General features: G+C 44.6%; 3 protein-coding genes across 17 annotated transcripts in view; 1 reads left to right on the top strand and 2 right to left on the bottom strand.

Moving 5' to 3' along the window:
- TYRO3 (TYRO3 protein tyrosine kinase) overlaps nucleotides 1-107,797 on the bottom strand; it is a 119,585-nt gene extending 11,788 nt beyond the window's left edge. For 3 of the 6 annotated variants that reach the window (XR_008313018.1, XR_008313019.1, XM_053283189.1), the window contains exons 1-17: nucleotides 107,123-107,797; nucleotides 93,051-93,234; nucleotides 86,871-86,971; nucleotides 71,291-71,461; nucleotides 58,245-58,331; nucleotides 49,360-49,475; nucleotides 40,722-40,899; nucleotides 40,080-40,222; nucleotides 33,330-33,474; nucleotides 18,680-18,809; nucleotides 17,925-18,022; nucleotides 14,887-14,982; nucleotides 10,929-11,009; nucleotides 8,928-9,020; nucleotides 8,236-8,357; nucleotides 5,727-5,836; nucleotides 2,259-2,418 (exon numbers count right to left, since the gene is read on the bottom strand). Coding sequence is in view for 3 of the 6 variants with exons in the window: in XM_053283189.1 (XP_053139164.1) it covers nucleotides 2,259-2,418; nucleotides 5,727-5,836; nucleotides 8,236-8,357; nucleotides 8,928-9,020; nucleotides 10,929-11,009; nucleotides 14,887-14,982; nucleotides 17,925-18,022; nucleotides 18,680-18,809; nucleotides 33,330-33,474; nucleotides 40,080-40,222; nucleotides 40,722-40,899; nucleotides 49,360-49,475; nucleotides 58,245-58,331; nucleotides 71,291-71,461; nucleotides 86,871-86,971; nucleotides 93,051-93,234; nucleotides 107,123-107,216 (2,109 nt within the window). In the remaining 3 variants the exon portion in view is untranslated. Of the gene's footprint in view, nucleotides 1-2,258; nucleotides 2,419-2,840; nucleotides 3,079-5,726; nucleotides 5,837-8,235; nucleotides 8,358-8,927; nucleotides 9,021-10,928; nucleotides 11,010-14,886; nucleotides 14,983-17,924; nucleotides 18,023-18,679; nucleotides 18,810-33,329; nucleotides 33,475-40,079; nucleotides 40,223-40,721; nucleotides 40,900-49,359; nucleotides 49,476-58,244; nucleotides 58,332-71,290; nucleotides 71,462-86,870; nucleotides 86,972-93,050; nucleotides 93,235-107,122 lie in introns of those variants that run through there. The other 3 variants (XR_008313020.1, XM_053283190.1, XM_053283191.1) reach the window with 3 other exon arrangements.
- A 33,831-nt stretch (nucleotides 107,798-141,628) lies between these two features.
- LOC128339694 (transmembrane protein 151B-like) lies at nucleotides 141,629-207,145 on the bottom strand. 4 transcript variants are annotated; one of them, XM_053284009.1, is made up of 2 exons: nucleotides 207,069-207,145; nucleotides 141,629-143,844 (listed from the first exon to the last, which is right to left on the bottom strand). In XM_053284009.1, exons 1-2 carry the CDS (start codon nucleotides 207,129-207,131, stop codon nucleotides 142,414-142,416), a joined length of 1,494 nt encoding a protein of 497 aa, XP_053139984.1. In that variant the 5' UTR covers nucleotides 207,132-207,145; the 3' UTR covers nucleotides 141,629-142,413. The 4 variants fall into 4 exon arrangements, 3 of the variants coding, with proteins under 3 accessions (XP_053139984.1, XP_053139983.1, XP_053139986.1); XM_053284008.1 differs by lacking the exon at nucleotides 207,069-207,145 and adding an exon at nucleotides 178,903-179,303; XM_053284011.1 differs by lacking the exon at nucleotides 207,069-207,145 and adding an exon at nucleotides 175,425-175,477.
- Nucleotides 197,371-281,777, top strand: RPAP1 (RNA polymerase II associated protein 1). Of its 7 annotated transcripts, XM_053284002.1 has the most exons (26): nucleotides 197,371-197,499; nucleotides 207,050-207,280; nucleotides 210,141-210,372; nucleotides 213,101-213,243; nucleotides 213,422-213,514; nucleotides 225,469-225,655; nucleotides 226,734-226,907; nucleotides 228,705-228,944; nucleotides 238,111-238,223; nucleotides 239,304-239,402; nucleotides 240,912-241,013; nucleotides 241,649-241,816; nucleotides 243,231-243,410; nucleotides 245,517-245,651; nucleotides 245,837-246,016; nucleotides 247,354-247,511; nucleotides 248,853-249,032; nucleotides 265,131-265,332; nucleotides 266,418-266,527; nucleotides 268,922-269,117; nucleotides 269,447-269,596; nucleotides 270,320-270,462; nucleotides 271,879-272,683; nucleotides 273,378-273,554; nucleotides 276,743-276,799; nucleotides 281,377-281,777. In XM_053284002.1, the coding sequence occupies exons 3-26, from the start codon at nucleotides 210,186-210,188 to the stop codon at nucleotides 281,563-281,565; spliced, it is 4,368 nt and encodes a 1,455-aa protein (XP_053139977.1). In that variant the 5' UTR covers nucleotides 197,371-197,499; nucleotides 207,050-207,280; nucleotides 210,141-210,185; the 3' UTR covers nucleotides 281,566-281,777. The 7 variants fall into 7 exon arrangements, with proteins under 7 accessions (XP_053139977.1, XP_053139982.1, XP_053139979.1 ...); XM_053284007.1 differs by lacking the exon at nucleotides 207,050-207,280 and having other exon boundaries at nucleotides 197,413-197,499; XM_053284004.1 differs by lacking the exon at nucleotides 197,371-197,499 and having other exon boundaries at nucleotides 207,050-207,193.
- The last annotated feature ends 6,581 nt before the right edge of the window (nucleotides 281,778-288,358 follow it).

The raw sequence follows: 288,358 nt of genomic DNA, 5'->3' as shown, positions 1-288,358 counted from the left end.
TGGAGACTTATCTGCTCATCACACTACAGATCCACTTTTTGGATACTACTATGCAACTATGTGGTTACTCCAAAAATTCTACCTTATCTTCGAAAAATCACAATCTGCTGTGCATTTCCACGTGCCTCTAACTACCACTAACCCATACCACACAATCCACTGACTACAACTGAGCCCTAGCATACAACTGCATTTAATCCAGAGTATGTTTTAATCATCATTTTGAAGTGGGCACAAATGAATTTCAACCATGTTCATTTCAGAAATAGAGTCATAAATGAAGCATTCAGGCTGCTTGTGTTTGAATAATTTCAGCCATCATCACTGAATTGGTATTACAGATAAGAAGACTCCAACTGAAGGCTTTGGTTTAATTGCAAAGAGTAACCTGTGAAGTGTGTCAGGAATAAAGGAAACAATCTTTTTTCCTCTCAACAAAGCTGGGTATTTTGGGGAGGGGGTTGGTTGATTTGGTTTTTCTTGGACAGCTTTCATTCTGGAAATGCTTAGCATTTATGCGCTCTTTTTCCATTCTTCCTTCCAGTATAATGAGAACAAATTATTTCTTGAGTTCATTTTCTAGTCCAAGTCACTCTGAACGCATCACAGATTTCATTCATCATAGTTCATAATATGCCATCTTGCCTCTTTTGGAAAATAATCCAAAATGAAATTAAATATGTTTTGGTGATCTGATGTGGATTGATTCTTTATTTGTACAGACTATGGACCACTCTAGCAAGCCCACAAGAATGACTTGTTGGTATAAAATTAATTTCTGTCTGCCTGCCTAAGATAATAATTGAATCTCACACACACCACTTTTTATTCAAGGATTTCCACAAGAGAAATCTAGAGAGAAATCTTCTTACACTAGAGGGAGCAGTCTTCTTCTTTTTGTAGTAGAATCATACTGCTACAACAAAATACAATCACAAATACAAAAAGGAAAAGGAAAACCCGAGTAACAAAATACAGTTATGCACCTCCACTTAACCATTGTATTATCTCTTGCATCTGTATCCACGCTTCTGCCTCGCAGTTCATGGTGGCATACATATCATGTAGGTTAGACTGAGAGACTGTGGCTTGTCCAAAGCTACCCTTGAGCTTAATGGCTGAGGAGGTCTTCCCATTCCAAGTCCAGCATTCTATCCACTATACTCTATTGGTTCTAATATTTTTTTCAATTTCAGTTACTGGCAAATATCAGCCAGTGATCTTTGCCAGTAATTGAACCATGATGGTATAATTGTGATGCTTAATTCCTTTGCACAGAAGTACTGGCTGACATCAATACTGGTGGGCCACTGTGTGAAACAGGATGCTGGACTAGGTGGGCCTTGGGCCTGATCTAGCAGAGTTGTTCTTATGTTCTTATCCTGATGAAGGAGGCATTGGTGCAGCAAATATTCCTATGTTCCCAAAAGGTTCAGAGTAACAGCACTTTCAAACCAACTGCACTGGTACACCAGGGAAGAGGTGATTCTTGATTACTTTCCACTTCCCCCAGAAGCCCTCTATGCCATCTCAAAATATGTCCTGGAGGGCTGCACACCCCACAGGGACATATTTTCAGATAGCACAGAGGGCTTCCTAGGGAAGGGAGAGGAGAGCTGGTCTTGTGGTAGCAAGCATGACTTGTCCCCTTAGCTGAGCAGGGTCCACCCTGGTTGCATTTGAATGGGAGACTACATCTGAGCACTGTAAGAAATTCCCCTTAGGGGAAGAGCATGTAGGTTCCTTCCTTGGCTTTTCCAAGATAGGGCTGAGAGAGATTCCTGTCTACAACCTTGGAAAAGCCGCTGCCAGTCTGTGTAGACAATACTGAGCTAGATAGACCAATGGTCTGACTTGGTATATGGTAGCTTCCTATGTTCCCATGTTCCTAAGGGGAGGAATCATTAAAAATGGCCCCTTTCCAAGTGTACCAGTGCTGTTAGCCTGGAAATGTTGTTATTCTGATCCTCTTGATACACCAGCACTTCCTTAGGCAGGATGTCAGCCACTGATTTTTCTTTCTCCACACAACTCAGGGAGCACTTCTGCTATTTTCAAGTTACTTTATTTTTTGAGTTCCATCATGATCATGGAGACGTCACTTACTATTGCACACTCTTTGCAATTTCAGTGGGGTGGGAAAGTTGTCAGTGTTGGAATAAGAAGGAATCTAGGGGAAATGCAACTTCAGTGAGGTCATATAAGTTCCTAATCCCAACCTCATTGGTGAAAATGGAAACAGAGCAGAAACTACTCACCACATCACTATGTGTTGTGTAAAGATTGTCCGCCAGGCTTTCCAGTGCAAGCCACTTCACTGGCAGCTTAGAGGCACAGCCCTGACGGTAATAGTCTCCACTATAGATTTTCTTTGAAAGCCCAAAATCAGCAACACACACATTCATGTTTTCATCCAGCCTGAAGGAAACAAAAAAATGACTGTTGAAGAATTCAAGCAACTTAGCATATTGAGGTGAGGCAAGAGGAAAAAGAAGTGGATTTTCTCCTTCAAATGCGATTTCCTTCCTCACGTCAAAACAGTACTTGATGTCAAGGCAGCCACTGAGTCTTGCAGATGCCGTTCACCAGATCATGCATGTTTCAGACTGTTGGTGAGGCAAGGTCTTCAGAATCGAATGCCTGCTTGGTAGCCAATGTGAGCTGTAGCCTCCTCCTGTTTAGCTCAGAAAAAGAACTTACTATGTGCTCTGAATAGAAGGATCTTGATTTCAACTAAAGAAGTGTTTCACGCCTCACACTATCTTATATAAGATGTGATCACAAGAACAGAAGAAATCATTATGCACATAACAGCAGTTCCTGAAGAGAGCACCACTGACCTGGGGAACTCCTTCTCCCACCTTCCCAAGGGCTACTTAAAGATCTGAAAGAAAGGCAGGTGAGAAGCTTAAGCCAAGCTGATTCCTTCCACTTCTGAAGAGGCCACCAATGGCCTGAGTGAATTTAGTTGGTACAGACCTCCCCGTCCCCTTTCCAGGGGCTACTGCAAGACCTGTGTGACCTTCAGGAAGGGCAGAAGAAGAGGAGTCCAGGCCAGAGAGGTCATGTAATCAGTGCCTGAAAAGACCAACAACAAGCTGGGGAGAATTTTGCTGTTTATTGTTTTGTCTTGTGTCCCTGCTATTTTTTGTTCTGCTATTTTAAATTGGAAACTGCCTTGAGTGCATTTGTAGAAATGTGGCCCGTGAAAATAATAAATCTTCATTGGAAAGTACCAGTCACTTATCCACTAAGTTTTCACACTGTGGATTGCACTCAGAATACTCCTGTCCCTAGATACAGTATATGCATATTGTTACTGTGGTTACATACTGCGGAAACACAAATAACTGTGCCCACTTTTAGCCTCTTCCTTCACCCCATTACATGCTGCGTGTGTAGGAAGCACTGGAACAGAGAGCTCTGCTGGATGGGCATGCTTGAGGGCAGGAACAGAATGGAGAAGATAGGAAGCAAGCAAGGGCTTTAGCTCCAGAGTCTTCTTCAGACAATAGGGCATGTACTTGATGTGTACAATGCACATGCATACAGTGGGAAGCAGCGGGCTCGTCCATAGCATATGCACTTTCTAACTCATGTCTGCAATGTGACTTTGCACATCGGTAGCGTTTCATGTGGATCAAACATGTGAAGTCCTGCCTATGCACATGCAAGCATATGCACACAGGCATGTTGCAAATGTGCATTTGAACAAGTGTACAGCAGGGGGTGGAGCCAGCCACTTCCTTCACACCTGTATTCATTATGTACAGAGAGGATGAGCCCTGTTTTCCAACTAAGGTTTCGGGAAGCTGTGGAATTGAATTACAGCAATTTGGAGTTCGTGGAATTCCTCAGTGGAATTCCTCTGAGCTTGCTCCTCCTTCAGCAACCAGGAACTAAGATAGATAGGCTTACAAACTAGTGGTGACTCTGCTACATGATGAGACTGATAAAACCAGTTGCCTTTCTGGCTCCTTCTAACAACTAAGAAGGGTGAAGGAGGAAATAGAATAAATTCCTTCCAACAACACCGGTTTTACCAGTTATCACACCAAGCAGAGTTGCTTACACCCACTTATTTCAAGAAAAAATGTTCAACAGAAAGAATAGGGTTTTGTAAGCTGTATGAGTGCTTGGCAAAACCTGTTTTTACCTTCCAGGACATCAAAGCTAATTATGGTTTTAGGCTAGTTTTACAGAGCCTTCCTCTTAACCCCACCCTGTTCTTTCCTCTCTTAGCTTTATTATGACATTACAAGGCAGGGGGGGAGGGAAGGTTATTTCATCAAAATTATACATTTCTGAAATTTCAACACATGCTTCAGACATGCTTTATGCAGAAGTTTGATACTGAAAAAGTGCACATAAAAAAGTTAGATGCAGAGCACTGGATAGATAGGCAACATGAAAATGGTAGGGATGTGCACGAAATGCGATTTGGATGTCAAATTGCAGCACATCCCTTTTTTAACACAGAGGAAAGCAGGTCCATACCTGCTCCTCCACCGCTCGCTGCCACTTCCTTAATTGTGGCACCCTCACCCCCCAGCTATCACTGCATGCCAGCGACATGCATGCCAACGTTGCGCAGGGGCAGCTGGGGGAGAGCGGCGTCAGCACACAATGATAGCTGGAGTGTGTGTGTGTGTACAATTAAGGAAGTGGTGGTGAGCGGAGAAGGCGGTTAGGACCTGCTCTCTTCCATGTTAAAGGGGACGTGTAATCCCTCTGTGTTAAAGGGATGTGCTGTGATTCGGCGTTCATTTCACGTTTCATGCAAAGTCCTAGAAAAAGGTAGCTATAGTATTTTGTGGTTTCTCTAATGGGCCCTAGCTCTCAAAATGTTTTGCCACATTATGTTGATAAAGGATTTTTGATAAAGGATTATGTTGATAAAGGATTTTTTAGTGCAATGTGCTGTTCATGCTACCCCGTGTAGAACCTATGGTGCAATATCCAATCCCCAAAATAATGGCTTGAGGGAAAGCTGTGCTGCCTTTTCCTTTACAGAACAATATATTGCAGTTATTCTCCCTTAGACAAGTTTAACTTAGATTATTTTGCTGAAATTCAACTTAGATTATTTTGCTTAAATTCAACTTAGGTTATTTTGCCTCCTTGTCTTGTCTTCCTGAGACAATTTTTCCAGGTTCCTTAGTAGTTTAGGAGGAGGAGGGGTGAAGGCGTTTGCTACTTTTGGAAGTGGAGGCAAAGTTAGTCATATTCAAGAACTTTGGCAGGAGAATGCACACTCATGGAGAACATTTAAAAAATGCCAATGTATTAAAAAATGTACAAAATGGCACAGATTAAGGTTAGGGAGTTTAGAGGGGAGGCTCATGCCAACCCTAGCCCAGCCATCATGCACACAGCACTTCAAAACAAAACAAAACAAAACATCCCAACCACAACTAGGCTTGTGACTGCTGGGGAAGGGGATCTCATTGCCCCATCATCTCAAAATAGAAATTTGGGTGCTGGAAAAATCCAGTAAGTCTGTTGTGCCTGTGCTAACTGAGAGGGATGACATTTGGAGTCTCTGCAGCAGCTCAGCAAGCAACATATTCTTAATTATTTGCAAAGGCTCTTCATTATACAGTTTCCTACAGAACAGATGTAGCCAGCAGTAGTTCATCCCACATCTGGTAACTCAAACTATCTCCTCTGGTTTTCTTAACCTCTGCATGTGCTTCTGTTAGACAACAAGAACATGATAGACTTACATGCAATTCCGAGCAGCAAGGTCCCTGTGTATGAAGTTTTTGGAGCTCAGGTACTCCATGCCACTAGCAATATCAATCATAAACTTCAAGAGTGTCTGAAGAGGCAAGTGCTGCAAAATGAAACAATAAAGACAGGTTCCTGGAAAAATTCCAAATGTTCCACCACACTATGTTGTGCCATTTAATCCACTATCAACTCTAAACATGATGATAAGCAATTAGTAAAGTCTGTGCAAATGACTCTACTGTAAGAAATGTTATTGGCCAACTGCACTGCAGCAATGGCAGCTTTCAGTGTTCTTTTATCAAGAGTATGCAAGGAAAATCAGAATATGGGGAACATTGGCTCTGCTCAGTGGCATTTTATGGGAACCTTATATGGTCTGGAGAGGAGAGCTAGTCTTGTGGTAGTGAGCATGAATTGTCTTCATAGGACCCACCCTGGTTTGCATTTGGATGGGTGACTACATGTGAGCACTGTAAAATATTCCCCTTGGGGGATGAGGCCAAGGCTCAGTGGAAGAACATCTACATTCTTGCCTGCAGAAGGTCCCAGTTTCACTCCCTGGCATCTCCAAATAGGGCAGGGAGAGACTTCTACCTGAAACTTTGCAGAGCTGCTTCCAGTCAGCATAGACAATAGTGAGCTAGATGGACCAATGGTCTGATTTGGTATAAGGCAGCTACGTCCCTCTGGATGAAGGGAGGACTTGTTCCTGAGAGCCAAGTTACCTGTGTGCTGCCATATACAGTAAATGATCTGCACACAGAAAAGTAGCCTCCCAGGGAAAAGGCTAGGCTGGAACCTCTTTTTCTGACATACTACTTTCTTCATAAAGGAATGTTTTTTTTTATGGGAGGCATTTAAAAAGGTGATTTCACTGCCTTCAGTCTGAAGTGGTATTGTTTCCCAAGAGTTGCAGCACATGAATCCATTATCAAACTGTTTGGATCTTGAGAGTGAAGGAGAAGAGAGACCAGGGGCAGAGCCACCATTGCGCGAACGGGTTCAAAGAAACCAGGCTGCCGCCAATCAGGGGCCACACCTCGTGGCCCCAACACCCCCCCCCCAGCATCTGATGTCAGACATGGGGGTGCTGGTTGAGGTCCCGAGCAGGGGCCACAGGGCCCCCATTCGGGAGTTACATGGCCGCTGTGTTCATGGCGCGGCCAGGAGCGGCTCTTCCCTGCCTTTTATGCAGCCTCAACCTAGCTTCCAAGCGGGGCCGTGCGGCCCCATTCAGGAGTTGGACAGCCAATGCTGCATTTGTAGCGTGGCCAGAAGCGGCTCTCAGTCAATAGCAGGGGTGTAGCTATAATTGAGCGGATGGGTTCAAAGAACCTGGGGCTAGGGGTGTGCACGGAACCGCCAAACTGCGGTCCGGCACTGGGGTGGGGGTGGCTTTAAGAGCAGGGGGGAGGGTTTACTTACCCCTCCCGCCACTTTCCCACTCTGGCGCCGTAATTTCAGTAGTAATTGGGGCGGCAGGATACCTCCCTGCCGCCCCTTCCCTGCTGTCGCTATGAAAAACTCCCAGGAGTCCTTTGCGCACGTCACAGAGACGTGAAGCGCGCACACAATGTGTGCGCGTGCAAAGGACTCCTGGGAGTTTTTCATAGCGACAGCAGGGAAGGGGCGGCAGGGAGGTATCCTGCCGTCCCAATTACTACTGAAATTACGGCGCCAAAGCGGGAAAGCGGCGGGAGGGGTAAGTAAACCCTCCCCCTGCTCTTAAAGGCACCCCCCCACCCTAACCGGACCTCCCAGGTCCAGACCGGTCCGGAGGCCTTTACAATGGCCTCCGGACCGGTCCGGGCCCATCCCTACCCGGGGCCCCCAGCTCCTGAGGGCCCTCCCAGTTCCACCTCTCCCTATTTTCTTCATTATCTCCCTCACTCTGAAGGGCCACTGGGGAGAAGGGTGAACACAGGCCCCCTCTCCCCCAGCTACACCCCTGGTCAAGAGCCTGGATGATGTACTTCAAAGCTACAGGATAACTCTACCCTTAGATTCTTCAGCAAAGGCTTGAATACCAGAATCCAAAAACAGAGCCATGGGCATGTTCCAATCTTGATTAGAAGAAGCACTTGAATGCAAACACTGAGGATACAATTTGGGCCATGTTACACAGAATTCATAGGCAGAGCAAAAGCTGTAAGGTCAATGACAGTAATGTTTTACCACACTGTCACAGCAAAGAACTTCCAATCCAACCTTTTTTTACCACGTCTATAGTCAATACAGTGCTGTTGACTATAGTGAGTATATCTGGTTATATACTATAAGGACTTACTATGTTTAGATGATCAGTTGACTGAAAAGCTATTGTCTACAGTTGATAGCAATGAAGTAGGACTGCTGAATTTAATACAGGACAAAAGAGATTTGCACCAATGTGCCCTTTACAGTAAGAAAAATTATTGTATACTTAAGAAACAAAAGTTTAAATCCAAAGTGAGAGCTGAACGTCCATTCTTCCATAAGGAATTTAGAAAAAGAGAATCTTACAAAAGGGTTTTCTCCAATTCGGGACATCAGTAGAAAAGAGTGAAGGTCTCCATGTTTCATGAAGGGCAGGATAACCATTGGGATGGGTAGCCGGCCTTTAGGTCGATTGCGCAAGCTGACTCCTGATGTAAGGAAGCAGAAAGGAAAAGAGCAATTAGCAAGTACGATTGTCTTTTTATCCTTCTCAATCTGCTGAGTATATATTGAAAAATTTCCTGAAGTCCGTATCTCTAAACTCTTGACCCGATCACCTCATGTATTCAGTGACAAACAAGGACTTTCAAACACTACTAAGTTTCCAGAAACTGATCATTTTGGTGTTTGGCAGCAAAACTCTTAAGTGTCCTCTAAGGAGGTTGGCTCACAATTATATTACTTTCCTCTGTATCCACAGTGTCATATGGTAAATCCAAAATATATGGCTTTTTTTCACTTGTACTCAGGGATCTCAAACCTGAAGCAACAAGGTAGTTTATGCTCTTAGGTTCAATTTCTTAGTCTGTCTTTCTACAGCGCAATTAATGTATAACCTTGCCTATAAATGTCTGTTTTATTCTTGAGAAAGTAGAATTATGGAAAAGAAGTAGTTCAGTTAGGAAACTTGGCTGTGTCTTTCCTCAGTGTGAGTCTGCTTCTCAGCAAATGGAGAGCAAAGCATCTCAGTATTGTGACCACTAGGAAAAAGAGCTCACCAATGAGTTTAGTAACGCGTGGATGGTCAAACTCCTTCATGCAGGCAGCTTCTTTCAGGAATTCCTCAATATCATTTGAGGTGAAGATGTCCGCTGAAATAAAAGAAAAGGGTACTGATATTTCCTTTTGAACTCCACAGGGCCAGCCGCCAAGAAAACATGCACAGAATGAAGCTGCAAGATGTGCTGGGTATTCTGATCACCAAATGCTTGTACTTAGCAGTATATAGACACATACAGTGAGCTGAATCATGAAGCACATCCTGAACATGTTCTTGATGATTAAACATTGCATCAAGAAGATGTCTTCAAGCCCTAGAGACATTTCAGAAGTTCATTTCTGTTACAGAGAAAGATGATGAATAATGTTCTCTTTCCCCAAGATTTTTCTTACCAACTACAGAAGTCATGGCTTTTAAGGAAATGGCAAATCGCTTCCTAAACCTGCAGAACAGGAGGGCCAATAAATAATTTGTTGCCAAACTGACATGGTGGGTCTGGAATAAAGATCCAAGCAGTACAATCAATTTAATCTACATGCTTAGCAAAACAAAATATATAAATACATAAATCTGATATTGTGCTTTACTAGAGTTATGCTTTAATTAACCAAATCTGATTTGGAGATTGTAGATAATATTCATCAGAGACTTAGGTGATGGTGGAAAAATATCCACTTAAGGTGTCATCTTCCTCCAAAGAATTCAACATCAAAATTCCCACTGATTTTAATGATGCAAGATTGTAACTTTTATGGTGTAATTCTGAACCTACTTGCATATTCATAATTTCTACCGCTGCTAACAGAAGTCACCAGCATTTTATTAATTCACAAAGTACTAGTTACATGAAGGAGAGACTGACTGATTAAATTCTATAGAATTGGTATGATAAATCAATCAGGCTATGTATGGACACATCATTGTGATTGATTATATGTATGTATGGACACATCATTGTGATTGATTATATATCTTGACAATATCTGTGCCTTTTTGAACATGGGTGGGCCTTGTGTCCTAAGCTTAGAACACAAGTGTCATAAGTAAGAACAAAGAATTGTAATTTACTAGAAATCTGAGTGAAAGAACATTTCTATTCATGGCCCAGATACAGTACTCTATGGTAGCTAGCAAACAACAAAGAACTGACATGTCACCAAGTCTGGCCATCAGCAGAAAATCAAATATGCTTAACTGGCAGTTTGAAATTAAGAAATGAGGCCTGACTGACATTGGGAGGGACTCAGAATTTTGAAAATATCGTGGACAAATAATATGTTTAAGTTGGGGGCTTCTTCCATGTAATAACCTATTATGAAACAAACAGTGACATGTATGCCTGAAAACCTACAAACCTCTTAGGATGTAACCAGTCACAGAGGAGCATAGGCATTACTAATGTAAATGATTATATAAAAGCTCCTGCATATTAACAATCAGGGTCACTGATTTCTACATGGGCCTTTGGTGAAGGCTGGTCACCATTCATTGGCAAACATCTTGGTATGTTAGTATCTTTAAAATATAGCATGTTGTGGATTGTGGACTGTTTATTAGCCAGTTCCCCACCAGGTAATGTCTGTCTGAATCATGTCTGTCATTGCTGTTTTGGATTTTTTGTTGCTTGTCTAACCAGAAGTGCAATTGCAATACTGGAATTGGCAAGATCCAAATAAACTTTGAGATTTTATTTCTGAGTTTGTGTTTCTTCTCCCATACAGTAGAGAACCAACTAGAATAGGATCCATGCCAACAGCCAAACCCTACCCAGGCGAGGCGGAGGGGGAAAACTAACTAAAATAAATAAAGATATTAAAACTAAATCCCTACCTAAAACTATAATGGCACTGTAGAAGGAAGACAGTGTTAAGAGAAGAAGGAAGAAAAGAGGAAGAAGGAAGAAAAATATTGCTTGGTCAGGAAGAAATCACAGATAAAGGAGGATGGATGCTGAGAGGGAAGTATTGGAGACACTGCATGTAGCCCAGTTTGTACTCACCTTTTAGCATTTTCACTGCAACTTTCTGGAGAGAACCATCAGGCAGTTTCAGCTGACCTTCTCTTACAGACCCAAACTCCCCTGTTAAATAACAAAATAAGGCAATGGTGAAGACTAGTATATGTGAATTTCGATCCCAGTGTCACAGTCCATGGTTCTAGTTGCTTCATTTTAAAGTACGTATTCAAGCCTTAGATGCATGGAACGCAGAAAGAACATATCATAGTTTATACTCAACTCTGGTTTATTAGCGCTAAATTAGACATATACTTGTTAAAGCTATGTGTGTACACAATTGATTCTTCATATGAACATAAGAACAGCCCTGCTGAATCAGGCCCAAGGCCCATCGAGTCCAGCATCCTGATTCACACAGTGGCCCACCAGATGCCACTGGAAGCTTACAGCAGGAGTTGACGGCATGCCCTCTCTCCTGCTGTTACTCCCCTGCAACTGGTACTCAGAGGCATCCTGCCTTTGAGGCTGGAGGTGGCCTATTGCCCTCCAACTAGTAGCTGTAGATAGACCTCTCCTCCATGAATTTACCCAACCCCCTCTTAAAGCCATCTAGGTTGTTGGCTGTCACCACATCTCATGGCAGAGAATTCCACAAGTTGATTATGCATTGTATGAAAAAGTACCTCCATTTGCTGGTCCTAAATGTCGTGGAAATCAATTTCATGGGATGACCCCTGGTTCAAGTGTTATGTGAGAGGGAGAAGAATTTCTCTCTATCCACATTCTCCACACCATACATGATTTTATAGACTTCTATCATGTCTCCTCGCAGTCACCTTTTTTCTAAACTAAATAGCCCCAATTGTTGTAGCCTTGCCTCATAAGAAAGGTGCTCTAGGTCCCTGATCATCTTGGTTGCCCTCTTCTGCACCTTTTCCAGTGCTACAATGTCCTTTTTTAGATGCGGTGACCAGAATCGTACACAGTACTCCAGGTCTGGCTGCACCATAGTTTTCTATACAGGCATTATAATATTAGCCATTTTATTTTCAATCCCCTCCCTAATGATCCCTAGCATGGAATTGGCCTTTTTCACAGCTGCCAAACATTGATTTGACACTTTCAACGAGCTGTCCACCACCACCTCAAGATTCCTCTCCTGGTCAGTCACCGACAGCTCAGATCCCATCAACCTATACTTGAAGTTGGGGTTTTTCGTCCCAATGTGCATCACTCTACACTTGCCAACACTGAACCGCGTTTGCCATTTTGTTGCCCACTCTCCCAGTTTGGAGAGATCCTTTTGGAGCTCCCCACAATCTGTTTTGGATTTCACTACCCAAAAGAGTTTGGTATCATCTGCAAATCTGACCACCTCGCTGCCTACCCCTACTTCTAGATCATTTATGAATAAATTAAAAAGCACCAGTCCCAGTACAGATCCCTGGGGGACCCCACTTCTTACTTCCCTCCATTGTGAAAACTCTCCATTTATACCTACCCTCTGTTTCCTGTCTTTCAAACAGTTAGCAATCCACACATGTACTTGTCCCCTTATTTCATGACTGCTAAGTTTCCTCAGGAGTCTTTGATGAAGAACTTTGTCAAAAGCTTTTTGGAAGTCCAGGTATACTATGTCAACTGGATCACCTTGATCCACACACTTGTTGACCCTCTCAAAGAACTCCAAAAGGTTTGTGAGGCAAGATTTACCTTTGCAGAAGCCATGCTGGGTCACTCCCAGCAGGGCCTGTTGTTCTGTGTGCTTTACAATTTTATCCTTGAGGATGCTTTCCATCAATTTGCCTGGAACGGACGTTAAGCTAACCAGTCTGTAATTTCCCGGATTGCCCCTGGATCCCTTTTTGAAGATCAGTGTTATTTTCCTTTGCTAGCTTCAAATATATATTCTTATTCCTAACTGAACAAGCCTATGCAACTAGAGATGTGCACAAACCGCAGTTTGAACTACGGTTCGAGCACATTTCTGGAGTGGGGCCCGGGAGCTTTAAGAAAGAGGAGAGTAGGGATGTGCATGGACCGTGGAGGCGCGTTCTGATGCCAGGGAGGGTTGGCTCTTTAAGGCGGGGGCGGGGTTGTACTTAGCCCTCCTGCGGCTTCCTCCTCTCCGGTGCTCCAGTTTTTAGTCCAAATTTCAGGGTGGCAGTGCTGATGAGCCGCTGACGAGCACGCGCCGCCGTGTGATGTGTGCGGCGCACATGTGCGTGTCAGCGGCGGGCGCATGCGCAGAAGTTACTTCCGCTTTTACTATCAACAAGGGGGCAGGGGCGGCAGGGAGGAACGCTGCCACCCCGAAATTTAGATTAAAAACTGGAGCGCCGGAAGGGGGAAAGGCGGCGGGAGGGGTAAGTACAACCCCCCCTTAAAGAGCCACCCCCCCGGTGTCGAACTGCCGGACCGGGCCACTTGCGGACTGGTTTGCAGGCCTCCAACGTGGCCTGTGGACCGGTTCATGCACATCCCTACTCTCTGCCGCTCCATGCAGCTTCCTCCTGGGGCAGCATGTGTCTCAAGAAGCCTCATGTAGCATTAGCACACATATGGCATCTGTGCAAGCATGGCACCATTTGTGTGGTCAGTAACACCATGCTGACCACGCAAATGGTGCCCGAGCATGCACAGATGCCATGTGTGTGCTAATGCTGCACAAGGCTTCTTGGGAAGCAAGCCACACCAGCAGGAAACGGCTCTCCTCTTTCTTAAAACTCCCGGGCCCTGCTCCGGAAATGTGCTTGAACCACGATTTTAACTGTGATTCGTGCACATCCCTTTATCCAACCTAGTCCTACCCTAATAAGCCTATCTCAACCCCTACTAATTTAACTGATCAATCTCAACTGTCCCCTTCCCCCAGCATTCACCCAGCTCATATCCTCTCTACTCCTCTTCCCTGACCATTGCATGTTCCGAACAGTTCTATCCCCCCACCCCACAATTGAGAAGCAACTCAGGCACCATTCATTTCATCAGGCACTATGAAAGTTGGGGCTTTTAGGGTGCATAGAGGGAAGCTGCTAACACAGGGCCTATTCCAATGTATGGTTTCCTTGTAAAAGAGTACATTTTGGAATGATTTCTGAGCAGAAATACACATGAACAATGTCATATTGGGATGGAAAATCTACAAGGGCTTTCTCCGAGGAAATATACAGGAGCAGGAGCTAACAGAATCTTAAGGAATAAATCCAGTCAGATTTAAGATGAAATCATTCAGCAGCTGTTGGGTGTGGTGGTTTTTGCTCTTGCTGCTGTATATGCTTTTATTGCTTTAAATTGTTTTATGATGTTTGTAAAGTTAGTGTACACCGCATTTGGGTCAAGTAACAAAAGGCAGTTTATAAATGTAAATATATATTAAAAAAACAATCAATGGGAATAAAAAGTGCTTAACTTTGATCATACTAACCCCCTGAACCTTTAGTAGATTATAATGTACAGAATTGAGGGTGGCTTGGTAGGAACTGGTACATTTGCAGGAAGCTTTCATAATCTTTGCTCCTTTTTCCTCCACTTAAAACCTCTCCCAACTCTAGCTCCTGCTTCTTTCACATATTTTACAATGTGCTCTCCTCAAAAATTGCCATTTCCCCCAACTTTTCCTTAGCGAATGTCTCCACTTCTATTACTTGCTGTCCACAACTACAAAAAGTGTGTGGCAACCGCATTTGGCCCAGGGGTTTCCAACGATCAGTCATGGAACTGCACTGCCTAGAGTGGGCTAATCCATATACAGAACAATAGACAAACATGGCTGTAATTTAGCTGGCCTTAGCTAAAACCCAGATAAATTACAGTCTTGTTTGGATTTATTCCAGTGATGCACTAACTGTTGCAGACTAACAGCCCAATCCAATGCTGTTAGGCACACCGAATGGCATTGAAATCAATGAGCTCAGGTGCACCAAGCGCCACATAAGATTGGAGTATAATCCCTCATCAGAAGAAATGGATTTTTGTCTAGGCTTTGGCTCACACTCACCCTTGCCAAGCATTCTTCCCAGAGTAAACTGCTGCTCCTGAATCAGGACATCTTTCAGTTTCATCTTCAGGTCATCGCTGATTCCTATACTATCCACTAGAGAAAAAGAAAGACAAAAAGATGAATATTAAGTATTTAACAAAGAATCTCAGTGAACCTAGTTCTTACCTCTCCTACGGAATCCCAGGTTTTTCATCCCATACATAATGGTGAATATGGCAGAGAGCACGGAAAATGCACAGCCAGATACAAAGCATCTCTTCTCGGAAGTAAATAGTACAATGAGATTTTATCTGAGGCAAGGATGCTTCGGACTGCAGAACAGGAGTCCCATTCTTATGAAAGAGCAGAAGCCCCAAACCTCCGGTTTTATTAAAACTACTTTTTTTTTCTGCTAAGGTTTCTGAGTTAGAAATGCAACAACTTTATTTTTAAATAACTAACAAGCAGGAAATAACAACAGTTGAAGCAATACAGATGAATCAGACTTGTGTCAGTTCCACAGACTGGCATCCGGGAATCAATCTGTAGATGGTAAATCATAGCTGTGTGGACGTGTTGGGTGCTGCAATAGCAGAATATCTGGACTTTCCTCTTAGGTACAAATTCTGGTCTTCGATAAAGGTGGATCTATTAATTATTTATTTGTTTATTTGTTTGTTTGTTTGTTTAACTTATTTTTATACTGCCCCAAACTTACATCTCTGGGCAGTTTACAACAAAAAATGACAACAGAAAAGTTAAAACATTAGTTAAAACAAATAAATGACAGAAAAATTAAAACATTAGTTAAAACAAATAAATGACAACAGAAAAATTAAAACATGGGTTAAAATAAATGACAGCAAAAAGTTAAAACATCACAACAATTTAAAATTGTAAAACAATATTTTAAAACAATGTTAAAACTATTTAAATGGTATTTAAATAAAAGCCTGTGGAAAGATGTGTCTTTAAAGATTTTTTAAATTGTCAAAGATGAGGAGGCTCTTATTTCAGCAAGGAGTGCATTCCAAAGCTTCGGGGCAGCAGTGAAGGCCTGTCCTCGAGAAGCCACCAGACAAGCCGGTGGCAACTGGAGATGGACCTCTCCTGATTATCTCAATGGGTAGTAGGGTTCATGATGAAGAAGACATTCTCTTAAATACCCAGGGCCCAAGCCGTTTAGGGTTTTATAGGTTTTACCCAGCACCTTGTATTTTGCCTGGAAACTTATTGGCAGCCAGTGTAGCTCTTTTAGTATAGGAGTAATATGGTCTCTCCGAGATTACCCAGACACCAACCTGGCTGCTGCATTCTGGACCAACTGCAGTTTCCGAACTATGTATAAAGGCAGTCCCACATAGAGCGCATTGCAGTATTCTAGTCTGGAGGATACTAGCACATGTACCACTGTTCTGAGGTTATTTATTGCAAGAAATGGACACAGGTGGCATATCAGCCGAAGCCTATAGAAGACACCTCTGTCTAAATTATAATTAAGATATTATAATCCACCTCTATGTAAATAAGTGATCTCTAGGCAGCTTACAATTAACTGAAGTGCACCATGTATTGTAATAGAAACCCTATTACAAGACTCTAAAACATTACAGCAGCTGCAACCAACCAAGATAAAACCAAGTCAACAGTAAAATCAGCTAAAAGACTACTGTGTAATCAAGAAGGTGTTAACCAGTTTTTCAAAAGCGGCAAGTAATGAAGCCTGTAAGGCTCACTTGGGCAACAAATTTAACACAGTGGGCTGTGGAGACTAAGAGAACCCTGCTCCATGAAGCTGTCTGATCTTCAAGCCAGGGCCTCCTATCATATAGGAGGAGGAACTCTTCCAAACAGTTGCAATACAATGGCTATTCACACAACCAACAGGGTTAGAGAGGTGTCCAGCCAGGGTGGGAGAGCAGTGCGTACTTCTGATTGGTGGTCATGTGAATTCAAAGATCAAGGAAGGAGGAGGGAGACTGTTTGTGTGGGAGCTGGGTAGGATAGGCATGGACAACTCACATTCTGTCCTCAGCATTTTATCACGGGTGGATGAAAAGACACCCTACCCAGTTCCTGGCTCCCACATTATCCATCTCTCCTCCTCCTCCTCCTCCTCCTGCTGCTAATTGGGATCATGCATGGCTCTCCTACCGTGGCTGGGCACTTCTCTAACCCTGTTTAGGGTTGTGTGGACAGCCCTATAGTATTTCATAGAAACTAAAGCAGTGCAGTGACTGCTGAATCTAGGACTGCAGTCTTAAGCATACTTATTTGAAAGGAAGTTACATGTTTACTCAGAAGTAAGGTGAACTCTGATCAATGGGGCTTACTCTAATGTAAGAGATATACTCTCATATACAAGATATACTCATATAAGAGATATACTCTCATATATAATTCTCTCATAGAGAATTACTCTCATATAAGAAAGCCAGTGTGGTGCAGTGGTTAGAGTGCTGGACTAGGACCAGGGAGACCCGAGTTCAAATCCCCATTCAGCCATGATAGTAGCTGGGTGACTCTGGGCCAGTCACTTCTCTCTCAGCCTAACCTACTTCACAGGGTTGTTGTGAGAAGAAACTCAAGTATGTAGTACACCGCTCTGGGCTCCTTGAAGGAAGAGCGGGATATAGATGTAATTAATTAATTAATTAATTAAATGCACACAGGACTGCCACATCACTTCCAAACAATCATCTGGAGGGAAGCAGAATGAAAACATGCCCTTCAGTTCGATTCTGTCGGTTGAAGAATCCAATCTATAAACTGAAGCTCAAGACTAGATGGAGGATCTGGAGACTACAAAATCTCAATTACACACTGAAGCATCAGTTCCAGCCAATATTTTTGTGAACATTTGTCTATCAGATTATTCATTCCTGCTGGAGTTTCACATCAATAGAGAGAATGAGAAAATTGAAATGGGCAGAGGAGGGGAGCAGGGAAAAGAACAACACTTGGAGCTATAAGGCTTAGAAACACATTGGAGAGAAACTCCATCCATGGTGATGATGAGATTTGTAAGAAAGATCCACTCAGAACATTTTACCTACATGTTGCCTCAATAAGCTCTGGACCTTCTCTGTTGAAAGATCTCACTGCTCTGAAATGGACCACTGGATCCCCACCCACCACGCTGCCAAAAGCATGACTAAAGGTAAAGAAGAAACAAAAATTCTCATTAATGTAACATCTACGCATTATTACAAAAAGGTACAGTGCTGTCCATTTACATGTACGTAATACTGATAGTGCCTAGAGCCACCAGAGACTGGTAACTATTTCCTCTTTGTGTCTACCTGGGCAAACCCTTCCAGTCATATGTCCCCAAAGGCCTCGGAATTGGAGACGGAAGAAGTAACATTATCCACCACCACCCCATGGAACACTGGGGTTGCTTAAGTGACCATGCTCACATGCCATAGGGTTGCTCTACTGCCCTTCTGGAGGCTTGGCCTCCAGGGCAACTCACTTTCCTCCTCTTGTTCTTCCTCTTGCTACTAGCTCTAAGAGCTAGCCAGGCTTGTGTAGGCTGCATTGACCTGGAGGGATCTTCTCACCATGGCCGTATCTGGCACACTGTCTCATTCACTCTTTCATCTCCCTTTTACATCAAGCCAGTTACCTCAGTTCCTTCACTGCCTTGTAAATCCAGAAGATTAGCTACTGCTCCCCACCCAACCCTGGTTTGCTACATTATTACTGGCAAATCCTAGCATGACACAGCAAATTTGCATTAATGCATCCAGATGAGGGTTCCAAAGACATTCATTTTCAGTAGTGCTCCTACTACTACTAAGGCACTTACCCAAAACGAGTTTCTTTTCTTCTTTTCCGTAGGAGGATTAGTGCCAAGGCAACAGCTGTAACCAGTGCAGTAAGAATGCCTAAAACCACAGGAACCCATGATGTGCCATAGCGAGGCTGTCTCTGCCCTCCTGTGTAGAAAAATGAGAAAGCAAGGAATCACAGTGAGAAAAATGCACTCAAAATAATCCACCTAAAAACAGACAGTTCACACCGTACAAGGGTTTAGCACCAGAAAGAGACCCATTAGTTACATTCCAAATCATGTAGACAAAATGTATCAGTACCAGAGCCTAACTTGTTGTGAAAGCAGATCCCACCATTTGTGCATCAGCCACCAACTACAGTACTCCCCAAAACATGATCTGATGCAAGGTTGCACAACTTTGCCCCTCCTGCTGTTTTTGGACAACAACTCCCATCATCTCCAGCCAGTCACAGTCCAACAACTGAAGGATGGCTGAAGTGGACCACCGCCTGATCTACTGCCACCTCTGGGGCTTGCTGGGAAGCATTTCCTGAAGAAATGCTGAAGCCTGTTATTCAGAATCTCAACAAGAATGTGAAACAGAGCTTGATGACTAACACTGCAGTCTTATCCATGTGTTATGCTTGGGGAGAGAGGAGGACAGCAGGGTCACTACAGAATCCCTTATGATGGTGCAACAAAGAAATCCAGTGTGCTTTGCAGCAGTTGCACGAGCAGCCAACATCTTTGCATTACAACGCAATGAGCCCTTTACTGTGCCATTATTGTAAATGTTAAAAGGCCACTTAGGCCCCAGTAAAGTCATCACTAAGACTTGGGGAGTGATGGGGGTCAATCATATCCTCGAGCTGACTCTGATCAGTATAATCTGCACTGATTTGCAGTGAATCTCCAGAGTTCCAGACAGAAAACTTTCCTTGGTTATCTATCTATCTATCTATCTATCTATCTATCTATCTATCTATCTATCTATCTATCATATTTGTATGCCACCCCAAGCTTCTGTCTCTGGGCAGCTCACAACAATATAAAAAGTTAAAACACAAAAATAAAAATCTTACAACAATTTAAAACCACAATTAAATTAAAAGGCTTGGGTGAAAAGGTAAGTCTTTAAGGATTTTTTAAAAGTTGTCAAAGATGGGGAGGCTCTCATGTCAGCAGGGAGTGCATTCCAAAGCTTCAGGGCAGCAGCGGAGAAGGCCCATCCCTGCGTAGCCACCAGACGAGCTGGTGGCAGCTGCAGACGAACCTCTCCAGATGATCTCAATGGACAGTGGGGCTCATGGTGAAGAAGATGTTCTCTTAAATAACCTGGGCCTAAGCTGCCTAGGGCTTTATAGGTTATAACCAGCACCTTGTATTTTGCCCAGAAACCTATTCGGAGCCAGTGTAGCTCTTTTAATATAGGAGTAATATGGTCTCTTCGAGATGTCTTGGAGACCATTCTGGCTGCAGCATTCTATACCAACTGCAGTTTCCAGACTCCATACAAAGGCAGCCCCACATAGAGTGCATTGCAGTAGACAAGTCTGGAGGTTACCAGCATATGTACCACCGTTCTGAGGTTGTTCGTCTCAAGAAAACAGACGTAGCTGGTGTATCAGCCGAAGCTGATAGAAAGCACCTCTGGCCCACCACCTCAACCTGGGATACCAGGGAGAGGTGTGGACTCAGAAGCATTTGTTCCTTCTGGGGAAGTGTGACCGCATCCAGAACAGGCAGATCAAAATCATCTCCCGAGTTCTGACCCTGCACAATAAGTACCTCCGTCTTATCTGGATTCAGTCTTAGTTTGTTACTTCTCATCCAGCCCATTACTGATTCCAGGCAAGCATTTAGGGAGGTTGTGCCTTCTCCTGATGATGCTGACGTGGAGAAATAGATTTGGATGTCATCAGCTTATTGATAACACCCTGCACCAGATCTCTTGATTATGTCTCCCAGCGGTTTCAAGTAGATATTAAAATGCATTAGAGACAGTATGGACTCATACACAAGTTCACATTTAGAAGAACAGACTCCAAGTGACACCATCTGGAATCTGCCCAAGAGGGAGGATCAAAACCACCGTAAAGTGCTGCCTCCTACCCCAAACCCTCTCAGACACTCCAAAAGGATACTATGGTCAATAATATCGAAAGCCACAGACAGATCCAAAAGGACTAACAGAGTCACACTCCCTCAGTCAATTCCTAATTGGAAATCATCCATCAGGCCAACCAAGGCAGTCACCACCCCATAGCCCACCCGAAAGCCAGTTTGAAATGGATCTAGAGAATCAGTTTCTTCCAAGACTGCCTGGAGCTGGGAGGCCCCCACTCTCTCAATCACCTTGCCCAGCCATGGAGACTGGTCTATCATTGCTATCGTTGCCTAGCTATAGTTGATGACAAGGATCGAAACTGGGGAGTGAGCTTTTCCTCTACATGAAAAGCATGTGCTTTGTCTATGGCTCCATCCTCAAGGCACTGAAGCAAAAAAGTTGGTGTAAATTAAAGGACTCCCACTGGAGGCAACTGAGAGCTCCTGTCCTAAGGATGTGCATGGAACTGGCAGGGGGCGGTTAGAAGGTTGGGGATACCTTTAAGGGTGGGGAGGGTGCTCTTACCCCTCCCACCATGTTTCCCTGGCGGCGCTGCAGTTTAAAATGGTCCGGCGGGGCAGCAGCGTACCTCCCTGCCGCCCCGTTGCCTCATCAGACCAGAAGTGACTGAAGTGACTGAACATACATGTGAGCAAGCAGGACGTGCACGCCCGACATGAGCATTGGGTACTTCCAGTCACTTCTGGTCCGACAAGGCAATGGGACAGGATTCTGCCAATCACATCAAATTGTCAGGAGTATACGAGTCCCAGCAAGGGCACACAACTAATAAATTAAGACAAATGTTGTAGACATACACACAAGATTACTCTGCTCTTGCTCATGTTGAGAGAACTCTCACAGAGATTTCAGCTTTTGACTATCCAGGCTCCAGGCCATTTGGATAAAAGAGGGTGATGCAAGTGGACTGAACAGAATGAATAAATATTGTGAAAACCACGTCAGATGAGCACCAGACTTTGAGAGTGATTTCTTTCTGTTTTCCCTCTTTCTATGCTTTTATAATTACCTATAGTTACATTATGGAAAAACTGCACACTAGTAGTCACTACTGAACTTGCTGCCAATCCCAGCAACAACTACAACAACCATAGAAAGGGTCTGTAGCAGTCCTTGTTGAAAAGAAGAAGAAATTATGTAGCACAAACCATCTGTGTGCAGTTTGCCCAGGGCACAGCCAGTTGCTTATTAAATTCTGTTTGGGTCAGCATGCCTGTCATTTGCAAAACTGTGTGAGAGGATTTCCTTCCTCATCAGAATGTATGAAACATGTTTTGCCTGAGGCATACAGCCAATGGTCTTATATGGACATTTAGGAAAGCTATAATATTACCAAATCTTATTATTTTTTTCCATTCTCTTACATTATGGCCGTGCAAAATAAGGCCTTCTAAATATCACCAGAAAAAGAGAGGGGAGAAATCAGATTGTGAACTCTTTATCTAAGGTTGCCAATTTGTCAGCATCTTAGTTTAGGCTAAGGACGATACACATTCTAGCCCTCTGGGTTACAGGGAAACACTGAGCATGCCTACTCCTAGCTGATCTATACTGCTTGCTAACATGCAACCAATTCTCTTCAACAGGATAGCCTATCAAGCCACCTCAGATACGTTAATGGACATAATCATCTCCCTCAATTATCTAAACCTTATGCCTATTCAACGTTGGCTTTCAGGGTGTGCAATCTGTGTGACTGAACAGGTGCCAGAGATCCCCTCAACTTCACAGAGTCCTCAGAGGAACAGCCCACAACCAGCCACTCCCACGATCCAGAGGTTCCTCTGTTGCTCAGCCTCACCCCTCACAGCACCATGGAACACCAGAGCAAAGTTCCTCCTGAGGAGGACAATGTTCTGAGGACCCAGTTCCCTCCACGGAATCACCAGTGCTGCCCCCCAGGAGTGCTAACACCATTGTGCCCAAGCCCATTTACAGCAGCAACAGCAGAGCCCTTGACTGGCAGCTCATCGGCTGATGCTGGAAGGGTCATCGGCTGGCAGCTCATCGGCTGATGCTGGAAGGGCTGATGCTGGAGAGGCAGAGGGTTCACTTCAAGGGGTGGAAACAGAACCAAACAGTGCTGTGGGAGGATGAGACCGAGCAAGACCAAGGGGTGGGTGGAGACTTCCTACTCAAACTGTTCAGCCTCAGCCCTCAATTGCTGGTGTTAACAGTCCTGCTAAATGTGCTCATGCAGCTGCTGCCTTGCTACTTAGCTGCCAGCTGCATACAGATGGGACTTGGACAACAGGCAACCATGTTTCAGGAGGCACTGCCAATACAAGGGTATTGTGAACAGGATGTCATGCTTCAGGAGGTGCCACTTGGGGCAAAATTGATAATACTGGTATTTTTCATGAGGGGGCTGGTGCCAATTTCAATTTGCACACAGGGCGCTGATTAGTCTGTTTATAATGGTATTTAGCTTCACTATCATCAAGCCTGAGGCCATTTTCCCAAGAGATCCTTGAATTTACAATGATATATCCCACATCTACATGACAGACAGAAGATGGTAAAACAGACTGGTTCCAGATCGGCAAAGGAGTAAGACAAGGCTGTATACTTTCTCCATATTTATTCAAGTTATATGCTGAACATATACTGAGAGAAGCTGGATTGGAAGAAGATGAGCATGGCTCTAAAGCTGGAGGAAGAAACATCAATAACCTGCACTACTCTGATGACACCACTCTCATAGCTGAGAATGTGGATGATCTGCAAGCTCTAGTTGTCACACCCTCGATCTCAGATAGCAAGAAGGAAGAGGAGGCTGACAGCCTTTCAGCCAATGCGGGGGTGCCTGAGGGGCAGAGCCCAGCTGTCAGTTCCCGAGATGGTTGAGGAAGGTCCGGCTGATGTTTCAGAGCAGGCACAGCAGTATGGGGCAGCGGAGACAGCAACGGACAGACTGGAGGATGAGCTGTGCAGGCAACCCCCACTGACTCCACAGCAACTGTGTCTCACAAGGCGGAGAGCACAGCTGGAAACTATCAGGAGGAGTAAACGCCTCTTGCAGAGGGCTGATAAGCCTTGAATCCCTGCCAGCTGCGAGTTATCAGCTTGGACTATAAAGCATGTCAGCAGCTTTCTGTTAGCTGCTGGAAGACAACATTTGTCAACCCTCGTGTCGACAGCCTGATATAAAGAACTATTCTGAGCCGTGTTACGTTTCTGCAGCCAAGTTTGTATTGTGGTCTATCTTCCTGGACTTCCCTTCTGGGTGGCCAGATTGCTGACAGTAGTAATGAAAGTCAAGGAGCACAGTGAAAAAATGGGACTATGACTAAATGTAAAGAAGACTAAACTAATGACAATGGGTATAGCAACCAGCCTCAGAACTGACAATGAAGACACTGAAGTAGTGGATAGCCTCTGCCTTTTAGGATCGACCATCAACAGTCAAGGATCCAGCAGTCAAGAAATACGCAGCAGACTAGCATTTTGTAGGGTTGCAGTGAAGGCCTTGGAAAGGATATTAAGATGCTGTGATGTGTCAACACCTACAAAGATTAGAATCATTCGGAGAATGGTTTTCCCCATGACACTCTATGGATGAGAAATCTGGACTTTGAAGAAGCAAGATAGAAAAAGCATTGACGCTTTTGAATTTTGGTGCTGGAGAAGACTTTTGAGGATACCATGGACAGCCAGGAAAACAAACATATGGATCATAGAACAAATCAATCCAGTATTTTCACTCGAGGCACAAATGACCAGGCTCAAACTATCATACTTCGGACACATTATGCAAAGACCCAGCTCCCTTGAGAAGTCTATAATGCTGGGGAAAGTTGAAGGAAAGAGAAAAAGAGGACGACCAGCAGCAAGGATGGACTCAATTATGACAGCAATGAATGCACCACTGCGAGATCTTAAAGGCCAAGCTGAAGACAGATCATCCTGGATAGAATCTATCTACATGGTCGCTAGGAGTTGACACAGACTTGATGGCACTTAATCAATCAATCAATCACATGATGACACCACAATAGTCCATATTATGTATGTTCAAATTCTAATGATTTTGCATGCTCTGAAATAGCAGCAGCACTTTCTAGAGAGAGGGACACACACACACACACACACACACACACACAAATACATACATACATACATACCACAGGCTAAATCCCTCCCACATATCTTTTTGTTTTTGTTCACTTCAAAGTTATGTATTTTCCAGTCCTCCAATCCCACTTTAGAAAACTAGAACTGGGCAGCCATCCTTGGCAAACCCCCTCCCCGCAAACCTCACAAAAATGTGGGAATCAATCATGCACAGTGTAGTTCATACAAAAAGAAAAAAAGTAGTTGAGCAGTTGACCACAGACGCATATGCACGTGCGCATATACAGACAGAATGCAAAACCAATTTGTTTGACTTTGCTGTGCATGATGCAATTGAACATACAAAGTAAACAATTGTTTAAAAATAAAATGGTGAAGCTAGCTGAGGGACAGCATTTATAACACGTACTGGTGGAGGCACAGTTCCATCTCAACAACAAATTAGTGAAGGCCAGTGTGAAAAGCATCCCATGTCTCCAGGAGGATCTTTTTTTTTTTCCTGTGGCAAGCATGGATGATTGACCTATTTAAGACTGTGTCTTTCAGAAGAAAAGGAACATGTAAGTCCACTGGGTCTTTCAATCTACAAAGCCACATTTCATTCACCCAAATGAAAAATGTTTGTTTTCCACATTACATGCCACTTTTAAACAAACAACTGCAAGTTTGTTTGTTTGGTTGTGTGTGTATGTGTGTTTTAACTGAATTAGAAATGAAAAGTTCTTCTTAGCATCACTTGTAGAAGCAGCCTGAACACTGGAGCACAAGTTTCTCTGCTGTCACTTTTGGAAATAGTCCTGTGTGACTTGGGGCCATCACGTTGTTAGTCTCCACATCTCCACTCCCATGTTCCTGGTAGCTATGGGGGAGAGTACTGGGACACTTCATGTTTTCATTGCCTTTTCTGTGGTAAATGCTACCTGTGCTATGGTCCTTGGTTGCTGTGGAAATCACAGCATGCTCCCTCAACTGGGACACCATCATGTAGAGAGAGGCCCTTATGTGCATTAGGGAGCAGGTGCAGAAGAGGGCAAGCAAGATCATCATGGGCCTGGAGCACCTTCCTTATGAGGCAAGGCTACAGTATCTGGGGCTTTTTAGTTGGAAAAGAGGCAACTAAGGGGAGATATGATCAAGGTGTATAAAATTATGCATGGAGTGGAAAGAGTGGACAGAGAGAAATTTTTCTCCTTCTCTCACGACACTAGAACCAGGGGTAATTCCGTGAAACTGAAGGTTGGGAAATTTAGGACTAACAAGAGAAAGTATTTTTCACACAGCGCATAATTAATCTATGGAAATCCTTTCCATGGGATGTGCTGTCCATCCAGCTTGGACAGCATTAAAAGTGGCTTAGACAAATTCATGGAGGACAGGTCTATCAATGGCTACTAATCTTGTGTCTGTGGGCCACCTCCAGCCTTAGAGGCACAATGCCTCTCAATACCAGTTGCAGGGGAGCAACAGCAGGAGAGAAGGCATGCCCTCACCTCTTGCCTGTGGGCTCCCCAGAGGCATCTGGTGGGCCACTATGTGAAACAGGATGCTGGAATAGATGGGTCTTGTGCCTGATCCAGCAGGGCTGTTCTTATGTTCTTATATTAAAAATAAATTGTGATGCTGCCAATCTTTATCCAAGCATAGTTCAGAAGTCAAAACCGGCAGGTTCATAATGCTCAGTTCCAACGTGAGATAAGCATTACAAAGTCAAAAGTGACATAGGTCAGTAGTGCTGGAAAAAACAACAAAGCTTAATGCTCTTTACATCTGTCAGAGGTTCCAGTCTGACAATAACTCGCACACAATACCAGGTAGGGTCCCAGACAACTCAACCCCAGACCCATTGGCGATGGGTGACCTTAATCTCCCCACCTGCCTGGTGGTCGCCACAGGACTGACAAATGTGCCAAAGTGCCAACATGCGCCTGACCAAACAAGACAATCAGGCTGATGGAAGGAGAACATTCAAGGGAGCTCTCATGAAAACAAGAACATGGTGAGCTCTCAAGAGAGAGTATGAGGATGGATAGCAGAGATTTCAGAGCCCAGGAGAAAGAGACTGAGGAAGAGGGACAGGTGGCTGATGGTAGTCTCCTGAAAGAGGAGACAACTAGAGGAAGCAGTCCTGCAAGGAGGAGGAGAAGGAACCAGGTGTATTCCAACTCCGCTCTCCTCCTTTACTCAGTTCTCTGGGGGAATCCTTTCTCAGCCTGGCACACAGACATCATAGTGTGCCAGCATCAGGGAGTGGTGGAGGGAAACCTATGTCCCTACATTCTTTTACTGCTGTGGCTGGAGCCACAAGAAAGGTAAGTGAGCAGGGAGGCTTGAGAGAGAGGCAGGGAAGAATGCAGGCAGACGGTTGAAAGGGAAGGGTGATGGGTATTTACAGACAGTTGTGGAGAGACAGGATTGGATTCTATTGCGCTTTCCATGATAATAATTGGAGGCATGATAAGACCCAGAACAAACTCAGAATTGCATTCAAAAGCACCAAACTATTTTTTTAGTTGGAGGAAGAATAGTTCATTTCCCCGCACCCCCAGCCCCCTTCCAAGCCTGATTGGTACTGATTTGGATTAGTACATTAGCCATAATCATGATAGCAACCACTGTATTAATCTGGATCCTCCCCACAGTCTTGAAGTGGCATGTAGCATTCTTCTTGCAGGTGGAGGATGATTCAAGTAAGACTGGAAGTGATTCCCACAAACATGTTGTGGTTTTATAAGCACTATTACATAGTTTTTATAAGCTTCCCCACCCATACACAGAGAAAAAATAACATGCTGTCCCAGATATTTTGCACACACAGAGAGAAAAGAAAATGCCTATTCAGTACTAGCTGGTTATTTCTAGAAAGTAAGCAATTTTTATTTCCCATCAGGCTCAGGCCTAGAACAAAGTTGCATTATGTTTTTAGATCTATGGTTTTAGTCTGTCAGCATTTCCATAATGAAGCTTTATTTTCAAGAACATTGGCTTGGCAAGCAATATACTATGTTAGGTACAGCTGATGTTTAGACAAAATAAGCCTCAGGCTAAAAGAGTGTTGTTGTTTTTAATTAAGAGCAATTATTTCCACAAAGGGAAGTTATTTATTATTAGAGCTTTCTTGTCAGATTTAAGGGAATACATTATCATTAACAATTTACTCAAAAATTGTAAATTGTGTCCGTCATCTACAATCTCCCAGCCATATTTTGAAGTCAGTTACATTTTCTATGGTGTGAAAGATTTATTTATTTATTTAACACACCTCTATATCACCTAAATAGATATATCTCGTCTCTGGGAGGTTTACAACAAGCAAACAAAAAGCTAAAACATTCGTTAAAATAAATGACAACAAAAAAACTTAAAACAATAGTTAAAACAAAATAAATGACACAGTAAAAGTTAAAACTTTTAAATTTAAAAAAGTTAAAATTTAAACTTTAAAACAACATTTTAAAATGATGATAAAACTGTTAAAACAATATTTAATTAAAAGCCTGGGTGAATAGTTGCGTCTTTAAAGACTTTTTAAAAGTTTTCATATACGCATTTATAATCTCTACCAGGTTTTCTACAACACCTCCCCTGCCAGATAATATAAGCCATGCCGGGCAAGGGTCAAGAGAACAGGTTGTAGGTTGCACTGTTCCAATCAGCTTGTCCACATCCTCAGGAGTCACAAACTGGAACTGATCCAACTTAACCACACATGAGGAGTCGCTGGACACCTCCATATCAGACACTGAAGTAATTGTGGAGACGGAATCTAAGTCGGCCCGAATACGAGAGATTTCCCCCACAAAGAATTCTTTAAACACGTCACAGTGGCTAATCAATGATTCCAGATTGTGATTCAAAGGAGGAGAGGCACATACTAGCCCTCTCACAACCCTAAACAGCTCCGCCGGATGTGAACTTGCGGATGCAATACGGGCAGAAAAGAATTTGCTTCTTTGCCACACATATCACCTGAGCATAGATCTTCAAATGCACTCTATGTTGTAATCTGTCGGATTCGAGTCGAGTCTTTCTCCACTTGCACTCCAGTTGTATACCTCACCGCTTCAGCCCCCGTAGTACTTCTGTATACCAAGGGGCCAATTTGGAAGCAGGTCAGAGAGGACACTTAGAAGCGATCATGTCTACTGCCCCGGTGAGTTTGCTGTTCCAGTTTTCCACCAGGGCATCAACAGGATTGCTGGCCGAGCCAATACTAAATCCCTCCAAGTCTCCTTGAAAACCTATTGGATCCAATAACCTTCTCAGGCAGACCATCCTAATACGTCCCTCACCCCTGCGAAGGTGGGAAGTGACTGTAAGTCCAACCTTAACCAGATGGTGGTCTGTCCATGACAATAGGGAAATCACAGGAGTCCGCACCCATGGAACACAACCTTGATCAGAGTGAAAGACCATATTAAGCGTGTGATCTGCAATGAGCATTGGTCCCGAGACCGCTTGGGATTTCCCCATAGTTGTCATGGCCACTATGAACTCCTGAGCCGCCCTGGACAATTTGGTCCTGAAATGAACAATGAAGTTCCCCAGCACAACAAGCCTGGGGGACTCCAACACCAAGCCCGAGACCAAGTCCGTCAGCTCAGTTAGGGACTCCGTTGAGCAGCAGGGTGATCGGTACGCCAACAGAAGTCCCAGTCTATCCCTGGTCCCCAAAATTAAGTACAAGCATTCAATTTGTGTGTGTATACACTATATACACTACTGAGAATATACATGATCGAGTATCTTATTTATTATTTCTCTATGTAAACCGCTTTGGAACCTTTTGTTGAAAAGTGGTATATACCGTATTTTATGGACTATAAGACTCACTTTTTTCCTCGAAAAATATCCGCCAAAATTCAGGAGCATCTTATATGTTTTAACAGTTTAATATGTTAAAACTCTGAAAAACTGGATTAAAATTAAGGTGCGTCTTATAGTCTGTAGCGCCTTATAGTCCGTAAAATACGGTAAATATTTGTTGTAGTAGTTGTATACATACACTACATACACTAGTAAAGCCACTTGGACTTTGCAAGTCTTCTGCTGGCAATGGCAGTTCCAGGGGGAGTGGCAAGAGTGGGGGAAACAGCTGGCGGGAAGCCTGGCAGGCCGACAGGTTCCCACAGGGGGGCAGCCTCACCCCTGAGCTGACCTCTGCACATATGTGGCAACCATTTCAGCAATGGTGCTGTACTAACCACTCAAATAGCACATCGGCTAAGGGCAGTTAAGCAGCAGGGCTGAGTCATCCCCCCCCACCAATTCGGATCCTGTTGGCCTCCCGGGCTTCCCACAGAACCCCGGGTGCCAGTGGCAGAGATGTCTGCAGTTTTTAACAGGCATTTTTTCACCCTGGAACCACCATGACTCTAATTGTTTCCTAGTTCTATGTGGTCTCATTCCCCATGCTTTTCAATGGGAATGTTTTTCCACATTTTCTGGAAAAATAATGAAAGATATCCAGGGCAAGGTCTGGAAGCACTCCCGCCTCTCCCCCCCGCAGCGCTCCCGCCCTCTCCCCCCCCCCCGCAGCTCGCTCGCCCTCTCCCCCCACAGCTCTCTCTCCCCACAGCCCTCCCCATCCTGCCGTCGCCTCCTACCTCCTCCTCCTGGCTGGTAGGGCTTTGCCCGCCATCTGCCCACCTCCTCGCTGCCGCCATTATTTCTCCCCACCACCGCCTCCTCTTCCTGGCCAACAGGGCTTCGCCCACCGTCCACCCACCTCTTCTGGCCGGAGGTCACCTGCTGGCCCTCTACCTCTGCATCCTGACCACCACCATTATTTCTCTCTGCTTCAATGCTGGAACTCTTGCACGCTCTAGAGCATCTGCACGTTAGTACTTGATTGCTCCCCTTACCTCAGAGATCTCCCCACCTTCACCTGGGCTGCACTCCTGCTGCTCCTCCTCCATCCCGTTGGTTCCATCCCCCTCACCCTTCTTGGTCGTGGCTGCAGCATTGCTGCCACCTATTGGCCAAGCTGCAGCCCCCAATCCCCAGAGATCTCCTCATCCTCATATGAACCCCGCTCTTGCTCCTTCCTCCAGGAGCAGCAGCAGTGTTTGACCAGGCCATTCCTTGCTGCTACCACCACCATGGCCGCTCGTTCCCCTCAGGCCGCTGACAGGCCTAGGCCCATCCCTTGCCTGTCTGCTTCCCTCTCACAATGGCCTCGGTAGCCCCAAACAGCAGCAGTGGTTGACTGGGCCCTTCCTTGCTGCTAGTGTTGCCATGGCCGCTCATTCCCCTCAGGCTGCTGACAGGCTCAGGCCCGTCCCTTGCCCTTCCTTCTGTCTCTCTTCCCCCTCCCTTCTTTTTCTCTTTCGCTCTCCTCCACTCGCTCTTCCCCACTCTTCCCACACCCATTTCATGTTCTATCTATCTATCTCCCTCCCTGAGTTAACAGATCTTGTTCATCTCGTTTCCTCATCTAATTCACACAACGGCAGCCTCCTTCTTCTGAAGGGGCTCTTTCCTCCCTCATGACTCCTCTCTTCACAGACCCCTGCCCACTATCCTTTTATATATAGATAGAGTTCTCTCCTCTACAATCAAGAACATCTTCCAACCAGTAACATTTGCATTCTAACTTAACTTAACCATCACAGGCTCCTCCTCCTTATCTGCATAGGGAATCCCCACTGCCCAATCACCACAGTATCACAGGCTCCTTCTCCCTATCTGCATATGGAATCCCCACTGCCCAATCAGGTGCTTCTGCTTGCAAACTCTGTCAGCCAATCTTGTCCTTTCTACCACATCCCCACGTATGGACTGTCTTGGAGAATTAATAATATAGATTAACAATGTCTGAAATGACTGAAATGATGGAAATAATACACAGGAATAGAAGATTGAAGTATTTTTTGACTTAAAATGTACTATTTGTTTGTTTACTAATCATAGTCTCTTCATAGCAGGAAACAGTATCTCTCTTTCTCTCTCTCTCGCTTATATACAATAATACGAGAGAGAGAGAGAGAGAGAGAGAGAGAGAGATTGTTTCCTGCTATGAAGAGACCATGATTAGTAAACAAATAAATAGTACATTTTAAGTCAAAAAATACTTTAATCTTCCTGTGCACTAATACTTTAATCTTCCTGTGCACTAATTCCTGTGCACTAATTCAGTCATTTTTTCAATAATATAAGCTCCTATCTTTAGAGGAATATAGGAAACTGCCTTATACCAAGTCAGACCTTTGGTCTATCTAGCTCAGTATTGTCTACACTGATGTCAGTGGCTCTCCAAGCTTTCTGGCGGGAATTTTTCCTAGCACTACTTGGAGATGCCAGGAAATGAGACACTCAATTCCTCAGTTCAATTCACTCAATTCCACTCAAGGCACAAATGACCAGGCTCATACTTTGGACACATTATGCGAAAACCGAGCTCACTTGAGAAGTCCATAATGCTGGGGAAAGTTGAAGGAAAGAGGAAAAAGAGCATGACCAGCAGCAAGGTGGATGGACTCAATTACGACAGCAAGGAATGCACCACCGAGAGACCTTAAAGACCAAGCTGAAGACAGATCATCCTGGAGAGAATATATGTAGTCGCTAAGAGTCAACACCGACTTGATGGCACTTCAATCAATCAATCAGTCACTTGGAGATGCCAGGAACTGAACCTGGGACCTTCTGCATGCAAGCCCGCAGATACTCTTCCACTGAGCTACAGCCCCAACCCTTCTTACAGAAATCTCTTACAGAAACCTCTGGGAAGAAAAAAGAGCAGTAACTCTGTGTCTGTGTGCACGCATGCGCGTGTGTAGAAAACAGCACAGCAGGCAGAACCTGTGCCATTAACTTCCTGTGCTAACATTGCTCCTTCTCCTCTTTGGAATGTACTATCCACATACAACACATGGACAGGCTGAGATTTAGCAACAGAGAAGTAACATACAAGTTTCATATTAATTCCTAATCTGTATACAGTTTTCTTCACTGCACATTAATGCAACTGCCTGCAGCTTCCTAGCAACAAAAAACAAACAGCAAAAAACCCTGCAAACCCTGTCTTTTTAAATGTAGATGACAAAATGTTTACAGGGATCTAATTCTGACCATAATTTCAGTCTAATATACAGCCTGTTATGCCCTCAGATTCTTTACCTACTTATAAAACTGTGTAATGGCATCAATCAATGGCAAAGAAGCCTCTTGTAGTGCATTTTCTTTTCCTTCGCCAGATCCAATTCATAGCAAAATCCTTTGCAGGGTGGGGGGAATGTCATAGTAGCAGACTGAGATTTTTATTTTGTTTCTCCTTGATTGCTTGATGCTGTTTGGCTTCCCTCTCCTTCAGTTAAAACATACAATACATGCAGCTGTGAGTGAGGGTTGAGAAGAGTAGGATCAGAAAGATACAATTGAACCAACAGCTCTCCCACGTCTTCAACGCATGCACAGCACTAAGAAGGGACCATTTTCCTAGTGAAAAACCACAGTAAACAATATCCTGCACATATAGCTCACCTATTAAATCTTGGGCAGTAACCAACAAGGGCTCACTCCATGGTCCGCAGCCAGCTGAGTTGAGTATGCAGACCCTGATTACAAGGTCTTTTAGGGGATTCCACAAAGAAAGGTTGGCTCTTGTCTCCTGCACTACCATCTCTCCCTGAAACCAGAAAAACAAAACTCGTAAATGGTAATCAGCATTCAACTGATACAGTATGACCATTCACGCGGCTGTTCAGGAAGGTGGGGAGGCTGAGAAACCTTCCCCTCCCACCGATGATCCAGTAAACCTTGCTGGAAGTGCAGACCACTCCCAGACAATCTGCTGCTGCACGGACAATGCAGTCCCAGTCTCCGGGTATCTCACAATGCACTGTGTGCCGAGAGAGAGTGCTACACTGGGGGATTCCCACAGGAGATGGGAGCTCTAGGCGCTGTCTCTGTGACTGTGCGGGCTGCAAGCAGAGCCTGGGTTAAGGGATCACTTGCATCCTTAACCCAGGCTAAAAGCTGGGCTAAGAAACCGGGCTAGGTGGTACTGCCCCCCTCCGCCCCTCCGCTGCCAGATCGGGCCTCAGTGACAATTCACTTAAAAGGCTTTGCTCACTTGCAATATCTGAGGATCAGGATATAATTTTTCTCCCTGCTAGACTGTCTAATGATCCTGGCATCTTTCTTTTGGGTCATTTTCTGCAGCACATGGTTCAGCTTGCTGGCTTGAGACACCTGAAATGGTTTTGCAGGTTTCTTCTCCACTACATATGTTCTCGTACTTGTGGCATACTGTGGGCTGGAGTGTAAAGACTGTTCAGTGGGCAATCTAGTCAGTGAATAGTTCTGTCCTATTACAAGCTGTTGGGGAAGATGTCCTTTTCGTCCCATCCAGCTCTATGAATCTCTAATGTCATGAAAACTATTACTTTGCTTTCATTCAAGTAGACACTAGGGCTGTCCTTCTCATGATCGGAACTAGGGTTGGAGAAGCCTTCTGTCCTCGTTTGGGAGTTGTGTGTGCTCCTGCTATTGGATCATGAGTTAGATCAAAGCAAGAGGTGGGGAGCTTGCTGGTCTGTCAAGCCCGGCCCCCCACCCAGCAGGGTAGGACAAGCATGCCCTACCCAGATTCCGTCCTCAGCTGCTGAACAAGGTAGGAGGAAACTCCTCCTACCCAGCTGGGTCTTGACAGATGAGCAAGCACCCCACCTCTGGCCTTGCTTTGATCTAACACACGATCCAATAGCAGGAGCACATACAACTTCCGAACTAGAGTAGGAGGTTTCTCCTACCCTAATAATAATTGTGAGAACAGCCCTTCTTTTGTTCAAGGGTCAGAAATAAACACTCATGCATCTGTTTTTGTCACTTTGGGACTTGCTTTTTGCACCGGACTTCTACACTCTGTAGCTGCCAATTTGAGGCATTATTTAGTATGCACCCAAGACCTTTTCTCTCAAATGATACCTCTTTGGCTCTAGACAAACATGGAATTAGTGGCTTGGAAGCTGAAGAGATGCAAGTGGGAAGCACTTTTGCTCACTGAAGATGGGGCCTCCGATTTTCACCAATTTCCCCAAAGTGCTGCAGCATCCTGTGGCATAACTCATGCTGTTCCAAAATATTCTCCCACTCTCAGGACCAGCTTTTCTGGTAGTGCAGGGGACTGCATCAGGTAAAGGGGAAATCAGTCAATATTGGGGAGCCCACCTTGCATGAGTGGCAGTGCTTTCTGCTGACATAATGCCACCAACCATTCAAAACAAATCTATTTGCCTCTTCTGGCTAATGACAGAGGTCAGAGTGTGCTTCCTTTCACTTCTCCACTCCTTGGGCAACTAGCAATTGGAGCTGAATTCTTTCTCGCAGGGAAGGGGTAAGTAAGCTTCCTGAAGCTGCTCCTTCTCTGACCAGTTTTGGAGGCGATGCTGATATTCCTTTTGCCATGGTGTCCTTCCTGGGAAACAGGAGGTGGCCCTTAATGAGTACAACAAACAATGCTGAGGACTGGTAGGAACTTTTAGGAGAGGTAATTCACAGCAAGACTATAACTACTGCTGCTACTGCTACTACTATGAATATTTCAGTACAAGTTCTCAAAGTGGCATACATAGGGAAATAAATAAATCATAAATTAGATAAATGACAGTTCTCTGTCTCAGAAAGGCTCACAATTTTAAAAGAAGCATAACGCAGACACCAGCAACAGCCACAGGAGTGATGCTGTGCTGGTGTTGAATAGAGACAGTGGTTCTCCCCCTGCTAAATATAAGAGGATCACCACTTTAAAGGCACCTCTTTGCTCAGTTAGCAAGGCTTGGTGGATTCTATTTATATCCCTAGTATATCTAGATATTTAAAAGCCTTAGGACGAATGTCGCACATCCCGTGGTACATGGCACATCTCGCGAGAGTTGTCCAGAGGAGAGAGAAGGCACAGAGTAGGGGTGAGCAGCAGACAGAGGGAGGGTCAGCTGCTGAGGAGGAGACATTGAGCAGCGGCCTCCATCACCTTGCTGAGTCTCCTCTTGAGGAGGACGGCTGGGACAGAAGAGTGCACTGAGGGCCATCTGTGTAGGCTAGGAGGGAAGCCCCAGTTTGGCCGTTCTCCTCATGAGGAGACTCGGCAGGGCGATGCAACAGAGGCCGGTGGTAGGAGCCAATCTAGGCTGCCACGATGCTGCTCTCTGTAAGGAGGGAAGGGGGAGAGCGAAAGGGCGAGAGCTGTGGGTGGGGAGAGCGAAAGGGCGAGAGCTGTGGGGGGGGGGGAGAGACAGCGCGAGAGCTGTGGGGGGGGGGGAGAGACAGCGCGAGAGCTGTGGGGGGGGAGAGACAGCGCGAGAGCTGTGGGGGGGGAGAGACAGCGCGAGAGCTGTGGGGGGGGAGAGACAGCGCGAGAGCTGTGGGGGGGAGAGACAGCGCGAGAGCTGTGGGGGGGGAGAGACAGCGCGAGAGCTGTGGGGGGGGGAGAGAGACAGCGCGAGAGCTGGGGGGAGAGAGACAGCGCGAGAGCTGTGGGGGGAGAGAGACAACGCGAGAGCTGTGGGGGGAGAGAGACAGCGCGAGAGCTGTGGGAGGGAGAGTTGTGAGGAGAGAGAGTTGTGGTGGAGAGCAAAAGCGAGAGAGTTGGGAGAGAGAGAGAGAGAGTTGTGCGGGGGGCGAGGCAAATAGGAATTTGCCTATTTGCAGCTGCTGAGTGGCCGGAAATGACCTGGAAATGACTTCCAGTGTCACTTCCGGCTGCCATTTTATAGCACAGAGCCATTTTGAGGCTCTTCTTTAAAAAACTAAAAAAATTTTTTTTGGTGAATATTCGCCAAATTCAGCTGATTTGGGGGTTTTCGGGAGATTTCTGGAGCCTGGGAGAGCAAGGTCCTGTGTATTTCTATTCTTATTTTTCCCCTCTCACTTTTGGGTTTTTTTGTGTATGTCAGGAACCTAACTCCTAGATTCCCATAGGGGTAAGGTTTCTTTATTCGTGGTTTCTGTACTCGTGGTTATAGCTGAGAATGGGGGCCACCTGTATATATATTTTTGTTTGCAGTACCTTCCAATTGTCTGTCACTTGCATTTCTGGAATGCTCAAATCCTTAATTAATATACAGTGTATAGCTTAATGAAGTGTATACCTCTGTGTGTGTGTGTGTGTGTGTGTGTGTGTGTGTGTGTGTATACACACATATACATTATAGTGTATATATAGTGTATACCTTAATGAAGTATAGTGTGTGGCTTTTTTCTGGAGCTGTCAGTCTAGAACCATCCTTTAGCACTAAACTCAAATCCTTTCTCATCCCAGATAAATTTTCTTTTCATAACCCTAATAACTTGAGATAGATCCCAGAATATTACTCAGCAAGTCTCAGACAACAATGAATGATCTCTGACAAACAGTACATGATTATGCTCATTGATTCAGAATATAGCCAAAGAATCCCAAAGGATCAAATTGCTCTGAATTATACAATTTTCACACACAAGACTAAAAAGTGCATTTATGCCACAAGCTAATGCTGTTAATGTGGGCTAGGAGGCGAAAGAGAAATCAAATGTATATTCTAACTAATATAGGTTTCACATACACTATAAACTGATACAAGAATAAATACATTTAAGCCCTATGTCATACAGGTGAAACTCGAAAAATTAGAATATCGTGCAAAAGTTCATTAATTTCAGTAATGCAAATTAAAAGGTGAAACTGATATATGAGATAGACGCATTACATGCAAAGCGAGATAAGTCAAGCCTTAATTTGTTATAATTGTGATGATCATGGCGTACAGCTCATGAGAACCCCAAATCCACAATCCCAGAAAATTAGAATATCACATGAAACCAATAAAACAAGGATTGTAAATAGAACAATATCGGACCTCTGAAAAGTATAAGCATGCATATGTATTCAGTACTTGGTTTGGGCCCCTTTTGCAGCAATTACTGCCTCAATGCGGCGTGGCATGGATGCTATCAGCCTGTGGCACTGCTGAGGTGTTATGGAAGACCAGGATGCTTCAATAGCGGCCTTCAGCTCTTCTGCATTGTTTGGTCTCATGTCTCTCATCCTTCTCTTGGCAATGCCCCATAGATTCTCTATCAGGCGAGTTTGCTGGCCAATCAAGCACAGTAATCCCATGGTCATTGAACCAGGTTTTGGTACTTTTGGCAGTGTGGGCAGGTGCCAAGTCCTGCTGGAAAATGAAGTCAGCATCCCCATACAGCTCGTCTGCGGAAGGAAGCATGAAGTGCTCCAAAATCTCCTGATAGACGGCTGTGTTGACCCTGGACTTAATGAAGCACAGTGGACCAACACCAGCAGATGACATGGCTCCCCAAATCAACACAGACTGTGGAAACTTCACACTGGACTTCAAGCATCTTGCATTGTGTGCCTCTCCATTCTTCCTCCAGACTCTGGGTCCTTGGTTTCCAAATGAGATGCAAAAGTTGTTCTCATCAGAAAAGAGGACTTTGGACCACTGAGCAACAGACCAGTTCTTTTTTTCTTGAGCCCAGGTAAGACGCTTCTGACGTTGTTTGTTGTTCAGGAGCGGCTTGACAAGAGGAATACGACATTTGAAGCCCATGTCCAGGATCCGTCTGTGTGTGGTGCCTCTTGATGCACTAACTCCAGCCTCAGTCCACTCCTTGTGAAAGTCCCCAACACTTTTGAATGGCCTTTTCCTGACAATCCTCTCCAGGCTGCGGTCATCCCTGCTGCTTGTGCACCTTTTTCTTCCACACTTTCCCCTTCCACATAACTTTCTATTAATGTGCTTTGATACAGCACTTTGGGAACATCCAACTTCTTTTGCAATTACCTTTTGAGGCTTTTCCTCCTTATGGAGGGTGTCAATGATGGTTTTCTGCACAACTGTCAAGTCAGCAGTCTTTCCCATGATTGTGATTCCTAATGAACCAGACTGAGAGACCATTTAAAGGCTCAGGAACCCTTTGCAGGTGTTATGGATTGATTAGCTGATTGGAGTGGGACACCTGGAGCCTACTGTTGAACCTTTTCACAATATTCTAATTTTCTGGGATTGTGGATTTGGGGTTCTCACGAGCTGTACGCCATGATCATCACAATTATAACAAATTAAGGCTTGACTTATCTCGCTTTGCATGTAATGCGTCTATCTCATATATCAGTTTCACCTTTTAATTTGCATTACTGAAATTAATGAACTTTTGCACGATATTCTAATTTTTCGAATTTCACCTGTATATGAAAACACCTTTATTGGCAGTTGGTTCAGACTAAAATAGGTACTTCTTTACACTATACATAATTCTATTTGTGTGATTCATTGCCATTTGATGTGGTGATGGTAGAGTTGCCATGTCCCCCAAAAACCCGGGTTTCACCTGGATTTTAAGCATCTCACCCAGCTTATTTATCCCACCCAGATTATCCCAGATTTCAGCTTTCTTTTTTAAAAAAGCAGCTAAGCTCTAGCCCTTGTAGAAGCGGAGTTATGGAGCAAAATGTGCAGTCACTTTTCTGCTCAGAAATTATTTTCCAGCCAGTTTACATAATAAGCAGATTAGGCCCCTGGATTTGGAAAGCCAGAATATGGCAACCCTGGTGATGGTCACTTGCCAAAATTACTTTAAACAAGGACTAGAGAAATGTGTGGACAACAGGTCTATCAATGGCTATGGTTCATTTATTTATTTATCAGGTTCAGAGGCACGGTGCCTCTGAATGCCAGTTGCACGGAGCAACAGCAGGAGAGGAGGCACTCCATCTCCTGCTTGTGGGCTTCCCAGAGGGATCAGTTGGGCCACTGTGGGAAACAGGATGCTGGATTAGACAGACTTTGGGCCTGATCCATCAGGACTCTCCTTTTGTTCTTCATTCAAATGTACAGAGGCTTATAACAAATAATTAAAATCACAATTAAAAAAATGCAACAATAAAAAGTAAATATTAAACCCTATTAGTTAGGATAACTACATGAAAACTCTCTATTCAGGCTCCTAAGTACTGCTTGCCCAGGACAAGTAACAGATAGTCATGAGCTCCCTGAGTCGTTTAGCCTGCTGCTTTTAGATGTGGAATTCGGGAATAGATGAACTTTGTTCTGATCCACTAAGGCAGGGTTTCTTAACCTTGGGCCCCCAGATGTTGATGGACTACAGCTCCCATCACCCCCAGCCATGTCCATTGTGGCTGTGGATTATGGGAGTTGTAGTCCATCAACATCTGGGGCCCAAGGTTAAGAAACCCTGCACTAAAGGTAATTCTTATGTTCCTCAGCCACTTACCTGAGTTATGTTATCTTGACTCCACTCCAACCTGTATCCCAGAGCACCGTCTCTAAGCATTTCTGGAGCTATTGCTTCCCATTCCAAAATCAGGCAAGAATCTCTTTGGATAACATGTACATTTTGTGGAGTACTGTTTGGAGCTGTAAGGAAAGAAAGTAATAATGCCTATGGTATTGTTAAGAAGAGGAGGAGGAGGAGAACACAAGAGTGCATTCTTCAGCAGCAAGTTTCAAGGACACTGGAACACTGAACAGCCCAAGGCAATCAGATATCCCATCAGCTAATTTACCAGTAAGTTCTACAAGGGGCTCTTGGAGTCTTAGGCAGTCCAAGGTCCTCTTTCTCTCCCATAATAAGCTGTGATAAGAGGAAATGGTAACTCCGCTCGGATACCTGGAGGAACTGGGAACAGCCTCACAAAATTTATTTGCAGGCAAACTACATTCTAGGCTGAAAAAAGGAAGCAGATGCCCTATCTGTTTGAATCAGCCATGTGGTTATGTGTGTTACATGTTCCTTATCTTTTAACTTCAGTTAGGGAATTAGGGATTCAATAGAGTTGTTCAATGGTTTTCTGGTCCAAACCTACATAATCCTATGGAAAAATATTTCAAAGTATCCATTCAGTTGTCTGCTTACCTAACCCCAAGGTCTGAAAATAGACCCAGTCTGTAAAAGGGGAGCTGCCCATTTCATTAGTGCATTGGACCTGGACACTATAATTGGTGGAATGCTTTAATCCTGGAAAAGCCCTGGTAAAGGACGGGACAGGGACAATTTCTGTAGAAACTTCCTCATCTTCCTGTGGCTCAGCCACCTGTTCCAAAAGGAAGATAAAACAGATATATAATACTTTCATATATTTCAGCAACAGAAGACTACTTTTTATTTTTATAAACTTTATGAGAGCTGCATCCAATAAATAATACTTTCATTTGATCTTGGCTTTAGTACAATGGTATACAATGACTAATTCTTCAAACTGAGGCTGCAAAGTAATTAGTAACATTCTAGAATAAAATTTTAATTAAAAGGCAGTGGAATTGTCAATCAGAGTTGTCATCATTCACATGTATATCCTCCTGTTCCTCCAAGAAGCTCAGGATGGTGTAAATGGGTTGACCGCTTTTATCTGTACAACAGCCCTGTGAGGTAGGTTATGCTGAGGTCAAGTGACTGGTCTAGGAACACCTAATGAGTGTCATGGCTGAATGGGGATGTGAACCCAAGTCCCCCTGGTAATAGTCCAGTGTGTTTCATCATGTTCAGTAGACACCCCTTAAGGCTAGATTTTGGGCTAGGTTATAGTACCCTTCACCAACCACAGGTTCAAACACACTCTTACTGTGTGCAACTAGGCGCAGCAAGTAGGCTTGTTTACACAAGCATTTTGAGGTGGGTAGGGGTCCAGGTAAGATGTTACTCCGTATGTAACACATGAGCATCACCTCAGCTGGGCTCTGCAAACCCAGCAAGCAGATGATAACAGCTGCCGAGGGCTCTGGTGCTGAAATTGTCAGTTGCAAGCTCTGCTCCTCCATGGAAGGTCCTCCAAGGACCCATTTGCCTTCCCAGAATGCTTTGTGCTGCCAGCAGATTGGAAAAGTTTCATGATGTTAGCAGCTGCCCTCCCATTGGCCACGAAGGAACAGGAGGCAAATGCAGCCCTGCAGAAGATGCTTTGGCTTCAGGAGCACAGAGTGTTCTTTGAAGGCTAGCATTGCCAATGGCTGCTATGGGCCCAGGTGTCTGGTTGCCATGGAAGTGTGGGTGGGGTGTGTGCTGGTAGCCCAAGCAAGAGCAGTAGTCAGGTTCTCATAATAACAACCATCAGTGTAGAAGGGCTCTCCTCTCCTCTCTGGTAAAAACCTGGGTACAAAAGCTAGGTAGCAATGCCAGGAGCAACCTGGTCAGGAGGGAAATGAGTAAGTTCTGACAATCATGCAAATCTGGGTAGCCCACCTCCTACTCTGATTTCAATGGCTGTGTGAACCAGCCTATTGTGTATCAAACACTGTGTATCTTTTTTGCTGGTTACAGCAATATTTCAGTTAGCTGCACAATGGAAAAGCAAGAGATCCCCATCTGTCCAGTGATCGTCTCACAGAATCTGAGACCTATTTATTACCGATGAAATCTCTTTACTAACCAAAGACCTAGTAGGAAGAACACACAGACCATTTGCTGAAGTAACAGTCCTTTCTTGTCCCTTAATGAAAACAAATAAAAATTTCAACCATAACTTTTGATGTTTGTATTTATATAGCTATCTACTGAGCAACTATTCCTATAATCTATTACTCTGAATACGGATTTGACTTGTGGCTCAGTAACTATAAGAAAATACTTCCCCCATTTCATTCTATTGGTTTTTCCAGATTATTTAACAGGATGTAATTTGTAGTTGTTCTATCTTTTTTTAGTAATTGAGACTTTGTAACTTGATTTCTTTTTATTTGATTGAGTATTTCTGTATTATTTATATACCTGAAAAAGAGATAAATATGTTTTTTTTAAATGGCAAATGCAAAGTGACAGATTATGATCTAGCATACATCTGCTGTTTTAAGGAAAATCTTTTTAAAAGGGTGTTTTTTAAAACTGTTTTTAAAAATTGTTTTAAGAGAGCTGAAAGTGACGATAGAATCTGGACTCAGCTAGGCCAGTCACTGGCTGGGGGCCAACATGTGTCAGAGGGCCCACCTGGCTGGGCCAATCCCTGAATGCCACCAATACTGGTGGCAAAAGTGCTACAAGCTGTCCAGGAAACTTACATCACTACTGCTCTGCCTAATACCCCACCCCATCTACAAATGGGAGCCACCACAGGTAGGAACATCTAGGAGATGTTCCCATTGGTTGGTGAGGAGGGCAAGAGAAGGAGGAGCTACTTCATGAATCTCTTGGCTGAGAGACCTTATCCTGCCCTTCCCACCAGTCAATGGGCCTTCTCCCAAAGGTTCCTGCAGTGGAGGAGAGGCTTTTGGGAGAAAGCCCATTGAGCAATGGAGAGGGTAGGAGGAGTTGCAACTGGTGCTGAGAGACTCAGTAGTGCCAGCAATTCCTCTTCTTCTCACCTTCCATCTCCATCTAGGGCAGGGCATGGGGGCAGTGGCTCTTCTTCCTCCTACCCTCCAAGGATGAGAGGAAGAACAGTCGCCACTGCAGAATATCCCCCCATTCACCAATGGGGAGTTGGGAGAAGCCACTACTTGGCTTCTGCTGGTAAATTTGAGGGGGGCTCAGGGGCCCAATGTGCTATGGGGGGGTGTCTGCTGGACCCCCCCACGACCTGATGCCAGCACTGGCAGAGTCACTGAGACCAGCGGTGCACACAGACCTTTCATTTGTCCCACTGTCACCTTAGATCAAACAGGTTTTGCAAGTTTTCAAAGCATTACAAAATCTGCAAACAGAGACAGCACTGGGATGAGTGTGGCATAGCATCCTTATCTATAAAACGCTTGGTGTCCGTCCGTGGACGGACACCAAGCATGTGTCCGTGCCTCCCTGGCCTCTTCTGGGCATGCGCGAAGCGCATAGCCAGAAGAGGCCAGGGAGCCAGGACCGCCAGCACCCGGCGGCCATCTTGGGCAGCCAGAAGCGGCCGCCCCGAAGAAGCCGGGTAAGCGGCGGCGGGGGACACTGGCCGAGGCAGCGGCAAAGCCGCCGCCTCGGCCAGAGGAGACGGCGCGGCCAAGGAGGCGGCAGAGCCATGGCCGAGGCCTGGCCGTGCTGCCGCTTACCTGGCTTCTTCGGGGCGGCCGCTTCTGGCCGCCCAGGATGGCCGCCGGACGAGGCGGCCGAGAAGAATGCGGCGGTGGGCCCGGGCAGCGGTGGATCAGGCCGGAGCCACGGGCGGCGGTGGGTGGCGGGCCCGGCCGGAGCCGCGGGCGGCGGTGAGTGGCGGACCCGGCCAGAGGCGCGGGCGGGAGGGGTAATGGCGGCGGTGGTCTGGAGCGCAGAGCTCCCCTAGCGCCCGTTATCCAACGGGCTACAAAACCACTAGTAGCCAATAATGACTCTAACAGACCATCTTCAACTCCCTGAAAAAAAGAATCCAGCATCTCTAACCCTAGAAGAATGAGATTAATTTATTCCCTGGCAGCTAGAGACATACATGGATGGCCCTGTGAAAAATTGGGTCAACAGTGCTCATGACTGAAAAATCAGAGCAGAGAGTGGAAGAAACAGAGTAGATGAAACTTGCTGTTGCAGATGTCAGAAACATTACTATCCTCTGGGCAGAGCTTTTTGCAGTGGAGTATTATTGTCATGTTAAACCTGATCAAAGATCAAAATGCCTGTTTGTTTCTCTCAGCATGGGATAGAAAGGCCTGTGAAGTTTAGCAAAAAAGTTGCCTGAGGAGGATGAAATCTGAATTGTTCTCACTCTGCTTCCCCCTCCACTTCGCAGGTTGCAAAAAGGGAAAAAGAGAAAGAAAAGAAATGGGAAGGTTGAGGGGAGGAGCACAAAATCCAGACAGATTAGCATTGTGTGGTGACTGGTGGACGTGCAAACTAGGAAAGAATAGGCTGTACCGAGTGGAGAAAGCTCCGCATTTCAGTGCACAGGAGGAAATTCATTCTGATCTGTCAAGAGCCTCACTAGAACAGCAGCAGAGATCTGCTGCATGCAGAAAGTCATAGTGAATGTAATCACCAATGAGGTTTCTTTCAAAGTTCATGAAAGAAATAGGCAAGAATCTTTTCTGCACCTGCACAGAAACAAAAAAAAGCAGCATAACTTCAGCTCTTTGCTTTGGTTAACTCTCTTCTACGGTCAGAATATTGACAGGAGAATAGTACACAGGGATCCTGTCCTCTGATGCAGCGGACGGCGGGGATGGGTGGGTGGGTGGAATCCGGGAAGAATGTTACTAAGCTGTCACAGATGACGCTAGACTGACTGGCACTGACTGCAATGGAGCAGAGGCCTTTGGGAGAAAGCCCATTGACCAATGGGGAGTGTGGGAGGAGTTGCAACTGGTGCTGAGAGACTCAGTAGTGCCAGCAATTCCTCTTCTTCTCACCTTCCATCTCCATCTAGGGCAGGGCATGGGGGCAGTGGCTCTTCTTCCTCCTACCCTCCAAGGATGAGAGGAGGAGCAGTTGCCACTGCAGAATATCTCCCCATTCACCAATGGGGAGTTGGGAGAAGCCACCACTTCTAGGGCAAGAACGGGGAACCCAGAAGCGCCATTCCCCTCGGACATCCGGGTGGAAGTCCAGTCCCTCGCAGGCCTTACGGCCCCCAAATTACATGTGTAGTGTCCCGGGTGGTGGTGGGCCACCATTGACCTGTACTGCTGTTGCCCCTTACCATGCTGGGTAGCTGAGCAGCAGTCGCATGGCTATGTGAGCACCATGTGGCCCACCCGATCTGCTCCAGGTGCAGTGGTGCCAGCTGGGCCAGGCGAGAAGGCTGCCAAGCCACAGCCACTTCCGCCCAGCCATACCAGCAACTGGGCTGGATGCTGAGCAGTATTCTAATTTTTACATCTGTGTATGGAATGAGTTTTTGTTCTAGGCAGTAGTATCAAGTTGGATCAACTCTGCAGATTGAGAAGGCAGGAGTTTCAAGCTGAACACTTGTTTTCCCTTCATTCAAAACTTTTTTGGATCAGTTAAAAATTTGACTCTTGAGAGACAGAGTTGGGAGTAGGGAAAGAAATATGTGGGATGGGAATATGTTAAGTTGCATCATGTTGAAATGTTTCTGCTAATGCATATCTGCATAAATATACTTGCTTTATATCCTTACATTCTTGTGAGTTCACTTGCTGTTTGGGCCTTCAAGAACCCACGTGTCATGGCGTGTGTGGGGATGATACTTATCTTGGGGGTGTGGAGGTTCAGGCTTCAGAATTACCTATTCAGGCTTCAGAATTACCTAGCTACACTTGGGGGGGAACCCACAGCTCTGTGCACAGCTGTCCTAAGTGTTGAGTCACCACAGCTACAGGCTGAAGCAACTCCCTAGGCAGTAAAGGGCTCCCAAGTACTGGAGTGATTCTGCCCACTCAGGCTGACTATTGGCTTTCCTCAACAGGAAGGATTATAAACAGTGTAGGTCCATTTTGCTATCTGGAGCAGAGCACCACACGGCACCCCCTCCCTTGCCTCTCCCCCTCCCCATTTAAATTACACCCCAGTTCTTCCCTCTTACATATCTCTCCCTCTTTCCTTTTATGTGGGGAAGGAAAAGCAGCATGGCCCCATTTCGCTTTCATTCCTTTGCAGGTCACCCTCAGGGGAGGTGCTGCGTATGCTGCTATGCTGCTCCTGAGAACTGGTCCACCTGCCTGAATAGTAGGGCCAGCCTTGGTTATTAAGGCTTCCTGTTCAGGCTAGGACCTTTGCTTGTGCACTGATAGTCTTCACTAGTTTTGGTTTTTACTCCCCCCCAGCTCCAACCCTTGGTTTGACTTTCTGCCTCTCACTTTACAGCTGCCTACAGCTCAGCTCTGACAACTGGTTCATACCAAAGACCAATTAAAATTCCCAACTTGGCATGTTAGGAAAGTGGGCTGAATGCTATTAGGCTTACCATATTGCTTGTGTGACTACTTCACCCCACACCCAGCTTGCCACTTGTTTTACTACCCCACCCACTCAGCCCACATATGTCAGTGGCTACAGTAGAACAGTCCTTGTTAGGCTTGTTCACATGGCCACCGGCAGAGTAGGAGAAGCCTGGGTAGGAGAGCTGGGCGCACTCCTGATCAGCAATCATGCAAATCCAAACAACAAGGTGGAAGGAGGAACAAGTGATAGTGTAGGAGGTGGGATCAGGACTGAAGCTTGCAGTGGGTTCTGAAGCTGTGCCATGTGAGGTAGAGGTTTAGCCTGTGTGCTAATACTGAGCACTAGCGAAAAGGGAAGAACATCAGGGTGAGCAGGAAAACCTGCAAGAAGCCTGTAACATATTAGAACCAGTTGTAGTATCAAAGTACTGAAGGGAAAAGATATTCTGTATTGATGACTGGATGCAATCTTCACCTTTAAAAAAAATCAAAAGCCTTGCAACCATCAATAGGTCACATATCCAAATTTTTAAAAGAACAGAGCAATGTTTATATATTTTATTTTAGTTTATAAACCACAACGCACATGGCATATGCTCTACTAACACTTATTCTGCTGGGCTAGTCAAAAATAAAAAGGCCATCATCTTGTCATTATATAGAAAAGTAAGAACATGAGAACGTAAGAACCCTGTTGGATCAGGCCAAGGCCGACCTAGTCTAGCATCCTGTTTCCCACAGTGGCCCACCAGATGCCTCTGGAAAATCCATCAGCAAATAAGGCATACCCCTTCTCTTGCTGTTGCTCCCCTGAAGCTGGTATTCAGAGGCATACTGCTTCTGAACCTGGAAGCAGTACACAAACTAATCTCTATCGATAGGGTATCCTCCATAAATCTGTCCAATCCCCCTTTAAAATAATCTAAGCTAATGATTATCACCACATCTTGGGCAACAAATTCCATAAGCTAACTATGCACTGTGTGAAAAAGCACTTCCTTTATCCCAAATCTCTTGCCAGTCAGTTTATTGGATGACCAATAAACTAATTGTGGGGTGGGGGCCCCCTCTCTATCCACTTTCCCCACACCATACATAATTTTTATATGCCTCAGTCATATTCTTCATTTAGCCACTTTCTTTCTAAGCCATGTTTTTCTGAAACTAGAGTTTTTCAATGGCTGCTAATTGTGTCCCTGTGGAGGACACAATGCATAATCAACTTGTGAAATTCTCTGCCACAAGATGTGGTGACAACCAACAACCTGGATGGTTTTGAGAGGGTTTGGATAACTTCATGGAGGAGAGGTCTATCAATGGTTACCAGTCTGAGGGCAATAGGCAGCCGTCAAGCCAGCCGAACAGCGGCCAGGGTCCAGCCCTGCTCGGCGGCCCCCTCCACATAAGCCCGTGTGTGTGATGTCATGCACATGTCCCATTTGGGAGAGAGATCGATCGGCCCCGCTGCATTGACAGCGAGACCAGGAGCAGCTCTCCCTGCCTTTAAGGCAGTGTCACGGGCATGCTATCGGACTCCGAGGATGAGCAGGAGACAGACAGTGTGACAGGAGAGGAGGGAGTGCAGCGACCTCAAAGGCAAGAAGTTGCAGTGACAAGCGGGACCAACTCACGGGACATTGAAAAAGAAACAGAGCCTAGTACGACAGCTCCTGTGGAGGAGGCACAGCCGATCTCAGCTGTAGAGAGGAGTCAGTCGAAGAGACAGGAAGAGATAAGGAGACGCACACGCAGAACAGCTCTACTAACAAGGATTGAAAGCACATGGATTGACCCATGATTGAAAGCACATGGCTTCAGCCTATTTAAGACAGCTTCGCCCCAGCCGCATTGCTGGTAGCAACATCACATTTTGGTGAGCTACCCAGCTGTGTTCCTGCTTGTTTTGACTGTGCTTTGACTCCGGACTGTTTGGACTCTGTTTGTAGAATTCGACTTGGACTTGGTTTGACTGACTGGATATTGGAACGATTCAGACTGGCTTTGGTTTGGAAATTGCTTACTGCTCGGCTCCGACATTCTTCTTTTGACCCTTTGCCTACTTCACGCTCCGTCTGCTGATATATAGCTCTAGATTAGCCTGACAGGTTTACAACAGGCAAGGACAGTCACTCTGGCTGCACTGCCGACTCAGTGTGGGCTGATTTTGGTTCCGAACAGGGCCGCACGACTCTGTTTGGGACCAAAATAACCCCCTTGCGTCTGATGTTAGATGTGGGGGGGGCATGTCCGGGGCTGTGCTCGCGGCCCCTGATTGGTTGTGGCCCAGGTTCTTTAAACCCGTTCGCCCAATGGTGGCTCCATCCCTGAGGGGAGTACCAGCAGGAGAGGGGGCATGCCCTCAACTCCTGCCTGTGGCTTCCAGAATCATCTGGTGGGCCACTTTGTGAAACAGGATGCTGGACTAGATTGGCCTTTGGCCTGATCCAGAGGGGCTGTTTTTATGTTCTTATGACACCTGCCTCCATAAGTCATTGGCTTTGATTTAGTATATGCTGCTCCTGACACTCAAATAAGTAACAGTAGTAGTAGAAATAAGTAGCATCATTTTAAGTAGCTCTGAAATTCAAATAGCTCTTTGCAATCAGTAGCTTGCAGAACGTCTGCAAAACAGGCCCTGTGACGAAGATTCCTGTCCCACAAGGCACCAAGCACTCCAGTGGAAGGAGCAAAGCATTTGCTCCATTTGACTGTTTGCTCTGCAAGGTAGGGTATACAGAAGTGTCAAATACCTTAACTGTACAATATTGAAGTGAGGAACGGCCATTGAATCCTGGTACCCAAGTGACACTGGCGTTGTTGCTGGTGATCTGAGTTACCGTCACGTTGAGAGGCGGAAAGGGTTTAGCTAAAAACAGAAGGATGGAGACTGCTTAGTATGTGCAGAACTCAGCAGACATTTTTATGGAAATGTGCAGACAATACAGTCTGGGAATTTGGATAAGGTCCCTGAGAGAGGTACTAATGGAGCTTTGTAGAACAGAGGTAGCTTGCTCGTGCCATTACAAATCCTGATTAACAATGAATAACTTATTCTCTTTATTCATGATTTGGTGGCTAAACAGACATAGAAAACACAGAACATTTCTTATGGCACTTCCTAAAACATTCTGCTGTAGAATCTGAGATGCAAACAGTATGTGTCTGAAGTTCCTTACTTTCAAATTCTTTGCACAGTGGAGGAAGGAGGGACCAAGCCTTTAGAAACTTTGGAGATCAGGCTATTGCTCAGTACAGAGTATCTGCTTTGCATGCACACTGTTCCAGGTTCAACCCCTGATGTCTCCAGCTAGGGCTGGGAAAGACTCCTGTCAGAAACTCTGGAGAGCTGTTTCCAGTCAAAGCAAACAATACTGACCTATATGCACAAATGGTCTAACTCACTACAACACAATTTTCTATATACCCATTAAGGCATGGATGATGTGGCTGTCTAGCCTTCAGTGATGTGTAATGTCTTGCTAGGAAGAGGCCAGGGAGCAGAACAGAACCAAGTTTCTCAGGTTGTGAATTATGCAGCATTTGGATATTCATCTAGTCCAGGCCTGCTCAACTTAGGCCCCCCCAGCTGTTTTTGGACCACAACTCCCATAATCCCCATCCACAGAGGCCAATAGCTAGGGATTATGGGGAAAAGGGCCTTTTTAGTTGTGGCCCCTCGGCTTTGGAACGCCCTCCCTGAAGAGCTTCGCCATGCTCCTTCCCTCAGTGTTTTTAAAAAACAACTTAAAACACACCTTTTTAAGGAGGCTTTTTAATGTTCCATTTTTTGTTATATCTGGTAGGTTCTTTAGCTTTTTATAATTTTCCATTTTTAGCTTTTAAAATAACTTTTAATTTGAACCTAATAATGATTGTGGTTTTTAACCTGACTTTTAACTTGTTTGTTCAATTTGGTTAATTTTATTACTTTTATTATTTATTTATTTATTTATTTATTTGATTTATATACCGCCCTTCCAAAATGGCTCAGGGCGGTTTACAATTAAAACAAACTTATAAAACAATGAAAAGCTAAAACAAATTAAAACAAGAAAAGGGCCACAACTTTGTTAACTTTTACACAAGGCATGGCAGACTGGAACACCAGGTGATTAATCACCCTTAGAGAACAGTGCAGGCCAATAGAAGCAGGTCAGAACTCTGAAGTCCTACCCAGCACCCTACTGGGCGACACGCCCTGGCTCAGGAATGGGCAGGTACACCCCACCCAATTCCTTCAAAGCCAACCCCCCCTTCTGTAAGAGAGGATCTGGATACTTCTAGGCATTCGTCCACCCCGGACCGCACAGCCCAAAGGTTGGAGAAGTCCTGAAGCAGGGTTCATGGCAATCATTCTCCCCGTGCCGCACAGGCTACAAAGGAGCGATTAACCAATCACCCCTTTTACATATCCAAGGGTGCTCACCGATGTTCTAACCCTCAAATTACCACCCCGCCCGCACTGTTCCTGCCATTGTGGCCGACCTAACTCTAACTACGCACCCAGGACACAGAACGGAGTAGGCAAAAAAAACCCCAACAGTGGCCAATGCGTTGGGAGCAAAAAATTCCTACTCGGCCCCTTCAGGCGACCAGTCGCTAGACCCGCTCTGTACCGGGGAGGGAGGGAGGGAGGGGAGAGCTCCTTCTCCTGTGACTGCCTGGCCCCAACTGAAGTGAGAATGGAGAATGGGGTGGGGATCAGTTGATCCTGGCCGAAACCCCGCCCCTTGACCAAAAGGGTCAAACGGACCCTTCTTGGGCTTTGTGCAGGACAGGCTGGGACAAACTCCCTCCACTCTGCACAAGGCCGGGGTGTGTGTGTGTTAAGTAATTAAAAACCCTAAATCAAATTAAAAATTAAAAATTTTTTTAAAGCCCTGAAAGGCCAGGCCAAACAAATATGTTTTAAGGGCCCTCCTAAAGGCCATCAGAGAACTCGAATTACGGATTTCCGCAGGGAGCGCATTCCACAGCTCCGGAGCAGCCATAGAGAAGGCCCGCTTATTGTGTCTTGCATCTATTTTATTGTGAGTTGCTCTGAGCAATAGCGTACTGGAGGGGCAGGCTATGCATATTTTAAATAAATAAATAAAATTGTAGGCCAGCATCTGCAGGAGAGCTGAAGTATAGCAGCCCTGATCTAGTCAGACCCAATCAGACTCTATATGGTGTAAAGCAAAATAAAGCTCAAGAATGACACTTCTTATGTGCGAATTATTTATTAAAGCCCAAGATTAGTTGCAATAATGTCAGCTCTTAGGCAGCCTGAGGGAAGAACTACATGTTGCTCTTCTCAGATATGTGTTCTTTTAAACAGGGTCAGTTCTCACAGACAGAAGCATGTGCAGTAAACAGTAATTTCTAGATTAGCGTGGTGTGCACACTCCCAATTTCTAGTCATGACAACCATGATCGTGTTTGGTGATGTAGAGGTTGGTACCAAGCCAACTCAACATTTACCCAACAAGGTTAATTTTTGATTTTATCTATATCTATTGATTTCAGATAACTACCAAGTCAGGGCATTACCACCCCCATGTTGCTGAAAATTCCTGGGTTTTTGCAACTGCATACCAGGAGTACACACACCACACACATCTAGAATTTACCACAGATGCTTCTGCTTGTGAGAACCAGCCTATAGTGTAGCTATTGTGGCTGTCATTTGAAGAGAAAGACCAGCATCAGGGGAGGGGTCTTTAAGCCTCTCGATTTTTCCACCAAAAATTGCCCCCAACTTGCATTTTCCCCTTCAGTAGGTATACCAACTGCTGGGCAGGGAAATAATTTTCAGTGCAATAACAGAGAGATGGGAAAGAGTGAAGAAGATGCCCTGTCCTCCCCTGCCAATATTTTCCTTCAAATTCCAGCAACAATAGCTGCATGTATATTTTTTAAAAACCCATCTCCAAAAAGAATAACGGAACTATACCTAACATGCAGTTTGGCCCTTCAAGAGCCTGCAAAGTAGAAAGCAGGAGGAAAGAGTCCAGAGGAACAAGGCCTGAGGAGAAACACAGAAGGGGAGCCCTTACAGAAGTGAGTGCCATGGCAAGCAGGGTCAGGGCCAAACTGTGAGGCTATTCACATGGACAGCCAAGCCTGAGCTGATCCCAGAGCTGCCTCAGCCCCAAGCCTGGGAATATACCCCAGGTTCAGGGTATTGTGTGTGCACACACATAATAAAACAATTAAAATTAAAAAACAAACAAACATTTGAGCTGGATTAAAATTAAAATGAGAAATCATTAAAAGCCAGGCTAAAAAGATGGCGCAGCGGGGAGATGCTTGACTAACAAGCAGAAGGTTGCCAGTTCGAATCCCTGCTGGTACTATATTGGGCAGCAGCGATATAGGAAAATGCTGCAAGGCATCATCTCATACTGCACAGGAGGCGGCAATGGTTAACCCCTCCTGTATTCTACCAAAGAAAACCAGAGAGCTCTGTGGGAGCCAGGAGTTGAAATAGACTTGACAGCACACTTTACCTTTATCATTAAAAGCTAGTCTAAAAAGATAGGTCTTTAAGGCTCATAATTACACACACGTCCCATGGCTGTGTTTGGAATAAGAAAATGGCATGGGGAGATCTAATCATGGTCAAAGCTGCCTGCACCCAGGTTAACTGAAGCATATTGGCTGCTTGGGTGGGAAAAGTCATTCTGAAGTCTGCAAGGAAGAGAACTGGATTTACTCCTGCTTCACTGTGATTAGGGTTGTGGGGAGTTCAGACAAGGGGGGATTTTCAGCAACTTCAGTATGGTGATAGCAATGTACTGTTCATACGGTCAGCAGCATTTTTCATGACAATTGACCTTTAATGCGTAATATACATGTCTTTAAAAGTTACACTTTGGGGAAGTGCTGAAAACGGTTGTGTGCGATGATACTCCAGCATTTTTGTGGAGCTGTATGTAGAGATATAAAGCATGAGATAGAGATGTGGTGACCTGTCTGGAAGTGACTTTGGGTCTTCCTGCCACCCCTCTCAATTCCATTCCTGGACAGACTTGTTTCCTGCACCCTGCAATTTACTTCTGGTCCAGAGCTCCATCTAATACTGATATTTCTTTTCAATGTTCCTGGGGTTCTAGTGTTCTAACAGCAGTGCATTAGAACAACAGAAAGGTCCAGCTACAGCTCTGTAATGAGGGGATGGAGGAGATTATGTGCCCAGTACACAGAAAAATACAGATTTGAGGTGTGTGTGTGTGCGCGCACGCACATGTGCATGAGCGCCAGGGGGTGGGGGGAGTCATGAAGTCAATGTTCCCTGTAACTTGGCTATTCTTCTTTTTAAAATACCTCTACGATGTTCTTGTGCAAGAACACCAACCAATACATCATAGCAGCACAGCAACATTTCCTTTCATAAAGAGAGAAAGAAGTCATCGCAGTTCAGTGGTGTCTGTGGAGAGGAGAGGGCGCCTGTGTGGTGCCTTTTCAGTGAGGTAGTGATATAGTAGATCTTCCAGTTGCTCCAGCATACCAGTGTTTTAGTATTCTTGCACATGAACACCGTTGAAAAATTCTTTTTAAAAAATCTCCAGGTGACAGTAAGAATGGAAAGCACTTCTATTCCAGAGTGAAGCTTCCCAATTCTGAGCCCCACCAGTGAGACTGCAAAACCTGGTTTGGAGTTAGTGCTCCATTACAGTAGTTGGAGCTTCCCAACTAGTGTGCAGTTATGGTTGCACAAGAATAGTGAGAAAATATATATATTTAAAATTACATTGGGTGGGGGGTGCCCACAGGCACAACACATACAAGTGCACATGTACCCCCCCCCCGACATTCTCTTAACTCCCTGAGCAAAGAAAAAAGAGAGAACAGATCTCAAGTGTCCCTTATTGTGTGGTCAAGCTAAGTCATGCTGCCTTTCCAAGTGCTGAACAGACCAAGCTGGGGAAAAATATTACTGTATGTAATCAATATTATTAATTAAATGCAAATAATTCATAAAAGCAAGGTGGGATGGGAAGCCAAATTCTGGATGGAACTCATGAGACACATGCCTGAAGAGAAGGAAGACAAACACAAGGTATCTGCAAAAAAAAGGTGTGAATTTATGGAGATGGATCAGCACACTAAAAGTATATTTGTGTGGAAGTTTTGCAATGTTGTTGGTTGTGACTCTCCTACGCGACACACAGTGGATATGCACTTGGAAAACAGCTACATTATGTACTTTTCTCTGGCTTAGAGTCCAGAAATGTAGGCAGACATGTTGAGCCCTAAATGGGGGGGATCCAAATTTTGTCACTTGGTTGGTCCCAATGAAGGTATTACTGGATTGGGGTGTTCAGATTGTCTCTGTAAGAGAGCAGTCTGTAATTCCTTCCTTGCCTTGTTGTCTTCTTTGACTGCGGCAGTTCAGCTGTTTGCCCTGTCCTTACACTGCTCTGGCCCTACTCTCCACTCATTTACTTCCACTCTTCTGGCTCCATATGTTCTTTCCAATCCACCCCTTCACAGCTCCCGTCATCTCCTGCTCCCACTCTTGGCTTGGCAGCTCCATTCATGCTGCCTCCTAGGCTCTGAAACTGTCTCCCACTCCTTGCCCAGCAAATGCTATCTCTTACATTTAAATCCTTTCCTATAATCCATGTTGCCCTTATTCTCCCAAGCAGTAATCCTGTACATTTTGTTTACTTGCAATATTCTCAAACGTCTTGCTTCCAAGAACTGTAAATTCATCTGTACACTCTAAGTAGGGAGCCTTAAGAGGTCGCTTCTCTTTATCTCTCAGGAAGTTCATAGCAGGAAAAAGAAAACGCCCTGCTTCAAACAAGAAACTCTTCTTGAAAATAAAGCTTATGGTAATCCCCATTCACAACAGTGGGTCCCCAGGGCATGGTCTGAGAAAAGGCCTCTTGCAGCCTGTCCTAAACTGCCAAAGGTTTTATAACCAACTTGCATCACAGACCCAGTTATGTTTAGTGGCAATTGCCTCTTATGCTGAGAGCAGCCATGGGGCAGTGTACTCCTAGGGGGCACTGAGGAATCAGACCAAAGAGCCATCATTCTGTTTCAACAAGATTGGCCAGATGCCCCAGTGATGACTGCAAGAAGGGCAAGTTAGAAATAGCCATTCCCTGCTGTGCCCACCTGTGGTTTGAGGGTTTTTTGGGGGGGGGAGGGAGGAGGAAGTCCAAGACCACTATTGTCACTGGAAACCTGCTCATCCATGCAAACTTTGGGGCCAAGCAGCTTTGGAATAGGACTAGCAGTGACCGCAGGATCCCTCTGCAAGTCATCTCCATGGAGGCGGCTCGTAGAAGGGATCTATTACGATTGCAAAACCCAGGGGTGGTTTGCCAAAGAGGCGAGGCGACAGTTTCAAGTCGTACTTCTGCGATGGGGTGAGTGTAGGCATCCCGTCTTGCCCACCCCCACCAGGGCATTGCTTCACCCAGTTGCCACTCCTGGCTGCCCTCCTCACTGCCACGGGGATGGGATTTTAACTGCAGATTTGGAAGCAAAAGCAGCGCTTTCCACCCTTCTTGCCAAATCTGACATAAAAAAACCATCACTGTACAATGTGTGTGTGTGTGTGTGTGTGTGTGTGTGTGTGTGTGTGCGCGTGCGGTGGAGGCAGCAGTGGCCCTGCTTTCACACACCCCTGCCCTTTCTCATCACCGTGGAGACTCGTTTTCAACTTCAGAATCAACAGCAAGGATAAGGGAGCTCCCTCCTCTTCAGTGCTGAATCTAAAATTTAGAACTAATCACTACAGCAATGGGAAAGGGAAAGGGTGCACAAGGGACTTGGTGCTGCTGCCCCCACCCTCAGCATCATCATCAGGGGCAGCATTGTGGGCCTCGCCTTGGGTGGCACTGGTGGTGCTGCTACTGGTAAAACCACCTGAGCTGAAGATCCTGAGTGACAAAGCTTGGGCCAAATGCTGACTGAGTCCTTCTGTGAGTTGCCTACTCTCACTGTGAACAGTCATTGTCCCTTCCTAGCTTGTGCCAGTTACATCACTTATTTTGCAGTCTGTAGGGCTATTCAGAAGAAAGCAATGTAGAGAGCACTGCAGCACCATCCATGGACTGAAGGAAGAGCTATTCTCTGTGTTCTGAAATGTCACTGGGCATGGGTCACATATTGGCAGCTGAGATTCTCATGATGCTACATGATGCATCAGGTACCACAACCCAACCATGATTGCATATGGTGGGGGCGGTGGAGGGAACATGGCCCTGCTTCAAACAAGAAACTGTTGTTTAAAATACAGCTTCTGGTAATCCTCATTGACAACAACAACGGGCCCCAGGGCATGGTCTGAGGGTGCTTGATACACAGCCCCCTTGCTGAAGCTAAGCAGTCCAGGCTTATTGGGGCCTGAATGGGTGACAGGCTCAGAACCCCCCAAATGTGGTCAGAAGTTCTATAATGGAAGAAAGGTGGGATATAAATGTAATACAAATGAACAATACAGCTTGTATTTTGCATGCTAAGAAACATACCCAGCTACAGAAAACTCAATGGCAGGTTTTAGGGATGGGAGGGGGTGGGTGCGGAGAGCGGTAGCTTTAAGAATACGGCACTAAGGTCCTTACCTGCTCCTCTACCGCCCTGCCACTGTTCCCATCATGGTGCTGTCCTTCCCAAAAGGCCGTGCACAGCTGCGGCACGCACCTGTCCCCCGTGCATGCGCGGCGGCCATGTGCATGCCACTGCTACCATTCAGCTGCACGCGGCCTTTTGGGAAGGACAGCGCCATGACCAGAACAGCAGTGGGGCAGCAGAGAAGCAGGCAAGGACCTGTGTGCCTCATTGTTAAAGCTACCACTCACCCCGGCCAAAATGTTTTGGATGTGGTTGCCTGAATCATTTTGGCACCTCGCTAATGAGGTGCCGAAACGATTTGGGCACATCCCTAGCAGATTTGTCTTAAAAGGAAGAAAGAGAACAGAGTCTTCCTCGCCTCCCATTGCTTTTGTTTGTTTTTGGAGGGGGGAACACAATACAAAAGCAGGGATTGTGAAAGGAGCAAGAATTATTGGAAGGGCTATGAAATGCATACTTTAAAGGAGAGGGGTTTTTTTGGTGCTGAACGTACAACCATAACATTCCTGAAGTTTAATTGCCCCCAGTGGTGATCTGCCTCCTCTTGTTTTCAGCAGCTAATGAGATGCCAGTGCAGTAGAGCAAAAGCGGGGGAAGAGACATTTTGGCTGCAGAGACAAATTTCTATCTGCATAAAGGAAGATGCTCCCATTTATCCATTGCAGATTGCATCATGACCCACCTTCCATAAGCAGCTCTGATGCCCTGACTATCCTTTTCAAGGAAAATCTGTTATCTTGCGTCACATTCCCTTCCTGAACTGGTTGTGTGGTTTGTTTTTGATTGCCAATTTTGCTGCAGGGAAACAGGCCTGCATACCAAGCAGTGAGCACAGTACATTATTTCATTTGCTGAGAGCATGGAGCAGGCACTGTTGGAAAGCAGCTCAGAACTGTCTGTGTGTGTGTGTGTGTGTGTGCGCGCGCGCGTGCATGTGTGCGAGCAAAAGAGAGCGAAATAAAGCCAATAAAGCGCTTCCTGCTTTCTACCCATTCCTGCCAGTCAGTGCTCCTCCCTCCCTGTATGCCCTTCTCTGGGAGGACAGGTAAGACTCTCTCACCTTTAATCTGCACAGTTGCCGTCCGAGATGAAGACAGTCCCTTTATGTTGTGGGCTTCACAGGAGAAAACTGTGCTTTGATTAATACCTGGAAATCAGCCAAGAAACAGGAGGGAAGGAGAGAGAAAAATAAAAGAAAGCAGCACACAAAACTGCTGTATAATCCCCCAGCATCAACCTCAAGCAGAATTTCAATTATGTTTGACATGCAGCTCAGTCTCTATGTATGCAGCTTGGGGGCTGAACTGGAAGCAGATCAAAATCACATGGATTTGAGTGTAATTAACATGTCAATTGGTTTTCTTTTTATAAAACAGAAAGAATGTGGCATTGTAGAGAAGTTCACAGCAAGTCTCATTCTGCAGCCCATGAAAAGGGATGGGGGAAGGGACTTCTGAAGCAGGCAGTCAAAGTGCTAGGCTCTTTGCTCTCGCATTGTTGTTATCTCATTGCTGTCCTTGGCTGGACTCTCCTCTATTGTTTCTTGCACTCTAGTCAAGGTTTGTGTACATGGTGTTAGTATGCTTGTGCAATACAACAGAAGGCTTCAGGGCTGAACAGAGCCTCTCACTGTTGTTGAATGATATTCACACAACTTCCACTAAACAATACTAAAACAGTAGGCATATCTGTAACCAGAGACATGATGAATGCACTACAGCTCTAAGTAATAAAGCTGAAAGTTCATTAGCTGAGCTGTAACAGGGTAATTTAAAACTGTGGTAACAAAATGAGTGCTTTTATCTCACTATCAAGTACATTTTGCAAACATGTGCACAAAAAGTAGGGTGAATAGGCATTTTTAAGAATGCACCAATAATGCTTTCTGGGAAGCAGTGCTTAAAAAATTAGTTTTTCCTATTTAAGGATTGTGACGTATGTTGGAAGAAGCATGTATAAAATGATATGCCAGTGCTGGCATGAGTGTCTGGGTACATGTGGTAGCTTTCCAATTATTAATATGATAATTGGGTTGGAAGAAGAAACATGCAAAACAAAACTTTCAGCTAGCAAACTCAGCAACACAACTTTTCTGTCATCCATGTTTGTTGACACTCATATTTATTTTGGTGCAAAAGTAATCCCTCCTTCCATTTTCCCCAGTGTTATTTTCAACTGTAATTACTTGAACCATATATTTCATGGGGACAACAGAAGACAAAATGTGTGTGAAGGGTTTCTTACTGCAGAACATGTAACTAAATGAACAATATTTTAAAAGCAGTGGTTTTGACACTAACTGGAAACAATGCTCTTTTCAGTTTGTCACATGTGATGATAATCACATTCAGATAACAATACCAATCCAATTTAAATTATAGAATATACTGTTTTTGACCCAGACTTGCTGGTGTACCAGATTATTCTGTATTGTGCATTTTCTCCTGTTGTCTAACTAAAGAGCAAAGAGTGGTGATTCTCTTGTATTTAGCAGGGGGAGAGCATTTGTCCCTATCCAACCCCAGTACAGGATCAGGGGTTGTTGCTGGTGTCTACTAGGTGTTTGTTTTAGATTGTAAGCCCCTTGGGGACAGGAAAGCAACTTTATTTCTTATTTATTTTTCTATGTAAAGCACTTTATTTTCCAATTTTTTCAAATTTGTAGACGGCCCCAAACCTCTGTCTCTGGGCGGTTTACAACAACTTCAAATAGATTAAAAATGAAGACCTTAAAAGAATTTAAAACTACAGTCCAGTTAAAAAGCTTGGGTTAAAAAAAAGTATCTTTAGAGACCTTTTAAAAAGGTGTCAGATATGGGGTGGCTCTTAATTCAGCAGGGGGCACATTCCAGAGTCTCTGGGTGGCAACAGAGAAATTGTCAAAAGCTTTGACAACTTTTGTTGAAAAGTGGCGTGTGTGTGTGTGTATATATATGTATGTATGTATAAGTATGTAAGTATATTCATAGTCTTAGTCACAAATGGCCAGTTTTCACAACAAAGAACCTGGCAACTCACTCAGTGCAGGGTTTGGAGTGCTATAGAAAAAAAGAGCCAAATACAAGCTGCTGAATATCATTTCATACAGTGAAACTTCCAGTCTGACTTGACCATCCTGTCCGTCCAAGTCTTCTCTTTTCCCAAATAAAGCATTGCTAGCAAACCACCTAATGGTGCAGTGGGGAAATGACTTGACTAGCAAGCGAGAGGTTGCCAATTCAAATCCCCACTCAGGTGCAGAGCCACCATTGGGCCAACGGGTTCAAAGAACCTGGGCTGCACCCAATCAGGGGCCGCGCCTCGGTGCCCCCGACACCCGCCCCTCACGTCTGATGTCAGATGCGGGGGTGCAGGTTTAGTTTCCTAACGGGGGCCACGCGGCCCCTTCGGGAGCTAAAGGAAGGCTGGTGATGTTTTCAGGAGTGGCTCTTCCCTGCTAGGGCAGGGAAGAGCCGCTTTTGGCTGCGCTGCGAATGTAGCGCCAGCCTAAGTAGCTCCTGAAGGGGCTACACGGCCCCTTTGGGAGTTGAACTCCAACTCCTGAACAGAGCCTCAAGGCTCCATTTGGGAGCCAGACCATGTCCCCAGCGTCTGACGTCAGACATGGGGGAGCAGGGTCAGCGGGGCCGCCGCCGTGGCCACAAACAGACCGCCAGCAGTCAGGCTCCACGCCTGTCCCCACTGGTATGTTCCCCAGACTATGGGAAACACCTATATCGGGCAGCAGCAACATAGGAAGATGCTGAAAGGCATCATCTCATACTGCACGGGAGGAGGCAATGGTAAACCTCACCTGTATTCTAAAAAAGACCATCACAGGACTCTGTGGTTGCCAGGAGTCGACACTGATTCGATGGCACGCAGTGCTGTTAGCAAGCAGTGCTCTGACAGGGAATCCCAGATGTTGTTAACAACTTCCAGAATCTCAAGCTGCAATGGCTTTTGCTTGGGGATTATGTGAGTTGTAGTCAACAACATCTGGGAATCCCAGTTAGAGGGAACACTGCTAGCAAGTGACCCATATGTACAGGGCTCAGGAAATCCACTCATCTACTTGTCTGCGACAAGTGAAAAATGATGCCCAACAAGTGGAAAAAATCCTGACGAGTAATGTACCTACTAAAATTATTTTGTCTGGCTGGTGAACAGAGCCAACGTTTCTTGACCTCAGCATATGTAAGCCTCTCAATAACCAGGTCTGGCCTACACATATAGCAAAGTGTACATAAACAGTGTATGTAAAAGAGTCCTGATGTAATAGAGTGGACTGTACCATTTAAAGATACAGTTGGAAAGGCCATTTTTAAACCTCTCTGGTTCAATGTTAAAATGTTCCCTTTAAGTAAAAATTGCAACACCAGGAAGAAAGGCTCTGGCCTTGATCATCTCTTACTTACTGTATTAGCTTTCTGATTGCAAGGGGTTTTTTTGGACGGACAATATGCGACTGAAGGCCACTCAGCCAAGTAAGCAATGTGTTTATTAGACTGGTTACTTTGCTCCTTAAGGGTTGGTTTGGACACTATATCTGCTGGCCCTTTCAAACACATGAGGGAAGAGATTGGATATGTGTATCTTTCCTTCCCACCCAAACTGGTAAGTCATTTCACACTATGACATAATACATGGGCAAAATACCACTTAAGTGATAAAGGAAAAGACCTCTAGTCTCGGTGTCATTGGTTATTTTCTCGTAACAAAATTATACTGGCACGATTGTGTCAGCATAGTTAAGCTGGAGAGTGTTTTCAACATTCCACCATTATAAGCCCTGAACATTCTATTGCTTAAAAAATCAAAACCATTTGTCTGATCTGCCTGGCCATCAGCACACATTCACTAGGTGACAAGAGACATCTTCCCTGCAACTTTGGTGAAGATCAGTTGGAAAATGGCTTAAATAGAGCAGTTTAAAGCTTTTCTCATTTGTACAGGGGTTTAAAGGGTTAGTGACATATTTTCGGACTTAGGAAATGCTATTTAAATGATTTTGTAGTCCATTTGTACAGTTTCTGCCTTTAAAGTGCATGTCAGGAAAGTGTCTTTTGTTTATCCCCCAACTGTTGTATATCCCCCAATCTCAGTTAGGACCCAACTGATTGTTATTTTGCAACTGACTCTCCAAGTTGGGTTCCAGGAGGCAGAAAAATGCATTTTTAGTCCTTACAGAGTCTGTGCAGTAGCAAGTTTGAGGTTACAGTGGCCACAGCACTGCCCACAATAAACATGGCAGCTGATATGCTGCCACCTCTCCTGCCCATCGTTACCACCTGCCGCTACATTCCACTGCCTTCTGCTGCCCCGCCCCACCCCTGCCCCCTGGCAAGCCAGCGTTCCCTGCCAGCAACCCTGGTCTCTGTCCCCAGGGCTCAAGTGGCCCCTGCACATGCACATAGGCCATCTGAGCCCTGGGGACAGAGGCCAGAGAAGCCGGAAGGTAAGACTCCCGCCCTCTGCTCCATTACAGCATGCACCCCTCATCTGTTTGGGCACATGGTTTCTCCTGGCCCCAGCAAGCCGGTGTTCTCTGCTGGCTGCCCCTGTGTTATCTGCAAGGGCTCAGATGGCTTCCACACATGTGCAGACATCTGAGGGTCCATGCACCCACATTTTGCCTTGGACTTTCAATTGGACATTGGGCTGGGGAGGGTCATTTAACAGGCAGACATTTAACAGATGCAGTTTCCCTAATCACTTCCTAGAGATGCCCCTGATGAATTTCTATATGATGCATCTCTGATCAAGGCAAAGTGTGGGTACATGAAGCCTCATTTCTAAAGCCATCATCATATACCAGACTGTACAAAGTCTTTACAGTTTATATGGTGCGGAAGTTAAGATGGGCACCTTAACTTGCAATTTCCATTCATTTTAGGGCACAAGTGAAAATGTAAAACAGCTTAACTCCCATTTTAAACCGAAGGTTTTTGAATTACTGAATCACCATTTCATTCAGCATTGTCCTACTCACAGGAAACAGGGTGGTTAATTAACACATAAATTGGATCTTTAAGCAGGACTCGGGACTTTGAGGGTAAATGATAATCTTAATAGTCTCTATAGTTTATGGTTTATTTCTTAAAGTATTATTCCCCTGTTTATATTTTGTTTACTTTTGATGCTGTGCTTTGTTTTGTGTAATCACATGTTCTGATATTACTTGTAATTAAAAAAAAAACATTTCAAAAGCTCTTAGTGAAGGTGTTTGGGGAAATGATTATGTGGTCTGTATGTTTTTTCCTCCTGAGTTTTAGCCTGCTTCATGATAAACCAGAATCTGAAAGAGCTGCTGAGGTTTTTACAACTACAACCTTGTCTGGAATAGAGTTGTATGATCTTTGAAAATGAACTTGAGGAGTGGAAGATCAGAAGATGAATGGAGAGATGACAAGATACATTTTAAAATGTACTTATGCTGTGAAACCACAAGATGATATATTCTAGCCGATAGCAATTCAAGCAATACTAGTATGATTATTATGATACTAGTATGATTATTATTCTTTGAAAGTGTGGTAACACCCTACATGTTCTCAGCATTTTCTAGGTACAAAAGAAAGGGGGGGACCCCAATCCTTGCTTTGAAAAGGAAGCAGTCTAGATCTTGAACATGAATCAGCTGGCTCATTGAAATTTAGCCTCACCCCACCCAGTTTTCCCCCAGGTTTATTATTATTTTCTTCAAACATTTGGCTATGCATTCCTGTCAACTCCAGCTTTTTTCTCTGCCCCTGAAGTATGTGTTCTTGCATACCTCAGGAACTATGAACTAATGATAGCACACATAGGTACCCCTTGTATTTTCTTCAGAGACAAGAATCTACACATGCACAACCCAGACAGTACTAGAGAACTGAACCATGATGAAAACAGATTTCAAGGCAAAGAGATTATTTAATCTCCCTCAGGGTTTGAGCAAAACAGACATGAAATAAATCATAGACTGTGCAGGGTTTTATAACTATGTGCACTTCTGTTTGAGGCAGAACTTGGATGTGACCAGACCTTTTTCAAAGTCCCCAGGTAACTCCTGGCTTTAGGGCAAAAGCCAATGGGAAGTTCTCTACAAGCCTCCTATTGCATCCTGAACACAGGACTTTGGCTTTATGGAGAATGGCAAGAGTGGAGCACTGGAAATATAGTCTCTTCCTCTGGAACTTCTTTGGAGTTCCTTTCAGATGGGGAGGAGGGCCATGCTGCTCTTCTCTCTGCTATTCTTGTCAATGTTGTGTGTGTCACTCAGTGACAGGAATGGTGGGAAGATTTGCTCCTACAGCAACACTGCTTCCAACTTCCAAGTGCAGCATTTGACTTTCCCTCATAGGAATGACTGGCAGCCTCTAACTAATATGAGAGAACATAAAAGGGCACTCAGGAACAACACTGGGATGTGAGCTAACCCTGTTCTTTCTTTTTAGTGACCTCATCAACTAAGAACCAAGCCTGTTCCAAACCACATAATCCCATCCTGAATTCTGTTTCTCAGTCACACTAGCATAGGACAGAATATTGGGAACTGGCTCTTTTATGTGTAGATGCTGGTTTGGAGTACTCACATGTTATGGGTGCTCCCGTGCTCACACTTACAACTTGAAAAGGGGGGAAGAAGTCCCACCCCACCACTGTCATTCATCCCCTCAAGCCCAGCATTCACGCTTACTATGCTAGTTGTCTGATAAGGGAAACGCAGTAAGCATGATGGCCGGCATTTCCATGAGCAGCAACCTTGATCCCCTGAGATTGCTGCTCAGAGAAATGCCATCATTAAGATGCTTCCCCCTTCAGACAAACAGCGTGGTAAGCATGAGTGCTGCTGCATTCGAGGAGATGAGTGACAGCAGCAGGGTGGGTCTTCCTCCCTGCTTTTCAAGTCCTTACGTGTGAAAGCACTCCATAACATCCAAATAGGGTTGTGGAATACTACCAAAGGCATCGCTTTCAATACTCCAGAATGAGTGGTCTTGCTTTTTATGGACATATGTATAGCTTTGATTTCACAAGCCATTGCTTTCTGCAGGGAGAGAAGATATTTTTGCAGACCATTCCTGAGAGGAGATAATCCACTCCCACATCTCTATAGATTTAAGGCTCTCTCCAAACAAACTTATACTTCAGAAAGTTCTTGAGGTTTCAGAAGCTCTAGCCTACACCCACATAAGCTTCCTACCACAGCCTCTTTATATCCAGGACACGAGACTCAGTTTTAACCATATGTATTCTCACCTTTCTCCTCCTCTTTCCTTGTGATCTTTCTCTTTGTGTGTATTTCACCCTCCTTCTCCCTCTCTCCACCCACTTGTCTTAAAAGGAGACTTTAAAAAACAAGAAACAAGAAAATGTGTTGCTGTTGGTGTGAGCTAACTTTGTCAAGCCATGACTCATCTGAAAGCAATGGCTTAGTTCTTACACTACATGGATAATATCCATTTAAAAGCACACAGCAGCCCTCTTAGGTTATTTGGATAGCCAGGGCTCCTGCTAGAGGAGTGGTATGTTCAGGAATATCTCTTGCTCATGAGCACATCTACTGGGTGTGTGGCCAACAAGTATGTTGACTTCAGGGGAGCAGTAGTCCCCACCCAGAGTATAGTTTGTGAGAAGAGGTTTACTGAGTCTGGAAGCTGCCTAGGATAAAACCAAAAGGGATTCATGGACTTCACATCATTCCCTGGCAATGCCATAGAGAGAACGCCGGCAGCCCCTGTCCAGCCCACTGGCTTCAGCCCCCACCGTCCCAGCCACACACCCTGTGCATGTTGTCAGACACCCGTGCCTCTGATGTCAGATGCACAGGGGGTCTGGTCACATTTGCAAATAGGGCCATGCACCTCATTTGTGAGGAAATTACGGCCAGCGCTGCATTTGCTGCACAGCTCCGTTTTTGAAAAGCTTCAGCCAGCACAAGGTTCCCAGCCTGGCAGGGAATGCGTGTCCCTGCCTTTACAAGCAGGGAAAGGCACTCCCAGCCACTGAAAATGCAGAGCTGGCTGTAATTTACTCACAAACAGGATGTGCAGCCTCGTTTGCAAGCACAACCATGCCCCCTGTGCATCTGACATCAGACACAGGGGTGCTGCTGGGGTTCCAGGTACGGCCCCTGGGAATGGTGGCCCGGGGTTTTTTTTGGGGGGGGAACCCCACACAATGGTGGCTCTACCCCATTCCCTGGTATTCCTATTTGTACAACCAAGTATTCTTCCCTCAGTAGGTGACAGTTGGTCAGCCTACTGCTTTTTGTGTGTGACTGAAATAATCTATAAAATTTACTGCTACAAGATGTGGTGATGGCCACTGCCTTAAATGGCTTTAAAGGGAGTGTGGGGCAACCCTGAGAGGATAGACGGAGAATGGGGAGACACAGGATGCCTATCAGGGCGAGGAACTCCTCCCACTGCTGGTTACTCCCATGAGAGGCCGCATAGGTTCTCCCTCCGCCCATGATGAGTAACGCTGTCCCCGGCAGGGAAAAGGAGTGACACTCCCTATTGAGGGCAAGGGCTCGCAGGTGCCTGAGAGTAGCTCACAAGACTGTGAGATTTAGGACCAAGATCTCAGCCTCGGGTGGGATCTTGCAAGAGTTGCCAATGCCCCGTATGTCGGGGCTAAATTAAAATGGCTGGCCTGTGCTGATGGGCCAGTCTATGAGGAAGGTCCATCCTGTCAGGATCCTGAGGACTCGAGCTAAAGGACCAGGGCTGCAACTTCTGAAGGGCCTTGTGAAGGCAACAAGCCCTTACTAAAGGAAGGCACACCTGCCAAACTAGAGGCCTTGCTGAGCTGTCCAAGCCCCTGCCTGTGGCCCCACCCGAGAGAGGGCACGATAGGGGGAGTAGACAAATCCATAGAGCACAAGTCTATCAATGGTTACTAGTCTTTATGGCTCTGTGCTACTTCCAGGTTCAGAGGCAATATGTCTCTAACTCCAGTTGCAATGGAGAAACAGTAGGAGAGGGGCATGCCTTTGTCTCTGCATGTGGGCTTCCCAAGGGCATCTGAATGGCCTCTGGCTGTGGGAAAAGGATGATGGACTAGATAGACCTTGGCCTGATCCAGCAGGCTTTTTATGTAGACATGAGCATGAATATGAAAAGTGTGATGGCCTAACTGGATCAGTCCCTGGTCTTTGACAATAGGATACAAAAGGGGGAAAGCTTTTTTACTTCGGCCATGGGGGGAAAAAATTGCTGCATTAGAACTTTCAATACTACTCCTTTCCCTGGCTTCCAGTAATGGGTCTAGGACAGTGATTCTCAACGTGTGGGTCCCCAGATGTAATTGGACTTCAACTCCCATAATTCCCAACCAAAGGCCACTGAGGCTGGGGATCATGGGAGTTGAAGTCCAATAACATCTGGGGACCCACACGCTGAGAAACCCTGGTCCAGGAGGTTCGAACTGCTAAATCACATTTCTTCCCACTAAAAGACTACATTAATTCCATGTACAGCTGCCCCTAATAGCAATGAGTATGAAAGAGCCTACTACTTTAGCATCATCTTTAGAACATATTTCTGAGAAGACAGAATTTACTGTAAAAGAAAACCAAAACCAAAAAGGAATGCTGAAAATCGCAGAGTTCTAACAAGTTTCTATCAACTGCACAAGAGAGTTTCAATAGCTACAAGAACCGGACCCAAAACAGACCGGGCCAGTTTGGTTTTGCCCCCCATCAAACTCCCCATTTGGTTTGGTCACGCAGGGTCCCAATGCGCAGGCATGGCGGCCTTCAAAATGTCCACTGCGGCAGGGAATAGGCCCAGAAAGGGCTGAAAACACCTGAACCGGGCAATTTTTACAAAAAGGAAGGCCAGCGGGGGGAGGGGGGACCTCCACGAATACCCCACCACCACCTCGGACAAGCCCCCCAGAGGGGGTAGGTTTAAATAAAGGTGGTTTTTAAAAAAAATGCTCAATGAACCCCCGAACTGGGGGTGGTGGTGTTCGTTCCAGGGTTGAGGCGAACCAGGGGTAGTTCGGCTCGACCCCTAACCTTCGAATTGAACTGGTTTGGATTCAAACCTGTTTACATACCCCTACTCCCCACTAGTTTGCTTCACCCTAGAATAAATCTCTTTTTTCTCCTGCATCAGGTTTCTCCTGCAATCAATACGCACAAAGTTGGGAACCAGTGTGGTGTAGTGATTAGAGTGTTAAGACTAGGATTGGGGACTGGCATTCGTCAATCAGTCATGAAACTCACTGTGGGACTTTAGGAGCAAAACTTTCTCTCTCCTCCAAACCTGCCTCACAGGATTGTTATGAGGATAAAAGTGGGAAGGAAGAACATTTACACTACCCTGACCTCTTTGGAAGAAGAACAGGATGTGAGTCATCATAAAATATATGTATATGTTGATTTCATGTTGACTTTTAGCCACATGCACTCCAATCCTAAGCATGTAAACTCAGAAGCAAATTCAAATAGCTTTAAAATTGTTTTAATAATGGTTTTATGTTGTTTTTACAGTTTTTGATTAATAGTTAATTGATTTTAGTTTGTTTTAATGTAAACTGCCCTGAGCCATTTTTGGAAAGGCGATATAGAAACCAAATAACGAAATAAATAAATAAATAAATAAATATCACAGCAGCAAGCAATCAAGTTTGATCTCTTCTGTTAACTACATTTCATTTAAGCAAAAATCACTGTAGTCTATATACTACAGTGTATAGTGTGTGTCTATACACTACAGAAAGAAAAGCCACCAATTTGATTTCAAACAGGAAAGCAGAACGTCATATATGGGGTTACTCCAATTTCTTAGAATTTAAGGACAACCATCATTTCATGGGCAAGGGAGTTTTTAAAATGAGTTTCTTGTGATCTGATTTGCAAAGCCTTATTTTGAAGCAAGTGTATAAAAATAGACTTTTGGTGGGAGAAGGGAAATGCTTAATGTTCATTTTAGCAATCTGTGAAGCTACTTTCAAGAAGGAGTATTTTAGTCCATTACAAGCTTATTAAAAGACAATATGTAAGTTATTTATATATGAACTACTGTTAAAAGCACAAACAAAGTAAAATAGTAATGACTGTAAGGGGAAACATGTTGAGAGAGAACCATCTATATATTTATTTCTCCTAGGCGTACCTGTTGCTAATCCCATGTGTGGCAGCTCTTGTGAGAGTTCGCAAGCAGCTGCCGATTAGCGATGGGATGGGGAGAAAATAGGGATGCCGGCTGCCAGTGGGTGGCCGACCAGCAGGAGTAGGCGGCAGGGGACCAGCTCGGCCACCAGGAATTGGCAGGCGGGCGGAGGTGGTGGGCTCGCCAGCCAGAAAGCACTAGGCAGGCAGGAAGAAGCGGGCTGCTCCCATCAGTGGGTGACCAGCTGGCTGGTGGGAGTAGGTGGCGAGCCAGGCTGGCCACCAGGAATTGGCTGGCGAGCGGAGCGAGGAGGTGGCAGGCCGGTTTTCTGGCTGCCCTGCCAGCCAGAAACCATGGGTGGGTGGGGGGAAGAAGCAGGCTGCTCCAGCCAGTGGGCGGCTGGTTGGTGGGAGCAGGCGGCGGCAGCGGGCCAGCCCAGCTGCCGGGAATTGGCGGGTGGGAGGAGGTGGCAGGCTGGCTTTCCGGCCGGCCCGCCAGCCAGAAACTGCGGAGAGGCGCAGATGCTCTGCTCCCAGCCCAGCTAGTTTTCTCATATTTTGCTATTTAAATCATTCTGAGAACTCTGTTGCTAAAAAAGCAGCATATAAATATTTTAATAAAGGCAGCAAGGGGAGAGAAAGAAATCCACACACAGAGACCACATTAGAGCTATAAGCAGCCTAGTATCTTCAGGAACAAAACCAAACACAGATCCATTTTGTCAGAGCACACACCCCCCCCAGTAAATTTTCTTTAAAGCTTTTAATACTTTTGTACTGACTAATTTCCTCACAAGAAGGCATATTGTTGGGATGGGGAGGGTTTTTCTTACAAGTTTGTACTGGAACAATTATGGCATACTTTGAAATGATTTTTTTAAAAAATAGCTTATAACTCACTCTCAAACACACATGGGGTGGGACTTCTTAAGCAAGCGGAACAAATCACACACAAACAGCTAAGGGTTGGGTTTTTTAAAAGATGTGTTACTTTCCTTCTTGGAGGGAGACAACAAGCCCAACACAGGGGCGTAACTACTGTTAGGCAAGGGGAGGCGGTTGCCTGGGGGCCCCCACGCCTCAAGGGGCCCCCCAGAGGCAAGTCACATGTGAAGTGAGTGTGTGTGTATCAGCGAGGGGCCAATTTTAAAATTTTGTCTCTGGGTCCACCCCAGCCTCGTTACGCCCCTGGCCCAACAGCCAGGTTTCTCGGCTCTGCAATTACATACAAGTGCCGAGCAGGGAAGGAGCACAAGACTCCAGCAAAACCAATAAGGATGGGAGATGGCAGGAGAAAAGTTAGCCGTTTTTTAACTCTCTGCTACTGCCAGTCTCAATGAGACTCAATACAAATTCACAGGGGCTGCAACTGCACCCTTGCACACACCCCTGGATCTTCCACTGCGTGCATGTGTGGTGCATTGTGGGGATCCCCTGCCATTGACTAGGAGCCTGCTCCTTAGGGAACGGCAGGCTCCCTAAGTGGGTTTGCCATTGCACCGCCACTGGGAGCTGCCTGCTCACCTCCCGGCTGCCTTAGCCTGCTCTTGGCTGTGTGTGTGTGAACAGCTTCTATGTTTCCTTCCAGCTGCCCCACAAAGATATAATGGGCTGTTTTTCTGTCACTTTGGAGACATTTTCACAACTGCCGTAGGCATGAGAACTGATAAGCCATTTCAAAAAGATCTTGCTAAGATCTGTTACTAAGAATATACCTTAAGAAGTCTTGTTAGAATGAGTGTTTATGAGAAAGTGTACATGCTCAATATACAGTATGTATTCCTGGGATTATCTAGATTGCCCCTCAAATTTACATACACATTTTACCAGAAACAAATACACTTTTGTTGCATTTTGGTGACCTCCTCTTTATATTGCATACTCACTGCTACCACTTGCGTTTCCACCTTGTAACAATCTCACATAATGTTGACAAAGGTGTGATTTTTATAACCTCCTCATTGGTTCCCACCCAACTCCTTGTTGGTGATTTTATTTCTCTTAGGAGGAAGTCTTACCTGACACATTTAGGGTGGAAGGGGAGAGGTCGGGAAGCCCAATTCTGGAATCACCCATCCACCAGACAATTGTCACTGGCTCAGGTGGGCCAATTGCAGCACAGACCATATGAAAGGGAGTATTGGGGATTACAGACAAATCTTCAGGCTCAACAGTGAAGTAAGGAACACCTAGAAGTACAAAATATAGATGTAATTGTGGAAGAGTTTTATCTTGACTAACTAAGAAGGTAAAGGTTGCCCCCCCCCCGTTTTAAAGCGAAAATTGACCACAAATCACCCCAGTCCAGATATATTGAACTGGGCCATTTTATTCTATGTATATTCTACATTACTACAGGGAGAATGCATAATAATATGATGTCTGGGTACTAAAGGGATAGTACGTTTCTGCTGACTTCCTGACAGACTTCTGAAATGTCAGTCAGGGGCACCAATTCAACAGAACAGTTGGGGCTACAGACACATAACTTCTGAAAAAAAGATGGAATCCCATCAATCAGTTGTTTGACAAGGAAGTAGAGTGGTGGTTGGGAATGAATCCAGATCTCCAATCTTTCTCCCAGATGATCACCAGATTTCCAGTTTTTCACATCATCATAATTACTGAAGGCGACACCAGAGTAATCTGGCTGTTGGACTGGTCTGGGAAAATATGCACAGCACCTATGTACACTCACAACTCCTTAGCCAACTAGAGATATGTTCACAGAAGCCAGCTGCTGTGTATATATAATCCCCAACTGGACCAGCCCACAAAACAGATAGTACTCAAAATACACTTTTTAGTTGGGTGTTGCTTTATTTATTTAAAATATTTCTATACCACCCAAAACTTGTGTCTCTGGACAGTTTACAATTAAAATTTAAAACATTAAATCAATTAACAATTAAAAGCATTTAAAAGATTAAAAACATTTAAAACCCAGTGTTAAAATTATTTAAAACTATAATCTAATTAAAAGCCTGGGTGAATAAATGTGTCTTCAGTGCCTTTTTAAAAGTTGCCAGCTTTAGGGTTGTTTTATAGCATTTTTACCATTATGTGGTGGAAATTTTTACATTAAACTGCTCTAAGAGCATTGCTGTGAACTAGTACAGGTGGATCTCATTATCCGTGGAGGTTCCATTCCCACAGACTATCACAAATAATGAAATCGCGGATAATGAATAATTGAGTCTATCGGAACGCGGGGATTAGATTCCTAGACTTCAGAAAAACAAACCACCACCAAAAAAACTGACCAAAATGGGCCAAATAAAGTGCCTTATCGTGCTCTGTGGGTCTCCTGGGGTCCAGCAGTGCTCCCCATAATAGTGGATTTCCCTCATTTTTTTGGCTGAAAGAAGCCACAAAATGGCTCCCACAAAACACGGATACGTGGAATTTAAGTCTTTCATATCTGCGTATATTGAAATCAGGTGTCAGGCACCCATCAATACGGAAAATCACGGATATAGAATCCGCGTGTAACAAGGTTCTCCTGTAACAACAACAATGAGCTACATTTAAAAATCCCCTTCCGAAAAAATGCTGCTTCTGTTAGAGAAAGAGAACATTGGGATCCAACTCAATAATAATGCCAACATATTGTTCATAATACACACATTAAAACACATTTCATAATTCCTGAGAAAGGTTTCAAAGGCATAATAAAAACAAGGTACCTAACTCCTAAAGACAGTAGCTGCCAATTAGGAATTATACTCTATTTTATATTCTTCTGCCTTTGAACACCTTCCCTTAAGGGCTTTAGCTGTATAATATTAAAAATGCAGTCAGAGACATGCTGACCTGCAGTTGTACCTTGTTCCAAACAGAAAAAAATTAGAACGATGGTGAATGGAAGAAATATCCCAAATGTATATTCCTGTACCATTTCCCAAAGTTCTGTGGAAAAGAAGAGCTTTGCTACATGCTAAGATGGCCAGACTACTTGTTGACAACCAAGGGAAGAAAATGGTTCCAAAGTTGGCAGACCCTAAAGAAAACTCTAAATTAATTTGAATTCTAAACAAATGTAAATATTACAACATGAAATTTCACAGACATTAAACTCTATCTATCTATCTATCTATCTATCTATCTACTTTTCTCTCCTGCCAAAAACAAATGTCGCCTGGCAGTTTACAGGAAAACAAAACAAAAAACTACAGATTAAAACCAAACAATTAAAATGAGTTAAAACAATATAAACACAACAGTAAAACCCACCAACAGCTGATCAAAGGCTTGGTTATTAAACAAGTCTTGATAGTTCTTTTAAAGGCTATTAGAGTTGGTGAAGTTATTCCAACAACAGGGAGTTCATTACAGAGACTCAGGGTGGCAATGGAAAAGGCCTGACCCTGCATCACCACCAGACAAGCTGGTGGCAACCGCAGGCAGACCTCTCCACAAGATCTTAATCAGCAGTGCGGATCCTGAAGAAGAAGGTGCTTTCTTAATGCCCTGCCTAGGCCCAAGCCGTTTAGGATTTTATAGGTAATCACCAGCACTTTTTTTTGGCTCAGAAACATGTGAGCAACCAATGTAATGCTTTTAAATAAGAGTGATATGTTCTCATTATAAGTACATAATAGAGCACAATGCAGAAGTCAAGTCTGGAGGTTACCAGCATATGTATCACTGTTATTTCTCCACCAAAAATGGCTGTAGCCGGCGCATCAGTTGAAGCTAATTAAAAGCACCTCTGGCTACTTACTGCTTCAACCTGAGAAACCAAAGAGAGGCCAGGGTCAAGAAATACTTTCAGTTTATGCACCTGATTCTTCTGGGAAAGTGTGACCCCTTCCAGAACAGGCAGCAATAACCCATCTCCTGAGTTACGAACCACCACAATGAGTAGCTCTGTCTTGCTTGGATTCAGCTTCAATTTGTTCTCCCTCATCCAGCCCATTACCACATGCAGGAAGGCATATAGGGAATTCCTTGGTGAAGATGACATGGAGGAATATATTTATTTGGCTGTCATCACTGTACTGGTAGCACCCTGCACCAAATCTCCTGATTATCTCCCCCAGCGGTTTCTTGTAGATGCTGAAAAGCATATGAGAGAGTATGGAGCCTTGGGGGACATCTTGCAAAAGCTTCCATTTACAGGAAAGTAGTCTCCAAGTGACACCATTTGGAATCTCAAGAGATAGGAGCGGAACCACTACAGAACAATGCCTCCCACTCCCAACCCCTGGAGACAACCCAGGAGGATACCATGGCCAATGGTACTGAAAGCCGCTAAGAGTTCCAGAGGGACCAAAAGAGTCATAATTCCTCTGTCGATTCCCAATTGGAGATCACTCATCAGGCTAACCAAGGCAGTCTCAACCCCATAGCCTGCCCAAAAGCCTGTTTGAGAAGAATCCACACAATCTGTTTGAAGACTGCCTGGAGCTGGGGGGGGGAGGGGCGGCATCACCCTCTCAGTCATCTTGCCCAACCATGGAAGTTTAGAGACCAGTCTATAATTGTTGGACTCCGAGGGAGCTAATGCAGGTTTCTTCAGAAGTGGTCTTATAATTGCCTCTTTAAGACAAAGGGGCATCCTGCCCTCAGAGATGCATCTATATATTTAAAAGCCTTAGGATGTACGTCAAACATCCCTTGGTACATGGCACATTTCACAATAGTTGTCCAGAGAAGAGAGAAGGAATGGAGTAGGGCTGAGTGGTGGACGGAGGGAGAGGCAGATGTTGAGGAAAAGGAGGGAGGGCCAAGGAGGAGGAGTTGCTGTGGCAACAAGGAAAAAAGAAGAAGAGACATTGAGCAGTGGCTTCTGTCACCCTGCCAAGTCTCTTCGTTAAGAGGACGGCCAAGTCGGAAGAGTGCACCAAGGGCCGTCCATGCAGACCAGAAGGGAAGCCCTGGCTCGACCATTCTCCTCACAACAAAATAAAAGTTTTAATAATAAATAAATAATAAATAATAATAACAAGACTTGGCAAGGCGATGGAGGCCACTGCTCAATGTTTCTGCTTTGACAAGGGGAGGAAAGGGGGAAGCTGAGGAATGGGGGGGAGCGAGAGAGCGAGTTGTGACGGGGGGGAGCGGGGAAGGGTTTGCCACTTCCACTGCCATCCCGGATGGCAAGGGAGTGGCTTAAGGAGTGGGGGAGGCAGGACAGGGTGCTGGATTTTCCGGGGAGGGATGAGAGACAGAGAACTAGGGCACAGATGTTCTGCACAGGGACAGCTAGTTTTTTATATTAACAAGGCCATTTCTAATAACCTCCCCATTAGATTATATAAGCCATGTCAGACAAGGGTTGAGGGAACAGGTAGTAAGCTGCACTGCTCCAAGCAACTTGCCCACATCCTCAGGAGCCACAAATTGAAACTGATCCAACCTAACCATACAAGAGAAGCTCCTGGATTATCTGACCCCACCCCCATTGGACTCTGCAACAGCTGAGGTATCCAGATCGGTCCGAATGCAAGAGATCCTATCCACAAAACAAGTCCCCCATAGCTCAATGTATACTAAGTTGCAAAGTTAATTTTGGAGGCTACCAATCCATTTGTTCTGGAAAACGTGCAAATTTCACCATGAAAGCCATAGCTTCTCAGGCTTTGAGGTTGCCCAACTATGTATAAACTTTGATTTGAAAATGTTGCATCCTGAACTAGCCCTACTTGCTGTCCTCTCTTCTATATAATCTCTAAGGTTATTTCTGAAGCAGTAATTTAGGGCTGCTATCCCAACTTAGCTCTTGCTTACACAGACGGGGGTGGGGGTATTCTATCAACACAGTTTTCTTTTCTGTCTTGTGTCACTTTTGCTGTATACTTTCAACAGATTTGGAACCCATCCATTTCTGCTCCAGGTAAATAACTGTGGACATACTCCAGCCAAAGTTAAAATACTTTAAATAAATGAAGCACATTCTTAGCCTACCCATCTGGGACTTAAAAGTGCTCAGCTTTGGCTGGGTTATGCCACAAGGCAATACTTACACAGTGACATCACAACCAGAAGAAACAAAGGTGAGCCAAGGTCCCTTACTAGGCAGAAATTCTTTTCCTTGCTTCCAGGTCAAAGAATGAGGCTCTTCTCACAATCAGTGAGAAGAGCTAGCGGGCTATCTGCGAAGGAGGAGGGTTTTACTTACCTTCCCCGCAGACAATCATCCATCAGTCTCTGGGCAGGCAGGCAGATCACCCACCCAGACAGGCAGCGGCTCTCCTGGGGCTTCCACTCCCGGGGTGACAGGACGTGCCGCCATGCACCCGCACCCAGAGCCCCAATAGTGCATTACTGGGATCACCCCCTGAGTGTGTCCACCACACGATCAAAGAAATGAGTCTAAGGGAGCGCTCACTCCCTTAACCTCATTTAAGCAGGAGGCGTCACAGGCAGGTTTGCCACCTTGTAGCCACCAGGATTGGGTGCGATCCCAGCGGTTCACATGAGTGTGCAAAATTAGGCTGGGCTCCCTTAGCCCAGTTTTGCATGCTCGTGTGAACAGCCTCATTCTCTGATAAACTAGCTGATCATATCTGAATTATAACAACAATCTCTGTGTAATCACAGGGGTTGCACCTCAGATGGCTCATGCATAAGGAAAAGGCTCCTCTCAAATACACAGTTCTTGAAAGTCCAGTCCCAAGAAGTACTGACAGGGACAGTTTACCCACTGGAAGAACATTGTATTGCGAGGAGTGGAAAGTTCTAGTGTCTGTCTCAGAAGCTCATCTGTGGGTTAATTTTAACAAGCTCTACTTCTTATCAGAGGCTGCAGCTTCTTATCAGAGTTGCCATGAAAAACTTCAAGCAATGAATTGCATCTCATTAGGCACCTGATTTTTGCTCATTATAGACATGAAAGCCAAGAAAGCTGTATTATGTAACTTGCTTTGTTTAAAGTCATGGATAAAGAGACAGCCTTCTTAGAATGCTAGCTGGATCTCACTGTGGACCAGTGCGCAGGTGCCACAAACCCCTGCTGGAGCATATCCATTACCGCAATGGGATCCCTGGTAGTTTTGGTTTAGAGGAGAGATGTAAGAAGCCTTATATCTCTTTGTCTTTCTTTGATTAAAATACCATGTGTTTCATCTTCCACTTGTGAGTGTTTCTCTTTCTTGGCACCAGGGACTGTGCCCCGGCACAACACATCTTCTGAACATTAACAGGCAATATTTGTGGTTCCTGAAATATGGGCTGTGTGCACTCTGGGTGGTTTACCTTTTAAAGAAAGGTAAGCCATCCATTATCTTAGGCCTGAGTTTTTGTTTCTGGACTGATTTCAGGTATACAGTATCTCAACACACACCACATTGCAAAAGTCAGATCGCAAGGAGATAAAAGCCCCAGTCACACATTGTGTCACACACATACAGTACAATACTTCTTCTCTGTACCAAGGTTCAATTTTTATAATGAGTCATTCATAGAAAAAGATATAAATATGCACAAACATCTGTACACACATACAAAGTAATGTCTGAATAGGTCTAAACACACAAAAAGGAACAGCAACGTCCACATCTCCTCAACAAACAATATTGGATAAGTGTTTCCTGGAAACTGATTAGAACAGGAATTGTTATGCAGCCAGACTGAATTCTATTAATACCCCAAAACAGAGAGCTCCAGAGCTAAAGAGGTGATTCTGAATGACTTATATTTGATCTGTGGGACATCAGGAAATCATATTATTAACAATGGTTTTCATGTTCAGTTCCTGTTTTGATAGCTATACCTTACAACACTCCCTCAATCAATACATTTTAAAATTCCCCATCACAAGAGCATGAAAATATTTACCCTCAAAAATAAGCTCTTTGACTTAGCAATTTCACTCAAAACCGAGCAAGAAAAATGGAAATAAGTTTCCATGTACACAGAAACTGTAGTACATACTCCACTCGCTGACTCTTTAATGCTTTATTTGCTTATCATCTGATCTTTATTACTGTAGACACAAATTAACAATAAAACTGTGATCAGCTTCTGACTTGTCATCAGATGTGGTCAAGTGAGTTCCCAAGTTCCTGACTCAAATCCCTCCTTGGTAATGAATTCACTAGGAAGCCTTAGGCAAGCCATGATCTTTCAGGCCGGGTGCAAATGAAAAACAAATGTTTTATTCTGATACCTGAAAAAGACAAAACTAGATGGTACATGGCAAATGCATGCTTCTGCCATAATTTATTATTATTATTATTTCTTGTTTACACAGTCAGACAGGTGTTATTGACTGGTTTGTTTTATCCAGACATCGGGTGCTTCCCAAGGACCTGGGATGGCTGAATTTTATTATCAATGTTGTTGCTGTTATTATAGATATCGTCGCAGAATATAGGCTGTTCCCAGTAAAGTTGCTTTTTGTAATTGGCTGTTGGCGATTTCTGTGGCCCCTATGGTGTTGAGGTGCTCTTCAAGTTGTTTTGGAATTGCACCTAGGCGCCAATTACCACTGGGATTATTTTGGTCTTTTTCTGCCACAGCCTTTCAATTTTGATTTGTAGATCTATGTATTTTGGTATTTTTTCTATTTCTTTTTCTTAGATTCTGCTATCGCCTGGTATTGCTATGTCGATTATTTTAACTTGTTTTTCTTTCTTCTTGACTACAGTTATATCTGGTGTATTGTGTGGCAGTTGTTTGTCTGTTTGTAGTCGGAAGTCCCATAATATTTTTACATCTTTGTTTTCTACAACTTTTTCAATTTTATGGTCCCACCAATCTTTGATTACAGGTAGCTTGTATTTTTTGCAGATGTTCCAGTGTATCATTCCTGATACCTTGTCATGCCTTTGTTTGTAGTCAGTCTGTGCAATCTTTTTACAACAGCTGATTAGGTGGTCCACTGTTTCATCTGCTTCTTTACAAAGGCGGCACTTGCTGTTTGTTGTGGATTTTTCTACTTTTGCTCTTATTGCATTTGTTCTTAGTGCCTGTTCTTGTGCAGCCAGTATTCAACCCTCTGTCTCTTTCTTCAGGTTGCCACTCCTAAGCCATTGCCAGGTTGTTGTTGTTGTTGTTGTTGTTGTTGTTGTTGTTAATAATAATAATAATAATAATAATAATAATAATAATAATAATTCAATTTCTATACCGCCCTTCCAAAAAAGGCTCAGGGCGGTTTACACAGAAAAATAATAAAAGAATAAGATGGATCCCTGTCCCTAAACGGCTCCCAATCTAAAAGAAACACAAGATAGACACCAGCAACAGTCACTGGAGGTACTGTGCTGGGGGTGGACAGGGCCAGTTACTCTCCCCCTGCTAAATAAAGAGAACCACTACGTTAAAAGGTGCCTCTTTGCCAAGTTAGCAGGGATAAATAAAATAAATAAATAAATAGTAGCCAATTGCTGCAAGTTTGTGTTGTGGGGTGAGGGGCTACTTCCTTTTCCCTCTGGATTTTTTTCTGCTTAGCATTTATCCCCCAGCTGCTTTTCTACCCATGGAAAATACGAGTATTTGTATATTTTCTCTTAAAGGTAGAAAAACAGCTGAGGGAAAATCTGAAAGGAAAAGCAATTAAAGGTTTTTAAAAGGGCAGTCTCCCCCGCCCCCCATTCAGTCACTCAAACACACAACCTTTCCCAGATATTTTTCATTTTTGAAAAATTGGTGAATTGTTGCATGCATCTGTTGTGTGACATCTGGCCTAGCCCCTATGCTGTCACTCTTTCAGGTATCAAATAACACATGTGTTATACATAAAATAAAATCTTGTTTCAACATTGGGACCAATTTCAAATAACATCTTATATTATTTTAGTGAATGGTTCCTGAATAAGCAGCATTTTGTAAGGCCAAGTCTGACAGCCCTTAGGCAGTTGTGGCTCCAGAATCAATACGATTTTTCTCAAGGTAAAAACAGTATAGTTTGACCTTTAGATTTCAGATTAGGAAAGGAGAAGCTTTTGGCTATGTAAGCCTCTGAATAAGCTATATATGTAGAGAGTTTTTATAATAAGGATGCCAAAGTCTATTGAAGTCTCTTTTTAAAGGGATGACACACCCACAGCTGAGGCACCTTTAAGGTAGCCTTAAAGCAATGCTGCCAGCAGCCATAAGCAATGCTGAATATGTTTTAATGATATTACAAGATGAAATCGTAAGGAGTTTTGTGAGTGCAGAAAATACTGCAATATAAGGAAGAGTTTATAACTCTAACTGCTACTCATTAAGATTTCAAGGACCATCACTCCGCTTACACCTGGCCTTTTAGAGCAAGCAAGATTTGAAGAGCAAGCAAGATTAGCAGGTATCCCTGCTAATTTGGCAAAGAGGCACCTTTTAATGTGGTGATTCTCTTTATTTAGCAGGGGGAGAGTAACTGGCCCTATCCACCCCCAGCACAGTACTTCCAGTGACTGTTGCTAGTGTCTATCTTGTGTTTCTTTTTAGATTGTGAGCCCTTTGGGGACAGGGATCCATTTTGTTTATCTTATTTATTTGTTATTTCTCTGTGTAAACCACTCTGAGCCATTTTTGGAAGGGCAGAATAGAAATCGAATAAATAAATAAATAAATAAAATAAGGTAACCCAACATTGCCTGTTTAAAGTTTCTGGGCAGGAAATAAGCAGTTTTACTCTCTATACCATGGCTAACGATTCATGGATTGCTTCTTTAACATGGTAAATCAGAAGGTGCTTTTACCTCCTCAGTTGCCTCAAAATTGCTTGGATGGTGTCAGACATCATGTGGAACCTCTGTTAACAGCAAGCTCCACACAACAGCTCTCAGCTTTGGGAGCATGTGTTCTCCCCTCCCCCACCCCATGAGTGAGGGGGTGGGATTCTTTCACTAGATTCTTTCATTATAAAGAAATTTCACTTCCTTTCTAGATTAGGAAAAGCCAAGATTGGTGGGTTCTGACGTTGCAACCAATCTCAGTGGATTCTAACCAACTTGCTTCAGAAAACGTTAGCTCTGGAACTAAGGTACATAGGCTAGTAATCTCCAGGCTTGACTACTGTAACGCACTCTATATGGGGCTGCCTTTGGTACAGAATGCGGCAACCAGACTGGTCTGTGACAACTAGGGATGTGCATGGAACTGGGTGGGGGTGCATCTTTAAGAGTGGGGGAGGGTGCACTTACCCCTCCTACCGCATTTCCCCCACTGGTGCTCTGGTGTACCTCCCTGCCACGCTGTGTCTCTCGGAAGTGACTGGAAGTATCATGCGTGCCTGCGCGCGCTGAGCACAGGCGTGCACACGTTGCACACGAGCCTGTTGTGTGCACGCATGACCGCAACATGCGTGCGCCTGTGCCAAGCAGGCACACCTGATACTTCCGTTCACTTCTGGGAGACGTGGCAACGGGGCGGCAGGGAGGTACACCGCCACCCTGAGAGGCTTTACCAAAACAGAGCACCAGCAGGGGAAATGCGGTGGGAGGAGTAAGTGCACCCTCCCCGCCCTTACAGATGCACCCCCTCCCCCCATCATCGAACTGATGGAACCACCCGCCGGTCGAACCATTTTGGAGGCCCATAAAGGACCTCCGAACCAGTTCCGTGCACATCCCTAGCGACAACCTGAAGGGATCATATAACATTATTACATTTATATACTGCCCCATCCAAATGGATCTGGAGGTTGCACAGGAACAAAAACAAAATCTGTGAATCGGTCATTTTAAAAACAATCAATACAAAACAATTTTAAGAATAGTTTAAAACCATTAACAATTAAAAACCGTTTAAAAACCCTGCAAGGCCAGGCCAAACAGATACGTTTTAAGGGCTCTCTTGAAGGCCAACAATGAATTCAAACTACAGATTTCTGCTGGGAGTGCATTCCACAGCCCAGGACAGGGGTGGGGAACCTTGGCACTCCAGCTGTTGTTGAACTACAACTCCCATCATCCCCAGCCATTGTGGCTGGGGATGGTGGGAGTTGTAGTTCAAAAACAGCTGGAGTGCCAAGGTTCCCCACCCCTGGCCCAGGAGGCAGCTACAGAGAAGGCCCGCCTCTGAGTCACCGCCAGACACACTGGTGGTAGCTGGATATGGACATCCTCAGATGACCTTAATGTGCGGTGAGGGTCATGCAGAAGGTGGTGCTCTCTAAGGTAACCTGGACCTAAGCCATTCAAGGCTTTAAAATGTAATAACCAGCACTTTGTGTTTTGCCCAGAAACATAATCAGCAGCCAGTGCAACTGTTTTCAAAATAGGCATAATATGGTCTCTCCAGGTTACCCCAGAGACCAGTCTGGCTGCATCAATTGATAATGTCAATTTTAAAAGAACTGCACTGGCTGCCAATGTGTTTCTGAGCAATACAAAGTGCTGATAATTACCTATAAAGCCCTCAAAGTCTTAGGTCCAGGATTCTTAAGGGAGTGCCTTCTCTGTCATGAACCCTGTTGCCTATTAAGATCATCTGGAGAAGTCTGGTTATGGCTGCCACTGACTCGTTTGGTGGTGGCTCTGGACCGGGCCTTCTCTGTAGCTGCCCCGAGGATTTGGAATATGTTTCCTGTCAAAATATGAACATCTCCTTCTCTGTTTGCTTTTAAGAAGGCCCTCAAGACACACCTTTTTTCTGAGGCTTTTAACTGAAATTAATTTTAAACTGTTTAATTGTTTTTATTCTATGAGATTGTTTTAACTTTTTATTCTGTGAAATTGTTTTAATTGGTTTTACTCCGTTTTATATTTGTTTTGCTTTATATTGTGTACACCGCCTGAAGATGCACATATAAGGCATATATGAATGAGAAACAAACCAACGCAGAGAAATTAGAAACTCATCAGATCTGCTATTATATTTTTCAATAATAGGGGAAATAAAATTATTGCATCTATTATAACAACAGTATAAGAGTACATGGGAGACCAATTCAACGACACTAGTAAAAACAAATCCTCACATTATAAGGGACATCATATCTTCCTGCTGGCAAAGCCAAACTTAACACATTATATCATGCCAATGTGAACGCTCTACGATATTTCAGAACAGTGAGATTCTTTAGATAAGTGGTTTATGTAAATATCTTACTTTGAAAAACATACCAAAACATTTTATATGGTGGAATGGAGCTCAAGTCCCTTTGTATCTCCATATCATAGATACGCTGCTTGATAAATGTGTTGGCTTTATTGTAGCCCAAGATGTTAAGAACCAAGGAGAGAGCCCATAAAGCGCCAGTTTATTTATGAGAGATTTTCCCCAGGAGCTTTCATTATCGATCATCGTTAGTAGGCCCAAACTCTTGGTGGCGGGGTGGGATATCGAACCAGAAGTTAAAAATATGCTGCCATGTACGGGCCTCAAATGTAATCAGGCAGTCTCAGAGCTGCATTTGAGAAACAACAAGGTGTTGGGGGGAAATGCTCTTTAATACTTGGATTTATTTCCGGTCAAACTATTGAAATGAACCAGTTCAGACAGTACTTCATTCCCTTGGTCCACCACATGCGATCTGCATATGTACACACAGTGAGTATTTACATCCTTCTCCCCACCACTTGCCTTTCTCTAATTGCAGGGAGAGGGGGATGGCTTATACTACCTGCTCCTCTACATATGGTCCAAATCTTGATTTAAATTAGTATTTGTTCGTCATGTAGGTTGGACAGGCTTTTCTGGGATATACCCTCAGTAGAGAGATTGCTCTGATCCCAATCAAGGAGCACACTGCTTCTACAAGATAGGCTGCCACCAGCTGAAGACTGATCTAAAGCCACTAACCAGACTTAGACATGGCTTCAACAACCTAGAACTATCTATCTATGCAACACTCTATACACCAACGGTGCACCCACGCAGGCCAAAGGAGGCCTGTCTGCGCAGGCCGAGAAGACCCACCTGTGCCTGCCGCTGGGGGTGGGGGTGGCGGCCTGCTCTGCTCCCCCCCCCGGTGAAGAGGGGGAAATAGCGGTGGCACGTGGCGGGGACTGGGCAGTGGCAGTGGAGCATCAGGGCTGAGCACTGGGGGCCCCCAGGAGGAAGTAGGCCACAGACCGCCGCCCCGTGGCCCATGCCTAAATGCGCCTCTGGCCAGGGAAGGAATTTGGAACCTAGATGCTCTTCCCAGAGAGGCTCCACCCCCTGAGGGGAATATCTTACAGTGCTCACACTTCTAGTCTCCCTTTCATATGCAACCAGGGCAGACCCTGCTTAACTAAGGGGACAAGCCATGCCACAAGACCAGCTCTCTTCCTTCAATGTCCCTTCAATGACAAAAGTAAGAGGCTGTCCCCATTCAGTAACAAAAGAGAGGGATGTCCCCCATTCAGAGCACTGGGAGTGGAGTGTATGTGTAAGACATTATTGAGCTAAGATGGAGATCTGTGTTTCGTCACAAATCTCAAGACCACAGTTGAATCTTTCCTCACTATATTATAGGATTTTAAAAATCCAAATAGGGAAGCACAGACTTAGTCAATTGCTTCGGGAAACGTCTCTTAAGATGGTCTGTCTTCCATACAACACACTTTCATGGGTTAGTTGAAATAAATATGTTTTGAATTTCTACAAATTACCAAGAGGGCCCTGTAATGTCAAGCTCAGGTCAGTCATAATGTTCCTGAGGAGAAAAGGGTGGGGGGAGGGAATGAGTGGGTAGAATAAACAGCTTCTTCCCTTGTTTGCGCCATGGGGGAGATGAGACCTGATGTCCAGTCAGATATTGTACTGGCTTACAAAATCATAACCATGGAAACACAATTTGGCTAGGTCCTCCATGCTCCAATCCTCTAGGCTGCACAGGTAACAGGACTCCCCATATGCTCAGAGGCGTATTACCAAATTCTTCTTAAACATTACTGTCACACCAACCCACAGATTTTCTGTAGCCTATAGCCTGTTAATATAATAATATTAATATAATTGTATAATATTAATCTATATTTGTTTTGTGCAAAACAACACATTAAGGTCATAGCTAAGTAGGGATTTGAAGCCTGCATTAACACTCTATCCACATGGTTGAACTATTTCTCGTTTCTCTCTCAGACCCACCAGGGAGGAGGGCAGCTGAAAAGAGCCCATAACAGCTTTCTCTCAATCCCTAAGCTTGTGTGGAAGCTTATCTATGCTGAAACAGCACAGGGCAGAGAAAGGAGTAAGAGAGAAAAGAAGAGGAAAGCTGTGTCCAAAAAACAGAGATTATTGGGAGGGGAAAGGCACATATATATATGAATTTACCCTGGGTGTCTTCCTGTGTGTGTTTATGTGTATAGCGAGCACCAAGGGTTGTGCGTGTATTGGAGATGTGTGCATATACAAATACACAAAAATACCCAGGATGCCCTTACATGTTGCATTGCCTGCCTCGGATTTCCCAAATTATATCCCTCTCTTCAAAATGGCTTCCCACTCCCACACTTCTCCTTGCCTGGGTATAGTTACAACGCAGGGACTGAGCAGAAGCTACCACAAGCTTCTGGCTTGGGCGCAAACAGGAGCTTCCTTTCTCTCTGGTGTAGCTGAGAGAATCCACACATCCGGCCTGTATTATTTCTAGGCACCAGTCTCCACAGGAAAACACATCGCTTCTTGTGAAAAACTGCTAAGAAAGATCTAATACGTAGAAAAGATTAAGGCTCTTCATGCAAAAAGACAAATACCTGAAGCAGCACAGCACTCTGAGCCGTGCTGGGATACTGATTAAGCCATGAGTCAGACAAAAGAGTGCTGCCTACTACATCAGCAATGTAACCTTGCTGCAGATAGGCTGCTGCTGCTGCTACAGAATCCCTTCCAGATATTTTACAGACCTATCACTGCTAACAGACTGCTATAATTATAGCCCAAGGACGACATGCAGCTGCAAGCTATAGGAAGCCACCCACCTACTCTAAGCAATGTAACTTTTGGACAACACATTTACATTCATATTAGGCCAGAACGCTGTTCAACATGTCTTTTGGGTTCATGCATGCAATTTGTTTAAACTAATATGCAGCCAGTCTGAGCAAAGCTGGTAACTGATCCTAAGTGTTTCTCCAACATAGATTCACTGCATTTAAAACAAAAACAACAACCACGGTACATGGATAAAAAAGTGGAAGTCTCAAGGGACTCTTCCTTGCATCTGAAGTCTGGACTATTTGAAGATCTAACCAGTAAAACTTCAAGAGAATCTACATCCATCAAAAGATCATTCTCTAACTTAGAGCTGAAGCTGCTCCTGGCATTATTCTCTACTTGTGTTTTGCAAACACATAGAGTGGCAGCCAGAAAATAACAGAAGACACAGTTCTTTATTTCAGTAGGTCAGAGACACATCCTTGGACCTTCTCCAAAGTTTGTGTGACCAACATCACACCGAATTATTCACCCAACATTACAAAGAGGCACATCAGCAGCCATATTCTGGCTGCTTCCTATACACATTTTCAAGTACAAGTCAGGAAATGTAATACTGGAAGGGCTCCATAGTCTGCAGAATTAAATGCAGGAAAGAAAATAACGTAATAGGCCCCTACAGCATCTTCCACTCTCTTTTGGTCACTGTGCCGCCATTAGTTCTGGTCATAGCAGTACAGGCGCTGGAAGCGGGCCAGTATCTGTCAGGCAATCTTCTCTCACGATTTCTACACGCAATCAGCCATCGTATGCTCAGCCCAACTGCCTTGGATAAGAGCCAGCAACATGGCCTCTTACCTTCCACAATAAGCCACACTTGCTGTGATTCTTCTTTCTTCCCCTTAGTCTCAACCTGGCACCAATACTTTCCAGAGTCTGTCCGATCTACAGACTTCAAGCTGAACAACAGAGAGAAGGATATAAAATCATAAATAAATCATAAATAATATGACACACAAGCAAACAGCTCCCATTCCAAAGTATTCAAACCCATCCAATAATCTACAAACACACTATCATTTAAATAATTTTTGAAGTGCAAAAAGTCACTCTACTTGTGTTTAGCCATCACAGATATGGCATTTGCTTCTTCAGACGAATGCTGCTGTAACCATAAGCAACACCGAAGAGAAGAGTGAGTGAAGGGGCCAGAGCAGGACTTCCGGCTCTTAAAACACAAATATAGCGTCTTCTTAAACACAGCTGAATAGGGCTCTAGATACACTCCATTCCACATCTGAGGTTAAATAACTGCCTTAAACTGAGCCAGGCCAATGGTAATCCAGCTCAGTATCGTCTGCACTGACAATACTGGGAGCTGTCAACAGCAGCTCTCCAGGATTTCAGATAGGGATCTTTTCCAGGCTTCCCTGCAGATTTCAGGAATTAAACCCAAGACGTTCGGCTTGCAAAGCATATGCTCTGCCCCAAACTACAGTCCCTCCCTAGGTTCTGCTTGGGGTCCCCCTGTCAACTTAGACTGGGTGGGTGAGCATAAGAAGCAGTCTTTTCAGTTGTGGTGCCAGTGCTCTAGAATTCACTCCAGGGGTTAATTCCTATATGTTTTCCAGAGCCAGGTGAAGACTTGGCTCTTTAAAAAGGCCTCTGGGGACTGACTGACTGACTGAACGATTGTATTGTTCTGTTTTGTTTTAATATTGCCCTATATTGTCTATCTTTCTTCTATTAGCTGCCTAAGAAGAAGAAAAACAGAATAGATTTTTTTAAAAAAACTAATACAAAGAAAATAAATATTCCCAAAAGCACTTGTTTTCAAGCATTTCATGGGACAAGTTACCTTGTGACCTTCCTGTCAGAGGGCCCTTCCCTATGAGCTCTTTATCACATGAATACAGAAGGGGGGGGAATCCATGTTTTGATCTTCCACCTCACAGGGTGCTCTTTAGAGGAGAGCATTAGCTAATCAGTGCAAATTATGTGGCATAACACAGTGACAGAAAACCTTTGACTCCTATACAGGAGCAATAAATGCTTATTTCTTAACTGAGTGCTATCCAGTTCCTGTCTGAAGAACATAAGGGAGCTGAGTATCTCACTGGTTCCAAGGAGTCTAACGGTTCTCAAATTGGAAGCTGGGGTTGCCAAGCCACCTAAACCCTGAAACTAGAATCTGTAAACATGCAGAGAAAGCAAAATGTGTTGATATGACCATGATGAAGAGTGTGGGACATTTCCTGATATATAGATGATGACTCAGAGTTGGATCTTTTCTTCTCTGATCTTACCCAGCACATCTCAAATCTAAAGAGGTTTCTTCTAATGTGCTAATGTTTTCTTATTGGGGGGGGGGGGAGACAGAAACCACCATAAGGCCTTGGGGAGCTACTGAATTCATTGCCAAGCATTATCATCACAGCTTCAACTCTCAAGCCAAGGAGAGAAAGCCTGTCATCAGATATCCAGTTTAAGACATGTATGTGGATTTATATCAGACCAAGGACCCCTTGATGTGACTTCAGTTTGTGGCAGCCTCGTGACCAAGTCAGCCCAAGCTCACTTTCAGCTGTATCAGGCCATGACAGGGCAATTGCATGGAGACCAAGTGAACATGCATGATTCATACTGTGTCAGTACACACACCCCAGGCAAAAAGGGCTACATAAGGTGAAGGTGCTGGGTCAGTAATCAGGGCTGTTGCCATATCCAGAGCATGAACGGGCAAGGTAGCAAGCAGGGCTACCAGAGAATAAGGCTGGAGACTGGAAGTGGAGCAAGCCTGGGGTCAGGAACTGGAGAGAAAGGCTGGAGCACCAGACTCAAGGAGCAGGTTTTCCAGGGAGCTGTTTAGTTAGAGCTGATGTTACCAGCAGAGTCTGGAAGGAAGTGAAGGGCCGATATCAGAGCAGAAAGCTCATCCCCTTTCTGAAGCTAGCTTAGCCTGGATACGAGGTCTGCACCTACACTTGCTTCCTCCACCTCCTAAATAGGCCCATTGGATGGGGCAGCCTCAGGAAGCTAGCAGGCACCTCTCTACTAGTTAAGAACATAAGGACAGCCCTGAATGATCAGACCCAAAGCCTATCTAGTCCAGCATCCTGTGGCCCACAGTGGCCCACCAGATGCCTCTGACAAGCTCACAAGTAGAAGTTGAAGATATTTATTTATTTATTCGATTTTTATACCACCCTTCCCCGCTCAGGGTGGTTTACAATTTAAACAGAAAACATTAAAACCAATAACAATTAAAACAGAAATTAGTGTTTCTAATTTCTAATTAGTGTTTCTAATTTCTAATTAGTGTTTATAAATACAAACACTAATCAACAATTAAAACATCTTAAAAAACAATTAAACTATCAGAACAATTAAAACCCTGAAAACCAGGTTAGCATTAAAACAATTAAAACTAATTAAAACCCCTGAAAGGCTAGGCCAAACAGATGGGTTTTAAGGGCTCTCTTGAAGGTCAGTAAGGAATTAAGATTACGAATTTCTGCTGGGAGTGCATTCCACAGCTCGGGAGCAGCTACAGAGAAAGCCTGCCTCTGAGTCGCCACCAAACAAACCGGTGGTAACTGGAGACGGACCTCCTCAGATGAACTTAACGGGCGGTGGGGATCATGTAGAAGAAGACTGCTCTCCTGCTGTTGCTCCCTCACAACTGATATCCAGAGGTGTTCTGCCTCTGAACCTGAAAGTAGCCTATAGCCATCCAGACAAGTAGCCATTAATAGACCTGTCCACTATGAATTTGTCTAAGCCCCTTTTGAAAAGCATTCAAGCTGGTGGCCATCACTACATCCTGTGGCAGAGAATGCTATAGATTAATGATGCGCTTTGTAAGAAACACTTCCTTTTGTCAGACCTAAATTCTGGATCTTGGCTCAGATCTGGGGCCACCATTGCTCTTGGGGTCCTGGGGGCAATTTGGAAGGGACTTAAGTAGTGATCCAGTGGGAAGGGCATCACATCCATCAGTATCTCAGACTCCCCCTGTGGGGTCAGCTCTAGCTGTGTTCCCAGGTTGAAGTCACTGCAGACTCATGACTATTGCCAGAGCAGTTGGCAGGGCCAGTTCTGCTTCCTCATCGTGAAGGCTTCTTCAAGATCCAGGTCTGGCTGGGTTCTGACAGGCAGGAAGTCCTGCTGTATGGCGGGGAAGGCAGAGGCATTAGTACCTCCTCCTTCCTAGCTCCACTCTCAGCTTTTCCTGAGAGTTTGCTAAGCCTCAGTGCAACTAAAGCCTATCAGGTCTTTAATTAGGGTTGCCAGTGGTTTCAGTACCATTGGATATAATGCAGTGAGATAGATGGCAGGCCTTATATTGTTCCTGCAAAACAAGTGTTCAGTAACACAATTCTGTTTCAAAGACACCGCTGGGAATTCAAGATTCTCAAGGAACTATATAAATCCACAAGTTCTCAGGGGAGAGGTACTTGGGAACCAGTAACCCTTGCATATTTATGACAATTGCTGCTGCATTCACAGTACTTGCAAATTTTATTGAGAAAAATGCCTGAGACTTTGTTGCCCCCTACTCCTACCCTTGAATATTTTACCTTATGGTAATTAGCCCAAGAGTAGCATGCTTGGTTTGATCTAAATGATGGAGTAAATCTGCTGGAACATATCTTGTGGGGATGACTAAGGTTTGGTTTGTATGACACATCCTCCTCTCCCAACAGGATTCAGAGCTGGTCTCAGAAGTCTGATGTTAATTAGGGCATCTCTTTTTATTCAGAGACTGGGAGACAGGGACATGCTGGGAATAAATGAGTGCAAGAGAATTCATACATACATTTCCAGATCTAACCTTCCCGTTTTGCTGCAGAGCATGTTGGAACAAACAAGATGAAAAAGGGCCTTAAAGCTGCATTTTTCATTTGCCTTCAGACAAGAAACTATAAACTGAGACGCCAGAGAAGGTCTCTGTGTCACACTCTGTTACAGTGTGAACAGGAAGCAATGATGGCTTCTACAATGCATGCTGTCAATTCTCTTTAGCTCTGGTCTCATGGAATCACACTGGGGAATAAAGAGTCCAAAATAGTCTCACTCCTCTCACTGCTAATAAAACTTGCAAATGTGATAAAATGCTGGGCTAGCCAAAGCAATTCAGGTGTCAATTTAACTAAAGTTGTCTGAGATTGGATTTGAATGAAAACATCACCAGGAGTTGAAAAAACTGCACTTTTTGCAAGAAATCATTTTATGGAATGTTGCCTCTCTGTCTCGAATAAACAATCCCTTATTCCACATCCAAATTCAGGATGGAGGCAACCTAAGTTCTCTGATCGCATAGGTTCTATCTATCTATCTATCTATCTATCTATATACACACACACACGCACACACACACTATACACGCAGAGACTTGTTTTTTGCAAAATACATTGTTTCTCACCTGGTTTTAGACAGGAGCTTTTAGTGACTTAAGCTTCGCTTCAAGAGAGCTGGTCTGATGGTAGCAAGCATGACTTGTCCCCTTAGCTAAGCAGGATCTGCCCTGGTTGCATATGAAAGAGAGACTAGAAGTGTGTTTGCACTGTAAGATATTCCCCTTAAGGGATGGAGCCACTCTGGGAAGAGCATCTAGTTTCCAAGGTCCTTCCCTGGCATCTCCAAGATAGGGCTGAGAGATTCCTGCCTGCAACCTTGGAGAAGCCACTGCCAGTCTGTGCAGACAATACTGAGCAAGATGGATCTATGGTCTGACTCAGTATACGGCAGCTTGCTATGTTCCTAGTTAGGCACAGGAGCAGGGATGTAGCTAGGGGAGAGGGGACCTGTGTTCACTTCTCTCCTCAGCAGCCCCTTGGAAAGAGGGATATAACGAGGTGGGGGGCCCTCAGGAGGTGGGGACCCTGGGTTCTTTGAACCCATCTGCTTAATTATAGATACACCCCTGCACAGGAGCCATCTCATACTTTTCTGTGTTTGGCCTCATGGGAATTCCTGAAGCAGGGGAAGTCCTACCTACCAGCTGTGTAACTACAAAGCAAATCTTTTCCTTGTTACAGCACAAATGTCTGAGTAGGCTATAGGCAAAGGTACCATATTTTCGACGAGGTTCCCTCTCAAGGATACACATCCCCTTTCCCAGCTCTAAGGAAGGCCTTACCCTAAAACTTGGGCTTGATGCAAGCCACACAGTGGATACCATAATGAGATGCTAATCTCCTGCAGATTGTGCAGCACTGAGGCAATCCACTGGGCAGTGAGTGCGCAGCACAGCTTTAACCTTCCACCTCATCTCACCCTTGAGTTTTGGATCTCTGGCCTCTATTGGTGTCCCTTATAAATACAGCAGCAGGCCATCATCACCACTACTCTGACCTTCTTTACTTCCATTGGCCCAAATTCACAGCCTGCATGTGGTGACACATGCAGGAGGTATTTTTATCACTTGATAGCAAGGGATGGCAAACAAAGTAGAAAGGAGAGAGGAGATGGTCATAGAAATTAAGATCAGATGGTGAATAAAGCTGAGAAGAAATCCTATTCAGAGCACTTCTGAGCTTTCATTAGACTGTGCCCATATGCTTTGGGGCCTTTTTTGCAAAATGGGAAAAGGGCTGGCAAGATCTTTTAAATTCCTGTTTAACAGAATTGTTTAGGTGCTTAGGATTTTAAGGAAAGAAGGAAGGGAGCAAGGTTTGGGCGGAATTTCAGGGAATGGCTATAAAACAGGATTAGACAAATTCATGAAGGATAAGTCTATCAGTGGTTACAAGTCATAATGGCTATGTACTATCTCCAAGTTCAGAGGCACTATGCACTGAAATACCAGTTGCTGGGAAGCAATGGTGGCAGAGGTTTTACATCTTCCCCTTCTGGGCTTCCAGGAGCATCTGACTGGCCACAACAGAATGCTGGACTAGATAGACTTTTGGCTTGATCCAGCAGAATTCTTTTTATGTAATGAATTCCATGTTTCCACAACAAACGTGTGGACGGCACACAGCCATGTCTTCAGCCTCCCCATCCCTAATCCCCAGTTCTGTACATCACTCCTACCTGAGGAAACCAATCCAGTGTTCTTCATCTACTGGAATGTACACCTGGTCTACACTCTGTACCACAGATCCATCCTTGATCCAAAGCATCTCTGGGTCTTCCATTCCCTCGAGGCTGCAGTTCAGTTTCACCGGCTGTCCCTGGGACACCTTCAGTTTGATTGGCATTCCAGTACCCTTTGTGCCTAAAAAAAAAAAGCAACCTCCCTCCTCTCCACTCCCACAAGAGGAGTGTGGAGGTTGGGAGTACAGCAAATTAACCAAGGTTGGTGGCCTGTAGTGCCATACAATTAGAGAACAAAATGCACAACCACCTCAATGCCTCATCTGAGCTGTATTATATTTGTTTAATGATTACAGGATGAGAGGGCTGAAATTCCATTTAGGAAATAATGGAGGAGGCTAAATCCACACAGGGCTTCTTCAACAACGTGCCATTTGGGAGATCAGCAGGGTGAAATCTCTAAAGTAGCAATCTGTCAGTGCTAGATGCTGGGGGCATCCTTGCAAGTGTCCTACTAATGCTTTTGAAGGAGTTATTCTCAGAACAGAGGTACAATTCCACCAGAATTCCCTAGGGATTGTTGACTGCCAGGTAATATTTACGTGCTCTTAGGAAATCATGGCTTTTAAACTATGCCTGTGAAAAGAGATGGCATTTTAGAAAGTTGTGCATATAGAGGGTTGTTCAACACCCAGTTTCCATTTATTGCTAAAGCTCCCAAACAGTTTGAAAACACTGAGAACGTAAAGGCTTATCTAGAGCTTTGCCATGAAAGGAAACTAGCCACAAAACATATCCCCCCACTCTCATATATGCATGCTGTGGGATTATTTCAACCAGTAGCCAGGCAACCCCCAAACCCAGGACACAGTGCCCAATTCTGATCTCATTCCCATTTGGATGGGTGTCACTATAATTCAATCACAGGTGGCAGCGTTTCTCAGATTTCCTTTGGGGAAAATGCATTCAGAATGTGCCTTAGGGCTTTCGAATCTGTGTAGGTGGGTGGGTGGAGAGCAACTGCTTCCCTAAGCAGCAAATGTATGGAATAGGTTAGCATACACAAATACTGAAACAGGTTGCATGAACACTTGGGCAAAAGATGAACATATGTGGCAAGGAAGAATATAAATGAAATGGTAAATAAGCAGCAAGACTGAACATAAAGATGCTGTAGTCCATTCGAAGAAAAGGCCCACCCCTCCCATTATTGGAACTGCTGTAGCCATGGGCTACCTTTAAGTGTCTGCAGCAGAGGGAGGTGTCAATTCCAGATCAGATTATTGACTATTTTAATCATAAGGGTTTTTATTGTGATCATTTTGGCACTGATCTGGTGTAACTGCTTTGTGCAGTGTCGATTATTTCAGCTCACCTGAGCATGCCAAAGAAAGGTGGGAAATAAATAAGTACTTAGATATATTAAATACATAAGTTATATGCTCAATATTGTTCCAATACTCACGATCCAATCTAAGGTGAAGGAGTGGGCAGCTAGGATTCCAGAGCCAGGTGCACTCTTGAGAATGGATCATATGGGCAGGGGGAAAGCTGGTCAGAGGACAGGGAAGTGATCTAGTTTGAGAAGGAATCCTGGAGAGGTGACGGGGGCAGTGGATCTCCTCCACCCTACATCAAATCCCAGATCACCAGCATCAGCTGCCTGTGTTGCCTGACTGAGATCCCTTCTTGCATATAATCACTTCCTGGTCATCTGACCTGCTTTCCCCCCCGCCCACGCAATCCATTATTGGGAGTGCACATAGCTCCAGAATCTTAGTTGGCCACTCCTCCAACATAGACTGGATCATGAGGAGGACCAGCCCAGCCCACTGATGTTGACCATGGCCAAGACAAAAAGTTTCCCCAGAGCAATATTACTCTGGTCCAAAAGATGATGCATGCAAGATATCATTCTGCATTACCTTCCTTATTATTTGCATGGCAATCAGTTGTCCTATATAAATCGCTGCTTCTTATTTTCTAATGTCACTGAAGATAAATTTGTAAGATTTTCCATTTTAAAAAAAAGAGAAGTTCTTCACTCATAAAAACCCCAAACATCTGCAAAATTCTCACTTCCTACCCAATGGCAATGAAAGTACTCAACCAGGATAGATGGGTGGTCAACCACACCCAACAGCAGCCATAAACTAAACAGCCAACTAAAATAATGCTGGTGAGGAGTCAGTGTCCTATGGTACAATTTAACTGCCTAGTGGCATATTGGGACTTTTTGTGAAGGTGAGAGGGATACATCTTTTAAACAAACAAACAAACAAACAAACAAACAAACAAACAAACAAACAACATATTCTCAACTGTCCTTGGATGGTATTTCACTCACTATCTCACATTCAGCCAGATCCACTTTGTTTGCACAAAGGTAAAGGTAAAATCGACTTGCCCACAGAACCCTGTGGTTGTCTTTGGTAGAATACAGGAGGGGTTTACCATTGCCTCCTCCCATGCAGTATGAGATGATGCCTTTCAGCATCTTCCTATATCGCTGCTGCCCAATATAGTACCAGCGGGGATTCGAACTGGCAACTTTCTGCTTGTTAGTTAAGCATTTCCCTGTTGCATACACTGATTTTAAAGAGCAAGAGCAACAGCACCAATTGAAATCTCTACCCCACAAGTGCTGTACACTACCAAAACAACAATATGAAAAATCTCGTGCATGCACCCAAAGTGCTGTGCATTTGCAACAGGTGCTCAGGCCCTCTCCAAGCAAAAAAGCCATCTTCATGTACAGTGTGCTAAAAAACCCCAACAACAACAACAACAACTATATCTTGCACATGCACAGGTCTATTAACTGCATATGTTGAGATCTCCATTAGTCATAATTGGATAGTACTGGCAATTAAGGCATCCATGGGAACAGATAGGGGTCAGCCAGAGCCAGGGGCACTTGATTTGCTTAATGAGTCCTAGTCAGCATTACTCTCAAAAATTCCAGTAGTTGTGGATGGCTGTGGCCCCAACACTATCCTGTCAGCATCAAACTTCACCACTATTTCCAAAGCCAGCTTCAAGCAACCTATCCTTCTCCACTGCATAGCCTTGCACAGCAACCACACAACCGAATCATAAAATTTCAGAGTCAGAAAGGACCTAGGAGGTCTTCTATAGTCCAACTCCCTGCTCACTGCAGGAAACTGCTACAGCATCATCCCTGACAGATGGCTATTGGAGAGGAGAGCTGGTCTTGTGGTAGCAAGCATGACTTGTCCCCTTAGCTAAGCAGGGTCTGCCCTGGTTGCATATGAATGGGAGACTTTATATTTGAGAAATCCATATTATTAATTCTCCTGGGTGTGCCTTGGAATGTGCGTTCCAGCGCCCAGCTGATTGGCTGGGCGGCGGAGGCACCTGATTGGCTGAGGCACACCTAGGAGGATTGGTTGCTGTGGTGGCGGCAGGCTGGCCACGGAGGCTAGAGGTGGCGGCAGGCCCAGCCCAGCCGCAGAGGCAAGGCCCAGGAGGGAAAGAAAGTGGGGGTGGGGGGAGAGAGAAGTGGCGGTGGGGAGGAGAGGCAGCTGGGCCCGGCACAGGCCAGCCATGGTTAGGAAGCGGAGACTGAGGCAGAAAGTGGGGCAGAGGGAGAGGTAACCACTGGCCCCAAAGAGCACACAGATGCTCTGTGCAGGGTTGGCTAGTGTAAGATATTCCCCTTAGGGGATGGAGCCGCTCTAGGGAGAGCAGAAGGTTCCAAGTTCCCTCCCTGGCTTCTCCAAGATAAGGCTGAGAGAAATTCCTGCCTGCAACCTTGGAGAAGCCGCTGCCAGTCTGTGAAGACAACACTGAGCTAGATGGACCAATGGTCTGACTCAGTATATGGCAGCTTCCTATGCTTCTGTTTGAAAATCTCCAGCAAAGCAGAGCTCAACTCTGCACCCAATCGCAGCTGGTGAATGACCATCCCGTGTACCTGGGGTTAAGTTCAGGGGGGGGGCAACTGGGGAAGGGAGAGAATAGTGCAGATGGGGGCAGGTGGGTCAAATGAGACTCCCCCCAGCCCCACCCACACTGGCTGTTCCACTGCAAACAAATCTTACAGTCAGGAAATTCTTCCTAATATCTAGTCTAAATATATATGCTTCCTTGCAACTTCAACCCTTGAGTAACATTTACTCATTCATTTAGGAGATTTCTATTCTGCCCACCAGCCACTGCACCTGCCACCACACCACCATGAAGGAGGCCTGCTCAGCTCACCCCCCACCCTCCACCTCACACATGGCAGCTACAAATGGCAAAAATTGACAGTTTGGCGTGGTAGAAGGCCCCCCACCCCATGCAAGTCTTTTCTCTTTTTTTAAACTTTCAAATTTTTAAGGGGGGGCCTCGTGGCGGGTGGGGCTCCGAAGCCCTTCAGGTCCAAGTCCCAAAATTACCTAGGTGCACCACTGACCTTAGCACATAGGCAGGCTGATTAATAAAATCCAGTGTGGGATACTTATACTAGCTGGATGGGAGGGGATCAGCCCAGTCCCCTTGCATTGCTGGAGCAAGACATTACATTACATTACACTGGAGCAAGACATTACTCGGTGGGGGGGGACCTATCATAATGATACCTTTAAACCTTCGGTTCTCAGACTTGGGACCCCAGATGTTGTTGGAATACAGTTGCTATCATCCCCAGCTACAATGGTCAAAGCCCAATGTGGCTGGGGATGACAGGAGTTGTAGTCCAACAACCCAAGTTTAAGAACCCCTGCCTTACAGCAATTGGATTGCACCAGAGGACTCAATAAGTTGTTGGAATTATGCGGCGAGGAGGAGCAAACTGCAGCTGGAAATTCCTGGCATCCTACACTTGCTCAAGGGCTAGTCCTACCCCCAACAACATTGCACCTGCAGAAGAGGTGGCATAAGTTAAATCACTCCCATTGGAATTAACAAAGAACCCCAGATGCCTACTCATCCCAGCAACCCCTCTCTCTGACCCCACAGTCACAATAAGATTCCAAATAACTCTGGAGAGGATAGGATTCCAACCAACTTTGAAATCAATAATCATGGCGCACCACAGGGAACTCCAACCAGGGAACACAGATCTTTCATATTGAGTAAATGCAGCATGGGGCTACGTCTCTGTGACAACATTTTTAGAGAACTAGAGATACAGAAATTGAGACTTTGGTGATGAGGCACTTTGTACCAACCAAAAATCCCAACCACGCAACGAAGAGAAACTAAGTAGGATGAATAATACTCATCTTCTTAGGTCCACGTCAGAGAGCTGAGATCCAGACTAATGAAGCACTTGCACAGACGTGTTGTAGTATTGCATGGACGGACTCAGGCTGGAGCTTGCACTCCTGACTGGTGTTGCACCAGTGCAAATATGTTTGCAGCTGTACAACAAGATGGCACGCTTGCGAAGCACTTTCCCATTTGTTTTGAAAAGAACATTTGTGGAAGAGCACAACTTCAGGCACCTCATGGATGTCAAGCATCTACGCAATTGTCTTGTACTGTACTTTTGCAACTTTGTTCAGTGCAGAAGCACTTTGTTAGTCCAGATGTGAGCCTCTGCCTCAGGACATGTAATCCATAAGTGACAGTGGGAAGTCAATTATGTCCCTGTGAGGTTGCCACCTGGGTCCTCCTAGGGCTCCTGTGCCTTTCCAGAGTATGGAAAGTTCTTTCCAGAGCACAGTGTTAACCAACACAAATAATGTGGACAGCTCTGCCTGCTGCTTTTCTGACACCAGCTTTCAAAGGCACAAGAGCCCCACAAGATCAAAACTTTGGTAACCCTATTTCTCTTGGGTATCAGAACTCGCTTCACAACTAGTGCTGTTCAATAAAAGCTGTGACTCTATTCCCATGTTGGTTGCCCAGTCAAAGACCACTATGTCTTCAGCTGCTGTTCACCTCAGATGTCTCCACAAAAGAGCACACACATACTAGGAAGTGAGGAACAATGGGTGTTCACCACCACATCACACCAAGACTGAAATCCTACTCAGACATTACATTGTATGAGTGTACAGATGTCCACTTGGACATGTTTTTGTTTGAATGATTGTACCTGTATTCATTTTTAAAGTGAATCTGGGTGCAGGTCCCTCAAGCGCATGGTAAAGGTAAAGTGTGCCATCGAGTCGGTGTCGACTCCTGCTGACCACAGAGCCATCTTCGGTAGAATACAGGAGGGGTTTACCATTGCCTCCTCCCACGCAGCAGTGCATAATACAGTTAGGAAATATACTGCTGAACCAGCGTTCAACATCGTCTGAATAACTGTACCTGTACACTTTGTACACTTGTTGAACACAATGTGTGAATAGAGCTTGAGGGTCTGCATCTTGTGCAGTGTCTTGCCACTGTACCACTAACAAGACTAAGGGAGGTGATCAATCTCCTCCTGACCTCTCTGCTTCCCCCGTTACTTCTGGAGGGGTTAGAGTATTGGACTAGGACCAGGAAGACCCGAGTTCAAATCTCCCTTCAACCATGAAACTCACTGGGTGACTCTGGGCCAATCATGTATCTCTCAGCCTAACCTACCTCACAGGGTTGTTGTGAGGATAAAAATAACCATGTACATTGCTCTGAATTCCTTGGAGGAAGAGCAGGATATAAGTGTAAAAATAAACAAACAAACTCACTCAGAAGTTGGATAACATGGTAGGGAGAGGGGAAGACTGATAAGATGTCTTGAGACAACAACAAGCAGTCATGGACAAATATCCTAATGAACACAGGAATATACAGCTGGATGGGATGAAAGGGGCAGAGCAAAATTAAAAGAAACTTGGGGCAAAGATGGCTGAGCTGTTTAGTCCACGTTCCAGTCACTCTCTTTGTTGGATGCTAAATCGGCAGTACAGTATTGTTGTGCTTTTGACCCTGCAACTGGCTGAGCATAGAATGACACCTATGGCCTAGTTCTGACAGGCGGCAAACCTGTCTCTTGTGTGTCAGGCTGCAGGTGGAGGTTCATTCACATAAATGAACGATCAGTCTGTCCTCCATGTAAAAAACTAGCATGTTAGAAAGTAGACTAGCTAGAACACCTAAGCACATAAGAACGGGATCAGGCCCAAGCATCCTGGTCCAGCATCCTGTTTCCCACAGTGGCCCACCAGATGCCTCTGAGAAGCCCACAGGCAAGAGGTGAGGGCATGCCCTCTCTCTGTGACTTCTCTCTGACTATCAGTTTTCTATGCTGAGGGACTATATTTTTTTAAATGGAGAAGCACTCAGTTATCTGAACCTCCATCAGCTCTGAAGTGGACAGCCCAAACCCACGTTAACCACCTCAGTGAGGCCTACATTACACTGAATAAGGCCCTCCACACAAGCAGTATGAAGAGCCTAAAGGGGTTCTGCGGGGAGAGCGGGCTTGACCCACTCTCCCTGCAGACAAGCAGGGAGCCTTCCCTGGGCAGCTGGATCGGCCACCCAGACCATTACTGGATCTGTCAGGGAACCAGCTGGGGCAGCAAGGTTCAGGGGCCTCCTGGCCCCTGGAAGACCCAGAATGACCCATACGAGTACGCGGGGCATTCTGGGGAGTCTCCCGATGCCGGAGGCTTGTTGTAGCTTCCCCGTCGGGGGGCCACTCATGAGTCGCTGCAGCACAGAGCCGCACCACGGTAACACACAATCCTCTAACCCGCTTTTTGGGTGCTCTTGTGCCCATAACCCGGGTTAAGCGGTGGGCTATCCAAGAGGATTTGCTGAAGTGAGCCACGTGGCTCCCGGCAGTTCTCACGCGCAGTGGTTCTCACGCGCAGTGGTTCTCACGCGCAGTGGTTCTCACGCGCAGTGGTTCTCACGCGCAGTGGTTCTCACGCGCAGTGGTTCTCACGCGCAGTGGTTCTCACGCGCAGTGGTTCTCACGCGCAGTGGTTCTCACGCGGCGTTCCCTTAGCCTGGTTTCCACAGTGTGTGAGAATAGCCTCAATGTCTGCTATACTGCACTTAGTGTCTTGCCAGCATACCAGAGCTATAGCAACATCCTTGCCTGCCTACTTGCTAATCTTTGAACATCTTTATGTCGAACTGGCAATTGCTCGTTGTGCCCTATGATGTGAAAATTAAAAGGGAATTTTTGGCTAAGCATAAGAAGCTGGAGCTGGTATGAGGGGATTCTGCAAGGCTTAGTGCACTAGTAAGTAATCTGCAAATCAGTGATGTTTACCCACCAGAGGACTCTGCAGGAGAAAGCACTTTCTTCTTTTATTGGATTAACAACCTGTTTATCCACTAGTTCCCATACCAAGTTCTTTGTAATTTTTCCTTGTGTGGGACTCATTAATTAAATTGCTAAGAGCACTGAAACTGGCAAAATGATCTTTTACACTTAGGCACAGCATTTTGTTGTTGTTGGGCAAAGGAGTTAATCACACCACTGAGAAAGATGATCTAACCTCTTATTATTTAATTCAGCAATGGCATGAAGGATGTGTGCATATAGCAGAAAGCATCCTCAGAAAGCATCATGCATAATACTGAAGCAGCTGATCTCTGTGCAACATATGTAATAATAAAACCCAATACAGATATACAATATACACCCCAAATCCAAGCATTAAAATGACAGGCAACCTTGTGAACTAAAGCAACATCTTGTAGCAGCAAAACTGCTACTACAATCCACATGGCTGAAAGGGTTAATCATGAACAAACACTGCTATCTTTAGAGGCAACTTAAGATCCAAGTTCCCACCTTTGCTGAGGTTCCAAAGTGCAGTACATCTTTGAAGGAGAATACCAGACATAGTATAAGGAGGAATTGATTTCAGGAGGTGGGCAGGGGGGAGCTTGCTTAAGCAGCCAGTTGGACAGGGTTTTCTTTTGGCATTTATTAAAAGGAATCGAGTGATTGCTTAACAATAGGTAGGCTTGGAAAGATCAGCAGCTAACTGTATATGTGTGTGTGTGTGTTCATATATAAAATGAACATGCACGTATGCACGCACAGACTTACACAAATTTTATAGCATATATAGATTTCTCCCAGTTTCCACCCATTGCTATCTATTTGAACTCTTACAGAAATAATTTAAACCCAATCATTAGGTGTCTCTTCAAAACTCTGTTGCCAGATTTGGCTTTTTTAAAGCCAAATTTTGGGTTATGGCCCATTTGACTCACGAGTATACTCCTTAGGTTCTGGCCGCACTGAAGTTCAAAATGTAGTGATTATGGAAATAAGAATGGCTAAATAGGAACAGCTTAACAATTGCTAAGGATCTGGACCCAAAGAGAAGTGTGGCTCCTAGCTACATACCTCTCCCAGTCAGATGGAAACTGCTTGCAATTTAAAGACCCAACACCAATTATGTAATGACATATAAAGCATAGATAAATCCTGCTTACAAACAGGAAAACTGTGCTAGCCAATAACTTGGCAAACCAGAACATTAGCTGAGTTGCTCTTCTCTTAAGAGACAGGCAAGTCTACCTGACTGGGCTCCATCACCCATGGGGGCAGGAGGCACATTATCCCCATCACCCTCAACACACCTGCCAGCTGCAAAGTGTGTCCTGCCAACGGGTGAAGGAGCTGCTGTGATCAAGTCCCCCCTCAAAAATCCCACAAAAACCAAAACACTCAGCAGAAAGTAGTAAAATACTGTGGACTCTCTGTTGGCTACTCGTCCTTGCCAAGCCTGGTTCCTATGGGTACTTACTGTAATAAGCTAATTAGGAAACAGATTTCTATTACCTGATAAACTAATTACTAGCTAGAACTGACAACAACTGAGTGCTGCTAGATGTCTCTGCAGCTGGCTCATTTACATTATCAGCAAAAGCAGATTATTGCTAGCAAAAATAAATAAAATCCATTCTTCAGAGAAGAAAATGGATGACTGGAGACATGTGAGGGAGCCGGCCCCTAATCCTTCAGACTGTTCTGTCATATGCCTGATCTGTGCAAGACCACAACCCAGGTTCTTTGCGACTGGAGGCTGCTTAAGACTGGTGTGGCCATGATAAGAAAAGGTTGCTTATTACAGGGATCAGCACAGAGACATTCCATCTAGCACTCCTGGTGGCATCTATACCAATATAAGGCTCTCCAAGCAAAGGGATGAGCTACATGTATGGGCTCACACATGTAGCTCATATGTGTTCATGTGTATGAGCTCTACACCATGTAGAGTTTTCACCTACAGACGCAGTTCCCTCTTGGCTGCTCTAATCCTTGAACTGGTCCTTATCCTGTGGAGCCCTGGAGAAACAGTAGAGCATTCCCAACTTTCAATTTTCTCCCTCCAAACCCTGATTGGCAAAGAGCTCTAAGCAACTCAGTCTTGTTTATCAGGCATAGCCCCTGCTAAATGAGCAAAGAGGCACCTTTTAAACATAGTGATTCTCTTTATTTAGCAGGGTGGGGGAATAACTGGCCCTAACCACCCCCAGCACAGTACCTCTAGTGACTGTTGCTGGTGTCTATCATGTTTCTTTTTAAATTGTGAGCCCTTTGGGGACAGAGATCCATCTTATCTATCTATTTAATTCTCTAAGATGTGCCCATGGCTAATCCCATGCATGGCAGCTCTTGGGAGAGTTTGGAGAGCTGCTGGATAGCCATGAGTACAGGTGGGAGGGAAGAAAATGGTGGTGGCGGTGGCAGACGTTCAGCTGGCTGGCTGGCTGGCCAGCAGGCAGGGGAACGTGGCGGTGGCAGGGACGGAAGAGTGATGGGTGGGTGGAAGAAGGCAGCAACGGTGGGGGAGATGGTGGCGGGCGGGTCAAAAGACAGGAACACCGGTGATGGTGGGGAGATGAGGGCAGCCGGTGGGCGGTGGATAGGGCAGCACAGCCTCCCTCTCCAGTCCACCTGCTGGCCAAAAGACAGGAGTGCCAGTGGGAGGCAGAGGAGGGGATGTGGTGGCCAGCCGCAGAGGTAGAATAAACTGGTGGTGGGGAGAATAAACTGGGACGGGGGGAGAATGAACTGGGATGGGAGGGGAACAATATGGGGCTGAAGGGGGGGAGCCAGGGAGAACTAGGGGCACAGATGCTCTGTGCCAGGTCAGCTAGTTTATTGATTATTTCTCTATGTAAATCGCTTTGGAACCTTTGGATGAAAAGTGGTATATAAATATTTGTTGTTGTTGTTGTTGTTTTCAGATACTGGCCCACATATTCTGCTATGTAATGCAGGCAGTTCTGAGCTGCCTGCAGTGTTGTGGGCTCCTACAGAAGCCCCGGCAGTCTTGCGGAAGAGCACAAGAGTGCAAATACTTAAAGCAATACAGACACACTTCAGAAGCACTACTTATATTAATTCCTAATATACTACAACTACTATGAACATTTACATGCCACTTCCTACTGTTACCACTATGAATACTGATATACTGCTTTTCAACAAAAAGTCCGCAGAAGGGTTTGCAAAGAAAAATAATGCTGTAGTAATTAAAATATAGCCACCTAATGGCACAGCGGAGAAGTAACTTGCCTAGAGAGCAAGAGGTTGTTGCTTCGAATGCCCACTGGTATGTTTCCCGGACTATGGGAAACAACTATAACGGGCAGCAGCAATGTAGGAAGATGCTGAAAGGCATCATCTCATACTGTGCAGGAGATGGCAATGGTAACCCCCCTCTTGTATTCTACCAAAGACAACCACAGGGCTCTGTGAGTGCCAGGATTTGACACTGACTCAACAGCACAACTAATTAAAATATGGTTCTCCATCCCCAAAGGGCGCACAGTCTAAAAAGAAACATAAGACACTGGCAACAAGCACTGGAGGGATGCTATGCTGGAACAGGGCCTGTTGCTTTCCACTTGCTACACAGAGGAGATTCACCACTTTCAAAGGTGTCTCTTTGATCAGCTAGCAGGGGTTATTTCTAGTGTAATTAGCATTCCCAAACTGAGGGCATGCTCTTGTTCAAGATTGCCAGTGCTTCCTTAGGAGCCCTCAGCAATTTAGGCAGCTCAGAACTACCCATGTAATGCTGAGGAACGTGTGGGCGACAGTGCCAACCTGGTGCCGGTGAGTCAGGGTACGTTACTTCTTTCAGTTTTGCTTCTTTTGCCTCCAGCCTTCACATATTCAACCACACTAATAATCTAATCCTGGAAACAGATACCAAATGAACCCCTCCTAGAATTGCCAGCTCACAACCTGGAGACATTACCAGTGGCTTTAACAGCTTCAGACATCACTTAAGAATGGCGACTCCTAGTGCTACAGCAGGAAAGTGAATCATTGCAGTGCCAGGGCTGGAATCAGCAAGTGCCCTGAACTGGAACTACTAATACAATGGGCTTTGTTTACATGTCAGGAACTGGCAGTCTTAACCCAAACAATCTGAGCTGGCCAACAGCATCAGGTCCACTTGTAGGTGGACTCCAGCCTTTTAGCAAGGTAAATGATAAGTTGCAACTTGCAGCAGTGTGCCCTTGGAAATTCAGTTGCATTTAGCAGTGCTTTACTTGGGCAAGGTGAATTGATAGGAGGAACGGAACTCGCAGTCTCAATTCAAAGCCTTAACATTAACTATCTTTCTAACTTTTCTCCCAATCAAATTTGTCTGTCAGATATGAAATCTGGGGGTCCATAAAGAAATGGCTAATCACTTGACCTCCTTGTACACTAAATGAAGTGAGACAGAGGAAGAAATATTAATTTGAAAAATTTGTGTAAATGCAGTATACTGACTCACTCATTGCCTCAGATTTATTTCTCTCTCTTTTTGCAGTCATAATGAGAAGCACTGTTTGTTCCCAAAATATTCATGGAATACATGTTATGAGCACTCATATGAATCCATGTACCCTGAAGTTTTTGTATATTTTGTAATTTCATCACCATTCTGAAAAGCAATCTTGTTGGTTTCTCAGTTGCCACAAGGATGAGTACCTAGCATCAAGTGACACACAGAAAAAGGAGACCCTTCTTATGTATAATGGCTAATATTATATTAATAATATAGCAGTATAAATGCAGGCACCAAAATCCAAAGACACATTTTAAGAGTCCAGATCCAATTAGCAACCAGTGTTACAAAAATTCCAAACGGTTATTATTTTAGTAAAATTTGGACATGTATTAAATACAGGGACATTTCAAACAAAGATACTCTATGGAACAGCTCTCTCAAGCCATACTTTGACACAGGTGACCCATTCATAAACTTAGGATCCCCACCTCCCCTCCAGATGCTAACCACAGAATAAGTCCACCTGAGGGCAGGGAGTCCTGTGGTGTTATCACACAGGACCTCTACAAATTTAACAAGGACACCCACGCATGGAGATGCTTAGAAAAGAAGACCATCATGTTAGGCACTTGGCTGAAAAATGAACCAGTTCACCCAATCAAGGTATTCAGGTGAGAAAGCTCACATGTCAGAGGAGCAGTGAAATCATGACTGTTCCAAGAATGCATTCACGCTGTGAAAAAGAGCTAGATTTCCATACCATTGTGGAAAGGGGGGGGGGGGCAAGAGAACTGAATTCAGATGATACAATAGCTGCAAACTGTTGACTCTACTGCAGATACCATTCATTCATACAGAATGAAAGATTAAAGAAAAGAATCCAAGCCACTCATAAAATAAAACCCAGGGATTATTAAAAAAAACACCACAACACATTTTCTCTAATTAAGTTTTGTAACTTGTTTCAGCTCTGATTAGCAATTAGCAAAAGATTTAGGCCAGTTCCACAACTCACAGGGAAGAAGAAAATGTGACTGCTCTACTTATAGTGACAGAGAGTATTCTCCCACCTCCAGGGAGTCCCTTCCGGATAAGTAAATTGCCAACAAGAGTTGTTAACCAACAAATCTTGGAAAGGACTGGGATAGGAATAGCACATCTTGAAAAGGGCAGGGGATGGGGAGAAATTATCACTGTGATCTTTTAGATCAGGGTCCAGATCAACCATAAAACAACAGAACAGGGCAGCAGTCACTCAGGAACCGAAGAGCCAGAGACAAACTTGGGAAGCATAACACCTAAGTTCAAAGCAGGTGACGATGGGGAAGCTGAGGAGGAATAATAGCAGATTCCTGCCGCAGGAGACAACAGGTCGCCGCTTCAGCTATCGGGGACTCTGGCGCTGGGCAGCCTTACCTATTACAGCCGTGGTGTCCCGCGGAAAGAGAGCCCATAGTGCCGGCAGCAGCAACAGGAGTCCCCGGATCTGCATAGTCTGCTTCATCTCCATCTCTTCCACATCATCATCTTTATCACCATTCTCCCTGCTACCTCCAAACCAGTTGCCTCTCCTCGCTGAATCCAAACAAAATAAAGAGCGAGAGGAGGAGGAGGGAAGGAGAGGAGGAGGAGGAGGAGAGGAGGAGGGAGAAACAGCAGCAGCAGGGGCGGATGGGCGGATGGCAAAGCGAAAAAGAACCGAAGCGATGCCCTCAGTGAAGAAGCTCCCTCCGGAGAGTGCGGAGCTTGACGCGGGCTCTCTGGCGATCCGGCTGCGAAGGAGATCTGTTTACATACACGATCTGGAATTGCAAGGAGCGGAGCCTGATGTGGAAGATTCAAGAGCCGTACCTACAAATGCTGGGGCAGATCCTCCTCTTCCCTGAGTTTGTAATCCAATATCTCCGAGCTGAGAAGGTCCCCCCCTGCTGGCCTCCTGCAGTACACAGAGTTCATTCAGCGACCAAACACCGCTTGGCATTTGCCGAGCTCGGAGCACCCTCTCTCTGCTACCGCCGCCGCGACTTCCTTCGGGAATTCTTCTTCGCTTTGGCCTTCTTTCTTCGCGGCTCACCGTCACCTCCAGGAAATGGCGCTCCTGGGAGGCCGCACGGCAGAGCTCCGCTTCTCATGACATCACAGGCCTCATGCATATGTATCATATATCTATTTATTAGCTTGCTTTCCTGAACTTTTCCCACCCGCGAAGTGGAAATTTTTTTACAGGCCCGTAGGTAGGATGAGTGTAGCCTCTCGGGAGCGTTTTCAATGTTCCAAGCAACACACGCGCCACCAGCCACTTTCACGCAAGGCCCTCTTTTATTTCCGCCTCATCGGCTAGCTACTTCTTCACACAGAGAACAATTTCACTCCCATTTTTTAATGTTGGGTGACGCAAATCAACCTAAAAATATGGAAGGGTTGAAAACAAAACAAAACCAAGTGACAGCAACCCAACTCTCGAGCAACTAGGCTGAAAGATTTCTTCTCCATGGAGAACATGGAGGAAATAATGCACAATAAAACAATCAATCAATTGGTTTTTATTACAGCCGTTGGCCAGCCAAGAGATAAAAATAAGAATAACAAATATAACTAATAAACACAAATAGTGACTGAAAATTATACACAATAAAACAGTATACAAACATCCAGGATAGATTACTTTAAAAACAGTAAAACAACTCCTACAACTGAGACCTTAATCTCATAGCAATATAAAAAAATATTTGGCCACCACTTTTGTGATCTCACAGCTTGTATCCGCAAGGCAATATTGTGTATAAAAAAGCTCACACCTTCCAGGAAATCTAACTAACGGGGGGGGGGGAGGAAATAAGTTCTTCTCTAACACCTTGATACAAAGAGCAATATAACAAAACATGGATAACAGTTTCCAGGAGGCCAGAGCCACAAGGGCAGAAAACCGTAGCTGAAGAATCCTTAGCGAACCTCCTTTCCAAAAGAGAGGAGGGCAGCACATGTAAGTGAGCCCGAGCAAACACAACCCGAAACTTGGAGAAGTTAAGCGTTGTTAGATAATTTGTACATCTATCTCCCGTGGGGGGGGGGATCCCAAAGTGTAGGGGAGAGCAGGTCCTGTTAGCCGAAGACGTACGTTCCTGATGTTCAATGTCATGCAACCGTAGAGATAATATTTCCTTCACATTATTCTCCAGAGTAAGTAGTTCAGAAGGAGAGAGTCCCAAATGCATTATTTTGTTGTTTACATAAGATAGCCAGGGATTTGGATAAGAGTCCAACCATAAGTAACGGAAAAAAGAAAATTCCCAAATCTCTAAACAGAGTTTAATCCATCTAGCAAAAGTAGATTCCCAAGCTTTACAGACTATAGAAAAAGACCCAGATTCCAGGCAAAGAGCAGAGTATGACATGCACCTAGGCACTGCAAAGATTGCTCTTAGGAATATAGACTGTACTCTCTCCAATTCAGTTGTTACCCCCTGTATCCATAATGAGGCTCCTCACAATAAAACAAACCAAAAAGATGTTGTGCAGGTGTGTGGCAAGGTGTATGTGTATTTTGCAGGAAATAACAGAAGGTGGGAATCTAGGCTTTTGTCCTTGATTCTTTTGTACAAAATCCACAAGGATTTTACATGAATACTCGGCAGTTTTCAAGTATGTGTTTCTCCACAGGTTGCTTTCTATGGAGCCAGCTCATTACAATGGAATTACCCCTGAGTACCAATTACAGCATTGTAACTTACTTCCTTTCTCATGTGCATCCCCCCGCCCCCTGCAATATTATGAAGTCAGTACAATTCCTGTGGGCACCTAATGGCACAGCAGGGAAATGACTTGACTAGCAAGCCAGAGGTTGCTGGTTTGAATCCCCACTGGTACACCTATATAGGGCAGCAGCAATATAGGAAGATGCTGAAAGGAATAATCTCATATGGCACGGGAGATGGCAATGGTACGTAAAACCCTCCTGTATTCTACCAAAGACAACCACAGGGCTCTGTGTTTCCAGAAGTCAACACCAACTTGATGGCACACTTTACCACAGCTTTATGCAGAACGGCTGTTGAAGTTTCTTCTTCAAACAATGAGGAAAATTCAGTAATCCAAAAACCTTAATTTTAAAATGAGAATTAAGCTGCTTTACATTTTTAATTGTGCTCTTAATAAAATGGAAATTGCAAGTTAAGGTGCCCATCTTAACTTTCATGCCATATAAGCTGTAAAGACTGTACAGTCTGGTGTATGATGATGGCTTTAGAAATGTGGCTCCATGCACCCATGCTTTGCTTTGGTGTTTCAGTTGAATATTGGGCTGGGGAGAGATGGCAGTCATTTATCAGGCAGACATTTATCAGGTGCAGGCAGGCATTTGACAGGTGCAGTTTCCCTAATAACTTCCTAGTGATGCCCCTGATGAATTTCTGTCTGGTGCATCTCTGATCAAAGCAAAGTGTAGGTACATGGACCCTCATTTCTGGAGCCATCATCATATACCAGATTGTATAAAGTCTTTACAACTTATGGTGTGGAAGTTAAGATGAGCGCCTTAACTTGCAATTTCCATTCTTTTTAAAGCACAATAAAAATGTAAAGCAGCTTAACTCTAATTTTAAATCAAAGGTTTTTGGATTACTGAATTTCCAGGTGTTTTAAAAAAGGGGAATATTATTAAACACTATGGGGAAGAGCTTAGCTAAACCACAAGGTAAAACTTCCTGATGTTGAACACCAAAAACTGTGTAAAACCTTCAGCTAAGATAGTCACACACACACACACACACACACTCCCCTACCTGAAAAAAACAAGTAAATGAAATTAGTGGATTTCGTAATAGTGACCATGTGATCTCATCTCATGATTATTTAGCAGTTAATAAGGACACAACAAGAAGCAGGTGATTTGTGTTCACTTTAAATCTGTACTTCACCCCCCCCTTCTTTAAAATAAAAACACACACACAAACAACAATGATCATAAAAATAACAAATGCTTTAAAAACCATGTCCAAAACTACATATATTTCCAGAAATTTTCCATAAATCTCACAGTTCTCCTGCTTGACATAATTTGATTCTAGGGATGTGCACAAAACCAGTTTTTCCGGCTCTGTTTGAATTTGAACCAGGCCAGGCCTGGCTCACTCAAAAGGCCAGTGTGCATGCGCCGGGGTAAAAGAAACGGCCCCCATGCATGTGTGGAGGCCTGAAATGGGCAGAAGAAGGCCTGAATTGGGCCCAAGGTGGCCCTGGACTATGTGGGGGCAGGAGGCCAGTGAGAGTCAGAGGAGCTGCTGCTGCCTCCCTGCAGCCACCACCAGCTCACTTAGTGAGTAATTTTTGTTATTTTTTTTCTACTTTTAAAAACACATTTGGAAGTCCCCCTGCTCCCGTTGTCCCTTTACCAGTAAAGGGGAATCCTCATCAGGATTGGGCCCGAACGGGTCCAATCAGTTTGGTTCAGACCCATGCTGAACCGGATCTGGTTCGAGCCCCTTGAACTGAAATGGTTTGAATGCAAACTGACTCGAATTCCGGCTAGCCAGTGTTCCCTGCCAGTTGCCTCCACACATAGGACTCAGATAATGAGGCCTGCAGGTGGAGGCTGGGGCAGCCAGCAGAGAACACCAGCTTGCCAGGATTGGGGGCCAAGACGAGGTATGTGCCTGAATGGGTGAGGGGCACACGCTGGAACGGAGCGATGGGTGGGAGCATTTCCTGCTGGCTGTCCCGGACTCTACCCCCAGGGCTCACATGGCCTCCATGGATGTGTGGAATCTGCATGTGCGGAGTCCACACATGCGTGGAGGCCATCTGATCCCTGGGGGTAGAGTCCGGGAGAGCCAACAGGGAATGCTGGCTTGCCGGGGCTCGGGGCCAAGGCAAGGAGCACGCTTGAACAGGTGAGAGGCTCATGCCAGAATGAGCAGCAGGCAGGAGAGGTAGACAGGAGCAGCGGCAGTGGGCAGCCGGGTCAGGGCAGCTGGAGGGACAGAGCAGTGAGTCAACTGCCATGTTTTTTGTGGGCAGTGCTGTGGGCACGGTAACCTCAAACTTGCTCTGTTAGCATTAAACATTCATTTTTCTGCCTCTTAAAACCCAACTTTGAGGATCAATTATAAAATAGCAATCAATTGGGGATCAATTATAAAATAGCAATCAATTGGGTTCAAGGAGGATATACAAAAGGCACTTTTCTGGCATGCAGTCTAAAGGCTGAAACTATGCAAATGGACTACAAATTCATTTAAATAGCAATTCCTCAGTCCGAAAAAATGTTGCCAACCCTTTAAACCCATGTTCAAAAGAGAAAAGCATTAAACTGCTCTAGCTAAGCCATTTCCCAACTGATCTTCCCCAAATTTACAGGGGAGGTGTCTCATGTCACCTAGTGAATGTGTGCTGATGCCCAGGCAGATCAGACAAATGGTTCTGATTTTATAAGCAATAGAATGTTCAGGGCTTACAAATGGTGGAACGTTTAAAACACTCTTCAGCTTAACTATACTGGCACAATCGTACCAGCATAACTAATTGATGGTATGGGAAATCAGTGGAAATGTCCCAGCCCAAGCATCCTACATTAGCTCCCACTGGAGAGAGGGAACTGAAAACAAACCAGGGAAGGAGAAGTAGGACATTTACAATGGTTTATTTTTAAAACGTATAAAGCAGCTTGATCGTATGCATGTATATGTGGGCGGACGTCCCACTGTGTCCAGTGGGACTTACTTCCTAGTACGTGTGCATATGGCCACAGCCTTAGATTAATAAGAACATCTATATAGAGTGTGCATTTGAAAGGGCTAGCAGGTACCTGTTCATCAGTTTGAAGCAGGACGGTTCAAGTAGTTGTAACAGGATTGTAACAACTATCAGGTGATTGCTAATATTCTCTTCCTGGACAAGGTACTTGAATGGGTGATGGTTTGAAAGTTTCTGCTATTCTTGGATGATATCAGTTATCTAGATCAGGGGTTCCTAACTCTGAGTCCCCAGATGTAGTTGGACTACCACTCCTACCACCTGCAACAATTGTAACTGGGAGATAATAGGAGTGGTAGTCCAACTCATCTGGGGACCCCGAGGTTTGGAATTCCTGGCCTGATCTAGATTCATTTCAGTCTAGCCTGATTTTGGCACAGAAACTGTCTTAGAATGCAGGGATTCCCAGCAAGGGGTATTATTGCCCACGGGGGTAATTGAAGGGCTCCCTCCTGCCCCACCCCTCATGGCAGCCAAGCTATTTATCCCCCATCTAAGGCCTTGAAGCTGACACATCCTCAACCATGTGTCCATTGTAAAGGGGGAGGGGGAAGACCCTCCTCCTCTGCTCTTGTTTGCATAGGAACATAGGAAGTTTCCTTATAGCAAGTCAGAGGTCCTTCTAGCTTGAAGCTCAGCATACCCGTCCCCCCAGCCTGACTGACAGGCTGCAGAAAATTAGCTCTGAGTACTTCCATTGAAAGTAATAGGACAAATTAATTTCAACAGCACTGCTTATCAGTAGCTTAATGTGGATATGAGCCACATTAATTAATATGTCTCCCTAACTGTAACACTTAAATTGGTGGTTTTATGTATATATGTGTATAGGCACATATTTAAATGTTAAAGTTCTGAGATGGGCTACTCTGGCTTACATCCAGATTAAATTACTCATAAGCAGTCTTACTGAAATTAATCGGACAAGTTTACCATTGCTTCACATTGTACATGGGATTGCATTTGAAGACTGTCCAGAAACTGCAGTTTGTTCAAAATGTGGTTGCTGGGTTGCTCACTGAGGCCAAGCAATGGAAACGTATCTTGATAGTGTTTAAACAGCCGTCCTGGCTTCTTATTTTATTTTATTTTATTTTATTTATTCATTCTTTCATTTCATTTCTATACCGCCCAAAACGCAAGTTATCTGGGTGGTTTACAAAACAAGTTCTCTGTGCAGTTTTCAGAGATGAAAGTCTCTGAAAGTTCTGGTCACTGGGCTTACCTTGAAAGTTTCTCATGGCTTAGAACCTGGTTACCTTCTATCGGGATGGTCATCTCCACAAGCCTGGATGTTCTTGCCATCTGAGGTGCAGAGGCACTCTTACTCCTGGACCTCAGGGCCAATATCTAGGGTCTCCACAGCCCCTGCCCCCCACAATCCCCTTTAGTCTGTCCCAGGTGGTGTGGTTGCCCAACCGAGCATGATGGTGCTTAATTTGCAGGGGAGGGGGGCCTCCAAAGGCCTTTAGGTCTGGTCCAGGCTCCAAAATTACCTAGATGCACCTCTGCTGAGGTGAGGCAAGCAATAAGAACATAAGAACAGCCCTTTCTGGATCAGGCCCAACTCCTATCTAGTCCAGCATCCTGTGGCCCACCAGACTCCTCTGAGAAGCCCACAGTCAGGAGGTGAGGGCATGCCTCTCTTGTTGATGCTTCCCTGGAACTGGTATTTAGAGGCATCTTGCCTCTGTGCTGGAGATGGCCTATAGCTACCAGACTAGTAGACATTGATAGACCTTTCCACCATGGATTTGTCTAAGCCCCTTTTAAAGCCATCCAAGCAAGTGACACTCACCACATCCCCTGGTAGAGAATTCCATAGATTAGTTACATGCTGTGTGAAAAAGAACTCCTTTTTATGGTCCTAAATTTCCTGGCAATCAGTTTCATGGGATGACCCCTCATTCTAGTGTTGTGAGAGAGAGGGTGAAAAATTTATCTCTGTCCACTCTCTTTAGTGCATGTATAATTTTACAAACCTCTACCATGTCTCTCCATAGTCTCCTCTTTTCCAAACTAAAAAGCCCCAGAATCAGATGCTGTAACCTTGCCTCATACAGAAGGTGCTCCAGTACCCTGATTGTCTTGGTTGCCGTCCTCTGCAGCTTTTCTAGTTCTACAACATCCCTCTTAAGATACGGTGACCAGTGTTCCCTAAAACAGGGATTCCAGATGTTGTTGATTACAGCTCCCAGAATCGCCAGCTGTGATGGCTTTTGCTTGGGGATTATGGGAGTTGTAGTCAACAACATCTGGGAATCCCTGTTTTAGGGAACACTGTACACAATACTCCAAAGTGGAGTATGGTGCCAAATGGCACCATATAGTTGTATAAGGGCATAATATTAGCATTTTTATTGTCCGTGCCCTTACTAATGATCCCGGTATGGAATAGGTCCTTTTCACAACTGCCGTGCACTAAGTCAACACTTTCAACGAGTTGTCCACCATGACCCCAAGATCCCTCTCCTGGTCAGTCACTGACAGCTCAGGCCCCATCAGTGTATATGTGAAGTCGGGTTGTTGTTTTTGCCCCATTATGCATTCCCAGACAATGAGTGGGGAGAAGGTGTTCTCGGTACCGGTGCCCATTTGTGAAATGCTTTTCCCAGGGTGCCAGTTTCAATATGTCTTACACTGTCTTACACTGTCTTACAGTGGTTCCTCTCCTACCTCTCTGGCAGATTCCATATGGTGTTACTTGGAAACTGTTGTTCCGCTAAGCGAGAACTGAAGTGTGGATTCCCACAAGGCTCCATACTGTCTCCAATGCTTTTTAACATCTACATGAAACCACTGGGAGAGATCATCAGGAGGTTTGGTGCTGGGTATTACCTATAAGCTGATGACACCCAGATTTGCTTTTCCATGTTGACCTCATCAGGAAATGGCATATCTTCCCTAAATGTCTGCCTGGAAGCAGTAATGGGCTGGATGAGAGATAACAAACTGAAGTTGAATCCAAATAAGACGGAGGTACTGACTGGCAGGGGGAACAGGACCTGAGAGATGGTTTAGATCTGCCTGTTCTGGATGGGGTTACACTCCCCCTGAAAGATCAGGTACGTAGCTTGGGAGTACTCCTCGACCCAAAGCTTTTCCTGTTTTCTCAGGTGGAGGCGGTGGCCAGGAGTGCTTTTTATCAGGTTCAGTTGATACATCAGCTACGTCAATTTCTAGAGGTTAATGACCTTAAAACAGTGGTACATCTGCTGGTAACCTCCAGGCTTGACTACTGTAATGCGCTCTATGTGGGGCTGCCTTTGTACATAGTCCAGAAGCTACAATTGGTTCAGAATGCGGCATCCAGATTGGTCTCTGGGACAACATGAAGAGACCACATAACACCAGTTCTAAAAGAACTGCACTGGCTGCCAATATGTTTCTGGGTGAAATACAAAGTGTTGGTTATTACCTAGAAAGCCCTTAATGGTTTGGGTCTAGACTATTTGAGAGAGCACCTCTTTTGTCATAATCCCCGCCACCTGTTAGGATCTTCTGGAGAGGTCCAGTTATGGTAGTCACCGGCTCATTTGGTGGCGACCCAGGACCGGGCTTTTTCTGTGGCTGCCCCAGGGCTTTGGAATAAGCTTCCTGCTGAAATAAGAACATCTCCTTCTGTCTTTGTTTTCAGGAAGAACCTCAAGACCCTCCTGTTGTCTCAGACTTTTAATTAGAATTAATTTTAATTTAATAATTTTAAACTTGTTTTAATAATTTTAAACATGTTTTAATAATTTTATTCTATTATTTTTATTGTCATGTATTTTAATTTGTGACTTTTAAATATTTTAAATTTTGTACACCACCTAGAGATATACATATCAGGCAGTATAAACATATGATAAACAAACAAACAAACAAACAAACAAACATCCTTTTGGCATCAGGAGAAGATTTGTTTTTCCCCCATTTCCCCAGCCTTTTAGTTTTTTGTACTGAATTGTTTTTCTGTGGCTTCTATCTTCTGCTCTTTCTTTACATTGTTTTATTGCTGTGTTTCTGTTGTACTATATTGTTTTCACTTGTAAGCTGTCCTGGAAATATTTCTACTGAAGGATGATGTATCAATTATTTAAAATAAATAGATAAATAAGCAAAAGTGATGTGCCTTTCCATTAGGTCCTGAGATACTCCAATCAAACTGAGCCTGACCCCCTACATCTAGAAAAGAGGCATAATTAACTTAAATTAATTAAGAGGAAGTGTGAATACATGCATATATGATTTTATTTATTTATTTATGTTTAAAATGCACACATGTACTGTTGTTTAGCTCTGCCTTTTAATGTCCATTGTAATTTTTACAGATTAACTCTGCTCTTTGCTAGATGGTTGTGTACTGATAGCATTTCTCCCTGCCTTCTCGCCCCTCATGCTTTCAGCTCCCTTATATTAGTCATAACTGAATTTATTCCTTGTAATGATAAAGGGCTTCACCTAAATATTGTTGAAATAAATAGAAATTGAATAACATTGTGACTCATTACAACAAAAAATGAAACTATCTTCTATACTCAGACATGTTTACGTTAATTTACTTTCCCTAAGACTTAATTAAAATATATGAGTTCTTTTATGGTACAGGGAACATAGATAGTAGTACTGTATTATTAGCATCCTAATTTGTCTTCTGCTATACAAAGGGTAGTAAATGTTGCTGTTGCCTCTACCTAGAACGTCTCCTCTGTATTTTCTTCTTTCAGCAGTGGAGATCCTATTTTACTAATAGCCAGTGAAAATCCACTTTTCTGTTTCTAGGACTCATGCTACATACTTAAGAGCGGTTAATATAGAACGAATGCTTTAACTCTCCCGTTTGAACTATCAGGGCTAAATTACACATTATGGGAAGCTCACATTAGTGGGAGCCTCTGGGAGCAAAGAGCAGCCATTGGAGACAGATATGGATCAGGACTACAAATACCTTGGAGTAATTTCCCAAGCCTCAGCCTCAGCAAGGCTGATCTCTCATTTGGACTATGTGACACAAAATGCCCAGAGCTTCAACAGTTATCCAATCCTTTTGTTGTTCTAGGGGTGCCCAGTTTATCCTGGCAGCAATTAAATTATATTTGTGTAAGGCCAGGGCGCAACTCCTGTATGGAGCACAACTAAGCCCTTATATCTATTTGGCATTGTTAGAATCTGTACAAGCTAAATTGTTGAGGTCTATATTTCAAGTAGCTCATTGTGTGCCAAATGTCATAATTTGTTTGGAGGCTGGAATACCCAAGGTAGAGTCCAATTTATGGACTAGTATATTTGACCTCTTGTTAAAATTAAGTTTTCATCCTTTAGGGTTAGCACCTTTGGTTATGGTCGACAGCTTCCTCTTGGACTGGAAAAACTCACTGGAGGAGACTAGGTTGCAGTCGTATAGTTTCACTCCATGTGCTTATTTCAATGGAGAGGGAGACAGCTGGTCTTATGGTAGCAAGCATGACTTGTCTCCTTAAGCTAAGCAAGATCCACCCTGGTTGCATATGAAAGGGAGACTAGAAGTGTGAGCTCTGTAAGATATTCCCCTCAGGGGATGGAGCCACTCTGGGAAGAGCATCTAGGCTCCAAGTTCCTTCCCTGGCATCTCCAAGATAGGGCTGAGAGAGATTCCTGCCTGCAACCTTGGAGAAACCGCTGCCAGTCTGTGTAGACAATACTGAGCGAGATGGAGCTATAGTCTGACTCAGTATATGGCAGCTTCCTATGTTCCTAATGGGCTATATGAGAGTTAAATCCGTCCTTAGACAGATAATATTAGACCTGGACTACCAGACTGATTGGATCCTTATTCCAAAGGATGTCTTTTAAGGTAGTCAACTTACTTCTTATAAGCCAGTTAGGTATCTCAGTCAGAACATGATTCCTAAATATCGTAGAGCTTTGACACTAGCATGCTTTAATGTCCTCCATACTGCAGTTCTAGAAAGGAGATACAAGAACTTACCATATGTGGAGTGTCTTTGTCCTTGTGGTTCAGGGGCCATAGAAACAACAGCCCACATATTACTTTACTGTAATTTCTATAGGGACATCTGACATGACTGCATCTCACAATTTTTAACAAATCTCCCAGGCTGTTCAGATTCTTTTAGCTAAGCTACTTATTATTATTTGACCAGATTGATAAGACTTCTATCAATGTAGCCAAGTTTTGCCTCATTGCAAGTAGAATTCACCATGAGGTGACTTCTTCTATGTGACAGTTGGTTCGAAGCTAATATTAGTTGGGTAGCAGGAGATGATATGATTGCTATTAGTTTAATTAGTAAGTATTCTAAATCAATAGGCCAGACAAGTGTGTACTCAGATAGCTGTGGATAATTTGGAATATATTTTCAAATTGTAATACAATTTGTAATACAAATGACACCAATGATAGCTGAGAGTGCAGATGATCTGCAAGCTCTAGTAATGAAAGTCAAGGAGCACAGTGAAAAAATGGGACTACAACTAAATGTAAAGAAGGCTAAACTAATGGCAGCGGGTACAGCAACCAGCCTCAGAACTGACAATGAAGACATTGAAGTGGTGGATAGCTTCTGCCTTTTAGGATGGACTATCAACAGTAAAGGATCCAGCAGTCAAGAAATATGCTGCAGAAAGGCACTTGGTAGGGTTTGCGATGAAGGCCTTGGAAAGGATATTTTAGATGCCATGACATGTCTATACCTACAAAGATGAGAATTGTTCAGACAGTGGTTTTTCTCATGACACTCTATGGATGCGAAAGCTGGACTTTGAAGAAGCAAGATGAAAAAAGTATTGATGCTTTTGAACTTTGATGCTGGAGAAGACATTTGAGGATACCATGGACAGCCAGGAAAACAAACAAATGGATCATAGAACAAATCAAACCAGAATTTTCATTTGAGGCACAAATGACTAGGCTCAAACTATCATATTTTGGACACATTATGTGAAAAACCAGCTCCCTTGAGAAGTCCATAATGTTGGAGAAAGTTGAAGGAAAGAGAAGAAGAGGACAACCAGCAGCAAGGTGGATGGACTCTTCTTCTTCTTCTTCTTCTTCTTCTTCTTCTTCTTCTTCTTATTCTTATTCTTATTATTATTATTATTATTATTATTATTTCGATTTCTATACCGCCCTTCCAAAAATGGCTCAGGGCAGTTTACGAAGAGAAATAACAATCAAATAAATAAGATGGCTCCCTGTCCCCAAAGGGCTCACAATCTAAAAAGAAACATAAGACACACACCAGCAACAGTCACTGGAAGCACTGTGCTGGGCGTGGATAGGGCCAGTTACTCTCCCCCTGCTATGACAGCAATGAATGCACCACTGAGAGACCTTGAAGGCCAAGTTGAAGACAGATCATCCTGTGGTCGCTAAGTGTCGACACTGACTTGAGGGCACTTGATCAATCAATCAATCAATGAAAATACATGCAGAGCTGCCTCTTTGGCTAAATTTCCAACCATGTACTAACTATGTTAGCATATTATCTAATATGTATGGAATTTGTTATTAATCTGCCAGCGTGTAGATTATCTCTGGTCAGCGACCGTGATGATTTATTTATTATGTAGTTATCATATTTTTATACTGCCTGATATATATCTCTAGGCAATGTACAATATTTAAAGTATTGAAAAATCAACACCGATTAAAAGACACAAGACACAAAGTGAAGAAGAAGAAGAAGAAGAAGAAGAAGAAGAAGAAGAAGAAGAAGAAGAAGAAGAAGAAGAAGAAGAAGAAGAAGAAGGCGGCAGGATTAAAGCCTGCCTTCCCTCCATACTCAGGTTCCAATCCAGATCAGCTCCCCAGATGGCTGCTATTTAGGGAATAAAAAATAAGCACACCAGGGCTAAGCACGTACTTAATGTAATGTGTAGTTGCCCCACAAGTAGATATGGTGGCTAATTTGCATGATACTCTGAACTGGCCCAATTAAGTGTGTGGAAGAGGAGGAGGATGAACCTGTCTCTCCTCTGGCACATTGCTGCCAAATTGCATGAGGGGCCAGTGTGTCTCTGAACCACTCTTCTATGCATGGTTCAAAATACTTAAAAGTAGTATTTGAACTCTGAATCGTGGGGCAGTTTGCACAATTAGATGACAGCATGCTGGGTGGGAGTGGGGAGAGTGTGTGCCCATGCAGCTTCCCCACACATTGAATTGGGCTGGTGGAAGTATTTTCTGAACCAGTGCATGGACTTGGTGACCAGCCCTCCAGAACTGGCCTGGAGCCTCCAGGAACTAACATCAATAATCTCAAAGTCGCTATTGAAAGCAATCCTGGCTTAATATTAGGGGAATAGTTGGCAACCCTAGAAAGGAGTGTATTACCTCACTACACAACCTAATGCATTCAATGCATGTTGACAAGTGGAGTATTCATTTTGAAGCAGTGGTTCTCAGGCTGTTGCAGGCTGAAATATTTTGGTTTCTTAGGAACTTGTTACCTGAATGATAAAGGAAGCAGATTCCCCTAAGACAACTTGTTCTCCTCCAGTGATGTTTTTCCTTGCAATGCATAGTCATAGGAGAGTGTTGTGCTGGGCATGTTCTGGGTCTCACTGGCTTTTAATATGCGGTAAAGTTGAGACCTAACAAGCTGGGTGAGTCCCTGAGTTCACCCAAGCACCAACCTAGAGCAGACAGAATCAGAAAAAGAGGGGGAGTCCATCTTGTCCTTGATGATAGCCCTTCGACTCCATCAGAGCCAGAGCACCTGAAACCAGCCAGTCCTTCAGAGGAGTCCTGGAGCACTGAGGACCCAGTGTTGTTGTGGTCCAGGCCTGATTTATATACTAAATATACTCATTAGCTAGCATACAAAATTAGGCCTGTCTCATAGTGTCACCAAGTGACCAAGTTCTTTTATATAGTGACCATTTAGGATCTGGGTGCAAGGAAGAAAGGAGATCAAACCAATCCTAAATGATTCAATGGGCTTTATTGAGTATAAAAGAATAACAACATCAATCTAGCTGAGCAGAAAGCAGAACATCCTATCAATATTACCAACAGTATTTAAGCAGAACATCCTATCAATATTACTAACAGTATTTCAACCCTAGCCAGCACCAATATTCACCCAGTGTTCCTAACTAACATATGTGTGTGTATTAAATCTTCCTAAAGCCTAATATAATTCAGATATAGATGGAAAAAGTGGGGGGAGGTAAGGAAGGCTGAGGGCTGGCATGGTTTGTGGAGATCAGGAATTAGTAGGGGTGGGGGGAGGAGAAGGAAGGGAAAGGATGGAGGGATCCAAGGCTTGTGGAGGCACCATATTACCAGGATCAGAGGCTTGAGAATGGTGGAACTTTCAGCTGAAGGAGAAAAGCTTTTGGCTGGAGACAGGAGCTTTTGGATCAAGCATGCAGATTGCTCAGAGCACAGCTGAGAGTCAGAGCACCATGGCTGGGGAAGTCTTGACTTCTCACTGTGCAGTGGAAGTCACAGACAGTTCCTGTCCATGGACAGAGTTCCTGCCTCTAGCCTCTCTGGCTTGGGCAGCAAACTCTTGGATTACTCATGAGCAAGTCTTGCTTGTAGGCAGAAGATTGCGTGTAGGCACAAGACTGCTAGCTCTCTGTCCAGTAGCCTCATTCTTTATAGTTGTATTTTACTTTGATCTCTCATAGAGTCTATTCACATCTCCTCATCTTTTCCTGGGTCCCCAAAAGGGGTGACAATGCTGTTACCTTCTGGATAATGTCTTTTAATTATTCAGGATATTGGCCAGTCCAGAGAGATCTGAATCTCATCTTCTGTAAACTGTGTGCTTAGAAGGGGGGGGGGACATTGCCCAAAGCAAATCTGCATCTCTGAGCTGCAAATGGGCATCTTTTCTTGTCCCAGATTTGCTAGCCTCATCCCAAAAAGGTGTTAGTGTTAGTAAAGTAAGAATTAAAGTCTATAGGTGTTTTCTTTGTATGCATCTACCTATGTTGAATTTCTATAGAGAGCAATTGAGTCAATCATTGACAATGATTAACATGGACTTCTTGCAACAGGAGAGGGGAGATCAGCCTCTGGCCTCTTCCACAGACATTATCTGATAGTGAGTCACATTTTAGCATTTGGATTGTTCTGGCCTGGCTTTTGTGCTTCCTTGAGTACCCATTTCACAATACAATGCTGGATCGCCTCTTCCCTCACAGACCAGTTGAGATCTGGGGTGTCAATTCACCCTGAGCCCAGGCATTAATTGAACTCTTAATATAAAATGAAACCAGACACAGGCCTGAATTCCATATACTTCTGGGCTGGTACCTCTGGGTCTAATATGTTGGGGTGCCCCTAACAGTGTCCCCTGGTGGGGTTCTGGCCCCTACCCTCCATCATCCCAGGAAGGAGAGCTGGTCTTGTGGTAGAAAGCTTGAATTGTCCCCTTTGCTAAGGAGGGTCCATTCTGGTTTGCATTTGAATGAGAGACAATGTGAACACTGTAAGATATTCCCCTTAGGTGATGGGGCCACAGAAGGTTTCAAGTTCCCTCCCTGGCATCTTCAGACAGGGCTGAGAGAGACTCCTGACTGCAACCTTGGAGAACCCACTGCCAGTCTGGGTAGACAATACTGAGCTAGATGGACCAATGGTCTGACTCGGTTCCTATGTGCCTATGTTCCTATCCAAAGGTCCCCAGGAGCAGAAATGATTCCAAGCCAAGGCTGACCTCCATCTCAGAAGCTCACCTGGCTGCTCAGGGCCTACCCACCAATAAGTCTGTTTGGGAGGAGGGGGAAACTAGCTGCCTCCTTGGGAGGAGGCTGCCCTAGAAGTCCAGGAAGGAATGGGGCCCTTGCAAGACATAACTTTAGTTGCCAGCTCTTTGCTGGTTCAACTGCTTCCATTAGAGTTTGTGTCTCCAGCCTGCTGTGCTGCCTTGCCTGACCCAGGTTTAGACAGCACTCCACACAAATGGAGTATGCACCCTGGAACATGCCCCAGGAACTTCTGCCAACATGCTGTGCACCATGTTGGCAGAGGTTGGCTGTGTGAAAAGTGGTCCCTCAGTGTGGAACTATGATGAAACAAAAAGCTTCAAGAGTGGAGTGGGAAAGTCATAGGGAAGGAGGAGGATGCTTAACTCTGTCTTACCCCTATGTGCTGCTTCTCCACAGACATGCACATCCCAGCCACTTTTTCTTTGGGGAAAGAGGCAAATACATGTTTGGAACTTTGGTGGCGGAGAGGAAGAAGTGATGGGAAGTGATGGGGAGGGGATTGGAGTGGAATAGAAGTCATTGAGGAAAGGATTATTAAGCATCACTGCTTCTCCACATCAAATCCCCTCCTGTTTTTAAAGCAGTAGTCGGACTTTCATTACACGGGTTTGTGTATAATGTAAAGTTAGACCTGTGATGAACAAACCTATATTGAACATAATTACATGGATTCTGACTTCCATTTTTAAGAAGCCCCATTTCTGAAGATAGCTTGCAATACTAGCCTGTTGTATGTCTTATGTGTATTTGTTGTTGCCATGTCAACAAGAACCTAACTCTTTCCACCCTGTCTTTTTGCCTATTTTGTTACTGCTCATTAACCGTGAGTGTGCTATTCTAGAATTTCCTAATTTCTATCAGATTACGTGATGATGTGTCAAGTAACTACAATATCCTTTCTGGTTCTATCTAATTGCTCAGCGCTGCTTATTTCAGATTATCTTTCATTTGCATGGGGAATTGAGACCTCTCATTAGTAAAAGATTCCATTACTGGCTTTTCATAAACCCTGCCCCTCTGAGATATGAATTAGCTCAAGTCCTTGAGGGAGTGGACATAATTTTACAGATTGCAAATGTTTTCCCTATGAAATGGCAGGAGTTTAGTACTTGGAAGATTCAGATTTCAGATTTGCAGGTGCAGTTGGATATTGCTATGATGGGGCAAATTTCCATGTTCCTTCTTTCTTGTTCTGATCAACACATGCTTGGGGCAGGTAGGCAACAACCTGCTATGCCCTGGAATCTGGTTTAGGAAAGCAGAGTTTGGGCTCCTTGGAGGAAGAGTGGGATATAAATGTAAAAACAAACAAACAAAAGCTATGGAAATGAGTTTTCTTCCTTTCATACCATCTTGGCATAGAGAGAGTTTGCTTTTCAACCAGTTTTTGAATACCCCTTTTTTTGTTTATGTTTACTGCCAGTCTGCCACACACTTCTGATTTCCTAATGTTAAACCTGCTCTTATATTTTGCTGTATTGTTTTTGAGTCCATTGATTTAAACCCTCTGAGCCTACCTGTGCATTTAAAATGTGCTCCTTGTCATTGACAAGTAGATAGATTCATTTTGTAGACAATAATTGAGGATTCTTGAAACACCTAAAGAACAGCCGGGAAAGCATTAATTTTAAATATTTGTTACTAGGAATCCATGTGGAGAACTGGTAATGAGTACTACAGTTTTTATGGGAATTGGCTGAGGGTGTCAGGCAAGTGTGTGTGTGTGTGTGTGTGTGTGTGTGTGTGTGTGTGTATGCGCATGTGCGTGTACACAGTGGCTGACATGGAGTGCATGTCTAATATGAATGAGAGTGACCTTCAGAGCTGCAGCTGCAGACACAGAAGTAGTGGCATCACTGGGGAGGTAACACCAGTAGCATCACAATTGTAGCAAATGGGGAAAGTGGTAGCGAGCATGAATTATCTCCTTTGCTAAGCAGGGTCTGCCTTGGTTTGCATTTGGATGGGTGATTACATGTGAGCACTGTCTATTTAAGATATTCCCCTTGGGGGTGGGATGTAGCTCAGTGGTAGAGCATCTGCTTGCATTCAGAAGATCCCTGGTTCAATCTCCAAGTAGGGCTGGGAAAGACTCCTGCCTGAAATCTGGGGAGAGCCACTGTCAGTCAGTGTAGTAGGCAATACAGCGCTAGATGGACCAATGGTCTGATTCAGTATAAGGCAGCTTCCTATGTTCCTATATAAAATATAAGAGTATCTATAGTTTGTATAATATATACAATATTTTATATAATCTGCTTGGCCTCAGGTTTCCCGTTTGGTTCTCAAGGTAAAAAGCTTGAAGACTATTGCTCTAAATCAGGGCTGCTCAACTTTGGCCCTTCTGCAGATGTTGACCTTCAACTCCCATAATTCCTGGCTATTGGCCATTGTGGCTGGAGATTATGGGAGCTGTAGTCCAAAAACAGCTGCAGGGCCAAAGTTGAACAGCCCTGCTGTAAATGTGATTTGTGGTGTTTACCATAAAATCCAAGAGCTAGTGTGCTACACTGGTTAGAGTGTTGGACTAGAACTGAGGAGATCCATGTTAAAATCCCTGTTTCACATGAATCTCACTGGGTGACCTTGAATCAGTCACTATTTTTCAGCCTAACCTACCTTATAGGTTGTTGTCAGGATAAAATAGGGATGGGAAGGATCATGCAGCTCCTGAATTCCTTGGAGGAAGGCCAGGATTCTTTTGGGTTACTTAATACCCTGGGTATTAAATAACCCAAGGGGTGTGCCTTGACCCTATCATATAACAAACAACAATAATTGTTGTAAGAACCTCAAGTAGGAAGCCTGGTATCGAAGAAAAAACAAAGCAGAATGCCATTTTAAATATAATGACAATGACGATGTGTGGCAGTTAAATGATGCCTAAGCCCTAAAGCAATTTGCAGATGTCAAGCCTTAAAATCCCTTTGTATACATGGCAAGTATTATTATACTCCCCCAGCAAAGGAAGAAACTGAGGTATGATTAGAATTGAATTATTTTGCTCTTGTAGTTGCCAAGACTGCTCTGCAGTCGTACTATTACTCATATCCTTGAGGAATCCCTACAGTACTGGAGCAATGCCAGATAGGCTCCATGACTGGAATGAGAATGTGTTTTTTTCTATTCCTGTTCAATAAAGAGTCGCAGAAGAGAGACTGATAAGCCATGTGTAGGTGAGGCACAGAGAAGCTGAGTCTCCTGGGTCATGGTGTCCTTTGAAAGGTCTTGTTCAGAGGCATAGTGCTCTCAAGTATACTCAGGCCATTAAATCCTTTGCATATATTTGTTAAAAACCCTAGGCTGCTGCTGGTGTGTTAATGGTTTAAATAATTTCTTTCTGACTCTTGTACTTAACAGTGCTCTGCTTTTGTGTTCATGGTGGAGTTTAGTAAAATAAAAACAAAAACACCACACCAGGATTATCTGCATCAAGAAATATCTCAAAAAGCTAAAGCTAAAATAAATGTTGGAGGAAGCAAATTCCCTTTACTCTGTTATCCTCCAATCCTTGGAAACATTAGAGAGTTACTCTAAAGTAGACAGGGAGGGGTCTGCATAAATGTTGGATCTGCAGGCATTTGTCTGAGGCTTTCCAGATCCTCCAACCCTCCCCAAACCCCAGTTGGAGGGAAAGCAATATGCAACCCAATGGGAAGAATAGGACTTTATATTCTGAGGAACCTGAATCCATAGCGCAACCAGATCCCCTTGCTTTCTTGTATGCTTTTGGTTAAAACAGGGGATGTACTTGGAGACCAGTCAACTATGAAAGGATGTCTGGCTTCAAGCAAGAGCTTTGCTCTATTACATTCCTACTAGTTCTCAGCCGAGGCCTGCTCCACTATTTAGAATTCTGTTGGGTTCTGACCATTGCTGGAGCAACATCTGTATTGCCTGGGAAGAATTTCCACTAAGAGCTCTCCTAGGCCCTGCAGAATGTCACTTCGTGCTGCTATATAGAACCTGCTGCCTATCTCTCAGGCAGATTCCAGATGATGGAGCTTGGTGACAGCTCCTCTTCAAAATGGGGGCTATTATATGGAGTCCCTCAGGGCTCCATTCTGTCACCAATGCTTTTTAACATTTACATGAAACTTCTGGGTGAGGTCATCAGGAGATTTGGTGCAGGGTGTTATCAGTATGCTGATGACACCCAAATCTATTTCTCCTTATCATCATCATCATCATCATCATCATCATCATCATCATCATGAAATGGCATTCATTCCCTAAATGCCTGCCTATGGGCAGTAATGGGCTAGCTGAGGGATAACAAATTGAAGCTGAATCCTAGCAAGATGGAGGTGCTCATGGTGGGGAATCAGAATTTAAGGGATGAGTTAGATCTTTCTGTGCTGGATGGGTTTACACTATCCCAGAAGGAACAGTTACGCAGCTTGGGAGTGCTCTTGGATCCAGGCCTCACCCTGCTATCTCAGGTGGAGGCTATGGGCAGGAGCGCTTTCTATCAACTTTGGTTGATTTGACAGCTGCGTCCATTCCTTGAAGAGAATGATCTCAAAACAGTGGTGCACCAGCTGGTAACCTCCCGGCTCGACTACTGTAATGTGCTCTACGTGGGGCTGCCTTTGTACGTAGTTCAGAAACTTCAGTTAGTTCAAAATGCGGCAGCCAGATTGGTCTGGGTGTAAACCAGAATTGCTCTGGGGTAACCCGGAGAGACCATATTATGCCTGTCTTAAATCAGTTGCACTGGCTGCCAATATGTTTCCGGGCAAAATACAAAGTGCTGGTTACCTTTAAGGCTCTGAATGGCTTGGGTCCAGGCTACCTCAGAGACCACCTTCTTCAGTATGATCCCCATCGCTCGTTGAGGTCATCTGGAGAGGTCTGTCTCCAGTAACCACCGGTAGGTCTGGTGGTGACTCCGAACCAGGCCTGTTCTATAGTTGCTCCTGGCCTATGGAATGCACTGCTGGCAGATATCCGCAGTTTAGGCTCACTGTCGGCCTTTAAGAGAGCCCTAAAAACTTACTTGTTTGACCTGGCCTCCCAAGTTTTGTAATTATTATTTTTTTAGTATTTTAATTAGTTTTAAATGGTTTTTAATTGTTTTTAATTGTTTTTTATATTGTTTTTAGCATTGTGATGTAAATAGTGTTTTGTTTTGTTTTTTTAAATTTGTTGTACACCGCACAGAGCCCTTTGGATGGGGTGGTTTATAAATGTAACAAATAAATAAATAAATAAATAGATAGCAGCAGCTAGACACTCTGCAGCACAGCAAAAGAAGAGCTAGGTCCTTTCCATCAACCTGCCTGATCCAAATGTCATCTAGAATTCTGAAATTTGTCAAATTTTGAATCTCTGTGAAACTGCATTTCAGCTGTACAACACCCCTTCTCTCAGTCATGCTATTCTGAATCATCCTCTTTAGTTAGTACAGTTATTCCCTACATAAGTGAGAGAACTGAAGAAATGGAAATAGTAGGCAGAGAAGCTAAGTTGCAGCCCCAGCTGTCATGCCATCCCACTTACCTGCTCTTGTTTATTTGCTACTTGCCTAGATATCTTCTCGTCCTCCCACCAGACTGTATGCAGTAGACACTTCCCAGATCTTGGGTATACGATCATGCTCAGGTTCCTTCATCCTTCATCAGCTATGCATATCTTCCCATAGGCAAAGGCTGTTTAAACCATAATAATACCAATTGTCTTCTCTAAGGTCTGGTTGGAGAATTGGACTTAATGATCATTATACTTAATTCTCTTAGCCAGCTACCAGCCATGCGTAGGGATGTGGCAAGGCTATGCGTGCTGGCGAGGGAGGCACCTGATTGGCTGGGCGCCGGTTGCCTGCTATTGGCAGCGAGGAAAAGCAGGCAAGGCGGCGGGGGGCCCGGCCTTGGGGGCGGGGAGATGGCGGCTGTGGTGGGGAGATGGTGGCGGTGGCTGCAGCAGGGAGGCGGCGGCAGCTGGCCCGGCTGTGGGGGCAGGGAGATGGTGGCTGCGGTGGTGTGCCCGGCCGCGGGGGCGGGGAGATGGCGGCTGCAGCGGCGGGGAGATGGTGGCTGCGGCGGTGGGCATGGCCGCGGTGGCGGGGAGATGGCGGCGGCCCGGCCGTGGGGGCGGGGAGATGGTGGCTGTGGCAGCGGGCATGGCCATGGTGGTGGGGAGATGGCGGTGGACTGGCGGTGGCGGGGAGGCAGCGGCAGGGGCGGGGGCAGTCCAGCTGCGGCGGGCCTGGTTGCGATGAGGAGGCAGCAGCAGTGAGGAGGCAGCAGCGGGCCGGCTGCTAGGGTGAGGAGGCGGCGGCAGAAGGGGAGGGGATGGGCCGGCTTGAAAGCCGGCCAGAAACGGGGCGGGGGAGCAGGTTGGAGTGGGAGTCAGAGACGCCCGGGGGAGAGGGCGCAGATGTTCTGCTCCAGATCTGCTAGTAATTCTTAATCTTCTACGTTTTTGAAAATTCTTAAGTCTTTAATTATGAAATAAGCAAAGGCACAGCCTCATTACAGGACTTTTTGGGGGGAGGGGAGCAATGAATACGTGTGTGCGTGTGTGTGTGTTTACACACACACCCTTTGATTGAAGATGATAGTTAAGATGCTTAACTCTCTGTGTTCTGTGAAGCGTGGACATTGCAAGTTAAGGTGGTCACCTCAACTTCTTCACTGTGTAAACAGCCAAGTTTTTGCACAGTCTTGTACATTACGTTCCTTGCCAGGAACAGGGAGTGGCCTACTTATCAGAGCAGATCTGAGTTCCACAAAGACCTTGGGAGCTGGTTCTAGGAAAAGCTCACTGAGTGTAACTGTTGGATGAGCAAAGGTCAGTTTGCAAATGCTCAGCTTAAAGAGGGAACTGACCCTTGCCTTTTTCTGGAGATGAGACAGATTCAGATCTGTAGCAGGTGCCCAAGGTGGCCTCCCTTTCTCTTGAATAGGCTCATTGAGAGAGAGGCTCTGGACTGCTGCCGCTGTTGCTCAGCCCTTGTTTACGGTTTCTGGACTCCTGGGTCCCAGGAATGATGACGGGGACACCTGGGGTAGATCAGAGGGCCAGCTGGGTGGTGGGCTGCTGGAATCCCCATGTTCCAAGGTTCTTCTGGAGGGGCTTTGATGGAAGGGACAGGTGCCAGCTGTTCAGGGGCTATGGTTCTTGGGTTCCTAAAGTTCCTCTTCAGTGCAGTGGAGTCCAGCTTCAGTTTGCTTCTGCTCTCCTCTAAAAAGAAGAAGTTATCAAGGTCCAAGCCTGGAGAGGCCTCAGCCAATTCTTTGCACCTCAGTCAAAAGTAGTGTCGACAGCTGGAGGAATTGCAGAGATCAAGTGTGATCACATAATTGCAGAGATCAAATTGCAGGATCAAGTGTGATTCCTCCCAAGCATTTCAGAGAAACTACTGAAAAGTAATATATTAACACATGTCTGCAAATGGAAGACTCCAATGCCATAGTCATTTATTTTGGCAGTTGATCTACGGAACTCAAAAGACAGTGAATACATCAGTCACATACTTTTTGATTATGTTCAAGAACAAAGTAAATTGAGGTGACATCTCTGACTACAAATGGAGGGGCAGAATGGATCACTGAGCATCAAGTGCAGCTGCAGCCAGCTTACATGTAATGGTAAGCTAAATAAGGTGAGGTGTGGAGCATGGTTCACAAACATTTCCAGATCCACCCAACAAGTGCGCTGGATATTTGCTATTTTGGGAGAAGGACTGTGTCAGCACTGCAACAGGTGACATTCCCTGTCTTGCATTGGCAGGCAAAGAACTGCAATAAAACACAGGGCACAGAGGTAGCAAATGTTTCAAACTGGGAATTCTTCGTCACTCAGGCTTCCATTCAGACTGAGGACCAAGCACATTCTTTCATTGCCACCAGTCTGAATGGAAGAGGAGAGGGAAAGGTTGCAGAAGGGGTGATAGGTGAAGCTGGTGCACCTGTTCAGTCTTTGCTTGAACATTTGCTATAGAAGGTAGCCTTTAGGACTGTGCAATAACTGGAGCATTCAGGCCAGATATAAGAATATATTCAAACTAAGAACCTGATCTTTCAGGAAGATCCCATCAAAGACAGGCATTCCCATTTTCCCTAAGTCACAGCGGGGTGCCAACCACCAATTGCCCTGTTCGGAAATTGGCTGCATTTGCACATAACACAAAACCGGAGTTGAAGGGGCCTCTGGTTGAAATCTGTGTGCATCTGAATGCGTGCAACCACAGTTTGGACTGAAAATGTACCCATGGTTTCCCTCCCCAGACTCCTATTTGTAGTACCTTCAGTTTGTAGTAAGTTTTGATGCCTTTAACTCTGGTTTTCCAGTGCCAGTGTTATGTCCAAACACGGCACTGCAGTCCCATTCTTCGGCAGCCCTCCCTTCATGCAGTCCCATTCTTCGGCAGCTCCTCCTTCGCTCCTGCTGTCATTGGCAGTGCAGACTAATGATTCTGTTTTATCTGGGTTTGGTTTCAGTTTGTTCAGTCTCATACTTGTAAGTAATTCCTGTGCTGCTTTTTATGCTAATGGACCACACAAGTTCAGAGAGCAGAACAGAACAAGAAATTGGATAATACTGAGAAAGCTCACCCCTCCTTCTTCCAGTAAAAACTAGCTGGGGTAGCACACCCAAGTATAAGATACCCTCCAAATGTCTGTGTGAGTTGGCAATCCTGGGTGAAAGGTCAAACCTCTCTAGTTCCTTTGTCATCAAAGGGCACTGTTGTTGTCCTAGCAGCCAGACTCAGGGCCTGTCATTTTGCATTGGCACACTGAAGGAGTGGCTAATGTGAACGTGAGGTAGCATTCAAACAAAACAGAAATAGAGACTAAGGATGACTGCTTCTTTCTGATTCTTATTTGCTGGTCAGAGATACGTTTTGCAACCAGTACATTCAGCCTCAAGTTCAAAACAAGCTTTCCAATGTTAGGAAGTGTTCTGAATGATAGGTACCATTGATTTGTTATTTTGGTTGTGTGTCTTAGATAAGCTCTAATCTTTTCATAGAAGATGTGTTCTGATGCAGATGATAATTCTTAAAACTTCCCAATACTTTCAGAAGACCAAAGCAAAAGAAAGGATGAGGAGGAAGGAGACCAGGAACATTGTGAAAGGCTTGGTGTACATAAATGATGAACACAGTGATTTCAGCTGGGTGGTGCTTGCCCTGCCTATTTTAATAATGGGATTCCTAAGGCGTACATGCATTGTACAACAATATTACACAATGGCACTCTGACTGGGGATCTAGTTACACAACATAACTGCCACCTGACACAGCTTATCCTTTCAGTGAATCATGCACAGAAGTGTGTGGCATTCTCCATACAGCTTACCCTGCCTTGGACCTGCTGAATGGCTGCATTCTATTTCATCAACAAAAGTCCAATAAGAAGTATCACCACTCTCAGGAGCTTGTAATGAAAAGACCCCTTGCCCACCTACCCACCACTTCTGTCTATGCCACACAATAAGTATACTGTAACCAACAAAGCTATCTGACTTGGTTGTAGTTTTATGTGCAGGATTCTCCCTCATCCACATTGTCACTCACAATGACCTTTTTAAAACAGGGAAGTCCATAATCTCTTTCCTCTCTTCTCCCTACTTCTGTTGCTTCCTATAGAGTAATGTCAGTGTGAAAAACCAAAATGCTGCTTTAAATTCATCTTGAATTAATGATGATACCATCTGCCCAAGAAAGGAGAAGGCCCTGTCTCTTTTGGACATAGCATCTTGCATTACTGGGGCCTGGTGTTCTGGTGCGCTCTTCCAGGGTAGAGGGACTATTTCCCTCTGTCTACTGTGGGCCTGGCAAGAAAATAATGCTGACAAGAGGACTGGGGAGACTTTTTACCTCACTGTTCCCTCAGCACCTCCAAAAGCCTCCTCTTCTGGGAGCCACTGAAACCACCTGCCCCATGAGGCCTACAGGACTCAGAGAAGAGTGCAGTTGCAAACCTAAGTGAATACTGCAGAAGATGTTTTAGGATGTTTTCATTGTTGCCCAATTTTGTGACATGAACTGCTTTGAGAACTTCCTGTTGAAAAATGGTATATCAATAGCAGGGGCGTAGCAAGGTTGGAGTGGGCCCAGAGACAAGATTTTAAAATGGCCCCCACTCACTGAAGTAGAACTCTCTCTCTCTCTCTCTCTCTCTCTCTCTCTCCTATGTGCCAGCCACAATAGAACATCATCCTAAATTTTTTTTTTAAGCTTTTATAAATTTTGGACGATGCAAGTCATTTAACGGTACTAGAGACAGACATGCTGTTCTGGTAGCTCCAGGTCTTAACACTCACATCAGTTTCGAAGGATGAATACAACTGAAGGAACCCCAGGCGGGTGTGCGGCTGGGGGAGTCAGTCATGTGACTTGCCTCTGGGGGCCCCCAAGGCAGTGGGCCCCCGGACAACTGTCTCCCCTTGCCCTATTATAGTTACGCCCCTGATCAATAGAGTCCTGTGTTTGTGAAGTTCTTTGTCTCAACTTGACTTTCTTTGTGTTTAAGAGTTAATCTACACAACACGCAGACTATGTGATAAAACTGCTCCTGGATTCTCCCACTTCAAATTGCAGATGGGGGACTGCATAACTGTATCATCCTCCATAGGAAACACATGCACACACTGCACACACACACACACACACACACACACACCACACACACACACACACACCTTTGCCCTGCCCCCAGGGCCAACTCACCTCTGGGGGGGGGGCGGCGGCGGCGGGAGGCTTCTTTAACAGTAAACAGAGCCGGTGCTCCATGCCGCCCAGCAGCCCCCATGGCAGGGAATCGCCTCCACCACTCACCTGGCTCCCACGGAGGCGAGCCCCCACCAGCGGCCAGGTGAGTGGCGGAGGCGATTCCCCGCCGCGGGGGCTGCTGGGCGGCATGGAGCACCGGCTCTGTTTACTGTTAAAGAAGCTGCCCGCCGCCCCCGCCAGAGGTGAGTTCACGAGCTGCCCCTGCCCCCACCCCCCCACAGAAAATAAGCATGTAGGGAAGGAGGGCTGTAGCTTAGCCTTCTCTCTGGCATATATTTTTCCACATGAAATAGTGTGTGGGTGGGTGGTGGCCGGGGCATAGCAAAGCTGGAATTGACCCTGGGACAAAAAGTGAATGTTGGCCCCCTGAACCCCTGCCTTCTGCTTCAAAGAGGCACAAGGGGGAGAGCAAAGAGCAAGCTGAAAGTCAGCTGGCATGCCCCCCTCCCCCAGGGGTCCAAGGACCTTTGTCCTCTCCCTTGTTCAATTGTGGCTTTGCCCCAAGGATTCCCAGCATTGGGGTCCCCAGATGTTGGACTACAACTCTCCTCATCCTCAGCCTTTGACCACTGTGGCTGGAGGTGATGGGAATTGTAGTCAACAACAGCTGGAGACATAAGAACAGCCCTGCTGGATCAAGCCCCGGGCCTATCTAGTCCAGCATCCTGTTTCACACAGCGGCCCACCAGATGCATCCAGGACCCAAGGCGGAGAACCCCTGATCTAAGCACCCCAAGGCTGAGAGCTTCTGATCTAAGGAGTCAGCTCAGCAATCTGTTGTGAGTTGTTTGGTCTATGCACTATTGCCTAGCCCACACATGAAGCATACTGCTTAGCCCACCGGTTATATCAGGCCTGCTTTGAAATGCCCAAGGTAATGTTGAGTTACTCAAGAGAGTTTTTAATAACGAACAGTTCCCTTGCAATGGACAGTAAGCCTCATTCCAGAAATACTTTCATTTGCAAGACATGGAAGGGTAGCAGATTCTGCCTGTTGAGCTATGGGAGCAGATGGGGTATAAGCCGCAGTTGTGCCGTCGAGTTGGTGTTGACTCCTGGTGATCACAGAGCCATGTGGTTTTCTTTGGTAGAATACAGGAGGTGTTTATCATTGCCATCTCCCACACAGTGTGAGATGATGCCTTTCAGCATCTTCCTATATCGCTGCTGCCTGACATAAGAGTTTCCCATATTCTGGGAAACATACCAGTGGGGATTCGAACCAACAGCCTCCTGCTCTCTAGGCAGCTTACTTCCCTGCTATGCCATTAGGTGGCTATAAACTGCAGTACTCAATTATATATGTGATAGGGCAGTTCACATGCTCATAGTTAGGGTAGGAGGCTTCTCGGAGGGCTCCCTCCTACCCAACAGCTGTACATAGCTACTGAATCAGGTAGTCAACAGAGGAAAATTCCTCTGACTCACCTGCTGCTTAGTCCACAAACATGGATGGCGCCTCCGACCTTGGTTTTAACTGGCAGCTAATAGGCAAACAGGAGTGCACACAGCTTCTGAATTAGGATAGGTGGCTTCTACTACCCTAATTATGATTGTGTGAACTGCCCTGTGATATTCTCTAGCTTATATAATTGAGTACCAAGAAGCAGCACTTCTATAAATGCAGATATCAACATAACAAAAGTTAAGCCATTTTCACGGCTTTCAGTTACCTTTACCTTCCTGTACAGCCAGTCAAAATTGCATTGCATAAAGCAACGTCTGCACTTTCTATGATAAAATAGACACATGATTGCAAAACAGAGAATAATTATACCAAAAAGGATTGTATTTCAGGTGATGCAACAGTCAGTGCCATAAGAAACAATTATATATGCACACAGATATGTGTATATTGTCACCTACCAGACACTACAAATCTCATTGCACAGGTTAAAAACAACAACCCTCAAGACTGAGAATGAGGACCTGTTCTCAAGCCAGAGTTAGACATTGCTTGATCCTTTAGTTATTTTGCCATGGCATTGGGATATCTTGGTTCTCAAAGACAATGGACACAATTTGGCTACCTGCTGCAATCCAGGGAGGACCAACATACACATGGCTTCCCAGGGCTTCTTCAGTGTGTAAAGACTGTAGATTGGTAGGGAATTTGTGTTTTAAGTGGTCCATAACTGTACCTGAGTAGATTTCTAAAAATCTTGATTCCAGCCCCGCTCATAACGATTCTTGGGAGCTGTATGGAGCTGGGAGCATGTGAACAGGTCAAAGTGCATAGCTTTACACACCACATTTTGTGCTCCTGAGGACAGGGAGGGAGCAAAGCCTAACTTAAAGTGCCCAAGGCTGCTCTAACATGGGATTCTGCATCAGTTCTTGGTTGGTGTTAAAGGATACTTAGCATAACATGGCTTTAAAATTCAGGGTGTAGAAGCAAAGTGCCTGGGAATCAGGACAGTAGTGGTTAAGACAGCAATGCCAGCAACATTCATACATTACCAAAAGTGAGTCAACAAAGCTAAACAAATTGGTGAAATATGCAGAGAGATGGGGGGAGCTATGCTTTTTCTTTTTACTGTAGATGTCATCATGTTTTTTTCTTGATATGTTGGCTGCTCAGGGACTTTACACAGAAGCCACTCTGTGAACACAGTAGGGTGCTGGTGTGATCCAGTGGATAGAGCATTGTACACTGGTCTGAGTTCAAATCCCTGCTGTTAAAAGCAGACCGCCTGAACTCTTCATTTCTCTCATTGCATGACCCACGTTGTGTTCATGATTTGGCTTCAAGGCATGGCTATGTGACCGGTATTGTTGATTTGATCTTCCTGGTGCCCCAGAGTGAGAACAAGCATTGCACAGGACTAAGAATGGCCATACCAGTCTGAAAGCCGCCTGAAGACATGGTTAAAGATGAATAACAAGGATTAAAAGCCACCCTAGCCTGATAAGGATATTGGCAATAAATCAGCATCTAGGGCACTGTGTGATCTCTGTTTTCATCTCTGCTGAATGTGGCACAGTGTGAAGCACAGAGAATAGTCAAGGTCAATCTGATTCCTTCCTTTTCACAGAAGCTAAAACATAACCTTTGGGTAATTGCTTGAGAATTGCTGACTGTCAGCAACAAGGGCAAGAGCCACTGGTGTATTCTTTGTTTGGAGCACCTGAATAGAAAACCTTAATTAAATCAAGCCTTCCCCCCCCCCCAGCTATTTGAGGGTCATTTCCAAAATGGGTATCTACCTAATCCTGCTCTTAAGGCAGATTTTTTTTTTTTGCAAGAGATGCCCCTCTTCCCCTCAAATTGCACAGATCCTCTCTCTCGTGTGTGTGTGTGTGTGTGTGTGTGTGTGTGTATGTGTGTGTGTGTATGTGTGTTTGTGTGCCAACTAGCACAACATGCATTGGTGGCCCTAGACTGCCTTTCCACTGTAGCAGAGAGCTAGTTCACTTGGCGTCTTTCCCCTTCCCCGGCAACTTCCATCACCGTTGAAGTCTTACTGAAGCAGTCAGCATGAGTCTTATGTATTCTAAACTGTTCTGGACCCTCAGCCACTTCTGTAACTCATGATAAAGCCTATTTGCCCCCTTTTACCCCAAGAAGGATGATCAACAACCTTTGAAAGCAACACACTCCAACTGTGCAGAACTCAAGACAGGTAAATACAGTCTGTAACTCTTCTCTTCCTTCACTTTGTTTGTCATCCCCATCTCTCTTCCCTCACCCTCTATGTTAGCATCCTCTCAAGCTTGCATTTTATAGAACCTGATGCTCTGTTTAAGGACCAGCATCTTGTAGTTAGGTGTAGTGGTTAGAGTGATGGACTAGGACTGGGGAGACCCGAGTTCAAATCCCCATTCAGCCATAAAACTAGCTGGGTGACTCTGGGCCAGTCACTTCTCTCTCAGCCTAGCCTACTTCACAGGGTTGTTGTGAAAGAGAAACTTAAGTATGTAGTACACTGCTCTGGGCTCCTTGGAGGGGAGCAGGATATAAATGTAATAATAATAATAATAATCCATCCCATGTCCTTGGGAAGGACTTGATGTCTGGCTAAAACAAACCTGTCAATAACACCTGTCTGACTGTATAAACATAATAATAATTCCGTTTGGCTCCCCAAGAGGTCACCAATTACTGCTTTGACCTTGTGTGCTTCTATTCTTTAATAAATTTCATCTTTCATTTCAAAGAAATCTGTCTCAAGTCTGTTACTCCCATGTGAGTGCCTTAACTCTGACCTGCCTTTACCCACAATCAGCTTTTCTACTACCATATACAAAATTATTGTATGCATGTTTGCACCAATTTGAGCTAATTCCCCTACCCAGATCCCAAAGCATAGTCTCAGGGTGTGGCGACTAGGGGTGTGCATGGAACCGGGTGGTCCAGTCCGGTCTGAGTCTGAACTGGACTCGAAGCAGACTGGGCCAGTTCACCCGGCACCCCCTCGAACCCCTCCCCCCAGTTTAGTCCGGTCCAGGGGGGGTTCACAAGAGTTTTTTTAATTTAAATTTTTAAACTTAGCTCTGGGGGAGTTGTCCAAGGTGATAATGGGGTCCACGAAGGTTCCCCCTCCCACCACCAGCCTCCCTTATGCCCTAAATCAGCCATTCGGCTGCTCTTCGGCCTTTCCCCCTTGACACGGTGGCCACTTTAGAGGCCACCACACCTGCGCAACCGGCCTTCAATATGGCCACCGTGCCAAGGGGGAAAGGCCGAAGAGTGGCCGAAGAGCTGATTTAGGGCATAAGGGAGGCTGGTGGTGGTGGTGGGACTTCCCCACTATTGCCTCAGACATCTCCCCCAGAGGGGGTAAGTTTTTTTTTATTTTAAAGTAAGTAAATAAATAAATAAAACTTGCGAACCCCGGTGTGTGTGTGTGTGTGTGGTTCGGTCCAGGGTTGGACTGAACAGGGGGTGGTTCGGCTTGACCCCAAACAATCACACAGCCCTAGTGACAACAGCTACACGCCTGACAAACATGGTAACACTCCTTAACTATAGATTCATTTTACACCCTTGGGCAATTCATCAGCAATCACGATGTATTCACACAGGATCTTTACCACTCACTGATATCGCATTAAGCAGTTGTTTGCATCTGTGAATCACCTGTCATAGATTAATCATCACAGATGAACATTTCGTATCACTCAACGTCCACTCAAATGCAGTGTTTTTCTATGGAGAGTGCACACATTCAGCTGAGCATCATTAAGTGTTCGGCAATCAAGTGATGAGAGATCAAGTGAAGGACATGCATGTGTGGACCAGTCTTTTGTCTCAGTTTCTCATCAGTAAAACAGAAATGTTACCCACCTCCACATCTTGTTGTGTTGCTGTAAGGACCAACAAGATAAAGTCTGCAAAAGTGTTTTGCTCACTAGATGTATTATAAACGCACATAAAAGAACAAACTCCCAGCACTGACACAAAGGTACAAGATCTACTTTTCTTCTGGCGTACCACCCAAGCACATCAGTCACTGCTGTTGTGTTGCACAGGGGTGGTAACGGTGTCTAAAGAGACCAGCATAGCATAGTGGTTAGAGTGTTGGACTAGGACCAGGAAGACCCGAGTTTGAATCCCCATTCAGCCATGAAACTCACTGAGTGACTCTGGGCCAGTCATGTATCTCTCAGCCTAACCAACTTCACGGGGTTGTTGTGAGGATAAAAATAACCATGTACACCACTATGAGCTCCTCAGAGGAAGAGTGGGATATGAATGTAAAAATAAATAAATAAAAATAAAGTGGGATTGTGTTGCCTCCAGCATGGCATGGAGCCTAAGATGGGATTGTGTGTTGCTTCCAGCATGGCATCCTGTGACAATATGGACTAGGCAAGAAGAAGTTTGTATGCAGTGTAAAGCTGTCTGGCTCTGCTATTTTTGGGACCGGACATGCATCAGTACAAATTACTGTTTGCACCACTGCATCTAAAGCCTGTCAATAAGATCCAGCTACCTGGAGCAAATCCTTTTAAAATATAAACTATCTTAACCCATGGAGAACATCTGCACACTAGTACTTGATTGCTCCCCCTGCCCCCTGCCACAGCCCCATCACCTCAGAGATCTCTCCACCCTCACTTGAACTGTGTTCCTGCTCCTCCACCCTGATGCTCCATCCCCCTCACTGCTCTTGGTCATGGCTGTGGTGTTGCCAGTACCGATTGGCCAAGTGACAGCCTCCTAACTCACAGCCTCCAGAGTAACTCACAGCCTCTACTCTTACCTGAGCCCTGGTCCTGCTCCTCCCAACAGCAGCAGCAGCAGCAGCAAGCAGCAGCAAGCAACAGCAGTGAACGAGGTCCTGGTTGCTCATTCCCTTCAGGACACTGACAGGCCTGAGCCTGTCCCTTGCCTGCCTGCCCCCTCTGCCAATGGCCTTCGTAGCCCCGAGCAGCAGCAGCGGTTGACCGGGCCCTTCCTTGCTGCCACCATTGCCATGGCTGCTCATTCCCCTCAGACCGCTGTCAGGCCCAGGCCTGTCCCTCACCCTTCTTTCTTTCTCTCTTCCTCTCCCTTCTTTTTCTCTTTCTCTCTCCTCTGTTTGCTCTTCCCCTCTGTCTTCTCCTCCCTTCTTCCTCTCTTTCTTCCTCCCGAGTTAACAGATCTAGTTCATCTTGTTTCCTCATCTAATTTGCACAGTGGCAACCTCCTTCTCCTGAACCCCTCTCTTTGCAGACCCATGCCTACTATCCTTTTATATATAAATTTCAATCAAGCACATTCTTCTGACCAGTAAGAGTTGCATTTCAACCGACCTTAACTACATCCACACAGAAATAGAGAAGTACATCCACCTTTGAAAACTGCTAGAGATCAGAGATCAGGATTATCCTGCCCTTCATCCTACTAGAAGGATATAATACATTTCCCCACAATTCAGGACATCACCCACTGTCATGTGTCAAGGGAACAGAGGCTGCATTTTATGATGTGAAGGCCAAAAAGGGATCTGAGCACATGAAACAGGATATCTGTGCTCTTTACTTTGATAACACTGTACCAGGAGTCTCAATTCAGCATAATGATTATACCTGCCTTGACTTACAGATTTTCATCAGCATGGAGTGGGAAGTGAATTAATGTTTCCTATTGAATGGAGGGAAGAGGGGAATGCAGCAAGGGAAGCTCTGGGTTGTTGGGGAGGGAGTGTCTCCTCAGACAAGTAGTATGCCCTCCACTTGCCCTCCCTTTCTGTTTTAGAAATCTAACATCTGGGACACAGCTCATCCACCCATAAATGCACTTTGCTCCTTCTGTATACCCCCACCGTGTGTGTGTGTGTGTGTGTGTCCACTGAAATTCAGAGAGCCAAGCTTAAATGCATGTTTTTGGAAAAGATATTGTATTATTTTTGTGGCACTAGTTGATGCATGGAGGACGTCAGGGCCAAGGGAGTTGGGATGTCAAATGCATTGATGTTGGCAAAGGACCTTTATGCACTCAGATGACTAATAAACTAAGGAAAAGCTGAGAAAGAGTGAGAGATATGTAAGAAGATGGGAAATGAAGGGGGAAAGTTTTTAAAAGAAGAAAATGAAGTGAGATGGAGAGAAAAGAAGAAAAGTGGTTGCATGGTGGTTTTGAAAGCAGGTGGCAACCAGTGTTCCCTCTAACAGGGATTTTCAGATTTTGTTGACTACAGCTCCCATAATCCCCAAGCAAAAGCCATTGCAGCTGGAGATTCTGGGAGTTGTAGTCAACATCTTGGAATCCCTGTTAGAGGGAACAATGGTGGCAACCTTTTAGTTTTTAATCTGTTTAGGATCATCATACGTAACAAGTAGTGTGTATCACTACTTTACACATCACAAACAGGTTTTTTTTCCAGTTCCTTACATAACTTTCCAATTTCTCAAATGATTCTTGGTTCCAGTCCATATATGGATTTCTGAGAAAGGAAAATCCATATATAGTAACTTTATCAACGCATTGTCTGGGGAGGCATCTGGGTAGGCATTGCCTGAACTGCCACATAAATATCTCTGACATTACTATGGCTTGACAACTACCATATTCTCTGATGGAGTGATTTTCTTTTTCATGTGAGGTAATTTCAGACAAATGTTTCCCTGTGTGGAAATGAAATAATACAGTTACCATGTGTGGATTCTTGAATCTCCTGACTAAACGCCATCTTCTAACTAAACAGGAGCTGCTGTGGTGTAGTAGATAGTGAGCTGGACTGCAAAATCCCTATTCAGTCAGGAAGTTCAGTGGATAAGCCTTGGGGAAACCCACTTAGAGCCATTTCATAAGGTTAGTGTGAATATATGATTGGATAACCTGCCCTGAGCTCCTTGGAGGAAGGGCAGAATACCAGTTTAATGAATAAATGTATTAATGGACCCTCAGACGTAGAAGTGACCCTTCCTTCACTTCTGAGTGGGTGTGACTCCTAATTGGGAGAAATTGACAACTGGGACTTTAACCAGAGAGCAGTTGGATCAGATGACCTTCCTGGTGTTGCTGTCACTGACGCACAGCATTCGGCAGTGAAGTTGTCCTAATGGAGTGACAGGAAGCATTTCACAGTGAAGTCTCCAAACATGATGCACGACGGAGGTAGAAGTGCCTCCTTTCCTGCCCTTCAGGCCTATGGACAATGAGCACTGGGAAAAACCGTGCATCATGATAAGTGGGTGGATTTTCATTGATGGCCAGCTGGCTTGAGTGGGAGCAGCACTGGTCATCCTGGCAGCCACGGTCAGCAATGCTGCTGCTGCGGCTCCTCCAGAGGCCTGTCCTGTGAGAGCCATGAATCCGGCACAAGGAGAAGCGGCTGGTGTTAAGGGAGAGCTGTGAATTGCCACTGCAGCTATGGAAGGCATGGCGAGAGAAGATGGATGAGGTACTAGAGGCATGGCGGCAGTGATCACAACTGTGAGTCATTTCACTGTATCTGCACATGGAGTAGCCATTGCATATGGGAGAGTTTGTCATGTCCATGAGCATGGCTTCTGAGTAGCTGGGAATCAGCTGGCGGTTGGTGCAGATGTGCCACTCCAGCTCAGTGCTGTCCTGAGTGCTGACCCTGGGGATGCGATATCTGTACAAGGGCTCCTCTGCCACAGTGGGCACTCTGTACTCCACCCCAAGGAGCTTCTCCACATGGTAGTGCACATATGCAGTCCGATACTCTATGAAAACTCTCAGTGGCCAGGAAATCATCATCAAAGCAGCCACCCAGAAAGCATAGTGGGATACGTACCATGGCAGGTTGTCTGGGTCCCCATAGGCCATCATGAGCTCTTTGAAATCTATGTTTTTGAGTTTCATGCCTTCTCGGACCTCCATGTAGTCATCTAGGCCTTCAATCTCTGTGAAGAAATGAGCCCTCTGGGTTAGGTAAGAATTCTCAGATTCTGTGTTGGCAAAGCTGAAACACTTGCTGAACTTGAGTTTTGTGGCCGAATACCACTCCAGGCCCAACAGCTCCTTAGAAATGTCCTTGAATCCACAGTGGGAATAGTCAAACTCAGCTTCAGCCACATGCGTGTTGACCCTCTCATGGTAGACCTGGGTGGTTGTATAGGCATCCCCATTGCGGTACCGAGTCACTTGCCTGGTTCGTCGGACAAAATGGTAACTTATGGCCTTCCACCATATACAAGGCGTGGCCTGCTTCATCCTGGCAATTCGGTCATAGACACTGTCCACATCAGCCTTGTACTGGAGTTCACTTTTGGCACGGCAGTGCCAACACTCCACCAGGTAGACCACATACAGCATGGTGAGAAATGCTAATGGAATATAGACATAGCCATCAGAGCAAGGGCTGTCATGGTAGATCATGGACTTGCCTTTCAATGAGCTATCAAAACTGAGCTTAGTGACTTGCGTAAGCTGGCACCAAGCTACTGCCCCCAGGCAGCCATACATAAGAACAGAGAGGAGAAGGCATTTCCAGTGGGACTCTCTGCACATCGAGGCACCCAAAGACTGCTTGACGGGCTGTTGCTGAGAAACAGATAGCAAAAAGGGAAGGGGGAGAGAGAGAGAGAGACAGAGAGAGAGAGAGAATTCCTTGTGAGATCATTTTAATTATTACATAGAGTCTGAAGGTATACTGCATATGCCTGGGTATGATTTGGTACCCAAATAACTTAGATCCAGTCAGTGTCATCAGGTGAGTGCTGCAGAAGAAGTGCCTGCCAGGAGTTGATTTCTGTGCCCAAAATCAGACTAATCCGAGGCCAAGGACCAAACTACATGTTACATTCATCACATTATTAGAGTCAACATGCCTGTTATTCCCCAAGTAAGTAGCAGCCATGGAGGGTGATCTGGAGCAGAAGCAAGAGGGAAGGGGGACTTGATCCATTTCATCCACCCACCCCAGCTGCTATGTGCTTCTGGAGGAAAGTTGCCAGGGACACCAGTGAGAGTGTTCTTCCCAGTACAAATAGCTCCCATGGTACTGTGAGGAGCAAATGGCTAAAGCCCCCTTCCTCTGCACCATCCAGATCTGAACTGCGGCACACTTGCAGCTGCTATTTACTTAGTGGGGTGGGGGAGCATGTCATCCCTAATAACTGGCTGAATGTAACTTGTAGTTTGGCCCTAAGACTTCAGAGCTGCTTTTGATGTTATCATTTTCAAATTACTCTTCTGGCAAAAAATAAATAAATTAAAAAACCAGTTAAACACAAGCATGCTGCGTCATTTGACAGATTCTCAGCATCGACATGTCTGATCTGCTAGCAGCCATGGTTATAATTCTCCTAGTGTACGATTTCTCATCACAGGGCCAGCTTTTAGGTGCACCACCCTAAGTGAAGAATGTAATGTTAGAGGCAGTTCTATTAAAAAAAAAAAAAATCCTAAAGTTTTCCTGAATTAAATGAGCTTAGTTTTGGAAGCAGCAGTCATTGTGAGGTTGTGAGATTTGAATTTGCAACCTCTGGCAACTGGGACCTGGATCTCACTGAATTGGTAAACCTGTGCATTGATAGTAGCACTTCGGTTTGCAGGGGTGGAATGGTTCTCCTTGAGCGGGGGGGGGGGAATCCCTTCACATAGAAAATTAACAAGTATGGGGAAATGTTAGCCTAGAACCCAGGAGCGTAGCCACTATTGGGCGAGTGGGTTCAAAGAACCCGGGCCACCACCCCTCAGGGGCCACACTTCACGGCCCCAACAAGCTCCCCGCATCTGACATCAGAGGGGTGTGTGTGTGTGTTGGTTTAGCTCCCGAGCAGGGCCACGCGGCCCCATTCAGGAGTTAAATGGCGGGCACAGCATTTGCTCTGGCCATCCAACTTCCGAATGGGGCTGTGCAGCCCTGTTCGGGTGCTGGCCATCCAACTCCTGAATGGGGCTGTGCAGCCCCATTCAGGAGCTAGATCGGGGCCAGTGCTGCATTTGCAGCACAGCCAGAAACGCCTCTCCCTGCCTTTAAGACAAGGAAGAGCGGCTCCTGGCCACACTGCAAATGCACTGCCAGCCATTTAACTCTCGAATGGGGCTGCATTCGGGAGCCAGACCATGCTCCCCGCATTTGACATCAGATGTAGGGGGTGGGGCGAGCGGGGCCGCTGCAGTGGCTGGACACGGGCTACCCCTGGTCTGGCTATGCTAGTGCTAGAACCCTTCTACCTGTCACTTAGATTTCTGTGTGCTGGGATTTATTTTAATGTAGCAGTAGGGATAGGAACATAGGAAGCTGCCATATACTGAGTCAGACCATTGGTCCATCTAGCCCAGTATTGTCTACACAGACTAGCAGCAGCCTCTCCAAATATGCAGGCAACCGTCTCTCTCAGCCCTATCTTGGAGATGCCAGAGGGGGAACTTGGAACCTAGATGCTCCTCTCAGTGACTCAAAGCTACTTTGAGTCAGGTCATTGCTTCAACTAGCTCAGTATTGTCTACTCTGACTGGCAGTAGCTCTCCAATGTTGCAGGCAAGAGCCTTTCCCAGCCCTACCTGAAGATGCCAAGGTTAGAACTGGCACTTTCTGAATGACAGGAGATGCTCTGCCACTGAGCTACGGCCCCATTCAATCATCTGAGCTCCCATGTGCTCTTTGAAGTGATATAATCCAGACACATCTTTACTGTCTTGGTGAGAACCAAGCCAAAGTCAAGAATCCTAACCATTTGGCTTCCATATCCCCTTTAAAGCTTAACCCCTCTACAGTGTACTGCACCCTTGTGGTACCTTCTGTCCGCCTCAAGGTACTCAGTCAGCTGGTAGCATACCAGGAAAGGGCACAAGCAAATTCTGTATCATCAGTTTATTACTGTGTTTGTCTCATCCCGTCCTGATATTATCTCATAGATTATGCCATTGTATTATGGTTTGCTGCAAAGGATGAGCTTTGTGGAGGCCTATTAACCAACTCACCCAGAGCTCCTTCGGGCAGTTAGTTGGGGCCTAGCCCTTGTTACCAGGTGGTATCAAGCTGGGATGGGAATCCTTCACTACTGGAGCTCTCCCAGACAAGCAGCTTTACTGTGGCAGGAAGTGCTTAAAGTTAAGCAGGTTTGAGCACTGCACCAAAGTGCTACTTTTTTGGGAAGCATATAATTCATAGTAACTGCCATTCATCAGGTGGGAAAGCTGGATTATGCCATTGGCTGTATGGATGGCACCTTCTGTCATCATCCTGACGTTGCTGGAAATGGTTCCCTTGTCTAAAGCACCCCCCCACCCGTCTAGTGTGTCCCTGTCTAGTCTAGTATCCCCAGCTCTAGGGATGTGCCCGGACCAGTCTGGAGGCCATTCTACAGGCCTCCGGAACGGTCCGGACACGGGAGGTTCGGATTCGGATGATCCAGTGGGGGGGGGGGTTGCTTTAAGAGCAGGGGGAGGGTTTACTTACCCCTCCCGCCGCTTTCCACCTCTGGCGCCCGTAGTTCTGTTAATAACTGGGGCGGCAGGATACCTCCCTGCCGCCCCTTTCCCCGCTTGGCTGGCTGCTGGAGCTGCGGCTGTGCTGTAAAAGGCTTCAATGTCGCGCGTGCTTCACGTCTCTAGGCAATTTACCTAGCTTAGGCAGTAGTAGTGAAAGATTTCCGCACCTTTTTTACAAGAACTTTCATTATTTCTCCATATGCATATGTAAAAGGCCTCAATAAGCCTTTTGCGCGCGCGCACACCGCACGCGCTTCACCTCTCCTCCGAGCGTGCCTACAAACAGACCCACGTGCTCCCACTGTTGCCGCCAGCCGCCGGCCCTCCAGCTGCCTCGGGGGGGAAGGGAGCACGCAGTCCTCCATGGCCCGAGCCCCAAGCGCGCCCCTTTCCCATCACCGCCCTAGCACCGCAAGCAGCACCTTGTCCTTGCCCTCCGCCAGCGGAGTGCACGCGGGCCCCAGCGCGAAAGACTCGCGGCCGCCACCGCAGCTGCAGCCGCAGTTACAGCAGCCCCCTCGCCTCCCCATCCTGGGGCCGAGTCCGCTGATGACCTCCTCCTTGGAGAGGTGAAGCGCGTGCGATGTGCGCGCGTGCAAAAGGCTTATTGAAGCCGTTTATTTGATTTGATCTGTTGAAAGAAGAGCCTCCCCATCTCTAGCAGCTTTTTTAAAGGCACCGAAGACACATTTATTCACCCAGGCTTTTAAATAGATTTATAGTTTTAATTTTTAATATTGGTTTTAAATGATTTTGATGTTAATGATTTTAATGTTTAAATGATTTTAATTGTTTTAATATTTTAAATGATTGTAATTGTAAACTGCCCAGAGATGCAAGTTTTGGGCAATGTAAAAATATGTTCAATAAAATAAAATAAAATAAAATAAACAAATAAAGTGCAGCAAAGCTGCATGAGATCGCCATTTGGAAAAGCTCCTGCTGCATATACAAATTCAGTCCCTAGTCCCAGAAGGTACATTGGTGCTTCAGATCAACTTTTTGGATTCTTAAGTTCTCTCATGTTCTTCCCTTCACTAGTGGTATGTTGTATATGCCTGTGTCACTTGTGAATTCCTGTCCTAGGTTCTACCATTCCAGGCAGTGCATCATAGAGCAGGTGTTCCCAACCTTGGGTCCCAAGACATTGTTGGAATACAACTCCCATGCCATCTTAACAGCCACAATGGCCTTTGAATTTGTAATCCAAGAAAATCTGGGGACCCTGATTTTGGAAAACCCTGCCATAGAGAATGGCTCCACTCATGGGAAGAGAGCTGGTCTTGTGGTGGCAAGCATGATTTGTCCCCTTGAGCTAAGCAGGATCTGCCCTGGTTGCATACGAAAGGGAGACTAGAAGTGTGAGCTCTGTAAGATATTCCCCTTAAGGGATGGAGCCACTCTGAGAAGAGGATCTAAGCTCCAAGTTCCTTCCCTGGCATCTCCAAGATAGAGCTGAGAGAGATTCCTGCCTGCAACCTTGGAGAAGCCGCTGCCAGTCTGTGTAGACAATACTGAGCGAGATGGACCTATGGTCTGACTCAATATATGGCAGCTTCCTATGTTCCTATGTTCCAGTCATTTCTTCTCCATGCAGGTGGAGAGTAAAATAAAAAACCAATTAAAAGCAGATTAAAATTATAATTAAAGCTAAATATCATTAAAAGCGAGGCAGCTCTCCTGAAGGCCTTCAAGGAAGACGATCCTCTAATATCCACAGGGAGTATATTCCACAACCCAGAGGCAACAACAGAGAAGGCTCCATTTCAGGTCGCCACCAGATGAACTGTTAGTACCCAAAGACGGACCCCTCCTGATGATCTCAATGAGTGATGGTGATCTTGTCCAGAAAGGTGCTCTCTCAGGTAACCCAGACCTAAGCCATCCAGGGCTAAAGGTAATAACCAGCACTATGTACTTTGCACACACATATCGGCAGCCAGTGCAACTGTTTAAGAACAGGCATCATGTGGTATATCTGGTATATCCCTGAGACCAATCTGGCTGCCACACTTTGAACTAACTGAATTTTCCAAACTACATACAAAGGCATCCCTACATAGAATGCATTACAGTAGTCTAACCTGGAGGTTACTAGCTGGTGTACTACTGTTTTCAGGTCATTCTCTTCAAGGAATGGGCAGAGTTGTCAAATCAATTGTAGCTGGTAAAAAGCACTTCTGGCCACAGCCTCAACCTGAGGCACCAAGGTCAGACACGGATCCAAGAGCTCTCCCAAACTCCAAACCTGTTCTTTCTGGGGGAATGTAACCTTGTCTAGAACAGGACATTCTATCCTGTCTTTCAGATTATGACACCCAACAATGAGCACCTCTGTCATGCTTGGATTCAGCTTCAGATTATTATCCCTCATCCAGCCCATTACTGTCTGTAGTCAGGCATTTAATGGTCTAATGCCATTTCCTGATATTGATGATAAAGAAAAATAGATTTGGGTGTCATCAGCATATTGATAACACGCAACACCAAATCCCTTGATGACCTCTCCCAGTGGTTTCATGTAGATGTTAAAAAGCATTGGTGACAAAATGGAGCATTGTGAGACTCCATATAGTATCTCACATGTAGAAGAGCAGCTCTCACCATGCACTAGGGATGTGCTAGCCGGCTAGAGGTCAAGCCAGCTCACACTCAAACTGGCCCATTTTGAAAGCTCACCTTTGAGCTGGACCAGGCCCAGTTCAGCTTGAGGTCAAGCAGAACCCCCGGGCCAATCTGGAGCTGGCCCAGGATTTTTTAAAAAAATTAAAATTAAACAATGATGGATTTACCGCCATTGCAAGGCCTCAGTGGGTTCTGCAGTGAGGGAGTCTCTGGTGGTTCCCCTCCCCATGCTGGCCTCCCCCAGTCTCAAATGGGCTATTTTGGGCCACCACACTTGCACACTGGCCATCTGTGTGGTCAGGTCACTTGGTCAGGTCACCTGGTCATGAATGTGCATGCACGGCAGCCTCCAAAATTGCTACCACCAGCGCAGAGAGGCCCCAAATGGGCCAGAAATGGCTGAACCACCCCCCTGCTGAGACTGGGGGGAGGCTGACGGGGGGAGGGGGAACTGCCGGAGATTCCTCTGTGTCTGCGGCAGCACCCCTGAGGCCTCAAAATGGTGGCAAGTCCATCTTTAAAAAAAAAATTGCCCCCTCACCTGCCGAGCCGAGCCGGGCCCAAACCAGTTCAGACTCAAGCCAGACCAGGCCCGGCTCTAGTGTGCACAAAACCAGACTGGACCTGGTTCAGTTTGAGTCTGGTTCAACTTGAACCAAACTGAGTTTTCTAGTTTTGTGCACACCCCTACCTAGCACCACCATCTGAAATCTACCTGGGACATCCAGAAGGATATCATGGTCAATGGTACTGAAAGCCTCTGAGAGATCCAAAAGAACCAGCAGAGTCACACTTTCTCTGTCAATTCCCTGGCAAAGGTCATTTATTAGGCTGACCAAGGCCGTCTCAACCCCATAGCCTTCCCTAAAGCCAGTTTGAAATGGGGTCTGGGTAACTAGTTTCCTCCAAGACTGTTCAGAGCTGGTCAGCCACCACCCTCTCAATCATCTTACCCAACCATGGGAGGTTGGAGACAATGAAATGTGCTAAAACTCAACCTTGCCTTGAAGCTGCATAAGTCCTTTCCCCAGTTTACTCAGTGTTTACTCAGTGGTAAAGAAAAGACATTCTGTGCATGTAGAAATACACTTTATGATCACTTCATATGTCAGTGCGGATCCCAGTCCAGGACTGAGGTGTGATCACAGATGACCAAAGAGACAAAGGACGTGGTACTTAGAGATGACAAGAGCATGAACTGGAATATTTGCAGAGAAGGGCCGGCGAGACTAGTGAGATTGCCATGTTGTACAGGTTCAAATCTGTCTCCTGCAAGGAACACAGGCCAGGGGGAGTGGGGAGGTTGCCAGCAGCCTCATGACCTGGCCCCACTCCACTTGCAAGGCAAATAAGGAGCCCCCAGGTTGGTCCTTGCACTTTGCAAGGAGAGAGGGGCCAGGAGAGGTGGCACATATTTCTACTACTACCACTACTACCAATAATAATAATAAAACAAAGGCATGACAAGGTAGCAGGGATGATACATTGGAACATCTTCAAAAAAATACAAGCTACCTGTAGCCAAAAATTGGTGGGACCATACAATTGAAAAAGTTGTAGAAAATGAAGATGCAAAAATATTATGGGACTTCCGACTACAAACAGACAAACATCTGCCACACAATACAATACTGCCACACAGCAACAGCCACTGGAGGGTTGCTGTGCTGGGGTTGCATAAGACCAGTTGCTCTCCCCCTGTTAAATATAAGAGAACCACCACTTAAACTAACAGGTGTCTCTTTGCTCAGTTAGGTCTGCTCTGAGATGCTGGGGATTGACCCAGGACCTTATCCAGCTATTCAAAGCTCTTATTCTGCCATTGAGCTCCTGCTATGCTATGGCACCAGTCCAGCAGCACAAGGAGGCCCACATGTAACTCCCCTCCACCATTGTGTTAAATGGAATCTATTTTTATATGGGAATGCTTTGAAAATATTCACAGCAGCCTACCATATCCTAAGCAATCAAACAGTAAAGCTGAACCAGATTCAGCCATGATTGCTCAAGGCCAAATTTGGCCAACACTGCAGTGGTGAAATATGCTTATGAAACTATTGCTGACATTAAAATTAAATCCCATTATTATGCTGCTCATTTCATAATACAATGCAGCCTGCAGGCATAGCAAGGGGCCATAACGACAGGGTCTCCAGAAACATGACAACTCTAGGATAGAGGTGCCAAGCTGACATTTGCATTTGGGCAGGACCCCAAACAATCTTGGCTGACTTCTCAAAGCAATTTTAAAGACTATGTATGAAGAAATATTTTTGAGATCTTCCTAGTCCTCAATTTGGACCTGTTCAGAGTAGTAATTTGGACCTGTTCAGAGTAGTGTGAAATGGAAATTAGGAGGATGATTTACAACCACACTTGGCAGATGTCAGCCTTTTAAAGAGGCATTACTTATTATGGAAGGAAACTGTTATTGCATTTTCCATCAGTGCTAAGTCAACTATGAATAGTACTTCCATAACACTGACAGTGTGTTGGAAAGAGGGATGGGATTCCTGACCTGAATCCATGTATTGCCTCAGTCAGTCTCAACTCTAGACTAAATGATGCCCCAGGGCATTTTTCACATAGGGCTTTTAACTCTTATTTCCTCTGGAATGGAGGAGGTGTGTTCACATATCTGCCAGATTTCCCCCAAAGTCCCTGAGAGCTATTGGGGAGCACTTCACACATGATTAGGGTTTTTCATTGTGCATTGGAATAGAACCCAATTTATTTAAAAACATAAGAACAGCCCTGCTGAATCAGGCCCATGGCCCAGCCCCTTTCACACAGTGGCTCACCAGATGCCGCTGGAAGCCTACAGGCAGGAGTTGAGGGCGTGCCCTCTCTCCCACTGTTACTCCCCTGCAACTGGTACTCAGAGGCATCCTGCCTTTGAGGCTGGAGGTGGCTTATAGCCCTCCAACTAGTATCTGATGATAGACCTCTCCTCCATGAAGTTATCCAAACCCCTCTTAAAGCCATCTAGGTTGTTGGCTGTCACCACATCTCGTGGCAGAGAATTCCATAAGTTGATTATGCGTTGTGTGAAAAAGTACCTCCATTTGCTGGTCTTAAATTTCCTGGCAATCAATTTCATGGGATGACCCCTGGTTCTAGTGTTGTGTGAGAGGGAGAAGAATTTCTCTCTATCAACTTTCTCCACACCATGCATGATTTTATAGACCTCTATCATGTCTCCTCACAGTCGTCTTTTTTCTAAATTAAATAGTCCCAGGTATTGTAGCCTTGCCTCATAAGGAAGGTGCTCTAGGCCCCTGATCATTTTGGTTGTCCTCTTCTGCACCTTTTCCAGTTCTACAATGTCCTTATTTAGATGTGGTGAGAATTCTATACTGTACTCCAGGTGTGGCCGCACCATAGTTTTGTATAAGGCCATTAGAATATTAGCAATTTTATTTTCAATCTCCTTCTTAATAATCCCTAGCATGCAGGGGCATAGCAAGGTTGGAGTGGGCCCAGAGACAAGATTTTAAAATGCACCCCCTGCCTGAAGCTCAGCTCATGAAGTAAAGGAATCTTAAATGAGGCTGAAGAGTGGTAACAAAAAGCAGATAGATAGATAGATAGATAGATAGATAGATAGATAGATAGATAGATAGATAGATAGATAGATGCCACAATAGAACATCCTCCTAAATTATTTTTAAAAAGATTTTGTAAATTGTGGACAATGCAAGTCATTTAATGGTACTAAAGAAAGACATGCTGTTCTGGTTGCTCCAGGTCTTAACACTCACATCAAATTTGGAGGATGAATACAACTGAAGGAAGCTCGGGAGGGTACGCAACTGGGGGAGTCAGTCATGTGACTTGCTTCTGGGGGGGCCCCCAAGGCAGTGGGCCCCAGACAACTGTCTCCCCTTGCCATATTATAGTTACACCCCTGCTAGCATGGAATTGGCCTTTTTCACAGCTGCTGCACATTGAGTCGACACTTTCAACGAGCTGTCCACCACGACCCCAAGATCCCTCTCCTGGTCAGTCACTGACAGCTCAGATCCCATCAATGTATACTTGAAGCTGGGATTTTTCATCCCAATGTGCATCACTTTACACCTGCCAACACTGAACCGCATTTGCCATTTTGTCGCCCACTCCCCCAGTTTGGAGAGATCCTTTTGGAGCTCATCACAATTTGTTTTAGATTTCACTACCCAAAAGAGTTTGGTATCATCTGCAAATCTGGCCACCTTGCTGCTTACCTCTACTTCTAGATCATTTATTAATAAATTAAAAAGCACCAGTCCCAGTACAGATCCCTGGGGGACACCACTACTTATTTCCCTCCATTGTGAAAACTCTCCATTTATCCCTGCCCTCTGTTTCCTGTCCTTCAAGCAGTTAGCAATTCATACATGTTCTTGTCCCCTTATCCCATGACTACTAAGTTTCCTCAGGAGTCTTTGATGAGGAACTTTGTCAAAAGCTTTTTGGAAGTCCAAGTATACAATGTCCACTTTTTGCATTAGTTTTTTTAGGCAACTTCGAACTCACAGTAAAGCCTCGCAGTAAACTCACAATAAAGCGTGTTGTTTGAAAAATGCCCAGGTAAGGAACATCTTTAGTACCCTTTTGCATTCAAATTAAAAACCATTAAATTTAAATTAATTTTGAATTACCTTTCAAATTTAACTTTTGAATATCTTGTTTTTTATTATATGTGTTTCCCTTTTCATAAGTTTGATGCACAATCTGTATGCTTGATGGACCTCTGTTATATTAATATGCACTGGTTCTCACGATCCCCACAATGATAAGGGAATTGGGAGATTCACAAGTCATGCACACTCCCAATTCCGATCCGTAAAAACCTGGAGATTTTCAGTGATGCCATGCCAACCCAACCTTTAACTAGAATTGGCAGGCCTAGATCAAAGGCTGGATTACCAATTCTGATTAAAGGTTGGGTTGGCACGGTGCCAACTTGATATTGCCAAAATCTTCTGGCTTCTTATGACTGGAAATCAGGAGTGTCTACAGCTCATGCATCTCCCGTTTCCCTGGATCTGTACACCTGTATTAATTCACAGTTTATATAAGCAAATTAAAATAAATGTATTTCTTCTAATTTTATGGAAGCTATTTAATTTAAAAAATGGCTGAAATGGATGGTGCCTGCCAAACCCAGTGACCCTTGTGGCAGGCTGCCCCTAAATCCAACCCTCATTCTTCCAGTCAATGCTCAGCACTGAGACTGCTGCTGTTGCTGTCACAGCACTGAGCTGTTTACTCAAAGCCTAAACTAGCTTGGAGGTTTCCTGGATTTTTTACCACCTGGGATAGCACCTTGCCAAGCACTGAAAAAATCACACATTTCACCGGCCTGACTATGGAACTTGCCTCTCCCCTAAATGGGCTATGAAAACTATGAAAAAGCTGGCTGAAAACTTGGATCATAATTGGATGGATTTCTATTGGTTCTGCTCCAGATTATTGTTAATATTTATCATTTCTTTAATATTTCAATGGGCAAAATTCTTTAAAATGTTGGTCCAGTTTTTAAAGTACATTCTTAGCTGCATTTACTATATCAGTAAAGTAACTGCTATTATTAGTAAAGGTAAAGTGTGCCGTCAAGTCGATTTCGACTCCTGGCACCCACAGAGCCCTGTGGTTGTCTTTTGGTAGCATGTATTAATTTAAAACTCTTATAGCAACACAAATTTTTTAAAGGAGCAGAGTTAGCACACATGTTGCTACAAACCATTATTAATTAGCAACAAATGAATCAGCCACTCCCAAAACTTATAAAAGACTTACCAAGAGCGAATCATTAGAAGTTAATGAATACACTATCAAAATCAAGTCTATCACTCCCACTTACATCACTTATCTTTGTTTACTTCTTATGGTGTGAAACCTTTTGATGTACAACTTCTTTTTAGGAGGATTATTTAAATTAGTATTACTGCCATTATTATTATATTTACAATTACTCCACAATTTGCAGACTTAGAACAGGAATTCCTAGTATGTTTGCCATAAATGTGTTGGCAGGCTGGCAAATGAAAAAGATTTGGTATGCTTTTCAAAAAATGTCCTCATGTCTCATGGAGTTGTTTTTCCTTTCAGGATACACATGGAAGCTTAGATGTACATTCATCTGCTGCTCATAATATATCAAAACAAAAAATCAATTGCATAATTCTTAGCACAAGTGATCTTATAGGGTTTCAAAGGGCCTATCAAATGAATGATGACCAGAATCAAGAACAGGCAGAAATGTGTTTCATTGCATCAGGCTGTACGCATCTGATACAAGTTGTAAGGAATTCAGGCTTTGACTCAGATAAATTAAGCGTTTGACTCAGGGAAAATGTGCTGAGTTGCTCTGTGGTGTTGCTTGAGTGGGCTTCCCTTCTAAAACTTTTTACTTTAGACCTTCGGTAGATTGAAATATTGCCACCAGACACTCTTTTATCAGAGACTGGACAGCCTGGGCTGGAGTGCCACAGCCTAGACCTCTCTCTTTATCTTGCTATTGGGCAAAATAAAAAACTTCCACGTGTATGCCTACACATGGTGAGAGAACAAGGTAGCTGAGCTGAACTCTTGGAGATGCTGTGCACTAGTGGGCTCCCCACCCCGCTTCTCCTGAGTTAATAACCAACTGTGGCTTGTAAAAAGAAAAGAACAAAACAACAACAGTGTATTCAGTTAGTATGGACTAGTCCATCTGAGGCTTTAGCTTTTTAGATGCATTAAAAGATGCTTAGGTTGGTTACAAGAATGTTTCAAAGCACCCAGATATTTCTTGGGCAGTACGTAATGGAACTTAGTTACTCAGTTACAAAGAACAGATATTTAGGACTATGTGAAACACACACAGAAAGTAAAATAATTCCTAATGCAGTCTGGCTAAACATACTTTTCCCTACACTAGATTCTGAAGCCATAAAGCCCTGGCTTCATTTCCCTTGAAAACTCACCAAAATCCCTGGCAAGATCAAGCCTCCTGCAAGTCTCTCACCCTAAGAGAGTGTCCTTTAGCATTCACCATGTGGGCACAGACTCCATGCTGATCTGCATTCTCTCCCTTCCTCCTCCTTCTTCCCAACATCCCCCCAGCAGCTCTCCTCATGTCCCACCCACCTGGTGGATTGATTGGTCAAGACCTGGAGTCACCAGCCTGTCAGTCAAGCACAGGGGTTCACTTCCTGTTAACTCTAGTGGGGGTGGGAGGCTGATCACTACACATGTACTTCTACCTATAGTTTTACTGATCCTTGATAATTTGCAGACTGAAGACAACCACTTTACCACTGATATAATACAAGCATTGTATAAAAAGGACATACATCCAGAGGCGCACTAACCCCCGGACGTTGGGAACCAGGGGACCTCCAAATGGCTGGGCAGCCTTGGCAGGCACCCCACGCCTGTCCCGCCAAACCTCCGCTGCTTTTTAAAAACTTCTTACTGTGGCCGAGAGATGGCTGCAGGTGTGTGTGGGGGGGAGGTGGAGCAGTCCTTCTCCCTTCTCCTCCCTCCCCCGGCGGCAGAGAGACTGGAGGGACACTAGCTGTGTCCATTCAGGCCAGCGTCTTTGACAAAGTGCGAGGCATGCGGTTTAGAGATTGTCACAAGCCCAAGCTTGCGGATGTGGCCAGTGACCCTCTGGTCTCTCCACCATCGGGGAAGGGGGGAGAGGGGAGAAGAAGGACTGCTCCGCTCCCCCCCTGAAGTCACTCCTTGGCCACAGTAAGAAGTAAAAAAAAAAACCCCAACAGCAGAGGTTGGTGGAGTGAGCCCCCCAAAGGAGGTTTCAGGGGGGCTTGTGTGCGGGGGGCCTCATGCATGAGGGGGACCATAACTTCATTTAAGGGGAGAGTGTTCTAGGTGGGCTAACCACCTTGGGAGCACTGGTGTCACCTGCGAGCCCAGTGGTTCCCACAATCAATGAAAAGTGGGCTAAGCTCCCTTAGCCCACTTTCCATTGATCGTGGGAATAGCCTCACTTACTTACTTAATTATTCCGAATAATTCTCTATCACCTTTCAATACAAAGCGTTCTCAATGCAGTTTACACAGCAAAATAAATAAAAAGATGGTTCCGTGTTCCAAAAAACAGCTGCTGGAAAAATGCTATGCTGGGGTGAAGAGGGACAATTCCTAATAGTATTAGACAATGAACCTGGAGACAAATTAGAAATTGTTACTGCAGCTCTGGCAAGCTATCAGCATTTATGGAATAAAGATGGTAACCAAAAGATATTATGCATAGACCCATGTGCCTTGTTGTGTCTTAGAAAGTCCAGGAACAAGCAACCTCTCTTCCCCAAACAGGCAATCAAACTTCACCAGTGGCTGCTGCTGTAGCATATAGCAGAGGCATGTTTTGGAGTTTTGGAGGCTTTTTTTGGAGAGGCATGTTTCGGTTGTTCACACACCCAAAAACTGGATAGGACAAGTGATCTACCCAGGTTTGGGAGCTGTGAACATTTTGGTTAAGTGGGAGAAAATAACTAGGTAGGAGGAGGGAGAAATGATTGTGTTGGAGCCAGGAGCCAGGTAGGACCCTGGGTATGTGGGTATGCTGGGTATGAATGCTGTCCTACCCACTGTCCTACCCAGCTCCTATCTTCCACACAATCTCCCAGCCTACATGCATTTCTTTAAACAAGGGTAAGGTCTTCTGTATATGTGTAGAATGGGTAGAAGTGTCGTGGGCCACACTTGTCCTGGGACAAGTCCTGGGACTCCAAAAGTTCCCAAGTCTTAAGTTTGGCTCTCCATTGTCCAGATATAAACAAGGTGCAACACATCAAGCTCATAAATATGAAAACTGAATGGAAACAAGAAGGAGAACTATTCTGAGAAACAAAAGTGCTGAGAAATTTTAACAGAGCTGCTTGATGAAGCTATCAGCGAATGCACAATTGTATAGGTAAGGATTTCCATCTGTAATGATGTGTACTAGTGTCTGTGTACTCCTGTGTGTGCTAGCTAGAATCTGGTAGGATAGCGGCAGCCAAGCCACATCATGTATCCAGCACTGTATGGAGGTGAAGAGAAAACACGTCCTGCATTATCCTACCCATACTGCAACTAGCACATGGTCACTTCCCCCTCCTCCTATCTCAATTTTTTCTGCCACACAACCATTTCTCTTTTCCTTTGCCTCAGAGAGGGAGTTTGTATTGGCTGTGTTTAACTGCTTATCTAGGTTATTTTCTCCTCTTGCACTTGTGGGTATCGTTTTGTCAAGAAAGCACTGCTGGGGAGGCTTGGGAGTTGCCCAGCACACCTGAGCAATCAAGGTGTGAACCACTGAGATAAGGAAAATAAAACAGCTTCAGGGAGACTTTCCCCATTGCACCTAGACAAACATGGTGTTTGGTACTTATTGCTGGGTGTGTCCCCAAGCTATTCTCTGCTGCTGGACAAGCTTCTTTCAGTGATCATTAGGCAATAACGTCTTCTGTAAGCGGTCATGTCAAATTCTGAGCAGAAATGTTCTTGCCTTTGATCTAAAAAAAGAGAGAGCCTGCATAGACTCTATGCAGTGCCTTTGTAGTTTGATAAATATAAACACATTTGTTTATTCCTGCCAAAGACTCTCTCTCTCTCTCCCCCCCCCACTTTCCTTATGAGCATTAATCTCCTTTTTGTTCTGCCTTATTAACTCTTTGCAGAGCATCTGTTTCTGTTTCATTAAATTGGGTTGCCAGATAGATAGAGAAGGAAGGCCATGCCTGACAGACTGGATTCCTGGATCCTGGAGGAGCTAGTGTGGTGAACGGAATGTTGGGTGCAGACTTGGGAGCCCTGGATTCAAGTTTGTGCTCAGCCATGACACCAACTGAATGAAATCAACACTATACCTGATCTTAGCCAAAAGGCCGAGAAGGAGCCCACATTTCCACCTTATTATATGCGGATGATGCAGCAATACTCTCAAGGACCCCAACTGGCCTTAAACGAGCACTGAAGGCATTGGCCCAGTATTGCAAGGAAGATCTGCTGGAGTTTAATTACCACAAAACCAAAATCATGGACTTTGCCAAAAGGCTCAAAACCCAGACTTGGTTTATAGATGGGCACAAGATAGAACAGGTCCAGTGCTTTAAATATCTGGGGATAGTCCTGTATTTCTCCAGCTCTAGGAAGACACATGGGGAGTATGCAGCACTAAATGCATAGAGGAGCTCCTCCGCTATTCTTAAGTTCCTCCAAACAAGAGGTGGCCACTATATACCCGCAGTGCTAAAACTGTATGAAGCCAAGCCAATAGTGCAGTTACTCTACGGTGCCCAGCTCAGCCCCTTCCCCAACTTCTCCACACTTGAACGTGTGCAATCAAAGTTCCTAAGAGCAGTTCTTCAAGTACCAAGATGTGTATCTAATGCTATCCTGCGACTAGAGACAGGCCTGATGAAAGTGGAGGCAAGAGTATGGATGACGATATTGAACTACTGGCTAAAGTAGTTTGTCCTGGGTGAGATAGTCCTAGGATGTGTCTGGGCTTACCTAGAGATGGGGAGACAGGGGGCGTGTCACTGACTGTGGGGCGGCCATTCCGGTGGTGGTGGGGAACAGAAGAAGTAACATTGGCAGGTCAGCAGGCCATTACAGGGGAAAGGGACTTGGAAATCTAATAGCTGTGGTCTATAAGAATAACCTTTCCCTTACCAGTATCCCTGTTAGAGTGTTGGACCATATTGAATGTGTGTACTTAAGTCTGGGGACCAGAGATAGACTGGGATTTCTGTTGGTGTACCAATCGCCCCACTGCTCAATGGAGTGCCTAACTGAGCTGACCGACTTGGTCTTGGACTTGGTGTTGGAGTCCCCCAGGCTTGTGGTGCTGGGGGACTTCAATGTTCACTTTGGGACTGATTTGTCTGGGGCGGCTCAGGAGTTCATAGTGGCCATGACGATTATGGGCCTATCCCAAGTGGTCTCAGGGCCGACACACATTGCTGGTCACACGCTTGATTTGGTCTTTCACTCTGATCAGGGTGGTGTTCCATGGGTGGGGAATCCTGTGATTTCCCCATTGTCATGGACGGACCACCATCTGGTTAAGGTTGGACTCACAATCACTTCCCACCTTTGCAGGGGTGAGAGACCTATTAGGATGGTCCACCCGAGAAGGTTATTGGATCCAATAGGATTTCAAGAAGCCTTGAAGGGATTTAGTGTTGGGTCTGCTGGTGATCCTGTTGATGCCCTGGTGGAGAACTGGAACGGTAAAATCACTAGGGCAGTAGACATAATCACTCCCAAGCGTCCTCTCTGACCCACTTCAAAACTGGCCCCTTGGTATACAGAAGAACTATGGGGGCTGAAGCGGCGAGGTAGACAATTGGAGCACAAGTGGAGAAAGACTCGGCTTGAATCCGTCAGATTGCAACATAGAGCTCATTTGAAGAACTATGCTCAGGTGATAGGAGTGGCAAAGAAGCTATTCTTTTCTGCCTGTATTGCATCTTCAAGTTCACGTCCGGCGGAGTTGTCCAGGGTTGTGAGAGGGCTAGTATCAACCACAGTATCCTTCTGGAGCGTCTGAGGGGGTTGGGAGTGAGAGGCACTGCTCTGCAGTGGTTCCGCTCCTACCTCTACAGCAGGTTCCAGATGGTGTCCCTTGGAGACTGTTGTTCTTCAAAATCTGAACGTTTGTATGGTGTCCCTCATGGCTCCGTATTGTCTCCGATGTTGTTTAACATCTACGTGAAACCGCTGGGAGAGATCATCAGGAGATTTGGTGCAGGGTGTTATCAGTATGCTGATGACACCCAAATCTATTTCTCCATGTCAGCGTCATCGGGAGAGGGCATAACCTCCCTAAATGCCTGCCTGGAGTCGGTAATGCGCTGGATGAGGGATAACAAACTGAGACTTAATCCAGATAAGACGGAGGTACTCATTGTGCGGTGTCGAAACTCGGGAGATGATTTTGATCTGCCTGTTCTGGATGGGGTCACACTTCCCCAGAAGAAACAGGTATGCAGTATGGGGGTACTTCTGGATCCAAGTCTCTCCCTGGTGCCCCAGGTTGAGACAGTGGCCAGAGGTGCCTTCTATCAGCTTCGGCTGATAAACCAGCTGCGTCCGTTTCTTGAGACATGTGACCTCAAAACAGTGGTACATCTGCTGGTAATCTCCAGACTGGATTACTGTAATGCGCTCTATGGGGGCTGCCCTTGTACGTAGTCCGGAAACTACAGTTGGTTCAGAATGCGGCAGCCAGGCTGGTCTCTGGGGGATCTAAGAGAGACCATATTACTCCTGTATTGAAGGAGTTACACTGGCTGCCGATATGTTTCCAGGCAAAATACAAGGTGTTAGTTATAACCTATAAAGCCCTAAACAGCTTGGGCCCAGGGTATTTAAGAGAACGTCTTCTTCGTTATGAACCCCACCACTCGCTGAGATCATCAGGAGAGGTCCGTCTGCATTTGCCACGGGCTCGTCTGGTGGCTACTCAGGGACGGGCCTTCTCCATTGCTGCCCCAAGGATTTGGAATGCGCTGCCTAGTGAAATAAGAGCCTCTCCATCTCTGACAATTTTTAAAAAGTCTTTAAGGACGCTACTGTTCACCCAGGCTTTTAACTGATACTGTTTTGATTGTTTTTAATGTTGTTTTAAAAATTTTAAATTGTTGTGTTTTAAATTTCTTGTTTTTGTTTTTAAATAATGTTTTAATGTTGTTTTTATCTTGTTGTAAACCACCCAGTGACGCAAGTTTTGGGCAGTATAAAATATGTAAAATAAATAAATAAATAATAAAGCTCTCCCTCTCCCCCTCAGGCCTAGCCCCCCTAAAGCTATGTGATGACTTCTAATCCAGTTGGATACAGACAGAATAAAATAAAGTCCCAGGGCCTATCCCCACTTCACTTAGTTAACTTGGGGTACAACCTGGCCAAGGCACTCATCAAACAACGTATTGCGGATATAGAGCAACAATCTGTCGTAGGCAAGACCCCTAACTTGCTTCCCTGTAAGTGAAGGACTCAGTTATGTCAGTGCCCCCTTGCCATGCCTAACACAATTGAGGTCCCAAAGCATAGGAGGGCCGTTACAAGGGCACACTGTCATGTACTTCCTTCAACCATGCTTGAAGGTCACTATAGGAAGATTCGAATCTCAGAGTGCAAGTGCCCCTGCGGCTCGGGGCATGTAGAAACAGCAGGACACGTTCTTCTGCAGTGCCTGTTCTACAGGGACATCTGTGCCTCCCTCATCTTACCACTATTACATGGCTGTCCTGGGACCAGTTTTACAACTCTTTGCTGCTCTCTGATAGCAACCCTGCTGCCACCTACAGTGTTGCCAGGTTCTGTGCAGCAACGATTAATATCCAGCGGACGATGACCATGTGTGCCCAGAGCCCATGGCTACTGCCTTAGTGTGGCAGCCCAACAATTTATAGACTCACAACTTCCTGGCTACTATTTTACTGGCTTATATTTCTGTGTATATTATATGATATCCATTTAACACATATTAGCTCTTATTATTATTTTAAATGATTTTATATGTTTTAAATCTTTTAAAATCTTTTCTTACTTTATAAGCATGCAACGCGATCTAGGGTACTGCTACATGGTTTATTCCTATGCTTCTTATTGCAACTAAAGTTAAATCAAAATGTAGTCCAGAGTCTACTATGTCTCTTCTTAGAGCCACAGCTAGATTTTTAGTGCAGCCACATGCCTATTTTTTATATTTTAAATCATTTTATGTTAGCAATATATTTTAGCATCTTTTATATTTCTTATTGTATATTTTAAATCATCTTATGATAATCTTACAGTGTAAAATCTATTGCTACTTAGGTTTTAAAATGTACTTTATGCTGGTCTGTGACCTTAATAAAGATTGACTGAATGAGTGAAATCAATGGGCTTCAGTGCAGCCAACTCTGTGTTTGCCTTTGTCTGCAGTCCTATACAGAGAGGTCATTCACACAATCAAAAACTGTGTTCTATTCGGGTTTGGGAGCTGTATGTGCTCCCAATTTTCAGTTTTGTGGATTGGAAGCAAGGTAGGAGGAAAAGCTACTCAGGTTGTCCTCCTGCCTTGCTTCCACACAATCACTTCTACCCAGGTTTTCCTCCTACCTTGCTTCTACACAACCAAATATTGGGAGCAGAAGTGGTAGGCCGCACCATTCCGAACAACTTGTCCACATCCTCAGGAGTCACAAAATGAAATTGATCCAGGGTCATCACATAAGAGGAGCTGCTGGACACCTCGGCATCAGACTCTGTAACAATTGGGGAGTTTGAATCTAAGTTGGCCTGAATACGAGAGATTTTGTCCACAAAAAACTCATTAAAAATATCACAGTGAGTAATTGTTGGTTCCAAGCACAGATTCAAGGCCGAAGTGGCACACATTAGCCCCTTCACAACCCTGAACAACTCTGCTGGACATGAACTTGTGGACGCAATACAGGAGGAAAAGAATCGCTTCTTTGCCAGACGTATTGCCTGAGCATAGATCTTCAAATGCACTCTATGTGGTAATCTCTCAGATTCGAGTTGAGTCTTTCTGCACTTGCGCTTTAGTTGTCTATCTCACCGCTTCAGTCACCATAGTTCTTCTGTAAACAAAGGGGTCAGTTTCAAAGTGGGTCAGAGAGTACGCATAGGAGTAATCGTGTCCACTGCCCTAGTGAGTTGATTATTCCAGTTCTCCACCAGAATGTCAACAGGGTCACCAGCACAGCCAACACTAAATCCCTCCAAGGCTTCTCGGAATCCTATTGGATCCAATAACCTTCTCAGGAGGACCATCCTAATGGGCCCCTCACCCCTGCAGAGGTGGAACGTGGTCATGAGTCCAATCTTAACCAGATGGTGGTACATCCATGACAATGGGGAAATCATCCAAGGCTGTGGCCTCGCAGAGAGCATTTGTGCATGTGCGACGGCCACCAAAATGGCGGCTGCTCACTTTTACGGAGGCCCGAAAGGGCCATAAAGGCTATGTTTACCAAGCTGCAGCGGTGATGAGGAAGGCTGGCGGGGGGAGAGGGAACCCGCGCGGACACACACACCCCACGCGGCAAGCGACAGGTACTTACTTTTAAGAAGGGGCTACAGGTACTTACTTTTACATTTATTTATTTTTTTTAAAAATAGTTCATGGACCGGTCTGGGACTGGACCGGACTGGGTGGGTGGGTTCGATGGGGGCCAGACCGAACTGGCCCAGTTCTGTTCGAGGCCAGTCCAGCCTCGAACCGAACTGGGCCAGACGGTTCCGTGAAAACCCCTAAGGCTGTGTGGGTGGTTGGCATTGCTTACCAAGGTCAAAAAGCTGGCAGGACACCCAAAAGGGGAAACAGCAATTAAGTTTCTGATTTCCCTTCCCCTGCAATGGCCTGCTGACCTGTCAACGTTACTTCTTTTATTCCCCACCAAAACTGGAATAGCTGCCCCATAATCAGTGGATAATAGATCCAGTACAGGTTTCTCTCTCTCTCCCCCACCTCACAGTTGGAGGCTCTGTGAATATGGGAACTGTAATTAAGTGTAAGGGCACAGGTTGTGAAATCCCTGGTTCTACTGTCTCTTCAGGGATCCACTCATTGGGTGCTCTTAGGGAATCCATCTTTCAGCTTCAGTCCCCATCTGTATTATAGAAGGAGCAATAGTGGCCTACCTTATAAGATTGTTGTAGATATTATTGGGATAATGTATGTTAGATGCTTTGGGAAGGAGAAATAATGTTGCTGTGATATGTCGCCTCTTTGAGATACAATAGCAAAGCCATTAATTTTCAATCCTAATTCAAAAGATTTTGGATGGTCTAACACTCCAGTGCAGACTGATAAAAAAAATAATGGTAATAATACTAGAGTTTATGAACGAAGAGGATCAGTTTTCAAGCACTATAATCAGAGAGATGAAAACCCAGTCTTTGTTTAGAATATAAACCCAGATTGCAGCAGCTCTTTAACAGATGCAATCAAGAGCTTGCTTTTATTAGGAGAGCTTTAGTAAAGGAAACGGAGCTTAATGCAGTTCTTCCAAAAGCTCTGACTGGTCCCTGCTTCCTGTCCAGGTTGTTGTACCACAGGGGGATGATGACTGCCCATAAGAGGTATTGCAGCTTTCAAATGGGGGAGGGCAAAGCGGTTCAGTCATGATCAAAGGCATATTCTTTGATATGTTCAAAGTTAAATTGCAAATGTGTTCATTGGGCTGTGATGATTTTCTGTTTTTATTCCTGTTTCGCAAGAAGAACTATAGCAGTGTTATCAACACAGTATAAACAGCCACCAGTTTTTTCCAGCAAAGTAATGATACCTTTGGGAGGCCATTAGTCCGTAGGACCATTTCCTAGCATATAAAGCTTGTAAAGGCCACACTATGTACCACCAATGAGGTAACCAGAGACAAGTAAGCCTGAGCAATCATCACTGTGGTATAATAGCAATAGCAATAGCACTTACATTTATATACCGCTCTATAGCTGGAGCTCTCTAAGCGGTTTACAATGACTTAGCATATTGCCCCCCAAAATTCTGGGTACTCATTTTACCGACCTCGGAAGGATGGAAGGCTGATTCAGCCTTGAGCCCCTTGGTCAGGATCGAACTTGCAACCTTCTGGTTACAGGGCGGCAGTTTTACCACTGCGCCACCAGGGGCTCACTTGATAAGTATAAGGGCTTGATAAGTATAAGAAATGGAAGGGTAACTGCCTTGCCCTCACATTCCCTAATGGCACTTTCTTCCTGTAGCAGGTGTTCTCTAGGCTGCGTGAGAGGAATATTTCCTCTCTTAAATTACTTTCACCCTTTGAGATCACCTTCAGCCTAAAAAAATTCCTTCTTAAGAACTGAGGTGCCATGAGATTTATTATTATTTTTTATTATTTCTTGTTTACGCAGTCAGACAGGTGTTATTGACTGGTTTGTTTTATCCAGACATCGAGTCCTTCCCAAGGACCTGGGATGCCAGAATTTTATTGTCAATGGTTATAGATATCGTCGCAGAATATAGGCTGTTCTCAGTAAAGCTGCTTTTTGTAATTGGCTGATGGTGATTTCTGTGGCCCCTATGGTGTTGAGGTGCTCTTCAAGGTCTTTTGGGACTGCACCCAGGGCACCAATTACCAATGGGATTATTTTGGTCTTTTTCTGCCACAGCCTTTCAATTTCAATTTGTAGATCTTTGTGTTTGGTGATTTTTTCTATTTCTTTTTCTACTATTCTGCTATCCCCTGGTATTGCTATGTCGATTATTTTGACTTGTTTTTCTTTCTTCTCGACTACAGTTATATCTGGTGTATTGTGTGGCAGATGTTTGTCTGTTTGTAGTCGGAAGTCCCATAATATTTTTACGTCTTCATTTTCTTCAACTTTTTCAATTTTATGGTCCCGCCAATGTTTGGCTACAGGTAGCTTGTATTTTTTGCAGATGTTCCAGTGTATCATCCCTGCTACCTTGTCATGCCTTTGTAGTCAGTCTGTGCGATCTTTTTACAACAGCTGATTGGGTGGTCCACGGTTTCATCTGCTTCTTTACAAAGGCGGCACTTGCTGTTTGTTGTTGACTTTTCTACTTTTGCTCTTATTGCATTTGTTCTTAGTGCCTGTTCTTGTGCAGCCAGTATTAAACCCGCTGTTTCTTTCTTCAAGTTGCCATTCTTAAACCATTGCCAGGTCTTGGTGATGTCTGATTTTCCACTTATATTGTGCAAATATTGACCATGCAGGGGCTTATTCTTCCATTTTCCTGCTCGGTTCTTGACTTGTTTTTTCTTGTAGGCCTGCTTTCTTTCATTGGTGTTGAATAGTTTCTCGTTCTTGACCATTTGAAGTGCATCTTCTTCACTGTCCATGATATATTCTTCAAGGCCTCTTTTCTCTTCCTCTACTGTTTGATGGACTTGCAGCATTCCTCTTCCACCTGAGCTGCAAGGGAGGTATAGCCTATCTACATCACTGCGGGGTTGCAGGGCATGATTGATGGTCATGATTTTCCTGGTCTTACGATCTGGCGTCTCTAGCTTTGCCTGGGTCCAGTCTATTATCCCTGCAGTGTATCTGATAACAGGTATAGCCCAGATGTTGATGGCTTGTATAGTGTTCCCGCCATTGAGTTTGGACTTTAGGATTTTTCTAACTCTCCTGATGTATTCACTTCCAATTTTTCTTTTAACTTCAGTGTGTGCGATGTTATCAGCCTGGAGAATGCCCAAGTATTTGTAAGGTTCTTTCTCTTCCAGGTTCTTGATGTTGCTTCCATTGGGCAGTTCTATTCCTTCTGTTTTTCTTATTTTTCCTCTGTTCATTATTAATGCAGCACACTTGTCTAGTCCAAACTCCATTGCTATATCGCTACTGAATATACGGACAGTGCTTAGCAGTGATTCGATTTCTGACTGGGACTTTCCATACAACTTCAGATCGTCCATGTACAGCAGATGGTTGATTTTACTTGATGTTTTAGATGTTTGGTATCCGAGGCCTTTTTTTTTAGTATTTGTGAAAGTGGGGTCATGGCAATTACAAACAACAGAGGGGATAGTGGGTCCCCTTGTAAATTGCCTCTTCTAATGCTAACCTGTCCAAGTGTCTCGCCATGATTGTTATGTACTCTGAATGAAAAGAAAAGAACCCATCTAACTGCTCTCTGTAGGAGAGTTGGTCCATGGAATTTGCTAATTTGGCTGGGAGGTGAATTAATTATCTCAGCTCCCTGGCATTACTTCTTATGGATAGAAGAAAGAAAATGTGCCATAAGGCTTGTGCCATAAGGTTTGCCAGCAGATCTTGAAGACAGAGGAGGCAACAAATTTTGTATTTCTTTGCTAAAGAAGACACCAAGCAAGGAAATACAGCAAGGAAACAAACAAGCAAACAAACAAATAAATCAAGAAAACAAAGGGCAGAGGACAAGCTAAGTTTGTTAGGGCTAGTATTTTCTAGGGTTTGATGTTTGGCTGGATGGAAGTGTGTGTTTTTGACAGAGAAGAGCAGTTAGTCTGAATGGGGGGATTAACTCCAGGTGAGTGACTTAATTTGTGGGAGGGGTCACATTCCTAAGGTGACTCAGTTTGCCAGCAGATCTTGAAGACAAAGCTCAGATCAGAACTTTGCACCCAAGATCTTTGCAAACAGAAATTTGCAAGCAGGTATCAAAGGGGTTTGGTGGGAGATTGGCAGCAGTTTGGTGGGGAACCCTTGGGGAGGCACACAGGTGGTCCTCACAGAGGAGACACACAGCATGAGGAGAAGGTGTATACTACCCACCCCTGTAATTGGAGGACAAAGCTAACACCTTTAATTAGCTGACAACTGCACCCAAACATAGCTTGAAGTGAACGAGCCAAGGTGGCTCACCTGGAGAAGTCCAGTGAAGCAGAGGTGTGTGTGGATGAGACCCTCAGGGATGTGATAGAGGATTCCCACTCCCAGGCTGATGACATATCTGTTGTCATAAAGAATAAAGGTCTCAGGGAAGGAGAAGATCAGTTTGAAGAAGAGGGAAACACTTGCTTAGCAGGGACCTCTTCCTTGGGTGATGCGCTCATATTCTCTCACAGAGAGGATACTCCTCCAGGGGGTCGGACCTCCTAGTAGTGAGTGATTCAATCGTTAGGGGCATAGAGATATGGGTCTGTGACCCACATGTAGACTGCACAGTGACTTGCCTGCCTTGTGCGATGGCTGAGGACATCACACAGCATCTAGATAGGCTGTTTGGCAGTGCTGGGGAGGAGTCAGCTGTTGTGGTGCGTGTCAGCACCAACAATGTTGGGAAATGCAATCAGGAGGTCCTGGAAACCAAATGTAGGCTGCTAGGTAGCATACTGAAGTCCCAGGCACGGTGGGCGGCCTCTTTAAGGTAAACAGAGCCAGTGCTCCATGCCCCCCAGAAGCCTCCGCCACTCACCTGGCTACTGGCGGGGGCTCGCCTCCACGGGAGCCAGGTGAGTGGCAGAGGCGATTCCCCACCGCGGGGGCTGCTGGGTGGCATGGAGCACCAGCTCCGTTTACCTTAAAGAAGCCGCCCGCCGCCCCCCTGGAGGCGCGTTCACAAGCTGCGCCTGTGAAGTCCAGAACCCCCAGGATTGCGTTCTCTGAAGTGCTATGTGTTCCACATGCAGGGCCAGTGAGACAGGCAGAGCTGAGGATTCTCAATGTGTGGGTGAGAAAGTGGTGCCAGGAGGAGGGGTTTAGATTTGTTAAGCACTGGGATACATTTTGGGACAAGCAAAGCCTGTGCAAAAGGGCTGGGCTCCACTTGAACCAAGATGGAACCAGACTGCCGGCACTTAAAATAAAAAAGGTTGCAGAATAGCTTTTAAAATGATGTCTGAGGGATTGCCAACAGGAACTGGGTGGTATCTGGTTCGGCAAGCAAAATCCCCTAAGGTGCAAACATTTTGGATGGGTGCAAGAGTTTCTGAATGCTTTGGATAAACTATAAGGTGCAACCATTTTGTAAAAACCAGAAGGGGACAGAGTAGAACCAAAAGTAGAGCAAAAGGAAACACATGACAGCTGGTCAAAAAGGTCAAATGAGAGTAATGGGGATAGCACATACTAACACCAGGTAAAGAGGAGAGCTGGTCTTGTGGTAGCAAGCATGACTTGTCCCCTTAGCTAAGCAGGGTCCACCCTGGTTGCATATGAAAGGGAGACTAGAAGTGTGAGCACTGTAAGATATTCCACTCAGGGGGTGGAGCAGTTCTGGGAAGAGCAGAAGGTTTCAAGTTCCCTCCCTGGTTTCTCCAAGATAGGGCTGAGAGAGATTCCTGCCTGAAACCTTGGAGAAGCAGCCACCAGTCTGTGAAGATAATAGTGAGCCAGATAGACCAATGGTCTGACTCAGTATATGGCAGCTTCCTATGTTCCTATGAGACTTGCCATATAGGTATCTATATACCAATGCCAGAAGTCTCTGAGTGGATAAGCTGGACTGCTTGGTAACTAATGAAAACATAGATATAGTGGGCATAATGTTCCCAGTGGGACACTGTTATTTCTGGATATAAACTCTACAAGAAGGAACAGGAGGGGGAGATTTGGGTGGAGTAGCACTGTATACTGTCTTGAAAAACTAAAAAGTAACAAGTTGCCAGGGCCAAATGGCATTCAGCCAAGAGTTCTGAAGGAACACAAATGTGAAATTGCTGATCTCCTAGCAAGAATATGTAACTTTCCCCTACAATCAGGTTCTGTACCAGAGGACTGGAAAGTAGCTAATGTAACTCCAGTTTTCAAAAAGTGATCTAGGGGGATCCATGACATTGCAGGCCGGTTAGCTTAACCTTTGTGCTGGGTAAATTGATGGAAAGCATACTTAAAGACAAAATTGTCAAAAATTGTTAAACAAATATAAGAACAGGCCCTGCTGAAGGAGAACCAGCATGGCTTCTGCAAGAGCAAGTCTTGGCTCGCCAGCCTTTTGGCGTTCTCTGTGAGTGTCTACAGGCATGTGGATAAAGGTGATTCTGTTGACATAGTATACTTGGTCTTCCAGAAAGCTTTTGACAAAGTTCCCCATCAAAGGCTCTTTTGTAAACTTAGTAGTCATGGGATAAAGGTACAGATCCATGTGTGGATTGGTAACTGGCTGAAGGGCAGGAAAGAGAGGGTAGGAATAAATGGACAGTTTTCACAATGGAGGGAAGTAAGGAGTGGGGTCCCCCAAGGATTTGTACTGGGCCCGGTGCTCTTTAACTTGTTCATAAATGATCTGGAAGCTGGGGTTTGGAAAAGTGGTGACTACAGGGAGACATGATGTAGGTGTATAAAGTCATGCATGGAGTAGAGAGACTGGACAGAGAGAAATTTTTCTCCCTCTCTGACAACACTAGAACCAGGGGTCATCCCATGAAACTGAAGGCCTGGAAATTTAGGACCAACAAGAGGAAATACTTTTTCACATGGCGCATAATGGAATGACCACAAGTTTGGATGGCTATAAAAGGGGACTAGACAAATACACGGAGAAGAGGTCTATCAATCAATGACTACTAGGCTGGAGGTGACTCTAGGCCACCTCCAGCCTCAAAGGCATGATGCCTCTAAATACCATTTTCAGGGGAGCAACAGCAGGAAAGAGGGCATGCCCTCAGCTCTTGCCTGTGGGCTTCCTAGAGGCTTCTAGTGGGCCACTATGTGAAACAGGATGCTGGACTAGATAGGCCTTGGGCATGATCCAGCAGGGCTGATCTTATGTTCTTATGTAAGGCTGGGATAAACAACCCATTTCCCACAGGTGTCCACTATTCTACAGCTTGAGGTAAGTTTCTTAGGGTTCATTTTCAAGTAAAAAGTGCAAGCAACAACCTTCAGTTCCTTCACTAGGCTCTCTCCCTTCTTCTTCATGTCTCTTGCTTGCTAGGCTAAGTTCTCCCCATCTCCTTATTGTTCCAGTGTGTCATGCCCTTGAGCTCCGACAGCGTGGAGGAAGGGGAGGCTGGCAGCTTTCCGGCCAAGTCAGGAGTGTTTGAGGGCCAGACCTTGACACAGTGGCTAAGAGTGTTGCACTACCAGTGTTGCACTGCCTTAGTGCAGGTATTCTTCTCCTCCCCATCCCTTACTTTTAGGTCCTTATAAGGCAGCTCCTGGTGGGTCTCAGCAGCCGGTCTCTACTGCCTTTATCATGGCCTGGACTGCAAGCAACAGCCAGGACTCAAATCCCTAGCATCAACACAGCTGTTGAGATACAGAATCCAAGTCCCAGCAGTGAGGATGAACCAGGCAATGAGGAGCTCTGGTGCCCCAAACCCAGACTCCCCAAAGATGTTCTCCCCTGAGTTAGACTCACCCAAGGGATTGGATTTGGATGTATTAAGAATCTCCCACTCATCAGCATCTGCTCACTGAGACAGGGAATGCATCAAGTGAGAGGTAGAAATAAAGTGCTCAGCTCCAGACTTAGGGGCTGCCCCTTAAGGATTCATACCCTGCAACAGAGTGGTGGGACCTCAGGGAGATAGTCAAGACCAAGACTCAGTTGGAGTTGTGACTCCATTGGATCAACTTGCTCCCTTGGCACTCTCCAAGGTCCTGCACACTCACTTGCAGGCACCCAGGACAGACTGCTGATGTTTCACACTACTCTCCACCTCTCCTGCCTGCTGTGTCTTCTTTCTCATTCCTCTCCTTCTTTTAAACCCAAAGCTGTGGTGGGTTTGTCCTTGCCCATAGAACATTTTTCCAAATCCATGCAAATGAGTACCATGGAGCCAAAACTCTCCTGTATGAATAACAGATGCTTACTCCTTCAGGATATAGGGGTGATCTATAGGGGTGATCTCTGCTTCCTCCAGAGGCATCATATCTTCAACTCCTCCTCCCAGTGTTTATATAACACTTTTCAACAAAAGTTCTCAAAACGTCTTTCATAGAAAAATAAATAAGAAATGATGGTTCTGCCAAAAGGGCTCACAATCTAAAAACAAACATAAGGTAGACACCACTAGAGGGATGCTGACTGGGGTGGATAGGGACATGTGCTCTCCTCCTGCTAAATATAAGAGAATCACCATGAAAGTGCCTTTTTGCTGAGTTAGCATTATTTAAAATGCTAACACTATGGGGGAAATTATCTTACTCCTGGAATTGACTTTATATTTGGATTTTCTAATCCTATGTACAAGGAGTTGTAGCAGATTCCTGCACTAAGCAGGGAGATGGGTTAGAAGACCTCCAAGGTTCTTTAGAACTCTAAAATTATATGATTCTAAGTTGAACTAAAATACTTCTGATTTTCAGAATTGATCTGATTTTTAGCTAATTTAAAAATGAGTTTTTAAACTGCGTTGTATTGTATTTTGTATTTTCTTTTTACCTTTTTTGTCTGTTATGAGCCCCTGGTGGCGCAGTGGTAAAACTGCCACCCTGTAACCAGAAGGTTACAAGTTCGATCCTGACCAGGGGCTCAAGGTTGACTCAGCCTTCCATCCTTCCGAGGTCGGTAAAATGAGTACCCAGAATGTTGGGGGCAATATGCTAAAATCATTGTAAACCGCTTAGAGAGCTCCGGCTATAGAGCGGTATATAAATGTAAGTGCTATTGCTATTGCTATTATGATTTAATGTGTTATGTGTTTTTATTGTATATTTTAATCCTTTGTTGTGAGCTGCCCAGAGAACAATTTGTTATGGGCTAGCTAACAAATAAAGTTAGTTACTTAATTATTATTTAAGGGATATAATCTACAACAGAATTAAAGGGAAACATGAAAAGTATCTCCAGAAATTGACCAATCATTGTGAACAGACACCTACATTTTGGCAGGGTAGGGCAATGCAAAAATATCTGAAGGCAGGTGTTTGGGTAGTGCAGCCTTTTTGCCCACTGCTGTTTGTAACTGATGCCAAGATTTATAATTCAGTGAGGAAGAGACAAGCTTTCAACTTGGCAGTCAGTATTTTTAGAAGCTGGACTCTCAAGCAACATTTCTGTGCTTTTTATATTATAGGAAGAATAGTTACATCCTGTTTCCATGTTGGCAACAGGAGACAGGCCAAGTTAATTTAAAACTTACATTTTTAAAATTGCAATATCATGCCTATGATTTTGTCCCATAGAGCAGATTTCAGTAAGGTGTGTCCATGAATCCTGGAAGCTACCTCCCTTTCACTGAAAAAAGATTAGTTAATTAGATTGTGCAGCTCCCATGTTTATGTTGAAACATAAGAGGCAAATTAAAATTACACCAGGACAGTAGTAATTTAATTTTATGTGCAAAATGGAGCAGGATCCAAAGAGCTGTGGGCAGAGCTTCTGCTCATGCTTGCGAGTTTTTGAGCTCTCCACCCTACCCCACCCACACACCTATCAAGCAGCTCCAGAAAGTTAGGGAACCTCCCAGTGCCCAGTGCGGGGCAAGGAGCTGCAGTAAGAATGATCAAATGTGGGTTCAGAAGAACTTAGTTGTGTATTGAGTAATAACTTGTTGGTGTAACTGAAGTGTGAATAATGGGGACTCCAACCCCAACAACGAGGACCCAGTCAGGGCCCCATGACAGGGACCCAACAAGGAGATCTGTGTCCAGACCTTAATACAGACCCTAGAGCAGATGAGGATGAGGCAGCCATGGAGGATCACACAGCCCAGTCCAGTCCTGGGAGGAACTTTTGGGGGCGGCACAGAGCGGCTGGACTTGAATCAGCACCCCAGTGCACCTGAATGGTTAACCAGAGCTTCCTGAAGGTCTGCCCCACTAATTTCCTCAGAAGCCATGGACACCCTGTCCAATCTGCCAGAGAATGTAAGGCACTGACTGGTACATAAGTGCCTCCAACCAGGTCTGTTAGCAGCCTGTCTCCAATACCTTACCTCCTTACCACCCATGTACAGGCCCATTAGCAAGCAAAATTGCTAAATACCCCTGCTAACTGGGCAAAGAGGCACCTTTTACCGTGGTGATTCTCTTTATTTAGCAGGGGGAGAGTAACTGGCCCTATCCACCCCCAGCACAGTACTTCCAGTGACTGTTGCTGGTGTGTGTCTTATGTTTCTTTTTAGAATGTGAGCCCTTTGGGGACAGGGATCCATCTTATTTGTTTGTTAATTATCTTTGTAAACCACCCTGAGCCATTTTTGGAAGGGTGGTATAGAAATTGAATTATTATTATTATTAAAAGGAATTAAAGACTAATGGATCAAGAGTCCATTTGAGAGTGCAATGATAGGTAGAGCACTGTCAGCTGATCCCAGACAGGCTGCAGTCAGTTGACTTCATGGCTCTATAAAACCCTTTCCTCTAGGCCAGCCCAGCAATCTGAGCAACTTGCTTGAGCAGCAAGATAGATTATCTTGTGTTTCCTTGCCATTGCTTGACTGACTTTCTCAGTAGCCAACTCCAGCCCATCACTAGCTACGTTCCCCACCTCTGGTCACTCTGTTGTTTTACTACAACTTAGTCCCCAACTCTAGCTTGTCCTTGACTGTTCCTCCTGTCTCTGACCCTCCACTTCTTACCCACTCAGACCTCCTTACCTAGAATGGGACACAGATATGCTAGAGAGACTGTTGAGATTATTCAGTACCACAGGAGTGCAAGGCTCCAAGTGCAAGTACAGGCCCTGAGATACTCCTCACCATGGGAAAGTGGGGCCTTGGTTGATTCTTCAGGACCTGTATAAGTCTATACAGGCTCAGTCTGGCTCTGACTGGGGGTGTGCATGGAACTGGCAGTGGCGGTTGAATTTGAATTTGAACCAAACTACTGGTCCTCAAATTTGAACCAAACCAGTTTGTTAGAACTGGCTGGCAGTTTGGTTCGTACTGTCAAATCAGGTTGGGCCAGTTCAGCCTGGTTTGACCTGGTTCAAGTACCTTGCTTGTAAAGGGGAATCCAGTAAAGATTCGGGGGGTGGGCGAGATGGCACCTTACTGGCTGTGGCTGTAGTGCTGGTGGTGGCTCCCCAGCAGCAGTGCTGGTGGCTCCATGGCAGTGGCCTCTCTCGGCCCCGTCGACACTCCTCCAACACCACAGGCCAATGGGCGGCCCACAGTGCAAGTGGGGAGTGCTGGTGGGGCCGAAAGGGGCAGCTGCTGTGGAGCTGCCACCGGGGAGCTGCCGCCACAGCCAGTAAGGTGCTCTCTCACTCACCCCCCCCCCCTCCACAACAAGCAAAGTGGGATTCCCTACCTAAAAAGGGATTAGGAACAGGGGGAACGCTGGGGGGCTGACAGGGGCTGCCCCACTGCTGCCCCCAAGTAGCGGACATCACAGTCACCACCACAACTGGTAAGGTGCCCTATCACCCACCCCAAACCTCCTTTTAGGTAGGGAATCCCTTTTTGCTTTTAAAGGGGAATCCTTATCAGATTCCCCTTTACCACCAAAACACTCAAACTGGTCGAACCGGGCTGAACTGGTCAATACAAACCAGGCCCAGTTTAGTTCAAACTTTGACCGGCTCCCTCTTTTTGTCTGGTTCAAGCTGGAACCAGTCAAACTGGGCTGGCTTGAATCAAACCAGATTTGATTTGAACCAGTTCTGCACACACACACACACACACACACACACACACACACACATCTGATCAGTCTGGTGCAAATTCTCAACCTCAGAGCTGTCTGGGGTCCTGCAGCCCAAATCCATCTAGACCTGCTACTTGCTCCTCTAACCATCCTTTTGATCCCACACAGTTGTGTCTGTCCCTTTCCCTCACTGTCCCTTTCTCTCAGCAGACCTTTGCCAGGATAGGGTATAAAATGAAGGCAGAGGAACATTCACTAGCACTTACAGCTAGTGCTACAATGCATACACACTATCAAAATTTCATGAATTTTCCATACTCAAAGATGACAAATTCAATTGTGATTTTGGGGAGAGACAATCTTAAATTTTCCACATGATGATGAAGTAAAATGGCAGTTTTATTTTTGAAATGTGAACCTCACATTTCAAAACTGAAATGGCAAGGTTTTTTAAACCAAAGTCAAATTTCATTTTACAAGTTTATTTTAGTTCTTCTCCCAACCATACTGAGTATTTACATAGCACTTTTCCTAATGGTAGCATACATTATTTCGATATTCCTTAGAAACACTCTGTGAGAGAAGCCAGTATCATTATCATCCTCTCCTTATTATGGATGGAGGGCTGTGGCTAAAAGATAGCGCTAAAGGCAACCCATAGCTTCAGTAAGATCTGGACTCTTTCCAATTACGGTGTTTTCATATTTTCCAGCCAGTAACGTCACAGAGAAGTAGAGATCTGGGAGGGATAGAAAATATATGCATGTCCTACTGAATCTGAATCTGTGTGAGCGTGTGAGAAATGCAGTGAGAAATGGCTCAACTAGGTCATTTGTGACAGACCTACTATTTGGCAGTTTGAAACTATAGGACAAAGAATTTGTTTAGAGACCAAACAAGCCCATATTGAAGCACTTTGCCACTGAACTCATAGGGGTCCCCCCCATGCCCCTGAGTAAGGTCCACATGTTTTGCAATCAAAAACATTTGTTGGATATTGAAACAAAACTGACAAGAGAAGCATCCACCATTTGTCACAATATTGACCTGATGGGAATGTCATACCAGTTATACTAATGCATTTACTTGGATCCTGATCCAGCCAAAATTCTCTTGTTTGTCCCATAGATTTAAGAGGGGAAGTAATTATATCTTTAACTGTTTCTAACTGAAATCAAATTTCAGAGGGATGGCTGCATTAAGTCTATTGCAGAAAAACAACCAAAAGTCTTATGACATCATAAAGATTAACATATTTATTATGGCATAGACTTTTAAAGTAGATGTATGGTGAAATGGATTTGGGACATAAACGTACTTAACTCTGGCTGTATAGTGTCCCTCTCCATTTTTTTTTGTCTTTTATAATGCTTTGAATCTTTTCCATTTGTTTGTTTTATGGTGTTTTAATTGTTTTGCTGCAAGTTAATTTTGTTTTAAAGTACCCGGAGGGTTTTTAAAAAAAATGAAATGGCAAATTATGTTAAACATAAAATATGTTTGCAGTTGTGCCTACAATGTAAAATCAGAAACTGTGCTTTTTATATTGCCTAATGTTTAGGTTTAATTTTAAATATGTAGATGTTCACAATATTATTATACACTACAACCAAAGCTTAAACCACTAAACAAGCAAACACTGCTGATGGTCTAAGCTTTGTTGACACCCTCTGTATGGTCAACAGTCAACAGAAAGTCATAGAAAAACCTGTGCTGGGTGTTTTATTACCCTAATGGAGAAAAGTGATTTGTTTAGGTCAGTCCACCAGACTGCAGCACACTGTAGTTTGGAAATTAAATGGTACTAATACCACCCAGACAACTGCAGAGCTCTTGTTTGGACTTTCTTATGAGGTCATAAGAAAGCAAAGGTTTGTGTATAGCATAAGAGAGGAGTCCATTAAGTAGTAGCAGGTGCTTTTGATGGGCAGGAATATTAGATGGTGCGGGATGGTGGCATATAAGGAACAAGGAAGAGTAGCTCAAGCTTTAGTCATCACAGCCCCTTGAACCCTGGAATATGGTGCCGGAGTATATTCTGTGCTTACCCCCAGAGCGAGAATTCCAGCACGTTGGAGAGCTCCCTACTACTCTCACATAGGAAGGGCGCTCTTTCTTCAGTTCGACCCCTTTGGGCTTCCTGGTCGGTCACACAACTTCTCTCTCTCTCTCTCCCGCCCTCTCTCTCACACACACACCCCAGTACAGACCTCTTCTCTACGAATGCAGATGAAAACGATTCCAGGAATCACTATTATTGTTTTTCTTGACCTGGATTATCTCTCTCTCCCAGTAATTTAGCGTGACTTGGGTGAAGCTCAAGATTTCGAAGCACCCAAGTGATAGGTTTCTGCATATCGTTCATTTCCCCAATACCACACTGGAGTTGTCTGGGTCTCCAGAATGCACATGTGCCTCTAACCCTCTACATCTCCGGCAGATGTGAGTGTGCAAGGATGTGAATCCTCGTACATGCTTGCTTGCCTGCCTACCTACCAAGAGTCCAGTTACCCGTCGACCCCACCATCCCATCCCATCCCATCCCATGGGCACAACAACACAGACTCCCAAATGCCCTTGGCTTCTCACCTCCTCTCTAGCATCTGTGGCTGCAGTTACTGCTGCTGCTGCTGCTGCTTGAGTACTGGCTGTTGTTTCAGCGGCTGAATCTGATTCCCCCTCCGAAGACATTCTTTGCCATTACAGGTCTCACTCACAGCCCCCGCCCCCCCGGCCTTTGTAAAAATAAGAGCCAAACGAAGGAAAAGTTCCTCCTCCCAAGGGGCTGGTGTTGCTGGGGGTGGGGGAGGCTACCGGACGCTGCTTGTGGACTGCAGCTTTCTCTTCATGGTCCTGACAAATCGACAGGATTCCCCCTCCGCCGCCGCCACGCTCCAGACAAGCGGGGGGATTGCTGTGCATCCAAAGCAGTCCCGATCCCGGCGTTGCAAGCGGGGTCTTTTCCTGCCGGACAAGAGCCAAATGCCGTACTTCGGGCTCTTGGGTTCCCGCTGCTGTGATCACCGCCTGTCTGGCAAGTCGGGAAATAAATACTGCGGCTGCTCGTCAACTTTGGTGGGGAATCAAAGGGGAAGGCACTAAAGACGCCTCTGGGAGATGCTGAAGAAGCTGCGTGGCTCCCAGAAGGTCCCCTCTCTGGCTGGGGACAGTGCAACCCTCCTCGCCTGCCGTCCTTGTCAGTAAATCCTCAGCCTTTGCAGTCCTCAACTCTGCAGTGGAGCCAGTTGGCTGCCAACTTCGGCTTTTCCTTTGCAAGCTCCTGGTTTTTCGCTTGGCATCCCCGAGGCTGGCCGCCTAGGAAGGGAGCGGGAAGGAAGGAGGAAAAGAAAGGGGAGGTCTCCTCCTCAGAACAATACCTGGGGTGGTCCAAGGGAGTGATTCCCCTGGGCTTCTCCCTGCATCTATTTGGGGGAAGCAAACTGCTCTGGAGTGGATGACATCTGCCCAGTGCCAAGTCTAGATCTGGCACAGAAATCCAGCAGCTCTTCCCAGGGCCGTGCTAGCTAGGGGCAAGAGACTGTGCAGTGTGGGGAACACCCCATCCAGACAGGTACCAAAAACCCCAAGAGAATATGCAGATCCATTCAGAAGGGCTCTCCAGTTCTTAATCTCCAATTCTTAATCTCCTCCTCTGAATCCAGGTCCTCTTGAATGCTCGGTCCTGTGCAAACATGTTTCCCATTCATAAATGTGAGGTCTTGGTCATCAGCAGAAATAGATTCTTCAATAACTCATTAATGTCTGAAATGGACATTTTCTCCATGATCCCATGGTCCTACATTGGGAATGTGAACCTTTAGCTACCACAGCAACATGCATTGCAGGACTCATCAGCACTTGTGCAATTTCAAATTCAACTTAGCTTAGGAGCCAAGGACCCCCTTCTATTTGTGTGCCTCCTTGCTGGAGATACTAAAAAGAACAGCATTGAATAGCCACTTGAATTGGTTCCTTCTAAATGGCCAATGGAATACACTCAGTTTCAGAAGTGTTCACTCCTTGCTGCTGCTGTCTCCTTAAATGTCACTGAGTACTTATCCTTTTTCTTATTCCCAATTAATTTCAGACCACCAGCCAATGCTGCTTTTTCTTCCCCTGTAAACAGGAAGAGACATCCCCCTGCATTCTCAGCTGTGCTCAGGGTTATAATTCATTATTTTCTCTCCTGCTGACCAGTGACATCCCTGGTGCCATATCAGCTCTGCTGGTTGGCTTCCTGTCTCATTACTTGCACTGCCTTATATGATAACTGTATGGTAGGGATGGGAGCATAGCTCAGTGGTAGAGCTTTGCAGGCAGAAAGTCCCACATTCAGTCTTTTGCTGCACTTCCAAGCAGGGCTGGGAAAAATCAGTTTAAAATCCTAGATCCTGCTGCCAGTCATTGTAGACAGTATGGACTAATGGTCTGAATCAGTTTAAAGCAGCCTCCTATGCTTGTAGATCCCTCTCACCCAAGTTGTTTCTCATGAGTGTCCTGAACAGATTTTTGTTTTGTTTTGGTAATTGATACTAATGGCATAGTGGGGGAAATGACTTGACTAGCAAGCCAGAAGTTGCTAGTTCAAATCCCTGTTGGTATGTTTCCCAGGCTATGGGAAACACCTATATCAGGCAGCAGGAATATAGGAAAGATGCTGAAAGGCATCATCTCATACTGTGTGAGAGATGGCAATGGTAAACCCCTCCTGTGTTCTACCAGAAACAACCACAAGGCACTGTGGTTGCCAGGAGTCGACACCAACTTGATGGCACACTTTACTTTACTTACACCACACAAAACCTCACTCCTTTCTTGCAAAATCATCATACCTCATCACAGAAATTTAAAAAAACCCAAAAAGCATTTTGCTAAGCAAAAGACAATGAACATGTTCATAATGACAGATTCTACTAGGGGCTCACAGGACATAAATAGCACTGCTAGATTGAAGCTTGGGGTAATTTCTAGCAATTAATTTCTAGTTGCTAGATTGAGGGTTGGGTAATTTCAGCAGCATCAGGACCAAAAGGAGCAAAATTAGGACAGACAGGAAGCAGACAAAGGGTTGAAAGGGATTCAGGAAGACAGGGACTCAGAATGCGGACTATCATAAAGCACAATGTCAGGCAAGGAGAAGGGAGCGAAATGGGGGTCCTCAAATAGACAGGTTACAGAACAAAGAAACACAGCCACAAAACATCATGCAAAGATGATCTGCTGCTACTCTGCAAGGAGCTTCTTACTGCTACTAATTTTTACAGGGCTGCAGAGAGACTGGGGCCCATAAGACCACAACAAATCCAAACTGCACTTTAAAGCTCATTAAGGTGTGCCAAGGGTGCAACTGTGGAGCGATTCCTGACACACTACGCTGGCAAACAATTATAAATGTCATATCTTGTGGCACTGAGTTAACATTTTTGGAAGTTTGGAAAAGAGGTGACTATGGGGGGACATGACTGAGATCCTTGGAGTAGAGACAGAGAGAAATTTTTCTCCCTCTCTCACAACACTAGAACCAAGGGTCATCCCATGAAACTGAAGGCCAGGAAATTTAGGACCAACACAAGGAAGTACTTTTTCATTCCATTAATCTATGGAATTCTGTGCCATGGGATATTGTGATGGCAACTAGCATGGATGGCTTTAAAAGGGGCTTAGACAAATTCATGGAGGAGAGGTCTAATAATGGCTCCTAGACTGATGACTGTAGGCTACCTCCAGCCTCAGAGGAAAGATGCGTCTAAATACCAGTTGCAGGGGAGCAACAGCAGGAAAGAGGGCATGCACATACCTCTTGCCTGTGGGCTTCTCAGAGGCATCTGGTGGGACACTGTGTGAAACAGGATGCTGGACTAGATAGGCCTTGGGCCTGATCCAGCAGGGCTGTTCTTATGTTCTCATCTCTAGCTAACATGCATTGCACCATGCATTAATCTTGATAAAGCACCACTGAAACAGCATCAGCTACCATAGAGAGACATGGTGCTGTGCAAAGTTGGATGGAAAGTATATATTGCTGATAACAGCCTGCCTATATTGTGAGTGTTGCTTATAGCAAGCTGTTCTTTATGTGGCAATGTTTGCCTAATGCCAAATCTGTATCCTAAAGACATGGTTTCAGTTCTCAGCAGAACTCCACACACCAAGGTTCTCCACTGGAATTGCAACACAGTACAGTACAGTATGTAGGGACGTGCAAACATTTCAGCATTGAAACGTTTCAATTCAAATGTTTCTAGCTCGAATCAAAACACCCTTTAAACAGAGGTCCTGTTTTGAGCTCAGAACAAAACAACCCTGTTTTGACGCTTCGACTCGAGCGCCATTTTGGAGGCCTGTTTCCCCCTTGCTGATTGGTTTTCTGGCACTGGCTTTCAATTGGCTTGCAGTCTCCTTGCTTCTTAAAAATTTATTTAAAATTGCCTGCTTGCCCATTTGTTGTGTGGCCTGGTTGGGTGGTAGGTAGCATCCATCATGCCCTACCACCTAACCCACTTTGGTGTCCCCAGCATCCCATGGGGAACAATGGGATGTTTTGAGTTTCCCCATTGTTCCCTATGGCCAAAACACTCAAAACATTTTGAGTTCTGTTCTATATAACCTCTGTTTCAATGAAACGTTTTGTTTCATGCTCAAAACAAAATGCAAAATCAATTTCATGCACACGCCTATACAGTAGGATGGACCTCCATGCTGTAAGTCACTTTGTATTTTGTCTGTCTTTGAACTCTGTGTAAGATCTTATTCCAGACAAAATGATCCTCCAGTTCCCTGATTACAGCTGTATTGGTTTTCAACATTACATTCATGCTTTCCCCCCCACTCACATCAGCTAGAATGTTTATGACATCACAGCAGTTCACCCAATGATGAGGTGGAGGCATCCCTGCATACTCTTAGTTTCATACTTTATCAGGTCCACTTCTCATATCCTTTTTAAAAAAGAGTGAGTACACTTTGAGTTAGATACCATATCTGAGGATTGGTCCAAATACAGTATGCCACAATTTATTTATTTATATTATTTATTTAAAATATTTCTATACCACCCAATACTTGTGTCTCTGTGCGGTTTACAATTAAAACTTAATGTTATAGGATACATGCCTGTATTGTTTAATCCCAGCATTGAGATGGATATATGTATCTGTTCTCAGGTTAAATTTACATATATCTTTAGACAAAGATATTCCAAATGCAAAATGCCCTATGAAAAAACAGATACTACATTGCTTTAAAAAGCAGAATTGAAGGATCTGGCACTAATTTTAGTTTGATTTTAAATGAAATTTTAATAGTTTAATTTTAAACTATTTGATGTGTTTTTATCTTGTGAGATTGTTTTTATTTGTCTTGTGAATTTTAACAGTTTTTATTCTGTTCTACATTTGTTATGTTTTAACTGGGCACACTGCCTATATCAGGTGGTATAGAAATGTGATAGGTAAGTAGGTAGACAGACAGAATTGTGGTTAAGGATGACTTCAGAATCAGAAGGATGGAAAGTCCTCCTAAAGCTTACATTCCTGAAAGAGTTTTCAAAATCCACATGAAGAAGCTAATTCTGGGATTCCATCGATTCAAGGGATCAGTGTCACTGGCATTAACTGCCTAGGCAAACTGTCTTTTCCCATAAGCCTCTCCTACTATTCTAATACACATTAATTATGTATTTCATGCTAAGTGTGTGATAAGTGCTTTATGTGTGGCCATATCACACTCAACTGTCCTTTGCTAATTTTCCTCTTAACAGCAGAACATCAGAGAGCTTTTCGCACAAGTTGCAAATGAGGTGCTGGAATTAATTTTTGGGATGCCTTCTGAGAACTAAGAAATCAGTGCAGACAGTTTTCTGCTGCAGCTCTTTTAAGGCTATGACTGAAACTTTAAGAAACATTCATTAAAATGATGATAGTAACACTTCCTAAAAGACCTTTGCCTACATTTTCCACTTTGGATCATGGGGAGATGATGAAAGGTTTAGGTTCAAAACAATCTATGCCTCCAAATGGCTTTAATCTTCTCTTTTGCTAGTTATATTGGAAGGTAAAAAAGGTCGAACAGCCTTATTGACATTATACTTTCAGGTGATTCTCAAATGTGTGTCCTTGGGACAGTGTTGCAGGACACTTGAAAGGGGAGGGACACTCTCTTCCAGGGTGAGATAGGATCATGATCCTATCTTTGAGTTGGCTGAACAGGATCACTAAATACCCTTCTACTGGCAGAATAGAATGATACACTGATGTGTATTCACCATGCTGGTGTAATGATACCATTGCACAGCCTACTGCCAGCACAATCTTTATGCTGATGATATAGTACTAATGCAAGGGTGGGGGGAACAGATGGCCTCAAAGACATTGCAAGCAGCAATGGACTTAAGCTGGAGTCCTATGCTCACTCAGGGCTCACTCACATTCTTTCTGCTGGTATAATGTGATGCCTACAAAACAGGTAGCATAAGTGTAAAAGAAATCCTATTGGAGTAAATGGAAAGCCCCAGATGACTGCCCCAAATCCTTCTTCTGTGTGACCCCTTAGCCACACCAAAGGATAACATTCAGGTAATTCAGTAGCTAATCATAGCAAACCACTTCTTGTTTACACAGTCGGACAGGTGTTATTGACTGGTTTGTTTTATCCAGACATCGAGTCCTTTCCAAGGACCTGGGATGCCAGAATTTTATTGTCAATGGTTATAGATATCGTCGCAGAATATAGGCTGTTCCCAGTAAAGCTGCTTTTTGTAATTGGCTGATGGTGATTTCTGTGGTCCCTATAGTGTTGAGGTGCTCTTCAAGGTCTTTTGGAACTGCACCCAGGGCGCCAATTACCACATGGATTATTTTGGTCTTTTTCTGCCACAGCCTTTCAATTTCAATTTGTAGATCTTTGTATATGGTGATTTTTTCTATTTCTTTTTCTTCTATTCTGCTATCCCCTGGTATTGCTATGTCGATTATTTTGACTTGCTTTTATTTCTTCTCGACTACAGTGATATCTGGTGTATTGTGTGGCAGATGTTTGTCTGTTTGTAGTCGGAAGTCCCATAATATTTTTACGTCTTCATTTTCTTCAACTTTTTCAGTTTTATGGTCCCACCAATTTTTGGCTACAGGTAGCTTGTATTTTTTGCAGATGTTCCAGTGCATCATCCCTGCTACCTTGTCATGCCTTTGGCAAACCACTATTATTATTTATTTTATTTTATTTTATTTTATTTTTTATTTATTTGATTTCTATACCGCCCTTCCAAAAATGGCTCAGGGCGGTTTACACAGAGAAATAATAAATAAATAAGATGGAACCCTGTCCCCAAAGGGCTCACAATCTAAAATGAAACACAAGATAGACACCAGCAACAGTCACTGGAGGTACTGTGCTGGGGGTGGATAGGTGCTGGGGGGTGGATAGGCACTAGACATATATAAACTCCAACAAGGAAGCTATATCAAAACAGGTCTGGCCCAAGGTCCTCCAATGCCAGTGGTATGGCAAGCCACTACCCACATGTCTCTGTGTGTGGTGGGGGTAGTGCCTTGCCATGCCTCCTCAGGCATCAGGGAGGTTAGTTCTGGTCTGGTCTTGATATATGCGTTCTGTTCCCTTGTTGCTGTGTGCAGTACATGCTATGCACAACTTCCCTCCACTCAGGAGCGGAGCCACCACTGCATGAACGGGTTCAAAGAACCTGTGCTGCTGGGTTCAGGGCTGTGGCTCGTGCCCCAGCCATGCTCCCTGTGTCTGACGTCAGATGCAGGGGGTGTGGTGTGCTTGCAAATGGAGCCCCCCTTCGTTTTCAAGCATATTCTTGCCAGTGCCGTGTTTGCAGCAAGGCCAAGAGTGGCTCTCCATGCTTAAAAGGCAGGCAAACTTTTAAAGGCAGGTGACCTGAACTGGGGCAGGCGGTGGCTTCCCTACGTGCCTGCCTCCACTCCCACCTGATCTTCTTCCCATGATGTACAGAGTCCACTGCATTCCAATCTCTTCATCTGCTGCTGCCCCTGCTTCACCCCTCCTTCTCCCACTAACCCCACATTTTGAATGGGGTAATGAACGGGACCCAAAAGGCAGGGAGCAGGATAAGGCAGAGGAGGAAGACAGATAAGAATAACCCTGCTGGATCAGCCTGTCTAGTCCAGCATCCTGTTTCCCACAGTGGTCCACCAGATGCCTCTGAGAAGCCCACAGGCAAGAGGTGAGGGCATGCCTCTCTCCTGCTGTTGCTCCCCTGCAACTGTTATTAAGAGGTATCTTGCCTCTGAGGCTGGAGGTAGTCTATAGCCACCAAACCAGTAGGCATTGATAGACCTGTCCTCCATGAATTTGTCCAAGCCCCTTTTAAGGCGATTCAAGTTAGTACTGTCCATCACAACATCCTGCAGCAAAGAATCCCACAGATTAATTATGCATTGTGTGATGCAGTTGCAGATGCAGTTCCAGTGGCAGAACCTTCTGGGCGCATTAGGGCTACATCACTCTCTACCTGCCCCCATGTCCATGAAACTATGGGGTAACTTTGTGAAAGGGCATTTTGTGCAAAGGAGCATTTTGCACAAGCAGTCAAGGCTGTCAACAAATATAGGAGGGCTGGGTGAAACAGACAGGTCTTCTCAGATGCAATACTCTGCATTGTACTGTACACAGATGTTCTCAATTACAGATACTGTGCTTCAAGACTCCAGACACAAACAGCCACCTAGAACACCAACTCCACTGATAAGACACCTCACACAGGTAAACAAGAAACAGAGGACTCATCAGGGAGAGGGAGTCCATACCTCGAGGTATGATTCCAAAATATCCTCTACCTCTCTTCCCTAAGCATCCCAAGGTATGTAGAATGCTCAGACACCCATGGTCACAGGATATCTTCCCAGTCTCACTGGAGTATGTGGAAAACTGTGCATTGGCTAAATAATAATAAATAATAATAAATTTTATTTTTTAGCTGCTAGGTGGCTCACAACATAGCATTAAAACATCAAATAAAAACACATAGCACATTAAATCACAACAGACCAGAAGGGGAAAAATAAAAAATACAATACAAAGCAATTTAAAACTTTTAAAAAATAAATTTTAAAAATCAAATTTAAAAATCAAAACTTAAAAGGCCCGAGTGAACAAAAAGGTCTTTACCTGGCATCTAAAAGAACAAGGTGATGAAGCCAGGTGAACCTCACTGGGGAGGCTATTCCATAAATGGGGTGCAACCACTGAAAGCCACCTGCCTCACCTCATTTGGCAAGGACACTCGGATCAGCCATTTAGGGCTTTAAAGGTTATAACCAACACCTTGAATTGGGCCTGGAAACTGACTGGGAGTCAGCACAGCTGGCAAAGCATTGGCATAAAATGATCAAAACATCCAGTCCTAGTTAATAATCTTGCAGCTCTATTTTGTACCAGCTGCAGTTTCTGGACCATTTTCAAAGGCAGCCCCATATACAGTGCATTGCAGTAATCTAAGCAAGAGGTTACCACAGCATGAGTAACTGTGGCCAAGCTATCTCTATCCAGGTACGGTCGCAGTTGGCGTATCAGCCAAAGCTGATAAAAGGCACTCCAAGCCACAGAGGCCACTTGAGATTCTAGTAACGATGCTGGATCGATGAACACCCCCATACTGCAAACCTGGTCCTTTGGGGAGAGTGCAACCCCATCTAGAACATCATTCACCCAGGCAGAGGAACCACCAACCAACAGTACTTCAGTCTTGTCTGGATTGAGTCTCAACTTGTTCACCTTCATCCAGTCCATTACTGCATCCAGGCATTGACGAAAAAGAAAGATACAACTGAGTGTCATCCACATACTGATGACACTTCAGGCCAAATCTCCAGATGACCTCTCCCAGCAGTTTCATGTAGATGTCAAACAGCATAGGGGAAAGAATGGAACCCTGCAGAACCCCAAAGCATAACTGCCAAAGGGTTGAGCAGTAATTCCCTAGCACCACCTTTTAGAAACGGGCCTCAAGGTAGGAGTGGAAATACCTCGAACGCTGCCTTGCACACCCAACTCAGCCAGCGTCTCCAAAAGGATACCATGGTCAATGGTACTGAAAGCCACTGAGGGATCCAAGAGAATTAACAGGGTGTACTCCCTCTGTGTCTCTCTCTGCACAGGTCATCCCACGGGGCAACCAAAGCAGTTTCTGTTCCAAAGCTGGGCCTGAAGCCTGACTGAAAAGGATCTTGATCAGGGCTGCTCAACTTCTGCAGATGTTGGCCTCCAACTCCCAAAATCCCTGGCTATTGACCACTGTGGCTGGAGTTGTAGTCCAAAAACAGCTGGGGGGCCTAAGTTGAGCAGGCTTGATCTAGATAGACCATTTCCTCCAAGAGTGTCTGGAGCTGGTCATCCACTACATGCTCAAGCACCTTGCCCAGGAAGCGAATATTGACCACAGGCCTATAGCTGTTTACATACTCTGGGTCCAGATTGGGTTTCTTTAGGAGTGGCCAAATAATAGCTTCCTTCAGTGGAGCTGGGACCACTCCCTCTCTCAATGAGGCATTTAGAACCTGCTGGACCCAGCCAAAAATGCCCTCCCTGCTAGATTTAATAAGCCATGAAAGGCAAGGGTTAAGCATTCATGTAGTCGGCCAAACTCAACTGAACACCTTGTCCACATCCTTGGGCACCAATATTTGAAACTCCTCCCACAAAACTGGACCAGGTGGTACTCTGGACACCTCTCCCAATGACACTGCATCATCTGTAGAGTCCAACTCATGGTGAATGACTTTATCCTCAAAGTGCTGTGAAAATGTGTCAGAGTGTGCTACTAAGGGTTCTAATACATCTTGCCTAGGGCCAGATTTCAAGAGGCTCCGCACCACCTGGAAAAATCCCACTGGATGACACTGAAAGGATGCAAAGGTGGAGGGGTGGGAAAAGTTTCTTCTGTTCCATCACTGCCACAGAATAGATAGTGAGCTCTAACCTGCGTTCGCTCAGACTCAGACAACCATCCCTTACTCAATAGGTTGTAGCATTATCTACTATGGGCAGGGCACAGGCCAGACCTGTCTTCTTTGCACAATCAGGGGACATTCATTTATTCATTCAGTTAGTAAGAACATTTCTATGCTGCCCCATATAGAAGTCCCTGGGTGGTTCACAATCTAAAAATAACCATTAAAACAATTTAAAAATACAAATAAAAAATCTAAAACTCAAAGCTTTAAAAATATAAACTAAAAGCCTGGCTAAACAGGTATGTTTTCAGGTCCTTCTTAAAAACATTCAGAGAAGGGGAGTCCCGGGCAACTCTAGAAAAGGCCTGTTTTCGAGTTGCCTAGAACTGGGTTGTGCCAAAACATCTGAACCTGGGAATTCCAAGCTATGTTTTCACTGCTGATTTATTCTCCTTAAATCAGTCTCCTAGCTTAGCTTGTCTCTCTGATCACTTGTCTTCAGCTTAAACACTTAAAACGGCCAAGCTATAGAAGTGCCAAAGCGCCATCATCCTCTCTGCTTCTCCAGAGGTTGACAGCATCACTTTCTTCCCTGTCATTCAGGCTTAGTATTAAGGTTCTTGATTGTTCTTCACCTTTAGCAATTGGACAGTGCCCAATCTCAGAGCTTCACCTCCTCTTCCAATCATTTCTGTGGACACAGCAATAGCTATCTTAACTGGCTTAATTTCCATAGATCTATTGACCTAGAAAAGACTCCCTGGTCCTCAAGCTAACCCCGTCAGAAGCAGGAATGCCACCAAAACGTATCCTTCTCAAATGATCACACACCTACTCAGATGAAAAGGTCCCTCCATTCTGCATCCTAGGCCCTGCTTGCAGTCCCATCACTGACTGGGATTGTTTGGTGGGGACTAAAAACGGGGCCTTTTTGGTTGTGACCCCTGGGCTTGGGGATGTCTTCCTGGAGGAGCTTCACCATGCTCCCCTTCTTGGGTCTTTAAAAAGTATTTGAAGGTTCTTCTTTTTAGAGAGACTTTTTAGTGTTTTCACCTTTGGTTTGTATTTGTTTGGTTTTTAAACTTGGTTTTAGTTGAGTTCCAGTTTTTAGTTAGTGTTTAGCAATTTTTATATTGCTTTACCTGTTGTTTTGTTGTGTCTTATTATTTTTGTAAATTGCCTCATAAAAATAATATTGTGATTTATTATTGATTGATTAATTGATTGTGATTTATTATTTTTGTGAGCTGTCCTGAGCAGTATTGCACTGGAGGGACAGGATATACATATTTTAAATAAATAATTGTTCCTTATTGACACAGTGGGACATATGGTTTCAAGAGGTCCTTCAACAATAAATCCTCTTCCCCGCAGGACTGAATCCAAATAATTCAAATGAATGCTGAACTTTCCCTTAATGACATCCTGTGTTGCACATTTTACCATATGCTAGACAACTTATTCGTGTTCCACCAGTTAAAAATTCTCCTTAAATGTTGAGCCTGTAATGGTACCCCTGCTAACTTGGCAAAGAGGCACCTTTTAACATGGTGATTCTCTTTATTTAGTAAGGGGAGAGTAATTGGCCCTATCCACCCCCAGCACAGTACCTCCAGTAACTGTTGCTGGTGTCTATCTTCTGTTTCTTTTTAGATTGTGAGCTCTTTGGGGACAGGGATCCAGCTTATTTATTTATTATTTCTCTGTGTAAAACGCCCTGAGCCATTTTTGGAACGGTGGTATAGAAATCGAATGAATGAATGAATGAATGAATGAATGATAGGAATCCCATAGTTTCGTGAGAAAAATAACCTTAGAGGGCTGCATGACAGAACACACTTTACATTTATCCTGCTTGCAGTTTTTTATTGATGTTGCTGTTGTTAATATGTATATATCACTTTTCAGCAAAGAAGTTCTAAACACAATTTTGGTGGCAATTAAAATGAAAAGATGATTCTTGTCCCAATGGGGCTTATAATCTAAGAGACAAAAGGGAGACTCCAGCAAACAGCCACAGGAGAGATGCTGTGCTGGGTCAGGTATTTCTAGACTGCAAGTTAAATAATAATACTTTAGGCTCGGAAGAAGGAGAGAGAGAAAAGAAATAATGAACCATTCAATTTACTAATAATAACCTATCAAGCAAAACAGTAATAACCCTGCTAACTGGGCAAAGAGGCACCTTTCAAAGTGGTGATTCTCTTTATATTAAGCAGGGGGAGAGGGGGCAGGGGGGTAGTGAGCCCTTTGGGGACAGGGAACTATCTTATTCTTATTCTATGTAAACTGCTTTGAAAATACTGTTGTTGTTTGTTGAAAAGCATATATTCAGACAGACCAACTTTATTGCGGTCCTCCGGTCAATAACCAATAATTGAAAAGCATATATAAATAATAGTTTGTTTAAACAAACAAATAAAACAATAAAACAATAACTAACTAACTAAATAAATAAATAACGGTAAATAAATAAAACTGTGATGAGATTCTGTTGGGAATTCTCTCTGGTAAGAGAAACCCTTTTTCATTATAGCAGAGTGCACAGAGGCACAACACAGCGGATTTAATTATGCTGAGAGTAAAGTAACTTGGAGCCAGTTCATAGTTTCAAATCAATATATATGGCATTTATTAAAGAACTCCATTCTAGATAGGAAAGTGAGGAGTTAGGCTCTCTAATCTATCTATCTAGCTGGATGCAGAGGGATTCTGCATCTCTGCACACATGGTGCAGGGAGAGGAGCTTGCATGTTGCAAGGTAGAAGCAACAGGAAGAGAAGAGAGGAAGGAAGTGGCTGGAAGGAAGGAAGTCCCCTGAGAGTAGCAATCTACATTCCAAAGGGATAGTGTCAGAGCAGTAGAGAAGGGATGACCAATGTCTTGACCCTCTAGCCCTCTGACTCCCTAGTCTGTCCTCCACTGTCTTTGAGACAAGAGACAGCGCATAGTCCTTCACTTCCAACAGATTCAACGTTAGAAACTTTTGGTTCTTCTCTCTTTCTCCCTCTACCCAGGCTCTTGACAAGTCTGGTTGTTTTTAACAGATTAATATATATCTTCACTCTGATCTTTCCTTTCTACAGACACAACCCACACTTCAGTTCTCCTTGTCTTGCCTACAGGACACAAGTACAACGTATCTCTACCATTCATGCATTCAAAGACTATTATTATCTCCTTTCTGTGTTTCCATGCAACACATGCTTAAGTTTTGAAATTCACTGCCATAGATGTTTGCCTTCCACCAATTCAGTAGAACTCTGGAGAGCTTGCAATACAAAATAAATATAATTATAAATAACATAATTCAAAAAGATGAAAATAAAGTTAGTTTGCCTAACTCTTTCCCTGCCAGTCATTTTTTATCCACTTAAAATCGCCCCAGTGGCTTCCCCACTTGTGGAGGGAAATATGGGTTTCCCCATCTGCAGCTTCTTTGCATTAAATATACTGATCACGAATAATGTTTATTTATTTATCATATTTTTATACCGCCTAATATGTAAATCTCTAGACGTACAAATTTTAATATTAAAAACCACAGGTTAAAATGCATAAAACACAGTAAAAACAAAATAAAACAAATTATTAAAATTCTAACTAAAAACTTGTGAGAACAAGAGAGTCTAGAGGTCTTACAGAAAACAAACAGAGAAGGAGATGCTCTTATTTCAGCAGGGAGCATGTTCCAAAGCCCTGGAGCAGCCACAGACAAAGCCTGGTCCTGAGTCACCACCAAACAAGCCAGTGGCAAATGTAACCGGACCTCTCCGAAGATTGTAACAGGCAGCAGGGTTCATGACAAAGGAGGCTTTATAGGTAATAAACAGCACTTTGTATTTCACCTGGAAACATATCGGCAGCCAGTGCAGTTCTTTCAAAACTGGTGTTATATGGTCCCTTTGTGTTGTCCCAGAGACCAATCTGGCTGCCACATTGTACCAATTGTAGTTTCCGGACTATGTACAAAGGCAGCCCCATGTAGAGTGCATTACAGTAGTCAAGCCTGGAGATTACCAGCATATGTACCACTGGTAATTCACCTCTAGAAATGGACGTAGCTGACATATCAGCCGAAGCTGATAAAATGTGCTCCTGGCCACTGCCTCAGCCCGAGAAACCAGGGAGAGCTTTGGGTCCAGGAGCATTCCCAAGCTACGTACTTTGCATAATAACTATGGAACAACATCTAACCTGTAGTTTGGTCCTTATTTCCTGCTCAAGTTATCAGGTCTTGGATTAATTCAAATCACAATTTTAACTTGGAGCCCTGCTAACTTGGCAAAGAGGCACCTTTTAACATGGTGATTCTCTTTATTTAGCAGGGGGAGAGTAACTGGCCCTATCCACCCCCAGCACAGTACTTCCAATGACTGTTGCTGGTGTCTATCTTATGTTTCTTTTAGATTGTGAGCCGTCAGGGGACAGGGATTCATCTTATTTATTTATTATTTCTCTGTGTAAACCACCATGAGCCATTTTTGGAAGGGCAGTATAGAAATCGAACAAATCATCATCATCATCCAGTGAAATCTCAGTATAAAACAAACACAGAAGTGAACCCCACGAACATCAGAACTATCAGGACTTGAAACAGGCGCTCTCGGGTATGAGCACTGTTGCTTCTGGTTGCAAGCCCCTCTCAGACCTACACTGGAGAAAAAAGCAGCACTATTTTCATCATCATACCCCTCACTAGATCCATTCCACCCCCTGGGCAGCCCATTCAATCTCCGTGAATGGCTATAGATATTTCTGGGTGAGGTCTGGGTTTTTGTCAGGGATAGTATCTAGCTTTGACCTTGCCTTTGACTTTGGTCAGTGAACAGTCTTATTGGGATGGTCCTGACAACAGGACAGCTTGATCTTCAAGCAAACGTCTCCCGGACCTTCCTGGCCATACCTAGCCTGTGATCCTGCTGGTACTTGGTCAAGATTTGCTTGGGCTCCATATGGCCCAGGATGGACATCAGTGGAATATACTGCTGCATCAGTGTGCATATGTTAGCAATCAAAGGATAAGATATTCAGAACTTCTTTGTTGTGCTTATTATGTCCCTTGCGCACATCCCCTCATACCTGGAATCTGCATATTACAGGGACCACAAAGAAGCAACATCTGTACTATCGCTGCTGTAACTGTTTACAGCCGCTGCAACAGCTTCTGGGGTGGAGCCAAAAGCCCTTGTGCTCCTTTCCTAACTTGGAGATGTTGCGACTGCCCTTGAGAGTTGCCAGTAGCACAGGTGGTTGTGGCAGGGCTGGAAAACCATCTAGCATCCCAGCTATGCCAAGTGGTTGTTTGTTTAGTCAGACTTTGCGTTAGAAACTTATATTTATTTGTGTATGTCCTTTGCATATTCCTGATACCTGGAACATAATTAAAATAAGAAACACTAGGCTATGCTCAATCCACCTAAAGTAAAGTTGTGCCATCGAGTCAGTGTCGGCTCCTGGCAACTACAGAGCCATGTGGTTTTCTTTGGTACAGGAGGGGTTTACCATTGTCTCCTCCTGCACAGTGTGAGATGATGCCTTTCAGCATCTTCCTATAGCGGTGCTGCCTGAGATAGGTGCTTTTCAAGAAACTTACCCTGGGTATTGCAAAAGACTAAGCGTGCCTAAAGCAACTTGCCTAGAGAGCAGGAGGCTGTTGGTTTGAATCCCTGCTGGTGTGTTCCCCAGTGGTGGGATGGGAGCAGGAGAGACGCTGGCCCCATCCATTCGGGCCAGCATCTTTAAGAAACTGAGAGGCATGCCTGTGCAGTTTAGAGATCATCGCAAGCCTGTGATGTCTTTAGTTCCAGAAATTTTTGTAATTTTCTGCCATGAAACAAGCCACATATAGGACATTTTTGAAGTTCTTTTAAAAAATATTCTAAAACTCATTAAAAATCAATAAATTGACCAATCTGCTTGAAAATCAACACAGAGAGTCCTACTAACCTGTCCTATATCTGTGCCAAATTTCAGAACTCTTGGCCAAGCAATTCTGGAAATATAAAAGTGGCCCTCTTTTCCCTTGGGGAGAATCATGGGACCCTCTAGGAGAGTGGACAAATGGACTGTGCCCCCAGGCCTAATGGCGCTCTTGCCAGATGCTGCCATAGCCTCTTCTGGGACAGGGACCAGATTACCTCGGACCCTCGACAACTCATAAGGCAACAGCCATTGCTAATCAGGGGTTAGTACAACAGAATGGGAAGATGCTCCAACAGGGTTTGTGAGCAAACTGAAAGGTTTTAGAATCTGCTCTTTCAGTGGGATGACTTGGTCCCGCCCAGGAGCAGGCTTTGGTCTTCTTAAAGTGGCCTTGCCCAGTTTTGCTGGTGTCTGCTCTGATGGCCCTGGGGGTCTTCTATCATGGCCAGGAGGTACTAGAAAGATTCCTCGTACTTGGAGGACATGGGCAGGGCCATGTCCTCAGGTCTTGGCAGTGGTTCTTCAGTTTCCCCCTGTGTGGGGGTTTCTGATGCCATGGGATCACCAGGTGTCTGGGTCAGTGGTGCCTCCCAGTACAACTCCTCTCCCAGACTCTTTGCCCATCCCCTACTTGGGGTGCCCATGGCCCCAAGGTCATAACACCAGGAGGAAATTGGCTTATATATGGTGGTTTATACTTGTCATGACATGGTGGCAGGATGAGATTATGTGGTTAATTCATATAGAGAACTGTGCCCCCCAATTGATTTCCCCAGAAATCAATTGCTGTTATGACCTATGATTTCTAGTATTGCTGTTATGACATATGATTTCTTATTTGCTGGGTATCTCTGCTCATTTTACAGCTAGTCTCCACTGAAGGCCATTCAATTATCTGTCACCTGAAAACACACTAGGTAGTAGTACAGTTCTGTTCAGGGGCAGGCGTAAGTGTTTGGCAAGTACAATTAGTTATGTTCCATTTCAAAACCACTAAAAACCAAAAAAAGAGTCTTGCAGCGCCTTAAGGACTAATAATAATAGTGAGTATTTGGCTGATATGCGATATAATGGGAGTCATGTCAAAGTGTGGTCTGTGCATATGAAAGAGAGGCATGCTGGATGAGTGGTTGCAACTAAAATTTCTGTTTTGACCATGGAAACAAACTTGTAGAAGTGTAAAATGAGCCAATGTATATAGAGAAGTTAAATCCAGATATAACTGAGCTGATGGACTTGGTCTTGGTTTAGCGTTGGAGTCCCCCAGGCTTGTGGTGCTGGGGGACTTCAATGTCCACTTTGGAATCAATTTGTCTGTGGCGGCTCAGGAGTTCATAGTGACCATGACGACTATGGGGCTATCCAAAGGGTCTCGGAACTGACTCACATTTCTGGTCACACACTTGATCTGGTCTTTCAGTCAACCCTTTCAGTGTTTTTAATAGTTTTCATTTTTTAAAATTTTAAATTGTTGTAATGTTTTAAGCTTTTTATTTGTTGTTTTTGTTATTTTGATGTAAACTGCCCAGAGACTTGTGTTCTGGGCGGTATACACATGTGTTAAATAAAATAAATAATACATAAATAAGGAGGAGATGGTTCTGGCTATGAAATTCCCAGAACCATCTCCTCCTTATTTATGTATTATTTATTTTATTTATATTATTTATTTATGTATTATTTATTTTATTTATAGTCTTTGAGCTATGGAAGCTGTGTTAATTATTCTTTCTTCTGCAGCTGTGATGTTTCTCTCCCTCTTTTCTCCCCGCTTATCTCACAGGAAAGAATTTAAAACCACTGAGACAGTCAATCTGTATTAGCAACTGAAGATGGTGTATTTTACACTGAAATTGTTTTGCTTTTAACCTCTAATATCTGGCGAATGATATATTATTTTGTTGCACAAATAAAGAGGTCTTGGTGGAAATGTTTGGAATATGTGCATAGCATTGCCAACTTATCAACTAATAAATATATTGTGATATAAAATTTCCTGGGCCATAGCTCATTTCATCATATGTATGTAGTGCCTCCTTAAGCGGATAATAGATCTCCAATTTGTGTCTAAATCTGGTGCCTTCCACAGAAATAGCCATGTTAGCATGTGCAGGTTTTTCTATCTATGTCTCCTGAATCTATCCAGGAAGAAACAGTTTGTCTCCAGGGCAATACCTAAGCAACCACATTTACAAACATTCCAAAGTCAACCTTGTATGAACTTCATTTAGATCATGAATCCTCCTTGTTCCTTCCCAGCTATCAAGATACTGGCCTCGTGTGTTTTGTAGTTCCACAAGGAGCTCCAGAAACAACCACAACCAGGGTACTTACTATATTCTACAAGTTAAAAACCTTTCTGTTTACTCAGGCCTTTTAAATTGGATTTTTAAAACTGACTTTTAAAAAGTTTTAAAATTATTTTGCACTGTATTTTGTATCTATATAATTAATTCCCTTAGCCGGTGCGTGTCCTCAATTTGGCGGCGGAACTCTCACGACATATTGCGAGCGTTCCGGCGCAGTGAGAGTTGAGGGGAAAGGAAAAATGAAGGCAGCGGTGGCTGCAAAAGGGCTAGAGAAGGTGGCCTCGGCTGGCCACTGGGAGGCGGAGGCAGTGGGATGGCCTGGCCTTGCCAGGCCAGGCTGTTCCAGGAATGGAAAGGGCGGCGGCGGCAGCCGGACCTGGCGGGAGGCAGAGGCAGCGGGACGGCCTGGCAGGATGCGGAGGCAGCTGGACGGCCTAGCCGGGCCAGGCCAGGCCAGGCCAGGGTATGGAAGAGGCGGCGGCGGCCTGTCCATGCTGGGCCTGGCTGCCGGGAGCAGGAAGCAGCAGCAGGATGGCCAGGCCCAGGCGAGGGGAGAGGAGCACAAGATAACGGGCGGCGAAAGGTAACGGGTGGCAGGGCGCAGCCCCAGTGCCCATTAGAGGCTGGCGTGGGAGGGAAACGGGCGGCGGGACTTCCCAGTTTGCCACCCAAGAGGAGGAATGGTGGTGGTGGGGCCCTTTTTGGCTCACTGCCACCCCAGTAAGGAGGACCTGGCTGTGGTGGGAGAAAGGTGGAGGGAGGGGGGCAAGAGAGAGTGGGGCAGGAGGGAGGGGGAGGGGGACAAGAGAGTGGGGCAGGAGGGGGGAGGGGGGAGGGGGCAAGAGGGTAGGAGGGGGAGGGGAGAGTGGGAGGGGGAGGGGGAGGAGAGTGTGGGGGGGGAGGGGAGGGGGGAGAGAGTGGGAGGGGAGCAAGAGAGTGGGAGGAGGGAGGGGATCAAGAGAGAGTGGGGCAGGAGGGGGCAAGAGAGGGGGCAGGGGGAGGGAGGGCAAGAGAGAGTGTGGCAGGAGGGGGAGAGAACATCAGGCCCCCAAAGAGTGCGCAGATGCTCTGTGCGGGTCGGCTAGTTTGTTTTTATTTGTTGTGATTTCATATGTTTTATGTGTTTTTACTTGATATTTTAATGTGAACTGCCCAGAGAACAATTTGTTATGGGGCGGCTCACAAATACAGTTCATTAGTTATTAATTATTAATTATTCTACAAGAACTTCCCACCCACAAACACTGAGAATAAAGGTGGCTGGGCAGTTTCATAGGACAAAGGAGAACACTTTGTAATTTTAAGTGAAGGCTTTAACACTTTTTAAAGTAAAGAAAGCATTACAGTTCACCACGGATGACTCCTGGAAATGGTTTAGAGGAGGGACATTTTGATCTCCAGAATAATTTAAAAGATTCAGATAAGCAAGTTGGTAGTTATAAATTATACGACAACTATGAAGATGTGTAGGCATGATTTATTGATAGGCCATGTGCTATACATAGAATCTTTGACTGTATTATTAAAGTATTCCTGAAATATGAATTAGGGGGGAAATAAGGATACGTAGCTGACAGTTGTGACAGGAAATCTCCTGGCTGAGAAGCTTTTCATAACTAGGGCTATGTAGTATACTAGTAGGTGAGGCCCGTCATTGATTGGGAAAAGTCATTTTGCGTAGATTACACTTCTAGGCAAGTTTGAGAAATTACATATATATGTATATGTGTGTGTGTATACACATACACACACACACACACACACACACACACACACACACACACACACACACCTACCTACTTTCCAATAGGCTTATGAGAGCACCCGGCATTCTGTGTGTGTGTCCATGTGTGTGTCTATTCATGTGTCCCCCCGCCATCAACTTCACAATGTCTGGACCAATATGAACCAAATTGGGCAAAGTTGTAGGGACACATAGGGACACCTCAATGGCATACACACACGCCATTACTACAGCTGTAGGGACACATAGGGATGCCCAGATGGTGTGGTGTGTGATGATGACATCCACCCCAATTCAAGATGGTGGCCGTGTGAACATCTGAGGCGCAAGCGGGCTAATTTGTGGGCTGTCTAACCAACTTAAATCAAATTAGGTGCAGTTGCAGTGAGTGACACACATGGATCCCTCAATGGCATAGTTTGTGATGATGTCATCCACTCCAATTCAAGATGGCAGACATGTAAGCTTTTGAAGTACAAGTGGGCTGACTTGTAAACTGCTTAACCGATTTGAACCAAATTTGGTACAGCTGTAGGGACATATAGGGACACCTCAACAGCATATTTTGTGATGATGTCATCCACCCCAATTCAAGATGGTGGTCATGTGAATGTCTGAGGCACAAACTGGCTAATTTGTGGACTGTCTAACCCATTTGAACCAAATCGGGTACAGTTACAGTGAGTGACACATAGGGACACCTCAATGGCATAGTTTGTGATGATGTCATCCACATTGATTCAAAATGGCGGATGCATAAACTTTGGAGGTGCAAGTGGGCTAACTTGTGAACTGCTTAACCAATTTGGACCACATTTGCAACAGCTGTAGGGACACATAAGGACACCTCAACAGAGTAGATTGTGATAATGTCACCCAATCCAATTCAAGATGGCAGACACGTAAACATTTGAGGAACAAGTGTACTAACTTGTGGACAGTCTGACCGATTTGAACGAAATTTGCTACATCTGTATAAACACATAGGTATGCTCCAACGGTGTAGTTTGTGATGATGTCATCCACCCTGATCCAAAATGGCATAACCCCTGCTAACTTGGCAAAGAGGCACCTTTTAACATGGTGATTCTCTTTATTTAGCAGGGGGAGGGGAGTAACTGGCCCTATCCACCCCCAGCACAGTACCTCCAGTGACTGTTGCTGGTGTCTATCTCATGTTTCTTTTTAGATAGTGACAATGGTGACCAGAACTTCAAAGTACTCCAAATGTGGCTGCACCATAGATTTGTATAAGGGCATTATATTAGCATTTTTATTTTCAATTCCCTTCCTAATGATCCCTAGCATGTAATTTGCCTTTTTCACAGCAGCCATGCACTGAGTTGACACTTTCAATGGGCTGCCCACCATGACCCCAAGATCTCTCTTCTGGTCCATCACTGACAGCTCAGACCCTATCAGTGTATATATGAAGTTGGGGTTGTTGGTTTTTTGCCTCAATATGCATGACTTTACACTTGCTTACACTGAACCGAACTTGCCATTTTGTTGCCCACTCCCCAAGTTTGAAGAGATCCTTTTGGAGCTCCTAAGCATGTCTACTCCACTGAGCTCTGGGGCATTCTGAGCAAACACCTTTAGCCTATTTGATAAGGAAATGGGATGTCCCCATAGTTGAAGGATGCATACAGTGTTCTCTCTAATCTTTTTTTGATCTGTGTGTGGAATGAGTTTTGTTCAGGTTGGCAGTATCAAAGCAGTGTGTGCACATGTGCATTCAGAGTGGGGCCTTCCTGATTTAATCTGAGCGAGATCTAAAATTAACTGAGCAGACATTAAAAAATGTGTTTGCGCACACACATGTGCACACCTTAGAGGGAATACCAGATGCATATCTAGAAGTGTTGGAGATGAACTTCCAGTGCATCGACCTTTTGCACCAACTGTCCTAATGACCACTAGGGGCATTGGGAGTAGAGACAGTGAGTATGGGTCTCCCTATCTGTCCCTACTCTATGACCCCTGAACTGACTCTGCAGCACTTCCTGTGCTGAGTCACAATCCTTCCTTTCCTCCTAGAGAGCAGATGGAAACATCTCTCTCTCTCCTTACCTATCCACTATGTAGTCCTTTAGATTAGAGATAGGTCTTTCCTATCTAAGTGTATTTAACCAATAAATATTTAGTGTTTAGTCATACAAGGATCTCCATGTGTTTTCTCTAAACAGCTGTAATATCCAAACCATCCTCTGCTACCTACTCTGCTACCTAACTGGAGTGTGTGCTCATTCCTTAGTGCTCTGTTGTTTTACCTATTGTGGGTAAAAATCAACAACCTCTAACAATAAGGTGCAATAGGACCACAGGACATTGAAATCACCCTTAGTTATCTTGCATTATTTGTTATATTTGTGAATATGAATAAGGAGAAAAAGCAGAAGTGGAACATTTTAAAATCAAATGTATGTTGTATCCAGTATAAGGATTGAGCTAGATGTTATATCAGAGATGCATGCCATGAATGCATCTCTGTTGTTTTTTTTTACTAAAAGCAGCCGGGGGAAAGATAACTTTTTAACCATTCCTTCCCCTACATAATTATTTGATGCAAACTGCTCACCCCAGTGTTGCTATAATTTGCAGAAAGGATAAAAGTTACCTGTATGTTTTCTGCTCTATGAGTAATACCAGCTGAAACTTATGTATGTGATTTAGATCAGAGCTAAGATATGAGGAAAGGATTAACCCCACAACCCCTACATCATGGCCTTAATCCACACTGGGCCCATACGCAGTTGCTCTTAGCAAGAGCAACACAAGAAGTAGATGCATTTCTAACATCATGCCGAGTTTGATCCTACGTTTTAACATTCCTGTTAATGAAACTGAAAGGCAAAGAAGTGTTTTTAACTTTGTATTTGAAAACATATTTTGTGCCCATTCGGATGATACATTTGAACCAGACTGCCTACTGTGCAATTTTGGGATGTGGACAAGCATGTCCTGTTTCCCTCCTGGCATGCCTTGCCCTTTCCCCCAAATGCATGTGTGTGCGTGTTCCAAGCTGCCTCTCACACATGTTCCAAATGCTACGCTAATATGCCATTCAGATTGCATGTGAGGGCTGATTCAGACAAACCACCACTCCCTCATAGGATTAAAAAGGATATGCATACTGGGAGAGGGAGATGAACAAGTTGGCAACTGCACACTATTTTATTTTATTTATTTAACATATTTTTATACCACCCAAAAACACCCAGTCTCTGGGTGGTTTATAACAAAATAAAAACATTAAAACATTAGCTAAAAACAAAAACAAGAAATTTAAAACACAACAATTTAAAATTTTTAAACAATATGCTAAAACATTAAAAACAATCAAAACAGTATCAGTTAAAAGCCTGGGTGAACAGATGCATCTTTAAAGACTTTTAAAAAATTGTCAGAGATGGAGAGGCTATTTCACTAGGGAGCGCATTCCAAAGCCTCGGGGCAGCAACGGAGAAGGCCCGTCCCTGAGTAGCCACCAGACGAGCCCATGGCAAATGCAGACGGACCTCTCCAGCAGATCTCAGTGGGCGGTGTGGTTCATAACGAAGAAGACGTTCTCTTAAATACCCAGGGCCCAAGCTGTTTAGGGCTTTATAGGTCATAACTAACACCTTGTATTTTGCCCGGAAACATATCGGCAGCCAGTGTAATTCCTTCAATACAAGAGTGATATGGTCTCTCTTACCGTAGATGGCCCAGAGACCAGCCTGGCTGCCACGTTCTAAATCAATTGTAGTTTCCGGACTATGTACAAGGGCAGCCCCACATAGAGCACATTACAGTAATGCAGTCTGGAGGTTACCAGCAGATGTACCACTGTTTTGAGGTCATCTGTCACAAGAAACGGACGCAGCTGGTTTATCAGCCGAAGCTGATAGAAGGTGCCTCTGGCCACTGCCTCAACCTGGGACACCAGGGAGAGACTTGGATCCAGAAGTACCCCCAGACTGCATACCTGTTCCTTCTGGGGAAGTGTGACCCCATCCAAACAGGCAGATCAAAATCATCTCCCGAGTTTCGACACCGCACAATGAGTACCTCCGTCTTATCTGGATTCAGTCTCAGTTTGTTATCCCATATCCAGCCCATTACCGACTCCAGGCAGGCATTTAGGGAGGTTATGCCCTCTCCCGATGATGCTGACATGGAGAAATAGATTTGGGTGTCATCAGCATACTGATAACACCCTGCACCAAATCTCCTGATAATCTCTCCCAGCGATTTCATGTAGATGTTAAACAACATCGGAGACAATACGGAGCCCTGAGGGACACCATACAAAAGTTCAGATTTTGAAGAACAACAGTCTCCAAGGGACACCATCTGGAACCTGCCCAAGAGGTAGGAGCGGAACCACCGCAGAGCAGTGCCTCCCACTCCCAACCCCCTCAGATGCTCCAGAAGGATACTATGGTCAATAGTATCGAAAGCCGCCGATAAGTCCAAAACGCCCAACAGAGTCACACTTCCTCTGTCAATTCCCAGTTGGAGATCATCCGTCAGGCCGACCAAGGCAGTCTCCACCCCATAGCCAGCCCGGAAGCCAGTTTGAAATGGGTCTAGATAATCTGTTCCCTCCAAGACTGTCTGGAGCTGGGAAGCCACCACCCTCTCAATTACCTTGCCCAGCCATGGAAGGTTGGAGACAGGCCTGTAGTTACTCAGCTCTGAGGGATCCAAGGTAGGCTTCTTCAGAAGTCGTCTAATAATTGCCTCCTTAAGACTAGGAGGCATCCTACCTTCCTGCAGAGACACATTTATAATCTCTACCAGGCCTTCTACAACAGCCCTCCTGCCAGATAGTATAAGCCATGTCGGGCAAGGGTCAAGAGGATAGGTGGTAGGCAGCACCGCTCCAATCAGCTTGTCCACATCCGCAGGAGTCACAAACTGGAACTGATCCAACCTCACCACATAAGAGGAGACACTGGACACCTCCACATCAGACACTGAAGTAATTGTTGAGATGGAATCCAATCAGCTCGAATAAGAGATATTTTGTCCACAAAGAATTCATTAAACACAGCACAGCAGGTAATCGATGGTTCCAGATTCTGATTCAAGGGAGGAGGGGCACATACAAGCCCTCTCACAACCCTGAACAACTCTGCCAGACGTGAACTTGCGGATGCAATGCGGGCAGAAAAGAATCGCTTCTTTGCTGCACGTATCACCCGAGCATAGGTTTTCAAATGAGCTCTATGTTGCAATCTGTCGGATTCAAGTCGAGTCTTTCTCCACCTGTGCTCCAGTCGTCTACCTCGTCACTTCAGCCCCCTTAGTTCTTCTGTATACCAAGGGGCCAATTCTGAAGCAGGTCAGAGAGGACGTTTAGGAGCGATCATGTCTACTGCCCTGGTGAGTTTGCTGTTCCAATTCTCCACCAGGGCATCAACAGGATCGCCGGCAGAGCCAACACTAAATCCCTCCAAGGCTTCTTGAAATCCTATTGGATCCAATAACCAGGCTGGCTTAGACATATTGTCTACACTGGTCATTTGTCTTATTTATTTTATTTTAAATTTATAAAATGCCTCTTGCATCAGTCTCAAGGCAAGGTACATTATAAAAATACATCCTCTGTCCACTGGTGACATAGTCACATAGATCTGACACAGTGACATAGATCTTTCTTTCCAGTATTGTTGTATGTGAAACCTTGCCAACAGGAGGACCAGTGTGGTATCAAAAAGGAGGAAAAACCTCAAATGTTGAAGTATTTCTGCAGAAAATTTCATTCAGGGCCTGAATAGCTGTAGCTGCTGGAGACAGTTTTGGGGCCACATGCTGCTATGAGTAGTGACAAATACAAACAACAACAATATATTAAGACAAGGCTGCACAACTTTGACCCTTCAGCTGTTGGACTACAAATCCCATCATCTCCAGCCACAGTGGCCAATAGTCAGGGATGATGAGAATTGTAGTTCAACATCTGCAGGAGGGTCAAAATTGTGCAGTCCTGATAGAAGATTATGAAGATTGAAAGGCAATTGTATCATCTTCATTTTCTATTTCTTTTTATATATTTTTATCATCTATTTCCTTTTTAAAGAAACAGCCTAATTTCTTATTAAAACCTATGTGCCCAATGGCAAAAAACCTTTAGTTTCAACTACACATTTTTGTTTCCCAATGCTCATAATGCACCTAGATGCATGTTAGAATAAACCCTTATGGATATGGAACAAATGCCTTCCAGTTAGAATTTCTTTGACTCAACACCAGTTTGAAGCAGTAAGAGACCTTCAGTGAATTTTTGACACTATCTTGTAACAAGTTTGAAAGCAATTCTCTGCTTCTGAAACATCAGTTTAAATTCCCAGGGTTCCTGATCTGACCAGAGGTGATACACCTTAGTATGGCAATATGGGGGAAATTAATATTGCCATTCCATCTACAGTAGTGATGTGATAAAAATGCATTGCCTCTCTCATGAAAACACTCCCAGGCTTGGATAGCCAGCTTTGGAGGTGAGAAAGCAGAAGTGAAAACATCAACACTGGAGTAACATTTGCAGGACAGGACAGTAGGAGTGTGATCTAATTCAGAAGTGTCAATTAAGTCTTGTAATTAAGCTATCAAAATTAGTAGCCTGTAAAGTTTTTTACTTGTCTGCTAACAGACAGAACTGAATTGCAAACAAAAACATTAGTTCCACTCTAATTGCTGACCCAGAAGACCAGCCCTTGCTACTAACAAATATTGCCAGGTGCATGTAAATATTGTAATTAGTATACACTAGTTAAGTGAATATACACCAGGGATAATGGTGTTTATCTTAAATTTGGACAATCATTTGGGAAGCAGGCTATGTCAACTGTTGCTAAGTCATAAGTTGGCCTTTATGAGCTTTCCAAAGCCCGAGGGACTGTTGATTCATACTAATCATTACAAGCACATTACAAAATTTGTCAGTTGCAGTTATAATTGAGGATATTTTTTTTAAAAAAAAGAGGCAGAGGAGGAAGAATTTATAATGAGAAAATGGCTAGGGCCACGGTAACTTCAAAATTGAGGAATATTGCAAGAAGGTTATATGACTTCAGAGACACCTACCATAAAATGGAAACAAAAGTGATTAGGTAGTTTAAGGCTTTGTACCCCACACATATTATTGGGGTAATGAAACTGAGTAGGCAGGAAATATATACTTGATCATTATCCCCTACCAGTGCGAATTTTAACTGAAGATATTTCCAGGCAAATTTTTTGTTTGTGTGTTGAAAGAGTATAAATAAGAATTCCAGATCAACCTTCAGTCCAACCACCTGATGGAATTTATCATATCCTTAATTATAGAAGAACACATTGGAAACTAGAGAGGCTTTTATGTCTATTTTTTTTTGTAATCACAAGAGTCCTGTTCAGTTCTGTAATCTGCCCACCAAAAAAAAGAGCTGCAAAAAACTGTAAGACCCTCTCATATGAAGAAAATCCCTATTAAGATGTTCTCTTTAATGAACTTATTCTCAGATTCAGACACCAGCACCTCAGTTTGTTGGATAAATTGCTCTCTGTAGCCTCCACAAAGTGGTCCCAGATGCAGACTCTCCATGAAGGGTTTTTGGAAACAAAAACGATACAAGAAAAGTCCCTGGCTCACTCTCTAGCAACCCAGATAGGTTCTTCTGATGAACTACTATCTGTAGCTCCCCAACAGAAGAAGCCCAAGATTCACAAACCCCAGCTGCCTATAAACTACTTCTTGTAGCCAAAAAATGGTGCAAAAAGACCTACATTTAGCCCCTGCACAACTGATTTCTGTAGCCAAAACCCTAACACCCACCATTCCTCTCTCCACCCAGCAACAGAACCTGTGCCAACCTGACGCCAGCAGCGGCTGTAAACAACGTGGTCGCACGTGGGAGCTAGAGACTCGCGAGACATCCGGGCTCTGACCAAATTCCAATCCACACCGCCTCCTTCCCCTCCCTTCTCACGACGTCACGGTAGGGCAGTTCCTGTATTTCTTCTCTACTACGTACGTTCTCGGCGACTGGGGAGGAGCGAGCGGTAGCTGATTGAGGAGAGCCCGGGTGAGCCCCATCTCCCGCGCACTCCGACCGCCACCCGCTGCCGCTGCACGAGAAGCAGGCCTGGGAACCGCGCTGCGGCTGCTAGAAAGTGGGGAGGAGCAAGCCGTAGCTGACAGTGACCGTCAGCGCGGAAGCCCAGAGCCGCGTGCGGCGCCTTCATTAGTCGGCGTGTAAACACATCCCTCTCGTCCAGGCTTAATTCCAGATCGCCGTTTCTCGAGACTTAAGCTGTATTTTTTGATAAGGTGGTTTAATTGTGTCCCAGCCTTTGGGCTCCCTCTCGTCAACAAATACACGGGCCTCCCAGGATGCCCTCTCTACTTAACATGAAATTGAGTCATGGATAAAGTTGATAATGGGGAATATTGAAGGATTTGCACTCTCGTGTTAATGCCTGAGAACAAAGTAAATGTTTCTGTGTCTTGTGTACCTGGCACGTGTGTTAAGCATTTGCCTCTTTAGATCATGTGAAGGGGGGGCGGTCTAATGTACAGTTTCTATGGGGTTTTTTAAAGGTGCCAATGTTGCATAATGAACAGATGCATCTTTGAACACATGAAACTGCCTTATACCGAGTCAGATTATTGGTTCCTCTGGGTCAGTATTGTCTACTCTGCCTGACAGGAGCTCACAGGGTTCAGAAAAGGGTCTTCCTAGCCTTCCCAGGAGATTCCAGGGACTGGTCCTTGGGGTCCTTTGCATGCCGAGCGGGTGCTCTGCCACTGAACTATGGGCCTTACAACAGATGACTTTTGTATTGTGTTATCTGGGTGTCTATAGCCAAGTACAAAGTGCTGTGTCAAAAGCTACTCTTAGAGTGATCCATCCATTACTGGAAGACTGTGGGAACTGCTTTCTTTCTTCTTGTTCAGGTCCTGTGCCATTCTGGAAATGTCTGCAGAGAGGGACCGTGTTGTTTGGCTGACTGATTATGAGAGAACTGATTATGCTACTGAGCCAGTATGAAGTAGTAGATAGAGCACTGGACTTGGACTATGGAGACCTGAACTTGAATTCCTAGTCAGTCTCATGAAGCTATTTTGGATGACCATAGGTAGCATAATATACTTCACAGGGCTGTGAGGATGAGGGTTGTGAGAATGAGAAGAGCTATCCCTGGAAAAAGGATAACAGTAAAAATGAATTGCATTTATACAAACTGGTGTGACACGAAGCTTGGCCACGATGAAATAGCTTCTATTACTGCTTCCCGTATTATTTTAATTAGATCTAACTCTGATTCCAATTAGAGAAAACCTTTCCCCTTCATTGACATATCTCTTGCCATAGTATCTGTTGTTTCTTCTAGACTGAAGAAGTTGGAGAACATAGGAAACTGCCATATATTGAGTCAGACCATTGGTCCATCTAGCTCAGTATTGTCTGCACAGACTGGCAGTGGCTTTTCCAAGGTTGCAGGCAGAAATCTCTCTCAGCCCTATCTTCGATGCCAGGGAGGGAATTTGGAACCTAGATGCTCTTCCCAGAGCGGCTTCATCCCCTAAGGGGAATATCTTATACTGCTCACATGTATTCTCCCATTCAAATGCAACCTGGGCAAACCCTGCTTAGCTAAGGGGACTAGTCATGCTTGCTACCACTAGACCAGCTCTTCTCCCTCCCAAATTGGGAGAAACCTGAGTTGTAAAAATGATGGACATTGCAGATATCTTAGTTCTGCTTTGTGGTACTCCACACCCAGTGTACGTTGTTCTGACATAAGGGTTATCTTTTATGTTTGTTGGATATTCTGAGTTACGGATCTAACGTTAAAATAAAAGACCTCTAGACTTTCTAGGTGACAGTAAATATATAACGTGTATAAGCTTTCTGCATACTTCACTGACTGACTTTCTCTGTTGCATGACCCTTGGGAACTTGTTTGTGGAAGAAAAAAGGGCTTTTGCAGGGAGGGCAGAGAAGCAAAAATTGCTTCTCCATTCCTCTTGCTGTGTGCTGGACTGCGTGGCAAGCCTTCAGCACAGTTAGTCTTGTGACTCATAAGGCTGTAGAGAATGTCGGCCACTTTGTTCTGCAGGTGATCTGACAGATCACTCTGGAAGGTCAGGCAAGGCTCTTTCACCTTTAACTTGCACAGTGGCTTTTTAAGATGAAGGCAGTGATTGCCACTGGGACAGAGGAAGCCACTAGAGGGAAACTGGAAAACTATTTTGATTAAAAGTAAGCAAAAAGAGCATCATAGCACAAATGAGAACAGTACTATGAGCTGTTTATTTATTTTATTTATTGTTAAATTTATATACTGCCTTTTATTCAAACAATCCCAAGGCGGTAATAAATGTTGTCATTTATGCTATGATGCTCTTTGAAGCCCTTTTCTCTATGAAATAAAATACTGGGTTTCAGAAGCCCTGTAGTGCTGCTGCACACATCAAAGGTAGACTAATCAGCTGAAATAAGCAATGAAAGGTGCTTGTGCTCTGAAGTGCAGAAGAATGGAAGAAGGAATACTTTAGAACAGCAGTCATATCAAAGGCAGGTGGATCGCAGGGGGCGTGTTCTGCCTCTTTCCTGAAATAGCAATCTTGGTAACAATGACTATTTTTTCCTCTTCTGGCAAGATAACATATTTACAAGAAATATGTACAGCAATAATTTTGCTTATGGTTCTTGTTCCTAGTGCTTATGCATTTGGCACCTTGCCTGGTTGAAAAGGCCAGGTGACTGTTCATTGGCACCTCTGGACTAGGTAGTAAAGAGAAACTTCTTGGGACTTTTGTGTTACTTTGAATTGGATGGAAATTGATTGTGTGTCTGTGTACAGACACATACAAAATCCTCTAAAGCTTGACTTTCGAAGCGCTTTTTAAATTTTTTCTTTTCTCTGTATTTATATCAGGAACCCATTGATGCCCCAGAAGAAGACAGTGAGAGTAAAGGGAAAATGCTGTCAAGACCCAAGCCTGGGGAGTCGGAGGCAGATTTGTTGAGATTCCAGAATCAGTTTCTAGCAGCAAAAGCTTCCCCAGCAGTGAAGATCATAAAGAAAGCGGATAAGAGAAGAGGGGATGAGGGGAGTGGAGATGAGAGATCCTCACTGCAGTACAACAGAGATGTGGTGACAATGGATGGCAAGTTTATTTGAAATGTCTTTATTTTATATTGAAGGTCACAATAATAATAATAAAATTATCTGTGAATTGACAAGTATGTTTTCATAGCATTCTGACTGTAGTTCTGCCCTTACCTAGTACAATACAGTCCCATCATGTGACTTAATTCAGGCTATAAAGCCACCTAATGGCACAGTGGGGAAATGACTTGAGTAGCAAGCCAGAGGTTGCCAGTTTGAATCCCTGCTAGTATGTTTCCCAGACTATGAGAAACACCTATATTGGGCAGCAGCAATATAGGAAGATGCTGAAAGGCATCATCTCATACTACGCAGGAGATGGCAATGGGAACCCCCTCCTGTACTCTACCAAAGACCACCACAGGGTTCTTTGGTCGTGAGGAGTCGACACTGACTTCATGGCACAATGTTATAATTCAAGAACACTTATATTACATTAGACCCCACCTGTGTTATCTGATAGTGTGGTCAGCCTTGGGTTGTCATTGCACCTTCTCCGCTTAAGCTGTTATCTTCCCTAGATGAAAGATCTTGATAGAAATAAATCTCATGTTTCCCACACTGGAAACTGAACCATTCTCTTGCTTTTCTGGCAACTAACTTCTCTGTTCTAAGTAACATAAACTTTGCTGTAAAGTTGCATGGACTGTTAGTTTAATGGTGGTATAATGTTTCACTAAGCAAATAATCAGTGGGGGTATCTGGGAACTAATAATCTAACCACATTTCAGGAAGATTTAGGATTATTGCTGCTTCTGTTTTCTGAAATCTAGGGCTGCATCATTATGGTTTGTCCATAATGCAGTACAACAGAGTACTTTTGCATTGATAACCCTGGGGTATGAAAATGGAGGGTCAAACTCAGACAAAGAATATATTATATGGAGTGTCAAATTGATCAGGGCTCTATTCTTGTTGGTGTCCATTTGGGCAACCAATTTGTGAGTTTCAACACTGCCAGATACCTAAACCAGATCACCATGCCAAAATATTGCAGAGCTCTGATACAGGCACGATGCAATGCCTTGCAATCAGCAGTCCTGGAAGGGAGATAACAAAGAATGTACTTGTCTCTGCAAATTGAAAGATATTGAAACAATGGCTCATGTACTCCTTTATTGTCAATTTTACTGAGAGATACTGCGTAAACATATAACCCATTTTATTAGCTGCCATCCAAGTTGTACAGATTCTTTTGATCTTGATTATATTTTAACTGACCAGAATGACCTGGGATCTATAATGTGACTGTTTAATAGCCAGTAAAATCCACCAGGAGTTCATTAAGAATCATTATTAATTGATCTTTAACTATGTCCTTAACTACCGTATCACAAAGGTTATGTAGGTTATGTAAGTTTTTTTGTTGGGCTTCTGTTTGTAAATTGTGCTGGTCTGTGATCGTAATAAAGGAATTGAATTGAAATGTGTGAATTTCAAACTTTCTGCAAGTTCTGTTCTCAAGGTCATCTAGCTTGTCTCTAAGATGATCTTTTTTTATTTTCTTTTTTGAACTGCCACTCGGTGTTTTTAATGTAAGTTGAGGGTTTCAATGAAAGAAATAGAATGAATGAAAGCAACATTAGAGCCAGCGTGGTGTAGTGGCTAGAGTGCTGGACTAGGTCCGGGGAGACCCGAGTTCAAATCCCCATTCAGCCATGATACTAGCTGGGTGACTCTGGGCCAATCACCTCTTTCTCAGCCTAACCTACTTCACAGGGTTGTTGTGAGGAGAAATCTAAGTATGTAGTACACAGCTTTGGGCTCCTTGGAGGAAGAGTGGGATATAAAATGTAAATAAATAAATAAATAAATAAAATTAGTGGTATCCTCTGTTTCTTCCACTCTTCCTGTCAGTATCCAGGATTGAACTGAGTATTGCTCTCTGCTCTGTCATCTTCCTGGATGACTTTTAGGTGAGCAAAAATGTGTTCATATTTATCCTCTTGCCTGTTGAGGCAGCTGCTTCAGATTCTGTTTGCATAGGATCTGTAACTGCTGCTATTTTAGGTGCCACATCAGCGCTAAGACTAGGCTGCAATCCAGCAGCTTTTCAAAAAGTCTTTTAGCAATTTACTCACAGTTTATTCACAATTGCCTTAGGTTTTCTACAAGTGGGACCCACCATTTGATTGGATCCAATGGACTACTTATTGCAAATGAATATAGACTGTGCTGGTGGGTCTGAGCAAAAGGCCTAAGAAGTCATCTTAACTGATGACATCATCACTTCCCCCCCATGTTTACTTCTGTATCTACAGCAGAATGTTCTTCATGTGGTTCACTCAGTCTAACACTCTTGTCTCTTTAACATGTATCTGCTTGAATTGTTCATGTGCATCTGAGGCCTCTGTATCTGTTTGCACATACTTCATAATCCCCAAGTTCAGTCTGCTGTCAGACGCTATTTGATGTGACAGTTAATGATTTAAAATGATAACACGTCAAATCACTTATGACAGCAGGCTGAATTTAGAGATTAATCATGACATGTTCCAGCATTGCCTGTTTTGCCCTGATTCTTCCCTCCTATCAACCTATATATATTACTTAACTAAAAGAGCCAGAATTCTGTCTCTCTTTGTGTGTCTAATTTAACAATGACTTTGTGCCCCTTTTGTCAAGATGGCAGTTACTGAGTCTCTGTAATTTCCTTTCTGTTTCCCTGGAAGAGGATAAACTCCAGCTAAAGTTCTGCATATGTTTTCTTTTCTCTGCTTTCTCAGGCTTTCCTGATGTTCTTCCAGCTCTGATTCCAGCTCCTCCAAAGAAAACCAAGTTCAAAAGTGCCCATGTTCACTTTGAGGATCCAGAGGAGCGGTTGGATCGTGGTGACCAACACATCACAGCGGTCTTCAGCAAAATCATTGTGCGTCTTATTTGTTAGTAATTCATAATTCAGAATCCTGGGGTAATGATTGAGAAGTGATGAAGCCAGCGATGTATGCACTAAGAATAAATAAATAAAGTTATCTGCCAAAGTAATCTAAACCTCTGAACTATGCAAAGATGCCCATGTTTGCTCATTTTCTCTTTATCTGTGGTAGGAACGTGACACAAGCACTGCCAGTGTGACTATGCCAGTGTACACTCAAGATCCATTCCCCAGAGTCTTTCACAGATCTGAAATAAAAACTGAGGTAAGAAAAGAAGCTTTATATTTACAAGGTACTTCTCCACCTTCTGATTTTTGGTGGTCCCTCAGCCAATTAAAGTGCCAGAAGAAAGTGTCAAGGCCTTCAGTGCATTGCATAGAAGATTTAGCAAAACAGGCACAGTTAAAATCACATCTATTAAGGTTAGTACTAGCGAACCTCGCACAGAGCATCTGTGTGCTCTTTGAGGCTGGCGGTTATCTCCCCCCCCGCCCTTCTGCTCCAACCTCTGCTTCCGGGCCCAGCCGCCTCTCCTCCCCACCGCCGCTTCTGCCCCCGCACTTTCTTTCCCCCCTCCTGGGCCTTGCCTCCACGGCTGGACTAGGCCCGCTACGGCGGCGACCAATCCTCCTAGGTGCGCCTCAGCCAATCAGGCGCATCCGCCGCCCAGCCAATCAGCTGGGCGCTGGGATGCACATTCCAAGGCACACCCAGGAGAATTAATATAATAGATTGTGGAGGAAAAGCTTACCAGAAGGATAGGGCAATGCTGGGTGATGAGGGAACAGGAAGGAAGGAACATGCTGAGTTGAGGTTGATTGGGCATTGGCTGGCCTAGTGGTTATATTTCTGGCTTGGGCTGTGAAGTCTGGGTGCACATACAGCTATGGTAGTTTCATTCAGAAGGCATGAGTAAGGGAATGTAAGAGGATACAAGTTAAGTGGGATAATTGTCTGATCAAGATTTCCTGACTCTCTGCCTGCTGCAAAAGGAGTAATGAGCACACAAGTAAAAGCGTCTCCACTGCAACAGTTAATGAAAGTATGGGATTTGCTCAGCTAAACCAACTAATTATATTTGGACAAGGGAGGGAAGGCAGTAGGAAGAGAGATTTGTTCATAAATGGTCCCCTTTTATTCATTATTAGAATGACAAAACTCAGGATAATGCACAACCATGTTATTAGGGGTGATTTAAGGCAAGGTTTTTTTGAAATGTAAAGTATTGTCTTCTTAAATTGTAAAAAAGCAGTATATAAATGCTTGTACTAGTAATAGTCTCAATTTAAAATAACTTATGTCATGACTTTTCTTTATTTTTCTTTTCCCTTTTTATTTATTTATTATCTATCATATATTTGTACTGCCTGATATATATATATATCTAGGTGGTGTACAAAATTTCAATATAATATAGAAATCACAGATTAAAAACCACAAAGCATAATAAAAACAATAGCATAAAACCATTGTTAAAACAAATTATTAAAATAACTAAAAGCCTGCAAGAACAGGTGAGTCTTAGGGTCTTCCTGAAAACAAATGGAAAAGAAGATGCTCTTATTTCAGTGGGGGCACATATTCCAAAGCCCTGGAGCAACCACAGAGAAAGCCCGGTCCTGAGTTACCACCAGACGAGCTGGCAGTAACCATAACTGGACAACTCCAGAAGAGCGTAACAGGCGCCAGGGTTCATGACAAAGAAGGGGCTCTCTTAAAAATCCTTGATTTCTTGACTTAAGATAAAAAGCTAAAAAGGAATTTAAATTGTGTTTTCTCTGTTGAGTTGCCTTTTCTCTCTCTCTCTCCCTCCTGCTTTTTTAATTGTTTTGCTCAAGTTTATTATACAGGTGGCCCTAGTTATTCGCAGGAGTTCTGTTCTTGCCAATAGGTGCGAATATGGGAACCACCATATTTTACATCATGTAAAGAAACTTTACCCCATAGGAATCCAGGGGTTAGGTTCCTACACACAAGAAAAGGGCTAAAAAAGCAGGGGGTGGATAATTTTTTTTAAAGGTACTGTACCTTCTCTCCAGATCTGGATAGTGGTTCCAACATTCATAATTAGTGGGTTCTGCACCTGCGCAGATCAGCTTTGGGAAGAATTCGTTAGCTCCTCGTGATGCCAACCGCCCACTGCACGTGAGTGCAGTACCCTCTAGTGGCAGTTATGCGTCTCTGTATTCAGTTTCTTTCTGACCGCCATAGCGATCAGTACTTGGAGACTGTTTGCTCCTCGTGAAAAGTTTGGTATTGGTTTTAAAGACTTTTTGAACTTCTGGTTACGGACTCTGACATTTCTTACGGATTACCCTCGGTTTTGGCATTAATTTGGATTCGGCTTTGTACTTCTGGAACGGACTTGACTACTCTTTCTTAATCCGACGGCTTTGTCCACGATCTCGGACCTCCCCCTTCGACCTAGGAACAGAATGACTACTGATTTCTCAAGATGAGTAGCTTGAACAAGCCTGGCAAGGTGAGTATATCCAGCAAGACTACTTTTAAACGCTGTACTAGTTGCTGTGGAAAGATCCCCTCAACAGATGGCCATACCCTCTGTTTGTTTTGCCTTGGGGAAATGCATGATACGAAGTCTTGCTCGGTCTGCGTTACTTTCAGTAAACAGACTCTTAAGAATTGGGCAGCTCGTCTTAAAGTTTACTTATTGGGAGATGCATTGCTGCCAAAAGCTGCTTCGAAGGCTATGACACCAGGTCCTGCGCCTGTAGCGCAGTCTAAAGACCTGGGAAATTCGAGGAAAATCTCGGTTTCTAACCCCTCGACATTGGCAGTCTCGGTTTCTAGATTTCATTAGAAATCTCAGTTTCTAACCCCTCGACATTGGCCACGACATCGAGGGCCACGATGCCAAGTGCTTCGGCTTTGGACCCCTCTTCTACATTTAAACGACCAGAGGATCGACGGTCCGGGCTGAAGAGAAAGCACAAAGACGCTTCGGAGCACAGTTCATCGTACCTCTTCAAAGCAACCTGTCCAACATCACAGCAAGGAACACCATCTCCTTGAACTTTGCCAGAGTTACCATCAAACTGGCAAGCCATGCCCAAGCATGGCACCATATAACATCAGACCATTGGGTCTTACGCATAGTGATGACGGACTATGCGCTGGAGTTCAAGGAGAACCCACCATTTCTGGGTGTGAAGTACACTCCAGAGACTCCTGTCTTGAGGGAGGAGCTGGGAAAGCTTTTGATGAAGGAGGCAATATCGTCGGTCCAGTGGGCTCTCAGCCAGTCAGGATTTTATTCCCGTTACTTCCAAACGCGATGGGGGCATAAGGCCAATCATGGATATCCGGGGCCTAAATCAGTACATCGCCGTACAGAAATTTAGGATGACAACGTTGCAAGCCATCCTTCCTCTTTTCCACGGGGAGAATTGGATTGCGACGCTCGACTTGAAGGATGTGTACTTTCATATAGGCATTCAGGAGAACCATCGCAAGTATCTCCGCTTCACCATGGGGAACAAAATTTATCAATACAACGTGCTACCCTTCGGCCTGGTCACCGCCCCATGGTTATTCACGAAGTGTGTTGCAGTGATAATAGCCTATCTCAGAACAAAAGGACTGTCCATTTATCCATATTTGGACGACTGGCTGTTGACGGCCAGTATGCGAGATCAACTGCTGGAGCATGTACACGTGGTAACGACCCTGCTGGACATCTGGGCGTGAACATCAATTGGGAAAAATCCTTTCTACAGCCAGCAAAGCGTCTTCAATATATCGGGGCTTTGTTAGACATGACAGACCAAAGGGCCTTTCTACCGAGAGAAAGGTTTTCACGCCTACAGACACGCATCCTCTTGTGTCAGAGGAATCCGGTGCAGAAAGCAAGGACTATACAGGTGATTCTCAGCCTGATGGCGTCCTGCACCACCACGGTCTTGTATGCAAGGCTACACATGCGCAAACTGCAGCTCTGGCTTCTGATAGCTTACAAGCCAAGGCTAGAGCCACAAGCCAAGTGAGTGATGCTTCCGGGGAAAGTGCTGGACTCGCTGACATCGTGGACAAAGGAATCGAACTGTCATGCCCTCGAGCTCCGACAGCGAGGAGGAAGGGGAAGCTGTCGGCTTTCCAGCCAAGTCAGGAATGTCTGAAGGGCAGAGCCCGGCTGTCAGCGTTCCTAAGACAGCTGCAGTAAATCCAGCTGATGATTTAGAACAGGCTCAGCAGCCTGAGTCAACAGAAAGCGCGAGGAACCAATCAGAGGGTGAACTAGACATTGGAACACCACTGACACCGCAACAACGCAGGTGTTCTAAACGCAGGACACAATTAGAAGCGGTTAGGAGGAGCAAACGGCTATTGTTGAAGGCTGACAAGCTGTGAATTCCTACCAGCTGGGAGCTCTCGGCTTGCTCCATAAATTACAGCTCCAAACTCCGACTCATTGCTGAGATTCAACGTTCGTCATTCAGCCGACAGCGTGCAGCCAAGCCAAGAACTTCCCTGGCCTTGGGCCAGACCTTGACACGAACATGCTCAACAGCGTACAATTCCAGACGCTGACGCCATCCGCCACAGTGACATCCGATGCATCGATGCAGGGCTGGGGTGCCCACCTACTACACCACAAGGTGCAGGGGCAGTGGACGCCGAAGGAGAGGATTCTACATATCAGTTTTTTAGAACTGCTGGCTGCGTACAAGGCCTTGATCACCTTCCAAGGGAAGCTCATGGGGCAAACTGTCCAGCTGCAGATGGACAATAGGACAGCCATTGCGTATGTCAACAAGCAAGGTGGGACGGTGTCCCGGTCATTGTGCAGCCTCAGTTGACAATTGTGGAATTGGTGCTGAAGCAGCACGAGTTGGAATTGAATCCTGTGATACTGGAGCAGTTATTCCAAGCTTGGGGCAGACCAAAGGTGGATCTGTTCACAACGTTCGAGAACACCAAGTGCAACCACTATTGCTCCAGGATGGGAGTCGGCCCTGATACGAAGGGAGATGCGTTTCAGTATCAGTAGAGCCAAGAACTGTTTTATGCCTATCCTCCAACTCCATTGCTGCCCAGGGTGGTGGCCAAACTTCTACAAGACAAGACTCAGGCGATAGTGATTGCCCCATGGTGGCCAAGGCAGCGATGGTACACGCAGCTACTCAGACTGTCCCTGGGCAGGTACAGGAGGCTGCCACTATGGAGAGATCTGATAACTCAAGACCAAGGAGAGGTGGTGCACCCGAACTTGCCCGTACTGAGCCTCATGGCGTGGAGGATCGGCTACTAAGGCGGATTCTCCTGAACACTCGTAAACTGTCTACAAGGTGTAGCTACCGGGCAAAGTGGCGCAGGTTTACGTTGCATGCTGCCTCCAGAGGCTTTGACCCCAAAGAAGCGAGTCTTAAGGCTGTTCTTCTATACCTGACAACTCTGAAGCAGACTGGCCTGGCAAATGTCTCTGTTAAAGGTACATATGGCAGCTATTTTGGCACACCATGATGGGTGGGATGGGAAGACAGTCTTCACCCATCCGAGGTGTAAGGATTTCCTGAGAGGCATCAGTAATTTATATCTGCTTGTTCGGCAGCCAGCTGAGAAGTGGAGTCTCTCCTTGGTGCTCTCGTCACTGACAGAACCAACTTTTGAACCATTGGCATCTGCGTCGATGAAACTCTTGACCCTAAAGACACTCTTTTTGGTGTCCATCACCATGGCCAGGCGGATGAGTGAACTACGTGTGCTCCGTATAGATGAGCCTTATACAAGGATTTATCCGGAACGAGTCATCATGCGCTTAGATCCCTAGTTCCGTCCAAAAATTGTTCTGGAGTTTCACCTAAATACTGAGATTGTTTTGCCAACCTTTTTTCAGGGAGCCTTCATCGGCTCTCGAGAGGGCGATGCATTCATTGGATGTTCGCCGAGCCCTTCTCTTCTATTTGAGGGCCACTAAGGATATTCGAAAGACACCCCAATTATTTATTGGCCTGCAGGGCAAGTGTCAGGGGTATTCGCCTACACGCTAAAAGTTATCTTTCTGGTTAGTAGAACTGATTAAGCTGGCATATGAGCAACAAGGGGTCAGCCCATCGACTGTAATCAGGGCACACTCCACTAGGGCTTACGCCACGTCTGCGGCGCATCTATCAGGCATCGGATTCACAGTTATCTGCACAGCAGCAACGTGATCGTCGCACCAGACGTTTGTTAAAACACTACGCCATAGCTCTGTGTACTGCTAGGGCTGCAGAATTTGGACGGGCGGTCCTTAAGAGGGTGTTACAGTGACTTGCAGTGCTTACCCGCCTCCTACTGGGTAGCTCGTAATTCACCCACTAATTATGAATGTTGGAACCACTATCCAGATAAACAGGTTGCTTACCTGTAACAGATGATCTGGTAGTGGTTCCATACATTCATAAAACCCGCCCGTCCTTCCCCGCTGCAAGAATAGCAAGCCACTGAATGCTATGCACATGCCACTATACCATCAAGACCTGGCTGCTATGTCGGCCATCGAGAAACTGAATACAGAGATGCCTAACCGCCACAGAGGGTACTGCAGTCACATGCAGTAGGTGGTTGGCATCGCGAGGAGCTAACAAATTCTTCCCGAAGCTGATCTGCGCAGGCGCAGAACCCACTGATTATGAATGTATGGAACCACTACCAGATCATCTGTTACAGGTAAGCAAACTGTTTTTATCTCTCTCCCCCCTCCCCCAATTCCTCTGATAAAGAGCCACAAAATGGCTCTGCACTGTAAAATGGCAGCCAGAAATGACGTTGGAAGTCATTTCTGGCCACTCAAAACCACGAATAGGTGGATTTTGTCTTTTTTTTAAAAAAAAACCATGGATAAAGAAACTTGGCCTCTAAGACCCATCGGTGGATATGCGACATCGCGGTTGTTGAAATCACAGATAATGAGGGCCACCTGCAACTGTAAAGTTTGTTATTAGGTATTGGACATAGTAATATTTCTGCTTTTCTATTTATAAAATTTCTAAAATATATTATTTATTTATTTTTTAAAAATAGAAGGAAAAAGTCTTCATTTAATAAAACAAACCAAGAATAAAGATTGAATACATCTCTTTAATTTTTTTTTTTTTAAACAAAACCATATGCTTTTAAAGGACATGTAAAATATATGCAGTACATCAGTATAAATGTAAATATAGTGGTACTTAAATTGCATGTGAGGGGGTGGTTTGAACACCACGTATACAAGTAGGAGAGATAGAATGGTTCACATAGAGGGGGAATGAGACATGCACAGTCATGTCCCTTATGGCACGATAGGTGGGGCCTGTCAAGTATCATCCAAACTGGCCCTATATCTCTTACATTTGATTTTTCCCCACAGTACTGGTGGACATTGAGCTTGTTTTTTGTTTTTGTTTTTTTAAGCCAATTTTTTTACTAGGTAACATTCCATGTTTTCAAGTTTGAAGCGGGGGAAACTTTACATACTACCAGTGAGAGGTAGCTTTGCATGATTAAATTTAAAGATGTTTAACATCTAAGAGATACAGTCTTAATCCTTCAAAACCCTTCCTGCAGGTTTTGCTTTATGTATATCTTCATTTCAATTTGTTCAGCTTATTAAGTTAGATATATATTTTTAGAGTTGACTGCCCTATATCCTTCTCCTTTATGAAAGATTGGCAACTCTGGAATGGTCTGGGTTTCTTCCTACTTCATGGGAGCCTATTTCTTGGCTTGCGATAGGTGCTTTTCTTAGGCTAAATGCAACCAGTATTCAGTAGTTCAGCACTGTTTGTGCCTGTCACTAGCTTCTTATGTTTTAACTAGAGAAACTACATCAGAATGCTTTTTGGCAACTGCTTTCGGCTCTCTGGTCTCTCCCATAAGCCTAGTTAGTGAAGCAATGGATCAGAAAGCAAAACAGGAGGAGGAGGAGGAGGAGAGAATGTGCAGGACTCTACATCCTGGAAAACAGTATGAGATATGTGGGCTGGAACATTCAGAGGGCTTCAGTGGAAACCAGTTTAAAAAGAAAAAGCATTTTTGGTACAATGCAAAGTTTCCTACTATAAATCTGCTAGTGCACATGATTGGTTTTTCTTTCTTTTCATTTTAAATATGAAAGGTAAAGTTTTTGCCTCTGTTTCATCACCAGATGGGAAACATAGGGCAGGATCTAGAGTTCCTCTTCTGCATGTTCAGTCTCCTGCAGCCTCAGCAGCTGCTTTAGCTCTTGCAGAGAATAGCTAAACTGCATCCAAAGAAACTCTTCTGCATGTGGAAGCCTCTTTTAGAAAGTGAGTGGCATGCATATAAGTTGTGCAACTTGGGGGTGCAGCAATTTCTTTTCTTTTGAGACTCTCACTGAATTCCTACCGTGAAGGTGAATTTGCCTCATGCAGTGTGTTTCATGGTTTCTTTATCAATAGTCAATAAGTCTGTTGACAGAGCCTGAGTGTAAATACCATGCAAATTTTAAAGAGCACTGGTTAGGCATCATTAATCCAATTTATTACTGTGAAATTCTTGCCCTATTACAGTCCCAACATCTTCAAAAATGGACTTTCTGAGACAGTGAAGTCTGTTTATCCTCAGAAATGCAAAGTACTCAGATAAGCAGACTCTCGGAATAATTGCAGGGAGTGAATTCCTGTGTGCACTGGGGTGGAACAAACTGACCAGAATTTACCTATATCCAGATGCTTCCCCCCTCCCCCACCCGCCTTGTCAGAGTGTACAAATCTTCTTCTTTCCTTTTTAACTTTTAACAGCAATGTAGCAAGCTCTTTAGCATGAAGGCAGGAGTGAGAGAAGACTCTGGGGCAGGAGAGGGCTTTGCAAATCTTGCCTTCTCCCCAGATGATCATGCTGTGCTTGATAGGAGTGTGGAGCATGCTCCCACATGATCAGTACTGCTCTGTGCAGTGCGGAGCAGGGCGGATCACTCTGAGGCTGGGACTCATTGTCCTGGCCTCCAGGTATCCCACAGTGCACCAAGCCCAGTGCAGTGGAGGATTCCCCCAGGGGACGGGTGCTCTAGGCCCCTGTCTCTGTGTCAGCTTGAGCGGCAAGCAGCCTGCACTGACACACACTCCCAGCAGTCCTTAACCTGGGCTAAGAGCCAAGCTTGGCCACCGGGTTTGGGGCCGCATCACCGCCGGGATCTGTGTGGGTCCCGGCGGTTCTCAAGGGCAGTCAAGCCTTGGCTTGGCTGCTCGTGAGAACAGTCTCTACAGTTTTTTCTTTCATTATAACTATCACTCAGAGTCTTATAACTATTATAGTCATTATAACTATATAACTCAGAGTCTGGTTTCAAGGATACTTCTTGGGACTTGCTCTGTAGAATTTCAAAGACTAATTTATCTCATTATCTAAATTGGTTTCAGACTGGTTTCGGGCTTGGCTTCAGCATCAGAGCTGCCTTGTCATGCTGATGGGTAACCTATGGTGGGAGAGGGGCCAGAAGAGTGCAGCCCTGTTGGTTGTTCTCACACTCTTGGTAGTTTTTGATATTATATTGACCATGGTAACCTTGATAGGCTGCTCTGGCCTTGGGGGCACTGTGCTTCAGTGGTTCAGTCCCACTTGAATGGCCTATTCTAGAAGGTGGTGCTAGGAGACTCCTGCTTGGTCCTGCACCATTTATGTTAAGGATCCCATAGGATTCCACCTGATCCCTCATGCTTTTTAATACCTTCATGGAACTTCTGAGTGACGCTATTCATAGGTTTGGAGTCCACCAGCTTTGCTTCTTTTGCAGTGGAAGAGCTGAATTAGGGGTTTGAATCACTAAGAGAGTGGATGATGGCCAATAAACTGAAGTTTAGTTTTAATAATAATAATAATAATAATTATTATTATTATTCAATTTCTATACCGCCCTTCCAATAATGGCTCAGGGCGGTTTACAAAGAGAAATAACAAACAAATAAGATGGCTCCCTGTCCCCAAAGGGCTCACATTCTAAAAAGAAACATAAGACACACACCAGCAACAGTCACTGGAGGTACTGTGCTGGGGGTGGAGAGGGCCAGTTACTCTCCCCCTGCTAAATAAAGAGAATCACCACGGTAAAAGGTGCCTCTTTGCCCAGTTAGCAGGGGTAGTTTGTCTAAATATCACCTCCCTCGTCAGTCTCTTTTAAAAGATGTCTACCTTGTCTTTTTCAAAGGTTCAAGGCAGCTTTTGTAAAACAATAAGATAACAATGAAAATGACAATCGATTAAAAAACAGCTAAACAATAATTATCAGAAGGACATAAATTCATCACCACAATAAAACATTTATAATAAGTTCTAGTAAGAACTGATCTGCCTACTTTCCTTTCACTATCCCTGGACTAAATTTTGTCCAAATCAGGCAGTTCACAAGCTAGCCCACTTGTGCTTCAAACGTTCATTGGGGTGGATGACATCATCACAAACTACACCATTTAATTAATTTGGTCCAAATAGGTTCCCATCTGCACCTCAAATGTTCAAGTGTCTGCCATCTTGAATGGGGTGGATGACATCATCACAAACTACACCACTCGGGTGTCCCTATGTGTCACTCACTACAACTGTACCAAATGTGGTTCAGATTGCTTAGACAGTCCCCAAGTTAGCCCTCTTGCGGCTCAAACGTTCATGCATCCACCATCTTGGATTGGGGTAGATGACATCATTACAAACTACACCATTGAGTTGTGGGGATGTGCACAGAACCGTTTGGTGCTCCATTCTGGGAGTGCCGAACTGGTTCTGTGGACCGGTGTTCGAGCTGGTTTGGAGGGTGCATGCATGTGCGCGGGGGGGGGGGGTCTTTTTAAGGGGCAGGGGAGGTGCTGCCTACCAGCCCCTGCCCTGCCGCTTTCCCCCTGCTGGCACTCCCCCCACCCCCGCTGCCTGCTCTGCCTGCAATCCCAGTCAACGGTACACTGGAAATTGCTGACATATGTGCCATTTCCAGGATGCCGCTGATTGGGACTGCAGGGAGGCACACTACAGCCTTGCACGCCTGCTTTTTATGAGAGCACGGGGGGGCGGGACAGAGGGGCTGGCAGGTAGGCAGCGCCTCACCTGACCCTTAAAGGAACCCCCGCCCTCCCGGATGTGCACAGAACCAGTTCCATGCACATCCCTATTGAATTGTCGCTATGTGCCTCTACATCTATAGCAAATTTGGTTAAAATCAGTTATTAAACATTTGAGTTGCAAGTGGGAACCAGTTTGGACCAAATTTGGTACAGTTGTAGGGACACATAGGGACACCTCAAACGCATAGTTTGTGATGATGTCATCCACTCCAGTTCAAAATGGTGGATGTATGAATGTTTGACGTGCAAGTGGGCTAACTTTTGAATTGCCTAACTGATTTGGACCAAATTTAGTTCTGTGTAGGGATTATCAGTAGGCAGATTACTTCTTACTGGAATAACTTGTAAAATTATTTTGTTTGGGACTATGTTTGCTTGCAATTGGTGTCTTTTGCACCAAAATGCCAGTTTTTGTGTGCAGTGATGAACTATTTAACTGCCTTTTGTCAGTGATTCTGCCTGCATATTGAGATCTAGACTGACTCTGCTCTGTATGCTGTTGAGGACAGAGGCTCGGTTGGAATGCATGGGGGACAGATCCTTTTTGGTTGTGGCTGCCTGACTCTTGAATTTTACTATCTGCAGTCCATGCCAGCCTTAAGTAAAGTTTTAAAAACTTACCTGTTCTGCTAGTCTTTTAATGGTTGATTGGAGGAAGCCTCTAGAGGTGATGTATTAAAATTTTGCATTTGATGTATTATTGCCTGCTGTTCTGGTATTATTTGTGCTGAGAACTTTAATTGTGATTTTAAGTTTTGTGTGTGTGTGTGTGTGTGTGTGTGTGTGTGTGTGTGTATATATATATATATATATATATATATATATATATATATATATATATATAAATAAATAAATAAATAAAGCTGCCTTGGGGCTATTGCAAAGGGTAGTGAGAAAAATAAAATGAATACACTACATTGGTGTGGGCAGTGTTCAATAGTATACTAAGTGATTTTACAAACACATGGTAATCTTTGCCAATAGTGTGTACTCCAGAGAGGGATAGAGGAAAGTAGCCTGAATCGTAGAGTGTAGATGCTGAAGATTGCACATATTGATCTAATTGGATCAAGTTACAGGAAATGTTGATGAGCTGTGTTAGGTTACTTTGAAGACTGGGCGAAATGGAGAATGTTTACTTACTGTCTTGTTCTCTGTCTGCAGGCAAAACTGGCACCTGGCAGAAAAAGCATTTTTGCTCAGAAGATAGCTGCTAGGAGGGCAGCTGAAATGACACAGACATCTTCTCCAGCTCTTGATGAAGCAGGACAGACAAATGCAGGACAAGCTGCTCCAGCTGCTGCCTTACCTCATGAGGCCATGGAGGCACAATTCGACAAAGCTGAGGAAGGTGAATGTTGAAACATGTGGAACAAGGATTCACAAAGTACCCGTGGCCCCATGGCAGTCTTCAAAATGCATTTTTTGGAGAGGAACACAGAGAAGCAAACGGCTTTTTGGAAAACCTAGTGCTGCTGTTAATGGACTCAAGGGGTGTAGGACAAAATCTCCTGTGTTACATTGACTAGAAGTGGATTTGGTTGAGCTGTGTCCCTTTGTCAGGGCCCAAACAGCTGAATGTTTCAGCAACTGTCTGTGCTATCTTGGAGGCTTACCTCATACTTTGGGGAACAGAGGTGCAATCCCCTCACCTGCTCCCCTCCTGGCTGTGATATATAGGACTTACCACTTTTTTTGTCTAGCTAAACTCCTCTCAGATCTGGGCACTGATAAAGATAACTAGTAGTACTGTACAATCTCAGATTTCAGTTTCAGCCTCCTGTGGAAATTGCATGACTGACATGGGGGTGGGGGCAGGGGCGGGCAGGTAGGGAAAGACGCTGTGTTCAGGTACCATGAATTAGTTTTGTACCGTATTGTCCCCTTAAACACAACCCAGACTCCAACCATATCCCCCGCTTTCTGCCCTTGGCCAAGGAGAAGCCCTGCTGCAGGCTAACTGGCATTAAGGAGCCCTGCCAGAGAGCTGTATAGAACCTTGTTAATAAACCAGTTAGGTTACTGGTGCTTGTATGGATTCTGAATTCCATAGTTAAGTTCGACAGATGGCACAGGTATCTTCCCTTGGGACACAATAATAAGAGTAGCTTCACATTTTTATTTGTGTAAAGCATCCATTTTGCTCTTGGAGGGGTGAGCTTGTAAGTGTCAGGAAAGAAAAATAGCTATTTATTTCCCTCAGAAGAGCACCTTTAGATTTTTCTGTATCGTAAATCTTTATCTTTGGGAGTTACAGCATAAGAACAATAAATAATGATGTCAGTTCTGCAGCACCTTTCTCATAGATAAGCCACTGATTTAGGGAAAAGTGGGCCTAGATTAACTTTAGAGATAACTAAGTATTGTGCAGTATGTCTTCTCAGGACAGTTTATTTATAACTAGTGCTCATGTTGCTTTTGGTTTCTAGAGAAGTCTGTTGGAACTATACCAACTTGGCCTTGTATTGTCACTGGTGAGGGTCTTGGAAGCCTGACTGGTGAGCAGGAAGCCCGCAGGATCCACAAGGAGAATTTGGAGAGGCTGCAGTCCATGTCCAAAGATCAGATTTTGGAGGAGCAGAAACGAGTGCTGGCTCAATTAGGTATAAACAACTTGCTGACTCCCCCCAGCAGAATGCATAAGTTGGTAAATTGCAAATAACTCTGTATTTTATTAATTCATTAATCTATCTGGATTATTATCCCCCGCTGGTTTGAAGGATTGTGGCAGTTCCCAAACACCGTTAAAAGTAAAAAACATAGAATAAACTCTGCATCAAGGAGTGTTGTTTAAAGCACCCAAGTCGCTTCTCCTGTTATTATTTAGATAGAGAATTACTCCCATCAATTATTTCCATGTCTGAAAAGTTCCTGTTGGAATGCTTAATACACAATGCTGACTTCATAACAGGCTCATGAACTGCAAAGCTACTTTTGCAGTCTTGGTGCTTATGAGTCTGTTGGAGTTAGCTGCTTGTATTCTTATTCTTATTATTTTTGGACAGGATATGTCACTGGTATGAATGTGAGTCTGTAGTGGATATAACCCACCCTTTGTCTCAAAGCAAGCCCATGTGAGGGGAAGGAACAAATGCTGAATCGTCCCCTCTCTATGCTTTCACCCACAAGACTGCTCCCTAAAACTTTCCTGGTATATAATACGCTGCCACCACATGCACTTATCAAGAGTTTATTCCCCCCGGCTCTTGTGAATTTCCAGGGAAACTCTCCTTCTCTTACTATTGGAAAAGTACAAAAACCTTCCACATGCCGCATACACGTGATGAGAAACCTGGTAGAATGGCTGAACAATCAAAGTGAGACATGTGTTGCACCAGAGACAAAAACCCCTTTCCAGCCCCCCCCCTTCCTGAGTTAAAAATCCAATCAAGAGGCTGGTTAAAATTGCAAAGAACAAAAAGAAAAATAAACTTTATTCAAAATCCTACAGACTGCTTCCATCTGAGGCTTTCTCAGCTTTTAGTTACAAGTAAAAGCAACACTCAGCAGTTGCAGGAATACTTCAAAAAGCACCCTCAGATGATATTGGGACGGCATACTTTAAAAATCGTGGTTACCCAGTTGCATAGAACATAGATGCAAGAAAATACAAAAAGCACCTTTAAGAGTTTACAGAGACCTTTGCAATGCCCTAGTTGCAGAGTTGGGCTCAGGCTATTGTTTCTTAGCTTAGTTGCATTACTGACAGACAAACTTAGAACAATATCAGGGAAATGCAGAGCACACAAAACAAAGATAAGTTTCTGATGCAAACTGACTAGCAAACTGTTCTCTAGGCTAAATTTTCAGAAGCCAGAAACCCTGGCTTCCTTCCCCCTTGAATTCACTCCAAACTCCTGGAGAGAATTCAAGCTTCCTGCAATCCTGTGTCTCAAGGATCTGCAGATGTCCTTTCATGAGAGAATTCTCCAGGCTAGCTGTTGACCATGAGGCAGCAAAACTCCATTGCTCCTCATGAAGCCTTCTGCCTGACCTCTCTCACCTCCTGCCTAGCTGCTTCTAAAAAAAAAAAAGAGAGACACTTTTCTCTTCCAGAGAGAAGATAAAGACAGTTTTCTCTTCCAGCCTCATGGCCCTCTAGGTCCCACCCAGTGTGTGCTGAGTGGCTGATCCCTAGACTGTCAGTTAGGACAAGGTACACTTCCGGTTCACTCTTTACAGGAAAGGAAAGGCTGTTACTGGCTGATTGTTGGAGTCTTTACTGTGTAACCCCAAAATCAGCTCTCTATCAGATCAGCCTTTACCAGAAATGTAGTCATTGGTACATCTGAGTGAAAGCATTGAAATGTGGATTTTGGGGTTTGTTTTTTTAATCAAAGATAAACTTTAACATGGTGATGTTGCTGATTTGTTGATGGTTTTTAAAATAACTGTTCCAGATCCCAGTTTGGTTGCATTTTTGAAGTTGCGGTATGGTACTGACATAAAGCAGGAGGCAGAAGAAAAAATGGAACAAGAGGGGCCAAGAGAGCACATGCATCCAGAAGGGCAGCCAGAGCACCTGCACAAGGCAGGAGAAATGCTGAAGACTCCCTTGTTGCAGAAGCCAGACACAGAAGAGAAGCCAGATTTGGAGGACTCTGTAAGGACTGAGGCCCACACAAGGATGGATGTTGCAGGTGATAAAAGGTTGACTTTCTAGATCTTGATTTTAAAGCAAATTGCTAGGTTTCCAGATTGTATTGATTGTATTACAGGGCATTATTCATTGCCCAGTTGAGAGGCCAGGAATTTTCTTGTCAAATTTCGAGTGTTTATGGAATAACACTATTTTTGCTAATGGGCACCAAAGCATATTGAAGAACTAGGGAGATGTCGTCTGATGTGATTGGCTCCTAGGGGAACTACCATTTTTTATTCAAAGCCTAAGCAGAGTTTTTCTATATTTTTCTTTGCTGCTCTTGCATTTTTTTTCAGACAGAAAAGAGTGTGGCAATCAGAGATGTGGCTGCTGATGGAGTCACTCTGAATGGCACCTTCACTTCTTGGCAAGCTGTGTGTTCTTTGAGAACGATAAAAGTGTTGGCAGGTTTTTGTGTGTCTTTTGTTGCTGATTCATTCATAATATTACCCTTGCTGTGCCAAATGGCAGTGTTATCTGGTCCCTATGAATATGCACATTTAGGGGACATTTTTATTACTGTTGCTTTTGAGTTCGGTTTCTGCTTCTACTGAGTTTTTCTTGTCCAGAAGTTGTTGGCTCAGTCTATAAATACATCTTACTGCGAGATTATTCTGGATCAAGCTTTCTTTCTGACTTCTTGAAGCACAGGAGCAGCTATAGAATCATGAAGCTATAGAATCATCAATCCTCTTCTTGATGCAGGAAATCTAGAGATCAAGTATCCCCAACAGTTGATTTTCCAGCCTCTGCTCGAAGACCTCCAGTGAAGGAGAGAGCCCCTTCTTAGCAGAACTGGTTTCATTGTCAAACTGCTGTTACCATTAAGACGTTTATCCTAATGTTCAGCCATTATCTAATCTCCTGTAACTTGCCCATTAGCTATAACCCTTGCCTCTAGGGCAGCAAAGAACAAACCTTTGTCCTCTTCTATGCAATAGTCCATGATATATTTGAGGAGTGCTATCATGTCACCCAGACTAAACATACCCAGGACCTTTAATCTTTCCTCATGGGACTCATTTTCCTCTGACCTTCTTTGTTGCCATCCTCTGAAACCATTCCAGTTTGTCTGCATTCTTAAAGTATGGTACCTGAAGCAGAACTCCAGGTGAGGTTTGACTTGATAAGGTGGAGCCATTACTTTTTGTGATTTGGAAACCATGGTTATACTAATGTGACCTTCAAATCACTTTAGTCCTTTTTGTGTGGCTGCATTGCACTGCTGACTCCAATTCAGCTGCCCATCAACTGCTGTCTCAGTATCCTTTTCACATGCACTAAAGCCAAGCCAGGTGTGTCCATCATATACCTGTGCAATTTTGTTTTGCATAAATGTAGAACTCTGCATGAACTTAGGGTAATCAGGCTATATATAAGGGGCCCAGGCAGCACAGGAAGAATAAACCAGCTCTTTGTGTTTCAACAAGAGAGTGGACTTGTGAGATGGGGGAGCTGCTTAGACTATCCAGGGTGAAATGTAGGAAGAGGGAGAGGAACATGCTAGTGCCAGTAGGTGCTTGTGCCATTGTGGTCTTGGGTTAAGATAAGTTGGAGAATGATTGAGTTAGAAAACAAAGCTGTGATGGGACCTACACAATGATTGTTGTTGAGGTGTCCTTACACTTCGTAGTATCCTTACTTAGTATTGTGGGAGTTGCTAATGCCAGTAAGAGGATGGTTATAAAACTGAGGTGTTTTAAACGGAATGTGCAACAAACTTAAGACCTTTTCAGTGAGTCCTGAAGCTTCTTGAGACTAGCTGGAGTATTAAGATTTTATTTCCCCATGAGGGTGAGCCTATATGATTTAAGAAGCTTGTATTTAGCTGATATTTTCCTCACCATGGAGTATGTAAGCTTAAGAAGCACACTGCTTTTAGGTATAAGTTGACTGGCAAGCTGTGAGGCCCCCTGTTTTCCATCTTCTTCAAACTGGAGAGAGGGAGCTAATAAAAGGCATATGTCATAGGAATTATAGTATTTGAGTTGCTTACAAATAGGAGAGGAACCTTCTGCTTGAGCTTCTGTTCTGCTGCTGATGTGGATGAGATTTCTGCAGTATTCTAAGATCAATATCCTTTGTGTTCTTGCCATATCTTTAGGTCAGTTCTGTTTCCTGTGCCTCAGTGAACTTGCTGGTACGTCCAGATTGAGTTACTTGCAGACAGCTGTTCTTGCTTGAAGGACAGCCAGGTGTAGCATTCATAACCTTTTCTGTCCTCACACAAGGAAGTCATAAAAAATGAAGATGCACACCCCACAGTTCAGCATAGTGACCTTCTGGAAAAGAAGTTTTGTTTATACTGCACAATGCAGCATTGTCTCTTGCTTTACAGAGTGGCATAAGCAAAGACAGCTCCTGACTTTGCAGGGGTTCACATTTGAATGTTGTCAGTGTTGGGTGTCAACAGAGAGAGGAAAGAAAGAGCAACAAGGAAGGAATGGTGAGGAAACGCAGTCAAACATACTTAGTCTTCATTTCAGTTGTGGACATGAACTCAGAAGTCAAGGCAAAGACTTCACAGTCTTTGTATGTAGACTTCTTGATACAAAGCAGTGATTACTTTCTGGATCTTGCCCTTTGGCCCCTTGCATCAGCATCATGTTACAATAAAGGAAAAGCTTGTTTTTGCCTGAAGTCAACCTGAACAACTTCTGACCTAATGAAATCTCCCAGCCGGATCTGGTAGAGTAATTCCTCACCAACCATGAGGGTTCTGTTCTGGGAAAACCTCGCGGTTGGTGAATTTGCGGTTGGTGAGCCATTGAAAAGCATTGGAAACAGGGTTAGGGGAATCTCAGTCACGAAAATAAAAGAAAAAATGAAAAAAAAATTGTGAGAAATCACCAAGAGTCAGCAAGAGGGGTGAAGGGGGAAAACCTCCCCCCATCACAACAAATCTCGCTAAACCACAGATACTCGGGTCACAGTTGGTGAGACCTGTCACAGTTTCCCAATCATGGATACTCAAAACTGCAGTTGGCAAGGGATGACTGTAGTTTATCAGGACATAATTAACCTCTTGCTTTTGTTGCCTACGTAGGACTGCAAAAACAAGAGGCTTCCCAAAGCCCTGACAAGCCTCAATACATGGCTAGTAGGATGCATCAGCCTTGGCCATGGTCTGAGGGTGCATTATAAAGTCACCTTGCTGAAACAAGATCTAGATCTGGTCAGTGCCGGGATGGCTGTCCACTGGGAACCCCATAGAGACTACCTTGATTTACATCATAGAAGAAAGACAGGATATAGGTATAATAAATAAATACAGTCATGCCTTTCCAACTGCAGTTTTCCCAGTTTTGAGTATCCAAGACTGGGAAGTTATATCTGCGGTTTGGCAAGATTTTTTGTAATTGTGTGTGTGTGGGGTGGGTGGGTGGGAGGGTTCCACAGTTCTTTGGGGTTTAGGGGTGAATTTGGGGGGGTTCTCCCTCCTCTTGCTAACCTTGGTGATTTCAAGGGATTCCGGGTGATTTGGGGTGGGTTTTGTGCATTTTTTTCTTTTATTTTCACGATTGCAATTCCCCTAACACCCTGTTTCCAAGGCTTTTCAATGGCTCACCAACCACGAGGTTTTCCTGGAATGGAACCCTCGTGGTTGGCAAGGGATGACTGTACACCAGATTGCTGGTACAGTGTAGTGACTAAAAGGCTGAGCTATAAATCAAAGTCCTCTGTTGGAATCTTACCTTTGTAATGAATTTGCCAGGCAAGCTGCTCCCTTTAAGCCTTGGCCTCGTCATCTGCCATGTGAGGAGAATACTCGCCTAATGCCTTTTATTTTATTTTATTTCTTTTCTTTTCTTTTATAAACCGCCCCATCCGAGGGCTCTGGGCGTTGCACAACCAGTTTAAAAAACATAAAAACAAACATCGTTTAAAACACATTATTTAAAACAATATAAAAACAATTTTAACACAATTTAAAACCAATTAAAATGCTTAAAAACAATTTAAAACCTTGTTTTTAAATTGTTGTAAGGATTCCAACAAGATAATACATGTGAAGTGTTTTGAACACTCACAAACTTTACAAATGCAAAGTATTAGTATTATCATATAAATTAATGAGCAGTTGTGCTCTTAAACTTCAGTTCAGACCTTTTTGCTTGTAGCTATATTCATTCCATTCCATTCCTCCACTCTCTTTGTTTACCTCTCTTCTTGTGTGTTTAGCTCTCAATTCCTCCTCCATTACTGCCCATCACTTCTTACTCCCTCGCTGTTTTCTTCTCTGATCCTTTGTTAAGCTGCATTCTCTGGGTCTCAGTGCTGCATGGAGGCTGCTTAATGAGATCTTTGAATCTCTTTTGGATCTGAGCAGTGTGGTTTGGTGAGATAACGGTGTTGTGTACTGTGTTCTTGTTGAGAGAGCAGTATTAATGTGCAAGAAGAGAGAGAAGGCAGGCAGGTGGATTAGCACTTCCAAAACAGTGTGTCTTCCCTCCTCCCCAGTTCTTGTTTCTTGACCACATTTCCACCTTCCTCTCATTCCTTTTCTGCACTGGGTTTTTAATTTTTAGCACTCCAATGCTATAATAATGCATATGGTGTGCGACTTTAAGTGAGATTATATTGTTCCCTCTGCACCGAGAGAAAGCAGTCTTTCAAGCCAAACAGTCTTCAAGAGGAGGAGAGCAATCGGTAACAGAGGACTGATGAAATGGCATATCAGGATAGGGGTGTGTCAGGAAAAATGGAATTTGATTTGGGGCAAAAAGGTTTGTTGGACTAAGAGGGTGATTTTTGTGTGTGGGGTGACTTAGTATATCACCGAAGAGAGAGGAGCAATTATACAAATCAATGAAGCTTTTCAAGCCGCCTGAGGTTACGCGTGCAGCACATTGTACCCAGCCGGAGATGTAATATTAATTTTGCATTAGCACTTAGCATTGGAAAGCTGCCACTGTTGATACAAGGAGTAAATTTGTCATGAATTAACTAGCAACAGCCGTGATTCCTGAGGAAAGAGGGCAGTTTGCTCTTGCAACAGGAAGAGAACAGTTCAGTCACGCTAAAAAACTCAGTTTTAATGATACGGAAGGGAGGCTTTCAGTGTTCCCTCTAACAGGGTTTCCCAGATGTTGCTGACTGCAACTCCCATAAAGGATCTCCGAACCGGTTCCATGCACATCCCTACCGAGGAGCAACTTTACCCTGGCTTTCCCATGTCTAAATCCAACACTGTCTGTCTATACTGCATCACACTGATTCTTGCATCTTGAAGTAGCAATGCGCTTGTAGGCATAACTTGAAACCTAGAAGCTTCTCTGGTAGGGTTTGCAGAGGCCATTTCTGGACCTCATTTTCTACCTGATGTGCTTCATTAAGTCATTATGAAGGAGATAAATATGTTCCCGAATCTCACTAAAGGAAGTCCAGAACTAGCAGATGTGGTGATACAGCTTGGTGGGCTGTGCTTGTAAAATAGTGTGTGCGGGGTGGGGGGAGGTGAGCCAAACTGCCGGAAATGGCACTATAGGCTGACTGTATGTTTCCAACCCCAGTATGAAAAACAAAACATAAGCTTGGAAAGGTTCAGTGCATATTCACCATCCAAGCTGTCAGCTTGTGTTTCTATAAAGGGGTTTCTCAGCAATTGAACAATCTGCTGCCGCCCTAGAATATGTATCAGTCTTTTTTCTTCTTCCTGTTGACAAGATTGCAATACTAGTGTCTGATGATACACATTACTAATCCTATTCAGAGCATGATTTAATCAGCCCTCTCCATTTAGTGATTAATGGGGGAGGGGGACAAATACTTGCTGAATTACAAATGCCAGAAGAGTTGAGTTTCCACTGATTTCTGCTTCCGCCTGCTTCACACCCACCACCCTGGTGTGTTCATTCTTCACTCCATCATTTTACAGTGGTTTTTTTTTTTTAAGTGCATTTAACACAATGTGGGCCATACTGAAGTTTATTACTGATGTGGGTAATGGAACCACGAGTAACAAGGCATTAAGGCTATGGGGAAATGGGGAGGGATTAGGTTCTAGGGAGCAGAGAAAAATCCAAAAAAACACCCCCCAGAACATTCCAGAAATTACTGCGGTGTGCTCCGTGGGTCCCTCATGTGCCCAGAAATGCCCTCCAAAGAAAAAAATTGCAGGGGAAAGTCCTATTTTTTTGAAGCAACAAACCATAAATGGCTCCTTGAGACAAAATGGAGGATGGAAATGAACTCCACGATCACTTCCGGCCCTCTAGGAGCTGTAGATATGTGGGTTTTCATCCTATCGTATCCGCAGATACTGGAAATGGGTGTCTGTTAGACACCCTGCGGATACATGGAACCATATAATAAGGTTCTCCTATACTATATTATACAGTATTAAAATTATGAATAAAATAAATGCAAAATAAAGTAATAATCTACCAACTGGAATATACAGTAAAGAGCAAGCAGCAGCATCAATTGGCGGCAAGGGGGGGGGAACTAGGCAGTACATTTAAAGCATGTTGGAATCCTGTGCTTGGGATCCCCCATGTCTTTTTCTATATACTAAACAGTTGAGGGCGCGTGGTCCTGAATGTGGAGCTGGCTCATTGGGATGAGGGGCTTTAGTCCTTTCCCCATGGACCATATTCCACTGAAAATTGTGTCATCAGAAGCTGGTATTTGCTTCTTAAAATAGCCGTTTTTGAGGGCTGAGTTTCAGTGGGGGGAATGGTATGGCATAATTCCATTTGAAAACCCAGGATTCCAACACCCCTTATTGTCTAGTTTGACTCTCAGTAACCAGAAAGTGCCTTTGTGTATATAAACTTGTCTTCACTTGCTGGTGGAAGTAGAGGAGGATACGTGCCTTGATCCACTGCAGGTGTTTCAAAAAGATTATTTCTGGTAGCCCTGTAAGTTACCATCTGGGAGTACTCAGAACAGTAAAACAAAGAAACAAAACCAAAACCCCACAAGGTAAGGGTTGAAAATAAGCTGCAATCTGCCTGCGCAGTACATCTTCTCAAGCTTTTAAAAACTTGATTTGGATCTTACTCCATCGCTGCTTACTTATTAACAAACCCTTTCTCCTAGGAAAAATGCTTAGTTAACTTGGTAGATTAAAAATTCTAGGTAACTTAAGAGGTGGTCAGAGGGTTCTCATCCTTCCTTCCTTCCTTCCTTCCTTCCTTCCTTCCTTCCTTCCTTCCTTGTTCTCTTTACTGCCTAGTCTATAATAATTGATCTCCTTGATGTTCAGGCCTTCCAAAGACATATTGGCTGTTGTCACAGTCTCCTGTGTAGTTGCTGTTGAACCAGGATGTCTGAAGAAAAAACCAAAATAATTAAAAATAATTAAAAACAATTGCTCTGGCCTTTTATGGGGTACCAAGATTCTAAACTACTGTGGGCAAGATTGCAAAATAAATAAATAAATAAATAGTAGCATCCCTGTTTGACAAGACTTTCCGGGTGAAATGACACTGAAATAACACCCTTGTCTGGGTAACCCTTCTAGGCTTACTCTTTAACACATTTACTTTCTAGATCACTGTAGTTCAGTGGTATGTGTACCGCTAATGGTAACTCACAGTATGGTGGGTGGAAACTTGGCCACACCTCTGTGGTGGCCGCATGCCTCTATTCCTGATCTGACTGCATTGGAAGTGGAGATGGCTGGTGTAGCCGTCTGAGGTGGTGACTATCCTGAATCAGTGCTTGGATGCAGTAATGGACTGGATGAGGGTGAACAAGTTGAGACTCATCCAGACAAGACAGAAGTACTGTCGGTTGGTGATTCCTCTGCCCGGTTGCATAATGATCAGCATGTTCTAGATAGACTTGCACTGCCCCTGAAGGACCCTGTTCTCCGTCTGGGGGTGCTCAACAATCCTGCATTGTCACCAGAGACTTAAGTGGCCTCTGGCTTGGAGCACCCTTTATCAGCTTTGGCGGATATGCCAGCTGCGACTGTACCTGGATAGAGATAGCTTGGCCACAGTTACTCATGCTCTGGTAACTTCTTGCTTAGATTACTGCAGTTCATTATACATGAGGCTACCTTTGAAAATGGCCTAGAAATTACAGCTGGTACAAAATAGGATTGCAAAATTATTAACTGGGATTAATCATATTATGCCAGTGCTTAGTCAGCTGCACTGGCTCCCAGTCTGCTTCCGGGCTCAACTCAAGGTGCTGGTTTTAACCTTTATAGTCCTAAATGGCTTGGGACCTGGTTACCTCAGAGAGAGACTTGCCTCATATGTCCCAGTTAAGACCTTAAGGATCTTCTTTGCAGGCCCTGCTCCAAGTGCCCCTGCTGAATGAGGTGAAGCGGGTGGCTATAGGGAGAGGGGCTTTTCGATGGTTGCACCCCATTTGTGAAGTAGCCTCCCTAGTGAGGTTCACCTGGCACTATCACTTCGTTCTTTTAGATGCCAGGTGAAGACCTTTCTGTTCATTAAGGCTTCAAAAACTGATTTTAAAACAAAAACCAAGTTTTTAAATTGTTTTGTATTGTTGGGATTTTATGTGTTCTGAGAAGTAGCAGTCCATTGACAGCAAGACGTAGCTGGACAGTGGCCTGACTGTTCAAAAGAAGCACAGATTAGGTAAAGTTGAAATGACAGTACAGAACAGAGGAGATGTCAGGAGGCAGTAGCAACTAGAGAAGCCTCTCCCTCATTGCAGGGATAACTGTGTGGATAGCTGCCCACTCCTGCTTATGGCAGCTGTCTCCTATGGCAGTGGTACTCATGAAAATGGTACTTGTATTTATTTTAAAATATAAATATGAGTATAAAGGAAAAGGTTGGAACGCTCTTTCCTAGATTCTCTCCTCAGTATCTTTGTTTTCAGGTTCTCTTCTTATAGGTGTTGCTGGAGTGCATTTTAAATCTTTAGTCTTATTTTTCTCCTCTTGACTTTTAAGCTCATTGTATTCATTTCACGTCCAAGTTGATATTCAGCTCATCTTCACTTCATCAGTGAATTTCATTAATGGCAGCATTCAGTTCGTTTTTAGATCTTATGGGAGATTAAATTTTTGTCAGATCTTTGTTTATATATTGAAGACTCAATTTCAATATTTCCCCCACTTTGTTGTGAAAAAAGCAGCATCTGAAGCACTTTGCACTGCTAAAAATGTTGGCAAAGAAAGTGATGTGCTCTCTTCATGTCCATGAAGAGCATTCTTTTTCTGTCTGTCTTAAAAGATGACCTTCCTGTGAAGCCTCAAAAAGAATGGCTCCACATGGACAATGTGGAGTTTGAGAAGCTGGAGTGGATGAAGGACCTTCCGCAGCCTCGTCAGAGGAAAACCAGAAAGGTTAGAAGAATTAAAATGCAGTTCTTTTTCTCTCTTTTCTCTTCCACCACCTCTTCCGCTACTAATATGCAATGAGACTGCAAAGTCACTGTCAAGTACTATACTTACCTGAATCCAAGACTAGTTTTTTTTCCAAGCAAGGTTAGCAATTGGGGGTTTGTCTTAAATTCAGAGTCCTCTTCCTTTCAGGTAAATATAGTTAACCTATATTTAACCTCTATTTTTAAGGGGATCTTCTTCAATTCAGAGTAATCTTCTATTGGGTAAATACGGTAGATGCATTTGAGCTGATGTTTAACTAGGGTAGGTTTAGCATTGTGGCTAAAACTGAGTTGCAAATTGTGACTAGTGGTGTGCACAGAACCGGCATCTGCTGGTTCAGAGGTGGGGCGGGGGGATCTTTTTAAGGACGTGGGGGAGGGTGCTCTTTTTGCTCCTGCTGCACTTTCCCTGCTAGTGTTGCCTTTTTGAATGGTCTGGCGAGGTGGCAGTGTACCTCCTTGCCTCTTCAGACTGGAAGTCGCCGCTGTGACGTGCACATGCACAGCAGCAACTTCTGGTCACTTCCGGTCTGAGGAGGCACTGGGGCAGCAAGGAGGTATGCTGCCGCCCCGCTGGACAATTTTAAAAGACAGTGCTGGCGGGAGCAATGCAGCGGGAGGGGTCTGAGCAACCTCCCCCACCCTTAAAGGGATTCCCCTACCGCTTTTGAACCGGCTGAAGTGTCGGTCTTTCAAACCGGTTCGGAGGCCCATAAAGGGCCTCTGAACCGGTTCCGTGCACATCCCTAATCAGGACATCCCTGTCAGAATATATGTATGTATTATATTTGAAAGTTGAACCTCTGACCTTCAAGGTCCTCTCATATGAAGTGCATTCTAGAAGTCAAGGCACACATTTTCATCCAATTAAATCATTCACACTCCCTTTTCCTAGAACATGTGATCAGGGGAGGGTTGCAAAAGTAGGTGTGGGTAACAGGGTTAGGATATATACATTCTACTAGATGCGAGCAGCTAAGTTTAAAGGGCTGGATGGCATGGTGGGGGAACAGAATTACCTTCTATTCTTCCTCTATAGGGGATGCAAGCACGCTTCAGTCTGAAAGGAGAACTTATTCCCCCAGATAAAGACTTCCCTACACACATGGGCCTGCACCATCACGGAGAGGAAGCAGATGTAAGGAAAAACTGTTTTAGAACACAAGTGTATATTTGCTGTTACTTAGCATGTTTGACTCCTGGCAATCTTTCTGCTTTTAATCTTGGGCTAGATAATTTGAAAAAGCAAGTTGATGATTAGTGATGCTGCACTGAGACAATATACATTAGTGCTTAAGAAGAAGAAGAAACAACAGAGAAAAAAATTGCTTTACCTGAAAGTTGTACTATGAGATCAGGAAGATCCCCCCACAATCATGTTAGATATTGAAAAATCTCCCCACTTTCCTCGTGGGGCATTAGGGATTATCTGAACGAGGGTTAGGATGTTGGATGGGGCAATAGAGCTTACTGGTGAAAGGTTTTCTTGTGAATACTTTGTTATAGGTGCATAGGGAGCTTACTGGTGGCTGTAGGACAAGGTCTTGTCCTTCTTCATAGATTATTGTGCACGTGTTGGCATGCATGTGCCCAAGCCACACCCCCTGCATCCATATCAGATGCAGGAGGTGTGGTCTGTGCCAGGACGGGGCTATTCAGGTCCTTTGCAAAGTTCCCCCTCAATCAATGGTTCACTGAATCACTGACTAGGAGCTCCTTTCTCTGCCTCGCATTCAGGGGCTATTCAGCCCCATCCAGGCACTGACCATGCCCCCTCATCGACATGGACATGGGGAGTGGCCACTAGGGGTTCTTCTCAGCCAGCATTTCATTGAAATGCTGGCTGGCTTAGTCCCTCGCCCCCCACCTTGCAAAGATCGAGGCAGGGGGAAAAATAACCCTGAGCCCGCCAGCATTTCAGTGAAACACTGGCTAGAAAGGAGAGGGGTGTGCCCCACGCTCCCTGCCTGCAAACTCACTGGCTGGGTGCAGGAGCAGGGGTGTGCTCTCAGCATAAGGGTGCCTTGGCAGCTCTCCTAGAGTACCGAAGGATGCTTGCTCCCCCTCCCACACACACACACACTGGTTTGGTATTTACTCAGAGTCTGGCTGAAATAATGGAAAGGAATTCCTATCTTAGCCTTGGTCTGATTGTGTAGTGATCCAGATATATTTCCCAGCCTTTAGTACATATACCTTGTTGACCTTGCTGTCTGCATTTCCTACTAGACCTATCCCTGTGGCCCAGTCCTCATGTCTGTTGGAAACATGGAGAGGGAATGGAACTGCAGTTCCTGACCTTTGCACATTGAGTGAGAATGGGCTGTACGTGCACGGGTACAGCCCATTCTCACCTGCTGCCCAATGTATTGAGGCAACTTCAGTGGCTGCGGTTCTCTCTCTCCATGCATTTGAACATGTGAACCTGCACTGTGGGGCCTACTGTGGTCTGGACTGAGTAGTGGAATTGGCAGAAGAATGGTTTTGCCTGGCTGATATGTTGACTGTGTGTGCTCCTTTCAGATGTTTTAGTCAGATGAGGGGATGGCCTCTCATCTGTAACTTGGAAATAAGTAGTTATAGAAGTCATCTTATGCAGTCATCTTTTACTTAATGATTCTGTTTTGGATGTGTGTTCTGATTATAGAGGGCTGGCTACTCACTCCAAGAACTCTTCCATTTGACTCGCAGCCAGGTGATACAACAGAGAACCCTGGCATTACAGGTGCTAGGCCATGTTGTCCAGAAGGTGAGTTAAACTTTGTATGGAATTCTGCTCCTCTTCAGCTGTACTTTGGTAGAGATACATGATCTCTCATATAGCTATTGCAACTGTTGAAATGGAAGTAACAGGATGGTAGCAGGTGTAACTACAGTAAGTTCCTCTTGAGTTTTTTCTGATTCTGTGTAAGCCACTGACCCTTCATCAGATCACCAGGGTATTTAATGCAGAACATGTACATTATGTAATTAGTCCAGGGGATTTATTTATTTATTTGCTTATTTACTTTATTTTGGCCTTACTCGGTGACATATTGGACTGCCCACAAGGTCTGATTACAATATCCAGTCATTTCCACAAATTTAAGGATTAAAAGACATTTGAGAGATCTTCACCCATTACAATTCTAAGCGAGTGATCTATTGAGAACCTAGTTTAAGATTGCTAGAATTAAAAGAAGGGAAATCCTGCAGTTAAAAAGAGCTTGGTTTTGTAGTTGGAATACAATCTACAGAATTGATATGTTTATGTATTTGTCTATTTCATTGTGATTGCAACCTCTGTTTTCAAAAGCTGATGCTGCAAGGGGGTATTGAGATTCCACAACATTGGTGATGCCCCCGTCCCCCACCTTAAACCTGTCTTTGTGGGTTGTGTTTCAGGCCAAGGCCGGGGAGTTTGTCTCCATGCTGAAAGGAAGCGTCCTACGTGTCTTGCTTGATGCTGGGTTCCTTTTCTTGCTCCGTTTCTCGTTGGATGACCCAGTGGATAATGTCATTGCAGCCGCTGTCCATGCTCTCCATGCACTATTGGTTTCTTCAGATGATGAGGTTTCTATCTTTAGAAAACATGAATCCATTCAAAATGCTTTGACTGTTGGTAACTATAGGAATAGAGCTCTGATTTCCTTAATCCACTTGTCCCAACCTCTTAAGTGACCTCATAAAGTTGATTTAAGTTGTTGTCCTTATATTTGTGTGCACTGATCCTCTGAGCAAGACTCCCTTCACCCCAGTGATGATTGCATTAGAAATGAAGCAATTAGTAGATCTGAGTGATCACATTCAAGGGACCACTTTAGGTCGTATATTAGTAAATGTATATTAATTGGAAATTCTCTTTATAATGTAACTAGCATTAAATTTAGCTAGCTTTACAAGAAAGTAGCTTTAAAGTGAAAATGAAGTCTTTAAAAGCTGTTAAATTCTAAATAAATGTGATCAGATTGACAACAAAGCTCAAATTATTTTCAGAAAAATTTTAGTTTTCATTTTTTTAGAACAAATATTCAGGGCAAAATATCATTTTTAATGGCCTTTTCGTTTTGTGTTGATGTCAAGTGACCTTTGGGAAATGAGAAATGATATTATCAGATGGTAATTGTGCACTTAATTGAGAGGGGGGGGACACCACCTAAAAAGTGAAATGTATGATCAATGTGACTGCCACATCATTTATATTCTTCAGGATATATAGACCACAGGAAGTATATACAGAGCTTGAATAAGATAAACTAGTGACATTTAAAATATTGTTTTCATCAGATTGTAAAGGCTCTTGTTAAGGAGTAAAGACTTAGAAGATCATCATTAAGGTTCAGTGGCAGAACCAGTAATTCCCAACCAGATTCTCCTATCTGCTTCTAAGAGCATAATCTAGTAAACACTGAATGGTGCTTAAGTGTGTGCTGGAATGTATACCCTGATAAAAAGCACAGTGTCTCTGTTTCAGTAGAATTTTGTCTAGTTCAAAGATGGGTATCACTTAAACCTCTTTAATGTGGAATAGATACATACTAATGCGGTACTGTTTGTTACTTCATATTGGTAGAATAGCTTTGGGTCTGCATGTAGTTGCATTATGACCATCTAGATCAGTGTTGCCTCTTCCAAGAATTCTCAGACTTGTGTCCCCAGATGGTTTTGGCCTATAACTCCCATCATCCCCTGCCACAATGGCCTTTGGTTATTGTGGCAGAGAATGATGGAAGTTGTAGGCTAACAAGCCAAGTTTGAGAACCCCTTGTCTACTCTGATGGGCAGCAGCTCTCCAAGGATTTGGGCTGAGGTCTTTCCCAGGCCTGCTAGCGAGATCCACTTGCTTGGAGACACCCAGGACTGAACGTTCTACATGCAAAGTATGTGCTCTGCCACTGAGCCACAGTGCCCTGTAAGACTCCCTCTTTCCCTCCCCCTGTTCCATTAAAGCCCAACAAGTATTAGTTTATATTTCATTTCCTTCCAGGAGTATCTTGACAAGACATTTTCATGGTACCAGGGCATGGCTGTTTACCCTTTTATCCCAAACAATGAGGAAGAGGAAGATGAGGAGGATGAACAAACTGTAATAGAAAAGACACTGGGAAGTAAAGCAAAGGATGAAAATAAGCCAGACCCAGATGTGGCACGATATGATGTTGTAAAGGTGAACTTCTGACTATGTGCAGAATCTCAGCAACAAAACAGTAGCCGACATCCTGACTAAATTACTTGACCAAAGTCCTTTAGAGTAACTTGAGAGTAGTACTACTAAATAACTTACTCTGGATGTCAGCTACTATTATAATCTTTACTGAGTTGTGTGCTGGTGGAGTTTTGCTGACTCAAACTCAAACTTTTGTCTTGCATATATAAAATGATTTCTTTATAAAGTGATAAAAACAAGCACAGTTATAGTGATATTTTTCAGCCTGCTTGCTAAGAGAGCCAGCGTGGTGTAGTGGTTAGAGTGCTGGACTAGGACCGGGGAGACCTGAGTTCAAATCCCCATTCAGCCATGAGACTTGCTGGGTGACTCTGGGCCAGTCACTTCTCTCTCAGCCTAACCTACTTCACAGGGTTGTTGTGAGGAGAAACTCAAGTATGTAGTACACCGCTCTGGGCTCCTTGGAGGAAGAGCGGGATATAAATGTTAATAATAATAATAATAATAATAATAATAATAATAATAATAATAATAAAAGCATTTAATTAAACTAAGGAGCTCTATGCATGAATGCAGTGATCCTTTATTTCAATACTTATAGCCTGCCTTTTGGGGCCACATAAGCTCTACAAGTTGCCAGTGATGACAACCAACCCTGAAATGAATTAAATAGCAATAGGCAAAACAAAAAACAGGGGAAAGTAACAAAAGAACTTGATGAAAATTGCTAGCTTTTTTGAAAAGAAAAAGTGGACACTGTATAGATCCTTTTTGTGAAATTACATAGGATTCTTTGTATTCTTAATGTTTCAAATTAATTCTTAATGTTTCAAAGAGAGAGTATGTGGCTCTAAAACGGCCACATAGTAACGGTGGCAATGATTCTTGAAATGCTGGGACTGCTGCAGTGTCATTGTGCTATAAGAGATGTTCAGGTCAGACACAACCACCAGTTCTGTTCATTATCTCTGTATTTTGCAAGCTCCCTGCTTCTTCTCTATTTATTGATGATCCAGAGAGAGACAGCTCAATGAGGTGACATGTTGCTCTCTGTGAACAAAATGGACAGGAATTCAGTCCTAAGTATTTGATAAGTCTTCACAGTGAAAACCTCGAGAGCAGTTTTGTCGCTAACTACTTGCTTGGTCATGGTCGGTGACCTGGACATTACATTTGTGCAAGTTGTAGGGATGTGCGCGGAGCCAGTTTTCCTGGTTTGATTCGAATCCAGTTCGTATTCCAGCCTCCTCGGGCAGCTCGGGCTCGGTTGAGCCTAGGGCCAAGTCCGGTCCGGCTGTCGAGCCACCCGGACCGGCTTGATGGGTATACTTGTAGAGGGGAATCTGGCAAGGATTCCTCTTTACAAGTCAAGGGCTTTACTGAAAGTAAATGTGGGGGTGGGGTACCTTTTTAAAAACAACACAATGGTGGCGAGGGCTCCTCCAATGCCCCAAATGACAGGCCGGGTAGGCTGCTTCCCGTTTTGGGCCTCTGCGGACACATGGCCACCATTAGCATGACCTCTGTGTGTGCGCAGAGGCCTGAATAGTTGAGAGACAGAAGCCTTGCCATAAATAAGGCTAAGCCCCACCACCTGTACCAAAGAAGGCAAGTAAGTGGAAATTTTCTTTTCTGGGTAGCTCTGGGAGTGTGTGTGTGCTGCGGGGGGCGGCATGGGGTTAAGTACAAGGCTGTTCAAGAAACTGTCAAGATAACCCTTGAGTAAACCTTAGACATTCCTGCATGTCTGAGTTCAGTCGTGCTGTGCCTTGATACTTTTAAGGGTTATATCATGTAAGTGTGATATATGGAATCATGACTACATGCATGCATCGATTTTCTCAGATGAGAAGTGTTGTGCTTGGGGTGATGTGGAAGCTCTGCCTATAGTGTGTGATCTGTTATCACCTGATGATGGAATTGACAAGTACACACATTGACCTCATTCTTGGATTCTCTACTGAGCTCTTCCACTTTCTTGAAGGAGGTCACGGTGCTTTCTTGAGCAAGCTGCTATCTATAAAATAGAAATAAATTTACATCAAAGATACTTTGTAGCTTCTGAAACATCAAGTAATGTCAGGCTTTTAAAAATTTGTCTCCCAGGGACTTCTGAAGACCAGAATTCTTCATCGTCTGAGATACATTCTGGAAGTGATGCGACCTGTACCTCTGGTAGTCCTAGAAATCCTAGATATTCTGATCCGTGTAGCAAGGCACTCCACTGAAGCATGCTGTCGGGTAGGTCTTCGTGTACTGAGTCAGTGAGAATGTGAATAATTGGTGGTAATGATGAAGTAGAGAGATCACAGGGAAACTATCTCAAACCTTCTTGATATGCTTTGCCAAGCAGCTAAAATCTGCATTACTGCAATGATAAGTCAGCTGTTTTGTTTTGCTAGCTATCTTTTTATATGTGTTTTCAGGTCTTGGACTGCCCCCGCCTGGTTGAGACTGTCATTGGAGAGTTCCTGCCCACCCAGTGGGATCCAAGAGTTGCTGAACCTGAGCAGTTGCTTCTTAGTCTGCATGGAGTTCCGTGTGCCACTGCCATGAAACTAATCAGAGTTGTGGCATCTGGAGGGCGCAACATAGCTGCCAGGCTGGTGAGTATTGCAGTCAGCCACAGATTCTCCACTAGCTCGTTAAATGGGGCAAAAAGTACAATTTGCAAAAAACTGGGACAAAGTGGCTAGTCCCTCACTTCCTCCAGAAGCTATAGACCAGGGGTGCCCAACACAAATACCCCAGTGGGCCAGAACCAATCATGACTTGGTATGTGGGGGCCAAGGTTAATTTTCAGTACAGTATTACATTAAAACTAACTAACAGTATTAAATGAAGTCAATTATTAGTACTTATGGGTCTTTTTGTCCCATCAGGGGGCCACAATTTTAACCAAAGATAGTGACCAGAAAGTAGGCTTTTTCCTGCTCAGTCAAATGCCAGATCCCCTCCTCTCCCTAAATCACTGTTGCTTTCAGGCTGCAATCTTAGACATGCTTACTTGGGAGTAAGCCCAAGCACAATGGGTTACACTGTGGGATATATAGCTGAATAAATGTGCATGGGATGCTGTTGAAAGGCAGTTTCCAGATTGGACAGAGGATGATGGAACTGTCTGTGAGAATGACCCTCTGTCTTTCTGGGGTGCTCTCTGCCTGTGCCTACTTGATGCTGATGTTACCCCTGCTAACTGGGTAAGGTGCATCTTTTCAAGTAAAGGTGAAGTTGTGCCCTTGAGTTGGTGTTGACTCCTGGCGACCACTGAACCATGTGGTTTTCTGTGGTAGAATACAGGAGGGGTTTACCATTGCCTCCTCCCATGCAGTATGAGATGATGCCTTTCAGCATCTTCCTATATCGCTGCTGCCCGATATAGTACCAGCAGGGATTCAAACCGGCATCCTTCTGCTTGTTGGTCAAGCATTTCTCTGCTGCGCCACTTAAGGTTTTAGCAGGGGGAAAGCAATTGTTCACCTCAGCATAGTGTCACTTCAGTGGCTGTTCCTGGTCTCTGATTGTTAGCCCTTTTGGTACAGATAACAACCTTCTATTCCTGTTGCTATGCAAACCAGTCTGGGAACTGATTTAGTCCAGCATCCTCTTTCCCACAGTGGCCAATCAGATGTTTCCAGGAAGCCCTCAGGCAGGTTATGAAGGCAATTATTCTGTTTCCTATTGACCCTGAGAACTAGTATTCTGTGCCATTCTGACTCTGAACCTGAAGGCTGCATATAGTCATCAAGACTAACAACCATTAATGTGCTTACCTTCCTTGAGTTAAATCTCTTTTTAGAGCCATCTGCTAGTGTGTCCATTCCCACATGATGCTCATATTGTCCTCAATGCCTTGGGTGTCAGTATGTTCTTCCCTTCGCCCTGCCCTCACCCCCAAAGTGTTGCATCTGAACTCAGCTGTCTTGTGCGTGTTTATTTACAGCTTAATAAGTTTGAGATGAAGCGTCGGCTGAGTCGGTTCATAGCTGAAGATCCCAAAGACCTTTCTCTTAGGACAGAGGAAGCCATAAGGATGACCACTGAGGCATTCCGGCTGTGGGCTGTGTCCGCTGGTTATGGCCAGGCCTGCGATCTTTACAGGTATGGCTCAAAAACATATGTAAAAGTAGTGTGTGTGGCTTTTCAGAATGTGGTACATAATCTGGTGTTAGGGATGTGCTCGGAATGCGATTCGGCTTCTGAATTGCTGCACAGTGCCTTTAAAAACCAAGGGCTTCCTCAGGTCCTTTAACACAGAGGAGAGCAGGTCCTTCCCTGCTCCTCCTCTGCCGCCACTTCCATAATGGCGGCACTCCCCCCAGCTATCAGTGTGTGCCAGTGGCACTCTCCCCAGCTGCCCCTGTGCGGTGCAGAGGCCATGTTTGAGTAGGTGCCACACGGGAGCAGCTGGGGAGAGCACTGCTGGTAGCACTGATAGCTACTAGCCACCAGTACAGAAGCGGTGGCAAGCGGAGGAGGAGCAGGGATGGACCTGATCTCCTCTGTGTTAAAGGGGCTGTGGATGCCCTCGGTTTTAAAAGGATTGTGGAGCGATTTGGAAGCTGAATCACATTTTGAGTACATCCCTATCTAGTGTCTTCCCTCATAAACCTCACCATGATGTGGTGCAGAAAAATTTCACTCTCCATTAGGATTGTCAGATATTAGTGTGGATGTTTCATAAGGTTTCCATGGCAGGAAGAAAATTCTCTTGTCGCTGTAAAAGGTTTAGTGTTCCTGTGGTTGATTCCCTCTTCACCAACTTATTGCAGTAGCTGAACATTAGTCTGCACCATACTACAGCAGAGGAGAGGAAGAGAAGTGTATCTTCCCCACATGATCAGGTGTAAAAGGCCATATTCCATAAGAGCAATAGGGTTTATTTACCCTAGTTAAATCTCCAAGTCAAGATTGTTGACAGACTACGAAGCCAATTAGTGCAGTAACCAAACCAGAAGTCAGGCTGATAGGGACTGGATAGGATTGAGGATGTTCCTGCAGTGACAGGGTGGCCTATCTGTTGATTCAATATCTTTAATAGCACTGTTGTTGTTTTTTAACCAGGGGCCGGCCACATGTTAGGTCTGCCATTTGTTAGTGGAGGGCAGGAGGCACAGGCACCTTATGGCATGAGGACCTAGCTTCTCCCAGCTGACAGTCACAAGCAGAATGGGCCTATAATCCATAAAAACACGAGTATGAGCCTTATAACACTAGAACTCTAATTCTGTGTTCAAACTAGCTACCAGATATGATGAGTAGAAATTTTCTGTGAAACCGGTTAATTTTTCTTACCAAGTAATTTAAAAAAACCTTTTAAAAATTACTGTAATTCACAAAATTATGAAGTTTTTGATCATGGGATTTTGGCTTCTGACTTGGGTAAACAAAGTGCTTTGAACTATTAGCTCATGTCACTCTGTTGCTTTTCTCAAATTACAGGGATCTCTATCCTGTGCTAGTGAAAATGATTCCATCCTTGTCCCACTTAGTCAGCAGTTTTCAGGAAAATAACTTTACATTTGAGCTCTCGGTCCAGCGAGCTGCAGCCATGGTGACTCTGCTTACCCACGTGACAAAGACTGCAGGCTGCGGAGCAGAACTACAGGCCCAGCTTAGCAGGTAATTGTCTCTTGCCTGTCCTCTTATGTATGTTTTTTTCAAAAAGCATATTGGGCAATGTTCTGCTGTTCCTCTTTGGAAATCTGGGAGCAATGTATTCTTCAGGTGGGTTCACATGATTCAACTTAATGTTCATTTGTGTTAGAGTTTTTAAAATTGATTATATTTAATATCCTGTCTGTCTCTCTCTCTCTCTCTCTCTCTCTCTCTCTCTCTCTCTCTCTCTTTTTTTTTAAAGAGTACCCAAGGCACACAAATTAAATAAAAAAACATGCTACAATAAAACAAAATAAGCCAGGAAATAGTTTTTAAAAGGCAGGGTTTTTCTTTTTAAACTCTAGAACATATATTTTACATGATTTATTCTGTATTACATATATATTCTGTCTTTATTTTATTATGAAAAATAAGCCAGTGTCCCCACGGGTTTCCTAGGTAATCATCCATTCAAACCCAGAACTGCTTCAGCAAGACTACTGTATTGTGCCTTCAGACCATGCCTTGAGTTTTTCTGATTTGTTTTTTCCAACAGCTTACCCTTTTTAGTGATCAATGCCAGGTATCAGAAGACTTGTGCCTTGTTGGGTCAGACAGAGTTTGCTCATGTCCGGCATTCCAACCATGAATAGGCAGAAGCCTCTGGCAGCTTGCAGGCAGGGTGGGAGCCTCTCTTTGTTCAGCCTTAGAGGTTGGATACACACAGTCTGTGTGCACTTTTATCTGTCTATCTATCCTGCTGATATGTATGTCTCTAGGTGGTATACATAATTTAAAACAATATTAAAAAAATAAAAACTGATTAATCTCCTAAAACAAGTCGTTAAAATAAATTATCAAAATTAATTCCAGTTAAAAGCCTGGAATTCAGTTTAATGAAAAGATCAGAGTGTTCATAGAAACATAGGAAGCTGCCATATACTGAGTCAGACTATAGGTCCATCTCGCTCAGTATTGTCTACACAGACTGGCAGCGGCTTCTCCAAGGTTGCAGGCAGGAATCTCTCTCAGCCCTGTCTTGGAGATGCCAGGGAAGGAACTTGGAGTCCAGATGCTCTTCCCAGAGTGGTTCCATCCCCTAGGGGAATATCTTACAGAGCTCACACTTCTGGTCTCCCTTTCATATGCAACCAGGGTAGATCCTGCGTAGCTTAAGGAGACAAGTCATGCTTGCTATCACAAGACCAGCTCTCTTCCCATGCGCCACACTTCTTATTGGGGATGTTTGACTTCTGAAAAGGCTGAATTGCCTTGCAAGACTCGGAAGAAGACCATTCACAAGACCAGGTTCTTTCAAGACGTAAATTGTGGGAGAATTGGTATACTGCAACCTTCTTTGCTTATATTAGAGAGAACTATTTGGAGCCTGAACTGTGGCAATCGCCTTTTTAAGAAATGAGGGTGCCATCACGTGTCCGCTCTTCGTACTGTCCTGTATAAATTGAGACTTCGCTGAAATTCTACTGAATGTCAAAGGAGTGCTTCTTTACAAAGAGAGTAGCAGTTAGTGCATTTGCTCCCTGTGAAATATACTTGAAGCAATTTCCCAAGTATTCCTCTCAGCTGGAACTCAGCTGTAGAATTCTCATGACCCATGATGGGTAGGTGGCACTTCATATGAAGAAATGGATTTAAAATAACAGGGCAAGCCAATTGCCCGCAAAGTAATGTGGAGGGAGTTGGTCTTTTAAATGTAGCTTGGAATAACCACATCCCTGTGGTTCTCTTAATTGCAGTGTAGGACTGGAGGCTTTTAAAATACAAAGGCTGTATGTAGCCTGTTGACAATTTAAAAAAATCCCAGAGACTTCATGAGAAACAATGTGAAGATAGCATGCCCAATTCTTTTGTGTTTAAACATTAGTGCAGGAAAAAAAGGTGAACAGTGCAAATGGTAGAAGGCAAAAATGTCTTTATAGCAGTTATCATTCACATTTAAATTCCTTTTTGAAATGCAAACAGGATGATTTTAAAGTGTTAGCTCTGGGTATTCTACCTGACATCGTCACTTTGAAAGCATGGGAAATACTAAGCAGGAAGGGTGACTCTGACAGGAGGCAATTGCTTTTGAGAGAGTCAGCATCACACAGCCAGATGTGCCAGGTACCTGGGAGGCAGATGTTGCAGTCCTCCAGCCAGAGGTGGTGTATGACTTTTTTGCTGCAGGCACTTGCATGCAGGGCTGGCCTGTTTGTCTTTGGCTGCCTGAGGCAAAAATGCAACGTCCCACCTTTGCTGGCTCTTCACCCTGGGCCAAAACACGTGGCCACTGCCCCTTTCCCCTTCTTCTTCTTCCTCACAGAGTCCTTACAACCCTCCTGGTTGTGCTCCGCTGGGTCTGCCAGCTCCGAGGCAAGAGCCTGCTCCACCACCCCTCTTATGCCCCACCTCCCGCTGCCTGACACCAGCTCTCCGTGCCTGATGCAAGCAGTGCCAGCTTTGTCTGCCCAGAGTCAGTGCATTCCATCCAGTGGGGCTAGGGTGGTGGTAGTGTGCATGGCAAAGAAAGGAAAGGGAGCTTGCTACCGGTGTTAATGAGGAAGCGTTCTTTCTCGCTCCCCCTTTCATCGCCAGCAATGCTCTTGTCTCCCCAGCACAGCACTTTCCTCTTCCAGCATGAGATGAAGCCAGAGGAGCCTTATGCTGGAGAGCTAGAAAATGAGTGGCCATTCTGTATAAGAGGCTTTTCTTGTGCTCCAACCTCAATGAAACCCTGGGCACCTCTGAAACAAGGAAGGAAATCATGTAAAAACAGGGCAAAGCAGCAGAAGAAATAAACACGCACTATTTCTGAACATGTTGGGAGGCAGCCGATCACAGGGACAGGGACAGGGACTAGACTTTGGAACAAGACACTGTTCTTTTGCAGCCTGCCCTGCCCTTTCCCTCTGCTAGGAGAAAATGAGTGGAGTGGACTTTTTGCTTAGCCTCAACATGCCATTCCCAATCCTTTTGATCAGGGGGACTCAAAATGCTGGGGAAGAAGATAAGAAGAGACTGAGGAACAGTTGAAAAGGGGGAAAAAACATTAACAGCACTTGGGAAAAGCAGTCCATTTGCTTGCTCGTCAGTCCATTGTAGCCCTGCTGCTCTCCAGCATGGCAGTTCTCTGGCTTCATCTTCTGGAACAGGAAAATGCAGTGCTGGATAGACCAGAGCAGTGCTGGAAATGGAAGAGTGAGTGAGGCGGAGGAGGAAGAAGAGCTTTTTGCTTCCCTCCCTTTCTTCATTGTGTGCCTCACCATCCCCACTGGATGGAGTGCATAGACCCTGGACACGCAGAGTTGGCACTGCTTGCTTTGCAGCCAACCAGCTGCAGGCATCAGGCAGACAGAGCATGCCCAAGCAGGGTAGGTAGCATGGAAGAAGGGCAATGGAACAGGTTTGGGCCCAGGGGTAGGGGTGTGCACAAAACAGGTTTGCCCGCTTTGGTTCGAGTCCCCTGAACATCCCCCAGCTTGGCTCAAATTTGAACCAGTTGTGGGGTTCAAACATAATTTTTTTAAAAAACTTAAACTGACTTTATTGCCTCCATGGGGTGCGTGTGTGTGTTTCCAGAGGTTCGCCCTCTCCCCAGTCTCCCTCCAGTCTCAAAATGATCCAGTTTGAGCGGTTTTTGGCCCGTTCTGGGCCTCTGTGTACTGGTGGCCATTTTGAAGGCCACCACACATGTGCAGTTGCCATCTGTACCACGCTGGCTCAGAGTTCTTTCTTGTCATTTATGATTAGTAGTATTCGTTTTTTAAATGATCAGGCAGACAGAGCTGCCCTGGTGAATTCAGAATGCATTTACTTTCCACAGAAGCAGCCTTTTGTAGTTGGTCTGCACATTTTGTGACTTGTACAGTGTGTGTGTGTGTGTGTGTGTGTGTGTGTGTGTGTGTGTGTGTGTGCATGCTTGTGTTTTGATCCTACCATGTTAGTTACAAATCTACACACTACTGTATTCCTATTAAGCACAATAAAGTAATTGAGGTTGTCTATATTTCTCTGTATCTCTGCTGATGAGCAATTTAGATTTGTGTGCTTATGTGTGTGTTTGTCTTTTGATCCCACTTGTCAGCTACAAATCTACACTTTGCCAGTTATTGCTAAGGCACCTGCCTAATTCTGCCTCCACTTCTGCAGCTGCCCACAATTGGCTTCACCTCTCACTACCTGTGGCTCCACCCACCAACAGCTCACCCTAGTGCTCCCCCGCCCCATCCCAGGATCCACCAGCTTCTACTGTTAAAAACGGTATTCTCCATGGATTCAGTACTGAGTCCAGTGAGTGTTAGTATTTATTCTTGCTGTAGAAGTGAAGGTAGATGGTGAATTTGATTGAAAATGTAATCACTCGGGTGGGTGTAAATACCGAGCTCAGTGAAGCACTGTAGGCTGATGTAATGACGTCTGAGTGACAAGGGCAAGTGTAGGAGCACCCTGAAGCAAAATAAACGGGATCTGGTAGATTGTAGGGCCAGACGGTATAAAAATCTCAGCATTCAGCCACGTTGGTAGAGGCTGAATGCTGATAATTCAGCCACTGATGATTGGTGGATGCTTGCTTCAGCAGCAAAGAAACACACTGTTGCAGGTGTAATTTGCTTTTTTGTGTGAATTTAGCCTAAAGTCTGATTCACGCATGCATGTTCATCACTTGATGTTGATAACATTCAGTGACAGCATGTTTTGAAAATACTATCACAGATAACATGCTACAGACAAAACTCTTGTATCACTGCAAGATATGATTTTTAGTTGAGTCAGTTCTTGTATTGACTACTAGTCAAGTATCTAGTACAGTTTCTTGTAGAAAAATAAAGTGACATACATTCTGTTCTTATAAAGGATCTCTCCAAACTGGGAGAGTAGGTGACAAAATGGAAAATGCAGTTCAATATAAACAAGTATAAAGTAATGCATATTGGGGCAAAACAACAACAACCTAGTTTCACATATACACTGAGGGGTCTGAGTTGTCAGTGACTGGCCAGATCTTGAGATTGCGGTGGACAGCTCATTGAAAGTGTCAACTCAGTGTTCAGCAGCTGTGAAAAAGGCAAATTCCATACTAGGGATCATTAGGAAGTGGACTGAAAATAAAACTGCTAATATTATAATGCCCTTATGCAAATCTATGGTGGGTCCATATTTGGAGTACTCCTACAGTTCTGATCACCATAACTTAAGGAGGACATTGTAGAACTGGAAAAGGTGCAGAAGAGGGCAACCAAGATTATCTGGGCCTGGTGCAGCTTCCTTCTGAGGCAAGGCTTCAGCATCTAGAGCTTTTTAGTTTGGAAAAGAGGTAACTACAAGGAGACATGATAGAGGTATATAAAATTATGCATGGAATAGAGAGAATGGACAGAGAGAAATGTTTCTCCCTCTCTGACAACACTAGGACCATTGGTCATCCCATGAAACTGCTGGCGAGGACATTTAGGTTCTTCTAAGTGGTCTCTGTCCAGTCACACAGATGGGCTTCATGCATGCGGGAAGAATAGTCCGGAACATCTATCAAGCTGATCTTTTTCTTTGATTGACTACCTGGGTAACTAGGCACCTCCCCATGTACCTTGCTCACATGACCCCATCCCCTTCTCCTCAGTTCTGGAGTACGCCGAGAAGTTAGGCCCTGCAGAGGGGCAGGCTGGGAGGGTGTGTGACTGGACAGATGACCACCAGAAGAACTACAGTTACAGGTAAGCAACCTGCAATTCTTCTAAGTGGTCTATGTCCATCACACAGATGAGCGAATAGCAAGCTCCAGAAGCAAGGAGGCGGGGCAGAGCCCTGGATCAGGTAGCAAACCCACTAATTAGAAGGCAAAAATATCTGTCACATAGGAAAGACAAGCCTTAGTTTGAACAGGAATGAACGTTGATTATCCAGGAATGTTAGCATATATTTTTACCTTTCCTTTTTTTTTTTTTTGCAAAACATTTTGAAAACATACAACCAGGTTCCAAAAACAGTTAGAGTCAAATCAGTCAAATACGGATTGCAGGACAGCCCTGCCAAAACATGTATCCCGTCTAGCCCTTACATCTAAAGCATAGTGCTTTACAAAAGTGGAGGGGGAGGCCCATGTTGCGGCCTGACAGATTGCAGAGAGTGGGACGCCCCTATCAAAGGCTGTGGAGGTAGCCATAGATCTGGTGGAATGAGCTTTAAGGGGGGCCGGTGGAGACTGATCAACAATTTCATAGGCCAATTTAATAGTTTGGACAATCCACGAAGAGCCTGACTGAACGGAGGCCCTACTGTCCCTTGAGGGAAGTCCGTAGGCCACAAACAAGGCCTTAGTGGTTCTGATGGTGGCGGTACGGTGAATGTAAAAGACCAGGGCGCGCATGTAAGGTGTGTTCCAGAGGCGTAGAAGGATGGGGGGGACACCTCTCTGGACACCTGTCAAGTTGTTCTTTAGGATATTTTTCATTTTAGGTTTATTCTCCTTCATCTCCCCTGTCGTTTGTTTCATCACTTTCGTGTTTTGCGTTATAATTTCTTCATTCATGTATAGTAAAAAGAAAAAAGAAAAGAAAAGTGACGAAGAAGTAGTAGTGAGGGGAAGAAGGGCTGTGAATGCCCTCACCTCAACAGAGGAGGTTCCTACCTCTCCTTTTCATTTTATGGTCGGTAAATCTACTTTTAAACACTGACTGTCGGGCACCTTTCCCCTCAGCAGACGGTCATTCCAAGTGCCTTTTCTGTTTGGGTGAGACCCACCTCCCCGACTCTTGTCAGCATTGCCAGATACTCTCAAAGAGAGCGAAACGTGACAGAGCATCTAGGCTGCACGTATTTCTTTGGGAGAGCGCCCTGTCAGGTGGAGTAATGGAGCAATCAGACATCGCTCCAATTTTGCCTTCTGAGGAGGTGAACGGACCATCGGCGGCATTACTACAACCGCCTGGAGGGCCCCATGGGAGTCCCTCTGCCTCCAAATTACCTCAAAGGAGCAGGCGGTTATAGCCTCTGCGCTGGCACGGGACTTGAGTTCCACTGGGCAAACCGCTTCCTCAGCCTCCCATAGCGGCAGCCGGACCTAAAAAAAACACAAGAGAAAGAAGGAAAGATCAAGGGATTCCTCCACACCGAAGCCAAGAGGGGCTTCGGCAGAAAGCAGCCGCGATCAGGGAGAAGCGTGAACTGCATATGCCCAAGACCCTGTCAACAGCTCCCGGCACACGGAACTCTCCGGCGCTGTAGCGAAAAAGAAAACAAAGAAGCGGCACGGTGCCAAGAGTCAGCAATCTGGGCGGCAACACTTGGGTCCTTCTACACAAAGGGCTCTTAGCCCCACCCACCGGGAGAGACCAGTTGAGCAATTTCGGAGCAGTATCACTCAGCCTGTGTCCCAGTTTCTTCCAAACGGCACCAAGGCAACCGCACAATTTGAGGAGTACTCCTTTGAGTCAGATCCCTTTTCAGATGACTCTAGATATCAACGTGTCTGTTGTGCAGACGGTGCAAGGTGCTTAGCTTCCCCATATGGGTCTGCCACCTATTACTCGCCTTATGAATCTGAGCTGTCAGGAGACAGCTCAGGGGAGTTTTATTGCCAACGACCTTGCAGCCGGAAGCCTTACGCGTATCCACACTATTACATGGGTTATGAGCGCATCTGCAGTGGGCGCTCCTGTTATGAACTGTCTTATCCACCTCACAGGCACTGTCAGTCTAGATCACGTTCACCCTGCTTCCGTAGGAGAGAGGTCTCCTCTTGGAGTAGACAGCGATCCCCTCCACACGATCGCAATTACCATCCCTCCCGCAGCGTAGGGGACCGCAAACACCGTAGACCTGTTCACTCTACTCCTGGGGATGCTTCCACCCCTGCCAGGAAGCCACATCAGGCAGTCTGTACTGTTACTACCTCTCCTGGTCTCCAAACTCGGGGGAAATCTGGTCAGCATACAATACCAGCTCAGCCTGCTACACCTGACCCGCCTCTTTTGGCACCGCTTGGACCAATCTCTCCTGTGAAAATTTTTTGGAATCATCCACCTCTTCCTCTGATTCTGAATCATCAATGTGATCTGCACGCCCAGCCACTCCCATACCTAAACGTCAGAATCATGACAAGGATGGGGGCTCCTCATCTTCTAGCTCTCACCTAAAGATTTTTTCTTCCCATATGGCCACTATGGCCCACACCTTGGGCATCCAACCTAAGGAAGTTGCTAAACCCTCTGCTAACCCTCTCTTTGACATTCTGAAGGAAAAGTCTGCACACTCCGTGGCACTTCCTATGAACCAGGCTCTTATGGACATTACGAAAGGTTTCTGGGAGAAGCCATCCTCTGTGCCTTCAGTTTCCAGGAAAATTGAGAATTTGTATAGAGTTCACCAAGAGGATTCCCCCTTTTTACATAAGCACCCACCTCTAAACTCTATAGTTGTGGAGGCTGCACAAACTAAATCAAAAAATAAAATGCTGTCAACTCCCATGCATAGGGAGAGCCGTCGACTGGACGCTATGGGTAAACACCTTTACACAAGTGCCGCCATGGGAGTTAAGATTGCTAACTACCAGGCCTGTATGGCCAGGTATAATCACCTCCTCTGGGAGAGATTATCAGAACATTTTGAGAGCATGCAGCCATCGCTTCAACTTACTCTCACAGCATTCCAGGTTGATGGCTATGAACTGAGTAAACAGTTGCTACATACTTCTAAACATGCCACGGATGTGATGGGCAGGTCACTCGCCACTTCCATTGCCCTCCGCCGTCATGCCTGACTTCGTTCCTCTGGTCTGAACTCAGAGGCCAAAACTAGGATTGAAGACCTCCCTTTTGATGGTTCTATGTTGTTTGGCACTCAAACAGATGACAGCATGGAGCGCGTACAGAAGATGCACAAGACTTCTAAGTCCATGAGCTTCACCATGGGCTCTTCTTCTGGGCGATTTAACCAGTCTTTTCGGTACCAGCGGTCTTACCAACACCGTGCACTGGCCCATCAGGGCTTTGACCACTCCTTTCGCCCATCTCGATACCCACAGCCCCAACAGCAGTACAGGAAGTGACACTACCAGAACACAAAAGTCACTCAGCAGAAGTGCAAGCAGGAGCCCTTCCCAAAGTGGGCCTGACTATCCGTGGATGTATTCAAGGCTGTGACCCTGTCTGGCTCAGTGGGAATCCATAACAACAGACCCTTGGGTTCTCACCATCATCCGGATAGGTTACGCTATCAAGTTTGTTCAGCGCCCTCCAGATTCTGGCAAGCGGATGACCGCTTTAACACCTGCCCTTCAGGAAGAGATTCAGTCATTGCTCAACAAGGGCACTATTGAACGTGTCCCTTCTCACATAGAAGATGGTCTGTTCTCCCAATATTTTACGGTGCCCAAAAAGGACGGAGGTCTTCGACCAATCTTGGACCTTTGCCCTCTAAACAAATATGTCCACTGTGAACGTTTCAGGATTATTACAGTCCCAGATATCCTAGCACTCCTGTCGAAAGGAATGTGGTTCATCTCCCTAGATTTGGAGGATGCTTATTACCATTCGCCCTCAACACAGGAAATATCTGCGCTTTCAACTAGGGGATGACACGTACCAGTTTCATGCAATGCCTTTCGGACTGTCATCGGTTCCAAGAGTCTTCTCGAAATGTATGATCATCGTCGTGGGCCATCTACAAGAGAGGGGGATCCAGATATTCCTGTATCTCGATGACTGGTTTTTTGGGGCAGTGTCCCCAGGAACACTCCGTTTCCCATCTGCAGTTTACCATCAAATTTAGTAATAGTGAGCTGGGGCTCCGAATCAACTACAAGAAGTCACATCTAACGCCCACCCAAAATATACAATTTTGGGGTGTAATATTCGACTCCGTCTCTACGGTTGTAAAGCTCCCTGAAGCTCGGGTCCTCGCTATACACCAGCTAGCCACCGTCCTTTACAGAAGCCCTGCTCACACTGCGAGAACAGTACAACGCATGTTAGGCTACATGGCTTCCACGTCCTCTTGTCTTGCTGAACGCCAGACTCCACATGCGTCCCTTACAGTGCTGGTTCCTGGACGTATTTCATCCCCACCGGGACCACAATTCGAAACTACTGTGTATCCCAGAAAGCGTATGCAGTATCCTCCAGTGGTGGATGTCATTGAGGAAACTGTGACGTCTGTGCCCTTTTCAGTGACCCTTCCCCCACCTACAGGTAACTACAGATGCTTCAGAGGAAGGCTGGGGAGCTCACATGAACGACCTCGAGGTGAACGGCCACTGGTCCAAGAAGGAGTCCTCGCACCACATAAACTACCTAGAGCTCCTGGCAGTTTTCAAAGCTCTCTTAGCCTTCCTCCCAGAGGTGAAAGGGAAACATATCCAAGTAATGACCGACAATACGACGGCCAAGACATATATCAACAGGCAGGGAGGTACCGGATCCCGGTCACTTCTCTCGCTGACTCTGCGCCTCTGGCACTGGGCCCTCTCTCACAAGATGGACCTTTCAGCAGTAGACATTCAGGGCCAGACCAGTTCTTTGGCAGGCACACTGAGCCGCACACCACACACCTCCCACGAATGGAGGCTGGACACTCAAGTTCTCCATCACTTACTCCGCCTCTGGGGGTCTCCAACCATAGACCTTTTTGTGAGCAAGTCCACCCACCAATGCCTCCAGGGCAGCGGTGGGACAGGGGTAACTGGGGGACGCCTTTGCGACCAACTGGACAGGAGAGTTCCTCTACGTATTCCCACCGGATCTGTTACTTCCGATGGTGCTCCAAAAGCTAGAGGTGGACTCCAGGAACTGCATTCTGATAGCGCCCTGGTGGCCACGGAAGCCCTGGTTTCCACACCTCTTATGCCTCTCCTAGGGCCACTTCCGACGTCTCCCTCCATCGCCATCACTACTCTCGATGAAGGAAGGTCAGATCATGCATCCCGACGTTCAAACCCTATGCCTAATGGCTTGGAGAATTCAGCTCTCTGGTCCCCAGAATTGAGAGACATTTTGCATGCTTGTCGGAAACCCTCTACCATAAAATCGTACTCAACTAAATGGAAACGGTTTTCCTTGTATTCCGAAGAGTGGGGCGAATCTCATCCCAATTTGGCACCCTTGACATTAATATTATCTTACCTCCTTCACCTAAAACGTTCAGGGCTTTCCCAGTCCTCTGACAGGGTCCACTGGGCATCAATTGCTGCTTTTCGGCATGACGCTGCCCCCAAATCGTCCCTTTTTGCCCTGAAAAAAGTTAGACAGATTGTTAAGGGCTTATCCCATCTTTACCCTGACCCAGCTGTGACAATCCCTACTTGGGACTTGCAATGTGTCCTCACTGCCCTGATGCATAGGCCCTTTGAACCTATGGCGACCTGTGACTTGAGAATGTTAACTCTCATGACTGTTTTTCTGGTAGCCATAACTTCTGCCAGAAGAATAGGTGAAATTAGGGCCCTACAGTGTGACCCGCCTTTCCTTCACTTTCATAAGGATAAAGTTGTTTTACAAGTTGACATAACTTTCCTTCCCAAGATGATTTCTACCTTTCACAGGTTGCAACCTATATCCTTACCTGTTCCCCCCTCCCATCCTTCTACACCTCTGGAACACACCTTACATGCGCGCCCTGGCCTTTTACGTTCACCGTACCGCCACCATCAGAACCACTAAGGCCTTGTTTGTGGCCTACGGACTTCCCTCAAGGGACAGTAGGGCCTCCGTTCAGTCAGGCTCTTCGTGGATTGTCCAAACTATTAAAATTGGCCTATGAAATTGTTGATCAGTCTCCACCGGCCCCCCTTAAAGCTCATTCCACCAGATCTATGGCTACCTCCACAGCCTTTGATAGGGGCGTCCCACTCTCTGCAATCTGTCAGGCCGCAACATGGGCCTCCCCCTCCACCTTTGTAAAGCACTATGCTTTAGAGGTACGGGCTAGACGGGATACATGTTTTGGCAGGGCTGTCCTGCAATCCGTATTTGACTGATTTGACTCTGTAACTGTTTTTGGAACCTGGTTGTATGTTTTCAAAATGTTTTGCAAAAAGAAAAAAGAAAGAAAGGTAAAAATATATGCTAACATTCCTGGATAATCAACGTTCGTTCCTGTTCAAACTAAGGCTTGTCTTTCCTATGTGACAGATATTTTTGCCTTCTAATTAGTGGGCTTGCTACCTGATCCAGGGCCCTGCCCCGCCTCCTTGCTTCTGGAGCTTGCTATGCACTCATCTGTGTGATGGACATAGACCACTTAGAAGAACTGCAGGTTGCTTACCTGTAACTGTAGTTCTTCTGGTGGTCATCTGTCCAGTCACACACCCTCCCAGCCTGCCCCTCTGCAGGGCCTAACTTCTCGGCGTACTCCAGAACTGAGGAGAAGGGGATGGGGTCATGTGAGCAAGGTACATGGGGAGGTGCCTAGTTACCCAGGTAGTCAATCAAAGAAAAAGATCAGCTTGATAGATGTTCCGGACTATTCTTCCCGCATGCGTGAAGCCCATCTGTGTGACTGGACAGATGACCAACAGAAGAACTACAGTTACAGGTAAGCAACCTGCAGATCAATGAAAGGAAGTATTTTTTCACAAGGCACATAATTAATCTATGGAATTTTCTGCCATGGGAACATGGCAATGGTCATTAGCTTGGATGGCTTTCAGAGGGACTTTGACAGATTCATGGAGGACAGATATATCAATGGCTTCTAGTCTGGTGGCTATGGGCCACCTCCAGCCTCAGAGGCAACATGTCTCTAAATACTAGTTGCAGGGGAGCAACAGCAGAAGAGAAGGCATGCCATCACCTCTTGCCTGCAGGCTTCTCAGAAGCATCTCGTAGGCCACTGTGTGAAACAGGATGCTGGACTAGATAGGCCTTGGGCCTGATTCAGCAGGGCTATTCTTATGTGTGAACCAGCACTTAGTAAAATATCACGGTCCCTCTATGGGCTAAACTTACTTATTTTCATTTATATTCACGTTTGGTTGATTACATAGCATTTGGGCATCACACAGAATAGTAGTAAAAACATGACAAATACGAATATAAATAGACCAATATTAAATTGCAGTTCATTAATTTTAGCCAAACAACTCTGGACAACTCCACTAGAAAATACATTCTTGACAAAGGACACAAAATAATCTAAATTAACTACCCCTAATCTATGCCTGCTTAAATACAAAATGTTCAATTTAATCTAGAAATCCAGCAGGATTAGACTGAGTTAGACTTCCCTAGGGAAGAACTCCATGAAAAGGGGACCACTATTGTGTGCATGACTTGACTGAACCCAGCTTTTGACATAGAAGGGGTACTTTCTATTCTGGCATCCTCAGCAGATCAAAGACATGTGACAGGCTCTAAGGGGGACAAGCATTCTGGATGGTATGAATGAACCAAGATATGTGGAGCTTTACAAGTCTTAACCAGCTTCATGAATTGTGTGTCTCGAAGCAAACAGATCACCCCTGTTTAGGCTTTTGTGTCTTGTACTAGCTAGAGCTTCTGAATGCCCTTCATAGGCAGAGCTCTGTAGTAAGCTCAGTAAGCTCCCAATAATTCAGTGGAGGTAAGGTCACAGGTGCGAGGCCAGGTAAGGCCAGAAGGTGATGTTAAGGTAGGTAGAGGCAAGCCAATTCAAATTTGGTATGGAGCATAGCAAGTTGAGTCTGTCTTTTGCTTTGCCTATAGAGCAGGTCTGGGCCTGCAAGCTTGTATAAGGGGGAGTGAGGCTGACTGGCTCTGTCACGTGACCTGATTTGCACAGTCACCTTGTAGTTACCTCCATTGACCAAAGATGACTTGTTGATCCTTTTCCAATCAGGCTTCTGCCCTGGATTTGGAACCAACACTGCCTTGGTTGCCCTGATGGATGTCCTAAACTGGGAACTGGGACATGAGGAGATCACCCCTGTTGGTCCTACAGTGGTTCAATATCATTGACCCTGCAACATGCTCTCTGTGGGGCTGCCCTTGAAAAGTTATTTGGAAAATTCTGCTAGTGCTAAATGTGGCTGTCAGTTTAATATCTAGGACCACTTGGATAGATCATATCACCCCAATACTGAAAGAACTGTATTATTTGAGAGTTCATTTTCAGGTTCAGTTCAGGGTGCTAGTTTTGACCTTGAAGGCTCTGAACAACGTGCTGCTATCTGTCTGAAGGACTGTTTGCTCTCAGATGAATACATCTGCCTTACAGGAACCTCTGAGGGGGCAGGGTGTGCTTCATGTGCCAAGGCCCAACTGTCATGCATTCGAGACAGGGCCTTCTTATTGTTTGCTCCTGAGATGTGGAACATGGAGGCTACTTCCTCACTTATCTGTTGCCTTTTGCAGGCACATTAAGAGTAGTATTCCCTCTGAGGCATGTGTGTATGCTCACACATTTTTTAATTTCTGCTCAGTTAATTTTAGTTCCCGCCCAGGTTTAATTGTAAACTGCCCTGAGCCATTTTGGAAGGGCGGTATAAAAATCGAATGAATGAATAAATAAAATAAATAAATTAGGAAGGTCCCACTCTGAATGCATGTGCGTGCACACTGCTTTGATACTGCTGCTTGGAACAAAACTCATTCCACACACAGATGAAATAAATTAGAACACTGGTTAAGACAACCTTTCTTATTCAAGCTTTTGGACCATGAAGAACCTTGGGTAGTGTATTAGTTAATACTAGCTTATTCAGCACGGAGCATCTGCGCCCCTAGTCCCCACCCACCCAGGCCGCTTTTTTGCTTGCCACCCCCACTGCATTCTTCCCAGCCTCCCCTCTTCTTCTCCAACCGCCCACAACCACTGCGCCCGTCCGCCTGTCAGACCGACTTGCCATTTGCGACTGCTTCGCCTGCCCACTATTTGCCGCTCCAGCTGCCCGTCGGTCACGGCTGCCCGCTATTTGTGGCTGCCCATCTTCTGGGCCTGCCCACCGGTCGCTGCAGCCACTATAGCCGCCTGCCTGCTGGGCCCGCCCACCAGTCACAGCCACTGCAGCTGCCCGTCTGCTGGGCCCGCTCACTGGTCGCTGCACCCACTCTGGCAACCCGGTTGCAGCCGCTCCAGCTGCCCACCCACTGGGCCCACCTGCCGTTCGTGGCCAGCCGCCTGCTGGGCCTGCTCACCGGTCGCGGCCACTCCAGCCAGCCTCCTGCTGGGGCCGCTCACCTGTCCGCCAGCCACCCATCTTCTCTGCTCCCGCCCAGCAGCCAGCCATTCGTTAGGCTGCCGCTTCCCTCTGTGGCCAGCCATTCACCCGGCTGCTGCTTCTCTCCTCCCCACTCCGTCCCCCGCCGCTAATAGGCAGCTCTCTCGCGAGAGCTGCCACACATGGGATTAGTGATGGGTGCACCTAAGAGAACTAAATATATAGATATCTGTTATGTTTTGCTTTGCTCGTATATGTTTTAATTCAGTGTTTTGTTGTATAAACTTTGGTCCATTTTCTGTTGTATTTGTAGTAAACTTGTTGGAAGCTGCTTTGGGGTCAATTGATGAAAGTAGCTTTAAAAATGTAAATAAATATAATGTAAGCTGGGTCCCCTTCCTGATGTTTCCTCATCTTTCTAGCTCTAGTTCAAGATATCTGTAGTAGGTTCAAGTCCTGATACTCTTAACTGAGGGGGTTATGGAGGACATATTATGGTTGCCAGGTGTTTAAAATGGCATATGGCAAAGTTTTGGTTTAAAGCTGATACAAGGAAATGCTGGGGGGGGGGGACTTCCATTATTTTAGCTCCCTACTAGTGAGAAATTTGAATTGATGGGATGTACCATTCTTGAGAATCACTGAGTAAGTTCAAAAGACTGACTGATGCTGTGACCTGGGACATGCATTCTCTTCAACTTGAAGCTTCTGTTTGTGACAGACACTTTATGCAGCCTGATCCCTAAACTCCTGGGTAGCTGTATTTATCCTCCTCTTCTATTCTCCCAATTGCTTGGTTTTCCCCTCCTTTTTTTCCTTTCTGGTTTTTCTTTCTTTCATCCTGACATGGAGCTTCTGGCTTTAACTGTCCATTTCATTTGTACTGCTTGGGATTAGGCACTAATTCAGCTTGTCATCCAAACCATCCATTAAACATACATTTTAACGTTTGGATTCTCTCTCCATCATTTCACCTTTTTTTTGTTACGTTTCAGGAGTGACTCAGAAGATGGTGACCAAATTCCACCTCCACCAGTTACCTGGAGTCAGGTGTCGGGCTTCAGACCCATCGTTGAAACAAATCTGAAGAAATGCCTTAAAGAGATATCCCAATCTGATACCTGGCAGGCACTGCAACCCCTTACAACAGCCTATGTCATCTTCATGGGGGTCTATTACCATAACTGCAGCCAGCAGGTGAGTCCTGCAGATATCTCTTGGATATTTTTCTGTCTTGGTAAACAGTCAAGATGGGAAGTGTTGCAGGCTAGTTTGTGGTCTAGTGTTGTGTTGTGGTCTACCTTCTGGGATTCTTTGTAAGCCTCAGGCTGACTGTCAGTATCATAAATTCCTGTCTGTGTGTGGCAGGAGCATGTATGCACATAACCGTGATGCAGCTTATGGGTGGATTCCAATATAATCTTTCCTACTTACTTAACCATTTTTGAAGATATCCTATGATCCCACGGCCACACATTTGAAGATTTATCTGCATCTTTTACTGGGATGATTCTGTGGACAGGAACAGTTGAAAATCTAGGGTCAGCCCTTGGGGTTATCTTGGGACAACTGGAGGCAACCCCTCCTAATATATCATACTAATGAGAGAACTGCCTCAAGTTGTATGGAAGAGACTTATCAAAATTGGTCCTCTGTGATAGCCCAAAATTGATAGCCCTTGTGGCTATCTGTTGAGGCAGTCAATCTTGAGGGTGTTACTTGAGGCAATCAGTCAAAAGGTTTTAAAATTTGGAATGTGTTCGTGATTTGCTCTTTGAGCAAGAGCAATGTTAAAGAGCATGAACAGCGAAGAAGAGTATCTTAACTGGCTAACAGATCTTGCCATTCTTGATCAGCTGCTATCCCTGTATACAGAAACAGGTATTCCAAAAGTGATTGATCTCTTTATCTTCCAAGGGGTGAAGTTATTGGACATGGAAGGGAGTCTGTTCTGGCTTAGGCAGGGTCTCTGCATCATGTGGCTGTCTCACTTGGAATGTTAGGGCAGGCAATCACATTCGTTATGACATTGCAGGTCTGGTCCTTGCCTGGCAGCACAGCTTGTACTTAAGTGCTTTAATGAAATGTCTGCAGGCAAATGGATTGGGAGACTTTGTCCATACAGAATAACTTACTGTCCTGGACAGTCTTATGAAGCAGAACCTTCATCTGTGGGGTCCTGAGGAAAAGAAAATCTAGGTCTGACCCTTGCTATGCATAAAGGGTTAATTTCATTTAGAAGCCTTCAGAGGGGGTGAAATCATTTTCCATCTTCTCCACAGCCATCAGTAAACCCCATTGACTGCTTAGAGGAAGTGGAGCATCTGACTTCTGAAGTACTACTGCCTCTCCTCAGCCAGCCAGGCATGCAGACCTTATGGGCAATGCTCAGGTAAAAACCTTCCCAGAGAAGTTACTGTCAAGTTACTATCAAGCTGGGGATATATACATTGGTGTTATAGATATGGTGCTGTACTGTGGCTACTGGAACAGCTCAACAAATCTGAAGTTCCAGGTAGAGCTGAGTGTAGTCTGGGATTCCTCTTCAGCCTCATGCAGAGCTCTTTGTCCTCTCCTGTTTCTAGCAAAAGCAAAGTAAACATATGTAACTTTGCTTAATCTGCAGCATTTGTACCGGTTATAGAATACAGCTTTATAGCATAGAGTATGGGTTATTTTTGTGCAGGTGTGTGTGTGTGTGTGTGTGTGTGTGTGTGTGTGTGTGTGTGTGTTGAACACTCAGAGCCATGCCAGTATATCATATAGGTTTCAGAGGAGTAGCCATAGTGAGTCTGCTGTAGCAAAAGCAACAGAGTTTGCTCTAAAGCACAAGCTTCCATGATGCATCTAGCCCATTGAAAATTTATATCATAATACTATACAGTATTTCCTGGATTGTAGAAATGTGATATGGTCCCCACTTCAAAGGATTCATGCAACTATTTCATCACTCTTGGAGTCTAGTTCAGGTTGACTGGAGAAATTTTGGTGCCTCTTGGAGAGATGAAAGGGAACTGGTTGCCGCAGAGACCTGACACTGGCTCCTTGGCTAAGAAAAGGAAAATGAATAAATGCATTTAAACTGCTTGGAATGCCCAGAGTTTAGATGGTATGCACAAGTGCTGAGTCCTGACCATCACCTTAACATATGACTGTTACTGCTGCTGCTGTAGTGTACAAATGAAAAGACAGGTCCCAGCCCTGAGAGGCTTACAATCTTAAACAGACACAAGGGAAACAACAGAAGACGGGGAGGCCAGTGGAGGCAGGGTAACTGGAGAGGGGAAAATAAGTTATTTCTTGTACATGTATTCAAGCTTAGTTGCAGTTTGGGAAATAGGATGTTGTATCAAAGGCTTCATGGGAAAAGTAGGTTCTGAGGGATTTGAAGGAAGGCATCATGTGGATGTTCCGGGATGGGGGTTCCAGGCATAAGGGGCAGCAAGGGGGAAAGGGAAGAGTTCTTTGAAGGGAGCAGGAGACCTTCGCTCCTGAGAAAGCTGAGGCAATTCAGCTGAGGCCCTGACAGGGATCCACTTCTTTCCTATTTCCTCGTGGATCATCATGGGGATACTCCTGCCCCCTAATTCCTCACAAATTATGACCACAAGGAGCTACTTTATAACAAATCTTTACTCCTGTATTAGCTGTGTTACATTGATCAGTCTGCCCTGGGACTACAGGAGCAAGGGGAAGAATGCTCTGCCATCAACCAGAGGACTAAAAGCCACAGAGAAGTTGCATCTTCTCCTTCCCCAGAAAGAACAGTACAGTATGGGGCAGAGTAGCCTGGGACCAGTTATCTTCCAAAGAAGGAACAGCTGCAAGGAAGAACTCTGTTTTAATTGCCAGTTGCCCTGGATTTCAGAAGTGAGGTCAGAGATAGGCTGGCCTCTTCCAGCAGCCAGTTAGTTGCTCCACTTCTATCCACTATCCAAGCAAAAATACCAGCAAGGGAGAATCAGCCTTCCACCAATTTAATATAAATGTCTATTTACAACCCACAATTACATTATGACATCAAATGGTTCTACCTCTTCCATTCACTTGTGCATAGTGCCTTTTTTTTTAAGGCCTGAAGGCAGGACCTGTGAATCAGTTTCACTTAGGATTGATGGAAAATGAGAGCGAGCCGGATTTTGTCCGGCCCAAATCTGCATATGACTCTACTTAGTGGTTTCATGTAAATGTTTAAAAGCATGGAGGCAAGATGGAGCAATGTGGTACTACATAGGCTCATAAAATGGCACCCCATTTTATCTCTGTATGTGCCAATGAAAGTCTGCTGAATAGCAAAATAGGACATCATCTGCTCTGCAGATGAAGGATTTTCTGTCAGAACTATATATATATATATATATATATATATATATAGAGAGAGAGAGAGAGAGAGAGAGAGAGAGAGAGAGAGAGAGAGAGCGCGCAAGGCCTCTGGTCACATCCTAGCATAATGCTCCAGCTACCACAGTTCAGTGCGGGGGTGTTTGTGAACTTTCCATGCAGTTAAAACGAAGCCCTGTTCAAACAAAAATATAACCCTACAATTGTTTTAAAAACTTGATGTGAAAAAAGTGCCATTATTGTGGAGTTAAGATAGGCATGAATCAATTGAGAACCCTTCAGTTCTAGATTTCCTTTTCATTGCTGTATTTGTGCAACTGCATTTTGTTTGTTTTAGTAATGGCTTGTTCTGTTTTTAGGTGTTTTTTTAAAACGAGTTGCTTTCCCCCCCTTCATTAAAATCAATGCTTTTGGTGTCTCATCATTCTCTTTCTTTCCTCCACAGACCATGCTCTGCTCTGTGCAATCCTTTATCCTGTTCTCCAGCACCAGAGTCTCTCCCCAGCATTGTGTCTTTAAGTTTCACTGGAGGCAAGCCCCCAATGAGCTTAGTGGGCTCCAGGTCACCTTTCCCCTTCCTTACTGCCCTTCTTGTCCTTGTCAACAACATCACTCATATACACAAAGGGCTGGTTGGCAAGGTGAGTACTGGTTGGTTTGTGTAGAGCCTCTCTCTGTGGGGATATGTGCTTCTTGTCTAAGACAGTGCCATTAGGATGGTTCTTCCTTCACGTGGGCAGATGGTATATTTAGGACACTATAACAATGGCAGATTTAACCTAGATATTCCAATATGGAGAGTTGCAGGATCTCTCGAATGGTGATGGTGGATAAAACCAGGGTTGCATTGGGTGGCCCCACTAATTGCTAACAATTGGGCAGTAATAGTAGTATATATAGTAGGATACTGTGTCCCCCCAGTCTGCTTAGTGTACTGTTGTATATCCTCAAATGTTGGGCTTGTTTACAGTACATGTCTCTGCTGGATGTGAAAGATCTGAATGACTATCTGCTCCAGAGCTCGACCACTGCACCACCGTCTCTGTCCTTTTCCTCTGCGTGGCTGCTGCACCATGAGTATCACCTGCAGTATTTTGTGCTTGCACTGGCACAGAAGATGGTGAGCTCTCTGCCTCAAACAGTTGTTACTGGATTGCGTTTTCATTTTATTAATCAGAGAACCTTTGGCAGGGAAGTGGGGCGGGACATGTGAATGTAGTGAAGCTTCTGGAACATAAATAAACCGGTGGGCCCCAATGTTTGTCCCCACCCCCAATTTTTACTTTTGTAGAAAGTGACAAAAGAAGTTGAAAAGTTTTGTTGACTTTGTATTTATGTGTGGCAAGTGTGGTTTATGTGTGGCGTTTAGACTTGCCACACACGAGCATGTTAATAAGCAGCTGATGCACAAAGCAGACTGATTATAGAGCTGCTTCGTTGGCAATTTCAATGGCAGACCCAGTTTCAAGGGGCTTCCAGGCTTGTTTTGTGTAGGTGTGTACACTAACTGCAAGATGAAATTGGGTGAAAAAATGAGGTTGAGGTGATATGCTGTGCAAAAATCTATCAGATTTTGAAAAACCAGTCTTGCCTTGTTTGTTGTCATACGGAACATAACCAGTACAAGATTGTACTATTTGGGGCAGATTTGGGAGCTCCGTGAGGCATAAGTGTTGAGGATCTATACAGCAGGGTAAAGATTCCCCTATTGCAACTTGACATCAGGTATCTTGCTTTTTCATGACCTTGTCCTGAAGTATTCTCCGTACCTCACTACACCTGTGTCAGTGGAAATGGCTGCAATATTTTTACAGTATGAATTGCATTTTTATTTTCTATGCAGGCAGTTGCTTGTTTGGATTACAGCCGGCATGCTTCACTCCATCACTGTGTTGCCATGGTACTGTTAAGCCGTTTGTTGCCAGGCAGTGAGCACCTGGCACACAAGCTTCTATTGGGTCTTGCCTTTAATCCCAAACTGATTCCGTAAGTTTTACTCCCCCCATTTCCCTGTTACTGCCCTTGAATAACACTGTTCTTTTTCTAGAGCTTAGGGATCTGTGGAAAACATTTGGGAAAGATAGATTTATAGAGGTTACGAGTGGTGGGAAAGGTAGGCCTTGTTCTGTGGCTCAGAGTTCATTGTAATGGAGATCTGCCATTGACATGACTGAGGAAATTTTTTGTCACAATTTCATTTCTGTATGGAGCATCCTGTTTCACATAGTGGCCCACCAGATGACTCTGGGAAGCCCAGAGGCAAGAGCTTAGGGCATGCTCTCTCCTACAGTTACTCTCCTGCAACTGGTATTTGGAGGCATCTTGCCTTTGAGGCTGGAGGTGGCCTATAGCCCTCAGGCTAGTAGCCATTGATAGACCTCTCCTCCATGAATTTATCTAAAGCCCTCACTTTATAACTGTGTTGTAGTGTGGGTTAAGCTGAGAGATGTTGGCTTGCCCCTAGCAGTATAGTGAGCAGAAAGGTTAAGAGAGGGTTTAAACTCATCCAGACCAAACACTACACTTTCTCCACTCCACTGCACTGCATTCTTGGAGATTACGGCTGAGTTAGGCTGGCACCTGAAAGCTAGGTAGAGATTTAGATTTAGTCCTGATCTGTGTTAAACCCACATCACTTTTATGATGTGCCCTATGCTACATACATAGCTGCTTTGTAGCATTTCCCCCATTGGATCCCCATGGAATCTCAGGTGTTTACATTTCCCTGCATTCCTGTCCTGCCTCAACAGTATTGTAAAGATGTACAGTTTGATAGATAATTCCAGCTGGTACTTGGCAGGTTCCACACTTATGGCATGAATAAAAATTATTTCAATACACCTCATAATTACCTTTGAATGCAAATTTGTCTAGGCCATAAGATACAATCATGGGGCACAAGGGGCATATGTTCTAAATCTTTTGCCTGTCTGTCCCCTCCATTTCCCATTACTGACACTGATTGGATGAAACAGGAGGTGGTGTCAAGGATTCTAGGCTGGAATTTTCTGGCACAGCAGGTGCTTTGTATCACTACCTCCCTCTGTCCTTGAGCCTCACCACACCCCCATGCACTTGTAATGAAAAGGGGGAGGGACGGAGCTGAGCACATTCTCTCCATATCCTTTCCTACTCTATCCCTTTCCCCACTTTCCACTTGCATGCAAAGAGGAGAGGAAGGTGGTTGCACCAGTGGCTGGCTCTTTGGGTGGCGTGGGGCCCTACATGCAAAAAATTTGGATGTAGATAAATTTTAGTTTGGACAAAATTTTAAGAAAATTCCCAACTGATGCAACTTTCATTTGTAAATTTACCATGGAACCACTCTGTATTAATGTGTGCTCCTCTTTGTTAATAAAGAAGGCATTTCCATTCTTGTTTGTTTATGTTGTTTATTTGCAGAGAAGGCAAAGCAGGAGGACCAGAAGCTGCTGATTTCTCGGACATCCTGAACCTGAGCTCAAGGGCAAATCTGACACAGCCAGGTTCAGCAGCTGCCATTTCTCCACTTCCTAGCCGTGGTGCCTTACTGGAAGAAGCATATCAGCATCTCCCATCTATCCAGGCCTGCTATCTCTCTCATTTTCTTTACTTGGAGCCTGCTCTTATTCGTTCTAGAGATGTTTACCAAGGACGAACTCACCTTGTCCATTCCATGCTTCTTCCTGAGGTCAAAGGACCCATCCTACCTTCTGATTGGCCGTTCCTTCCCCTTATCAGCCTCTATAACAAAGTGACTGGTTCAGGAAAGCAGTGGGCTGTGCTGAACTCCCTTCCTATGGATCTAGTCAACACTGTGACTCGAAACCTGCAGTGGGTCCTGCTGCTGGAGACCTGGAGAACTAGAGTCCTTCATGGCGTCTCGGCTGCATCCAAACTTGCAAGGCTTATGTGTGTCTTTCTCACAGGTAGTGACTTGTTCCTGGAAGGTCCTGTCCATTGCTACACTGCTGCTCTTCTCTCTCTTTACTGCCACTCCAAAGTCCTAGACTCCTTGAATCTGGATGCACCACTCCCTGGCTTAGCTTCTTTCCACGACCTCTACATAAACCTCTTGGAACAGTTTGAAAGCGTTTCCTTTGGAGATCCCCTCTTTGGAGTCTTTGTGCTTCTCCCTTTGCAGAGGCGGTTCAGTGTTCAGCTAAGGATGGCGGTGTTTGGAGAGCATGTGAGCACCCTGAGGGCATTAGGAGTTCCACTCCAACAGGTGGGTATCACTTGAAGTCAGTTTATTCAGCCACTGAAATAAAGCAAGATGTGGGTTGCTGCCTGCATAGTGAGTTCTGAGTGGAGCAACTGTATGCTTCACTGTATTCCCTAATTATGGTCCACTTCACCATATTAAAGGGAAGGGTACAGACCCTTATTAGTGTGTATTTACAAAATGTGGCTCAGGGCTCTAATTTAACTTGCACCCACCCATTTATTTTTAAAATCGCACAGTTAAGGCGTAATCTTCACTTGCCCCATTACCATGGCCACCTGGGGAGTCATCACTGGGTGCTCATGAGAGATGGCCTTAGGGCAGCAGAAAACAAGTGAGCTGGGAGAGACATGGAGCAGCATACTACTGACTACCGGGAGAGCTCTTGCCACTTTCCTATCAGATCTCCCAAGTAGGGTGCAGGTAATCGCAAGGGAGAAGAGGGGCTAGGAAAGGATGTAAACTGCCAGAAAGAAGGACTTCTGGAGATCGCTGGAAGCGCTGATTCACCATAATTGGAGCCTCTGTGGAATTGATTCTCAGACAGACCCAAACCTCTAGCCATGGGGTCCCTAGGCTGCTCCCCATCCTGGGTTCCTTCTCCCCAACGTCTCTAGTTAACATGGATTATGTTCAGTTTTCTTTATTTGTGGATAAGCCTAATAGTTCAGGTTGTTACTTCTTGGCTTTATCACAGTTTCCTGTGCCTCTGGAGCAATACCTTTCTCCCCCTGAAGACAATCTGAACCTCTTAAGGCAGTACTTCAAGGCTCTAGTCACGGGTGCCTTGCGACAGAACTGGTGCCCGGTACTGTATGTGGTTGCTGTGGCTCATGTGAACAGCTTCATTTTCTCCCAAGATAGTACCACACAGGTGAGTAAGACCCTTCAGTGAGCCAGATGTCTGGCTATGGTGCACTCTGTTCTTACGCCAGCTGGTTGTGTCCTGTGCACATATCCTTCCTGTGTTGTGTGCATGCCTTCTCGCCTGTGATAGTGTGAAAAGCCGTTCAGGTTTCGGATGGAAAGTCCTGTATGAATGTTTTGCTCTTCAGTGCCAATATGGATTTGCAGTCATCTGTACAATGACCTTCACCTTCAAAGGGCTTTTTAAATGTAGTAAACAAAACCAGTTTGCAGCGTCTTTCTATTTATTTATTTATTTTTATTTATTTGATTTGTATACTGCCCTTCCAGAATGGCTCAGGGTGGTTTACAGTTAAAGTTTACAGTTTCTATTAACAGTAACTTCTTGTTTTTCTAGAAAAATGCATGGAGGCATTGTAAGACCAAATGACTTGAGATAATTCAGATATTTTCCCAATTATGGCTTGACTTCTGCAGTCAGTAAGTTGTAGAAATCCAGTGTGCCTGTGATGTCAAGCTACACATTACTTTAAGCATATGGTGGTTTTAACATCAAATAGGCACTAGATTGGAGGCCCCCACAGATCAGTACCATGGTGGGGAGCAGGAAGAAGTAAGAGAATGGCTTCTTCGTAATGAACCCCACCGCCCATTGAGATCATCAGGAAAGGTCTGTCTGCATTTGCCACCGGCTTGTCTGGTGGCTACTCAGGGACGGGCCTTTTCTGTTGCTGACCCGAGGCTTTGGAATGCGCTCCCTAGTGTAATAAGAGCTTCCCCATCCTTTAAAAAGTCCTTAAAGACGCATTTCTTTACCCAGGCTTTTAACTGATATGTTTTGATTGTTTTGAATGTTGTTTTTAGAATATTGTTTTAAAAAATTTTAAATTGTGTTTTTTACATTTCTTGCTTTTAAATTTTTGTTTTGTTTTGCTTTTGTTTTTAATTAATGTTTTACTTTTTAATCTTGTTGTAAACTGCCCAGAGACATAAGTTTTGGGCGGTGTAGAAATATGATAGATAAATAAATAAGAAAGAAAGAAAGAAGTACCAATCTAGATCTTTCTCCCAATGCACTGTTGGAGAGCATGGTGGGAAAGAGCTCTTAGGCTGTGATCTGGATTGGGACCTCAGCATGGGTAAGTTAAAGAATCCCTGCTCACCTGCACTGTGGTCCTGATTTGTGGGGGAGCAATCTGGTGGCTATTTCGTGGTCTGTTTTTTGTTTTGTTTTGTTTTTTTTTAAACACCCATATTTGTAAAACATATGTTCAAAGTAACATGTAGTTTGCTCCTAGGATTGTAGGATCTCTCTGGCCACTGTTTTGATCACAGTGGCCATCCAACATGTTGAGAACAAAATGGTGGATTGAAAAGTAACATCCAAAAGACAGAAAATAGAATAATTTAAAATGCAGCTGGAGCCAACATCCCCATCTTCTGCCACCCATCGTCCAGATATAATCATACAGTCCAGGGATTCACAACTTTGAAGATCATTTTAAATGTTTTATTGAATCATGTTATATTGTATGCATCCCATCAGTCACATGTTGTCTTGTATTCGGTCTTTTGAAAAATAAGTATTGGCTCATGGAAATTGTATTTCCATTGTGCAATTATGTATTGCACTTGCATGCAAATTGTATGCATGTATTTCTAGGCTGCTTTTCCACCTGCGAGTCGTTCAAAGCTGCTTATGTTAAAAAGAGTAATAAATCTGTTATACAGTCGCCTAATAGTAGCAACAAATATTTTAGTTCCTGTGTTCTAAAGCTCCTTTATGTGTGTGTTTGCTGCTTTTTAGTTTTGTTGTTTTTGTTTTTATCCGTTGTTTTAAGTAGGATAGCTGCCTTGGGTGTCTCCATATTAGGAGAGGAAAAGCAGAGTATAAATGTTTATATAAACAAATAAAACAGAACAACAAAAAGCTAGGCAAGCAGTTCAGCTTATGCCCAATGTCTGGTAAAACACTTTAAGATCTTAAGAACCTGATGAGCATTGTGGGGAATGTGTGAACTTTCAGAAGAAGGTTGTATTAAGCAATAAAGGGTTTTCATTCACTACTAACTAACTAACTATCTATCTATCTATCTATTTAATTAATATAATATAATATAATATAATATAATATAATATAATATAATATAATATAATATAATATACTGTCTACTCCACAGACTCAGGGCGGTGAACATAACAAGAATAGCATCCAAGATTTAAAAATTAATAATAATAAAAAATGTAAAGGGCAAATGCCTGGCGGAAAAGAAATGTCTTCAGTAAGGTTTTAAAAACTGAAAGGAAGGAGGCAGACTGAATCTGGGGGAGGGGGAGAGAGTTCCAGAGCGAAGGGGCAGCAACATAAAAAGCCCTTCCACAGGCCCTAGTACTATGGCCCTCTCTAAGACCAAGGAACGAAAGAAGGGCAACCTGAGAAGATATCACAGGACTGGCCAGGAGAGGCGGTCCTGGAGGTAAACATGCGCTAAGCCCTGAAGGGGATTGGGATATGTGGTCTGAGATATGAGAGCATATGCATCTCTTCTATAATGATGGGTTTGATGTTTGTTTATAGTCCTTTATATTGGTTCTCCATTCCCTTTTTATCTCTTTGGGCCATCCAGAATGGCAAGCCACATGGTGCCAAGTCAGCACCTGTTGTGGGATTCTAACTGTGCCACTGAAACTGATGGAGATGGGGAATCATGCTGTCCTCCTGTACAAGCAAGGAAGAGATTCCAGCATTCTCTGCTTCACCCCAGCCACACCCTTTGAAGCTCAAGGAGTGTGGGAGTGCACTATGCTCTTGTGGGGTTTGCCGCTTCCAACAACAGTATATCTGTATGGCCTTCTTTCCTTTTGACACCTTGCAAGTCATCCAGGAATAGAGTCTCTGGTGGGTCACTGATTGTGGCATATTGGACCACTTGTTATGCATCTGACTTACCAAAAAATTAATCCAAAAAGAGCAGCCCAGGAAGCAAGGGGTATTCTAGATGTATTCTAGATGACACCACGCCTGGAACAGAGAAAGGTTAATATGCAGGGTATAGAGACTTCCGATCTTGTAAATTTAGTATGATCTGCAAAGACAAACCATTCTTTTTGGAGTATGGAAGAATTGGTGTGTTTGCTCTTACAAAAGCACCTACAAAGAAGTCTTCTGTCTGATGTCCTCTGGTTTTGTTTCAGGAGGTTGATGTTGCCAGAAAAAACATGCTACAGAAGACCTGGCTCTTGGCAGACGAGGTAGGTGTTCTGCATGAAGCTCTTGCAATAGCAGTTGTGAAATGCTAAAAACAGGATCTTAAGGAAGCTGCATTATCACAACACTCCCAGCTTTGATGTGGGGGCAGCACCAAGTATATGAGGTATACTTGGAGTATATACTTTGGTATACTTTGAAGTGTATGTGGGGGCAGCACCAAGTGATGAGGTAGCCTGGAGCAAACTGCACTGGGCTTCCTCCAGTGCTGTGATGAGCTCCCTCAACTGCCCCCTCCAACTTACCTGAATAAGGAGGGAGGGAGGGGGAATTGACGAAGGGTGGGTGGCAGCAGCCAGCAGTGGACTGAGCGGCTTTTTCTGCCCTCCACCTTGTCATTTGGTGAGCAATGGCATTAGCAACAGCTCCTCTTCCTTCTCCTCCTCCTCCTCCCTCTCCTCGGGTTGGAGAAGGAGGAGTAACTGCTGTTGCATTCCCTGATCACATTTGCTGAGGGGGAGAAACTGCTGCTGAATATCTCAGTGGTGTTACTTTCCCTTTTCTCCCAGAGGCCCCTGGGTCACATTGGACTATTGGAGAAAGTCCCTTCCCCAAGGGGAAAGTGGGAGAAGGCACCAGAGCCGTGCATTTAGTGAACCGCTCCTGCCTTCTACCACTTGCCTCCGCATCTGGCTTGGCTGGCCAGTTCCAGCCCAGTTATTTTTGGGCTCAGGTGCCTTGATTCAGCATACCTGCTCACTACAAATTTTTTGCCAATTTCAGTACTGACTTGTTGTTTTCTTGGTTCAGATAGCACAGGGGTTCCCAACTCCATACATACACACACACCACTCCACGTCGTTGAAGAGTCTTAGTGGTGTGTATATATATATAAAAATACCACTCCACGTCATTGAAGAGTCTTAGTGGTACTCAGCAGGGGCTCAGCTATGCTGGATTGCACTCTCTGCTCCTGTCCGTTGCCCCCATGTCATGCCTCCAGAGTTCTCCACTGCCCCGGTGTCTTCTCTGGAGTTCTCCTCCGCCTTCACATCTGGTCCTGAGTCATCTTGACAGAACTAGACCAATTGCAAGTTCTGTCAGCAGCGTGTGCAGCCAGCTTGCTGTCAGTTGGCAGTGGGGTGGGGGGAGGGTGGCTGGCTGACTTGGAGGCAGAGTGGCCTGAAACATACTGCCTGTGCTTGTATGCATGTTTGCTGCCACTGCTTTTCCTCAAGGCTCCTTGCCCCTCTTTGTCCTTGTGTCATCCTCTGCCAAGCTCCTTCTTCCTTTTCTCCGCTCCTGCACGTGCATGTCAGTTTGCCACCACTGCCACTCCTTCTCAAGGCTCCTTGCCTCTTCAAGGCTTTCTCATTCCTGCATCCTCTCTGTGCCCTCCTCTGCCAACTTCCTCCTTGTCTCCTCTCCCTCCGCTCTTTGTTGAAAAGTGGAATGTAAATATTCATCTTTGGTTGTGGATGGATGGAGGGTAATCCTGGAGAGTAATCCTGGTTGGGGATGGAGGGTAATCCTGGTAGGCGGAGCCTTTAGTAACTCCCTTTTTAATGCTTTTATTATTTCTATAGTCTGATTGATTGTTGAATTTCTATACCACCTTTCATTAAAACAATCTCAAAGTGGTTCACACAAAAGTTAAGACAAGACTACAAAAATTACACAATTAAAATATTAGCTAGAATATAAACTACAGATCTGATTAAAAGATTAAAAACAAGCACAATATAACCATAAAAGATACAAAGCAGCAGCAATAGGAACAACCGTATAAAAGCTTGGGTAAAAAGCCAAGATTTCACACGCTTTCTAAAAATCTGTAATGGAGACTGAGGAGTGGATGGCCACCAGGAGAGTATTCCAGAGTCTGGGGGCAACAACTGAGAAGGCCTTGCTTGTCCCATGTGCACACCAGCTGAGACTCCCTCATTGTTGGCACCCAGAGCAAGTGGGGGTTCCCTCCCTCCAGATGACCTCATTAAGCAGGCAGCAACTTTTGGGAGCAGGCGGTCCTTCAAGTATCCAGGGCCCAAACTGTTAAGGACTTTAAAGATCAACACTAGCACCTTGAATTGGACCCAGAAACAAAAATGGCAGCCAATGCAGCTCTTTCAAAATGGGTGTGATGTGATCCCAGCGGGCAGCTCCAGAGACAACCCGGGAGCTGCATTCTGCACCAACGGAAGTTTCCGAATATTCTTCAAGGGCAGCCCCACATAGAACATGTTACAGTAATCCAGCCGTGATGTGACTAAGGCATGGGTAATTGTGGCCAGATCTGTCTTCTTGAGAAAGAAAGTCTTAAGAGACTTTGTTAGCTATCTTGAGGTGAATGTGAAAGGTGGAATATAAGTTCTTAAAATAATAATTACTACTACTACTACTACAAGTAGATAATTATGTTGATTGTGGCTATGCTCTTTTATTTGGGTGGAAGGGGGGAAGTGGTTGTCACCCTAACTGTAACATTTAAACTTTGTGTGCACGCATGCACGCTCACAATCTCCAAGGGGGTACCTGAGCTGAAGGTCTGCAGCAGAAGTGGTACACGTGTTCAAAAAGGTTGGGAACCCCTGAAATAGCAGAACAAGGAGTCATGGATATGGAGGGATGTTGGCAAAATCCTGCACAGTTGTGTGTACCCTCTTTTATTTCCCAGAGTTGCAGTGTAGTTCTGAAGTGCCATACCAGTTCTGGTGTGAAAATGCCTTTCAGAAATGCAGCATAAGGTGTGTAGCAGGGTACACTTTGGGAAGAGAGTGCAGTTGGGGACAGACACACACACACACAATTGCAAGAGTAGTCTATTGAACACCCTGCTCTATCCAGCTCGCCCTTGCTGTTTTTTGCTTCTGCTGCTTGTTGGCAAAAACTCTAAGATCAGGAGCGTAGCAAGGTTGGAGTGGGCCCAGATACAAGATTTTAAAATGCCCCCCCTCACTGAAGCTCAGCTCATGAAGTAAAGAAATCTTAAATGAGGTTGAATAGTGGTAACAAAAAGCGCACGCACACACACACACACACACACACACACACACACACCCCTATGAGCCACAATAGAACATCATCTTAAATTATTTTTTAAAAGGTTTTTTAAAATTGTGGACGATGCAAGTCATTTAATGGTATTAGAGAAAGACATGCTGTTCTGGTAGCTCCAGGTCTTAACACTCGCATCAGTTTCGGAGGCTGAATACAACTGAAGGAAGCACGGGCGGGTGCGTGGCTGGGGGAGTCAGTCAAGGCACTGCCCGTGGCAGTGGGCCCCTAGACAACTGTCTCCCCTTGCCCTTTTATAGTTACACCCCTGTCTAAGACCTATTGGAACAAATTGAAGACTACCACAAACAGATATGTCTTTGAGAGCCTTTAATTGGTTGCAATAGATCTTGGGAGTTTTTGTCTTTTATTATACTGTTTAATCCTGGTCCTTGCATCTTTTAAACTATTTGTCTTATATTTATTGCCTGTTTGATTATTGTAAGCTGTCTTGAGTGTAGCTGGAATGTGTTAGGATATAAATACTTTGAATAAGTACTCTTGCACTGGTGCTCTGAAGTTGAAGGAGTTTCACAGGTACTTACTTGATCTAGTACAGGCCAGTACTCTGGAATGATGAGAGTTCTAGTGGCTCTGTGAGTCAGGATCTCTCTAGTTCAAATCTTGCATCAGCAACAAACTCATGTGGTGGCTTTAGACAATCTCCTGTTCTGAGGGCCCTCATCTGTAACATGGAGATAATAATTTTGGCCCCTGTTACAAATATCTGTAGGAATTATTCCAATAGTTGTGCTTGCCTGAAAAGTTATCAGCAGTTCAATATTGCAGTTATTGTAATACTGGTAAGAAATGGATTCTCCACAACAAATGTGCTAATTGGATTAATGTTATTGTGTAGGTGCAACAGTGGTATATAGCAGCTTTCTATGTTCCTAACAATCAAGTAATCCTTCTACATCAATAACCCCACCCTATCTGGTGGGGTTCAAGTGATACTGGAATACAGGGGGACCTCAGTATTTGTGGTGTTCTGTTCCGTGGTTCTCCCACAGATATAGAAACCATGAATATTGAATGATTGATCCCTGTGGGATCACAGGAGTTAGGTTCCCGGTCGGCCAGTGTTGGCCAAAAAATGGCCGAATTTCGGTGGGGGGGGACCTTGCCTGCCTTTGCTGCTTCCCCCAAATCACACTGTGCCTCTAAAGTGGCCAAATATAGACCAAAAATGCCTGAAAATGGCTGGTTTTCATGGGGGGGATGCCTTGCCAGTCTCCGCTGTTCCCCCCCAGTCATACTGTGCCTCTAAAGTGGCTGGAAACCAGTCGAAAATGGTGGGTTTTTTTGTTTTGTTTTTTGATGAAAGCCATTTTGTGACTCTGATTCCTAAAATGGTGGCTAGAAATTACCTCCCCGGTCATTTCCAGCCACCCCTGACCCACAGATATGCATGGTCAACATGGGCTTTTTCAGCTTATGCTGAGGTCAGGTGTCATTTCCCTGACCACGGATACTTGAAACTGTGGATAAGGAGATCACCTGTATGTTGTGAAAATCTAACATGTCTGTTTCTTTCAACCATGCGCAAATCTTTTGCTTCTTTCAGCTGTTAAGGAGACACCTTCTCTTCTACAAACTGTCAAACAAAAATAACCCAGTGGGGTTTGACCTTTATGAACAGCTCCCTCCCATTCGACTGAAGTACCTGCATGCAGTGACTCAAGCAGAACACAAAGAAAGCATGTCAGAATCTCAGCATCTGAGTAGGGAACTGATGGACAACAATGCTGTATAGTGGGAAAGCATGGTCTGCTCCATGGTGTTTTGCCTGAGCAGAGCAGAAAGGGCTCTGCTCAGGGAATCTCTGCCTGATCTAGTCTTAGTGGAACGTTGGAATATCCGTCCATTTCCTGTGCCCAGCCAACATATTTTTTCACGATAGATGAAGCAACTGTACAAAATGATGTTGGTGTGTGTGTGTTTAAATAAAATTTGATACAAATGTAAGGTGTTGGTAAGATTTATTGATATTTAATACTAGAAAATGGATGATCTTAGCTTACTCCTAGCAGTTGATGATCTACCCGAAACAGTCTGATGGGAGTAATAGGTTTGGCTGGAGACTATAATGTTAGGAATAGAAACATCCAAAAAAGAGCACACTCTGAAATAGTACTTTTGGATAGTGATTTGCCCAGTCTAAATCCTGCAGCTGTTCTTTGTCAAACATTTCAAGAAACTACATTAGAAGACTTCATCTCGGCAGAAAGCCACCTGTCTCTTTCTATCTGCTTGTCTCTCAGTATTAGCTGTTTTTACCTTTTTTATATTTATAACCTTATTATATTAAATGAAGTTATCTTTGCCGAACAGGATATTTTGGAAGCTGCAAGCACTCTCCAGAAGGAAAATAAGTATATGGTAGGTTGGAAACAACAAGACATGGAGTTCTTTAGAAGACCAAGGGTGCCATCTCAGGTTTCTGCAGTGGGGATGAGAAGATTCACAATAAGGTTCATTAGCCTACTCTTCTTCTGATACATTCAAGATTTACATTGGAAAAAGCAGTGGTGACAAAATCTACATCTCATTGGCCATGAATTCACATTTGTGTATGGCTTGCTGGGGGAGTTCTAGCATCTCCCCCATAGTGAGGTGTCAGAGTGAACATAACACAGGAAGCGTGAGCAGGGGGCATGTAACATGGTTTATTTGCATTTCTCTAACTTCCAGAGCTGTTCTAGACTAGATGTTGTTTGCAATTCAAATTATCCAGTGCTTCTTGATTGTCTAGTAATTAATACAAATTATCCAGTGCTGCTTAAATAACAGGGGTGGGGGGTAGACATGACACGACCCAACAACTACTGCAGATTCACTAGCAGTATATTGTTCTAATGAAAGCATACAAAAGGTGGGTTTGGTTTTTTAAAAAAACAAAACAGATGAAGTTGTATCAGGGAGTATGTTTACTTTCATAAAAGTCAGTGACTCTCATTGGCTTGTATGGGACAAAATACAGGAATTGTAAATGGTGGTCCAGTGTCAGGAAAGGGTGGCAAGTTTTTGCTGCAACCTGAGCAGTCTTTCAGACTATAGCCCTGTAAACACCCCCCCTCCCCACACACACACAGATTGAAGGAAGCCATTCAGTGTTGGAGAAAGGAGAGCCAGTATTGGAAGGCAGGAAGCACAGTGCTTCCTTAGCCATTGCTACTCAGTCTGGTGCTACAACCTCTCTTCCATTCTCCTGCCAAGTCATGGATGAGAGGTGGTGCAGCACAGGCTGCAGCCACCCACAGAACCAAAGCCAGATGAGAACTGTGAAGGACTCTACAAGAGGGGATGAATGAGAAGAGGAAATGTCACCAACTCTTCCTACACCATACTGGATCTTATCATGCTGAACTTCAGTGTGTATGCAGCCACTATACCACACTAGAAGGCTCAGGATGAAAGAAAAGCTACCAAACTGGTGTTAGATATACAATAAGTGAGATCTGTCCAGGCCAAGTGCTTGCTTTTGGTTTGTTGGGTTTGGGCAGCTGAGAGAGGCATGTCAATCAGTTCCTTAGAAAATCAAAGTACATGAAATTGCTGATACTGACTTTCTCCCCTGTTTTCAAAGAGCTGTGAACTCCATTATCAAACTTACTTTGTCTCTCAAATCCTTTCCAGTTTGGGTTACCAAGAAAAATAAGTATTGAGACCGTTTCTTGAGCTCTTGGGCCTTTTATAGTCTTCCAAGTGTATAATCTTTCCAAACATCATTTATCTAGCAAGTTCCCTGTGCTGCACAAACAAGATTCTGAAAATGTGGTGCTTGCAAATGAATATTAATATTTTGTACCTTTTTTTAAAAGCACTTGTTTCCTCTTGTTTAAATAAAGCAGACGGCTGTGGTCAGGAAAATGAAGCAAACTGTTCCTTTCGGCAGGGTCACAGTCAAGCCACCTGGAATCCATCTGGCCAGGAGCACCCACTATTTTTATTGATAACTAGCTGAACCCGCACAGAGCATCTGTGCGCTAGTACACTTACTCTTTGGGCTTTAGTTGGGAGACTTTGATTGGTTGTTTCTTTCTCTTCAGCTGTGTACCTGATGTATTTCTGCAGTATTTTCTGCAAAGCAGAGCACTTTGTCCCCGGTATCTTTGTTTGTTTGTTTGTTTTTCATTGGCTGGTGCCTCAAGTCTTTGAAAAGGGTTGTTTTTGTTTGTTTGTCACTGCTGGTCCGTTGATGTTGATGCTTCTGTCTTATAGCTGATTTTGGCTTGGATTTCTGTGTATCTTAGTTTGCTAGTGTATGGTTAGTGAGACTTTGTTTGGCTGCTCCTCCTTTTGCTGCTCTGCTTGCATGGTTTCTCTGCCGTCTTTTCTGCATTTCCGGGCACAATGTCTCTGGTATTCATGGGTTTTTAAAGAGTTTTGTGTCAGGCACACAAAGCAATTGCACAGGAGTTGTTGTTTTTTCTGGGTGAAAGGTGTTGCTCTTTCTGCTTGTTAGATGAATTAGGCTGGGTTTTCTGTGTGTCTTAGTCTGTCAGTGTACGGTTTATGAGGCTTTGCCTCATTTCCTCATTTTGTTGCTGTGTCTGTGTTGGTTTCCTGCAGTTCTCTTTGCACAGCACAATGCAGTGTTCCTGGGAACTGTTGGGGTTTTTGTTTTTTGTGCACTGTGTGATTGTGCTGCGGTTGTTGTGTTCTTCCTGGGCCAATGGAGTTGGTGTTCCTGTCCTTTTGCCGGTTTAATCTGGCATCCTTGTGTGTCTTAGTCTGTTTCTGTCTGGTCAGTATTGTATTTTTCTGTGTAGACGCAGTTTTAGATGTCTTGCTGTGGTGACACAATGGTTAGTGAGTTGAATGATCTGATCCAAGAATAGGGCAACGTATAATTGTCTATGGCTGAAAACTGGTTCTTGTAAGTAAAGGCATATTCTGTCAAAGGTTTGTCCTTGTGAGTTGTTGATGGTCATTGCAAAAGCCAATCTTACTGGGAATTGCCTTCTTTTGAATTTGAAAGGCATATTTGTGTCTGAGGGTATAAGCAGGATTCTTGGGATGAGAGCGTTTTCAGTGTTTTCTGTGTCTGTTATGGCTTTTGCTTCAATAATGTTGGGTTGCAGGCGTATGACTGTGAGACGTGCCCCATTGCACAGTCCTCTTGTGGGTGCTAAATTTCTCAGTAGCATGATGATTGCTCCTGGTTTTAGTCGCAATTGGTGTGGTGGCATGCTAGTTGGAGTTAGGCTGTTCAAGAATTCTTCTGGATACACCAGGCGATCTTCTTCATGTTCACTTTCAATGGTGTCTATACTTTCATATACTACTTTCTCTCCTGGCATACGTTCCAGTACACGGTTGTTGACTTCTAGGGACATGTGGTTTGTTACAGTGAGAATTGCTCTTCCTTTAAGTTGATGTGGGGTGACTGTTGTGAAATCTATGTCCCCATATAGTTGTTCAACTGGGTCCTGTATTGTTGGGTAGCACTTCTGTGGTAACTGTATTGTTTCTCCATTCCTGCCGTCACCTACTGCTAAGAGCCATGTTGCAAAGTCATTCTCATTGTGCAGAGCACGCATGTTTTGTGGGAGCTTCATTACATGAATGTATTTCCAAAGGTGGTGTGTTTTTTTAAGCAGCTGGCCATAGTCGGGGATCTTGATCCTCTTACGATGACAGGGAGGATTTGTCAGAAATCACCACCCAGCAAGATGATGTTGCCTCCAAATGGTTGTGAGAATTTTGTGAGATCATTGAGGAGTCTGTCTACAGCCAGGAAGGTGTGTGCATGTGTCATAGGTGCTTCATCCAAGACTATCAATTTTGTGGTGTTGAGGTTTTCTGCTTCAGTTGTGTTTGTCTTTATATTGCAAGTTGAGCTTGCATTCAGGATCAGTGGTATCTTGAAAACTGAGTGTGCAGTTCTACATCCTGGTAGTAGAGTAGCTGCTATTCCCGTTGAAGCCACAGATGTGGTCTGGTGTCCTTTGCCTCGGATAGTGTGTAATAGTGTCACATGGACAAATGTTTTCCCTGTTCCTGCGGGTCCATCTAGGAAGAAGCCGTGTGACTTGTCTTTCTGATTGTCATATATAGCTTCAAGTACTGAGGTGACAGCTTTTTGTTGCTCTTTGTTCAGTTTGCTGGTATGTATTCTGGCCTTTTCTTGCTGGCCTTTTGAATAGCAGCTGGTAGATGCAGAACTGGCAGATTCAGGTTTTTCAGACTCAGTCCATAAGTTCTTAACTGTGTTTCTGTTTCAGTAAGTGCATATTGCGGCCCAGTAGTCTCTGAATATTTAAGGATCAAATCTTCACACAGGGTATGTTTGTGTTGATTCCAAAGGGCAGCCACATCTTCTGCTTCTCCAAATGCACAGATTATTGCAAAGAGCATTCTTAGGAAGTGCGGCATCTGTATCTGTTCTGCCTCAGTTAGTGTTTCATGCCAATTTCTATCTCCTTCTAGAAGTCCTAGTGCTCTGCAGGTCTCTTGGAAGCTCTCACAGAGTACCCCATTGACAGTCCTCAGACTGTCAAATCCACTGGCACCCTTGGTTCGGGTGAGTAGCATCCACAGATAGTGCCGTTCCATATCTTTGATACTAACTACTGGCATTCTTTCAATAACTCCGTCCCCTCCGCGATGATGCCTCTTCCATTTTGTGTGGATCTTATAAAAGACATAATATTTGGGGATGTCAGTGTAAGTACTGTTGTTTGCTTGTTCGTCTTCTTGATTGAGTTTAAACCAGGCAGTTAGCATGGTTTGTTTGGTAGATGCCATTGGAATGGCCTGCTCTTCCTGGCCTTCATGATAGATCAGTTGCTGGTGTTCTGGCAAATGAGCTGGTAAGCAGATTATGGTGTGCAACTTTTCTGTCAGAGTGAACTCATTGATTCGCCAGATTGCCTCTGGGGCACTAACATATCTTCCATCCAAAAAGGTTGTTATTTCATCATGCTCGAGCACTCCAGTGTGGTTGTCCGTTTCTAGCTTGATTGATACAGCATCAAGCCCTTCGTACACATATTTGTAGAGATACTTGACGCTCTTGACAGAGGCACAGACTTCTACGTTGATATGTGCGTTATATTTTCTTGAGATCCAGGGATTATATGGGATGACCCAGCGATTATCTAAGTCATATTTTACGACCCTAACTAGGGCTGTTGTTTGCCTTCTGTAGAGAGGGTATCTGTTCACATTCTCTTCTGTGGTGTTCCGGGGCTCCTTAGGATAGTTTTTGGAGCACGTTCCATCCTTCATGCAAGGTGCATAGGGATTTATCGTTCCGCAAGGTCCATTAATCATGTGCTTTGTTACAATTTTGTAGCGTTTTGGGCTGGCATCCTTTGTGGGTATCTCTGCACAAACATACCTGTCTATATCATCTTTGGTCCATATTCTGGATTTTGAATCCAAGGTCAGCAGGATGTGAACATGCGGTAGGCCTCACTTTTAGAATCTGATGACATAGATGTATGCGATGACATGCCCCAAAATGTGATGTTTCAAGATATCGTCCAAGTGTGTCGACAATTTAAACACTTGGACGATTATGTCTGGCCTGTGCTCTAGTCTTTGAATGCCTTGCATGGCATTTTTTTTATTTCTGGCCAAGTTGGGTTGCAAGTGAAGGTGACAAACAAATCTGGGTGTCCAAATATTCTGACTATGGCCATGGCATCTTGATAATTTTGCTGCATATACCGAGGGCTGCCTTGGAATGTTGACGGTAATATTATCATCTTCCCTGCTTTCAGGTGTTCGGTTTTTGCGCGAGTTTCCAGTACATCTAATTGCCCACGGTATTGCTCTGCGTAAATCTCTCTGATTAAGTCGCAGGTAGTTCAGTCTTGCTCTTTTTGTTCATACGTATGCGTCAATAGCGTATGGCTGATACAATTTTCTGCTTCTATGTAGGAGACTGAAACCTCTACACACAGCGAGGCAATATGCAAACTACTGCAGCTGTGTGACTTGCACTCGCTTAGCTGAGTGTCTCTCTTCTACATGGGCCATTCCAATATGCCACCCACACTCGCCATGTGGGAAAAGCAAAGGGTACACCATTGAGTCAGTGCGGTTCATGGGAGAAATAGTTTGGCAAGTGTCACCGACTGAATAAATGCATATGTCTCGGTTACCCGGTGGTTCTCCATCCTCACCAACAAATATTGCTGCAACTTCTGTGTGAGAACTCCGTGCATCGTATCTTCTTAGGTCTAAGTTTGGTTCTTCCATGAAAATCATTTGCACTTTAGCTTTTGGTGTATTTTCAGTTAGTCTATGCATTTGTTGATAGGACTTTGCAAATGGGTTGATGTTTCTTAGCATGACATCTAAGCTTTCCATTACATTTTGTAAGCAGCTGGTGTTGTTTTGTAGGCATTGTTTTGTTGCTTCTCCAGAATCAAATATATACAGTTGGCCATACCCTGCCTGGTGTTGTTCATTCAGATACAGTGGAGATACCTTATGGTATATTTGTCCATGAATCCTGAAGCAGTATGGTCCTGTGCCTGGAGGTGTGTTGATTTCGGCTGCCATTGAAGCTAAAGCAGCATTATATTCTCTGA

Source organism: Hemicordylus capensis, chromosome 1 (genome assembly GCF_027244095.1).
Source record: "Hemicordylus capensis ecotype Gifberg chromosome 1, rHemCap1.1.pri, whole genome shotgun sequence".
NCBI classification, from domain to species: Eukaryota; Metazoa; Chordata; class Lepidosauria; order Squamata; family Cordylidae; genus Hemicordylus; species Hemicordylus capensis.
This window is presented reverse-complemented; position numbering and strand designations above follow the sequence as displayed.

What these genes read in the sequence shown, in the direction of transcription:
- LOC128339694 (XM_053284008.1), bottom strand. Translation starts at nt 179,004, where the DNA reads ATGTCTTCGGAGGGGGAATCAGATTCAGCCGCTGAAACAACAGCCAGT. An exon ending in CCACAGATGCTAGAGAGGAG is followed by an intron (nt 143,845 to 178,902) that starts GTGAGAAGCCAA and finishes TCTGTTTCTCAG; the next exon opens with CAACAGCCCGTCAAGCAGTC.
- RPAP1 (XM_053284001.1), top strand. An exon ending in TGGTTTCTTCAGATGATGAG is followed by an intron (nt 241,817 to 243,230) that starts GTTTCTATCTTT and finishes ATTTCCTTCCAG; the next exon opens with GAGTATCTTGACAAGACATT. An exon ending in ACCATAACTGCAGCCAGCAG is followed by an intron (nt 265,333 to 266,417) that starts GTGAGTCCTGCA and finishes TCTTCTCCACAG; the next exon opens with CCATCAGTAAACCCCATTGA.